The sequence below is a fragment of the Pygocentrus nattereri genome, chromosome 2 (genome assembly GCF_015220715.1).
Source record: "Pygocentrus nattereri isolate fPygNat1 chromosome 2, fPygNat1.pri, whole genome shotgun sequence".
Classification (NCBI taxonomy): Eukaryota; Metazoa; Chordata; class Actinopteri; order Characiformes; family Serrasalmidae; genus Pygocentrus; species Pygocentrus nattereri.
The window spans coordinates 34,455,000-34,743,357 of record NC_051212.1 but is presented as its reverse complement, the minus strand read 5'-3'; the positions used below and the strand labels follow the sequence as shown (position 1 = coordinate 34,743,357).

At 39.4% G+C, this 288,358-nt stretch overlaps 9 protein-coding genes across 17 annotated transcripts; 4 read left to right on the top strand and 5 right to left on the bottom strand.

The window, feature by feature from the left end:
- Nucleotides 1-54,500: 54,500 nt before the first annotated feature.
- mettl4 (methyltransferase like 4) lies at nucleotides 54,501-65,428 on the bottom strand. Of its 2 annotated transcripts, XM_017712406.2 has the most exons (8): nucleotides 65,070-65,427; nucleotides 64,886-64,951; nucleotides 63,924-64,284; nucleotides 63,654-63,723; nucleotides 62,739-62,913; nucleotides 62,000-62,106; nucleotides 58,879-58,961; nucleotides 54,501-55,210 (listed from the first exon to the last, which is right to left on the bottom strand). In XM_017712406.2, exons 1-8 carry the CDS (start codon nucleotides 65,304-65,306, stop codon nucleotides 54,987-54,989), a joined length of 1,323 nt encoding a protein of 440 aa, XP_017567895.1. In that variant the 5' UTR covers nucleotides 65,307-65,427; the 3' UTR covers nucleotides 54,501-54,986. The 2 variants fall into 2 exon arrangements, with proteins under 2 accessions (XP_017567895.1, XP_037391006.1); XM_037535109.1 differs by lacking the exon at nucleotides 58,879-58,961 and having other exon boundaries at nucleotides 55,044-55,210; nucleotides 65,070-65,428.
- Nucleotides 65,429-66,285: 857 nt separating this feature from the next.
- smchd1 (structural maintenance of chromosomes flexible hinge domain containing 1) lies at nucleotides 66,286-123,887 on the top strand. The gene is made up of 49 exons (XM_017712407.2): nucleotides 66,286-67,085; nucleotides 69,157-69,232; nucleotides 70,205-70,363; nucleotides 70,479-70,561; nucleotides 70,896-71,029; nucleotides 71,866-71,980; nucleotides 73,966-74,085; nucleotides 74,440-74,606; nucleotides 74,702-74,792; nucleotides 75,350-75,566; nucleotides 78,031-78,145; nucleotides 78,250-78,433; nucleotides 80,801-80,872; nucleotides 81,006-81,131; nucleotides 81,483-81,596; nucleotides 82,903-83,009; nucleotides 83,642-83,724; nucleotides 85,615-85,725; nucleotides 86,656-86,733; nucleotides 87,136-87,258; nucleotides 88,597-88,741; nucleotides 91,756-91,852; nucleotides 92,083-92,155; nucleotides 94,420-94,556; nucleotides 95,023-95,157; nucleotides 95,316-95,549; nucleotides 96,389-96,534; nucleotides 96,650-96,735; nucleotides 97,131-97,249; nucleotides 97,353-97,514; nucleotides 98,170-98,298; nucleotides 98,793-98,872; nucleotides 98,960-99,117; nucleotides 99,500-99,615; nucleotides 99,711-99,772; nucleotides 100,026-100,113; nucleotides 109,352-109,483; nucleotides 110,079-110,234; nucleotides 110,405-110,537; nucleotides 110,756-110,875; nucleotides 110,963-111,048; nucleotides 111,662-111,784; nucleotides 112,753-112,934; nucleotides 116,313-116,422; nucleotides 117,632-117,702; nucleotides 119,131-119,305; nucleotides 121,828-121,986; nucleotides 122,254-122,367; nucleotides 123,488-123,887. The coding sequence occupies exons 1-49, from the start codon at nucleotides 66,933-66,935 to the stop codon at nucleotides 123,493-123,495; spliced, it is 5,964 nt and encodes a 1,987-aa protein (XP_017567896.1). The 5' UTR covers nucleotides 66,286-66,932; the 3' UTR covers nucleotides 123,496-123,887.
- A 1,682-nt stretch (nucleotides 123,888-125,569) lies between these two features.
- Nucleotides 125,570-150,326, top strand: emilin2b (elastin microfibril interfacer 2b). Its single transcript, XM_017712408.2, has 8 exons — nucleotides 125,570-125,761; nucleotides 127,431-127,553; nucleotides 132,109-132,299; nucleotides 133,192-134,712; nucleotides 146,509-146,676; nucleotides 146,842-146,889; nucleotides 148,701-148,832; nucleotides 148,922-150,326. Exons 1-8 carry the CDS (start codon nucleotides 125,616-125,618, stop codon nucleotides 149,227-149,229), a joined length of 2,637 nt encoding a protein of 878 aa, XP_017567897.1. The 5' UTR covers nucleotides 125,570-125,615; the 3' UTR covers nucleotides 149,230-150,326.
- Nucleotides 150,327-151,416: 1,090 nt separating this feature from the next.
- LOC108436128 (phosphatidate phosphatase LPIN2) lies at nucleotides 151,417-173,386 on the bottom strand. Of its 5 annotated transcripts, none has more exons than XM_017712411.1 (21): nucleotides 173,156-173,386; nucleotides 172,927-173,009; nucleotides 167,342-167,542; nucleotides 165,312-165,407; nucleotides 164,574-164,785; nucleotides 164,162-164,272; nucleotides 163,863-163,986; nucleotides 162,121-162,712; nucleotides 160,743-160,842; nucleotides 159,534-159,712; nucleotides 158,258-158,351; nucleotides 158,095-158,164; nucleotides 157,887-157,970; nucleotides 157,705-157,778; nucleotides 156,724-156,862; nucleotides 156,490-156,638; nucleotides 155,570-155,656; nucleotides 155,236-155,388; nucleotides 154,041-154,155; nucleotides 152,809-152,912; nucleotides 151,417-151,945 (listed from the first exon to the last, which is right to left on the bottom strand). In XM_017712411.1, the coding sequence occupies exons 3-21, from the start codon at nucleotides 167,531-167,533 to the stop codon at nucleotides 151,795-151,797; spliced, it is 2,826 nt and encodes a 941-aa protein (XP_017567900.1). In that variant the 5' UTR covers nucleotides 167,534-167,542; nucleotides 172,927-173,009; nucleotides 173,156-173,386; the 3' UTR covers nucleotides 151,417-151,794. The 5 variants fall into 5 exon arrangements, with proteins under 5 accessions (XP_017567900.1, XP_017567899.1, XP_017567898.1 ...); XM_017712410.1 differs by lacking the exon at nucleotides 172,927-173,009 and adding an exon at nucleotides 169,407-169,462; XM_017712409.1 differs by lacking the exon at nucleotides 172,927-173,009.
- A 5,904-nt stretch (nucleotides 173,387-179,290) lies between these two features.
- Nucleotides 179,291-227,102, bottom strand: myom1b (myomesin 1b). Of its 2 annotated transcripts, XM_017712414.1 has the most exons (40): nucleotides 226,996-227,102; nucleotides 225,996-226,210; nucleotides 221,506-221,640; nucleotides 220,315-220,489; nucleotides 218,656-218,813; nucleotides 217,317-217,409; nucleotides 216,561-216,649; nucleotides 215,865-215,909; nucleotides 214,624-214,782; nucleotides 213,481-213,642; nucleotides 211,601-211,742; nucleotides 210,701-210,897; nucleotides 210,250-210,303; nucleotides 209,552-209,676; nucleotides 209,215-209,398; nucleotides 208,803-208,977; nucleotides 206,332-206,453; nucleotides 203,915-203,932; nucleotides 201,612-201,808; nucleotides 201,026-201,152; nucleotides 200,399-200,583; nucleotides 199,612-199,726; nucleotides 199,040-199,196; nucleotides 198,430-198,536; nucleotides 198,038-198,082; nucleotides 197,445-197,581; nucleotides 196,731-196,875; nucleotides 196,122-196,181; nucleotides 195,965-196,032; nucleotides 195,688-195,801; nucleotides 194,516-194,603; nucleotides 194,376-194,414; nucleotides 191,933-192,038; nucleotides 191,672-191,835; nucleotides 191,523-191,559; nucleotides 189,802-189,824; nucleotides 189,635-189,690; nucleotides 187,145-187,360; nucleotides 180,148-180,415; nucleotides 179,291-179,515 (listed from the first exon to the last, which is right to left on the bottom strand). In XM_017712414.1, the coding sequence occupies exons 2-40, from the start codon at nucleotides 226,139-226,141 to the stop codon at nucleotides 179,358-179,360; spliced, it is 4,791 nt and encodes a 1,596-aa protein (XP_017567903.1). In that variant the 5' UTR covers nucleotides 226,142-226,210; nucleotides 226,996-227,102; the 3' UTR covers nucleotides 179,291-179,357. The 2 variants fall into 2 exon arrangements, with proteins under 2 accessions (XP_017567903.1, XP_017567904.1); XM_017712415.1 differs by lacking the exons at nucleotides 179,291-179,515; nucleotides 180,148-180,415; nucleotides 203,915-203,932 and having other exon boundaries at nucleotides 186,047-187,360.
- An 8,379-nt stretch (nucleotides 227,103-235,481) lies between these two features.
- On the top strand, nucleotides 235,482-240,021 carry myl12.1 (myosin, light chain 12, genome duplicate 1). 2 transcript variants are annotated; one of them, XM_017712416.2, is made up of 4 exons: nucleotides 235,482-235,580; nucleotides 237,195-237,400; nucleotides 238,033-238,194; nucleotides 239,159-239,331. In XM_017712416.2, the coding sequence occupies exons 2-4, from the start codon at nucleotides 237,217-237,219 to the stop codon at nucleotides 239,329-239,331; spliced, it is 519 nt and encodes a 172-aa protein (XP_017567905.1). In that variant the 5' UTR covers nucleotides 235,482-235,580; nucleotides 237,195-237,216. The 2 variants fall into 2 exon arrangements, with proteins under 2 accessions (XP_017567905.1, XP_037390820.1); XM_037534923.1 differs by lacking the exon at nucleotides 235,482-235,580 and having other exon boundaries at nucleotides 237,217-237,400; nucleotides 239,159-240,021.
- Nucleotides 240,022-241,821: 1,800 nt separating this feature from the next.
- fastkd3 (FAST kinase domains 3) lies at nucleotides 241,822-251,905 on the top strand. 2 transcript variants are annotated; one of them, XM_017712419.2, is made up of 7 exons: nucleotides 241,822-241,934; nucleotides 245,371-246,845; nucleotides 248,183-248,265; nucleotides 248,361-248,535; nucleotides 250,278-250,344; nucleotides 250,432-250,546; nucleotides 251,486-251,905. In XM_017712419.2, exons 2-7 carry the CDS (start codon nucleotides 245,402-245,404, stop codon nucleotides 251,582-251,584), a joined length of 1,983 nt encoding a protein of 660 aa, XP_017567908.1. In that variant the 5' UTR covers nucleotides 241,822-241,934; nucleotides 245,371-245,401; the 3' UTR covers nucleotides 251,585-251,905. The 2 variants fall into 2 exon arrangements, with proteins under 2 accessions (XP_017567908.1, XP_017567906.1); XM_017712417.2 differs by having other exon boundaries at nucleotides 248,180-248,265.
- A 561-nt stretch (nucleotides 251,906-252,466) lies between these two features.
- Nucleotides 252,467-257,941, bottom strand: chmp5b (charged multivesicular body protein 5b). The gene is made up of 8 exons (XM_017712420.2): nucleotides 257,785-257,941; nucleotides 256,632-256,736; nucleotides 255,234-255,280; nucleotides 255,028-255,121; nucleotides 254,329-254,400; nucleotides 253,989-254,097; nucleotides 253,109-253,224; nucleotides 252,467-252,899 (listed from the first exon to the last, which is right to left on the bottom strand). Exons 1-8 carry the CDS (start codon nucleotides 257,851-257,853, stop codon nucleotides 252,849-252,851), a joined length of 663 nt encoding a protein of 220 aa, XP_017567909.1. The 5' UTR covers nucleotides 257,854-257,941; the 3' UTR covers nucleotides 252,467-252,848.
- A 10,974-nt stretch (nucleotides 257,942-268,915) lies between these two features.
- On the bottom strand, nucleotides 268,916-283,260 carry LOC108436134 (delta-type opioid receptor-like). Its single transcript, XM_017712421.2, has 4 exons — nucleotides 283,174-283,260; nucleotides 279,129-279,437; nucleotides 274,221-274,573; nucleotides 268,916-273,609 (listed from the first exon to the last, which is right to left on the bottom strand). The coding sequence occupies exons 2-4, from the start codon at nucleotides 279,362-279,364 to the stop codon at nucleotides 273,077-273,079; spliced, it is 1,122 nt and encodes a 373-aa protein (XP_017567910.1). The 5' UTR covers nucleotides 279,365-279,437; nucleotides 283,174-283,260; the 3' UTR covers nucleotides 268,916-273,076.
- Nucleotides 283,261-288,358: the final 5,098 nt, after the last annotated feature.

Here is a 288,358-nt window from a genome sequence, read left to right as displayed (position 1 = left end):
AAGTTTACATTTCTTTTTTTTTTTTTTTAACCAGCCCAGGAAAAATAGATCTGTCAAAGATGATATACCGAGTAAATTAGAGCTTAGTGTACAGTGGTGCTTGAAAGTTTGTGAACCCTTAAGAATTTTCCATATTTCTGCATAAACATCACCTAAAACATCATCAGATTTTCACACAAGTCCTAAAAGTAGATAAAGAGAACCCAGTTAAACAAATGACACAAAACAAATCCAGTAAAAATAAAAAGAAATCCATGTTGCTTTTCAAATTAATTTAATCTATATGCACAATATAAATGTACAAAGTAGGCCTGTGTCCTGTAAGTAACTTTCCATTGTCCACAAACAAAATGGCTGATGTACTTTGTCAAATTCTCTTTTGTTGATACAAACTGGTCAGAAGTAATCTTGGGTAATGCCAGAGGTTAATAAAGTCCACAAATCATGTACTTGAGTTAAAGTAGAGATACCCAAGGTAAAATATTACTCCAGTAAGAGTAGAAGTCCTTGCTCTAGACCTCAACTTGAGTAAAAGTACAAAAGTATTTGGCTTCAAATGTACTTAAGTATCGAAAGTAAAAGTACTAAAAGAGTAATTATGGCTCTGATGTCCTGTTATCATTTTTATAACAAGACTCGCTTCATGAACTCAGTTTAGGTGAAAATCCTCCAGCGTCTCTCTTTTAATAGAACGTCATTAATTAGTGACGCTGACGTCGATCAAAACACTAGAGGTAAACAGTTTCCATCAGGGAGAACCGAGTGGCTCTGAAATCACTTTTACACACAAGCAAAGTTTCAGTTTAAGATTACTTTGTAAATTAGTTACAAGTTTAATCCAAACTGGCTTTAAACTCAGGTTCACAAATGAGTTTTCCTTTACTGTATTGATCTGTAGGGTCTCTGTTCATAAACATAAACTAACTGTGCTAATTTACTATAAAATGAAAGTGTTTGTATGAATTCAGAAAAAAAAAACATGCCAGCCACGACTGCATATGTGTACATATTTCTGTATTGTGGTCTATTTACACAAAGTTAGGTTAGTTCCATCATTTAGGTGACGTATGTGCTCCCAAATTTTTACGCTGCTGCACTGAGAAAGAATTCTATTTTTGTCATTTTTTGTGTTTTTTTTCACAGGTTGGCCAGCTGCCCTTTACATTGTGTCAATTTTTTATTATAAACAGACTGACAGAAATGGTCCAAAATGACTTTTAACATTAATCTCAATTAAAGGTTCATACCCCATGTCTGGGGAGATTTTTTTCTTCTCCTGTAGTTACGCTTACTGTTTTGGGAATGTTAGGCTTTGTTCCAACATTGATGAAATGTAAAGCCCATTTCACATACACATTTGTCTTGCTTGTGTTTGTTTTTTAAGAAATTCATTAAAAATGTAGTCAGATGTTAAATAGGTTGGTCTTTGTCTAGGTAAAGAATAGAATTCAGCTTTGAATTTATTCAGTACTGTAAAATCTGGGAGTACTAATCAACACATTAATTCCCATGAGGCTAATTCACACTGTAGCCTTGCACTCCAGTGTCCAATGTTTGCTGCACTCATCACAACCAGTTGTGTGAATCTTCATCAGAGAGTTATTATGTCTCAATTAAGACTAATTGAAATCCAACCTCTTTATTACAGAGACTCTCATCGACGCATCAGTCTGTCTGTTGACTAGGTGTCTCAATTTTGAGGAATGGCATCATTAATGTAATTACAGTTGCAGCCCTGACAGCACACAAATGAAGACATGGCTTCTGAGCAGTGCAGCTGTCTAAATGTTGACCCTGTTATCAGGTCATTCTGAATTCGATCCCCAGTGATGCTACAGACATCCATGGCTGGCAGTCCAAGACTGCACAAATGACCTCTCTCTCTGGGTGGGCAGAATGGCCCTCCCACTCCTCTCCATCACTATAAATCATTATTCAGTCTTTCTCCTAATATCCCCTGCTAGCCAGTGCAGTTAGTTGACCTATCAGAACTGGTGGTTAGCGTTCTCCTCCAAGGGTATTCAGCTGTCCAATGATGTTGCATTAGCAACATTCAAAAAGAGTGTTTGCCTTCACCTTCCTAGCACTGGTGGTATTGTGTTATTGGAGGACACCTAACTAGTGGGTGGAATTGGATATGACTAAGACATAAACACAGAATTGTGACTGTTGTAATGAAACACATACATAAATATCTGGAAATAAATGGTCATATTTTGTATTTTTGCCCCATAGCAGACCTTTAGTAAAACCCACTGGAGTACATAGAAAAAGTAATTCTTATTAAACAGTTATGTTTCTGAGAGGACAGTTTCTGAACTGAATGTGATGTAACAAAATACCCCATACATTTACTTTATATGCTTTTAAACTTGTTTTATAGTATCTGTCTATCCCAAAAAATGCACTGTATTATTTAACTAATTACTCAACAGTCAAAATACAGTTGCAAACATTACTGAACTATCTCAGGTGAAGATTTGCTGCTAAAACTTGCTTTCTGTTCTCACTAGTTTTGTTATAACTTGGAAGGGCTGAATTAGTTGACTAGCTACTAGTTGAATATAGACATTATTACGGCTTACAAATTTGTTCAATCTTTAATCAACACTACCTACTTGAATTTTAATGAATCATTCTTGAGCTGGTGTTTGTTACTATGGCCTTTGTTACCATTTTGTGACCAATTAAAACCATATTAAGGAATTCCTTTAAAAAAACTCAACCTAAGTGTTCACTTAAAGTAAGGTGAAGAGAAATAATATATAATAATATAATAATAATATATAATAATATAATAATCTTAATAGATTTCTTTAACAATTTTATTCCATTCAAGTTCATCCCATAGTGTTTATCTTGAAAATGATCCAACCAAGGAAGTTATTCCTTGAGATGCAAAGCACAAGTGCACATTAATGTGTAAAAATAAATTGAGCTGTTAAACATATTAGACAAAATAAAATAATAGTGATGTAAGCATAATTGGCATGTAAGCCCTACGTTGTTCTACTGACTCTCAGAGTTTTTCTAATATTTTGCAGTGCCCTCTGCAAAGTCACGTGTGAGGGTAAGTTTACAACACCAAAACAAACATGAGTGACAGCAGAAGAGAAGTTGAAGCAGTGACTTTTCTAGTGGTTGGTCCTATTTCTTAGAATATGTCTGACTCATATTGTATTCAGCTCAGATTTCCCAAATTTGCTTCATCATTAGCATTCACACCCATGTTATCTGAATCTTTCTTTCTGTCACTGGCTAAGTGTACTGTTCTCTCCCAGTGTAACTGCAAGTGTCTGACTTCAAAGTGACGCGCACGAGGCAATGTATTCTGGCCTCCAGTGGCTTGCCGTGGGGGCGCGTCAAATAGCGCTCAGCACTTTGAACTGTCTGTCGAATCGGGTTCCATCAGCAAAAAAAGAGCCTTGCAGTGTCAAAGGTCACCTGGAGCGACGGGCATGTCTGGCTGAGTGGCATTTTGGGACTTGGCTTTGCCCTTATACAGAGAGAAAGCTCCTGCTGGTGCTCCTGGCAGCACACACACTCACACACATACACACAAACACACACACACTCACACACATACACACAAACACACACACACAAAGAAATGGTCTGTCAAGTCACATGGTTTCCCACCTTTTTTCACTATGTTTCTCTTTTTCTTCCTCATTTTTCACACATTTATACTTTCTTTCATGCATTCATGGACATGAATATGACATGGTGTGAAAAAGGTATAGGGTATCTTGGGTAAATAAGCCCCTCCCCACAGTGTAGTAGTCATCCTTATGCTTCAGTGCAGCACTTTTATTGCACTGAGGATGACCCTAAAATGAACTTTGTTTTGAAATATTGTTACACTGCACCCTAACCACTGTTCTAAAAGTACACTTTATTTGATGTAAACTCTGACGCCATACATGACACTAATTGAGTACGGCAAATCACAGACTACCTTATACTGCATACTCGTAAAACTGGAAATCAGCTCATCCTCCCACACACCACTGCATGTAATATAAGATTGTATGCCTTATAAAATGCTCAGTGTTTGGGGTGCAAGTGGGAGAATGGTCACTCTGCATTCAATTCCAAATAATGAGGCCAAAGCAAAATGGCTCGAGTAGTTAGGTCTCAGTACAGCTCAGGATTTGCAAGTTGGCTTGAAAGCTGAAAGGAACAGACTGACTAGCTAGCATTAGCACTACATGCTAGCTGTAGTGATTATTAGCTAGAATTATGCAACATTTTAATCATATTTTTACAATAGAACTGGCTGCTCTTTCAGTTTACTTCCTTTAAGTGCATGCAGGTTTATGCATCATCAACATCCTGCTGCCAGGGTTTGTAGCCAAGGGATTGCTTGAATCAGCCAGTTCCATCCTCCCTGAAGCATAGCCACCCTTCTGGCCACCAAACAAAGTCAGACAGTCAGCTGTCATAAATGAAGCAGTCACTACAGAAAAGCCCTGCTTCTTCGTGTGAATGGTGTTACGGTGAAAACATGCTATCAGGACAGCTACCAATAGCCATAATCTCTTGCTGCACGCAATAAGCAGCACATCAGAGGCGAATGAATGTTTCTTTTGTTTTTCTTGTTTGTTTTGCTTAAGGAGGCAGCAAACATTACATTCTGCATTAGAAAAACACTTAAAAGTACCTAAATAAATCTCTACATCAGCATAATACAGGTTTTTGTTTTTGTGGATATTGAGTTCTATGTTGATACTTTAACTAAGGGTTTTAACAATGTTCTGCAGAGAATAGAAATTGTACAGCAATGTAAATAATTGTTTTTTTCTGTGTAACATAATGACCTCCAAAGTCATTATGTTATGTGTTAAACCTGCAGGACTGTGTACAGACATGCTGGGGGGCAGAGGTGCAAAGTACAAAAAAGGGCAGCATCAATGTTAATTCAATTTAATTAAATTCATTTAATTGACAGCATATTGTAGACATCCAGAGAGACAATCCGTTAATTTTTCAGAGTTAGACAACTGCAGTATTTGGATTCTCACCCCAAGGACTCTCATAGGCAGCCTAAAATAGCATAGTTACATGCTAACGTGATCATCAGAGCAGAGCACTGAATTGGCAATCCCTGATTTTCAAGGCGATGATGTTATTCACTACTGTATTTGACTGCTATAAAAAGTGAGAAAATTCAATAAATGTGTCTTTTTACAATAATGAAAACCTAACATTATGCATGGTTACTCAATAGGACCACATTATGGCCTGTTCTGCTTTTTAAAAGCATTTTGGTGCTTTTACTGCTTGATCTGTTTATGTTCATGTGTGCATTTGTGTCAGGTTGGAGTTGACTGAGGTGAAATCTCCATAGGCATGTTGTTACTGTACCAGAGGGGGTGCTTATGGAACCCAAAAACACCCCAGAGCTTTATTCTTGAGGTGAAGCTGAGCTGAGATTAGCTAAAACAGACCTATAAAGCAGTTATTATACATGGCAACCAAGAGGACACTCATGTAGTCTATAAGGAAAAGGGTAGGGGCTTAAGACCACCTGGGGCCTGTCCAAAGTCCACTTAATTTTCATTCATTCATTCATAGTCTAAGCCACTTATCCTCCTGGGTTGTGGGGGGTGCTAAAGCCTAACCCTGCATTAATTGGGCAAAAGGCAGAAAATACCATCACAGGCCACTTTTTTTATATTAAATTGATTATTTTTATTTATCCATCACTTAACTTCATTGTTAAAATGTGTTAAAAAATAAATAAAAAATAAATAAAATACAAGATCTATCTAATCTCTGTACTACCGGAGTGAGAGCTGTGTCCGAATACTTGGCATTAAGTCAGACTCTTTCAGTGTTAGCGTTGGCCAGGGTTGTGCTCTGTCTCCACTCTTGTTCATGATATTCATGGACAGAGTGTCAGGGCGTAGCCGGGGTCAGGAGGGCATTATGTGTGGAGGCCGGAGGGCGGCGTCTCTGCTATTTGCAGATGATGTTGTTCTTTTGGCGGAATCACATGGATGCCTCCAGCACTTGCTGGAGCGGTTTGCAGCTGAGTGTGAAGCGGTTGGTATGCGGATCAGCACCTCCAAGTCTGAGTCCATGGTCTTGGCCCAGAAAAGGATGGCATGCCCACTCCAGGTAAGGGGAAAGGACTTGCCCCAGGTGGAGGAGTTTAAGTATCTTGGGGTCTTGTTCACGAGTGACGGGAAGAGGGATCGTGAGATCGGCCGTAGGCTGGGACAGGCAGCAGCAGTAATGCGGTCACTGTACCGGACTGTAGTGGTGAAGAGGGAGTTGAGCCAAAAGGCGAAGCTCTCTGTTTACCGATCGATCTACATCCCAACCCTCACCTATGGTCATGAGCTGTGGGAAATGACAGAAAGAACGAGCTCGCGAATAAAAGCGGCGGAAATGAGCTTTCTTCGTTGGGTGGCGGGCTACACACTATGCGATAGAGTGGGGAGCTCGGTCATCCGGAGGGAGCTCAGAGTAGAGCCGCTACTCCTCCACATTGAGAGGAGCCAGCTGAGGTGGTTCGGGCATCTGACCCGGATGCCCCCTGGATGCCTCCTGGTGGGGGTGTTCTAGGCACGGCCGGGGTCGTCCTAGGACCCGCTGGGGGGATTATGTCTCCAAGTTGGCCTGGGAGCGGCTTGGGGTCCCCGGGAATGAGCTGGAGGAAGTTGCAGGGGACAGGGTCATTTGGGATTCTCTGCTCTCCCAACTGCTACTGTGACCCTGTCTGGACTAGCGGTCAACGATGATGGATGGATGGACAAAATCTATAGATTGGGTAGAAATATTATATCGTCATTCTTGCAACCAAACCAGTATTAAATAATGGGTGAGTGGGAGTGGGGGACACTTAGAAACCCTTTAGGACCACTTTATGTTCAGAAACAGCCTTGCCTGAAGCTAGCAATATCTCTAGAAAATAAGACATCTTTGTCATAAGTCCTGCGCTGATGAGCAAAGATTCTTTCCACCGCTAATTTTAGACATTCATTTACTAATCCACCAAATCTGCCATGCTCTGCACAATAACTCCAGACCTCCATCTCTCTGAATGGATTTGAGCCAAGAGCTGTCCCTCAAAATTCAATTAAGGTGTCACAGTTTTATTGGTCCTTTGGCTGAGGTTTAATAAAGGCAATTCGACACATTAACTGACAACAGCTGAATGAACTGTAACGGGGAGAGTGACTCTCAGAGTTATTTAAAAAGCAGAGCGTCAGTACCGTTCTGCAGTCTTTAAGTACCCAAGTAAATGAAAAAAGAGAGACTTTAGCTTGCTAATATAAAGTTGCTTAATTGCAAATGATGTATTGTGGCAAAGTTGACCTGTCCTTTGTCTGACTCTCCTTCTTCTCCCCTCCTCTCTCTCTCTCTCTGAATGTCACTATGTGACATTATATATATATATATATATATATATATATATATATATATATATATATATATATATATATATATATATATATATATATATATATATATATATATAACCAATAAAACAGATCTCACTGACCCTTTCGGTCTCTCTCTCTCTCTCTCTCTCTCTCTCTCTCTCTCTCTCACACACACACACATACACACACATAGACACATAGTTGCAGACATCCCTCCCTACTAGAAAAGCCAATACTCAGCATCAGATCTTAATCACCAGTAATAAGAAAACACTTTAATTTCTCTCCTGTGTATGATGAACTTATAGAAAATATAATGAAAAAGACATACTTATGAGCTTACAGCAAGCTAATTAGCCAGTTTCTGCTGAGAATGAAAATCAGGTGTTAGCATTTCTGCTGTTTCAGCTTCTCACATCACATAGCTAACAACACATTTGTGACATCTGTGCTTCCTTCTTTATTCAATAGCATCTCATAAATATCCTAATAGGTGCAGGTAGGAAAAGAATAAACAACATTTGTTGTTAGTAACTTAGGCTATTGGTCTCATAACATTACATTAACAAATGTCATGATAATGAATTCTTTTTACTAAATGAATCCACTGTCTGCAGCGGGATAGTTTTGTGTACTCATTACAGAAATTGCAACATGTACAAACCTGTTTATTTACAGATGTGTTACAAATGAGCAAGATACAAATCATGCAGAAACTGTCCTAACAAAGTCACATATCTCCAAAATGGTGACTTTACAGGAAAAGGCAAAAACACTGACTTATAACTTGAATCAGATTCCAAGTTCATTTCTATTAATCCATTAATCAAGAAATGGTCAGACTGTAAAAGGCAGCTGCTTTGCTCAAAAGACATGGAAATAATGCAAACAACAACAAACGAAAAACACAGGTTGTCACAAACCTCCCCCCTCCAGGGCCTGCAGGGTAGTGGAGATTGTCAGACATCGTGCTTTTCTTTGTTTTTTTTTTTTCTTTTCCAGCTAAAGCTCCAACCTGGCTCCACCTATCACACCTGCAGCTCATCTCTGGACACATTACCGATCACATATATACACCTTTGGTATAGCCACTCTTTGTGAGGTCTCTGTTTGCTGGTTAAGGTGTTTAGTTGTTGGTCTGTGTCACAGCTTGGCTAGTTCAAGTTTGTATTTTTCTTACTCTGTTTTACGATGCCTCTCCATAGATCACCACCTTATCGTGGTGGAGGGGTTTGCGTGCTTGAATGATCCTAGGAGCTATGTTGTCTGGAGCAAAAGCTCCTGGTAGGGTCTCCCATGGCAAACTGGTCCTAGGTGACAGGTCAGACGATCCATGATCCATAATAACCCCTATGAAAACACAAAAACAGGACTTGTGTACCCTGCCCGGAACAGGTTTACCGGGGGCCCACCCTGGAGCCAGGCCTAGGGGAGGGGCTCGCCAGGGTCTGGTGGCCAGGCATTTGCACGTGGTGCCCGGCCGGGCCCAGCCCGAAGGAGTTACATGAGTCCCCCCTCCCATCGACCCACCACCAATGGGAGGGGTAGTAGTAGGGGTTCGGTGCATTGTGGATCGGGCAATGTCCGAAGGCATGGGCCTTGGCGTTCTGATCCTCGGTTGCTGAAACTGACTTTTGGAACTTGGAACGTTACCTCACTGGCGGGGAAGGAGTCTGAGTTGGTGCGCGAGGTTGAGAGATACCGGCTAGATATAGTCGGGCTCACCTCAACACACAGCTTGGGCTCTGGGTCCAATGTCCTTGAGAGGGGCTGGACTTTATTCTTTTCTGGAGTTGCCCATGGTGAGAGGCGACGGGCAGATGTAGGCTTTCTCATAGCTGCTCGACTCGGTGCCTGTATGTTGGGGTTTTCTCCGGTGGACGAGAGGGTAGCTTTCCTATGTCTTCGGGTTGGGAAACGGGTCCTGACTGTTGTCTGTGCTTATGCACCGAACAGCAGTTCAGAGTACCCAGCCTTCTTAGAGTCCTTGGGAAGGGTGCTTGAAAGTGCTCCTCCTGGAGACTCTATTGTCCTACTGGGGGACTTCAACGCTCACGTGGGCAATGACAGTGAGACCTGGAGGGGTGTGATTGGGAGGAATGGCCTCTTTGATCTGAACCCGAGTGGTGTTCAGTTTTTGGACTTCTGTGCAAACCACAGTTTGTCCATCATGAACACCATGTTTGAACACAAGGATGTCCATAAGTGCACATGGCTCCAGGACACCCTAGGTCGCAGTTCAATGATTGACTTTGTAGTCGTGTCATCGGACTTGCGGCCATGTGTTTTGGACACTCGGGTAAAGAGAGGAGCTGAGCTGTCAACTGATCACCACCTGGTGGTGAGTTGGATCAGGTGGTTGGGTCAGACCAGGCAAGCTCAAACGTATAGTGAGGGTTTGCTGGGAACGTCTAGCAGAAGAACCTGTCAGATTGATCTTCAACTCACACCTCCGTCAGAAATTTGACCAGATATCGGGGGAGGTGGGGGACATTGACTCAGAATTGGCCATGTTCCGTTCCTCCATTGTTGAAGCGGCTGACTGTAGCTGTGGCCGTAAGGTAGTCGGTGCCTGTCGGGGCGGTAATCCTCGAACCCGGTGGTGGACTCGAACCCGGTGGTTGGCCTGTGGGACACCAGAGGCAGCTGGCAGGTATCGACAGACCAAGCGATCTGCAGCTTCAGTCGTCGCCAAGGCAAAAACCTGTGTATGGGAGGAGTTTGGTGAGGCCTTGAAAAGTGACTTTAAGTCGGCTCCGAAAAGATTCTGGCAAACCGTCAGGCGACTCAGAAGGGGAAAGCAGTGTGCCACTAGCACCGTATATGGTGGAGATGGTGTGCTGCTGACTTCAACTGAAGATGTCATTGGGCGGTGGAAGGAATACTTTATAATAATAAAGTATTCCTTAATACTTTAAGAAGCTCCTTGGTGGCAAGGCTCCAAGGGTGGATGAGATCCGCCCTGAGTTCCTCAAGGCTCTGGATGTTGTGGGGCTGTCTTGGCTGACACGCCTTTTCATCATTGCGTGGACATCGGGGGCGGTGCCACTGGATTGGCAGACTGGGGTGGTGGTGCCTCTTTTTAAAAAAGGGGACCAGAGGGTGTGTTCCAATTACAGGGGAATCACACTCCTCAGCCTCCCTGATAAGGTCTATGCAGGGGTACTGGAGAAGAGAGTCCGGCTTATAGTCGAACCTCGGATCCAGGAGGAGCAGTGCGGGTTCCGCCCTGGTCGTGGAACACTGGACTGAACTCTTCACCCTCTCCAGGATTCTGGAGGGTTCATGGGAGTTTGCCCACATGTGCTTTGTGGATCTGGAGAAGGCATTTGACTGTGTTCCCCGGGGTATTCTGTGGGAGGTGCTTCAGGACTACGGGGTACATAGCTCTTTGCTACGAGCCATTCAGGCCCTGTACAAAAAAAGCTGGGGTTTGGTTCGCATAGTCGGCAGTAAGTCAGACTCTTTCCCAGTGAGAGTTGGACTCCATCAGGGCTGCCCTTTGTCACCGATTCTATTCATAATTTTTATGGATAGAATTCCTAGGCGCAGTCAGGGGATGGAGGGTGTCCGGTTTGGTGACCTCAGGGTCACATCGCTGCTGTTTGCAGATGATGTGGTCCTATTGGGGACATCAGGCCGTGAACTTCAGCTTTCGCTGGATCGGTTTCCAGCCGAGTGTGAAGCGGCCGGGATGAGAATCAATACCTCTAAATCTGAGACCATGGTTCTCAGGCAGAAAAGGGTGGAGAGCCCTCTCTGGGTTGGGGATAGGCTCTTGCCTCAAGTGGAGGAGTTCAAGTATCTTGGGGTCTTGTTCACAAGTGATGGTACAAGGGAGCGGGAGATTGACAGGCGGATTGGTGCTGGGTCAGCAGTGATGTGGGCTCTTTACCGGTCTGTTGTGGTAAAGAAAGAGCTGAGCCATAAGGCAAGGCTCTCGATTTACCGGTCGATCTATGTTCCCACCCTCACCTATGGTCATGAGCTTTGGGTAATGACCGAAAGAATAAGATTGCGAATACAAGTGGCCGAAATGAGTTTCCTCAGCAGGGTGTCTGGACTCTCCCTTAGAGATAGGGTGAGAAGTTCAGTCATCCGGGAGGGACTCGGAGTAGAGCCGCTGCTTCTTCACGTCGAGAGGAGCCAGCTGAGGTGGTTCGGGCATCTGGTTAGGATGCCTCCTGGACGCCTCCCTCAGGAGGTGTCACAGGCAAGTCCACCTGGGAGGAGACCCCGGGGAAGACCCAGGACACGCTGGCGTGACTATATCACCCAGCTGGCCTGGGAGCGCCTCGGAATCCCCCTTGGAGAGCTAGTGGAAGTGGCTGGGGAAAGGGAGGTCTGGGCCTCATTGCTTAGGATGCTGCCACCGCGACCCGAACCCCGGAGAAGCGGAAGATAATGGATGGATGGATGGATGGATGGATGGATGGATGGATGGATGGATGTTTTACGATGTAAACGCCTGCACTCTTAAAAAAGGATGGTTCTTCAAGGGTTCTTTAGTAAAGAAAATGGTTCTATGAAAAAAACTTTGAACACTCAAAGAGCCCTTTGCATAATTAAAGGGTTCTTTGCATAATGAAAGTGCTCTTCAGATTGATGAAGAATGTACTGTAGATGGTCCTATATAGAACCTTTTGTAACAAGCTTGACATCATAACAATAGAAGAACCCTTTTGGGTGCTATGTACAACCATAGCACATCCTGCCTATATTGAACCATTTTCTGTGCTAAAGAACCACCAAAGAACCATCTTTTTTAAGAATGTATGTACTGGCCACTACTAGTCACTTTACAAAGGCAAACTCCAAACCAGATGGTGTCTATCTGGCAGCATTCATGGCATGGTCCAGCCAGTTTGACTGATCACAACCAACTGATCTCTCCCCACCCAATATACTGGGTACTGGAGTCAGCCCCTTCTGTAACACATTGATTCAGTGATACACTGAAAATGAGAGTTGAAGTTCGTGAGTCTAAGAATTCTTCTTCAAATGTTTTGGATCTACAGTCTGAGGATAGTCACCCATCTGAGGATATTTTCAACTTGTTTACTTTGTGTTAGAACTGCTGTGTTAGAACTGCTGATCCATTGATTATTATTAGACCACAGGCCAGAGATAAGACATTATGAGTAGTATAATATGCTCAGTTAGAGTGTCACAATAACTGGATGAAGAGGCATATTTCATCATATGAAATTTTTGGATCACCCTTTGTCTGGCCCATCACCTAGGACCTGTTTGCCTTGGGAGACCCTACCAGGAGCTTTCCCCCCTGACAACATAGCTCCTAGGATCATGTAGGCATGCAAACCTCTCCACCACGGTAAGGTGGTTATCCAATTACACCCAGGGGGCTAATAATGTTCATTTCACCAGTGTATGGAGGAAGTTCATCGAAGCAAATTCTGGGTTTTTGGAATACCTATGCCCTGGTGATGAGGTCATGGCTGACAGAAGGTTTGTCACCCAAGATCTCCTCTATGAAAGGAAAGTTAAGCTCATCCTGTCAGTGTTTACCAAGAGAGGCATGCAACTTTCAGAAGAAGACATTGCCAATGTACATGTGCATGTTGAATGGGTCATACGTAGATTGAAAAACTTCAGAATAATTTTTCCAGTCCCAATTAACCTTGCACCTAAATTTGACAAGATTCTGAGAGTTTGTGCAGCCCTGTGTAACCTTCGTGGTGATATAATTCAAGCCTCAGAAGATGATCAGTAAGGCCCTGCTTGTGAGCACTTGATGTATTTAAAATTTTCATTATTAATTATTGTTTCAGTCAGGTCAATCAGTTTGTACATATGTTTTCGTTGAGGTTCTATTGTTACTTTTTTGCTAATCTATACAAAACTTTAACTGATATGGTTCCTTTTACGATATCTACATGTAGAAGTTTCTTTCTTTTTTTCATTTTTACAAATCTATACAACTATACATTCAGAGATCACATGGTGTAAACTTCACAAACCTTAAAAAATACATAATTTAGACCTGTTCACAGAAAGTATTCTTTGGTTTATTTTATATAACAATAACAAATGATTGCTACATAATTGTTGATTTTAACTGCCATACAGCAAAACATGCAAATTCATAAAAACATATAATTTATGTGTCTGTCTGTTGTAAGTCTGTGTTATTACAAGTGATGTGTCATTAGGTTAATGATTGAGGACATGCTTATTTCTATTCTATGAACATTTATAAAATCAAATTACTTATCAATAAACAGATGCTACTACATACTGTCGGGAGAAAGAACAGGTGATCACAAATATTCACCTACACAGCTGAGTGTTTCTATTACAAAGCAACAGGTGGCCTGCATGATACTCATCTGACACATGAGGGAGCATTGACTTAAAATAAAAGGTTCTAAATCTAACCACAGTCTTGGCACAGGATGCCTCATTGTATGGGACATGGAGCAAATCTGTTTTGATGGAGTCCATATGAGCAGCTTACATGCCCTCAGCCCTGTGCAGAACATGCAAAGCTGAACCTGCATATAGATACCACGTGGACTATTTTGCTGGTGCTGTGGCGTCCCATCCACTGTCTTCACATCATACTTCTGGCTTCCCATCAAGTCTTCCAGAGACTCATTGCTCTTTAGCAGAGGGCACTTAATTTCTAAAAGCTCTCCTGTATGTAACACACCATCAGGGCTGGCAGACAACCAGGGCTCAAAACCATGCATAAACCGTGCCTCTGCAGGTGACCTTGTATCCACAGCCTTCTACCCACTGCAAAGCTAGTGCTTCCCTCTCTACACCATGTTGAGTTGCTGCATTCCCATGGAACCTATGGTAGATGTGCTCTCTCAGAAAATCTTGAAGGTTTCCTCTGATGGGAACCTTCTTTGCAGAGCTGGCTGTGATTCTCACCTTGCGAGAGTCATGCCACAGGTTGGAAGCACTGTGCTCCAGTGTTATCTGCTCCAAAGTCTGGCATTTGCCTGGAGTGATGGCCACAAAGGTCTCATAAAATGACATGCATCTCACACAGGTGTCAGTGCCATCATGGTCAATATGAGGTAGAGCAGCAGACTCTTGTGAGGGTTCTTTTGCAGCATTCACACATTTGTACAGAAGGCTTGTCACAGGCAGGTTCAGATGTTTCAAACCTTCTCTAAATTCCTCCTGTGTTTGAAAAATAGTGGTGGGAAGCAGAGGTACATGGTTGGGCCTTACATGGTGTGTCTGGAAGGCATCAGTGGCTTTGTGGTGGGAAAAAGAGTCATTAGCCACACTGGAAATGTTTACATTCCCTGTTTTATGTACAAACAAATAGAATAAAACCTATTCTATCTCCCTGCCATTTTTACAATATATAATTATACAACCGCCCACATGTCTGACCGGACACTGCGGGACAACTGACTGTCAAGCTCTCGTGCTACCCACTTCAGACCAGCTCCTCATGCCCCAGCTAGCAGTTTTCATAGACTCCTAGCTATTACTCTTACTAATACTACTGCTATTAATATTAGTAGTATAATAATTTTGTAGGTAGTGAGCCTGGTTCCTCCCACGGTTTCTTCCTCAGCTCTGAGAGAGTTTTTACTTGCCACTGTCACCCCTGGCTTGCTCACCTGGGGGATTTTACATACTCAAACTTTGTCTTTTCTGGAATTCTGTGAAGCTGCCTTGTGACAACATCAGTTGTAAAAAGTGCTGTACAAATTTGATTTGATTTGATTTGAAAAAGCGATGGAGCAAGGTTCCTTAGGGTCCCAATGTTATAAAGGCGCTGTTCATAAGTGCAGGCAACTCCTGTGATTCCATTGGACACTGCATTTTCAACCTGATACCAAACATGACTGTTAGCACTGGCAAAATACTTGGCAAGTATACGAGTATGAAGATACTTTGTCATTTCCAAATCAGTGATTGCCATATCCTTAGTTTAACTAAGTATAAAAAGTTACTAAACCCATAACAGTTTTGCATACGAAATTGACACTCACTCCAACATGACATAAAGCACCTTTAAAAGGCATCCTAATCATAACCTTACTTTTGTTCCGAGCAAGCAAAGTGATTAGACTGAATGTTATACGGTTGCCAACCTTCATGCATTTGGGATGAGATTAATGCATGAGGTTTTTCTCATACAAAATATGGGTTATATTGATTGAAGCAATTTATGTAATGCCAGAATAAAGTTAATCCCACACCACGTACCATGAATACTGGCAATCCATACTGTTCCCGCCTTTAGGAGTGAACAGTTATCCCACCGTCCTCAGGTGTTTAGCAGGAGAGACAGCTCTGACAGTTTTATTTGTACAACCATGCATGAACTGACACTTCCATACGTTGTGTAGATACATGTTTGTTGATATGTACACTCTTAAAAACATGGTTCTTCCAGGGTTCTATATAAAAAAATAGTTCTACTTAGAGCCATGGACATTCAAAAAACCTTTTGCATCATTAAAGAGTTCTTGGGGTCATAAAATTGTTCTTCAGATTGATGAAGAAAGTGTTGCATCAACTGCCAACTGTCTGAGTTTTCTGAGAGAAAGCCTGTCTGACTGTCACTGAATTATGCACATCAACTTAATGTTAACCTTCACATTTGTTTACAATAACAAAGATGGGGGAAAGTAACTAGGTTAGATTTTCCCTTCTGTATAGCATGTTACTGCAAAAAGTATGAGGCAACTCATAGGACTGCATTTGTGAGGAAGAGGCTGTCTGACCCTCAATGAATGCACATCAACATAATGCTGCCCCATAAAGTAAAAAAAAAGTAAAACAATACTATGGAAGGTAAGTTTATTTACCTTCCATAGTATTGTGGCGGCATGACTGCATGATCTTCCCTGACTGTAACCAATACACACGCCGAGGGGTTTGGGCAGCTGGCTTAACTTGGGTTGACATTGGCTTTCAGAAATATAAATTCACCCTCTTTGTGTGGGAGTACACGGCCAATCTTACCTCTATGCAGGTACTGATACACTTTGGTACTTTTATAGTTTTTCATCGCCAAACTGTCTATGCCTACCGAGAGTACAAACTAATTGAAAATGTCGCCTCAGGCCACCTTTTCATCTCATCCAGCCATTGTGTTATGACCCTTGGATGAGGGAATGTTGTCCTATTCAAGCTTTTTATTGCTTCTTTGGTCTCCTCCCATGTACCTTTGTTCAGTTTGTTTGTTGTAGCTAGCTAGCCAAGTAGCTGACCGGAACTTCTAACACAAAGGCAGAAAAAACAAACTCGTGAAAGTGGATGTAGCCAAATACGGTGAATAAAGAAGGTCCTGAATAAACTGGGGGCTCTGGAGCTGAATGGTATATGAAGATTTATGTTCTTATAAAGGATTTGTGCACTTGTCCCAGTTGTGGTCAAACTAAATCAGTCCTCATTCTTCTGGGTAGAGGTAGAGACTTTGTCAGTGTGGTGAAACTGAACATCCAAGATAAGAGAGGACACAACAAACTGAGGAAACATTAGAAGAGGTAAGAACAAATTCTTAGCATACTCTGCCAAGAGACAAACTTGCCACCATGACTTCGCTGGTCTCCACAGTTGCTATAGGTTTAGTAGCCTAGCTTGTAGTTCACACTCTTCACCTAATTGATATGGAAGTGGGATAAGACAACAGGCAGTTAACTCCCTGAATTCCCGCTAAGATAGTTGCCTTCTTACTCTGAGGGTAATAAATGAGTGATAAGTGATGAAACAATGGTCACTGCAGAACAGGAGAGGATTCCAGTGTTTGCACACATTCTACAAGATGTTTGGGGAAAAAAAGTTAAGCAAAGTGCTCATGTGTGTCTGGTGGCTGGGGTGATGAGATCCCAGATATTAAGACTCAATGGTTGCTTTGTGGATCTTCATATCCCAAAGGATGGGAGCAACCAAGAAGGTGAAGTTAAGGTGATCAGTCCCGGTGTTTAGGCCTTGCGCTTGCATTCTGAATAGTGTGTGTGACGTATAGGAGATAATTGTGTTGCAGGAAAACCTGGTTTTACTCATTTTCAGTGTATGATGTGCTGATGATGCCATAAGGCATCACTGTGTATTTGTAGAGCTGTGCTGTACAGGACAGCTTTCATCTTTTCAACCATTGAGTGTAACATGTGATAACAGCCTATAATGTACATGAGGTTCAAAGTATGTTTCTTATCTTGAATGAAACCTTGGACATTTCATTCATGATAAAAAAGTATCTTCATAAAGACAGTCAGAAACATCAAAAATCCACCATCTCTAGGAGGGCCAAATCTAGCACAGACTTCCTCCAAGACCTGTGAAGCCAGCCACCGCATCTTTTTGAACTGGTGCTCACACAACGTAATTGGGCTCAGGGTTAAGGGTGGAGAAGGGGCAGGGGGCATCCTACTCACCCAGAGAGAGCGAGGCCAATTTTGCTGTCTTTGACTCCCACTCATAATGGATAGCTGTAGCATCACCAGGGCTTGAACATCTACTGATGATAGGGCCAATGCTTAGACTGTTGTACCTGATTTCCATAATGTACATGTGCCAGTACTACTCTAGTGGTCATTTTTTTCTAGTATTAGCAACATTTTCTGATAAAAATTGTTCCATGGTTACAAATTAAAAGCATGTTTACTGAATAGTTTGCTGTTTTTTGCTAGCACTTCTTTCCTTAAAATTCATAGCTCTGTCTCTTTGTTTGTCTTTGCTTCTTTCACTTTGCTTTCTTGCCTATTTTGACAACCTGTTAATCCCCCATGGTGATTTTATGAATAGCTCTTATTGACTGTGCAGTGCATTTGACATGGCATAACTCTGATACAGCTGAGTTTTATGAATCTAGCCCTTAATGTTTGAGGTGTATGCAACTATCACTCAACTTTTTTTAGGTTATTAAATGTGACGAATATAGAATACTTAAATTCCAGATGCTTTTGCTCAAATTAGACAAATGCAAGTACAAGTGCAAATGTATTTGGAAAACTTCGGGTTTTGGGTCTTAATATTTTCAATTCACAACAGAGAACAGACACAAGTATAGCATTTTTGTTGGAGACTAAGATCAATATCTTTCTGACTTATGTGGGGTTTTTTATGTGTGTTTTTTCTTACCCACTAGAGTTGATTCTGTTTAGAATTTTTGATCAGGAATTCATTGAACTGGAAAGGAGATCTCTGTTTTTCCAATTATTTCAGGAACAGCCCGATTGCGCAGACACACACACACACACACAAACACACACACACACACACACATTACAGTTCTCAGGGGATCTGCTATTCGAGGAAGCACTTTTCACTTTCTTCAAACTATTCCCAGTTCTGCTATTAATATCCAACTGATTTAATATACCCACTCACTCTCCTCCTCTGTCTCCTCCATCCTCTTTTCTTCCCTCCACACATCCCTTTCTTCACATTCAGGGTCAAAATGCCACATTTGAAGAATCTAAAGAATGCCAGGAGGATAGTGCAAACAGGAGAGAGAGTAGAGAGAGAGAGTGAGAGTAGGGAGAGAGAGAGAGAGAGAGAGAGAGAGAGAGAGAGAGAAAGAGAGAGAGAGAGAGAGAGAGAGAGAGAGAAAGAGAGAGAGAGAGAGAGAGAGAGAGAGAGTAGGGAGAGAGAGAGAGAGAGAGAGAGAGAGAGAGAGAGAGAGAAAGAGAGAGAGAGAGAGAGTAGGGAGAGAGAGAGAGAGAGAGAGAGAGAGAAAGAGAGAGAGAGAGAGAGAGAGAGAAAGAGAGAGAGAGAGAGAGTGAGAGTAGGGAGAGAGAGAGAGAGAGAGAGAGAGAGAGAAAGAGAGAGAGAGAGAGAGAGAGAGAAAGAGAGAGAGAGAGAGAGAGAGAGATACAAAGAGCTTTCTGCCGTAAGTTTGATTGAGCAGTACTTAAATTCATGCTGACACATGAAGTTGGACGTCAGACGGAGCCACATAGAGGTCAAGCTCCGTATGCTAACTGAAACTATAGCTGTGTGTGAGTGTGTGTGTAGGTCATGCTCTTGCTCGCTCTCATTATCTAATCCATTAGTCTGACCAGTTTTATGAGCCAGGTGGTCATGGGCAATTTACCTGGACAAGTTTTTGTCTGAATTCAGGGTCACAGAGGACCTACAAATCAGGAATCCTTATTCATGACCAGAAAATCCAACCCACATGGTTGTAAAATGCAAATTGGAATGTAGTGAAATAAACAAGTCAACAGAAAACATAAGACTAAACTCTATACTTCACATAAAACATAATGTAAATAGGCCATGAATAGTTGTATTGCTGTGAGTTCCAAGCCAGTAACTCATGATCCTACTTAATGTGCTAAAATTTACATTGTGAACTGTGAACAAAATCGCCAGGAAACACAAAAAAGTAAAGGTTTCATATTTTTGGAAACAAATATATGAAGTAACTACTATGAAGTACCTAGAGTAGTAATTACACGTGATTAAGTAAATGTTTCTTTGTCAAGTGTTAATTATTGTCAACTCCATTTGCATAGTAGCCATACAGTGCACTTCCCACCTGTTTTAGTGGAGGTCCCTAAGCTGCACTGTGCATTTTGTTCTTCAATAATGTTGCTAGAATATATTTCAATGGGAATTTGTATAATTTGCAAAACTGGAAGCATATTTAAATAATTAAATAATAATAATAAATAAATAATTTAAATAATTTCATTAAGCATGTAGATGGTTTCAGCAGCACTCCAAAAGTGTGTTGTGGACATCTTGTGGGTGCTGTGTTCCAAGTAAGAGCATACATTTACTAAGAAATTCGCTGGCAGAACAAATAGGGGGCGTGCATGAAGAAGTTAAGACTATACTCATTTGAAAAATGATGCTGATATTTAACTATCTAAGTTTTTGTGCTTACATGAGATGTTTTGTTGTAGTCAGGGAGTTTGTGGGTTATGAACACACCACACACTACACGCACACAGTGTGTGTACTTGCCACCTGTTTAGGATGTCCTGTAATGGTTCTGCAATAGTGATTCACAGTTTTATGTCCTGCAGAGCGCCCTGTTATTCTGCTAAAGCCCCAACTCAATTGGCAGAATGCAAGCAAAGTATAATCCTCACAGATTCCTGCAATTACACTTTGTATCAGAAGGATGTAGATGCTTCATCTAACTTTGCTTCCAAAATCAAGGGTATTGGCAGGAAGCTTGTCCACCCTTTGCTGCAGTACCAGCTTCTACTCTTATAGTTCAATAACAATTCAATTGTACAACCCCAATTCCAATGAAGTTGGGATGTTGTGTAAAACAAATAAAAACAGAATACGATGATTTGCACATCCTTTTCAACCTATATTCAATTGAATACACTACAAAGTCAAGATATTTAATGTTCAAATGGATAAACTTTATTGTTTTTTGCAAATATTCACTCATTTTGAATTTGATGTCTGCAACATGTTCCAAAGAAGTTGGGACAGGGGCAACAAAAGACTGGGAAAGTTGAGGAATCTCTGCAAGTAAGCAGCAAGGCAGAAAACCAACATTGAATGCCCGTGACCTTCGATCCCTCAGGCGGAACTGCATTAAAAACCGGCATCATTCTGTAACGTATATTACCAGATGGGCTCAGGAACACTTCAGAAAACCACTGTCAGTGAACACAGTTCGTCGCTCCATCTACAAGTGCAAGTTAAAACTCTGCCATGCAAAGTGAAAGCCATATATCAACAACACCCAGAAACACCGCCGGCTTCTCTGGGCCCGAGCTCATCTGAGATGGACTGATGTAAAGCGGAAAAGTGTCCTGTGGTCTGACGAGTCCACATTTCAAATTGTTTTTGGAAATCATGGACGTCGTGTCCTCCGGGTCAAAGAGGAAAAGGACCGTCCGGATTGTTATCAGCGCAAAGTTCAAAAGCCAGCATCTCTGATGGTATGGGGGTGTGCGTTACAACAGCGTGGCTTCGCAGTAAAAGAGTGCGGGTACTAGACTGGCCTGCCTGCAGTCCAGACCTGTCTCCCGTTGAAAATGTGTGCCGCATTATGAAGCGCAAAATATGACAACGGACACCCCGGACTGTTGAGCAACTGAAGTTGTACATCAAGCAAGAATGGGAAAGAATTCCACCTACAAAGCTTCAACAATTAGTGTCCTCAGTTCCCAAACGCTTATTGAGTGTTGTTAAAAGGAAAGGTGATGTAACGCAGTGGTAAACATGCCCCTGTCCCAACTTCTTTGGAATGTGTTGCAGGCATCAAATTCAAAATGAGTGAATATTTGCAAAAAACAATCAATTTTATCCGTTTGAACATTAAATATCTTGTCCAGATTGATCACTCTAGAGAAGGCAGTTCTACTGCTTCACACCTGCTAGGGGGCTTTATACCCCTCTAACCAACACTTGCCATTGTAATGACAGTGCTTTCCTATGGAGATCAGACACTAATTCACTAATTACAGGTAGACACTTTTGGGCACACAGTTGTATGCAAACGTTTGAACAATTTGTTGATTTTTGAAGTGAAAATAAGTAAACACATCTACATAGAACACACACACACACACACACACACACATTTTCTAAGCCGCTTCTCCCTCAGGGTCACGTGGGGGGGGCTACTACATAGAACAAAAAAAACTATAAAAACATTTTGGAAAATAATTGTACATAAAATGTGCCATTGCTTGTGCACAGGCTACATTTTATGGTTCATTCATTCATTCAATCATTCATTCTTTCATTCATTCACTCGTTCACTCATTCATTTATTCAGGGAATGTTAAGTCCAGCAAATCTCATATGATTTATTTTCACTCAGAAAAACAACAAAACATCATTTTGCAGGTATCTTTTTTTGGTCAAGTATATAATGCATCTATTGTTCTACATTTTACTTATGCACATTTTGTTGTTAAACGGTAAGTGCTCCAGAATACATTAGCAGTTTTTAAGAGTGACTCTGGAAAAATCCATATTTTAGTGTTGGACTGTTAAACTCTTGTCATCTAGATTTATCCCGTTTTACTCAGTTGAGTTTGGCTTGTCATTATCGGATCTTTTTTGGATCTTAAGTAGTTTTTAATTTCCTTTCGCTGGTTTGGCCAACATTGTCTGTCCTAACATTCCACTGCTTATCTTTTCATGGTGCTGGTGTCTTTAGTTTATTACTGCTGAAGAGGGCGGATGCTTGACCAACCGCACCAGACTTATGCACAGTCACACAGCAGTATGTGTGGAGAGGGTCAGACCCATGTAATCCCTCTCAATCACAGACATGACCCTCCATCTAAAACATGCATTTATTTATTCATTCATTTATTCATTGCTTTAGCCTTAACATAGAGAGAGACAGAGAGAGAGAGAGAGAGAGAGAGAGAGAGAGAGAGAGTGTGCAAGGATTTCAGCCTACATTCCTTATATGTTGATGCATGCAGGGATATACTGATAACTACAGTTTGTGATCTGATATAAAACATTACAAAACTTATAAAAATTACAAAGACATTTTCATGATACAGTACAGAGAAATGTGAAAGTTTGAGTACTCCTGTTTAAGTTCCTTTCTCTAAGTGACAATAAGTCACAAATGCTCTACAGAGAACAAACCTCTGCACATTTTAATGCAGTATTACTATTTATTTGCTGAATTTAACATACTGGGGAAAATATAAAACATAATATGTTGCCTTCGCAAAAGTTTTGACACATTTTCAATTTGATGTTTTATATTTATCTCAATGTGTAAAATTCAGCAAAAAAAAGTGCACTAAAATTTGTAGAAATAAATTCCATATTTAATGGACAATGGCATGGATTTTTTAAATGTCTGCATATTTCAATCTTTTTGCAGAAATAATATGAAAAATTATGAACAATAATAGTGTTTTAGAATGACTGACAATACCCATCATTACTCAGAAAAGCAATTTCTGTGATGTGATGTATCATGATTACAATAACGTATCATGCTGTCCACCTCTTCTGATAACTGTATTAATTAAAAGAATAATCAAAATGTCAAAAGAGTAAATAACACAATAAAAATACATCACATTACAGCCAATATCTAACATTAGGTAAATGCTTTATTCATACATCAACATACCACATTGTCTTTGAGTTTATTTACAGGACATGGTTATTAATATCTCACTGCAGCCTCCTCTTTCGAAACCTTCTTCAGCTACAGGCTCTAGGGAGGCCCACATTCTTCTCATTAAGCTTGAGTAATAGACATACTCCCAGTGGGATTCACTGTTATGTTAAGATCAAGAGGAGGACTTTTCTGGCATCAGTTTTTGACTTTCTGACAATACAGAGTTGCATGATTTGAAAGGGCAGGTCTTTTGATTAATTTGGAAGTTATAATATCTATAAAACAATACAGTTGTCTTTACAAAGCAAAGTAAAATAATTATTCAGATTTTCTTTCTTTATATGGTAAATTGACATGATCTTTAGTGTGTTTAAAGAATTTCTGAAATGTGAAATGCTTTTATCACTAATTCGACTCAAAGGAATAAAAGGCTGTATATACAGGATAAAAAAGGGAAAAGACAACCACATGTCTAACCAATGCTCACATGTCTAATCAATCTCTCTCTCTCTCTCTCTCTCTCTCTCTCTCTCTCTCTCTCTCTCGTCTTCCATCTTTCTGTCTCCCTTGACAGGCAGGTAATCACGCTGAGCTTTAATTACCGTGTATTATGTATCCTGTATTCTCAAACCAAAGGCAGCCCATAAAACCACTAAGTACATGATAATTACATAATAAAAGCAAAGCAGTATTAAGCACCTGATATAAACAAGGCCTTGAAACAGGACTATAGATATGTGAAAACACTCCTCATTTATTCAGTGTATTAGTTAAAAGCCGAAGTATGCACTGAGAAGAGGTTCATTGCTACATTTGTATGAAAAAGTTGAAAACCCCTGTTTAAATGACATGTTTTGTGGATTTTCAAAGTGAAAATACGTTAAAACATCCTCTACAGAGAGGAAACTGAACGTGAACATAATTCAACTTGTAACTTTTAAATGCAATAAACCATTAGTCATTAAACATGTAATTATGTAAGAACAATATAGCAAAACATCAGTAAAAATAATTACAGCAGTCATTCTAAGGGTTAATGAGCAAGGTTTGAACATAGCATATTTCAGTTGTTGATTTTTTTTAAATATCTGCAGACAAATAGCTGATTTTGGCTTTGCAAATGTTTGAATTATGTTGAATAATGATTGAATTCATAAATAATATTCTGACTGTAAATGTATGTGTAGTTTCATCATTGGTAATTGGTAAAGGGGGTTGTATACTTTTGCAAGGCACTGTCTATAATCAAAATCTGTTTTATCCCATCTTTACCTTGTTCATCAGCACTCAGGATCCCCACAGGACCACCACAGAATAGGTACTATTTGAGTGGTGGATCATTCTCAGTACTGCAGTGACACTGACGTGGTGGTGGTGTGTTAGTGTGTGTTGTGCTGGTACAAGTGGATCAGACACAGCAGTGCTGCTGGAGTTTTAAACACTGTGTCCACTTGCTGTTCACTCTACTGGACAAAATTACCTTGTTGGTCCACCTTGCAGATGTAAAGTCAGAGACAAGTCACAGTTTGTGTTGGCCATCCTCTAGTCCTTCATCAGTGGTCACAGGATGCTGTTGGCTGGATATTTTTGGTTGGATGAAAAACTCCAGCAGTACTGCTGTGTCTGATCCACTCATACCAGTGCAACACACGTTAACACACCATCACCATGTCATTGTCACTGCAGTGCTGAAAATGATCCACCACCTGCTCTGTGGCGGTCCTGTGGGTGTCCTGACCATTGATGAATGGAGTAAAATTATGTATAGAAACAGCTGGACTACAGTCTGTATTTAAAGAACTATAAAGTGAATCTGTACAGTAAATAGATCTGATCAACTTTTCAGCAAATATTAACACAATGTAGGTGTAGGCTACCTAATAAAGTGCTCAGTGAGTGTAGCAAATAAATCTTTCTATTGGTTTATTGGTACAGGTCAGCACACAGACGCAGAGAGTTTTTTTCTGCCAGAAGTTTTGCAGTGATGGATGAGAGGGACAGGGAGTCTTCGGCCACTCGGTGTGGTTTCTATGGCAACAGGCTTGGAGGTGGCACTGTTGGTGTAAAATAATGAGTTGAGTTCTTCATCACAGTATCATCTGCCTAAATAGGCTTGCACCAGTCACAACAAGACCAGCAGAGCTTGGAGCGCAGCATCAGATTATGCAAACACCAGCATTATTGCTCATTGTTTTGAAAAAGGCATAATTATAAGCATAAGAAACCCACTTTAAGCAAAAGAAATCAGAAAGGATTAGAACAGTGATTCCCAAATGGTTTACAACACATCTGACTTCATTATGTTGAGTTCAATGTAATATTCTGTCATTATCATGTAATGATATTCCTTGTGTGACAGGGTTCTTCCCAGACTGTCCTGACTCATCAGGTTTCATAAACCACTGTGGCCTCATTCAAAGCTACTATTCAACCCACCATTCCAACATACTTTGCACTTTTTATGGCTTCAGGAAATGATGAATTCACAGATGAGGCTTTGCAGAGGAAGGAGCAAACGAGAAAGAGAGAGTGAGAGGGAAATATAGAAGAACAAGAGAGAAAGAGAGAGACACAGAGATGAGGGAAATAGGGAAGAGAGAGAGAGAAAAGAGCGAGAGAGAGAGAGAGAGAGCATGGTCATATGCATGATTTGACACGTCTGGACCCTCAAACTCACTGACATTTCCCACAGAGCCTTGCTCCTGTGACATCACATTGTCTTCTGTCAGACTAAAAATATATCAGGGGCTCTGAGGTTTCCATTAATTTTTCACACTGTCTAAAAGGCATTAGGATGGGTTAAGGACTGTGTGGAGATGGAGTTACTCTGCATCCTAACGTCTCTGTCTCAGTCTGTGTGTTACACGCAAAACTTTCATTCCTTCTTGTCAAACCGAATGTCGGCACGAAGTTCTGAACGCTCCTAGTGTGAAAAACAGACTGCTGTGCTGATTCATTACACTGGGTGTACCCGTAACAGCAACAGAGTAATGAATGATAGTTACCATTTTCAAATGCATGGAAGAATATTTTACTACAAAAAGTACTGCAATAAACCACACTGTGACTCCACTTATGCTATTTTATGCAGTCTATGGCATTATTTCATGTCTGTTCTCATTAATAGGCTATAGCTAGTCACATGCTACCCACTCCTTATGACTTATCAGGCTATAAAACTTACTCCACATTGCAGATGTCCAGATTTAGTGTCCTGTTGCTAAATACTCTTCTTTCTGTCTGTTTTCTTTTCTTGTTAACAGCTTCTTGACATGCTTGATTCATAGTGTTGTCTTCGCACAGTAGAAGGATGGACAGAAGCAACTGTGAATGTTTTCAGATCTGAAGAATGGAGCTTGATTTTCTCCTCTCTCCCAGATATGAAAGCTTTAAGAGCTGTTTTTCTGATGGGGATATGTTTGGTGGTCTACCAGGTCTTATATGGTTATTAGGATTCTTATTTTCGCTACATCTTTCCATCATTTTTCTTTTTTATTCTCCTTTTACTCTCCTCTTTGCACGAGAAAGAAATGTGTGAGGCAGTTAAGATGAGTTTGGGTGGTTGTTCGTATTAATGTTACTGTCTTTCTGAAGCGCAACATAATAAGTGACACCTGTAGGCAGGTTTTAAGATTTGAAGAGTGGAAGATTGAAAGTGGCAGTAGAATGCACAATTTGAATTAATTTAATAGATTTGATGTTATCCTTAGTGTTGGAGTCATTTGTGTATTTTTTGTTAAATACACTGACTGGCCATTTCATTTATCTTTGTCTCTACTTTTATTGTCCAGTTTATCAGCTCCACTTACCACATACATGCACTTTGTAGTTCTACAATTACTGACTGTAATCCATCTGGTTCTCTGCATACACTACATACTTTGTTTCACCCTCTTCCTCAACGGTGAAGACCCCTACAGGACCCCAACAGAGCAAAAGAATATCTGTTAGCAAAGGACAAGGCTGAAAACCAGTATTGACTGGTTGTGATCTTTGGGCCCTCAGGGGCCACTGCATTAAAAACAGACACAATTCTGCAGTGGAAATCACTGCATGGGCTCTAGAACGCTTCCGAAAATCAGTCACTGCATCCACAGATGCGAGTTAAAACTGTAGCATGCAAAGAAAAAACAAACAGGATCAAGAAACATCACCACCTTCTCTGGGCCTGAGCTCATTTAGGATGGACAAAGGTGAAGTGCTAAAGCGTCCGGTGGTAAAACAAATCAAAATTTGAAATTCTTTTTTTTTAAATCATGGTTCCTGCGTCCTCTGGGCTGAAGAGGAGATGGACTCTCCAGCTTGTTATCAGCACATAGCCAGCCATCTGTAATGTATGGGGGCATCATTAATGCTGAATGATATATAGAGATTTTAGAGCAACAGATGCTGCCATCTAGATGATGTCTTTTTGAGGGAAGGCCCTTGTTTATTCCAGCAAGACAAAGCCAAACCACATTCTGCACATGTTACAACAGCATGGCTCTCTGGTAAAAGATTCAATGTGCTGGCCTGCGTGCATTGGGTGCATTATAAAATGACCCTTAACCGTTGAGCAGAAACAAATCCTACATCAAACCAGAATGGGAAAACATTTAATTTTCAAAACTACAGGAATTGGTCTCCTCCATTCTCAAATATTTACAGAGTGTTGTTAAAAGAAGTGGAGATGCAGCACAGTGGTAAACATGCCCCCGTCCCAACTTTTATGAAACATGTTGCTGACATCAAAATCAAAATGGATATATATTCTTAAAAAGTTCTCAGTTTCAACTTTTGAGTTGTCTTTGTTTTGTTTACAATTAAAATGTGGGTTTAATTGATTTGCACATCCTTGCATTCTGCTTTTATTTCTGGAAACAGGGTTGTAGATCAGGCACATCAGCGCTGTTGGAGTTTTTAAACAATGTGTCGATCCACTGTCCACTCTATTAGTCAGGGTAAAAGGGGGCTAACAAAGTATGCAGAAAAACAACTACAAAGAGCACCTATATAGTAAATGAGGCTGATAAAATAGATAAAGAGTGTAGAAACAAGGATGTGTACTCAATGAAGTGGCCAGTCAGTGGATAAGTTTTGGGTTTTTTTTGTCCTGACATTGAAAAATGACTAGCTTATACTAAAATGATTATTTTTCACAATACTGTATATAGTATCACTTTATCTTTCACCCTGTAGATGGGGTCACTTGAAAGGTAGCTCTTACTGAGTTTGACTCATTAGATTAATTGCTGGTGTGAATTAGTCAGTTTTTAATACCACAGTTTTCACAGCACAGTTGGCAAGCGGACTGTCAAAGTCTGTTCCTCCCCTTTCTGATCTGTACAAGATTAAAAAACAAGGAGTGTGTGTGTGTGTGTGTGTGTGTGTGTGTGTGTGTGTGTGTGTGTGTGTGTGTGTGTGTGTGCATGTTTGTGTGAGAGAAAGAGAGAGAGAGATGTCATATACAACAGTCTGTGTGCTGCTGGTCCAATTAGATGTTTTATTGATTTTCTAAGTGGATATAAGCTAATACATTGTCTACAGAGACACACTTTAATATGGTACTTTTAACTGCTACATTTCTATTTATTTGCAGAGTTTAACATATTGGAAATATGTACATATTGGAAAATAACGCACAAGTCTTTATATTACAAACTTCTAAAAAATCTGGGGCAGCAGGTAAAATGCAAATAAAAACAGAAAGCAGTGATTTGTAATTTCATTTCAATCTTCATTAAAAACATTATTAAGTCAAAATATTTAATTATTTACATTCAAACTTTATTATCTCTTGCAAATATATTGTAGCATGATTGGGAAATGTTTTTTCTGTTTGTTTTGAGGTGGTTATTCTACAGCAGGGTGTCCAATCTTATCCGCAAAGGACCAGTGTGGATGCAGGTTTTTTGTAGCAAAGCAGGGGCACACACAATCAGTTGTTTAAAGACTGAGACTGACTGATTAAATGAGTGAAATCAGGTGTGCTCCTTTTGTTTGGACTGAAAATCTGCACCCATACTGGACCTTTATGGATGAGATTGGACATCGCTGCTCTACAGCATTTATTCTCTATTTCTTTCTACAGAGATTCTTATTGTAATGTGGGGCTAGCCTTCTGGCTGTGTGTTCATATTTTGGGGAACAGAGATAACCGGCGAGTGGGAGTGAAGAGCTGAGGCTGAGAGGTAGATGTAAGTTTAGGTTACATCGTGCTGTTGGAAAAAGGTTCTCATTTTGTGTAGCGTGGCTGGGCCCAAATTCTACCTGTTAATAAAGCAAAACAACTTGTGCGTAAGCCGTGTCTTCTTCCATAGTGGTACATGATACAACATGCTCAATCTGAAACTGAGGCCTGCCACACAGCAGTGTTAATGTAAGCCTAGGAATGTTATGAAATGTTCCAGAAAGCAGCTTAGACAGATGCTGCAATCATACTTGAGTATAAAAGGAGTGTCCAGGAAACACTGTGTTCCTAATGAGTGAGGATAAATCGAGTCTCACCACTTTCCCCAAAAATGCATCAATGGTATAACAATAAAGCTCCTCATTGAGCACTTGCAATAATTGTAGGTATTTCGCCCTTCCGATTACATAATAACATCAAAAGATTCACGGAATCCAGAGACATCTTTGTCCATAAAGGGCAAGGCTGAATCCCAATATTGAATGCCCGAGACCTACGATCCCTCAGAGAGCACTGCATTAAAAATCTACATGGTTCTGTAATGAATGTAACCACATGGGCTCAGGAATACTGGGAAAAAGCCTTGTCAGTAAACACAATGCCACAGACGTCTCTGGGCTAAAGCTCATCTGAAATGGACTGAAACTATTGTGGTTCAGCAAGTCCACCCTTCAAATTGTTTTTGGAAATAATGGATGTTGTGTTGTCAAGGCTACTGAGAAGTGCTGTCTGTTTTCATTCACATTTACCTACTGTCACCAAATAAACGGTCATTTAGCAGAATCGGGTTCTTAGTAGAGGATTTTTTATCACGTTCAGCACAGTTCACTACATTTCACCACTGTTACTCCACAGTTTACCATCAGTGTTGTCAGGTGTCCATATTTAAACATTCAGTATAAACACTATATCCATAGCCTGTAGCTAGCTGGATAACTGCTGGAAACAGAGGTCACACAAGCTTCTGTTACGAGCTGTCATAATCACATACACTGCCTTATTGTGTGTCACACCTTTAAAGTACTGATGTGAGGAAATACTGTCAGCCTTGTGGGGGGCGGGTAACTAATGTAACACTAAGCTAACATATCATATCAGTCCTAATTGTAAATTAATTTGATCTCTTACAGTAGGATCATCAACAGTTGGCTAATGCAAGCAGGAAGCAGCATGTAGTTACACTACAAACAGTGAAATAAGCCTTCATAACACGTATTGTTAAGTCAGTTTAAGTGAGGGAGTAGAACACAAGTGTAATGATGTGGAGCGAGGAGGCGGATGCATGTGCTGAGATAAGCGAGTTTTATTTTGGGCAAATCCAGGGTCATAGTCATAACAGTCCAGGTTCATACAGCCAACACGGAGAGATCGCAGGACAGACATGACAAACAGAGCACAGGACACGACACAATCAAAGACTATAAAGTCAAACAGCAAACAAAACATCCAGCAAACTTCAAACATGAACCATATCAAACAAGCAGACCAACAAGAAACTCAGGAAAACACAGGACTTAAATACAAGGGTTAACGAGGGACAGGTGGAAACACAGGTGGAAACAATGAGGGGCAGAGTCACAAAACAAGGGGCTGGACTAAAAACCAAAACAAAGAAGCACATGGACAGGACAGGGAGGGGCCAATCGTGACAGTAGCTACAAGTAGTTAACATTACAGATTGCTAATTCTGATTGGTACACAAACACTAAAGATATTAGATTTAAATAATGAAAATGAGTACAAGGACCCAGGGACTGCAAAACAGTTCACATGTAAATACTTGGGAAGGTGTATATAAAATGCGTATATATGTGTGTGTGTATATATATATATATATATATATATATATATATATATATATATATATATATATATACATATGAAGTTCAAATCAACATTCAAATGTGCGTCTATGACAGATTCTTCCTGCATATATAACACATTATTTTAAGTTGATCCAGGGTGGAATAATAATGAACAGTGAAATGTGTTGTTTTGTGTACAAATTCTGGGGTTGGGGGAGGATGATTCCTGGCCTTAAGCCTGACCCCACTGTGCCAGCCAGCACTACAGTTAAGCTAGTAATTACCATGGAAACAGGATGTTTGACATTGAGGGTCAGTGTGTGTGTGTGTGTGTGTGTGTGTGTGTGTGTGTGTGTGTGTGTGTGTGTGTGTGTGTGCGCGCGCATACATGTGTGTTAACTCTGATTATTAATTTAGGAATCTGTGTTGATTAATTAATTAAGAAGTCTCCGTGTTGATTACAATTGCTGTTGTAATAAATGGAATTTTACCTTTGGCCTCCCTTCCCATAACCTCCCGAAATTCCATTTATTTTAACTCCCCCTCCTCCTCGGAATTGTTTTGTAAGAGATCACATTATTCTGCCATGTAGAGCTGATTGAGCACTCTTCATTTAGAAAGGCTAAATCCTTTTCTGGACATCACTCTGTGTAAGAGCTTAAAAGTGGCATCTCTAAATTCTCATCCTTAGTCCAGCTATACCTCTCCACCAGGCTATTTGTATGTAAGATGCATGTGAGGAAAATCTGTCACATGACATTAAATCAATGCATAACTATGATACATTTCTTAAAATAACTAACTAAATAAATAAGCAAATAAATAAATAAATAAATAAATGAACTTTTCCCAAGAGGTTTTGCAATATTTCAGGTTTTGCTAAGCATTTTTTCAGCTAAAGTTGAAAAAAAAAGTTTTGTCAACAGTTCTAAACCATTACTGACAATTTCCATTTCTATAGCCTGTACTGGTCATTTTTAAGCATTACTGAAATGTCTTAACATGCTTAATCTGGTATGTGTTGAACTGATATAGTTTTCTTTATTTTATAATGTCCAGAATAAGTAAATGCTCATGTGTCTTGGACTGAAAGTTGACCTTAGCTTCCACTGTGCAGTCAGGTCAATAAATGTACTGCAAAGCTTCCTTTGAACGTTTTCTTGCAGGCATGGTTGTAAATAGCTGTGAGGAAAGCAAGGTCTGGACCTCAGTAGTTTCAGAAGGTTTTTTTTCACGTATCTCCGCTTGTGAGACTTGATGAAATGAAGATGAAAAGAAGATGAAATTTGTTTTAAGTGAGAGCTGTCACTGTTTTATGGCCAATCAAAATCATTACACTCTCTACCAAGCTCTGTTTTTCTCTGTTTCTCAGCCCTCCAAGCACTGCATAGCAACTATTGGTATCTGCCATTGCTTCAAGCCATTAGTTCCTTATCAGCATCATGTTAAGGACACCCTCTCCTTGGATCACCACCTTATCGTGGTGGAGGGGTTTGCATGCTTGAATGATCTTAGGAGCTATGTTGTCTGGAGCAAAAGCTCCTGGTAGGGTCTCCCATGGCAAACTGGTCCTAGGTGACAGGTCAGACAAAGTGTGATCCATAATAACCCCAATGAAGACACAAAAACAGGACTTGTGTACCCTGCCCGGAACAGGTTTACCGGGGCCCCACCCTGGAGCCAGGCCTGGGGGAGGGGCTCGCCAGCGAGCGTCTGGTGGCCGGGCATTTACTCATGGTGCCCAGCCGGGCCCAGCCCGAAGGAGTTACATGAGTCCCCCCTCCCATCGACCCACCACCAATGGGAGGGGCAGTAGTAGGGGTTCGGGCAGTGTCCGAAGGCGTGGGCCTTGGCGTTCTGATCCTCGGTTGCTGAAACTGGCTTTTGGAACTTGGAACGTTACCTCACTGGCGGGGAAGGAGCCTGAGTTGGTGCGCGAGGTTGAGAGATACCGGCTAGATATAGTCGGGCTCACCTCAACACACAGCTTGGGCTCTGGGTCCAATCTCCTTGAGAGGGGCTGGACTTTATTCTTTTCTGGAGTTGCCCATGGTGAGAGGCGGCGGGCAGGTGTGGGCTTTCTCATAGCCCCTCGACTCGGTGCCTGTATGTTGGGGTTTTCTCCGGTGGACGAGAGGGTAGCTTCCCTACGCCTTCGGGTTGGGGAACGGGTCCTGACTGTTGTCTGTGCTTATGCACCGAATAGAAGTTCAGAGTACCCAGCCTTCTTAGAGTCCTTGGGAAGGGTGCTTGAAAGTGCTCCTCCTGGAGACTCTATTGTCCTACTGGGGGACTTCAACGCTCACGTGGGCAATGACAGTGAGACCTCTCTGATCTGAACCCAAGTGGTGTTCAGTTTTTGGACTTCTGCGCAAACCACAGTTTGTCCATCACGAACACCATGTTTGAACACAAGGATGTCCATAAGTGCACATGGCACCAGGACACCCTAGGCCGCAGTTCAATGATTGACTTTGTAGTCGTGTCATCAGACTTGCGGCCATGTGTTTTGGACACTCGGGTAAAGAGAGGAGCTGAGCTGTCAACTGATCACCACCTGGTGGTGAGTTGGATCAGGTGGTGGGGGAAGATGCCGGTCAGACCAGGCAAGCCCAAACGTATAGTGAGGGTTTGCTGGGAACGTCTGGCAGAAGAACCTGTCAGATTGATCTTCAACTCACACCTCCGTCAGAACTTTGACCAGATATCGGGGGAGGTGGGGGACATTGACTCAGAATGGGCCATGTTCCGTTCCTCCATTGCTGAAGCGGCTGACTGTAGCTGTGGCCGTAAGGTAGTTGGTGCCTGTCGGGGCGGTAATCCGCGAACCCGTTGGTGGACACCCCAGGTGAGAGATGCCGTCAAGCTGAAGAAGGAGTCCTACTGGGCATGGTTGGCCTGTGGGACAGCAGAGGCAGCTGGCAGGTATCGACAGGCCAAGCGATCTGCGGCTTCAGTTGTCGCCAAGGCAAAAACCCGTGTATGGGAGGAGTTTGGTTAGGCCTTGGAAAGTGACTTTAAGTCGGCTCCGAAAAGATTCTGGCAAACCGTCAGGCGACTCAGAAGGGGAAAGCATTGTGCCACTAGCACTGTATATAGTGGAGATGGTGTGCTGCTGACTTCGACTGAAGACGTCATTGGGCGGTGGAAGGAAAACTTTGAGGACCTTCTCAATCCCACCGACACATTCTCCAGTGAGGAGGCTGAGTCTGGGGACATGGGAATAGGCTTGTCCATTACTGAGGCCGAAGTCGCTAAGGTAGTTAAGAAGCTCCTTGGTGGCAAGGCTCCAGGGGTGGATGAGATCCGCCCTGAGTTCCTCAAGGCTCTGGATGTTGTGGGGCTGTCTTGGCTGACACGCCTTTTCAACATTGCGTGGACATCGGGGGCGGTGCCACTGGATTGGCAGACTGGGGTGGTGGTGCCTCTTTTTAAAAAAGGGGACCGGAGGGTGTGTTCCAACTACAGGGGAATCACACTCCTCAGCCTCCCTGGCAAGGTCTATGCAGGAGTACTGGAGAAGAGAGTCCAGCTTATAGTCGAACCTCGGATCCAGGAGGAACAGTGCGGGTTCCGCCCTGGTCGTGGAACACTGGACCAACTCTTCACCCTCTCCAGGATTCTGGAGGGTTCATGGGAGTTTGCCCAACCAGTCCACATGTGCTTTGTGGATCTGGAGAAGGCATTCGACTGTGTTCCCCAGGGTATTCTGTGGGAGGTGCTTCGGGAGTACGGGGTACATGGCTCTTTGCTACGAGCCATTCAGGCCCTGTACAAACAAAGCTGGAGTTTGGTTCGCATAGCCGGCAGTAAGTCAGACTCGTTCCCAGTGAGAGTTGGACTCCGTCAGGGCTGCCCTTTGTCACCGATTCTATTCATAATTTTTATGGATAGAATTTCTAGGCGCAGTCAAGGGATGGAGGGTGTCCGGTTTGGTGACCTCAGGGTCACATCGCTGCTGTTTGCAGATGATGTGGTCCTATTGGGGACATCAGGCCGTGAACTTCAGCTTTCGCTGGATCGGTTTGCAGCCGAGTGTGAAGCAGCTGGGATGAGAATCAGTACCTCTAAATCCGAGACCATGGTTCTCAGGCGGAAAAGGGTGGAGAGCCCTCTCGGGGTCGGGGATAGGCTCTTGCCTCAAGTGGAGGAGTTCAAGTATCTCGGGGTCTTGTTCACGAGTGATGGTACAAGGGAGCGGGAGATTGACAGGCGGATTGGTGCTGGGTCAGCAGTGATGCGGGCTCTTTACTGGTCTGTTGTGGTAAAGAAAGAGCTGAGCCATAAGGCAAGGCTCTCGATTTACCGGTCGATCTACGTTCCCACCCTCACCTATGGTCATGAGCTTTGGGTAATGACCGAAAGAATAAGATCGCGAATACAAGCGGCCCGAAATGAGTTTCCTCCGCAGGGTGTCTGGACTCTCCCTTAGAGATAGGGTGAGAAGTTCAGTCATCCGGGAGGGACTCGAAGTAGAGCCGCTGCTTCTTCACGTCGAGAGGAGTCAGCTGAGGTGGTTCGGGCATCTGGTTAGGATGCCTCCTGGACGCCTCCGTCGGGAGGTGTCACAGGCGAGTCCATCTGGGAGGAGACCCCGGGGAAGACCCAGGACACGCTGGCGCGACTCTATCGCCCAGCTGGCCTGGGAGCGCCTCGGAATCCCCCTTGGAGAGCTGGTGGAAATGGCTGGGGAAAGGGAGGTCTGGGCTTCATTGCTTAGGATGCTGCCCCCGCGACCTGAACCCCGGAGAAGCAGAAGATAATGGATGGATGGATGGATGGATGTTAAGGACACTAAGGTCCTCAAAACAAAACAAAAAAAGAAAACAGAAAAAAGGTCCTTGAAAGTGTTGATCAGGTTTTATGAGACTCGTGTCAATCATGATTTGCTCTCAGCTGACCCCAGAATAGCTGTGCTTTGGTCATAGTCATACTCTCTGCACAAGACACTATGCTAATGTTACCTGGAGTGACTGAATTCTTGAGATGTTCAGGTATGCAGCACACATACTGTAGGCTAACATAGAGCATAGCTATGTAAATGTGAACATCTATGAATGTAATTAACTGATTATGATTGTAAAATGTGAAACCCATAATTCATTTTTATTTGGACCCCTCATAACATTGCTATTAGAAATAAGATGAGAAACTAAAGTTGTGTTGTGTTACCTACTCATAACATACTACAACCACAATGAGAAAGTTCACTGTTAACCAGCATATTCATGACTAAACATCATCTAGCATAACTAAAAAATCAACATGTACATTAGGGTTTATTTTGTCTTTTTAACTGTATGAGTACCCTGTGTAACGGGGAGCATGGAGGCGGATGCATATGCGGAGATAAGCAAGATTTATTATGGGCAAATCCAGGGTCATCGTCGTAACAGTCCAGATTCAAGTAGCCAATACAGAGAGATCGGGGGGGCAGACATGACAGATACCAGAATCAAACAGAACAAGCAGAACAGAACAAACAGAATATCCAACACAGCAGATAACAAACAACCAACATACATCAAACAACAGTGCAGACAGAGATTCAAGCAACAAGACCAGCCAACACAAGGCACTAACACAGGGCTTAAATACATAAGGGTAACGAGGGAGAGGTGCAAACACAGGTGGAGACAATCAGGGGTGGAGTCATGAAATGAGGGGGCAGGACTAGAAAACCAAAACAAACGCACATGGAAGATCAAAAGAAAGGGGCTCATGGAGTAGTGGGAGGAGCCAACCGTGACACCCTGTCCTTTCTGTTCGCTGACGTTTGGGAAAGGCAGATTTTTATGACATATATTTAATGTATACTTTTTCAGAGAGAGAGAGGTAAATTACATAAAATCAATGTGATACAATAAAGGTTTCAACATTCAACATTATTGAAAACATATGTAAATAAATATTCAGATGATTCATAAAATTAAACAGGGTAGCTGGAGTCAAATCAGTTTATGGAATAGTAATACCTAATAGGAAGGGTCCATATTAATTATGAATGGGTAAAAATTAAGCAATGATTTGGCTTAAAAAAAATAGAGAGAAAGTGATTGTTGGTCAAGTTGTAGGTCACTTTCCAGCAAAACAGACCTCACTAAAATGTTGTTACTAGTTATGGCTCTGCTTGCCCCCAGAATGTTCAGGATGTTTTTATGGGACATTTGTGGCACCACCAGCAAACATTTGGGGGCCTATGCAGGGATGTTTCTTGAAAGTCCTTTAAATATTTTTTCTATGTTCAGGTAGGTGTAGGCCTACTTTTCATATTAGGCTACTGCTAGAGCTATTTAAATCTTAGCCCGTTTGTAAACAGTATAATATTAATAAGAAATAAACATATAAGTGACAGGTGTAACGTGGAGCGATGAGGCGGACGCACATGCTGAGAAAAGCAAGATTTATTCGGGGCAAATCCAGGGTTGTAGTCCAAACAGTCCAGGGTCATTGAGCCAACACGGATTGATCGGGGCGCAGACATGATAAACAAACAAGAATCAAACAACCCAAGAATACATACAGCCAACATACAGCCAACAAACATCAAACAAAGACCAACCAAACAAAGCACAGGGCTTAAAATACAACAGAGGGATGATGAGGGACAGGTGAAAACAATCAGGGGTGGAGTCACTAAACAAGGGGGCTGGACTAAAAACCAAAACAAAGAAAACATGTGGGCTAAACCAAAACACAACAGGAAAACATGGACAGGACTGGGACGGGCCAATCGTGCCAACAGGCTAGAAACCTGTTTTGTTTTCAGACAAATTAATCTTATTTCAGGGTTTTGCTGAGTCTGCATGCAGTGATCACAGTAGCATGTTTAAACTTAAGTGGTTTCTGTTAATAATGTAATTTATCAAATTACAATTTGTTGTCACATTTAATTGATATGTAAAAACATATCGAACACAGTGATCCTTTTGTGCAGTGATGCTAAATGTCGCATGGAAGCGCACAGAAACTCTAGTTCAGATACATTTTCTGCACAATGTGAGATACTATTGGAGACAGATTTACTAAAATTAAAGTCTCTGAATGAATTGTCGACAATGGAGTTAAATAAGGTTTTAAAAATGATTGGAAAATGCAGGTCTTCTGCATCTTCGACTGGGCACTTTGGGCACTTCCGTGAACATTAGAATGACTGGCATGACTGTCTTCAAATCTGTACAGTGTCTGGAATTCCTTCCTGGAAGCTGTCGAGACTGCACCAGTCCTGAACGAATGACCTGCAAATTAGGCCCAAGGGTAGCCTGAGGAGGAGAGGACTAGGTGGACATGAAAATGGAATAAGTGACAGGAGACAATGAAACAGGTTTTGGTGATGAATAATGGATGTAACAGTAAAGTACAGTGGAATTGCTCAAACACTGTGACGGTGAATGGGGGCTCATAAAGACTGAGGAGCGATTGTAGTCTAAGATGTAGAGTGGAGTGGTGCATCCAAAGTAGTCTTGCTGAGTATTATAATGAAAGGTAGAGGTCAATCAGATTTGGTAGACATATCCTAGCCGATAGACAAACACTGCTTCATGCCAAACACCTCGTTTAGAAGTTACCGATAATGTTAGAAAGTCATTTTCAAAGGTCTGTGATCTTTGACACTGTTAAAAAAAAGATGGTTCTTCAAGTGTTCTTCAGTAAAGGGAATATTTCGAAGTCATCTACTTAGAACAATGAGTTCTATATCAAACCAGTTCATCCTTAAATGATTCTTTGCATGGTGAAATGGTTCTTCAGAATGATGGAGAAGGTGTGGACATTGTTCTGTATAGAACCTTTTTGAAAATGGCTCTGTATAGCACCAAAACATATTCTTCACTGTTACAAGCTTGACATCATAGCCATGGTGGAATCCTTTTTGGTGCTACATAGAACCATTTTCAAAAAGATTCTACATAGAACCATGGACAATACATTTTCCGACAACCTGAGGAACCATTTCACCATGCAAAGATCCATTTAAGAACGAAATGGTTCTACATAGAACTCATTCCCTTTACTAAAGAACTTTTGAAGAACCATCTTTTTAATAACCTCCATAAGACAAGAAATCTATATCTCAGCTAATGAATCTTATTTTATCTCCATTTTACCAATTTTCTTCTTTTACTTATAAATGTATTTCAAATGTAAAATGAGTAGTGAAATCTTATGACCCTTGTAGGAAAATTACTGCAGTGGCCTTAGGAGACTTTTATAATAATGCAGTAATACGCACATTAGCTAGAGCCTGACCCTTTAACATAGAAATGCCTGTGTACTTATATACATTGGTGGTATGACTTATTGGTTGAACAATATTGATGATGTTTTGCTCTTTGGCTCAAGCGCATCCCTTCTATCTTTGTTAGCATGATTAAAACGTCTCAGCAAATCGACAGCAGTCCAACAGAGAGTGAGCGAGGGAGAGAAAAAAGGCTTTACAAAATGAGTGTGAATGAGTGCCTTCTCTGTGAAGGTCAACCCACAGAGCCCCACAGGACTGTATTGTGGAGTGATTGTAAAGAAAGTCAGAGAGAGAGAGAGAGAGAGAAGAAGAAGTGAGTGAGCAGCAGAGAAAGTAATGTGCGTTGGGGGAGGGGGGGTTCATGAATTTCTCTTTCTTTCTTCTAGACAATTTAGCTCCATATTTAGACATCAACAGTGCCAATTTGCTGGCGCTGTCTGATTTTTGTTTGTTTGTTTTCTTTGTTTGTTTGTTATAGCAATTTACTTTTAATGTATATTCTGATAATGTGAAGTCTTTACATGAGAGAGGCATTCATTGCAAACTATGGAGATATGAGGTGTGTGTGTGTTAAAATATTCATATTATAAAACTTTTTAAAACTGGAGATTTTCTTTTTACCTCTGTCTGCAGGCCACTTGGGAAATCCTATACACCAGCAACATTTGAAATGCACTATTTGGCTAAAAGGTTCAAATTAAAATTACTTCCTTCTTTTTGTCTGTGATAGTTTATAAATCTAAACACTTTAAAAAACACATTACAGTAATTTACTGTTTATTTACAATCCTTATACTGTTATATACTTTATTCAGTTACAATTTGTAAATACAATACTGTATTTCTAAATGCAGTTGATTACTGTATTTCTATAGCTTTTTTCTTGCACTCCTGTATTTCTAATATACAGCTCACATGTGCTCTAAGGTGAACCCACAACTGTCTGAGGACCCTCAGCTTTGCTTCATTATGCAAAAATTTGACCAAACATGGCGCATATATCTAGTTAGCTTTTGATAGCAAACGCTTGAACATTGATGCAAACTGTTGGTTAACATGCTTAAGAGGACAACCATGATACAACAGTGTAGATCAACATCACATAACAGCAGTTACTGCTTTTATACCAGTTATTAAGTAATATCTATCAACTCTAACATTACAGGATGAACTAGTTAAAGCCTAGCTATCTAGCTAGCATTATTAGAATAACAAAACATGTCAAACACATTCAAATGCAAATTTGCAAAAATATGTGCAAAAGGAGGTTAGGGAACTGGCCCTGTGACCGGAAGGTTGCCGATTCGTTTCCCAGCACCGACAGTCCATGACTGAGGTGTCCTTGAGCAAGACATCTAACCCCCAATTGCTCCCTGGGTGCCGTGGATAGGGCTGCCCACCGCTCCAGGCAAGTGTGCTCACTGCACCCTAGTATGTGTATATTCACTAGAGTGCGTGTGGTGTTCCACTTCACGGATGGGTTAAATGCGGAGGTGGAATTTCCCTGTTTGTGGGATTAATAAAGTATCACTTAACATACAAAATGGCATGGAATGCTGGGAAGCTACAACACTACAACACTATCTGCTATATTTAATGAATGTAATAGATTACAGCAGAACTTGTGCTGTAAATTTACATCAGTTCCTTACAGTAAATGCCCCATAAACAGTTTTACAAGACTGCGTGTGACAAGGTGGGTGATGGGAAGGGAGGGGTGGGGGGGTGGGGGGGTGAGGTGTTGCTGTAAAGGTTTCCCCCATTAGCTAGTCTGCATTATCATATATTAATGTTCCACCCACACACTCAGCAGAGGAAATGCTCCTTTCTATTTCCTCGGTGGCCTCGGGCATCATGGATACCACAATTATTCCAATAGATTCAGACAAAACCTTCCTACAGATCTATTTTACCATGTTCTCAGAGTTTTTAGTCACATTGGCTCGACATATTGCCTTTTAAATATTTTTTTTCCCTTGTTACGCCTATATCTAATTTGGGTCATTCTCATTAAAGCTCAAATGTGCTTTATATCTGTCCACTGGTGAGCTATATAAGAATATTTTTACTTACAGTATGTCAGCTTCTTAGCACCACAATGTTTGATCCGTTAGCTGTATTGAACTGAGCCTTCAGCCTGCAGCAGCCTTCAGAGACGGCACAGCTGAAGAGCTCAGATCCATGCTACTTGTGCACCCCTACAGGCAGCATGAAGTACTGAATGAGAATAAAGCATGCTGGCCTTCAGGACACACTATAGCATTTACATGGTTTAATTTTTTTGTCATTTTCTATTTAAAACTAGGGGTTGAATTATAAAAATTTTGAAGTGAGATGGTGGTTCTGAAGACTGGAGATGGACTGGAGCTGTGCTTACTTTTGATTTTTAGCACATGTAAAAAAAGCCTCTTCAGAAATTGCTTCTGCAGTGATTATTTTATTATTTATTGTTAATTTTTTCATATATCATAATATTAGAACCCACTTTGGGTTATCAGCTACAACTGTCTGTGAATATAAACACTTTGCGGCCAAACTACAGCACTGATTTCAATTGTTGACACATCATATAATGACATTGAGTAAAAGGGGATAAAGGGAAGGATGATAGTTTTGTATGGTGGATGACTTTTCTCATGTTTAAGAGAGGAGGGGTATATTCTTTTGCATCTCACCTCAAATCAAGCCCTGGCTAATAGTAAGCATAAAGGCAGAGGTTATGAACCTTTGAAATGTCATATGGTTAACATTAATGGAATAAGAAGATTTTTCACTCTAACTTTCTGTCCATTACAAGAAAAAAATGATGTTCATCAAAAACCACGTTTCCCCACTGATCCTTAAAAACGGAGGTTTTTAAAAATGCTCTAAAATGTCTGAAAATGTCTTGCTGTTAGAAATGTTACAGTGCTGCGCAGAGACCACCCCTCAGTTATTTCATTTCTAGACAAACCACTCATATGAATTGCCATGAAGTAAGTTAATGAAGCACAAGTTATTCATTTTCATATATTTAACAGAAAATTGTCACCAGCTAAATATATATATATATATATATATATATATATATATATATATATATATATACATTTTTATTTATTGTTTTTTTCAGTATTTATTGTGTTTACCCTTTCCGTTTATTACAGCTCTCATTCTTTTCAGGAGACTTGCTTTCAGTTCCTCAATGGAATCTGCAGGGATAATTTTCCACACTTCTAAATTTATAGCAAATAGTAGAGCATTCATACAGGACATTCTTATAGGTCCTATTCTTATAGGACAATCGTGATACAACAGCATGAACTGAATATCACATTACACCAGTTACTGCACTTATAGCTGTCATTAAGACCACAAAGCTGTCAGTAACCATACATCTCTAAATTATAACATTATAGGTTGAACTATTTAACTGAAACAGAAAGCTATGTCATTGTTAGAATAGCAAAATATACATGCAAACACACGTTTTGATGGGAAAAACATGTTACAAAAAAAAAAAAAACACATGACATAAACGAAATATAAAAGGAAATGAACAAAAATGCACAAACCACAAGGAATGCTGATGCTAAAGGCTGCACAGAGTACCGGCCTCCAAAGTTCAGTGTTGGAAGCTGGTTGCGTGATCCAAGTAATCCCAAACATATTCAGTGATGTTGAGGTCTGGGCTCTGGGGTGGTCAGCCTATTGTTCTGAGAACACCAGGAGCTTCTTTATTTGTGTGCAGTTGTTTTTCCTTATTTCCTTCTTTTTATTTTATTTATTTATTTATTTATATTTTATTTACTTCTTCTTTTGTTTCCTTCTTTTTTCCCATTGTTTAATCCGTTAAGTCCCATTGCCTTTTCTTCTCACTAATGAAGAGCTAGAAGATGGCAGATATGGGACAGTAGATAAACAGACTGACAACTGTGAAGGCTGGGCAAGGAAAAGTGAGAGCTGTTAATGGGTATAGATAGGGTGGTTATGAGATAAGTGACTATGATTCAAGTCATGCATGCATGTCAAAGTGAAGCATCCATTTTGTAGTGTCAGCGTAGATCACGTGTCAGGATCCAGTCCTTACAGGCCAAAAACTACAGACTTCAGCGCACTGGCTGATTTAACACACTTGATTTAGCCAATTAGTTAATTAATAATGCCTTTACATAGTGAATACAGAGCGATAGATGAGGGTAAACACTGATCTCTATAGTACGTTGGCCCAGAAGATCCCTGGTTTAACATGCCTGGTATAGGGAAGGCCATGATTCCACCACGAGAAGTGTTCTTTATTAAAAGTGGAGGAAGTGATTTATTGGAGAAACTTTTTTGTTGCCTTTCTTGATATATTCTCTACATTCCAGTAACATATAATAGGTTAAATGGTCTGTGGAGGCCACAGGACTGTAAAAACCAAGTCAAATTATTTAATTTAAGTCAACTCACACTGTCTAAACTCATTCCCTGACACAGAACAACACAATAAATATGCATATGCATATCTTTAGACTAAAAAATAAGGACAATAACAACATTTAAGTCCCTTTTTAGGGGACAGCACTCCTACCATGAACTTTCATGCTTGGCTGTCTGTAAGACCACGCCTCCAGAGTCTCTAGTGTTATGCATTGTGTGCCTTGTGCGTTGCTGTGCAGTGCATTTTTTTAGCTCATGAAAAGGTGTTAAATGCTCCTAAAACACCCTTTCCAGCATGTATTCCTAGAGTCAGTGTCCAAAAATGGCCTTTTGTCCCATCCTAATTGTGAACTTTAAACTGCAGCCAAAATTCATTCTGCCACCATTCAAGTGTTATTCAGACAGAGGTTTTTTATGGTCTCAAGTAGAGGTCCTCATTTTTGAAAAAGGAAAAATAGGTTTGGTTTGTTTGTACTAAAAATGTGTGCCATGTTATGGCCTTTGAGGAAAGCTGTAAACAGAAGCATCAACGCATGAGTGAGTCAACCCATCAGATTTTGCCTCCTGTCGCTCATTTTGTCAGCGAGTTTATGGGCTTATTATAAATGATATCACGTTGTCATGTCCACCTGTCTGCTGACATCTCCTGACAGGAGCTCACATCTGACAAACCCACACAAACACACACACACACACACACAGTAAATTCCCATCACCAAATCACTCCAGACACTCACTGTGTGAGACGAATCTCTTATTGACTTTGTTTGATTCATGAATTTTTATAAGATTGTGTTTTTCCTGATTTCTTAATGAGAGGATGAGAGAGAGAGAGAGAGAGAGAGAGAGAGAGAAAGAGAGTGAGAGAAAGAGTGAGAGAAAGAGTGAGAGAGAGAGAAAGAGTGAGAGAGTGCATGAGAGAGAGAGAAAGAGTGCACAAGAGAGAGAAAGAGAGTGAGAGAAAGAAAGAGTGAGAGATAGAGAGAAAGAGTGAGAGTGAGAGAGAGAGAGTGTGCATGAGAGAGAGAGAGAGAGAGAGAGAGAGAGAGAAAGAAAGAGTGAGTGAGAGAGTGAGATAGAGAGTGAGAAAGAAAGAGTGAGAGAGTGAGAGAGAGAGAAAGAAAGAGTGTGAGAGATTGAGTGCATGGGAGAGAAAGAGTGAGTGAGAGAGAGAGAGAGAAAGAGGGAGAGAGAGTGAGAAAGAGGGGGAGAGAGTGCACGAGAGAGAGAGAGAAAGAAAGTGGACAAGAGAGAAAGAGTTAGTAAGAGAGAAAGAGTGAGTGAGAGACTGTGGGAAAGAAAGAGTGAGAGAGAGAAAGAGAGAGAGTGCATGAGAGAGAGAGAGTGAGAGAAAGAGAGAGAGTGAGATGGAGAGTGAGAAAGAAAGAGTGAGAGAGACAGAGAGAGAGAGAGAAAGAGTGAGAGAGAGAGAGTGCACGAGAGAGAAAGAGTGAGTGAGAGAGAGAGAAAGAGGGAGAGAGAAAGAAAGTGAGTGAGAGAGAGAGAAAGTGAGTGAGAGAGAAAGAGAGTGTGAGAGAAAGAAAGAGAGAGAGAGAAAGAGGGAGAGAAAGTGAGTGAGAGAGAAAGAGAGTGTGAGAGAAAGAAAGAGATTGAGAGAGAAAGAGGGAGAGAAAGTGAGTGAGAGAGTGTGAAAGAGTGAGAGAGAAAGTGAGAGAGAGAGAAAGAAAGAGTGAGAGAGAGAAAGAGAGAGAATGAGAGAGAGAGAGAGAGAGAGAGAGAGAGCGAGAGAGAGAGCGAGAGAGAGAGAGAGCGAGAGAGAGAGATAGGTGGCATTTCCAAAGTTAAGTGTTAATTGTTAATTTGATGATGTTTGGTGTTGTGTTGTTGTGCTGTTGCTTTTATTGAGGAGAAATCAAGTGCCTGCTTATCGATTCATATATTCCTGCCCTGTTCCTTCTTTAAATGAATGCCAATGTTTTTTTTTAAAGTATGTCATTGATTTGTCTTCAAAAAGGACATTTACATTTACATTTACAGCATTTAGCAGACACTCTTATCCAGAGCGACTTACAAGAAGTGGAGGCACATTGGCTCCTTTAAGTATCTTCCTTGGTTTGAGGAGCACTTTTTTTATTAAAGGTAAATTAAACTCCAAAAAGGGTTTAAAGTTCTGAAAGGTCTGAGTGACATCACAAGACCCTTCTTGTGTAAATACAATGTGTGAAGTATGGCATCATTTCCAAAATGGGGCTTTTGTCAGTTGTTTCTTCTGTTTTGGAGCAAAATGGAGAAAAATGAGAAGATCTGAACATCATTCTATTTACGTTTTTAGAAGGTAAGAGTTATAACAGTCATTGATGTAACAGTGATGTGCTACTGAAATATAAATAAATAACAAACTAGATTGTACTATGAGTTAAACATAGCATTACACTTACATTAGATTTACATTCTGTATGGACAGCTTCAAGTCTGCGCTTCTGACTTTTTGCTGTTTGTTTCAATGTGGCAAAATGTTGAAAACATGTAGCAATGTAAAAAATTTTTTTGCTTTCCTCAAAACACGACTTTATGAACAACAATGGCTATTTGCTCTTTTACTTACAGGCACAAATATGGTATTGATTGAATTTCAGAGTCTGCACTTTGGACACTTGCTTCAATGAGCTACAAGTGACATTTTTTTTTCTAAACATACAATTTGCTCCCCCAGTATTTACAGTCCATATATGGAAACTAAGCTGCAAAATAGCCTGTTCTGAATTCACTGATTCTGTGATGTCATAAGAACCGACATGTTTACATATATCCATCTATTCAAACAAGCAAGCAAGCAAAATTTATTTATATAGCGCTTTTTACAACAGGTGTTGTCACAAAGCAGCTTTACAGAACAATCAGTATTACAGAGAGAAGAGAAAAGAAGAAAGAAAATCCGGGTCCGAGCCCCCATGAGCAAGCCAGCGGCGACGGTGGCAAGGAAAAACTCCCTAAAAGAGGAAAAAACCTTGAGAGGAACCAAGACTCAAAAGGGGAACCCATCCTCCTCTGGTCGACACCGGATAGCAAACATTATTAGTATGAAGTATTATAGTAAAGTGGCAAAAGAAAAGATCTGAGGGTGAGGACTGCACAGCGCTGTAAAGCAAGAAGTTTAGTGGTGGTCAAACCAGTCCAGAAGGCTGGTGAGCAGAGGCACCAATCAAGGCAGTAGAGGCAACAGCATCAGACGCACAGGATGGGCAGCTGATCAGCTCGGCAGAGAAAGGAAAGAAAAAAACACAGTCAGTTCTGTAAAGATGATCTATTCAGCTTGCAACAGTTTAGTTCCACCCATTCATGCTGAAGTTATAAGGAGTGTTTCAGCTCTGAGTCCTTTTTGAATGAGGCTAATACAGCACATAGTTCCTTTTTATATCAGTCTTAAAGGCACAGTAGCAAAAACAGATTGTTTACTTAAAGGGACTTAATTTATCTTAACTATCTCAAGAGTGGTTGGAAAATAATCATATAAAAATGGACCGTATTTGATAGATAAAATCACCTGTTTTAAGTGGATCTCAAGCAAAAAAGACAAAATTGAAAGAAAACTGTAAGATATGAACCGTTTCAGGGTTAGATGTAAACCCCCAGGGAAGGGCTCTGAAGCACTGACATCATATGTTCTTTTACACATTATGTGCACTTACACATTTCCACCAGGGAGGTCTCCAAAGCCCCAAATCTTACATGGTGTAGCCTTAAAGTTTAGTTGCATTTAACAGATATTTATTTGACTGGTAGTTAAAGACAAGGTGACATAACATAGACGCAGAGCAATGACACAGTGTACATGATGTCACCACATGGCATCAAATAATTAATCAGAAAAGTTGATGTCTACCTGTGCTAGTCATTTTCTGAGTGACATAAGACAAGACAAGGTGTTTTCAAACTGAGGCCCTTGTAGACGATTTCTCCTGCAGACATGTAGGAAGCAGCTGAAGACGTGCATGGAGATTGATTCTGCTGTGAAACAGAATATGACATGGCTTGACACCTGTCTCCTGAGCAGTTTTAATTCTACATGTCTCATTTAGACTGACACAGAGAAGTGTTCAATCAAATCCTGACGCTGACATGCCTCCCCCTCGTTCTTTCGGTACCTTATTGAATGCAATCTCTTGTGATTCGAGTCCATTTATTGCATATCCATCACTCACACAGTGCTGAGAGAACAGCAGTGCCGTGATGAGGTGCAGATGTACATTTAATCACTGAGCATTTATGCCAGCTTTTGTTGTGAATCTGTAACACAAACACATAAAAAGGCCTAGAAATCCTTCTGGGACCATCACCATTACAGGATTTATTGCCTCCATCTATTCTTTTCCCATGATCCTTTGGGAGATCAGACACTTGTCATCCATTTCATGGGCCATTATTAATTTCTCACTCCTCCGTGCGCCTTTTAAATGATCTACAGAGGAAACTCAAAACTTGACGAGCGTTAGTTGTTTATTTCAACATTTAGTGTCAAGGAATTGTTTTTCCCAATTTTTCCTCTCAGTGTTAGTCACAGTCAAATCCCCTGTCACCTCATAGAAACCAGATTAGAAGCATGTGGCCTAAAGGAATACTTTAGCATTTTTCAATGTAATCTCTATCTGCTGTGTTTCTAACATATGATATGCTTTGAAACACAATCATAATGCCCATGGCCAGTTGCAAATTCCATGAATAAGGGTGTAACATCAAAAGTGTTTGTAAACTAAAGCTGCACTATGGAATTTTTTTTTTGAGGTACTGAAAAAACATGCTAAAATTTGGTGTCCATATGTGCCTGCAAAGAGCATGAATAATCATTTACATATTAATTTCACATGTACAGGCTCAAAAATGAGGTCTGACATGAAGTTGAGGTCTCAAATACAAAATCAACATTGTACTAATGACAACAGTAGTTTTCATAAATACTCTTTCAGTGCATTTGCAATTACAAGCTTGGTCACCATAGATACCAGAAAACCTTTGGGCTACTGGGAAAGTGAAAGTAACCTAAACATCTTTGATGCAATAATCTGTGATGCTTGGTCTCATCATAAGACCTCTAATGTTACGAGTTAAAGCTTGTAGCTTCAAATCCACAGTCTGGAGTTATCCATAGAAAGAAATGGGATAGCATAGGAAGTCAGCCATTTTATATTTATTCAACCTCACTTACATAATCATGGAGCATCCCAGCATGCATTGCACCCTTTTGCTCTGAGTGTTGTGACATGTGATGTAGATTAACGAACTAAAACAGTGACAGTAGTAGAACTGCTAACATTGCTAATGTTGGAATTCATTAGTTAACATAACTGAACTCAACTTTACATGCCTACATGTAGTGGACGTCTCGGAGCAAATGCTTGGTTGGAAGAAGCTTCTATCCTGTTTTTTTTATTATTATTTGTAAAAAGTAATGCATTAAACTGACTTTCTTTTATTCAAAGGTGCACATCATATCCACACAAATAAAATATTTCACACAGTTATGTAAGTAAACTGAAAGAGATGTGACATATTTTATGATAGACACGTGTAAATTAAATGAACGCATCACTTTTTCAGTGTGTTTACAGCCCACAAATAGACATAGAGCTGCTACATAGATTATGACTCACTATATATGTACTGACTCAATTATTTCAAAGAAAATAAAAACACTTATAAGTAAATCATTTGGGAAAATGATGTGGCAATACATTCCCAAATACTGTGAGACAGTATATTATCAGTTTAAGAATCTTTATAAAAAGATAAACTTTTCCAAGTGAGTGAATAATAATAAATGCTTAAGTTTATTAGTGCCTATGTTTAGTCATGTGGAAGATTTCAGCTCTTCCAACATGTTAGTTTATTGGAGGGAGAGAAAGCTGCTTTTTAACAGTTTGAAAGGAAATAGAAAAGATGCCTGTAGTCCTGTGAAGGTTTTCTCTGGGTAAGTATTAAAATAGCAATGAGGTGTCTTTCTAGCTTTGGTGTGGTTTTTGGTACTTCCAAGAAAAAATGTCTGGAATATAATCCAGATTAATGAACCTTTACTAGCATGAACATGAACTGCTTTGTTTTTGTTTTCGTGTATATAACCTGTTATCACCATTGGACTTCACATACAGTACATAGGAGGGATTGTATGGTTGTGTGACAGGAATAAAACATTTTTAAACTGCTTGTGGAGCTCTCTAATGCACAGTACACAGTCAGGCAGACTGTATAGGGCAAGAACAGGGTCAATAAGGTGAATGTGTGTGTGGCCCACCCAGGAATGTCAAGGCCTAACTGGGGATGTTTGTATAGGCGTTTCCTTAGAAACACACAAAGCCTAAGTAGGTGTCTGCCCAAGACATTTAGTTCTGAAACCACAGAAGAGCTGGCGCTTTCACCATCACCACATCTGCACAGTCACGAGCCTACACACGCTCAATCAGATCAATAGGAGCTCAGCCACAGAGCAAAGAGCTAGACCCATCACTTCAGCTTGTTAGAGGCGGCCAGATGCTGAAGAGAAAGAAAGCAAATTCATGAAACTAAACAAATATTGGATACTCCCAGATCAGCTAGCTCAATTTATAAATAAGAGCAGCTCTTTTGGCTTATCATTCAGTAGCACTGCCATCCTTCAAAATCAGTGACTGTTTGCCCGATTTTAACTATTTTATGGATGTTTTTACTGTCATCTGCCACTTAAACAGGATTTTTTGTGTTTTTGTCAAGAAGTTATTCAGGGATCACTGTCATTATATCATGCTTAAGTCATTACAGGAAAGACAGTGAAAATTAAGGATCCCTGCATATTTAATATAAGAGCATACTCATATTTCATACTCAGGTAAATAAAAGCATAACAAATACTGCATAAATAATTTGAGTCTAGTTAGATTATTTAAAAAGTTTGAAATAAAATGATAATAAAATACATTTTGTGAATTTGCATATGCATACATGTTATATAGCAGAAACGACAAATTAATGGATAATGCACTGTAATCCATTTACTGGTACTTATCTTGTAACCATGAATAATGTCTATTTCATGGCTAATAAAAATAATTACAGACAAACTGCAGACAAGCAGTAAAAGTACAAAAATGTTACAACATGGTTCATTGACTGCTAGGAGGAAAAGACGTAAGTGATTGCAATTTATTACTATACTTGTGTATGATTTTGGAAGATTTGTACTTCTCTTGAGTACTGTTGAAATTAAGCCCTTTAATTCAATGATATTTCCAACACAGAAAGCTTATGCCTCACATTTCCATTTGGACTTCCGTTACTAAGTATCCATGCAAATCTCAAAGACCATAACATTTCTTTTTTCATTTGATTTTCTCTTGCCAATCAATTCAGTTTCTTTGCTTTTGACTTTCATTGAAACATCCAGTCAGATTAATAGAACAATCATGCTAATTGAGCTTTTTACTCTGCTTGACTGTAATACAGACTGTGAGGGTGTATTGACAATATATTCCAGTCAGTCATTTCATTAAGAACACCTCCTTGTATCTACAATTTTTGTCCATATAGGTTTGTAGCACTTTGTAGTTCTACAATTACAGACTGTGGTCCATCTGTTTCTCTGCACTCTTTATTAGCTCACTTTCATCCTGTCCTTTAATGGTCAGGACCCAGGACATGAACACCACAGAACAGGCACTATTTGGGTGGTGGATCATTCTCAGCACTACTGTGACACTGACGAGGTGATGTTCTAGTGTGTGTTACGTTCAGTGGTGGACAGTAACTAAGTAAATGTTATTAGTTTCTGTACTTAAGTAGTTTTTTCTGTACTTTACTGAAGTATTTCCATTTTGGGCGACTTTTTACTTTCACTCCACTACATTTCAGAGTCTAATATCTGACTTTTTACTCTGCTACATTTTGAGAAATCTGTCGTTCCTTTTGGTTTCTGTGTGTATAAAAACGTAACATGTCTAAACAAAAGAAGCACAAAGCCAGAACACCAATCAGGGCACAGCGGTCACTTTGTTCTGAACTTGTTTTGACCTTTTGGTCATACCAACCCAGTGCAGCACGCAGTTCAACGTCAGTGCAGCAGCGTAAAAATTTGGGAGCACATACGTTACATAAATGATGAACTAACCTAACTTTGTGTAAATAGACCACAATATAGAAATATGTACACATATGCAGTCGTGGCTGGCATGTTTCTTTTTTTCTGAATTCATACAAACACTTTCATTTTATAGTAAATTAGTTTCGGTTAGTTTATGTTTATGAACAGAGACCCTACAGATCAATATAACCCTAACCCTGAGTTTAAAGACTGTGTTTAAAGTTTTTATTTGACTTGTAACTAATTTACAAAGTAATCTTAAACTGAAACTTTGCTTGTTTGTAAAAGTGATTTCAGAGCCACTCGGTTCTCCATGATGGAAACTGTTTACCTCCAGTGTTCTGTGCTTATGATCATTTTAATTTACGCCAGCATCGCTAATTAATGACTTCATAAGTCATTAATAAGGATTTTCACCTAAACTGAGTTCATGAAGCCAGTCTTGTTATAAAAATGATAATAGGACATCAGAGCCATAATTACTCTTGTAGTACTTTTACTTTTGATACTTAAGTACATTTGAAGGCAAATACTTTTGTACTTTTACTCAAGTTGAGGTCTAGAGTAAGGACTTCTACTTTTACTGGAGCAATATTTTACCTTGGGTATCTCTACTTTAACTCAAATACATGATTTGTGTACTTCGTCCACCTCTGGTTACGTTGGTCTGAGTGGATCAGACACAGCAGTGCTGCTAGGGTTTTTAGACACCTCAGTGTCACTGCTGGACTGAGCATAGTCCACCAACCAAGAATATGCAGCCAAAAGCATCTTATGGGCAGCATCATGTGAAAGACTTGAGGATGACCAACACAAACTGTGCAGTAGCACATAAGCTATTGTCTCTGACTTTACACCTACAAGGTGGACCAACAATGTACGAGTATCTAGCAGAGTGGAGAGAGAGTGGACACACTGTTTAAAAACTCCACAGGAAGCTAGTTGTCTCTATAATACCCAGGGAAAAGGTATAAACTTATCTTTTCATAAGTTTTTAAAAATAAAATAAAAGCCTGGCGTCAGACAGGATGTATAGATTCAGTGCAACTTAAAACATAATTTCAGCAGAATATGGTAAAGTTATGTTCTCAAACAAAAGGTCCTGAAAATGTACCGACAGCAGTGCATCGAGTAGCCAGCAGAGAGAGCCAAAAACCAGGAAGATAAACCCATCCCCTCTGTGTTCACATCTCTGGGCTTAATTGCCATAGCCATGTTTGTAAAGCAATTTTATTTATATCAGATATATCAGTGTTTTTGCTGATATATTTGATGCTCCACTGGTAATGTACACCAGTTAAATGTTACCATGTTGACACTGACTGATGAAATCTTGTGTTTCTAAGGGGAATTAAAAGTTCTCTGTTCTGAAACTTCCAATTATAGATTCTACATAAATTCTGCAAGACACTACTTTTCACATGCCTCAGCTTATAAAGTAGAAAAAAAGTAAAAAAAACTTAAAAGTAGTAGCTGAAAGGTCTTAATAAGTCATTAAGAAGAATCTTCTTAAAATAAGCTATTTATGCCCTGGGAAATTTCAGTATTGGCAAAGTGAGCCTGCTGACACATTCAAAACTGAATGCATGTAAAATGGAGAGAAAGGTTTTAGCAAAGTAAAGGAAAGAGACTGGCAGTGAGTCTGGGTAACATTTATCTGATAAGATTGATTATTGGGGAACATTATGGATTTAGGCCTTTCCAACTACCAATCACTAATACTGTTTGCATTAACTTGGTGTCAAACATTGGTTTTCAGCTCAAAAAGTGTTTTGGAGGAAAGTACTCGTTAAATGTCATGTTAATTGGGCTGCTACACTGAAACTGAATAATCATCAACTACTTTATTAGAAACAACTACCTTGTACTTCCATGCATTGACCGCTTTATGAGCTCCACTGTACAAGCCTAAACTGTAGCCCATCTGTTGTCATGGACAATATATCAGCAGCCCTGTACATGATGTTGCTCAGTAGCTTTACATGCAGTTCTAATACCATTAATTCACACACTGGTGCAAATTGGGGGGGGGTTGTCCCCCCCTGAATTGTGTTTTATTGTTGGCGTTTCAGGCATATTAATATATAAAGTGTAACTGTAGGTGTACTTTATTTACACAGTTGTATGTACAGTGTTAAGAAATATTTTTACTTAATATTTTTTATGCATTTTCACTGTCAAAGTACTTTAATGGTCAGTACTTGTTTTTTAAAAAAAAAATTAAATGTATTAAACTATACATATTCTTGTATTTAATACAGATGTTTTGTAACTTTCAGAAGTAGATTGTAAATTTGCAAAAACAAATCAGTAATTTCACAGACAGTGATGTTTATTTTAATGATCGTCACTGTCATTATAATGGTAAAATACTGTATGTCATGTGAATTACAGTAAAAGCCAGTATTTCTAGGAAATTAAATGTCTTTAATTTTACAGATTTTTACCATCATTGAGAAAACATACATTTACCATTAATTCATAACAGGTTTTGTGTAGCCAGGTACCCCTACAGTGTAGACTTTGTTGTATTAAATATTTTTTTCTTTATTATATTTATTATTTTAACTGTTTTTGGTCTTCCCTGCTTGTCATGTTTGCTTTTCCTCTATTCAGTAGTGTGTTGGGTGTGTTTCTAGGAGTTAATGCATCACAGATAATGAGCAAAGAATTGCAGTTAATTATACAGAAATGTTTAATACTAGTATGCCTTTTGCTTTTGATCCTCTACTGCAGCTTGTATACAATAAGAAAGCAACTGAGGACTAGTTGAGGAATATTAGAGGACTAATAGACTAAATGTACTGTATAAAATTAGTTTAATACAAAGGATATATTTTAAATAAAGTAAAATACAGCAGTGCCATTTATATTTAATAAAAGATCACAGTTTCACTGCTGGGCAGCTGTGTCTGCTGTCCCAGCATCCACTTGCTGATTTGTATCCGAACTGTCAGTAAGTGCATCACGTTCACTGTCCATGCTCTCGGTGGTGAAATAGCTGTTGTGCTGGAATTTGATAACTTCATTTCCCCAGCTTGTCCAATCAGGCTGTAGACTTCGAGCAAACATTTCCAGACACTTGGCATTGTGCCTAATGTAGGGTCTCAGCACAGCTGAAATAGAATAAAGATAACAGTTAGCATTGTGGTAAAGGCTTCAAAGGCTTCACAGAACCATAGCTTTCAATTCTACATTCTCACGTTTCACACAGCCTGGTGTAGAGTATCTATCCATCTATCTATTATTGTTATTATGAATACTATGAGCCATCAAGTTGACAACACCTCCTAGATCTGCAAGCTTCTTAATGGTTTGTTCATGACTCTTCTGAATGTATCGATCTATTTTGTTGCCGGCCGTCATCTTCCTCTATTACTTTTAACCCTTCCAAGCATAACTGTCTTTCCAGTAAACTGGTTCTTCTCATAAAGTGTCTAAAATAAGAGAGCTTCAGTTTGGATATCTACGCTTTGAGTGAGAGGTGATGTTTGATTTGGTCAAAGATCAATTTGTTTGTTTTCTTTGCCATCCAATGTACTCCCAAAGGTCTTCACCAACACAAAAGTTCAAAGGTAACATGTGAATCTTCCATGTGAAAAGAACAATTTCATGACCTTCAACATGCAACAACTGCAACCAACACCTTCCTATAATTCGATAATCGGCACACTCTTCTTTGCAGAACTGCTTAACTGAGATATATTGGTAGGGTTTTTTGAGAATTAATTGCTCCTTTGAGACCCTGTCCCCACATCTTTGAAAAGGCCACTCCATTCATTGTTTCTTTTGACCATTCAGTTGTGGATTTGCTTTTCTGTTTTGGATCACTGTCCCACTGCATAACATGATTATGTTTCAGCTCATGGCCAGATAGCATAACACTCTTCTTATTCTCTGATACAGAACAGAATTCCTTCAATAACAGCACACTGTCCAGGACTCCTAGGCAGCAAAACATCTCCACTCCTTCACACTACCACCATTTTGAATGCTGGTATCATGTTCCTACTGTAAAATGCAGTTTGTTTCACGGCAGATATTAAGGAACCAGTGTTGTCCAAAAAGTCAAACTTGTCAGTCACTGGTCTGTTCACAGAAGATTATCTGAAAAGGCTTAGGAATTGTTCCAAATTGTTTTAGCAAATGTGAGATGAGCATTGATATTTCTTTTGGGTAACCATGTTTTCTGCCTTGGTGCTCTTCCATACCACTTTTGTGCAGTCCCTTAATTACTGGGAAGTTCTGAACACCAACTTTTCCCCCCTCGTGTCTTTCAGAGATCTTTTAATCATGGTCTTGGCTGCTTGTAAAAAAATTGTGGTACATAAATGTGGAACTACATCTTTCTGATGGCAATCTTCAATGTGGTGTTTTTTTTTTTTGTTTTTTTTTTAAACAGAGCTGACTGCATTCAAGCCTGCCTGTGATCAATCAGCTGAACATTGTCACAGCACTGTATGGAAGGATAAGCAGCTTAGAAGGTTGGTGGGTGGTGTGTATGGAATCACACACCAATGGAATTTTGTATTAATGCATGAGGTTATTAAAAGAAATAATCTTGCATTATTCTTTCACTGTTATGTTGCTTAGCAACCATAAGAGTAAACAGTTGTTTATTTAAAAAAACTTCAAATTATTTAAGTTATTTTTATTACAACAAAAATGATCACCATTATTTTTTCTGACTTATGCTATATCGTATAAACCATACATACAAATCTAAAGCAGTTTTAAATTTCTAAAGTTGTTTTGAGTCCTGAGACTGATCACAGCATGTTCTGCTTTCTGTGTACTGTGTAAGACACAAGGCATGTTAAAGTACATGCATTTCATCATTGGTTGATTACTTAAAGCTTCATACACATCAAAAAGTTGGGACAGTATGTGAAATGCCAATGAAAACAGAAAGCAGTATTAGTAAACTCTATTTTACTTGTTTTATTGATGTTTTTGGTAAAAACATGCTCATTCCAAATTTGATGTTTGAAACACATTCCAAAAAAGTTGAATCACCATACATCATCATTTTATCAACACTTAATAACTATTTTGGGACTGAAGATATTTATTGATCCAGTTTTGAAAGCATACTTTATTTTTGCTCTTTTGCTTGGTCTGTGCAACTGTATGGTGTCTTCTGGTGTAACACATGCAGAATGTGGCTTGTCACTATCATGGATGTTGTCTAGAAGGCAAATGTGTATATATAATTCAGCATTAACTGTATATTCTAAGATGTGTCTCATGCCTCGGTCTACCTTAATGAGCGTCTTTCTGTGCTCTCCATATAGCTCAAAACTGATAGGGTAAGATGACAAAAGTGTGAACTCGCTTTACTAAATTTAACGATAATGCCCTAAATGCAATATATGTAAAATGGCACAAACTTGTGAAACACACATACAACATGCTATAAATCTAAAATGCGTTACAAGAGCATAGCTCTATAGTATAAGAGGTCAGGTGCTAACCTGGCCTGTCTACAGTCCAGACCTGTCACCCGTTGAAAACATTTTGGGCATTATGAGGTGAAAAATATGACAAATGAGACCCTGAATTGTTGAGCAGCTGAAATCCTATATCAAACAAGAATGGGAAATCATTTCACTTCCAAAACTACAGCAGTTGGTCTCCTCACTACCCAAACTCTTAGTGTTCTTAAAAGAAAAGATGATGCAACACAGTGGTAAACATGAGCCTGTGCCAACCTTTTTGAGACATATTTCTGGCATCAAATTCAGAATGAGCAAATATTTTTCAAAAAACAATAAAAATTGAGTTTCAACACCTGATATGTTGTCGTTGTACTATTTTCAATCAAATATAGAGTTTACATGATTTGCACATCACTGCATTCTAATTTTATTCACAAAAAGCGTCCCAACTTTTTGGAAATGAGGTTGTAGAGTGGAGTACCTGAAAAGGCTATGCATAAGTTGTTAATGTTTAATTAAGTCTATTATTTTGCTTTGGCCTTGGAGATACAAGATAATGGGTAGATTGCTCAGTTAATAATAGAACGCGACAGCCCATTACCCACTATTAAGTTGTGAAAAGCATCATTTTCGACAGTTTGATTTATCTTAAATAAAGGTGACAGATTGGGGCAAAATATGCTCCTTGTGTGTGGTCGTAACTTTATCCTTTATCTTTCTCCTCTCCACTTGACATCTCTGAACTCAGCTGAACTTTAGGGAACGTTAGAGGTAGGCACTGCTTTGCTTTGACTGGCTTTCAGAACTGAATCTTTTAAACTTAAGTGGGCTTCTATAAAAAAAATAAAATAAATAACAATAAAAAAAGCTAAATCGCACTTTTTAAAAAATAAAGTAGCAAAGTAAAAGTATATCATCAAAATTTATCTTAAGTTAAAGCACTATGATTTAATTCTACTCAAAAAGTGCCATGTACTCAAGTGTACTTAAAATGTACTCAAGTACTGTAACAAATGGAAACCTAATTTGTTACTTTCTACCTCTGGAACATGGTAAAAAAAAAAAAAAAAAATTCACTCAAATGCACAGGTTTGAGTGACTTATTGTGTTATTTTAGGCTCATTAATAACATACTTGTGACTGATAGTTGTCAGATGGGCACTGAATCATAGTTCCGTCACTCAAACGCATATCCTTATGCAGTGTAGATTACACTCGAGAATTTAAATAGACTCCAAAGTGAGAATTGAGATTAATGCCTGGCTGCTGTGGAAGCTAAAATAACACACTGTGACACCAAGAGCGCCTGATCAAAATGACAAGAAGTTGTGTGGTTTTCTGAGTACCTGACAGTGATGGCTTTTGAGAGTGCAGTGCTGAGGGAATGCTAATTATGAGCCGCTGATCTGGGATCTCACACTCTTCAGGCCTGAAACAAACAGACGAGATGACGAATAATTCTGTATAAGTCACGGAGGGGAAAAACCTCATATGCACACACAGGGCCTCTGTGGGGTTGATCTGCTTAGACCTAGCATTTGTAATTAGCGCTTCCCCCAAGTGGTAGTCTGTCTCACTAGGTCTCTGTTGCTACAGCATCCAAACTACCACATGTTGATGTTGATTCTTCAAGGGTATCTGATAACTGCTTGTAAGCTTGCAGTGCGCAGTGTGAACATAAACACAACATACGGAACAAACAAAATAAAGACTTAAACTTAGCTACAACCACAGTGATAAAAAAGATAAAAATTTAACTTTAGATTTAAAACATGCATTTCCTGTTTCATATTTCCTGTAAAACCCACATCTGTGAATACTCACTTGTACCATATTTGGACTATTAAGATAGCATAGCTTAATTTGTAAATGATGGGCGAGATAAAAAAACATCAGACATGCAGCTCAATGTAAGATGTCCCCATCATGTAGCATCTCATGACTACCAAATGTTTACAGGTTTTTCATAAATCTGTTCTTGAGAAAGGTCCCAAGAAAATGTCAGATGGATGACGTGTTCGTAAACCACAGAACTGTTCACACCTTTGTGCTCTTGAGTTAGTTTAGTTTCTGTTCTTGCTCAAGAACAAATCCCAAATAAGAAAACATTGGTGAATGTCAGAATCTGTGAAAACAAGTGGTTTTTAAGAAGAAATGATCTCTTAAAAACATTTAGTGTACAAGGCACATTGTGTTTAAGCATGAAACCTTCTCTCTTTGTTTAGCCAAAACAAAAAAACAGCTGCTAATGCATGAATAGTTAATAAATGAATGTCACAAGCCAGTGGTTTAGCTCAGTGTTAATGAGCTGCTTGGAGGGGTGAACAATCACAGCAGTGACACATTTGCAAGTGATAAACAGCATCAGTGTTGTTTTTGGAAGAAGGAGAAGAAGGAGAAGGAGAAGGAGAAGAAGGAGAAGGAGAAGAAGAAGAAGAAGAAGAAGAAGAAGGAGAAGGAGAAGAAGGAGAAGGAGACCACCACACAAACCCAAACAGGAGTTGAAGGAGAAGGTGTGTACATGCCATGATATGGGATCTTAAGTCTTCTTGTCATTATCTTAAAATCTATTGGTTGTACAGACTTGAGGTTTTGATGCAAAGTTAACAAAATTCTGTATTTTAAGCTGTGGTTGTAGTGTCTATAAGCACTTCATGTTAGAGGTGGGCAATATTGCAAAAAACGTAACATTGCAGCACTTTTAATGATACAAAATACACTCACCGGCCACTTTATTAGGTACTGTTCAATTGCTTGTTAACACAAATAGCTAATCAGCCAATCACATGGCCGTAACTCAGTGCATTTAGGCATGTAGAGGTGGTCAAGACAACTTGCTGAAGTGCAAACCGAACATCAGAATGGGGGAAGAAAGGTGATTTAAGTGACTTTGAACGTGGTGTGGTTGTTGGTGCCAGACGGGCTGGTCTGAGTATTTCAGAAACTGCTGATCTGCTGGGATTTTCACACACAACCATCTCTAGGGTTTACAGAGAATGGTCCAAAAAAGAGAAAATATCCAGTGAGCGGCAGTTGTGTGGACGAAAATGCCTATTTCATGGGAGAGGTCAGAGGAGAATGGGCAGACTGGTTCGAGATGATAGAAAGGCAACAGTAACTCAAATAACCACTTGTTACAACCAAGGATTGCAGAATACCATCTCTGAACACACAACACATTGAACCTTGAAGAAGATGAGCTACAGCAGCAGAAGATCACACTGGGTGCCACTCCTGTCAGCTAAGAACAGGAAACTGAGACTACAAATCACACAGGATCACCAAAATTGGACAACAGAAGATTGGAAAAATGTCGCCTGGTCTGACGAGTGTCGATTTCAGCCATTTCAATAAGCGATTTCATGTAAACAACATGAAAGCATGGATCCATCCTGCGTTGTATCAACGGTTCAGGCTGGTGGTGGTGGTGTAAAAGTGTAGGGAATATTTTCTTGGCACACTTTGGGCCCCTTACTACCAATTGAGCATCGTTTAAATGTCACAGCCTACCTGAGTACTGTTGCTGACCATGTCCATCCCTTTATGACCAAAGTGTACCCATCTTCTGATGGCTATTTCCTGCAGGATAATGCACCATGTCACAAAGCTCATATAATCTCAAACTGGTTTCTTGAACATGATAATGAGTTCACTGTACTCCACAGTCACCAGATCTCAATCCAATAGAGCACCTTTGGGATGTGGTGGAACGGGAGATTCACATCATAGATGTGCAGCCGACAAATCTGCAGCAACTTCGTGATGCTATCATGTCAATATGGATCAAAATCTCTGAGGAATGTTTCCAACACCTTGTTGAAAGTATGCCACGAAGGATTAAGGCAGTTCTGGAGGCAAAAGGGGGTCTGAACCTTTACTAGCAAGGTGTATTTAATAAAGTGGCAGGTGAGTGTATGTCATGAAATTTATTTCTTCAGACATATGATCAGTTGAAACAGAGAAAATACAACCAGTAGTACTACATAAAAAAAACTACCAAAAGTTACAAAAGAAAAGATTTTCATTTAATATTTTGCATACTGTGTTAAATGGGACTAATTTTGCTCTATTTATAATGAAACATGCAGTTTTCTACAGATATTGACCTTTATTGTATATTGACATTTTATTGTGATAATATATATTGACATATTGCTACGCTCTGCTTAGTATCAATTAGCAAGCGTGCACTTTTGAAATGTTTTTTTCTATATTAAAAGGCCCATAAGAATAAAATTAGACTGATAAGATGACTTTAAAAAATGTTTGCCTTTATCTTGTTCAAATTTCATGTGGCTGGGAATCATACACCTGGAAATATTAAACCCTAAATATGGCTTTCCAGATAAGACAGTTTTTAATTAGTATATATTGAAGTATTCAGGAGACTGAAAAAAGGTGACAGTGCTAGAATTCAGGACATACAACAGTGAACTGCCATGGAATGACTCATACATAAATACCTACCTAGTTGTGCTGTCACTGTTGGCACAGAACCTGCCAAGAAACAGTACTTCATACGGCTTCTTGTGTGGCGAGTCCAGAGGGAAAACAAACTCTCCTGTCTGGGTCACCTGGAGAAACAAACAAACAAAAAAAATACTGTAATCAGTGTAAGAATGACCGTTATAATAACTTAAGTCTCTTTAATTACTATATAAGAAGGAATGTGATTCTATGTTGAACAACCATACATACCATTGAACGCTAAAGTCCAATGTGTCTGGATGCATTTTTCCTTATTGAGAATTTAATGTTGTGAGAGTTTATGCTATTTACCTGTTTTAATTCTGTAAGATATATTTGTTAAAATTGAAAGTAGCATTATGTCTACAACATTACATGCATATGTTTAAAAAAGCACATCTAAAAACATGCAATATTTTTCAATCACAGCTGAATTACTGTTTAATACATCTGAACCACCACGTTGTTCCAAAGTAACATTCATCGGATGTATCCACTCAGAGACGTGTTTGAAACACAACTGACATTACAAAATGTTCTTCCTCATGTTACATGCAATTAAACACTTCCACCAGAAAGGGTGCCAAATCACCAAATATGACAGTGTAGCTTTATGGTTGGGTTATACATTTACTGCTTTATAAGGTTATTGATGTGTTTTTTTAATATAACTATTATTTATATAATTCTGCTGTTTATTTGATTTCATATCTTTGTGTGTGAATGGTTGATAGTGCACCTTGACCCACAGCCACTCTGCTATCAACTTCACTCCCCAGTAAGGGTAGAGCTCCTCTCTGACGAAGCGAAGATGTCGAGGACGGTTGGTTACCCAAGTAACCACCACACATCCTGCTGCACTCATCACTGGGACAGGAAGTTGTTTGAGCTGAGATGACGGCAGGAAACCGTATCTGTCATTCAGAGAAAGAGAGGGAGCCCACAGGCACAGATGCAAGTTAAAAGTATTTGCGTCTTGTGTCAAAGTGTTGGAGGTTCACTAGTGTGGCTAATTTGAACTTGGGGCACTTCCACGTAAAACCTGGTTTGGTTTACTGCCGGTGAGAATGCATTTTTACGATAGTCTGCACTAACCAAGGGAATGTAATATCTGAGCATGCTTTCTTCTTCTTGTAGCAGCATGTCGTACTGTCTGCATAATCTTCCTGTTTTAACAAGTGCTCCTTGACAGATGATCATATTGTTCTTGTAGGAAGAGCTGCTGCTAATGGCAGATGAGTAATAAAATAATAGTTAAACAACAAATTTGGCACCCAGACTTTTGTCGTTGCAATATGAAACCAACTGAATCAAGTGAAACCACACAGTGTCAGAAAAGCTTAACCTCTGCTGTGAACTCTAAGAACTAGGTCTGAAAACAGCCTTTAACTTAATCCCATTGCTTATTACATCCTAAATATTATAATCCAGTGAAGTCTTTACAAACAATGCAAACTGACTGAGTTTTTGTTAAGTTATTGGATTGGGGAATGGAAGCCATTTTTGGAAGCTTTTTGTGGATTGGTGATTCCTAAGGCAGGTCCTCAGCCAACTCCACCACCCACACAACAATCATTAACCTGCACATGCAATCTGCATGTAATATTATATGCAAACTGCAACATAATATGCAAATTCCAACAGTTAAACCTACCTTTTGCTTCTTTTCACAGACTTATTTTCCCATGGAGGATCAAGAACTATTAGGTCGAATTTCTCTCCACCTACAGAAAGAAATAACATAGAAAAATGGTATAAATCTTACCAAAAGTTACTGATTGGATTTTGACCCTTGGATCCAAATTAATCAATAATATTTTACCAAAAAAACTACATTTGTTGTCAAAGCACATGATCAAGCTTAAAAGGCCTAGTTCTGGTATTGCAATGTTCAGTCCATAAAAAAATAGAAGGTGGATCTTACTGTTGACCAGTGGCTCTAAGCGTGTGAAATCAGACAACAGGAAGCGGCTGCGGGGAGGCAGAAAATAAATCTCTCCCATTAGCGTGACCTCCCGTGCAGAGCTATAGCTGTTTTCTGTAAGGTGTGAGAACAGATCAAGGTGTGAATCCAAATCTGCATGTCCCTTAACAGCCTGGACAGATACTGTACCAGCATCCTCCACTGGAAGCAGCTGCTTGGCCATGTCACACAGAGCAGCCAGCTGGCACACATGACCTGGTGGTTGTTTAGTTGGCTCTGTATGTAAAGCTTCTGTTAGGTAACCGCAGTGATGTCCAGCCTGAATGAGAGGCTGACTGCCCTCCAGAACCAACAACCTAAACTGTTGTACAAAAAAGAGAGAGAGACAGAGAGCCGGATTAGATTATCAAAATAACAGGGTTGTACCAATAGAGATATTTTCATGGTGTTATATGATTTTTGTTACTGGGGTTATGGACTTTTATTGTAGAGGACGGGTGTAGGAACCACCCCAGCGGTGTGTGTATGTGTTCAGAGAGAGAGATCTGAATAGGTAGAGAACGAGCTGTTAGACAGAGGAAAGCGTTGCTTATGTACGGTGTGGCTGTGGCCGACAACAGCTGAAAAATCTCTTGTCATAGCAGCGAACACTCCACTTCTCTCAAAACTGTCGTAAAAGGAGGCTTTGGGCCGTGCATTTGAAGCCATTTCACGTAACAACTTTGTGATGTAGTTTTAGAGCCTTTAAAGGCTTTGGGGGTTTCCATTCTGTCACTTTTTTTCCCTTGTACATTTCTTTAGAACAGAGCGTCTCACCTAAGACCACTATGAATAACTTTCACTGCATTTAACCTTTTAATCATGCAGACACTTTGTAAATGGTGGCATTCCCCTTTAAAATAACGTTAAAATTATGTTAAAAGGCTTCTTTTAGCTCTGTCATCAAAAAAAAAACACCTTACCTTTTCATGGAAGGCTTCAGCGTCCAACTCCCCCTGATTGAGATCACTCCGTTTCCGCTTCCTTTTCTGCAAGAGAGACGGAGTGAAGGAAAACACACTAGGCAGCAAGTCCGTGCACCTACGAACAAGTGTGGTACTGTCCGTCAAGCTGGAGCAGCCTGGAGGAAGAGCTTGCTGCCGTTACCTTGCGTGCCTGCAGGTGGTCTCTCTCGGGCGCCTCCGTGTTTAACAGACCACCGCCGCTCAGCGCGTCAGACCCGCCTCTGCCCGCCACGCGAGGCCGGGACAGGCTGTAGTAGCGTTTGCTGAAGCGGCACCTGAAGAAGCCCTTCTTTACACTAAAACAGCGCTCTAAACCTTCGTTTATGAGAGAACAGGAGTCCAGCAGCCACCCGCGATCATTCGCGAACAAGACAGCCATTTAAGAAGCACCGAAGTGAGATCTGTAAAGCAATAAAACCGGACAGGCCGCTGCAGCGCGACGCCATGACACAACACAGCAGCAGAGCTTTACAGCGACAAGGGTGCGCCCAAGAAACGCAGCTTATGCGCATATCATAGGGTGCTTTTCTCCACTGTCAGCAAATCGCGATTATTATTATTATTATTATTATTAATGATAATAATAAAAATTAACAAATGTTTTGTAAATGTTTCATTTTATTTATATAGACGAAGTCCAGAAAATTCCTCGTTGTATCTCCCCTATTTATAGTTAATTATAACTTGTTTAATGTGAATGTGAACTGAATCTTTTTCTTCATTAAAATGAACGATGAAAGCATTTTTTAAATTTCTTGTTTAATATTTTATTTAAATATTAAAAGTAAAAATTGAATCACTCTTATTTCTTACATACATAATAATATGATTGGGGTGGGTGGTTGGGAGTAAACGAGTAAACCCACCTACCATTGCCATTAATGACCACTAAACACCACCAGGGATCAACAGAAACGTTTAATGGTTTACATTATTTTTAAAGCTGGGGTAATTCTGACGCTAATGAAAGCCTCTTTAACACAATACATATTTGCAAGACTATGTAGATGAGCACCTGCCAGTTTGTTTTTTTTAATTGCAGGTCTACCCACACAACTGGGACAGGCCCATTTGTATTGGTTGAAGGAAAAAAAAAAATTAAGAGTAAGTCTCAGTAGCAAGTGTAGCAAATCAGAATAGTCTTGCCGCGTGTGATTTTCTTTTCTGTACACTTGTAAATGAAAACGAACCTCAGTGAACAATGTACACATGTTCTTCACCCACGGAAAAAAGGCTTTATGGGGCGTAGGGTGAGGGCTTTTATTTTGACAATGTTTGGGTTGCCAGCAGTTAGGATGAACAAACAGAATTTCCCACGGTCATCATCCATAAAGTAATTGGTTTTGTCTCTAATTTTGTAGTAAGTGTCAAGAATTTCAGTTGTTCAGCTGGATCAAAAATAACCCGGTGGTTTCTCATTTAGACTTTTAAACGCGTGGCGTTTAATGTACGGCAGGGTACCAGAAAATGCACAAGAATGTTTGGCGCCAGAATAGGGTTGCCAGTTGCGATTTTACTTTTACTGTGAAAAAATGAAATATTTCATCCGTTCACTTCACTTTAACATTTTGTTTATTAAATGTCAATAACGAAAGCATTTATAATATCGTTTAGTATGATAGTGTATAAAATCCTGCCGCTGTGACGGAGTTACTGGATAAACACGGACTGTTTTGGCTGTGAGACGATTTGGCGAGTCCGACTGAAACGGGCGCGTGGCGACTGACAAAACAGTTGCAGAATCACATGGTGCAGCCGCGCGAGGGGGAGAAGTGTTGAGAAGTGAAAGAGTGAGGCCGCTGGAGAGTCTGACTAACAGCAGCAGCAGCAGCGAGAACACACGGGCCTGCGCGACCAGCAGGCAGACATGTCGGAAGCGGAGCGGTGACGCGCCTCTGTCCGGGTTTCGCTCTGCTGGGACGTTTAGGCGCCTCGGCGTTGGTACATCTGCCCGGGGAGGAGGAGGAAACATCAGAAACATCGGAGAGGAGAGGAGAGGAGAAACATGGCGGACTCGGGAGTTTCCCGAGCAGAGAGCTCGACCGACAGCCTCTCGGTTTATATCTACGACTGTCGCCCCGACAGTAAAGCGTCTTGTGAGAAGGTGGTAGAAATCAGCGGCAAGAGCTACGACAAGTTCCTCCAGGCTGTACGCCAGGTGGGTGGACTCCGTCCGGCAAGCTCGCGCTGAGGAACTTAGCTAGGTTAAATTAGCTACACAAACAGGTTACACTCTTAACTTGGTTCTTAGGTGAAGAGAAGTGGTTTGGTTTAGAACCTTTGAGTTCTATATGGAACCATTTATGCTTAAGTTGGTTAGGTAGTGAAAAGCTTCTTCAGAATGAATGGCGCGGTGTGGTGTATGTGTTTGTCTACAGAGCCTTTTTGAAAATGGTTCTGAAAGGGAACCAAGAAGAGTTATTTTATTGTTATGAGCTTGACATCGCAATAGCAGAACCCCTTTTGGTGGCTATACAGAACATTTTTGAAAATGATTCTAGATAGAACCATAAACAGCGCGCTCTCCATCTTTCTGAAGAACCATGCAAACAACCATTTGAGCGTTCGTCACTAAAGAACCCTTGAAGAAGCATCTTCTGTAAGAGCGTGGCTGTTTGTAGAGAGTGAACTTGACTCTGTTTTCTCTCAGTGGAGACATTAAAAGCTGGTGTCTCTCACTGCTGGCAGCGTGTGAAAAGGCTGCCGGGCTAACTTGGATAAGTGTTTCACTCACTGTTCACTCTGGTGTTCAAACCTGCTGCACTTCACTGTTTACGTGCTTCATTTCTCTACTAAGTTACTGTCACACCTTTCATGAGGTGAGTCCAGTGTGCTAGAGCAGCTTAACTAGCGTTTGGTGGTGTATCTTGTATACCAGTGGTCTCCAGCCCTGTTTCTGAAGAGCCCAGGTCAAGCCACGGTTTGCTACACCTGCTCCAGCTAATCAGCCCCTTCCACAGTCTCTGATTGGCTCTTTCAGATGTAGGAGAGTTAAGTAAGGAGCAGGGCAGCTTCTTGGACAGAGGTTTCAATTAAAACTCTGCTGGAAGGCCGTTCTCCAGGACCAGGGATCAAGACCACTTGTCATGACACTGATATTGATGGATCCACACCTGATGTCCATAAAACAGTCATGTCCTGCTGTGGAGTGTTTACTTTGCTTTTTCTCCTGTTAACTGGATTCACCTCGTGGCATTTGACCTTAAATTTGTCTGCGGTGTAATGTATACTGGCTGGATGCTCTTTTGAAAGAACTGCACAAGATCTATAACAAGTAAATAAATAATATTTGTATGATGCTGTATAAGATTTCCTTTTGTGTCATTGTAACAGAAGAAATCAGACAGAGCAAAGCAAGCTCTTTCAGATTTGCATGACATACCAGTACATACCAGTAGTCCGGAAGCATGGGTTCGTTAACTCTATTGATGCAGATCTAGATATCATCAAGTACTTGGGTACTGTGATATATTTGGAAAATAGTGGAAATTAGAAAAGGTACCACTCAGCAATAAGATGTAGCCTAATTTAGTGACCATAAATATGAAACATTCATTTTCTGGAGCCAAATCTTCATACATGGGCTCTTGGGTGTGCAGAAGGCATAATAGAATCAGTTTCAGTTGACTTCATTTTCATATTGATAATATGTGGCTATTAGTCGCAGTTCCCAATCGTACTCTGTTCTGGAAAAAAGAACAAGGTGCTGCACTGAGCTGTAACCAGATGGAGGTTTTATCTTTTGACCTGGAAAACGTTTCCTGAATGTCTCAAACTTTTACTGTCATTCCGCTCTGCTGATTCAGTGCATGAGCACATGCAAGCTGTTAAATCAAGAACATGTTTGAAAGAAGAGCAGAAGCATTATCTTCAACCAGAAAACCTTAAACGCCTTCAAAGAAAATAGTTGCTTTTTTTCCACTTCTAGTCTAACTGCTGTGTATATATAGCACCATCCACGTCAATCTCTAGCATTTTGGTTATCTCCATTGCTTCTTCTTTGATTTTCATATTTTTATTTCACTCTTTATATAGCATGCAACTGATATTGGTAATATGTGACTATTAATAGTGAGTATAACCGCAGTGCTGAAGAATTTTAGACTGTTATAGTGGAAATAACATGAGGATGTCTATATATGTTAACATTTGACACCACATCTGATCAAGAAACCGATGACTTTAAGGGAGGAAGTCCGATATATCTAACGAGTTCATCTTCATTTCAGGAGTTTTCTATCTCTCAGAATGAAGTTTTTGTGCTCACAACAACAGATCGCAGGCAGATCGTCAGAGACGTATATGGTGAGTAGTAGTTCTGTTCACTCATGAAAGTGAGGGAAGTTGTAATGGTGGGACAGCCATCATAAAGCATTTCACAAAACGAAAATGAGAATGCGTCCACTCATTTGCAGAATTGAATTCTTGCTGGTGAGTCTTGCCCAGCAGGTCAGCATGCAGTGGATTTAGATAAGCAATAGAACACAAGGATGGTGTGTTATATCACCATAGATCATCACGGCCATGATATTGTATGTGATAATGCACGACCTCAAGTACTCTGTTGTTTTATGCCACTGTGTTGCAAATGAAAGAGAAAAGTAAAGTAACGAAGCCCTGACACTGTTTCAGATATATATTCAGTCCTGACAGTTTCCTCTGTTCCTCAGCTTAGAGGAACAAGTCCTTTGAATTAAATGCTTTTTAAAAGATTTTGTGCCCTGATTGTGTAATCGGATGTAACTGTTATTTGACAGTCATAAACGAGCATTGAGTGTTAATGGGTCTGTTGCGCTAGTTCTGTGTAAGTTCACATTATAATGTAGGCTAGGTTTACTTCAAGGGTTTCGTTCAGATTTACATGTTACTAAATCTAAATGGGTTGCACAATGCAAACAAGTTTAGTAGTTACTAAAAATTGTAACATTCTTCTTCCAAAATACATGCCAGATTCAAGAATTTTCATTTTCGTCTTTTATGATGCATGTTGATAGCATAATTTGCGCATACATAATGTAGCAATACTGTATTATGATGAAAACCACCTTTATTAGAGCAATAACAATGTTTTTGGTTATAATGCTGTAATTCTTTTCAAAAAGAATATTTACAAAAGGATATAAGGACATGTTGGAATGAAACTCTTTCTTTACCTAAAATTATGCATGAATAAATGAATAATAATGACTTTTGAGCAGTATGCTATGTCTCTATCTGCTTTCATCTTAAGCTAATTCAAATGTATACAACCATGTGTCATTTATTGTGATGACATAGGTGAACTTACAAATGGCAGAACATTACACCTCCTACAGAGTGTGGATCAAGAGCTGGCTACAGCAACTCAAGAACGGATTAATTATCTTCCCCATTACCACACTATTGTACAGAGTGGTCAGTACGAGTACTATGCCAGCGAAGGACAGAAGGCACTACGTAAGGACCACATGACTCATTCTGTTCACATGCTCATTCGCTTTTTTAGATGCAACATACACACGTCAGTTATGAAGATCTGTTTTATAATGGTGCTTGTGGTTGTATCTTTCAGCCTATGCCTTCGCTGAGCTCATTGATAATGCGCTTTCGGCCACCTCACGTAATCGTGGAGTCAGGAGCATCGACATTAGACTGGTGAGAGCTCAGATTTGGACATTTTTCCTTATATTTCCTTATATTTTTCCATGCTGTGGCACTTCAGGGATGGAAACGAGCACTCAAAGTTTTGTAAGATGTCTGAATATTGTTTTGCTTGTCACAAATCAAACACTTTATTTCAACACATTGCATCAGGTATTTAAAACCCCTTAATGAGTAATGACACCAACTTGTAATAACCCTGGCTTTGTTTTTTTGTTTTTTTTTTCTCTCTTTTTTTTTCTCTTCCCTTTCCTCTCTCACTCATTTGGTTTGTATGTCTATCTGTGTGTTTCTCTGCATGTGTCTGTGTTTTTCTTCCCTCTCTTAGTTGTTTGATGAGTCTCAAGGTGGACCGGCTGTAGTGGTGATAGATAATGGTCGTGGAATGACCTCTAAAGAGTTAAACAACTGGGCTGTTTATCGCCTTTCCAAATTCACTCGAGATGACAACACTTTTCAGAGGTAAACCCAGGGAGGAGTTTAGGTTAGAAACCTTGTACTGTAGGCTGCTGTACTTTGTAAATCTCAACTGGTATGCGGTAATTTAAGTATTGAAGAACATACAAATCCATGATGTGTTTGAAGCAATGTAAAAGAAAAGGTAGCGTACAGAGCAAGGTTTCAGTCGTCATTTTACAGAGTAACATCAGAGGTACTTTTTCATATTTGATCTGTCACTGCAAATTTGGTCTTAAATTCCATTTGAAGTGGCATTAAAAGTATTCCATGGAAGTCCAAACACTCAATGAACTAAATGTTTAAGAAATAAGTGCAGTAGATATTTGCATTTGAAAACAGCATGATATAACCACAGTTAGTCTTAGGGACAGAATACTATGAAAAAGTATTCATGACTCAAAAATGACTACACTGTCCTAAATGTATCCAGTAACAATTCAATAACTATGTGCTCATTTACAGAACATAAAAAGTAATGTATTCAGAATATCTTAAGAATACATATTTATATGGCACATGGGAAAAACTCTGCTGTTGTTATTTCTCTTTAATTCACACTGTTCCTCGCTCTTACCAGTTGGCAGTTTTCTTCAAGTCCTTTTTCTGTTAGTATGCTTCATGAAGACTTCATGAACATTTTTTAGCTCTCGTCACCTGCTTCAGTCCACTGCTGCTCAAAAACAATTGACCATATCCCAAATAGCTGGAGAGAGAGAAAAAGATTGGAAGGGAGTTGCTGATATTAAGAATCTTTCAGTTGTAATATGAAGACAAGTAATAGTTCATAATAGCAGTACAAGTAACAAATGTCAGCTGTAATTGTCTATATTTTGTTCTAGTGATCATTCTGGATATGTCCGTCCCAGTCCAATTCCACGCAGTCTGAACAGTGATATCTCCTACTTTGGCGTTGGAGGCAAACAGGCCGTGTTTTACATAGGCCAGTCTGTACGGGTAGGTGCTGCACCACATCCCGTTCAGTTGAATTTAAATTACTAATAGAGCAAGTGTCAGCTTGCTGAGTGGGTTGTGTTGGGTAGACAATGATCAGTTGTGTGAAAGATAAGGATAGCAACCCTCCAACTTTGTGAGTGAATTCAGGTATGTCAATGGCATATCTTAATGTAATTTTATTATGATCATTTTGATAATTTATATATGTTAAAACACATTTTATTATTATAGACTACCTTTTACTGTTGGAGTTTTTAATAAAAGTATTAACGTATTTTAAATGAGCAACAATTGTAGATCTAGGATCTAAGTCCATGCTAATTAGTTATGAGTTGAATCACATGTGCTTAATCAGACAAAATTCTGCAGAGATGCAGCCTGAAAGGACACCCCTTTTGACACCCCTGATTTAGGCTGTAGATTACTGGAATGTAGAGTTTTGAAATTATTAGTTAGTTTAGTAGTGTTTAACATAGGGTTGTGCCAATATGCACATTACCATCAATATTGGCGATGGGGGAACCAGTACCTACAACTGATACTGCAAAGCAACTTTTGACATGCGCATGCTATGACACATGCATGCGTGCCAGTATACTGATATTAACACAATAACAGTGTGGGTTGACAAGCAGCGGTAAATATGCTCATGGCAAAATCTGTAACACCACTATTTCTTGGAAAGTGTGAGTGAATGAAATGCACGTTTGAGACAAAAGACTTGAAATTCAGATGTGAAACAATATGTATTCCAAAAAGTAAATACCATTAATTCAAGCTTTTATTATTACCAAATAGGAGCACAGTTTTTACCAAAATAAAATATTTAAACATGGAGAAATATCAGGATTTTTAAGCTAGTTTGGTTAAATAGTTAGTATCATTATTGAAAGATAAAAAGTGGTATCTGTGTATCCCTAGTTTAAAGTCTTTAGAGTGTTTTCCCGTCAATATATCTTAACTGAACATTTGTTGCAAATTGCGGTTCAGTTGTCCTTCTACTGAACCCATAAAAACTATCACGCTGCTGAGATTTTCGCTCTGCAGCATAAGAGCACGACTAGTTGTGTCACTGCATGCACAAGCACAAATGAGTGCCAAATTGTTCCTTATTTGCACCCCATTTGTGTTTGTGAACGAATATACAAGTTGTAATTGCAATATTGAGAATTTAATAACATCCCTTTACAGGCAAATAGTATATTAATGCTGATATAAAGTGCACTTCTATTGTGCATATAATAATTCAGTACTTATCGAATGGGTGTGTGCATTTGCTTGAATGATCAAAATAATTTCAAGTATTAGCCATCTCTCTGTTTAGCAAATGCATTGCAGAGGAAGGTGTTTTTCAAACATTACTACAGGAATGACTCTTGTGTGGTTCAAGCTAGAAATAAATTTGTATGACTGGAAATCCCCGCTGCCACAATCAGCCCCACCTAAACCTGAAGTTGAATACAAATCATTAAAAGATGGTTTCCCCTAGTTTTTAAAATGTATTTATTAATTACTGATTTCAATAGTGGACCTGTAGAGACAGAGTTTTTTTTTTTTTGTTTGTTTGTTTTTAAGCTTTAAACTTTTTTTTTTATTTTAAAATTAAGCTCGTGATAAATCCTGAATCTTTTAACATTAAAAAATACAGAAAAGTACTACTTTGACAAGTTGAAGTTTAGGGGGTCAAGCCAATTGGGACAGCCATTTCCCAATACAAAATTAAATGTCATGGATTTAAACTGATCATAACATAATCATTGTAGCTATCTAAAATCTGAGGAGCTTTTTTTTTGTTTGTTTAACTGTGAGATCATAGTTGGAATTAATTCAGTGGTCACCTTTTACATTTAATACTACTATTAGTACTAGTACTGCCACCAGGATTAATAATATATCTTTATTTATGGTACCTGTCTATGGTATATACTTATTTTTGGTACCTGTCACCTGCTATTTCACTGCTTTCATTTACTGTCCTACTGTAGATTATGAGTAAGCCAGTTGGATCTCCAGATGCACATGAGTTTGTCATGTCTAAAGAAGACTTTGAGCAGAAAGAAAAAAACAAAGAGGAGATTTATTCTGGCATCATCCGGAACAGGAAGGTAAAATCAGCATGCTTGTGTAGTACTGTATTTATTACACATGCCATATTTCGTAACTGTCAAAAAAAACTTCTGAAACTTCTTGGAAATCCTTCATAACTTTAATATAAAAATATCTTATTCCAGTTAATTTTGGAGTAGTTCTCTTTGTCCATTCTTTCTAAAGGGTAAAAGGAGGTTCCTAAGTTCAAATGATGTAGAAAAATAAATATCTGAAAAAAACATGGAATGACATGGTATTTGTTTAGTTTTTGTACAGAGGCGATTTATGTGTTGCTCACTGATATTTTCTTTGTGCTTACCTAACACCTCTCTTTTACTTTCTTACACACTCTCTGTCTCTGTCCAACACAGCCTGGGGACTGTTCTCATGTGAGAGGGGATGAAGAGCGTTTCTTGCACTCACTCATTCTGGAAGAACAGAGCAAAGAGAGTTTCACTGCTATAGTCATAACTAGAATCCAGCCAGAGCATGTTACCTACCTCAAACAAGACTTCACTTTGTGGACTAGGGAGTTGGCGTAAGTATCTGATGTGAATGCAGCATGAACACTGTCAAAACGTTCTCTGACACCACTTTATTTACATTTTATTTATTTATTCATTCCTATTTAAGGCACATCTATCATTACTATGTTCATGGTATCCATGGAAATGAGATGAGAAACTCAAGAAGTGCTGAATCTACATCAAACATTGACATACAGGTAATATGAGAAAATTGACCATCTTGGAGATACAAGGTTTCGTTTTGACAACACTGAAATGTTTTTTGTCTTTTTTTTTTTTTTTCTTTCTCATTTCAACATTATAGCATTACAAAGAAGTTAAAGATCCCTCAGTGTTCAATGACCGAAGTTAAATTGAGGCATAGATGAACACTAGTCCACACAGTGCCTTATTTTCTCATATTTTGTCCTTTTTGATGCTTGTAAAATCGAAATAAAGAAACCTGTAGCTTATATGTGGTGCTTGGAAAAGGCAATACTGTTGCCTATTACTGCTGTTATATCTGTCAAACTTTCAACTCAGGCCACCTGTTAACACCTTGTAATACTTGTGCTAACAAACAAAAAGCTTTAGTAGTATGAAGGAAGATTCAGAACAGAGTAGTCCATTTAAAATGTATATGCAGATTGTACTATTCAAAAAACATCATTAATTTAATTAATTTCTAATTTAATTTGCATCTATCATATTGCATCACAAGCCTTTTGAAGCTGAATCCTATAATATGAAACATCTGCTTTTCTTTTTCTTTTAGATCTCTCTGATTGATCGATCCCCTCGCTTACCAAGACTCCTTAATCTGAGAGAGATTGATAATGATATGCAGACTCTTTATATAAACTCCAGTGTGGCAGAGTTTGAGTTTAAAGCTAGTAAAGGGGGAGATGCCAGAGTAGAAGGACTGATCAGATATCATCCTTTCCTGTATGACAGAGAAACCTACCCAGAGGACCCATATGCCCTAACACCAGGTATATAGTGTGTGTGTGTGTGTGTGTGTGTGTGTGTGTGTGTGTGTGTGTGTGTGTGTGTGTGTGTGTGTGTGTGTATCATATTATGGCTGCAACAAATATTTTCTAATACATGAGAAGTTGGATAATTATTAAATTCCACAATTTATCCAAAAAATGTACAATAATTGACAAACATTTTACCACATTTTTATTACTTTTACCACATTCATGAACCCAAATTAATATATAAAGCCAGTGCTAGCTTGTCACTAGTACCACAAAGCTGTCAGTTCTGTACACCAAACTGATTGCAGATGTTTCCTCTTCTCTCTAGCACTTCTCACTACTGTTCAAACAGAAATAAATCTTTAAAAATAGTAATAACAGCAGTAGTAGTAATAGTAATAATAATAATATAATAAGGAGAAGAATAAATACTCAAATACTCAACATAATATTCAATAGAATATCTGAAAATGAAAATACTCAATAGTTGCAAGCCTAATTTATGTAGTAGATGGCTACAATGATGAATACATTTTTGTGCCTTACACAGAAACTATACATACACTGCTACTGTCCATATAATATGCTCACACATGAAAACCTAGCTGGCAAAATTTAATTTATTTATTAATTTTATTTTTATTTACAAAGGAGCATGTCAGTTAACAGAGTAAGATATAAACAAACTGGAGGTACGGTGTGCAGTAGAACATGATGTATGTTATTTAATCTATAACGCCTGGACTCAACACCACCTATAATATGCCTTGATGCCACTGGACAATCAGACAAAACATGATGTAAAAGTATGGATGTGAATACGTTAACAAATATGCACTATATTTCCAAAAGTATTCGCTTGGCTGCCTACACACGCATATGAAATTGAGTGAGATCCCGTTCTTAATTTATAGGGTTTAATATGATGTCGGCCCACCTTTCTGGGAAGGCTTTCCACAAGGGTTAGGAGTGTGTTTATGCAATTTTTTGACCAGTCTTCCAGGAGTACATTTGTGAGGTCAGACACTGATGTTGGATGAGAAGGCTTGGCTTGCAGTCTCCGCTCTAATTCATCCCAAAGGTGTTCTATCAGGTTGAGATCAGGACTCTATACAAGGCTTTCCACAAGGGTTAGGAGTGTGTTTATGCAAATTTTTCACCATTCTTCCAGAAATGCATTTGTGAGGTCAGACACTGATGTTGGACGAAAAGCTTCGCAGTCTCCACTCTAATTCATCCCAAAGATGTCCTGTTGAGTTGAGGTCAGGACTCTGCATGCCAGTCAAGTTCTTACACACCAAACTCGCTCATCCATGTCTTTATGGACTTTGCTTTGTGCACTGGTGCGCAGCCATTTTGGAACAGGAAGGGGTTGTCCCCAAACTGTTCGCACAAAGTTGGGAGCATGAAATTGTCCAAAATCTCTTGGTCTGCTGTAGCATTAAGAGTTCCTTCCACTGGAACTGAGGGGCTGAGCCCACCTCCTGGAAAAACAACCCCACATCATAATTCTCCCTCCACCAAACTTTACACCTGGCACAATGCAGTCAGACAAGTATCGTTCTCCTGGCAACCACCAAAGCAGAGTAATCCATCGGATTGCCAGACGGAGAAGCGTCTGCTCTAGATTCCAGTGGTGGCACTTTACACCACTGCATTCGGCGCTTTGCATTGCGCTTGGTGATGTAAGGCTTGGATCCAGTGCTCGGCCTTGGAAACCCATTCCATGAATGCTCTGTTCTCTGTTCTTGAGCTAATCTGAAGGCCACATGAAGTTTGGAGGTCTGTAGTGATTTAGTCTGCAGACAATTGGCAACCTCTGCACAGTATGCGCCTCAGCATCCGCTGACACTGCTCTGTCAGGTGGCCTATCACCTCGTGGCTGAGTTGCTGATGTTGCGAATCGCTTGCACTTTGTTATAATAACACTGGCAGTTGACTGTGGAATATGTAGTAGTGAGGAAATTTCTCGACTGGACATGACTTGTTGCACAGGTGGCATCCTATTATGGTACCATACTGGAATTCACTGAGCTCCTGAGAGCGACCCATTCTTTCATAAATGTTTGTAGAAGCAGTCTGCATGGCTAGGTGCTTGATTTTATACACCTGTGGCCATGGAAGTGACTGGAACACCTGAATTCAATTATTTGGATTGATGAGTGAATACTTTTGGAAATATAGTGTATGTTAATCCCATACAAATCCCATATTCTCCAATTTGAACATATCTATATCAAAGGCTGGTCAGTATTGCAGAATCATGACATTGTTAAACATTAAAGAAAACTCTAAATGGCCTGATTTGATTGTTTTAAATATTTCCTTAAGTATACTTGCTTTGCATGCAGTGATTATTTTGCGAACAAACTGGCTTTGGTTATAGTCTTGTTGTCTGGGGTTGGTGGTGTTTTCTGTTTCAGATTTGACATTGAAATTACTTGTGCCTAAATTTTTATTTGTGTGTCTATTACAGTTGCAGAGAGTGATGATGATGAATGTTTTGTCTTACACACTGAGGGCCGAGGAAAAAGAGCCATTTTTGAGTGCTTCTGGAATGGACGATTAATTCCTTACTCTTCTGTTGATGAGTAATGCCTCATTTAATATTTCATTTCAATATTTTTTTTTTTTGTTAAATTAATTTTTTTTTGTACTTTTTCTTCTGAACAAAGAATGTCTGTCTTTGTTTCAGGTTTGAGTGGTGTGCAAGACCCAAGAAAGTTTGTACAGTTCCATTAGAATGCTACAACAGGATCTCAGGTGTCCTCTTCACTAATGACTATTTTCAAGTCAGCACCAATAAACTCACATTTATGGACTTGGAGCTACAGCTACGAGATAAAGAAACTATCTTTACCAGAGTGCTCAATGGCCAGGTAATGCATAAATACACCTCTCGACTAGTTAGAGGTAGTTGTGATGCATGTTAGTGTTCGGTTATATGTTATCTTGTTACATGTGCAGGAAAAAAAACATTGTGTGTTTGTGCCACAGTCAGACTGCTGGAAACACTATAGTTCAAATGCTTTAAGAAATCTGCCTGTTAAGTTTTTTTAGCAGTTATCTAAACCTCTTAACTTTTTCACTGCATCCCGTCTTACTAGCCTAGCTGCATCAAAGAAGAAGTAAAGTACATAGGAGGTTAAGTGCAATCTTAGACTCACATTTTACTCTACATTTCCCCTACATTAGGTTTACCTTATTCTGCCTACTTTCATTACCTTAAGAAGTTTGACATACTGGAGTCAGATACTTGAGAATTTAACACTGTCCACAAAGCATGTGAGAAAATAGATGTGCAGGAAATAAAGCAAGTTTCAATACATTATTGCCATATTAGTCAGTACTTGCTGCTTTAATACACAGACAATATACATTCATTCATGACATTTGTAATATCAATAAAAAAAAAAAACATTAAAATAACAAACAAATTAAGATTTAGTGGAGCACATTACATAAAGTTTGTCCTAACTTTAGGATTATTTCTAAAGAGTTACTTGATGCATCATTTTGTTAAAGCAGAATTTAAACTTTTTTCATAACTAATTTGCTTATCATAATCGTAATATTTTATATTATACTGTAAAGTTTTATACCATCCCAACAGTGACCTTGCCCCCTTTAATTTTCCTTGCTCTGACATATTGCTGCTGTCAGAACAAATTATGAGAGAACATTGTTTTTCACATAATTTGAAAATGCCTGTTGCTCTTTACATTGTATGTAAATTTCATGATGAATGGAAAGAAGAAATGGGCCAGAATAACTTGGAAAACAGTCTGGTTCCATTGACTTGCATTAAAAGTAAAGTAGGTTTTTTTTTCTTCTCCTGTAAAGTTAGCATTTTAGAGATACAAGTTTTTTTCTGACAACAGCGATATGCATTTGCAACCTAACCTGGACAGAAGTGTGCGAACACCCCTTCTAATGAGTAGTTTTGACAGTTTCTGCCACACACATACTTTACAGCTATATACTGCCATGCGATCTTATGAACATCAGAATGCAGCAGAATGGGTTGTTTCCTAATTAATCAGTTGATCAGATTTCTTCTAGATCTATTTAGTAAGATATAAGCACTGTTGTTGTGAAGAGGTAACATCTATGAGAAACAGGCTCAGCCTGGGGTCGGTAACGGGGAGGCGGAGCGGCAAGCTCTTGTTCCCTCTCGGCTCTGGTGCTCACGCTACCCTTAATTAGAGCCAGCTGATTATCATCTGGCATGCAGCTTGAGCGCCTTTAAACAGAGCTGAGAGGGAACAGGGAGAGAGAGGGACGAGCAGCACCAGCAACAAGAGACTCCGAAGAGCCGAAAAGCTCGAGAGACTCTGAAGAGCCGAAAAGCTCGAGAGACGCCGAAGAGCCGGAAAGCTCGAGAGACGCCGAAGAGCCGGAAAGCTCGAGAGACGCCGAAGAGCCGGAAAGCTCGAGAGACGCCGAAGAGCCGGAAAGCTCGAGAGACGCCGAAGAGCCGGAAAGCTCGAGAGACGCCGAAGAGCCGGAAAGCTCGAGAGACGCCGAAGAGCCGGAAAGCTCGAGAGACGCCGAAGAGCCGGAAAGCTCGAGAGACGCCGAAGAGCCGGAAAGCTCGAGAGACGCCGAAGAGCCGGAAAGCTCGAGAGACGCCGAAGAGCCGGAAAGCTCGAGAGACGCCGAAGAGCCGGAAAGCTCGAGAGACTGAAAAGCCAGCTTAGGGCAGTGTTTAGTGTTTGATTTGTGTGGTTATTTTGTGGGAAAATATAATAATAGCTGCTGCCACCCTGGATCCTGCCTCTAGTGTCCTCCCTGAGCCCGGGGTAGCACATGCCGTGCTACGGTAGTCTAATGGACAAACCTGGGTTTGCCTGATGATGCCTGAATGTATGGTGCCAGCAGTAAAGTGGTGCAGGAGGAATAATTATCTGGGTGTATTTTGCATTGTTTATGTAGGGCCTCTTTGTTCCAGTGAACAGGAAATCCTGCTGTTAATCCTGTATATTTATACCGTTACAGTGACATAAAGAATTGTGTGTTTACAACTTTGTGGCAACAGTATGGAAAAGACCCTTTCCTGTTTCAGCATGCCCCTGTGCACAGAGTGAGGTCCACAGAAAATGATTTGCTGAGCTTGTTTTTTTTTTTTTGTTTGTTTGTTTGTTTGTTTTTTGTTTTTGCTCTATGTCATTGTCTTCTTAAATCCTAGTTGCAACTTTTTGTTGAATCATTTTTATGAAGCTTGCTCTTGGTTTTCTCTCTTGCAGGAGCAGAGAGTGAAGATCAATCGAGAGTTCACTGCTTGGTTGAAAGAGTGCCATGAACGATATGATAAACAGGTGAGAGGAAGATTTCCATTATTCAAGTGTGTCCTACCATTTTTCTTACCATTAAACAAAGCAGATATAAATATTTGGCTTCTGGCTTATGCGTTGCATGACACATTCATATTTATTTTGGTGTTTGTGACAGGTGAAGTTCATTGGTTTCCAAGGTACAACGACTCGCACAGATGTTTCGACTAAACGGTTGCAGTCACCATGGGCTAGGTTCAAAGCCATCCACTGGGATGGCAAAGTCTACAAGACAGGACAACAAGTGAGGATTTGATGCAAACACGAGCATATGCTTTGATAGTGTGTCATTGGTGCTGTTTGATATAATATACATGCTACATGCATGCCATTGTTAAAATAAATATTTATTAAAATTGAATTTGGATGCACATGTTGGACAGCATGATGCACATGTTGGACAGCATGATCTCATTCTGTTACATCAGTGTCACCTTACATCATGCCCACTAAACAGGAAGAAATAACTTTGAGGTTATTTCAAGAAGGCACACACTGCTATAGACAAAACATTTAATACGCTTACAAACAACTGCTAGCTTTGGCTACATAAACAATGAATGTTAATCTTATTGAGTCTCTTTCCCTTTTTCAGGTGAAATCAGTGAAAACTCAACCTATTCTGTTTGGTACCATAGTTCAGTTTCTGCTCTATGGAGACCATGAAGGAGACGAGTACGCCACAGGAGGACATGTGCAAATTGCACTGGTAGGAGATAACACAAGTTTTTGACATTGTTTGATTGTCTATGTATGCATGTTAGTAACTTGGCATAATCTGTATTATTCCTATTCATTAACCATGTCACTAGATGCAATAGACAGTTCCATGATAAGTGTTAGGTTCATGTTTTAGATAATTGTAATTATGAAGTTAATATACCTTACAGCATACAACTGGAAAGTAACAAATATAGTTGCAACTTTCACATACCATAAAATGCTATAATAAATTGTCTGTATTTGTGCAAGTATAAAAAAAATATTTGTGGAAAGAAGACTCTGTAATGCATGCTGCTACACAGTAAACGCTGCCTGCTAGTGTAATACAACACTAAGACAGTTTGAGCAGGGTTCAACCTGTGGGTAAACTCTTGGTGCAAGTTTCATTCTTAACCAGAAGCACCCTGACTGACTGCTCTGCTCGTATACTATTTCTGTACGCTGGCTTGGTATGTATGCTTTAGGACTGGTGTATCAGTTGGCTGAGGACAGTGGCAACCTGTGATTTGAAATATTGCAGATGACTAATGCTGATAATTAATTACTTTTATTGAGGTTCAAGCTTGCAATCTTCTGATGATGGAGCAAAACCTTAAACACCTCTAGGAAACCCAATAAGAACGACTTACCATTTAACTGTAGGCTGCAGTACAGGCTAACCAGTAGAATCTGAACACAAAACACATGTTTAGAATAACAAAAACACATATATGCCTAACTCTTATCTTTAGTCTGAGAAAACCACAGTGAATTATTGGTAGCTGTATCTCTTTTGCTATAATATTTGTTACTTAGCACTGTACATTTCTTTTATTTGAGTTTAGAAATATGATAATTGGCAGTCTTGTCAATCAGAAAAAGCTCTGTTTAAGTAAAACTAAATATTACTGTACAGTATCATTTAAAATATAAATAGGGCAAGATTTTAGCCCACTAAAATCAGTATGTGAAATTTTAGCCCATTTAAATCAGCCACATTTTCATAGCCTAATCTTTGGTAACCATTCCTTGAGCTAGTTGTAAGTCAAGACACTGATTGATGTATCACATTGAATAATGCAGCTATAAAGACTCTGCTGCCCACACTCATTTACAGTTTGTGTTGATTCTTTAGAACTTCAGACACAGCTCTGTAACAGGTAGTTGTAATTTTAGTTTTTTTTCAGTTACATTATTTAGAATACAGTAAATGTAATTCAAATACATGAAACTAAAATATTTAACTTGTCTGTTTCCTTACAGTGCATTGCAATCTATAGTAAAAGTAAACAAGATGCATTGTGTGTCCACAGGAACCAAAGGAGCTCTATAATGAGGATAGAACAATCCCCATATCTAAGATTGACAGACTAGCCACAGCTGCTGCCATCAGGAAAAGCATTGATGATGAACTGGCCAAGTAAGTACAGTAGTTACTTGGCAATTCTAGTTTACATGTGCTTGCCCCACCTGGGCAAGCACCCTACACTATACCAATAAAAGTCCCTGGGCAAGACTCCTAACACCGCCTTGGCCTACCTGTGTAAAATGATCAAATTGTAAGTCGCTCTGGATAAGAGCGTCAGCCAAATGCCATAAATGTAAAATGTACATGCTTTTTAATGATGTCATAATGTTGATTTAATCAGTGTTGGTATCTGGTATCTGCCGTATCAAGTCATTTTTTTGTTTCCCATGTGTAACTGAATATTCATTTAGTAATGCTTACTGATAATATTGCAACACAGAAGGCATTACTGTTAATGCTGGTTTAATATCAGTAGCACTTTACTAATGTAATATCAAATGGTGTCAGGGTTTACAAAATTAGTCAGGTAGAACTCTTCAGTGTTCTTCAGTGACCACATGTCCACTTTCAAGGGATCAATACACCATGACTTCCTAAGTAGTTTTTCAGTGACACCCCCCCCTTCCCCGAAGTCTTTGCATATGGTATCTGATTTGCTTAAATAACTGATAATTGAGGTTCGGGTGGCATTTACATTTGCAGTGTTTTTTTTTTTTTTTTTTTTTTTTTTTTTTTTCTCATAGGCTCCCGGACCAACTGAGGCTTACATGGCCAGAGGGAAATTCATGGCCTGATAAAGCTGTTCGACCAGCTGGCACGCCCTTGGGTAGGCACATGTACCTACACACACTTGCAAGCGCAGAAGTACATATGACCCCAATTCCAATAAAGTTGGGATGTTGTGTAAAACAAATAAAAACAGATTACGATGATTTGCAAATCCTTATTCAACCTATATTGAATTGAACACACTAAAAAGACAAGATATTTAATGTTCAAACGGATAAACTTTATTGTTTTTTACAAATATTCACTCATTTTGAATTTGATGCCTGCAACACGTTCCAAAGAAGTTGGGACAGGGGCATGTTTACCACTGTGTTACATCACCTTTCCTTTAAACAACACTCAATAAGCGTTTGGGAACTGAGGACACTAATTGTTGGAGCTTTGTAGGTGGAATTCTTTTCCATTCTTGCTTGATGTGCAACTTCAGTTGCTCAACAGTCCGGGGTCTCCGTTGTCATATTTTGTGCTTCATAATGTGCCACACATTTCCAATGGGAGACCGGTTTGGACTGCAGGCAGGCCAGTCTAGTACCCGCACTCTTTTACCACGAAGCCACGCTGTTGTGTGTTTTTTTTTTTTTTTTTTTTTTTTTTTTTTTTTTTTTTTTTAAACTTTGCGCTGATAACAATGCGGACAGTCCTTTTCCTCTTTGGCCCGGAGGACACGACATCCAAGATTTCCAAAAACAATTTGAAATGTGGACTCGTCAGACCACAGGACACTTTTCCACTTTGCATCAGTCCATCTCAGATGGGCTTGGGCCCAGAGAAGCCGGCAGCGTTTCTGGGTGGTGTTGATATATGGCTTTCGCTTTGCATGGCAGAGTTTTAACTTGCACTTGTAGATGGAGCGACGAACTGTGTTCACTGACGATGGTTTTCTGAAGTGTTATTGAGCCCATGTGGGAATATCCATTACAGAATGATGACGGTTTTTAATGCAGTGACGCCTGAGGGATCGAAGGTCACGGGCATTCAATGTTGGTTTTCTGCCTTGCCGCTTACTTGCAGAGATTTCTCCAGATTCTCTGAATCTTTTGATGATATTATGGACTGTAGATGATGAAATCCCTAAATTCCTTGCAATTGCACATTGAGAAATGTTGTTCTTAAACTGTTGGATTATTTGGGTTATTTGCTCATGCAGTTGTTCACAAAGTGATGAACCTCGCCCCATCCTTGCTTGTGAACAACTGAGCCTTTCAAGGATGCTCCCTTTATACCCAGTCATGACATTCACCTGTTTCCAATGAACCTGTTCATCTGTGGAATGTTTTTTGAGTATCTCTCAACTTTCCCAGTCTTTTGTTGCCCCTGTCCCAACTTCTTGGGAACGTGTTGCAGGCATCAAATTCAAAATGAGTGAATATTTGCAAAAAACTGTGAAGTTTATGTGTTTGAACATTAAATATCGTGTCTTTGTAGTGTATTCAGGAATATAGGTTGAAAAGGATTTGCAAATCATTGTGGCTGGGGAAAGGGAGGTCTGGGCTTCATTGCTCAGGATGCTGCCCCCGCGACCCGAACCCCGGAGAAGCGGAAGATGATGGATGGATGGATGGATGGATGGATGGATGGATGGATGGATGGATGGATGGATGGATGGATGGATGGATGGATGGATGGATGGATGGATGGATGGATGGATGGATGGATGGATGGATGGATGGATGGATGGATGGATGGATGGATGGATTCTGTTTTTATTTTATGTTTTGCGCAACATCCCAACTTCATTGGAATTGGGGTTGTATTTCAAATGCATTAACTCAGTTATGTGCATGTACCTGCAAACATACTGACATTAATGTTCTTTCACATGCAGTCTCCTGCACTAGTAATGCTACAAATCAAACTTATTTTCAGGTAGTCACTGTCCAGTTGTCTCAGCCTAATAAGTTTTGTTTTTACACCTATCCTACTTAAGGTCCAATCCAGGTTGAGATTTTGAACAAGAAAGGAGAGACCATGTCACGGTTGCCAGTAGCCAATGTTAATGCAAAGAAACTCCTGATCGAGCTCAAAGTCATCTGGCACTGTAAGTTCTCTTATTTGTTTTTTTTTTACCATTATCCAACTGTTATTATTCAGTGATTAACTGTTAACTGGCATGCCTAAATTCAAGAATGCGACCCATTAGAATATTAGTTATGAAATTTGACAGGTCAAGCTACATTGACACACATCGACTGAGGATTAATGCACTGAGATCTTCCTTGTATGGAGCATGAAATGTAGTACTGAGAGGTGATCAAGCATCAGCATGTAATTGAAATAAGCAACCCAAAACTGTATTAAACAAGCTCTACATAAGAACCTTGTCTTGTTTAAACCATGGGGCTGAGTATATTTATGATTCCTAATGATTACTGATGACTAAAACATTGACAAAATGATAGAATATACAATGATGGGCTGCTGAAAGTTCTATAGTTTGAAAATTATGTTTACCACTTATGTCAGTATAGCATGCTTATGTCAGTTAAAACACACATAAATGCCATATCCATGGCTACGTTTGTGGTACTGTATCTTAGTAGCTCTAGAAAGCTGTCCTTGTCCACCATGGCCTTAATTTTCATTTCCTCACACTGCCATCATGCAGCATGCACCATTAGTGACCATGTCTTAGTTGTCTTACTGCTTGCGGATGTTTGCTTTGAATATGGTATGTTGTTGGATCATAAAGTGACCCTGAACTACGCTGTTTTAGCTGTGCGCTTCATTTTTAAGTAGGCATGTCTAGCAGAACCAATTGCTAATTGCACCAAAAAAATCTTTCAACTTCAGTTTGCCTGTTCAGATCATAACTGTTGTTTATTTGAAATGAAGTTAAATAAAAAAAAATCTATATCAGTTTTCAAACAACTGTTAATTTGTCTGTTAAAGGTTAATCATTTGCGCCCCTTATATATTCCTGTAAGTGTGTATTTAAGTGTTTATTACATATTTTATTCTTTTCTCCTAGCTCCTAAAGGGGACATCCCAACCAGCTCTCATATCGGTGTGCATTCCTCCAAGTGGGAGTACTGGTTCAAAGTAATGGGTAAAGACATAACATACCAACAGAGCACACACAACCCCACCTAATGTTAATTTATGTTTATATCTAGTGAATCTGTGTGAAGGTAGAAAATCAAGAGTTGTTTTTTAACAGAAGCAGTAGAAACTGTCCAACATGTTCTTTCTTCATCCTCAGTTAACTTTCTGTGAGTAGTTTATACAGTTACTCAGCAAAATCTATGATGTGGTGAAACTGAAATTCTGCTCTTTCATTAGTGCTTTATTTTTGACACACTCATGCTGACAGGAAATAGTTCTACAGCTTTTTAACCAAAACAAAACATGTGTGCTGTTGTGTGCAAGTTTTAGCTACAGGGTTTTGTATTTTAAACGTTCTCATTATGTACATGTTTGTGTGTTGTGTGTTACATGTGTGTGTCTTCAGAAAACTTGAATAAGTTGGGAAAGTACACACTTCAGCTGCAAACTATATTGAGCGATGGTGAATCGGCCAGTGAATGGGCCGGAAAACGACTTCCTCAGTATACACTCCACTTCACTATTAAAGGTATCACAGGTTTACCTTTTTCAATTTACAACACATATTAAGCCTGTGTTTATCTAATCTGAGCTTAGCTACATGTTGTCTCTTTCACAAAGTGATATGTAGTGTTTTCTCTCCTTGTATCACCACCTTATCGTGGTGGAGGGGTTTGCGTGCTTGAATGATCCTAGGAGCTATGTTGTCTGAAGCAAAAGCTCCTGGTAGGGTCTCTCATGGCAAACTGGTCCTAGGTGTTTGGTTTTTTTTTTTTTTTTTGTGACAAGTGCATATTTTACAAAGTTTCAGTGACAAGCACTTGCATTGTATAGGTGCACATTAACTTAAAAATTGGTCATTTTGATTACCTTGTCTATACATTCATCTGATATAACTAATTTTATGCGAGATTGAATAAGTTGAATAACTTTAATGACTAAGAATCGCATGGGAATAGTTTTCCAAGGATTACCACAGGATATCTGAAATGCTTGCAGGATAAGAAGTCTCAGTACAATTGACAGAGATGGGACTGGCTACTCGATTTACACTTTGTCTTTACTTCATAAAAATGTAGAAAACATTTCAGAACATTTAATTAACCTTTACTGTTATCATCTATGTTGCTGTCATACGGAAGAGCTACACAATGTAAGATTTAAGTTGTACAGTCAGGTGCTCAAGGTGCTTACAATCAATACATAATCAACAATACAGAACACACACACACACACACACACACACACACACACACAATCTCTACACAGCTCCCACAGCTAGGAAATTTCAGTGACCACAGCACACAGTCACTCAGCTAGCTAGCCCAGAAAGAGTCCTTAGCAGTGAGGAAAAGTCTCACGCTGCAACTACGGTGCATTACACAGGAGGCCGGCCTGGGAAGCCTCACAGGCTGAAAATGTCCTTCGCCGCAAAGGGGTAGCATTTTCCTGCAGCTGAACACCATCGGCAGCCTCACAGCTGTAGTGCAGCGTCAACCAAACAGCCAACCCATGTCATGCCATATCACGTCATTTAGGTCCCCCAGTCCAGAGTGCCCCGCAGCCACGCCACCACCCAAGCAGCCGGTCCAGGCCGCATAATAGCCACAATGCAGCGCCACACAGACAGCCAGTCCAATAAGCCCCTGAGCTCCAGTTTAAAAACCAGTTTCAGTCAGTATCTCGGTGGATATGATGGCAAACTTCTCAGTTTCAGACAAACATCAAAATAAACACGCAAACAGTACAAATCTAACAGACAACTGGTTTGATATTAAGGGTATTTGAAATGTTATCTTATTGGAATTCTTTGATTTATTGTTTATTGATTTGTCATTCTTTTGTGTTATTTTGTTCTTTCTTGCAGAAAGCAGTGCAGCAGCCTTTGTGCTCGGTGTAGTTCCCTCATCTCTTCGGGTGGGGGTGCCCTTCTCTCTGAATCTGGAATTTAGGGATGAGTTTGGCCATCCAACTCAGCCCCCTTCTGATATCAAAGCCCAGATACAGTGCAGGTAGGCTACAGAGCAGTTAGACATGTATTGGCACTTTTTTTTCCAGAGACAGACCACTCATTTCTCAGTAAAGTTTCTTACATGATGCAGTGTAATGACCACAAGGTGGCACACTTTTTGTTTTTTTGTTCATGGTGATCCAATTAATGGGATAATTAGGATACAACAAGCATCCACATTTAAAGCTGTCAGATAACTATATACAGTGCTGTGCAAAAGTCAGAGACCATCCTTCATTTATTTAATTCTCAGTTAAAAAAAAAAAAAAACATTTAGAACAAGTTGTTCATTCTTTAGGAGATACTTCTGAGATTAGATATCAGATAAACAGCACATAACTTTTTATCTTAAAGGCTGTTTTGACAAGACTGTAAATAAATGACAATTGGTCCCTGACTTTTGCACACTACTGTATATTTAACAATATTAAGCTGATAAACTCCAAGATTTAGTTAGCCATAATTGACATTCAGAGTTTGTGGTAATGCTTTACAGGGACTACATGTACATGCATTGTTCATAGCATATTCCTGAACAGTACAGTAAGACTCTTATCGTTATGTACTCCACTTTATTGAATGCATTTGTTATTGAGAAATGAACATATAATGTAATAGTTTGAAAATGTACTCTGTGATGAATAGCTTATACATATGTTTATGAACAAATCTATTCATTGCATAAAGATCCTATGTTTGTAAGCACACAATAAGCCTTAAAGACTGTAAAGAATTCATGACTTAAATCTAGGCAAATGACAATGCCTACATGCACTTAAATAATTCCTTTATCATTCGTGAACTGTACAGTCACATTACAGTAAAAAGTTAATTACTTTGGTTTCATGTTGCTAAATGGAGCTCTTTTTCATTATCGTTGTTTTGCGGTAACAGTGTTTTAGTGTCTTAATGGTGGGAGGCTAATGGCTCAGTATCCAGCTGAAAATATTATTCTTTTAAATTTATTTTTATTATCGGCATTGACAACCTTTGTTACATCAAGCTAATTTAAAAACTTATACATAACACTGAAAGTCAAATAATGCTTTCATGTCTCATGAAATCTAAAATCATCTTGAAAAAAATAGGTGAAAGCATATATTTGCTCCTATGAATTCCTTGATAATACACATCACACATTCGTGATGGTCAACTAATGGGATATTAGTGAATATTTTATTTAATGTATAGGAATGTGAAATGTCATTATGTTGCACCATTTATTGTATCATTTGTGCATACCTTTTAAATGTTATTGAGGGAGCAGTAATGAATTCAGTATGGTTATCATTTTAGAATCATGTGCTGAGAATCATATTTGTTTCCTGAAAAGCATCCACTAAGCAATCCACTAAGCATAACTGGGTGTGTTTTCAGTTCATTGCATAATACTCCATTTGAGGCAACGCATTGAGACTACTCACAGATGACGCAAATAATGTTGATTGTCTTGTAACAGCGCCACATGTCTATGTCTGGGATTTATTAGACGGTAAGCCAACAGTTGCTTACTGTAGTCAGCATGCTGGATTGGGAGAAATGGGCAGGTGTGAAGGGCTGAGTGACTTTGACAGGGGCCACATTTTTATGGCGAGATGATTGGGTTGGAACATCTTCGAAACTGCAAGGCTTGTGGGGTGTTCCCAGTCAACAATGGTGAGTGCCTACCAACAGTGGTCCGAAGAAGGTCAAACCGCAACCAACGATGAGGTGCTGGCAGAAGGACTACTGTGGCACAAGTCAGAGATTTTTAGTGATGGTTACAGGTGGAATGAGTCACATTATACAATGCATTACACCCTGCTGCATATGGGGCACAGACCAAAGTCTAACCCCTGTCCACTGTTGAAAGCATCTACAATGGGCACACAAGAGACATACCTGGACCTTAGAGCAATGGAAGAATGTCGCCTGGTCTGAAGAGTCCCGTTTTCTTTTACAGCATGTTGGATAGTTGGATACGTGTGCTCCATTTACCTGCCGAAGTGGTGGCACGAGGATGCACTTTGGAAAGAAGACAAGCTAGTGGAGGAGTGTGGTGTTCTGGGTGATGTTCTGCTCGAAAATCCTGGGTTCAGGCACTCATTTGGATGTCAGCTTGACATGTACCACCTACCTAAACTTTGCTGTAGACTAGGTACACCCCTGCATGGCTGTAGTGTTCTCCAATGGCAGTGGCCTCTTTCAGCAGGATAATGTGTCCTGCCACGCCAGACATCTTTTTTAGGAATGGTTAGAGGAGCATGACCAAGTGTTTGTGGTGTTGCCCAGGACTCCTGATTCTTCAGGTCTCAATCCAGTTGAGCATCTCTGAGATTTGCTTGAATAGCACTTAACCACACTTACCTCAGCTGCTTCACCTCACAACTCACAGGAATCTGCTACTAAATTTTTGGTCCCAGTTACCACAAAGTAACTTCAGAAGTCTTGTAGAATTCATGTCTTGGCAGGTTGGAGCTCTTTTGTCAGTATGTAGAGGACCAGCAGCATATCATGCCTTGGCAGGTGGTCACAATGTTTTGCCAAATCAGTTTATGTTCATTACTTATGAGAAATATATTTAATGAATCTTTCAAAATGATAACACACTGTTCATGAATATGCTATTAATTAATGTAAAGCATTATTGAATTTGCATTACTTTAAATGCCACCCCCCTTTTGTTGTTGATTTCTTGTTTTTGGTTTGTCATACAGGAAGAAACTGCTTCTCAACACTTTGAATGGATTTTATGTGTTGTATTTTTTGTAGTACTATTATTTATTGATTTGTTTGTTTACTTACTTACTGTGGCAACATGCAAACAAAAGCAAGCTCTCTACAGGATAAACTGCTTGTGCATTTGGCAAGAAAGCCCTTGAATCTTTGATGACTAAATGATCTTTCAAGAATACGTAGTCAGTGATTTATTGTCCAGGTGTTCTTGAGAGTTTTCTTTACTCCTATGACTATATTTAACTAAATCACTCTTTCTCTTTCTCATTCAAACATGTGCACACACATTGACAAAACTAGTTCACTACAGTTGAGTTATGAGCAGACAGCTTCAAGTGGAACTGTGTTCACCATACAAGACCTGAGAGCCAGGGGTAAAGTAAAGAACCAGGAGAAGGTTAGTAAATTTTCATCTCTGGGTGGGGGTGTGTGTGTGTATGTTGCATTCCAGTTCTATTTACCTTTCTTTCATTGTATGTCTATTACTCCCCAGATTTGCTAAATATTGAATCTAAACCATCATAAGGCAGTAATGCGATTGCCAGACACAGTGTGTGTCTAGTATTTTAATTGGTCTTGTGAAGTTCATTAAGTTCATAACATTTAATCTGCACATGCTTTTGACAGATGCACACTGTGAAGGTAATGATCCCGGGCCTCAGACAAGACTGCCAGTCTTTCCAAGTTAGTGTGCGACCAGGTATGAATACACATACAGTTAGATAGATAGATAGATAGATAGATATATATATATATATATATATATATATATATATATATATATATATATATATATATATATATATATATATATATATATATATATATATACACATACACACACACACACACACACACACACACACACACACACACACACACAAAACACATTCAGTGAAAGTGAACGTTTTTAGTAGTTTATTTTATAGCAGTCCTGCTGTTCTACGAAGAAGTTTAGACCTGGCCTCAAGTTATATTCAGTAGTCTGAGCATTGTCCAAAAGGGAGACCACTCAAACCACTTTCGTAAACATCACTGAAAGAGAGGAAATCCAGCAGGATCCCACTGATGGACATACACTATATTGCCAAATCATTGAATTCAGGTGTTCCACTCACTTCCATGGCCACAGGTGTATAAAACCAAGCACCTAGGCATGTAGACTGCTTCTACAAACATTTGTGAAAGAATGGGAGCTCAGGAGCTCGGTGAATTCCAGCCGACTACCATGATAGGATGCCACCTGTGCAACAAACCCAGTTGGAAAATTCTCACTACTAAATATTCCACAGTCGACTGTCAGTGGTATTATAACAAAGTGGAAGCGATTGAGAATGACAGCAACTCGTAAAGCCTCGTAAAATGACAGAGCAGTGTCAGCGGATGCTGAGGCGCATAGTGCGCAGAGGTTGCCACCTTTCTGCAGAGTCAATCGCTACAGACTTTCCAAACTTCATGTGGCCTTCAGATTAGCTCAAGAACAGTGTAGAGAGCTTCATGGAATGGGTTTCCAAGGCCAAGCAGCTGCATCCAAGCCTAACATCACAAAGCGCAATGCAAAGTGACGAATGCAGTGGTGTAAAGCGCCACCACTGGACTCTAGAGCAGTGGAGACATGTTCTCTGGAGTGACGAATCCCGCTTCTCCATCTGGGTTTGGCGGTTGCCAGGAGAGCGGTACTTGCCTGACTGCATTGTGCTAAGTTTGGTGGAGGGGGGATTATGGTGTGGGGTTGTTTTTCAGAAGTTGGGCTCAGCCCCTTAGCTCCAGTGGAAGGAACTCTTAGTGCTTCAGCAGTCCAAGAGATTTTGGACAATTTCATGCTCCCAACTTTGTGGGAACAGTTTGGGGACAAGCCCTTCCTGTTCCAACATGACTGCGCACCAGTGCACAAAGCAAAGTCCACAAAGGCAAGGATGAGCAAGTTTGGTGTGGAAGGACTTGACAAGCCTGTATAGAGTCCTGATCTCAACCTGATAGAACACCTTTGGGATGAATTAGAGCGGAGACTGCAAGCCAAGCCTTCTCATCCAACATCAGTGTCTGACCTCACAAATGTACTCCTGGAAGAATGGTCAAAGATTCCCATAAACGCATTCCTAACCCTTGTGGAAAGCCTTTCCAGAAGAGTTGAAGCTGTTGTAGCTGCAAAGGGTGGGCCGACATCATATTAAACCCTATGGATTAAGAATGGGATGTCACTCAAGTTCAGATGCGTATGAAGACAGAAGCACAAATACTTTTGGCAGTATAGTGTATGTTTTAGTTACAAATTGCATGAACATAGTAAAACTTAAGTTTTTGCTTTTGCAAATTGTATGTATGTGAAATAAAAATGAATATGAAATAAAAAAGGCTTCATTTAACCACGTCTTGGCTAAATAGCTTGGCAGAGCGCTAATGGGTTATGTTTAATTTTCAGAGTTAGGCTATACTGAAGGATTAACTGTAAAAATACTAAATACAAAGTAAAACGTATGTCATTTGAATGTCTGTAGCAAGCTTCAAATGTCTATATTAAGAAGCGCTTAAACCCTGTGGGGGAAGTAAATGTACACAACTGCTAGCTTGGGCTTGGCACCAATGTGACACTGAAGTTGATAGAAGAAATTACCATCATCATAGGAGTCATACTCGGGTTACATACAAAATGAATATTTCTAGAACAAACTCTGCTATATAGCATTATATAGCCATGACAAGTTCTTAAATGTTAGCATTAAAATTAATTTACGGATGCCTGTGGATACCCTGAGAATGTGTACTTTATATTCTCCTATTGGTCTCTCTTACAGTAAGAGCCTGATGCACATGCATTTTTTTGTGCATTTCTTTTGTCTGAATTGTAGTGAAGGGCTTCCTTTTCATCTTTTCATTAACAAATTTTGGAATTTTTGAAAGGATCTGCGTAGTATGTTAGGTATTGTTCAGTTAAAGAGAGAAAGTTTTCTCTGTGTCTATAAGGTCCTCCACATCAGCTGGTGGTGTTGCCTGATGATGAAGTTTCTATAGAGAATGGATCACCTGCACCATTCAAAGTGGAAATTCAAGATGAGTTTCAGAACATCACAGCGCATCCTAAACTTATTGTCCGTTGCCAGGTAACACATCACCCAAATCATTCACTCAGTCACATACTCAACACTATGACCAGACTGTAGGCACACACTCACAGATGTAGAGCACCTTAGCGCACAAAGAAATCTAAAAGACTGTTAAAAAAGCATGTATGAAATGTACTTAAACTGAATCAAAAATTGAGTCTAATGTTTTTTGTTTTTTCTTTACATTTTCTGTAAAGAATTTGTTAATAAATGTAGATATTGTTTTAGGTTACCATAATATCCAGGTCAGGAATTCTTACTGCTGTAGTTGTGTGTGAGACATTTCATAATTTGAATCGAATTTGTAGGGATGGACAAGGCACAAAGACTGCTCTTAGCCTGCTTAAAAAAATTAAACAGCAGACAGATTTGATTCTGTTAAAACTGTGAACAGTTGTTTTAGTGCAGTTTATTTATGAAATAAGTGTGTATGTCCATGCTTTTGTGTGTTTGCGTTCTGTAGTTACTAGGAGCCCCTGATTTACCTGTTGATGCTGTTGACTGCAGTAATACTGGCACTGGGCTGCTGCTTGCAAAGCCAATTCAACTAAAGACTGTCAACACAGAGCAAGTCCTCACTGCAAAATTTGGCATTCCTGTAAGAATTATTATTTCAGTCTGTTATCGTTCTCATTACATTTTTATATCTGTTATCAGTACATTTGCATATCTGGGGTGTTATTAATGTAATAAACTAGTATACTAGTATAAATACTAGTGCTCAAAAATTCAGAACTGCTTGTCATTTACTTGCAGAACCAGAAGGGAATATCTTGTGTTGAGCGGACTCTCCGTGTCTTGCCAAGCACACGTGTCTTTCGTGTAGAAGTTTATAGGCAGGATGAGGATTCAGATGATGTCATGGTGATCCAGAATATGGAGCGAATTGACTGGACAGCAGGAGACACACTTGGGAGCCTCCGCTTTAAGCTGTATGATGAGGGGGGCAGACTGGTGCCTTTAGCACAGAAGCTTGCACATAACATAAAGGTAATTATTTGCATGACTCTCCATTTAGATTTTTCTTCATATTATGGTGTAAAAAACATTGTGCTGCTACAATCTAAAGGTGGATTATAATAATTATTAATAAAGCCCTTATTGTTAGTGATTTTTAGAGATTCTGAAGCATAAAAGTCCCCACCAAAAAGTAAAGTGTACTGTTTTTGTCTGTACTCCAGTACTGTGTACATCGTTCCTCCAGTTACATTTGTGTATTCAGTGTATTTTTGATAAGTTTTGAATTACACCAAAATAATAGAATCAGAATGGAATTAACTGTTTGCAAAATAGTGATTGACATGACTGTCAGACAATTATAGTGTCTAAGCAATAATTCCTCTGTCAAGCAAAGGAAAAACTCTTGACTAAACTCCTCAGAAGAAATTGCAGTGAAAATGGCAATAGCAGTTCGTAACCAGATTTATTAGACTAAGGAACAGTCAGGTTTTTTTCCCCCTCATACCCTGCACATCTACAAATCAGAAGCAAACTTCAGTCTCGCAAGCAAGTTGTTTTGGGTTAAAAATACAACTGCTAATAGAGACATTGGTGATGATAAGAAGGTAGTTAATTTCTTTTATTGATTCATATGTTTTTCGTGCTATGTAGAAGACTAAACAGTTCTGCCCCATACAGCACAGTACTAATCAGGGAGTAGGGATCTGTATTGGTCAGAGATTGGCAAAAATTAAGATTGCATCATTCATTTAATCATTTCATACAGAATCATTAACCAATTGAATCATTCAGAGATGTCAATCTCTAGTCTGTATATTTGGAATGTCTACAGAAGATAGCATGTAAATGTGTATGTGTGTGTGATTTAGGTGAACTGGACTGCAGATGTGAAAACAGCAGAATTGGCTAAGGGAATACTGCCAAGTATCTGCATCCCCACAAAAGCACAGGGAGAACACTTCTATCAGGTGGCATTTCGGGATCAGCATACAGTCGACACGTCGTTTATAATAGTGTAAGACTGATCACACTTACATGCACACTCTGTGCTCAAAGCAAATCATTAACTGTAGCTTTAAGACACCTTATACAGTTTCATTGTCATTCATTAAAGAACTTTGTGTATGTAGCCCACGGCCAGATGAGCCTGAGCGACTGAGGATAACACTCAGTGAAACAACTGTCCGAATGGGAGAAACTTTATCAGGAAATATTTGTAAGTTCTTGCTAAACTACTTGTATATTAATATTACATATTACTATATCAAAAGCACTTAAATGTATGTTAAAACGTAAAGTGCCAATGTAGTTTTGAATATCTTGTCTTTCAGCCTTTATAGAAACTTTATTCTACTTATATTTTACATTTAAATGAGATCTGAATGAGTCAGAATAGTTGGAATTTGTGGTCAGATATTTGTATGAATCCTTCTCTTAGTTGGTGCAAAAAAAGTGTAAACATTAATGAATACATTCAGCAGATTATTTCTAAACATTTAAAAATCTTCATTTTAGCCACAACAGATTTTACAGTGTTCATGCGTTTGTACGATAGCCAGTTTTCCCTTCCTTGTCAAGCTGTTTAACCTCTCTGTTCTACTTCTGTGGTAGATGTTGAGGTGGTTGATCAGTATGGGAATAAAACAGATGCTCTTACTGCTGAGAGCATGAAGACAGTCAGTGTGTCTGCAGATGACCTTGATGTATCAGCCCTCAGTGTCAAATGGCAGGCAAGTAGACACAGTGTACTTAAAATACATCTGTCCTGGATCTTTAAGCTCACTCTGCATGTTAAGCTTATTTTGCATGACATGTATGTGTATCTGTGTATAGGCCAGTACGGGCACTGTGTTGGTTGGTGGTGTGCGCTTTGCATCAGGCTTTCCTGGTCCAAGGGAGTTGTGCTTTAAGTACCAGGAATTTGAAGAGTTTTCCAGAGTGAAAGTCACTGCTGGACCACCGGCAAAAATCAACCTCTTGGATGCTCCAGAAATGGTAATGGGCGCATGTGCAAACTGAAAAAATGTAAAATTAGGAGGGCTTTTTTTTTATGATTTAGAGGTGTTTTAGAAAGTCTTAACAGAGCAGTAACAAACCAAGAATAGTCTTTCAAGCATTCTAGTAGGGAGACAAATTTAAATATACAGGGAGATAATTTAATTCAGTAATTCATTGAGAAGATACATTTTCAATGTTTTTTCAACATGATCAGGTTTAATTGTGATCTCTGATGCTGTCCTATATTATTGAACAGTTTAGAAAATTTGTCTTTTCTATAAACTGAGTTTCATGCCCTCAAAACAGAGTTTTACTGCTGCAGAACATCATTAATCCTGTGCACTTTAGTTTTGTTTAGCTCAGATTCTGGGCCATTTTGAAGTATATTGGTCTTTGCAGAAATTTGTTCAGTTAACTGTGACTTTCAATTAACTGTTACATTTTTAGTCCTTCATGGTGCTGTTTTAAACAAAAAAGGAACATTTTTTACTTCAAATTTCAATTGTGTGTTTACTCAAACCTTTATTGACTGTTTATAATTTTCATTTATTTAAGCTAACAGTGATATCTGTATGTATTATTAGCTTGAAATTAAATCAAGTTTAATTTGTGCGTTTTCTTGTGAATGTTTTGTCCATGTGTTCATTTGCAGCCCTTACATGTGTTAAATGGACGAGGTTTGGACACTCCGTTCCTGTTACAGTTGTGTGATGAGTGGGGAAACCCAGTTCCAGATCAGAGAGTTGTCATAGCGATCAAAACATTATCACCACAGCTCAAGGTATCCCCTAAGCCCATTTGATTCATTTTAAGAACGAGTACATCAACCTAAAGTTCTCCACCAAACACCAACAATCTAACATTGGCAGTTGGTTTTATCCAGTTGCATAACTAAAACTGATCAGCCAAATAAGTCAGTGTGAGGGGAGAACACTGTAACTATGAGAGTGGAGTAGAACATTCTAGCGCAGTGTGAATGGGGAAGGACGTTTTAGAACAGGGTTGATTTAGAGAAAGACATTCTACAGCAGTGTGAGAAGGGGAAGGCATTTTGCAGCTGTTGAACAAGCTGGAGAACATACTAGTCCAGTATGGATGGGGGAGGACATTGTAAAGCAGTGTGAATTGTGTAGAATGTTCTAGAACAGTATGAATGGAGGATGGCAGACCTATTGTTTGGCTTGTTGGTGCTTGTTGGATTTATGCCATGAGCTTTTAGGTTTATGCTAGTGTCTTTTCTTTGTATGTTCTGAGCTCTGTTTGTGGATATTGTAGGTTAAATCTTCAGTGATGTCCCAGCCTGTGGATTCAGAGGGAAGGGCCTGCTTTACCCTGGAGATGGTGACGGCCACAAAGTGAGTAAAAACCGTACCTCCTAATGTTAAACTCTGAATGCACTCTGTTTTTCCGTTACAAAATGCTATCTTTCTTTATATCTATAGAGGAGAGCATGAGCTGGAGTTCCGTGGATCCTTCAGTAGAAACAGTATTCCTGGTCCAGTGGTGACGCTGAATGTGATACCTGATCCCAACAACCCTGTCAGACTTAATGTAGAATATGACAGTGATGCTATCTTGACAGCAGGAGATATGTTCCCAGGTGTGACTGTGTGTCGACTTATGTTTTGATGATTTTAACACACTTCTGCACATTTTCATACACACATACTGTTTATTTGCAGAATTTAATATATTGGGAAAAAAAAATTAATGAAACATGGGCTGTGCAAAATGGCACATTTTAAAATTGATCTTTGTTTTTTTCCAGTACATTAAACTCAACTGATAAATAAAGCTTGTTTACTAAAATTTTTAGAAAAAGTCATTTTCAAAGTTGTTCCCTGTAGAAGATGTATTAGTTTTTTTTTTTCGTTTAGGAAATCAGTAAAGCATGCAGTTTGACCAGAGTGCATATGACTGATCAACTGATTTTCTTCATACTTGAACATTTTATTTTGGTTAACTATTTCTTGTATGTGCAGTGTTTAAAGTGACAGTGGTCTCTGAAGAAGGTAGTCCCGTGAGGAATGCGAACCCAGCCAGTCTTTCTATGCTGCTTTGGCAGGGTTCAGCCTCAGGGGCCCGTCCTCCACCAGGAGTGAGTAACACCTCCATAGATTTATCAAGTACCCTGCTGATGTTGCATCATATAATTAAATCTGGAATGATGTTGATGTGCATTTGTGATTTCAGGCAACAACTCTTAAATGTAGTAAACCCAAAGAGAAAGAAAAAGACAGTAATTTTTACTTCAGGTAAGTAGTTCTTTGAAACTGCTATTGAGAGAGAAAGAGAGAGAATGATTGAGCTAAAACAAGCCAACAGATAAACACAGTCTAGATTAGTTGACTTCAAGCATATAGAAATTTTAAACACATTATATTTTTAACACATTGTTAATAGAATCATTTTATTAGCACTTTTTAAATAATGGAATGTATTTTTATTGTTACTGAATATCTATCATATCTGTTCATTTATGTTCATTTATTATTTACTTTTTCATAGAGATAAAGAGATTCCAGAACAAGTTGGAAAGTACATTGTGCAGTTTGTTTTTGTTGTAGAAAAAAGCAAGTGCCTCTGGAGCAGTCAGGTGAGACAAATATACTTTACATACACACAGCACGTTCACCACCATCTCCAAAATTTGATTGATATTTTAAACTAATAATTGACACATTTATTGTGCTCTTGGCGAGCAGAACATTTATGTGATGTTGGGCTATTGTGCTAAAATATCTGCAATTTATTTATTTTACTGCATTTGTGACCTTCTACAAATAAATAGTTTTTTTATGTAATGCTAAATGAAGTCGATTTAATTCCACTTTCTTTAATGTATAAATGTTAATACGTTGGTATCACCAGATGTGTATAAATAGCCACATCAATCTGCAATTCCCATAGCGATGTATCCCTATTGATAATATTGGCTATATATTTATCAACTACAGGATGTGGCAATGAAGTGCAATGTACAATCAGGTCCAAAATACTGGAATACTGCATCAAAATTTGCAAACAGAGCTATAGACATCCAGTTGTTTTTTTATATAAATCCTGCCACCATCCCCCTTCTTCAGAGGACTAATTTTTCTTTATTACTAATATAGGAAATATCTTTTGGTATATGGTGCCATTGTGTAGAGGGAGGACAACAAATTGCGAACATACAAGCAAACAAAAATTACAAGGGTGAATAAAGAAGGGGAAAAAAAGGTAGAAAAAATAAACATACAAAACATGTAAAAGAACAACAAGAGAATGAATTGAGCTTTAGTTATTTGTTATACCTGCCATATAACTTTGTGTGTGGGTGTGGGGGTGTGTGAGACCTGGAACATTCGGGTAGAGGCACCATAGGTAGGTCTAAAAGCCATTGGAAGTTAAGGTGGTTGTAGAATGCTGTTAAGTGTTGACCATGTTTTTTTGTATTTGTGAGATTTGTGCTTGAGAGATGCTAAGATTTTTTCCATTGCTATGTGTTCTATTAGAAGGTTTTTCCATTGATTGATTATCTTTTTTTTTCTTGCTTTCCAGTTTGTCAGAATAGTCTTTTTAGCGATGGTTCGCACCACCAAGAGAGTTCTGTTTTCTTCCTTGTTTAGATGCACTGATGATGTGTCACATAACAGACAGAGTGATGGGGATGGGGAGATGGGCTGTTTTAACTATGGAGTTAGTTGATTTATAACAAGTTGCCAGAAGTACTTGACTGGTGTGCAATACCACAAAGCATGTATGTAATTGTCAGGAGTGTTTAGTGAACACTGTATACAGATTTCAGGGTCTATTATCCACAATTTATATCCAATTTTATAGAGCCTCTGCCCAGTGTAGTGAGTGTTTGAAGGGTGAAATTATAGTGTCAGTGATCTTGTGTAGTTTCCACCAAGCTGTCAGTGTTGATGCTATCATTGGATATTTGAAACAGGAGTGGCGTTTGAATGTTGTTCTAATGAATGGTAAGTCTAAGAGTTGTATTTCATTACTTAAAGCTTGTTCTGCTGCTCTCCATAATTAATCTGTTTGATTAGGTGCTTCTGTAATGTGACTAATTTGGTCCTGGGTGGTTTATTTTTCCAGTACAATTTGGAGATAATGGAGTTTTAAGGTTTTGAACCAGGTAGAGTGAGGCTGAATTGGAATCATTGAGAGAAAATGTAGTTTACTTTTGATAATACGATCAATTTTGATTGTAGATATTCTGCCAATAAGGGACAGTGGAAAGTTAATCCAGCGTTTGAGGTCATTGTTTATAGTTGAGAGTAATGGGTTAAAATTAAGTTTAGGCAACTCTGACAGCTGGGAGGAAATTTTGATGCCCAGATATGTGACCTTTTGGGTGCTCAAGGGGATAGGAAGAGACTGTGCTGCTATATCTGATAAGTTCATGTTGATTGGTAGTATAGTAGATTTAGTCCAGTTAATAGAGTAATTGGAGATTTGAGTATTTTTCAATAATTTGTATGGTTTGAGGAATTGAGGTGTGGGGATCCTGCAAAAACAGTAGGATGTCATCTGCATATAAACTGATTTTGTGTTCTACAGTTTTATGTTTGTGTCTTGTCGTGTAGCTGCTGCCAACGGTTCTATAAAAATTGAGAATAGGAGGGATGAGAGGGGGCATCCTTGCCTAGTACCTCTGTGCAGTGTGAAATTTGGTGATATTAGTCCGTTAGTATTGACTGTGGCCTTGGGTGCAGTGTAAAGAATTTGTATCCAGTTAATAAATGATTCTCCAAACCCTATTTTGTGCAAAGTGGTGAACAAGAATTTCCAATTGACTTTATCAAAAGCTTTCTGTGCATCTAATGTGACTATTGTGGTTTCTGATTTGTGAATCGATGAGTATCAAGTTAAGTAGTCTGCATGTTAGTGGTTGAATGTCTTCCTTTGATGAAGCCAGTCTGATCGGGATGTATAAGTGATGGGATAACTGTTTCTAATCTAGTCGCCAAGGTCTTGCTTATAATTTTTATATCTGTGTTAATGAATGATAGTGGACAATAGCTGGAGGGTAGGGTGGGTTCTTTGTTAGGTTTGAGATGAAGTGAAATTATAGTGGTGTTCATTTCAGATGGTAAAATATTGTTATGCTTTATTTCAGCGGTCATTCTATTGAATAATGGGGCGAGTATTGTCCAGAAGTGTTTATAAGAGAGGGGGACACACAGAGGGAGGGGGGGACAGAGAGGGAGAGAGGGGGGGCAGAGAGAGAGAGAGGGGGATAGAGAGGGAGGGAGGGGGGGACAGAGAGAGGGAGAGGGGGACAGAGAGAGGGAGAGGGGGACAGAGAGAGAGGGAGGGGGACAGGGGGAGGGAGGTAGAGAGGGGGACACACAGAGAGGGGGACAGGGGGAGGGAAGGAGAGAGGGGGACACACAGAGAGGGAGAGGGGGACAGAGAGGGAGAGAGGGGGGGGCAGAGAGAGAGAGAGGGGGATAGAGAGAGAGAGGGAGGGGGACACAGGGAGAGGGGGACACAGAGGGAGGGGGACAGGGAGAGAGGGACAGAGAGAGGGGGACACACAGAGAGGGAGAGGGGGACAGAGAGAGGGAGGGGGACAGGGAGGGGGACACAGAGAGAGGGGGGGACAGAGAGGGAGAGAGGGGGACACACAGAGAGAGGGAGGGGGACAGAGAGAGGGGGGGACACAGAGAGAGGGAGAGGGACAGAGAGAGAGGGAGGGTGACAGGGGGAGGGAGAGAGAGAGGGGGACACACAGAGAGGGAGAGGGGGACAGAGAGAGGGAGGGGGACAGGGAGGGAGAGAGGGGGACAGAGAGAGGGGGGGACACAGAGAGAGGGAGAGGGACAGAGAGAGAGGGAGAGGGACAGGGGGAGGGAGAGAGAGAGGGGGACACACAGAGAGGGAGAGGGGGACAGAGAGAGGGAGGGGGACAGGGAGGGAGAGAGGGGGACAGAGAGAGAGGGAGGGGGACAGAGAGAGGGGGGGGCAGAGAGAGAGGGAGAGGGGGACAGAGAGAGGGAGAGGGGGACAGAGGGAGAGGGGGACAGGGAGGGAGAGATGGGGGCACAGAGAGAGGGAGGGGGACAGAGGGAGAGGGGGACAGGGAGGGAGAGAGGGGGACACAGAGGGAGAGGGGGACAGAGAGAGGGAGGGAGAGAGGGGGACACACAGAGAGGGAGAGGGGGACAGAGAGAGGGAGGGGGACAGGGAGGGAGAGAGGGGTACAGAGAGAGAGGGAGGGGGACAGAGAGAGGGGGGGGCAGAGAGAGAGGGAGAGGGGGACAGAGAGAGGGAGAGGGGGACAGAGGGAGAGGGGGACAGGGAGGGAGAGAGGGGGACACAGAGGGAGAGGGGGACAGAGAGAGGGAGGGAGAGAGGGGGACACACAGAGAGGGAGAGGGGGACAGAGAGAGGGAGGGGGACAGGGAGGGAGAGAGGGGGACAGAGAGAGGGGGGGGGCAGAGAGAGACGGAGAGGGGGACAGAGAGAGGGAGAGGGGGACAGAGAGAGAGAGGGGGGGCAGAGAGAGGGGGGGCAGAGAGGGAGAGGGGGACACAGAGAGAGGGAGAGTGGGACAGAGAGAGGGAGAGTGGGACAGAGAGAGGGAGAGGGGGACAGAGAGAGAGGGAGGGTGACAGGGGGAGGGAGGGAGAGAGGGGGACACACAGAGAGGGAGAGGGGGACAGAGAGAGGGGGGGGCAGAGAGAGAGGGAGAGGGGGACAGAGAGAGGGAGAGGGGGACAGAGGGAGAGAGGGGGACAGAGGGAGAGAGGGGGGGCAGAGAGAGGGGGGGCAGAGAGGGAGAGGGGGACACAGAGAGAGGGAGAGTGGGACAGAGAGAGGGAGAGGGGGACAGAGAGAGAGGGAGGGTGACAGGGGGAGGGAGGGAGAGAGGGGGACACACAGAGAGGGAGAGGGGGACAGAGAGAGGGAGGGGCAGAGAGAGAGGGAGAGAGGGGGACACACAGAGAGAGAGAGGGAGGGGGGCACAGAGAGAGGGAGGGGGACAGAGGGAGGGTGACAGGGGGAGGGAGAGAGAGAGGGGGACACAGAGAGACGGAGGGGGACAGGGAGGGAGAGAGGGGGACAGAGAGAGAGGGAGGGGGACAGAGAGAGGGGGGGGCAGAGAGAGAGGGAGAGGGGGACAGAGAGAGGGAGAGGGGGACAGAGGGAGAGGGGGACAGGGAGGGAGAGATGGGGCCACAGAGAGAGGGAGGGGGACAGGGAGGGAGAGAGGGGGACAGAGAGAGAGAGAGGGAGGGGGACAGAGGGAGAGGGGGACAGAGAGAGGGAGAGGGGGACAGAGGGAGAGGGGGACAGGGAGGGAGAGATGGGGCCACAGAGAGAGGGAGGGGGACAGAGGGAGAGGGGGACAGGGAGGGAGAGAGGGGGACACAGAGGGAGAGGGGGACAGAGAGAGGGAGGGAGAGAGGGGGACACAGAGAGAGGGAGGGGGACAGGGAGGGAGAGAGGGGTACAGAGAGAGAGGGAGGGGGACAGAGAGAGGGGGGGGCAGAGAGAGAGGGAGAGGGGGACAGAGAGAGGGAGAGGGGGACAGAGGGAGAGGGGGACAGGGAGGGAGAGGGGGACAGAGAGAGGGAGGGAGAGAGGGGGACACACAGAGAGGGAGAGGGGGACAGAGAGAGGGAGGGGGACAGGGAGGGAGAGAGGGGGACAGAGAGAGGGGGGGGCAGAGAGAGAGGGAGAGGGGGACAGAGAGAGGGAGAGTGGGACAGAGAGAGGGAGAGGGGGACAGAGAGAGAGGGAGGGTGACAGGGGGAGGGAGGGAGAGAGGGGGACACACAGAGAGGGAGAGGGGGACAGAGAGAGGGAGGGGCAGAGAGAGAGGGAGAGAGGGGGACACACAGAGAGAGAGAGGGAGGGGGGCACAGAGAGAGGGAGGGGGACAGAGGGAGGGTGACAGGGGGAGGGAGAGAGAGAGGGGGACACAGAGAGACGGAGGGGGACAGGGAGGGAGAGAGGGGGACAGAGAGAGAGGGAGGGGGACAGAGAGAGGGGGGGGCAGAGAGAGAGGGAGAGGGGGACAGAGAGAGGGAGAGGGGGACAGAGGGAGAGGGGGACAGGGAGGGAGAGATGGGGCCACAGAGAGAGGGAGGGGGACAGGGAGGGAGAGAGGGGGACAGAGAGAGAGGGAGGGGGACAGAGGGAGAGGGGGACACAGAGGGAGAGGGGGACAGAGAGAGGGAGGGAGAGAGGGGGACACAGAGAGAGGGAGGGGGACAGGGAGGGAGAGAGGGGTACAGAGAGAGAGGGAGGGGGACAGAGAGAGGGGGGGGCAGAGAGAGAGGGAGAGGGGGACAGAGAGAGGGAGAGGGGGACAGAGGGAGAGGGGGACAGGGAGGGAGAGAGGGGGACACAGAGGGAGAGGGGGACAGAGAGAGGGAGGGAGAGAGGGGGACACACAGAGAGGGAGAGGGGGACAGAGAGAGGGAGGGGGACAGGGAGGGAGAGAGGGGGACAGAGAGAGGGGGGGGCAGAGAGAGAGGGAGAGGGGGACAGAGAGAGGGAGAGGGGGACAGAGAGAGAGAGGGGGGGCAGAGAGAGGGGGGGCAGAGAGGGAGAGGGGGACACAGAGAGAGGGAGAGTGGGACAGAGAGAGGGAGAGTGGGACAGAGAGAGGGAGAGGGGGATAGAGAGAGAGGGAGGGTGACAGGGGGAGGGAGGGAGAGAGGGGGACACACAGAGAGGGAGAGGGGGACAGAGAGAGGGAGGGGCAGAGAGAGAGGGAGAGAGGGGGACACACAGAGAGAGAGAGGGAGGGGGGCACAGAGAGAGGGAGGGGGACAGAGAGAGGGAGAGGGGGACGGATAGAGGGACAGAGAGAGGGAGGGGGACAGAGAGAGGGGGGGGCAGAGAGAGAGGGAGAGGGGGACAGAGAGAGGGAGAGGGGGACAGAGGGAGAGGGGGACAGGGAGGGAGAGAGGGGGACACAGAGGGAGAGGGGGACAGAGAGAGGGAGGGAGAGAGGGGGACACACAGAGAGGGAGAGGGGGACAGAGAGAGGGAGGGGGACAGGGAGGGAGAGAGGGGGACAGAGAGAGGGGGGGGCAGAGAGAGAGGGAGAGGGGGACAGAGAGAGGGAGAGGGGGACAGAGAGAGAGAGGGGGGGCAGAGAGAGGGGGGGCAGAGAGGGAGAGGGGGACACAGAGAGAGGGAGAGTGGGACAGAGAGAGGGAGAGTGGGACAGAGAGAGGGAGAGGGGGACAGAGAGAGAGGGAGGGTGACAGGGGGAGGGAGGGAGAGAGGGGGACACACAGAGAGGGAGAGGGGGACAGAGAGAGGGAGGGGCAGAGAGAGAGGGAGAGAGGGGGACACACAGAGAGAGAGAGGGAGGGGGGCACAGAGAGAGGGAGGGGGACAGAGAGAGGGAGAGGGGGACGGATAGAGGGACAGAGAGAGGGGGGGACACAGAGAGAGGGAGGGGGACACAGAGAGAGGGAGGGGGACAGAGAGGGGGACACACAGAGAGAGGGAGGGGGACACAGAGAGAGGGAGGGGGACAGAGAGGGGGACACACAGAGAGAGGGAGGGGGACAGAGAGAGGGAGAGGGGGACACAGGGAGAGGGGGACAGAGAGAGGGAGAGAGGGAGGGAGAGAGGGGGACACAGAGAGAGGGAGGGGGGCACAGAGAGAGGGAGAGGGGGGCACAGAGAGAGGGAGGGGGACAGAGAGAGGGGGGGGCAGAGAGGGGACACACAGAGAGGGAGAGGGACACAGAGAGAGGGAGAGGGGGACAGAGAGAGGGAGAGGGGGACGGATAGAGGGACAGAGAGAGGGACAGAGAGAGGGGGGGACACAGAGAGAGGGAGGGGGGCACAGAGAGAGGGAGGGGGACAGAGAGGGGGACACACAGAGAGAGGGAGGGGGACAGAGAGAGGGAGAGGGGGACACAGGGAGAGGGGGACAGAGAGAGGGAGAGAGGGGGACACAGAGAGAGGGAGGGGGGCACAGAGAGAGGGAGAGGGGGACAGAGAGAGGGAGAGGGGGACACGGAGAGGGAGGGGGACACAGAGAGGGACAGAGAGAGAGAGGGGGGGGTAGAGAGGTGGGGTAGAGAGGTGGGGTAGAGAGGTGGGGTAGAGAGGGGGTGTAGAGAGGTGGGGTAGAGAGGGGGGACAGAGGGAGGGGGACACAGAGAGGGAGGGGGACCCAGAGAAGGAGAGGGGACAGAGAGAGGGGGAGGGGGACACAGAGAGGGAGAGGGGGACAGAGAGAGGGAGGGGGACACAGAGTGAGAGGGGGACAGGGAGAGGGGGAGAGAGGGGGAGGGGGACAGAGGGAGAGGGAGGGGGACACAGAGAGTGAGAGGGGGACAGAGAGAGAGGGACAGAGAGGGAGGGGACACAGAGAGGGAGGGGGGGACAGAAAGAGAGAGAGGGACAGAGAGGGGGACAGAAAGAGAGAGGGAGGGGGACACAGAGAGAGAGAGAGGGGGACAGAAAGAGAGAGCGGGACCGAAAGAGAGAGGGAGGGGGACACAGAAAGAGAGGGACAGAAAGAGAGAGAGCGGGACAAAGAGAGAGAGAGGGACAGAGAGGGGGACAGGGACAGAGAGAGAGAGGGACAGAGAGGGAGGGGGACACAGAGAGAGAGAGGGGGACAGGGACAGAGAGAGAGAGGGACAGAGAGGGAGGGGGACACAGAGAGAGGGACAGAAAGAGAGAGAGCGGGAGAGAGAGAGAGGGACAGAGAGTGGGACAGGGACAGAAAGAGAGAGAGAGAGAGAGGGACAGAAAGAGAGAGAAGGCATTTTACTGCTATAAAGTGGCTAATATAGCCATGGATTTTTAGTTTTATCGCGGTGCAGTTGGCCGTTGACGTATAGTTTGTCCACAGAGATAACAGCTCCTTTGCCTCCCTTTATGAATTGCTTTCTGATCACAAACAGATTTCTCTGTCTATCCTGTATTTCCAGTGGAAACTGGTCATAGATTCTGAAGTCTGTGCCTCGGAATTCTCTTCCTTTGCTCATGATGAGCTCTTTGTGTTTATAGTGATCGACCTTAGCGACAACGGGTCGCAGCCGTTTGTTTATCTGACATCCAGTTGTACTTGTTATGTACATAGGTAACATTAATTAATTAAATAACATGATTAATTTAATTAACAAATTAAGAATTATTTAGATATAATAAATACACAATCAGACCACTCACAGTTTGAAATGCTTCCAGATGATGTGGATTGTGCAAGATGGTTAGATATTTGAGGTCCTGAGATTTCAGAATCACATTAAAGTAGACACTGGATGTTTGTCACTGTGAAAATTGTCACTTGGTCTTACTTTACACTGAACCTCACCTGCATCATCTTAATGGGGTACTGGATCTGTTACATTGTTTTTCCTGTTCTAAACTTTTTAGCTTTATCTATTGCTACGTTACACATACAGTTGTATGCAAAGTTAATACCCACCATCAAACGATGGACTATTGATTGATTTTCTTTTTGAAAAAAGATAGCACATCTTCTACAGAGAAGAAATTTAAATAAGGCATTTTCTGGAAACTTTTGTTTGCACAGCATTTGTCTGTTTTTTGCTGATTTTAACATATTGGGAAGAAAAACTAAAAAAAATATAAGATGCAGTACAGCTTTTGCATAAGTTTCATGTTTTCTTAAATTTTTCCCTAATGTTCCCAATTATACTAAAGATTTTCTTTTTGTTTTGTATCATTTGTACTTTTTGGATTATCAAACAGGGTAAGACAGATTGAACTACGAGGATTTCGATTTAACAGTGACCTTGAATTTTAGAAAAAGCCTTCACATTGACATGAATTAAATCTACTGTGAGCTATGAGTTTCTGATAAGTGTCTTTCCCCCTCATGTCAGATTGCACTGAATGTTGTTCCCAATAAGCCAGTGAAACTTGTTCCAGAGTCTCCTCCTTCAACCCCTGTGGTCTCTAATAGTGGTTCTCTAGCCAGTCGCATCCTTCTTGACAAGTTATGCCTGAAGATTGTGGTGAGTTGTTGTTTTTTTGTTTTGTTTTTTGTGCATATAGATATAACAACCACTACAGCTCTATTAAAGCCAGCAATTAGTATCCATAACAGGCTTGTTAAGGCCTGATAGTGTAGGCTATCTAAAATTGAGTTTGAGTTCTTGAATTCATATTCAATTTTATTTTTTTATTTTTAATTTTTTATTAATTTATTTCAATTTGATTATTTCATTATGCTGTTTTTTTTTAAGCAAAGCAAAATCTCCAAATTGCACGACGAATACCACTTTGTACAGATATAATTGCATTGCATTTATTCATTCATTTATTGCAAAAGAAGAATGCATTCTCAAACAGCTATGGTACTTTTCACGTTATTTCCCTTACTTGCCTAATAATTTGCCATAATCCCATTTTATTGGTAGTGATGTGTGCTAAAATAATATAAAAGTTCAAAATGAGAAGTTTGTCTGCTTCCATTTCATTTTATTTTTGTTTGTTCCATGTAGAGGATGTGTTAACTTATTTTCACTTAGATCAAGAAAACACATAATTTGACTGGAATGTTCAAACTTGTGCATACAGTTGTGTGTTTCTGCTCATTTTACTCCACAGGATAAGTACAGTAACCCAGCTGGTATGGGAATAAATGGACAGGTGATAGCGACTGTGATTAGTGTTGTAGGAGACAAGGCAAAAGACCTTCCTATGTTTGAGAACAAAACCAGGAGTTTACCATACAGTCTCACAGATGGAGAGGCTACAATCACTGTGAGTATGTTTGCGTATGTGTTTTGAAAATGTTACTTTTGTTAGTAATTGCCTTAATTAGATTAGATTAATTACTTAGATAAATTCAACATAAGCCCATTCATTGTTTTATCTGGATATTTATCTTGGCTTTGTAAGGGGCAATGTTGATTTTGTCTGTATGTGTCTAGGACTTGGTACTGATGGAGAACAGTCCAGGTTTTGATGGAGCCGAATACATGCTGCAGTTCCGTCCAGTGATTAAAGGACTTGGACCCAGTCCCACCATTGCTCCTTATAATTTGCCTTTCAGATTCTACAATGGTCAGTCTGTGGAGTCTGAATAGTGTCATTAAACTGAGTTTAATTTAATATTCTGTACAGGCCATAGTTTTTATCATTTTCTTTATGATAGTAAAATTTTTTATGGAACATACAACAGTTACAAATGTGTATGAATGTGTCAATACAGTGTTTATAATGAAATTTAACATATGATGAAAGTGGTGGCATGAATTTTGTGATGTTTTCCTGTATTTTAGATGCAGAGAACCGGAAGATTATGGCTACGATGAGTAAGAAGAAAGACCAGCTCTCTCAGACCATTGAGATCTACAGAGGCATTTTAGAGACCAACAAACAACTCACTACCGAACTTAAGAGTATGCACTATATTTAACACTATGTCTGTTTTCACTCTGCCTCTGTTGGTGTGGTGTATTGCTTAATATATTTGTACTTGTTTTTAGGTCAAGTACATGATGCAGCAAGCAAAGAGACTCAGCTCAAATCAGAGCTCATCAAAAATGGCATAGACATTTCAAAATTAACTAATGTGAGTATACATGAGCTTTAATTGAGAATGTGAAAGAAAGTGTTTTGCGCTGGGGAGGTATTTGAAGGAGATACGTTCAAGAAACGATACAGTCTATCCAGCACCTGGTAAATTGAGCACTACTTCAAATAGTTTCCTGTTGGGTGTGTACAAAGCACAGAAGGAAGATATTTTTCATTTTAATTGGGAGGGCAAATGTCCATCCCCACAGAGTGCATATATAGGAACGGTACACACCGTGCATATGTCAAAGCATATTAAAATCATGCAGGGTTCGCATGTAATTTTGTAGGATGTAACTTCATAGTTCACCGCTTCCCTTGCTGGCTGGGATTGACTAAGAAATATTTTGAAGAGGTCATTGTTGTAAAGGTTCACATATTTTTCCAGCATTCACCTTGATTGGTTAAAGTATTTACTCATTTAGGACGTGCCATGTAAAAGTGCTAAATATGATTGTCTTTATTATTATGACTTCAAAATGCAAAAATTTGATAATCCCAAAGAAATCAGAGACTTCATTTCAAAGAGACCTTCATTCACAGCTATAAATAAAAATATTAAACACATGCTAGTCCCTTAGTATGTTGCCTTTATATGTGTTTGTGTTTAGGTATCTGTGATTGAAGATTTGATTTCTAAGATGGAAGCAGATTTAGAGAGGATAAAGAATGAACCTCGTCGAAAATGTACCATGCCTGATCCGTTTAAAGGCAGCCCAGATGTACTTGGAAAGGTGGGTGTGTAAAAGAGTGTGTGTGTGCCGAGGGGAAGAAAATGAAAGAGAAATTACAAATCTCCTCCATTTGAGGAGTCACACTAAACTCTGCATTTTCTTTTCCATTTTACATGTGAAATGTGAAATCTCTGCAGTTTTGGTGAATTTTTCTTCAGCTGACAGCAACCTAACAGCCTGTAGAATTTGTTGTTCAATTCTGCATCATATTAGGCAAATGTCCCACCCCACTTAAATAACTGTGCCCACTCAGCCAGCTTTCATACTTTCATCATTGCCTATGCTGTTTCAGAAGCACAGACATCTCGGATCAACAGAGCAGATGTTGATGTTGTCTGTCAGTAGTAATGTTTTAGTGACTGATTCAGCAGATTAGACTTAATGTTGACAATAACAGGCCCACTGTGGGCAAATTGGACCAAGATCTGTCCTCACTAGAATAAGTTGGGCATATGGCTGAGTTAAAAACCTCCAGTAATAGACAGCGACAGGCTTTAAGTTCAAAGCTTTATTAAAGATATCAACATCAAAACTGTATCATCAAAAGTAAAGAGCGTATATGTTATGGGCTTCAAATGTCTGTTATGTCTCTAAATTTTGAACATTCACCACCACCTTGATGCTAACATAATCGGCTAGCGGAAATGAGCAATATTTTAATGGGGCAAACATACTCACTAATTCATGCTCATGATTTAGTGACAGTATCTGGCTTTCAAAGTAAACCAGCTTAAAAGGTTGAACACAAAAGCCACACCCTTACCCCACCTTCTCCATTTCTTCAAAGAGAAGTAAATGTAACAGAATAATAATACATCATGCAGACTGAATTAAGGTGCGGTTTGTTTTATACTCTTCACAGATGTCTTTCAGATAGTACAGGGAGTTGTATTAAAATAATCAAAAGAGAGTTAAATCTGTGTTCTTTATCATGTGGTTTATTCATTTGAACTTTTTTCTGTGTACAGATAGCACACTTGGCACAGGTGGAGGACGATGATGCTGCAAAGGTCATCTCCTGGCATCTTCTAGGTGACATGGACTGTGTGGTTACTGCAACAACAGCTGCAGCAAAGAAAATTTATGATGACACACAAGGACGACAACAAGTCATGCCCCTAGAGACGGTTTTCTGGAGACCAAATAACAAGTAATATACTTAAATGTTAAATACACAGCTGTACAAAACCACCTGAGAAAGTGATATGTATCTGTTAGTTTTATTGGTTAGAAAAAAAAACGCTTGAAACAAACAGTATTTGTACATTGTATGAAAGGAACTACTATCGTACGCTTGCTTCAGATAATCTCCCCCCTTGGGATACAACCCCATTTCCAAAAAAGTTGGGACGCTGTGGAGAATGTAAATAAAAGTAGGATGCAATGATGTGCAAATCATGTTCATTAAATTTTTAAAGGAAAATACTAAAAAGACAACATATCAAATGTTGAAACTGAGAAATCTTATTGTTTTTTGAAAAATATTTGCCCATTTTGAATTTGATGCCAACAACAAAAAAGTTGGGACGGGGACAGGTTTACTACTGTGTTTCATCACCTCTTCTTTTAACAACACTCTGTAAGTGGGAACTGAGGAGATGCTGCTGTAGCTCTGAAAGTGAAATGTTTTCTGTTCTTGTTTGATTTCAGCTGCTCAGTTCAGGGGCTCATTTATCATAGTGTTCATTTCATAATGCAACATATGTTTTCAGCGGTGACAGGTCTGGACTGCAGGCAGGTCAGTTTAGGACCCAGACTCTTTTAATACAGAACAGTGCTGCTGTAATACATGCAGAATGCAGTTTGACATCGTCTTGCTGAAGTAATAAAGGCATTCCCTGAAAAAGACGTCATCTGGATGGCAGCATATGTTGCCAAAACATTTTATATATATATATATATATATATATATATATATATATAGTTCGGCATTAATGGAGCCTTCACAGATGTGTACGTCAAACATGCCATGTCCACGTATGCCCCCCCTAAACCATCATGAATACTGGCTTTAGAACTGTGCACTGATAACAAGATGAGTGGTCTTTAGCCTGGAGGACACAGTGTCCATGAATTCCAAAAAGAAGTTCAAATGTTGATTCGTGGACCACAGGACACTTTTCTACCTCCCCTCAGTCCATTTTAAATGAGCCCAGGCCCAGCGAAGGTGGCAGCATTTTTGGATCCTATTTATATATGGTTTCTTCTTTGCGTTTTAGAGTTTTAACTTGTGTTTGTGAACTGTTTTCACAGACAGTGGTTTACAGAAGTGTTTCTGAGCCCATACAGTGATTTTCTCTACAGAATCTTGTCTGTTTTTAATGCAATGCTGCCTGAGGACCCGAAGATCACGGCCAGCAAATACTGGTTTTAAGCTTTGTCCATTACATACAGAGATTTCTCCAGATTCTCTGAGTCTTTTAATGATGTTGTGTACCATAGAGGATGAAAAGCAAAAATTATTTGCTATTTATGTTGAGAAATGTTCTTCTTGAATTGTTGCACTATTTGACGGTCCAGTCTTTCACAGAGTGATGCACCCCTCCCCATCTTTACTTCTGAAAGACTCCACCTCTCTGAGATGCTTTTACACCCAATCATGTTACTGACCTGTTGCCAGTCAACCACCAGGTGCTTTTTTAGCATTATACAACATTACCAGCCTTTTGTTGCCCCGTCACAACTTTTTTGGAACATGTTGTACAATTTCTCAATTTCAACATTTGATGTGTTGCCTTTGTACTGTGTTTAAATGATTTGCACATTATTGCAATTTGTTTTTATTAACATTTTGTACAGTGTCCCACCTTTTTTGGAAATGGGGTTGTATATAAAATGTGTATGCACGTTCACTATATTTCCAAAAGTATTCAGTCACCCATCCAAATCATTGAATTCAGATATTCCCATCACGTCCTTGGTGACAGGTGTATAAAACCAAGCACCGAGGCATGCAGACTGCTTCTACAAACATTTGTGAAAGAATGGGTCGTTCTCAGGAGCCCAGTGAATTCCAGCATGGTACCATGATAGGATGCCTTGTGTGCAACAAGTCCAGTCGTAAAATTTCCTCGCTAATAAATATTCCACAGTCAACTGTCAGTGGTATTATAACAAAGTGGAAGCGATTGGGAACGACAGCAACTCGGCCACAAACTGGCAGACCACATAAAATGACAGCACGGGGTCAGCGGAGGCTGAAGTGCAAAGTGCGCAGAGGTCGCCAACTTATTGCAGTGTCACCTACAGACCTCCAAACTTCATGTGGCCTTCAGATTAGCTCAAGAACAGCATAGAGAGCTTCATGAAATGAGTTTTCAAGGCCGAGCAGCTGCATCCAAGCATTACATTACCAAGTGCAATGCAAAGCGTCTAATGCAGTGGTGTAAAGCACCGCCACTGGACTATAGAGCAGTGGAGACGTGTTCCCAAAATGACAAATCACGCTTCTCCATCTGGCAATCCGATGGATGACTCTGGGTTTGGCGGCTGCTAGGAGAGCGGTAGTTGTCTGACTGCATTGTGCCAAGTATAATATTTGGTGGAGGGGGGATTATGGTGTGGGGTTGTTCTTCAGGAGGTGGGCTCGTTCTTCAGGAGGTGGGCTTGGCCCCTTGGTTCCAGTGGAAGGAACTCTTAATGCTTCAGCAGACCAAGAGATTTTGGAAAATTTTGTGCTTCCAACTTTGTGGGAACAGTTTGGGGACGACCCCTTCCTGTTCCAACACGACTGCACACCAGTGCACAAAGCAACGTCTATAAAGACATGGATGAGCGAGTTTGGTGTGGAAGGACTTGACTGGCCTTCACAGAGTCCTGACCTCAACCCGATAGAGCACTGTAACGGTTCTGAACAGGGGAGAGGAAAGACTCCGGGAGCAGGGGTGAAGGCGGAGAGCGGTCTTTTATTCACAAACAAAAATAGTCGGCTTTTCAGCCTGCAAAATCAAGGCCCGACTCGCTGGGACTTTTCAGTTGGTTACAGTACGGCTTGGCTTGGCTCGCTCTCGCGCCTTGCCTGGGTCTCCTTCTCTCTCTGGGCTCTGCCCCCTACTGAAGGAAGAGATGATTATAAGTAGGCTGGCAGAAACTAGGCACAGGTGAGCATCATCAGCTACGTGGCCTGCTGGTTCAGCCAGACCGCCTTTTCCATCCCGCATTCAACGCTCGGCCACGCCCCGTTCTCCACAAACACCTTTTGGATGAATTAGAGCAGAGACTGCAAGCCAGACCTTCTCGTCCAACATCAGTGTCTGACCTCACAAATGCGCTTCTGAAAGAATGGTCAAAAATTCCCATAAACACACTCTTAAAGCTTGTGGAAAGTCTTGCCAGAAGAGATGAAGCTGTTATAGCTTCAAAGGTTGGGCAGAAATCATATTAAACCCTATGGATTAAGAATGGGATGTCACTCAAGTTCATATGCGTATGAAGACAGACAAGCGAATGCTTTTGGCAATATAGTGTATGTACACTCTGTATTTAAATGTATTTGTCTTATAAGAAATTTGCTTATGTGTTACTTTAGGCCACTGCCTCACATCAGAAATGGTGGAAGTTTGTTCCGTCCCTTAGGAAACCCTGTGTTTGTGAGAGATCTACTAATTTTTCCCGAGCATGCAGAAAGCTGCAACATGGGTAAGTTCTCAGAGGACACACACACAGCAGACTCAGTCATTCTCAGCCTCTTCATAGTCCTTTATGATAGACAGATTGAAGTGAGAGCTGAGTCACTGTTTCTGGCACTGTTTGAGGTACTTAGGGTGGGGGTAAATTTGAGTGTGTTAGAGTGCTCTAGTGTTCCACTCTCTTTGGTTTGGTTGTATAGCAGGGGCTGTTTCTGTTGTCTAGTATCTCTTTTTTTTGTTGCGGTGTGAGTGTTCAGCTCCCCTGTTCCTCTCAGAGTGTTTCCAGATGGTGCCCCCAGCAGACTAGTCCATAATGGGGGAGGGTGAGTGGGGGAGGTTATTTACTGTTGTAGTTGCAGTATTTGTATGTTGAAGTGTGTAGGAAAACAGTTATATCTGCAAAATGGTGCATGTATATTCCTCTGGAGTCTGGATATTGTACAGAAATGTGCTCTTTGTCTGTCAGTGTGTGTGTGTGTGTGTGTGTGTGTGTGTGTGTGTGTGTTTTCTCCCTTCCCCAGTCATTCTGTGAGTTATGTTTCAGTAGTTCCAGATGCTTGTATGTTCAGTACTTACAAGGTTTCCATTTTTGTTTTTGCTAATGTAGCAGATTGCCTTTTAATGTTCATTTTCAGTTCCTGCCTTTTACCTCTTTTCACTACAATTCTGTTTTTTTACTCTTTCTGTCAGAAGGAATAAATAGGCAGTATCACAGTGAGGTAATACATATCTTGGAGAACCAGGGGTGTGTGTGTGTGTGTGTGTGTGTGTGTGTGTGTGTGTGTGTACATGTTTGTTTTTATACTTTTCTGTCCTAGTCCTAGTGTAGGAAAATGTCCTATCCTATGTCCTAGTTCTGTAGGAAAAACAGAGAAAGTAAGGGCTACTGTACAATTTTACTACCAATATAGTGGTCCTTTTTTGCAAAATCTAGCTGTTTCATATTTTTCAGGACAAAAATATTTCTTTTGGTTACTGAGGTTTAGGTTAGGTTCAGAAAGTCCTATTAAATGGAGGTATATGTGGTCTCCTCATTCTGACATTGTATAAAAACAAACCTGTGTGTGAAGCGTGTGCATGGGGATCATTACAAATGTTTCTCAGCCTCCAAATTCTGACATCAGGGATTACTGGCCATTCCAAAAAAATTGAGGGCAGCTGTGTGTATGTTTGTGTGTGCATAATTGTAGTAATCATGTATGTGTGTTTGTTTCACCAGTCTTTTCCAGTCTTGTTGGAGACACCATATTGGTGGATGATTTGGACTCCGCTAACCATTACCGTAGGGGGGTAAGTAGGGGTGTGTGTGTGTGTGTGTGTGTGTGTGTGTGTGTGTGTGTGTGTGTGTGTGTGTGTGTGTGTGTGTGTGTGTGTGTGAGTGTGAGAGAGAAAGTGAGCGCTGAAGTATGCACTTGTTGAAGTATGAAGGTGCACTTGTTTTGTTCTTTTCGGCAAGGGTATTAATGTGATATTAAATTATTACTATAACCACATGAACACCTCTTTTGCTCCATTGGTATTATTATAGGCCAAATGTTGACACTAATGACTGTCTTGACCACCCAAAAACAAGAGGAAAGCCCAACAAATGTGATTAGTTAATCAAATCCAACTATTCTTTTGCTCAAAACATGGGCAAATTAATGCAAACCATGCTGAAGTTTCTGAATGATTTGTGTGGTATATGTGACAGCACTATAAAAGTATCTAGACTCATGTCATGCCAAAGACAAAGCAGAAAAAGTCCAAAAACATTTGGTCTTAATTTGGTCTGTGATACTAACTTAATCTCATTAAAATTCTACATTTACGTTATAACAGTTGATGGATGATGACAAAACGGATGTGTTGTTTCAATGGAGCAGCAACAGACAATTCTGCCATCACCAGTGGCATTAGTAGCATACTGCAGAACTTTCCATCAAGAGCTCAGTTTTTTTCTGTTTTGCGAACAGCATTGGCTGTGTAATAAACCAACTGTTTGCCAAAGGTCTCATTGTATTGTTGCCATATTTTTTATTTATTTCATTTTTTGCTTTTTTTTTTTTTTTTTTTTACAACAAAAAATTGAAAGTACAGAGCATCGTCCTTTTTCGTCAGTGATGCGTATTCAGTTGATGGTTGTGTGCCACCAGCAATCGTTAACTGCCTTAAGATTCTCAACAGCAAAAATGTTCTTCCCGTGTCCCACATTTACACTTCTTTACAGTGTTCTCCCCATGTCCCTTAGTCATATTGTTCAAACATGTTCTCCCAGCCTTTGCCATTAACACATCTAGAATGTTCTCTCTTTTACCCCAGTCATACTGTTTTAGAATGTTCTCCCACATTCACACTTGAAAGCTAAGGTAATGTTGGGCAATACATTTGAAAACACAACATATCGTGGAAGAGGCAGACATTTCAGTGATCCCTGTACTAAATCTGTTTAAGATGCATTTGTGATGAAGTTGCACATGCAGGCACAGTATAAAATTTGCAGTCCTAAAATCAAAAGTGTGCCAGTTGTTCATGCTAGTAATACAAGCAGATATGCTACATTCAGAATCAACAACATGCATATGAATATGATTAGTTTAAAAAAAGATTACAGGTAATAATTTGAAAAATAGCCAGTTAATGAATAACTATCACTGTGTGTGTGTGTGTGTGTGTGTGTGTGTGTGTGTGTGTGTGTGTGTGTGTGTGTGTGTGTGTGTGTGTGTGTGTGATTGACAGGTGGTCCAGTGCAAGGTACAGTGTCCCACCCTGCTGACACGACAGGGTGAGCGTATTCGAAGTAATGGAAAGTTTGGAGGTCTGCAAAATAAAGCTCCTCCAATAGAGAAGCTGAGAGGACAGGTGTTTGGAGCACCACTGCCTAAAGAATATCATGCCATATGCAAGCAGATAGGTAACTCAGACTACATAAATTTGCCTTCTCTCTCTCTCTCTCTCTCTCTCTCTCTCTCTCTCTCTCTCTCTCTCTCTCTCTCTCTCTCTCTCTCTCTCTCTCTCTCTCTCTCTCTCTCTCTCTCTCTCTCTCTCTCTCTCTCTCTCTCTCTCTCTCGCTCGCTCGCTCGCTCGCTCTCTCGCTCTCTCGCTCGTTCTTAACTACTCACTCTGGTTTTGTTACCAGACCTTGGCCTGCCAATACTTTGTTCAACAGACAGAAATTTAGGAAGGTGTTGCCACCTTTCTAAAATTAGCAAAAAACACATTTTGTTCCTTTGGTCCAACAGGAAGAACGCACCTTCCAGTTTTCATCAGTAATGTCTAGAGCATGCAAAAGTGGCTGCACGTTTCAACTCCTCTGATTTTATTCACCTCACTCTTATATCTCTTATGTGAAAACAGAAATCTTTACCAGAGCATATAAAGTGATAGAAACAAAAAGATCAAGTACTATACATAGTTCAACAAAGAAAATCAGGTACATGCTTAGTCTACCTAATGTGCAATGTGCTAATGTCCTCCGTTGCTTATACACAGTGCTGGATCCAGCAAAACAACTCCAGAAGTGACTCTTTGTAGATGGGCAAGTAGGACAACAGCTGAGATGGGAATTAGTTGTGATTTGCTTATTGGCATATGCATTGAATCAGCCATTTATTTCTTCAGCCATTACAATTTTTTGGTGCTTTGATTGTTGTCCAAGTGTAACAGTTTTGTAATAGTGTATGCAAGCATTTGCAAATAAAACTGAACAGTGACTGCCTATTTTTTCAGCAGCTCTTGTTACAGTTAAAATCACATTAATTTTCTCCATAGACATTTAGGAAAATCCTTATATAAAGGGTGTTTAGCAGCCAACTGAAACAAGCAGCTGCAAGGTAAATTATGACCTTATAATAATTAATTCAGAGCAAAACATTTTGATTGTATGCTTGTACCTTTTGTACCATTTTAGGGAACTTTTTAATATGTATTTGTGGTGTTTGATTATTGTTTATGCAGGGTGTCCCAAAAAATTGACATCATTTGAGATGTGAATATCTGAGTAACTACATGTCCTAGGCAAACAAAATTAAATAGCCTTCATGTTGAACAATACAATATTCATTTATCAAAATTCGAACAAGAAATTAAGAGAGATGTAGATTTTATAACCGATTTCATAAAGTTTCACAAATGTTCAATATGCTCACCGCTTGAGAACCAACACTCGTCAGGTCAGTAGTCCAGCACCTGCCAAACATGCTGTGTTTGTGCCATGTCCAAATCTGCTTTCCAGTTGGTCCATTTGTATTGAATTTTCTCGAAAATGCACACTGCACACTCCTGTTTGACTGTGTTCAAGCATATTCTAACATACAGAATGCCTTTTCATTTCTCGGGAGTGGCATTATTTGACCTGAAAACAAAACATTAAAAATTAAACTTGGTTAGTTTTTACACATTTTGTTAAAATTGGAGATGATTTGAGGGAGAATTTGCTGTTATTAGTTTGTTATTACTACGAAACATAAATTTTTTTGGGACACCCTGTATCATGTACATACACCATTTAATGTGTTTTTGATTTTGTGGTTTCTTTGTTTGTGTTTTTTTTTTGTTTGTTTTTTTTTTTAAACCTTGTTTACAAGCGTGTTGCTTAGCAGTCATCCAACAAAGACCAGTTTATGCTTTACTGACACCAAACCACATATTACATTCCATGGAAACAATGACATCTCCAATTGGTGGAATTCACCTTATGACTCTGGGTAGTGCATTTCTTTACAAGGAACAGGGAATAAAATGTGATTTTTATTTATTTGTTTGTTTATTTATTTATTTATTTATTATAACAACATTGATCAGATTGACTTATGGATTATAAGTCTAAGCTGGGCATTTAAAATGTTATGGGTAAAAATCGAATTCCCTTTTTGTGATTATGAATGAGATTTTTACTTCTGGAAATAACAAATTTTGCTGAAGGCTGAGACTGAGAACCGAATGCAAGAATTTTCTAAACTGTGTTTCCTGAATGCATAATTTACACAAGTGAGAAACACTGTTAATTGTTTGTTCCTAATAGAGTTGTCATGCTAATTATGTGAGAATTTTTTTTAAAAGCAAGCCTTGAAAATGCTTGTTAGCATTGTAAGACTAACAAAGTGTAAGACTTGACGCCCTTAAGTGATAAAGAAATTCACCAATGATAGTAGTTGTCAAGAGGGCAATCAATAGAACAATTTCAAATGTGTATTTTAAATGAGAGGCCTAGATTTGGGAATTCAAAGTAACATTGCACCTGGATTTCAGGCTGGAACTACAGACGATTTGAATGGTCAAACTAGGAAAATGCATTACCAGTGTTAAAAAAATAAATGAGTGGCGTTAATCATTTGTGACGTTAATACATTATAAGTGCGTTAACTCTGACACCACTAATTTAAACAAACATGTGTCTGTGTGTGTGTCTGTGTGTGTGTGTGTGTGTGTGTGCAGAGTTGATACAGCAATACTCCGTTGCGATAGAGAAAGCAACAGCGGTCAAATCTGATTATGAGATACACATGCAGTATCTGCAGAGTCCTCAGATGAAAGAGAAACAGAAGGAGCTTCAGGAACAAGAGCAGGAGCTCAGAGACATTGAGAAACAGCTTGGTGAGTCAGTGGGTTTTGCTAACTTGAATGTTTGAGAGGGATGGCCCTGTGTGTGTATTGTTGGTCTATGGTGCTGTACTGCCCATATGTTCTTTAGAACCTATTTGCAGGTGTGAGTAATTTCTACATACACAAAAGTTTTAAACAACACTGAGGGGACAACTTTTACTGCTCTGTTTTACTGCTGATACAGGGCAGTAAGACATTCAGATGAGTATATGGTGTGTGTGCATGAATGCTCATCTGTATGCTTGTTTGTATTTACAGCCAGCACCCCTGTACGCACTTCACCCATTTCAGCAATGAAACGAAGCCTTCTAGACGAGGCTGATGATTCCACCCCTACAAAAAGGATTCGGCGTAAAACTCGAAAACTCATGGGTATGAGTCTTACCTCTGTTGGTTCATAAATAAATATTTGGCTTTATCATTGTGCAGTGCCCTTGGAAAGATTATACACATTGCATCCTGTTTATATATATATATAGTATTAGGACTAGCACCCTGAATCCCAGGGCTCAGAAACAAAATAAAACAGAAGATTGTTTGCTCTGAGCAAAAACACACAAGTTCTATGGCATTTTGTTTTTGTGCATCAGTGAGTTGCTCCAGAATACAGCAGATAACTGATCATTATTTCCTGGAAGATGTTATGATGGCAAACAGGCTCATTTTTATTCACTTACACATAGTTGAGAAGACGTTTAAATTTGATTTACTCAGAATGTGTATAGTAATGTCGGTCAAAAAAGGCTGCATATGCTGACCTAGTCGTTTACACTTAATCAGCTCTGAAGACGCTACACAGCCCACCAGAGAAAAAATGGCAACGCTGTGTAACTGCACATCAACAAGAAGACAGGCTTAAGAGAATATGAACCTCACCAACAATGAAACATCCTTCCATATAAAGCAGAAAGCCGGCATCCTCTTGTTCCAGGCACAGCTTTTACCCACAAGAGCAAGAAGTAGAGAAAAACCAGCACCAGCAAAACTCATTGGGATTCAGTGTTACGTTAGAACAGTAACTTTTTTTTTTTATCCAGCACTAAACAAGGTCAGTTTAATGCTGATAATGCTAGTTCAAAGATAATTGCTTTTATTGGTTTGAGAGCACAGAGGTCACTCTGGGCATGGGCACTTTGCTGTTAGGAGCAAAACAAGAGCTACTTCTGAAGGTAGTGAGAGCCTCCAGCAAATTCCTTCCCTTGTGGGAAACAAAATACTAACCTGTGTTTTATGAGCTCCGTTAAAAGACTCTACTTCCCATTAGTCTTTATTAAACCAGAGTGTGGTGAGGTTTAGAATTCATACATAGCTGCTATACATTCATGCTAAACTGTGTAACTTCTCTATACATTACAGATTCTCATTTTTTTAGACCATCAAGTACTTTCAGTTGGGATTTGTGAAATGTATAAATTGCTGTAACTTTTTTTAGTTTAAGTAACTTCTGTTTAGTTCTGCAGTCACCAATTTTCACTTTGCTTTCTTTTAACAGACTCTTAAACTGATCATCTCCGATCACCCAGCAAAAACACCTCAACACAATATTTAACTGAACTGCTGCAAAAGAAAACTCCCACTAGAATTTTGGAAGAAGAGATTGTGTTAAGGAATTATCTTTTTTGTCAAAGACTGTGAGAATTTTTCTTTTTTTTCTATTTAATACTTTGTAGCTGGTTTATTTCTAGCATTTTAATATTTCCTGCTTTTCTAAGCCATTTTTTATTACTGACTCTGATGTTAAACATTTTCTGTTTGTGTGGAGCAGAAGAGGCAGCTCAATGATATGGACCATGTCCAGAAGGTGTTTTGTGTTTAAAAAAAAGAAAAAAGTCATGTTTTTGCTTTACAGCACTGTCTCTTTTCACTATTGAATAAGATTCTACTCAACTGTTTTTGTGTGTTGTGTATGTTTTCATCAACGCTACACAATATAAAGACCGACATGCATTTTCAAATTATGTCAAAAACTGAAAATCAACATAAATGGAGATACAAGGTTTTGTTCCGACAACAACGATAAGGACCTATCATGGTTACTGAAGTGCTGTGCCAAGAGTTGTTATGAATGTGAAAAAGGTACACATACAGTTGTATGCAAAGCTTTAAATACCCCCAGTCAAAATGGTCAGGACCCCCACAGGAAAACTGAGCTTTTATTATTATTTACTGCTGGAGTTTTTAAACACATCAGTGTCACTGCAGTCCTGAGAATGATCCACCATGCAAATAATACCTGCTCTGTCGTGGTCTTGTGGGTGGTCCTGACCATTGAACAGGGTGAAAGGGAGCTAACAGTGTACAGAGAAACAGATGGACTACAGTCTGTAATTATAGAAGGGGCACTTGTATAGTAAGTAGAGCTGATAAAATGGACAGAAACATTAGAGGTGCCCTGTCAGTGTATACCCCACGAATTTGCACCAAGAAAACTGCACTCCTGAATCACCTCATACTTGACACAAGTAGGTCCAGTGCTGAGAATCAAACACCAAGCATGTCTGAATTTGTAAATTAATTTTTTATTTGATCAAAGCATTTACGTAAGAAGTGTGAAGTTTAGGGCGTTTCACAAAGCGGTTTCTCCTTCACCTGCAAAACCAGATCTCACTAACTAAACCTTGCTGTGGCTTAGCAGGTCAGATGTTGCTGTTCTTAAATTCTTATGACTTTGCCTTAACTATGAAAGCCTGCGCTGTTAAAAATAAAGGTACTGTGCAGGTACATTTTTCATTCAAGGTGCAAACAGTTTAAATATGCCCTCAAAGGTACAGCAGTAGTTTTAAGGTCCAATTGTGTAGCTTAACTGTTTTTCCAGGTGAAAAGTTCGTATTTGTACATTTTTTTACACAACCTAATGTTACAGGACAACAGAGCAATAAAATAAAAGGCCTGGAGACAGACGGGGTGCGTGGAGCCAGTACAACTTAGTTCTGTTCCCTGACTAAGGGTACTGAGAGGTACTCTTGGGGTACCACCCCAGTGACCGTTTGGTGCCTTCTTGTCTTGAGTGTGTGTAGTAGTTCAGTTTCGCATTCACAGTTTCTCAGGACATTATCTGTGGTAGCCCATCGTTCTGCGAGTTCAGGCTTTTGTGCCCGTATGAAGAGCTAAACGTTTTCCTGCCGACAGAAGCAAGCTCGTATGGATCAGTTGGAAAAGAATGGCGTTGTGTGTCTGCGTTTCCCAATATCTGCATGCTGTTTTCAGACGAGGCGTTTTTAAAGCTAATTACGAAATATATATTTCACAAAATATAGTTATATTCCTGTTTTATCTCGTGCGCGTTACATGCCCAAATTGTACAGCCTTTTAGTTCAGGAGGGAACAGAACGTTTATGTGGGTTTGATTAATATAAAACCGAAATAGCTCAGAATAGTCTAAGCTCTTTATTTGGAGTGGAGGCTTCAGTGCCGTCTTCCCACGCCTGGTCTGCTTATGTAGCTGTGAGAAAGAAAGTTTGGGGAGAGATGCTGAAAGGAAACAGCCCCGGTGGGGTAATTAGCTCGGGGGGCGGGGCTTTAAGCCCATCTGCGTCTCTCACAGTCAGGACCCTCAAAACCGCTGAGCAGCTCCGGACCCTCCGTGTCTTCCTGGTGGCTCTGCTCCTCCCGGGTGTAAGATGATGAAGAAAGCGCGCGCGGGTCACGTATGGCCGTCCACTGCGGTCCTGCTGCTCATCTGTCCGCTGGTCTGCGGAACCCCGTCCAGATTCAGCTTATTTCAGGGCTCCCCGTACTCCAGCAGCGTTCACCAGCAGAGGAACAAGTGAGTCTCTCTCTCTCTCTCTCTCTCTCTCTCTCTCTCTCTCTCTCTCTCTCTCTCTCTCTAGAGAGGAGTTACCAAACTACTGACGTACGACTGATTACTGAAAAACCATCAGAAGCACTGTATATATGCATACAGTCTTATGCAGAAGTTTGAGTGCCAGTCAAATGACTTCATTTGTTGATTTTCTAAGTGAAAGTTAACACATAATTTATCCCATTTTAATTCAGTTATGTTCTAAATGTATTATACTGAAAAAAGGAAAGGAAAAAAAACTAATAAATGTGGTCAGGGCATAAATAAATAGACATTGTGCCTTAAAATCTGCAGAAAGATTCCCTATTGAAGTGTGTTGTCTGTAGAGGATGTGAAAAGTTACAAAACGTCATTTGGCCGGAGTTCAGCTCAGACTTAGGTTGTAACTGGTCGCAGATACTGAAGTGAAATGAATCTAGCCTAAAGTTCTGCAAGTTACTCAGTACTTCTAGTACTGAGTAACTACTATCAAGTATTGGTTTTGACTTTTTTACTTTTGTACTTCAGCTGTTACCTGATTATTTCACTGCAGTAGCAATACTTATGTAATGGTTCATGCTGCTCTGCCCATCTACATAAGTGTCAGTTATAGTCATTCACGTATATGTATAGTCACCAATTCCCTTTTTTACTTCTTTTACTTGTTTTATCATTTTCATTCTGTTCTGTTGGTTCAGCGCCTGAACTGTGTGAACTGTTGCTCTAAAGATTACCAGAAAGAGAAGAATAGAGTTTAACAAGTCAGTTCCTCTGCTGGGAGACACTGAGCGAAGGAAGATGTTCTATTACAGGTCTAAAAGCTACTCAGCGCTTAAACGGGAATTTAACAATTTTTTCGAAACGAATAGTGCATATTTAGACCAATACAATGTGAGCAAAATCATTGAAAGTGGTTTGGTGTCAAATGCTCTGTTCAACAGCAGCTAACAGGGTCAGAATTGTTCACAGTGGTGGTGATAGGAGCCAGACATCCACCTCTGAAAGCTCCCTCAGAGCAATTACATGAAATGACTGGGTATGTTGCCTGATGTGAGACATTGTTTTGTGCTAGTTTTTAGATAAGCTTTTAGCCTTTAATATATAGTGAAAATATATGCAGTGTGTCATACAGCTGGTTTCACATTAAACCCCTCTGAATGGCTTTGTTTAGATCTCAACCACTGAATTATGCCAAAAATGAGAAAAATTTGTGGAATTCCCCTTTAAGTAATATTTTGATCCTGGTACTTTTGAACTTCTCCTAAAGTAGTTTTTCGATGGTTAGTTTTAAGTAAGTCACTATATTATTGAATTTACATACATTTACTTTAGTGTGTTATAGGCTTATACTTGTCACTTCTTATCGATATGCTTATAGGCCCATGGAGATACACAATAAAACTAATGAAGTGACAACAGTATGCAAGAAGTAGAACAGTGAGAAGATGAAGGAATGAAATCTCAAGCTGCTTAAGGACCTAGACTCACCAAAATCACTGGACATTTGTTATTTGTAATCCAACTTTGTAACTTAACAAACACTTCAACCTGTATTTAAAATGTTCAAGCCAAATGAATGTGGAAATATTTATGAAATTATTTTGTAATGCTGAAATATTGTTCTCTTGCATGTTATTTAATCTCACTCTGGCAGAAACTGGTGTGCGTTCGTGGTGCACAAGAACGTGACCTGCGCTGTGCTGGACACAGAGAGCGTTGTGGAGCCCCAGGCTGCCCCCTGTCCACCACATCAGCCCCACTGTGCTCAGAGCCTCATGTAAGTCCCCCTAGAAATAATGGGAAGGGTGGAGAAGTGCAAGTTTTATAGGTCAGCAGGGCACTGGCCTGACCGCCTTGTAACAGAAAGGTCTGAGGTTCTGTCCAGAAATGTGTCAGGCTGGGTGTTGGCAGCTTTGAGAAAACATGTTGTGGAAAAAAGGGCGTGCAATATGGAAACAATGCAACACGTTGCATAATATGTATCATTGATTTTTGTGAGTGAGTTGGAACAGAGACAATACATCAGCAAATTATCATCTCCAAATTTAAAAAATGAGTTCAATGGCTTTTATAGTACAACCCCAATTCCAGTGAAGTTGGGACGTTTTGTAAAACGTAAATATAAACAGAAAACAATGATTTGCAAATCCTTTTCAGCCTATATACAATTGAACTCACTACAAAACTACATTAGTGTCCTCAGTTCCCAAATGCTTATTGAGTGTTGTTAAAAGGAAAGGTGATGTAACACGGTGGTAAACATGCCCCTGTCCCAACTTCTTTGGAACATGTTGCAGGCATCAAATTCAAAATGAGTGAATATTTGCAAAAAACAATAAAGTTTATCCGTTTGAACATTAAATATCTTGTCATTGTAGTGTATTCAATTGAATATAGGTTGAAAAGGATTTGCAAATCATCGTATTCTGTTTTTATTTGTTTTACACAATGTCCCAACTTCATTGGAATTGGGGCTGTACATTAGCAATAATGTGTAAGAAGAAACAGTGGAAAAATCAATATATTGGTAAAAATAATATAATAAATGAATAGGCAAACAGTAAATTCACTGACTTCAGATCAGGTAGTGTTGCTAGGCGAGACAAACTTTAAAGGATGTTGGAATTAGTGAGAAACTGTAGTGACTTAAACCTAAATTTAGAGCTCATAATTAATTTCAACCACACACACACACACACACACACACACACACCTTCTAAGCTGCTTCTCCTTCTGGGTCGTGGGGGGTGCTGGAGCCTATCTCAGTGGTCAGTGGGTGGAAGGCAGGATACACCCTGGACAGGTTGCCAGTCCATCGCAAGGCAGACAGACAGACACATTCTCACACACACACACTCACACACTCACACCTAGAGGCAATTTACCATGTCCAATTAGCCAGATTGCATGTCTTTGGACTGTGAGGGGAAACCGGAGAACCCGGAGGAAACCCACACAGACACAGGGAGAACATAAAAAACTTGGCAGAGAAAGGACCCTGGTCACCTGGCCAGGGATCATTTCAAACATTTTCCTAAAAAAATCTGACATTTTATATGCATGTGAATGATCACACTTTTATAGACTGGTAATGTTATCAAATTAACTTGCCCAGTTTTTATTAGCTGCATAAGGTGGTCCAGCTCAGTAGTGTAGCTTTTTAAACTGGAAACTCCTCTTTATGTCCCTGTAGTTGTTCTGAAACAATTAGTCTTTTTTTTATGATTCATGCAGTTGAAGTACTGATACACTCAGAAAAGCATGTTGTGATGTATTATCACTGTTATGATAAATTACATCTTAATAGTGATCATATATCACCCACATCAAGTGGAAACAGTGTGTGTCAGGTTTTAATTTTAGATCTGTAGGCTAGAAAGTACATTTCACATTTAATTACTTCTCAATAGTGGCGGATCCTTAGGGTCTTCTATGCCTTAAGAGAAGGCATAATGATTTCTGTGAAGTAAAAAATATGTTTGTAACTTAAATTGATAGAATAATGCTTGTTATATTTGACCCCTGCAGTACTGTAGTGATACTATAGTGGGTTGGATAGTGTAGTGGGTAACACCTCTACCTTCTACACTGTAGACTGGGGTTCACCCTACACTATACCAATAAGAGTCCTTGGGCAAGACTCCTAACGCCGCCTTGGCCTACCTATGTAAAATGATCAAATTGTAAGTCACTCTGGATAAGAGCGTCAGCCAAATGCCATAAAATGTAAATGTAAAATGTCAGCCAAATGCCGTAAAATGTACTATAACGATCATATAATAATTACAAGATTGTAATAATCTAGGTAGATACAGGCAAACGAGTCTTCTTATTGGTTAGGACTTCAAGTACTGAACTGAAAGGCCCAATGTATCAGATTAATTACCAACATTATTAATTCATTGGAATCAGTGTCACTCTAGGCCTTCTTAAGGTCCAAAATACGTCTCTGACTGTGAATTTGAATGGCATGCTGATTAAGGCTTGTCAGTTGTTAGAAATGGACAATGGTGGACCCGCTATATCCGAAAAGTCTCTTGACCTCCTGGATCTGTCTGACTACATATCACAGATTCCATCATGTCGGTTGTGGGAAGAGAGCTAAGATCAGCAGGACACTCCTCTAGGGGGGAGAAGCTGGTCAGCCTATTAGTCTTATTGATTACGCTTTGATTGGTGGGTTGTTAACATCTGCCTACAGGTCATCTCATTTAAGACTTTTGTGGTGCCAAGGGGACACTCTAGACATAAGTGGTGTGCGAGGAATGTGTCTGCCCAAAAATTGGTTCAAGAACCTCAGTTAAGGAAGTTGTCCTAAAAGTGAACTTAAGGGACGACAATTTTTTGTTTTTATTTAATGTTTTCACACCATTTGAGAAAGAAACAGCTGTCCTTTACAATGTGATGGACAGACCAATATAAATGATTCAGAACGACCGTTTTAGGTAACTTTAACAGATGGTAAGCATGTTTTTTCAGTCAGAGACCACCCTTAATTTATTGTTCATTTATTTATAATTATAATTTCTTTTTTTTATAATTTTCAGTCAAAGTTATTCATTTTGCATGAGAAATTTTTGAGTAGATTAGACATGAGAAGCCACTTACGTAACAAAAACAAGTGAAAAAAAACACAACTTTCACAAAAAAAAAGGGGGAGGACTCCAACAATCCAACAAGACCTAGTAGAGCACCAATCAGATAAACAGCACTTAAAGCTTTCACCTTGAGAGAGAGGAGAACAATTTAAACTGCAAATCTGAGATGTGGAGTAAAGTTTTACAGAGAGATTAAGAGTCTAAATTTTTAGTTGGGGTTAATTATATAATGAGAAGCAGAACATGCAATCAACTTTTAAGACTGAATTTAGGAGTTTCTGCAGAACCTTAATATTTGTAAATCACTTGGACACCCAAAGCCTAAATAGCTACTGTTAATTATATAGAGCACTTGTGTAGTTTGTGCTCTGACCCTCCCTGATGAAGGCACAAAGCCAAAAACATTGAAAGACTTTTTTGTGCCATGTCATATAAAGGCTTTTATTTAATTAAAAGTTCCATGTTTTTTTTCACCATGGCACCAGACTCACTAAATACTAAACAATACTAAATATTTGGACTCACTAATCACTAAACAATATACTCTCATATTTAAATGTTTAGGCTTTTGTGGAATTTTCTTTTAAATATATTATTTTTTCCTGATTGTGATAAATTATTAAATTGTGCTTAATTAAAATAGCACAAATGAAAGGCACACAGTACTGTACATTATTGCTGCGAGAGCACCAGCCTTATCCTCAATGTCAAAAAGATTGACTTTGAACTTTTCATTTCTTATTCATGTTTAACTGTGTGGGGCTCTGAGTCCGGATCTGATTCCTAAAAGGGTCTGGCACATGAAAGTTTTATAGGAAGCACTGATGTAAGGCAATGGCTAATGACTCTGCCCCTCTGAGTTTTACTGTTGGCTTCCGACACTCATATTGTGAGTGCCTCTCCCTCTGTGGGTGTGGGGGTGTGTGGGGGTGTGTGTGTGTGTGTGTGGGTGTGGGTGTGTGTGTGTGTGTGTGTAAATGAGCTCATGCTCTCTCTCTTTTGCTCTCTGACTCGCTCACACATGTACTGGTTGGTCATTGCTCCCCTCCTCTTGCCTACCAAGCTGCGCTCCAGATGTGTTTCACAGTTGGATTAAATCATAATAAATTATATGCCATGTAATAATGCCAAAGTCTGTTTCTTCTTCAATGTTTATATTTGTGAATACTGTGAGTAAGGGAGCATGAATTTCTCTGCAGAGAGAGTGGTAAGCCACAGCAGATCAGTCGCATTTTAAAACCCTCCATGGACTAAAGTTGTCACATTGCTGTCTTGTGTTCACGGCACTTAGCTGTTCCACTTGTAATTATAGGTCAAGAAGGATTCGGTATTGGAATGTTGGGATTCTAGATGACTCACAATCCACGATACATTAACACCTGCAAATGATTTAAATCAATAACTCTAACCCAGAGGTCTTTAAATCTGGACCTCGTATCCAGTTTCTATTCCTGGAATCTGTGTTCACTGGTGAGTATGTCACTGGATGACCTCTCAGCAACCAGTTATATGAACAATTCAGTTAACTACCAATGTTTACAGAACCCAGGACTGGCAATATTTGAAGACCTCTACTCTAGCATGTACAAGTGCTTTGTCAGCACATTGCTTTTTAACTTGGGTACTAGGACACGAGTAAGCTGGTGGTGTGTATTAGAAATCACTGTAATTGATAGACAGCAGTTACATTTCATTTGACATCATATTTCAGACAATTCACATTTATGTTTTCAGGTACCGTACCAACATGAGGCCCATGTACAAGGTGGGCTACAAGCAAGTGACTGAGCTGGAGTGGAGATGTTGCCCAGGTTATCGTGGTTATGACTGCATGGAGCTTAAAGATGTTCCATCAGCTCCTCATATTCTGCAAGAACCACGCCCAGATCTACCGTCAATCCCCAGGCAACAACAGAGTGTCCTTGGTAAGACCTCTGCTGAGATGTAAAACATTGGGCCTCATTCATCAATATCTTCTTAGGTTTTTTCTGAAATGTATTCTTAAGAAACATCCTAAGAACAAGTCTACATCAGATTTATGACATGTTCTTAAACCACAGAATTGTTCACCAGTTTGAGCTGTTAAGTGTGTGTAGATCCCGTTCTTTGCTACGAAATCCCAAATAAGAAAACATTTGGTAAATGTCAGAATCTTCATAAAATGCATAAATGGGTTTTAAGAAGAAATTTCTTTTTAAGAACAATTTAGAGGACAAATATGGGGAAATGCAAACAATGGATCTAGAAGTAAAACTGTGTATACCAATGGTAAACACTGGCAAGTTTAACATTACCTGAGTTTACGAGTTGCATATCACCAATTAATGCATTCATTGATACCATGTGAACACATTCCATCAAACGATTTTTGTGGCAATCAATTGGTCCATTGCAGAAGATACACTGTACTATTCAAACATCAGTGACCATTCCTCATTTGTTTAATTTCTAGTTATTTATTTTGACATTATCTTATATTTAATCTCAAAATGAATCTATGTTCATAAGGCAAGGGATAGTCAAAGAAAAATACAGGAGTTTCTAAACAACCGTGCCTTCTAAACAACCAGGACTCCTAAAACCCATGCAAAAGCTGCTAGACCACTTGTCACTATCAGATAAACACAACTTAAAACTTGTATCATCGAGAGATTTGAAAAAAAAAAAACAATATCTACTCTTGCTTTAAGTGTGAAGAAATGCACAGATATGAGAGGACAGCCTAATGCTATGGGTCTGAAAGGAATTATTATTACTGTTATTGAGAAAAAGTAGACAAAAAATGTGTTTATATGGTGAATGTGTTTTCCTCTATAGGACCAGAGGTCTCCTCTGGTGCTCATCCCTGGACGCACCCTGGGCAAAGTGGACAAATCAGGCAGCCCTGGACTGAGGGTAGAGAGTCTGCAAGACAGGAAGATCATCATGATAGTAATCGTGTCCAAGAATTAGAAGAGGAAGTACAGCGTCTTTCACAAACAGTCCTTGACTTGCAGGCTGCCATGACTACTGCCAATGCTAACTTGCGCCTTGACCTGCAAGAAGATGCAAGCAAAATAATTCTCAACCTGCTTGGTAATCTACGGCAGCCTCAGGGTGCCCTTACTGGAGGCACGGAGAGCATCTTGCTGCCCTCAGATATTCCGATTTCTTCAGCTGCTGAAGAGCTCCAGAACCAGGTCACACACCTTTCCAACACAATCAGCACAAACACCAACTCCATCCAGGATCTGGAGACAAAGCTTTCACAGCTTGAAGGACATGTGAATAAGCTAAGAGAGACAGAAGAGAATACCGTGGGTCCACTGCCTTCTTCTGCCTCAACTGCTGAGTGCCCATGCCAGGCTTACATTGATGCAAAACTTCAAGACCTCCGTAAGGAGCTGCTGGAAGGAATGGATGTTAAGATGGCAGATTTGAAGAACTCTTGTGACTACAAAGTGCTGTCAGTTAAAGAACAGTGTGAAGAGCAAGAGAATTCATATCTTAGTCTTGCAGAGCTCCTTGACTCCAAAGAGGCTGACCTTCGTCAAGAGATCCAGGACCTACGGAACATTATTTCAACAGGCACCCCCTATGGGTTAGAGGTCCCAGACCTTCAAAAGGAGATCCAGGACCTAAAGAATGCACAGAGGAACTTGGCTACTGCCATGAATGCAACAGTCATGAAGCAGAAGGCTCATGAGGAGGCATTGGAGCCCAGGTTTAACTTGGTAGAAAGGAGAGTAGCAGAGAAATGCCTCTACCTAGAAGACAAGATGAGGAAAGAGAGGGCCAAAGAAGAAGTGGAACAGAACAAAGCGCTAGAGAGCCAGATCAATGCAGCTCTACAAGTCTTAGGAGGCACGCAGTCACAGATAATACCAACAGGTCATGCAAATGGCCAAAATATACTAGAAATGGAAGAACACGCACAGAGCTTGAAGGGTGAAGTAGATTCTCTAACACAGCAGGTCAAAAGTTTGGAGAACTCAATCAGGATACTTAATCAGTCAGTCAGCCAAACTCCTATTGATGGGCTATATAACAGACTAGACAAACTGGAGGAAGACTGTGGGAAGAGCCAAGAAATGTCTAAAAGGCTGGAGGAGATCATGTCTGGGGTTGATGGACGAGTGGCCAGTGTCGAGAGTGTTTGTGGCAGGTTGGAGCCAGTGTCAGACAGTCTAAAAAGAATCAAAGATGGACTCAATAAACATGTCAATGGTCTTTGGAACTGTGTTCGACAGCTCAACAACACTGTCCTGACTCACTCAAGAGATATCAACACTTTGAGAGCCAATACCCACACCACAGTGGGCGGGCAGGATGGAACCACTGGCACCCCTCAGAATACAGGTAAGAATGTATGCTGATTATCTATATAATGTATCAACCTAATGGGAATTTTCCAAATGTTTGCATAGTTCAATTTATTAAAAGTAATCTTAGTTATTTAGAAGTGGTTTGGTGTTAAAAGTTGTTGAGAAATTCATCAATTGGGTTTCTTTGCAGCAGTGATAGAAACCACAGGTCACAACATCTACAATGCAAATACAGTCATATAATTTCTTACACAAAATGACCAGAGAACCTGAACGTCTTCTGAGGTTTTAAATATTTATATGGTGATGACAAAATAGTGGTATATTGCTGTTGTGCGAACAAACACAAAACAAAATGGTAACTTTACAGGAGAAGGAAAAAACGTCTTTATGTTTAATGTAAGTCAATGGAACCAGACTTCCAAGTGTTTTTGGGCCCTTTTTTTGTCTATTCATGATTAAATTTGTACATGATGTAAAAGGAAACAGGCATATTCAAATTATGTTGGAAAAAAAAAAGAAAAATGATAAAAATGGAAATATGAGGTTTTGCTCAGACAGCAGGTATATCCAAAAAATATGTTTTCTTTGAAGACTATTTTACCTTAAAACATACTACTTGTGAATTTCCGCCATGAAAAGACTTTAAAAATACGTTTTAGGCCAAAAGGTGATCAAAACTGTCATAAAACAATGTCTCAGGCATCTGGCAGCACATTGGTAGCCATTTCCTGTAACAGCCTTCTGTGAGGGAGCATTTAAAGTCATTAAATGCTTTAGATTTCTGGTTCCTATCACCACTGCTGTGAATGGAGGAGCAATTTACATCAAACCACTCTAAGTGACTTTGATTCCATCTTAACACAGAATGTTATGCTGAAACATTGGAATTCACCTTAAATGAATTGTACAGTTCTTGCTTTGTCTCCTATAAGATTTGCAGGATGTGTAGACAAGATTTGATCTATCTAACCTGTTAAAGCTGTGTGTGTGAAAGATCAACAGAACTGTGGTTAACACCCAAGAGGTCTTGGCTTGGCTCTAGCAAAATCAGTCAACAGCTCACTGAAAAATCACTCACCATAAAGAGCTGAATTAGTTCGGTGTGCTTGCTTTGCTGCACTCATATCTGTGCGTCATTCACAGAGGACTACATATCATTCAAGTTACATAGTCAGCTAAAAATGATAATAATAGTAAATAAACGTGCTCTTAAACAGTCTATAACAGGCTCGCTCTCTCTCTCTCTCTCTCTCTCTCGCTCTCTCTCGCTCGCTCTCGCTCTCTCTCTCTCTCTCTCTCTCTCTCTCTCTCTCTCTCTCTCTCTCGCTCGCTCTCGCTCTCTCTCTCTCTCTCTCTCTCTCTCTCTCTCTCTCTCTCTCTCTCTCTCTCTCTCTCTCTATATATATATATATATATATATATATATATATATATATATATATACACACTTATATATATATATATGTGTGTATATATATATATATATATATATATATATATACACACACTTATATATATATATGTGTGTGTATATATATATAAAAGTGTGTATATGTGTATATATATATACACAAAGTATAATACTCTAAGACAATACATAAACTGTACCTTGATCATTTTTAAGGTTATGCTATGCGATATTATGAGTACAATGATTTTCTCTTCAATATTTGCAGAGATTAACATGGAACATAAAACGAGGGGAAATAAGTGTATGCAGTTACTATACACTGATTGTTGTTACAGGATCTCTACAATATGTCTTTTTTATACATCATACATGCCTATCTCTAGAGACAACAAACTTGTACTACCTCCAAACTGCACTAATTCACTGATATCTGTATTGCACATTTCTATTAATATTAAGAACAGCAATTTGCCCAGTTTTCCATTGTTATATAATCCTCATTCCTTCAGTATGAGGTATAATTACTTCATACAAAAGTACATGGCAATATAGAACATTAGTCATCAGAGATGTTCCACATTTTTGCTCTATCCTTATGAGTTGTGAGTAAGGTTGAAGCAGAAATCTGGACCATCTGGGGTTCCCGGAGGGCCAGTTTGGGAACCACTGATGTGGAATCATCTGCAAGGTGAGATTGAGGGGCAAATATAGCCTTTCAAATGTACTTTTAACTAAGTTACACTGAAGGCAATTTAGTTATTTTTGTTTCAACAATCACTACAAGGCAGACTGGCACTCTGATGTCTTAGCTTGTTTCTCACGTGACGTGTTTGCGTTTTTGTCTGTGTACAGTGTGATTGCAACAAAAGAAATTCATGTAAATGAATATGCCTGTGCTTCTACCTCTTCACGTCCAGTCTGATCAGATGATTTTTTTAGGCTAGCAAGTTATGGGCCAGAATTTATGTGGAACCTGTGTTGGACTAGTTGGGAGATTCCCTGTGTCCCAGCCCAAAAATGTGATTTTATATGGGAGAATCATCTAGGTTGACACCTATAATACATGCAGTTGTTCAGTGCACATGCAGTTGTTTAGTACTGATGATACTCACAATGTGCAAAGATGATATGATATCATGATGATTATAACATTTCGCAGGGCTATTCTGCAAGTTGCTTTAAATATTTTAGTAAAATCCCTCACTGATGATAAATATGAAGGTAATTCAGAAGAAAATGGAAGGACTCAATAAATGTTATGAATAGTTAGTTGTAAGGAAACATGACCATAATACTGTAAACAAGTGTTGAAAAAAATGATACCAGGGTAGGTTAGTGCTTCCTTTCTTTTCTCTGGCTTTAATTAGACGTTTAAAGCTCTATAATCACTGATATTGGACAGTGCTTTTGCAATTCAGCTGTGTACTTTTCAACAGCAATCCCACAACTCCATCATGATCTTGCATAATTTCAAAATGTTAAGATGCCCCTCTTGTCCCAGAAACATAATGTCATGTTTTGCCCAGCCCTATTTTACACACTTATGTATTAATATTGTGACCAGCAGTACAAAAACATTAAAACTATATCCAAAAGTAATCAGTCCAGATTTACAATAAATCCAGAAAATTTTGTTACTAATTACATATGTAGTCATGTACTTGCTCAACCCATAGTGACTTATCCACCCAATAGTAACAAGACTGTCCGTAGCATTTCTATGTTTTCTACACACCTACTTTTAGGTTTCTTATTTGCATTATCAGAGTCTTGTCACTGTTCAACACTCGCTACTCATTTGGCACCCTGAACAGCAGCTGTGTTGCATCTGGAATTAAAAGGTTAGCTTGTGTTTAAAGAACTCACCCCTAAATGTTACTGTTTGGAGAAGGATTTCCTTTGAGTGGGGGTGTATGTGTGTTTTTGTGTATAGTGTAGGTAGTTCCTTTTCTGCTTGTGCTCTGATTGGACACACATGTCTGCTCTAATAAGACAGGCCCCAGAGTTGAGCAACACTTGGCCTTTTGCGAGGGAAGTATGTATATATGTGTGTGTGTGAGGGAGAGGGAGAGGGAGAGGGAGAGGGAGAGGGAGAGGGAGAGGGAGAGGGAGAGAGAGAGAGAGAGAGAGAGAGACACTGTGGGAGAATGAGCAAGAAAGAGAAAGACTGCATCTGCTTCTCATTTGACCCGAGTGTGTGTGTTCGAAGCACAGAAATGATTAGGTAGATCAAAATCCCATGCAGGGGGTTAATGCCTTTGAAAACATAAATGCTAATGATACATTGGCAGCATTTGAAACATTAGAGCTCTTTTAGTGTTGTGAGCCCCATTTCTAGACAGTTACTTTAAACAGTTTGTTATACTTACTGTTTTTGTGTCCTCCAATTTACGAAATTTAGTAGAATGAATACACTGTATTAGTTGAGTCCTTAAGGCAATACTTTTTAGAATTGTGGAGGCCTCAACTGGGAATATTTAACAAACAGCTTAAGTCAAAAATAAGAATTGTCCAATCAAAACTTTCCTGACCTGTTGCACTGCTGGACAGGTTTAAGTTTAAGTTTAAGTGATACTGTTTTGATCCCACACCGGGGAAATTCCATCTCCGCATTTAACCCATCCATGCAAGTGAAACACCACACACACACTAGGGGGCAGTGAGCACACTTGCCCGGAGCGGTGGGCAGCCCTATCCACGGCGCCCGGGGAGCAATTGGGGGTTAGGTGTCTTGCTCAAGGACACCTCAGTCATGGACTGTCGGCGCTGGGGATTGAACCGGCAACCTTCTGGTCACAGGGCCAGATCCCCCTAAACAGTTAAACAGTTGAACAGTTGACTTGAATTATCAGGTTAAACCGCTTAAAATCCCAGGTTTATTTCATGCCAAAGCTTCTTATTCAGTACTTACATGGAAAGCAATGCAAATTAGTTGAGTGATTACTAAGTTATAATGTGTGATAGAAGTTTGGACCCGTCAGTAAGTTCTGGCCTTTTATGAGTTTAAAAGAGAAATCCTGTTTTGTGAAATAACCTCCAGGCTTTTCAATTACAAACCCACAGTTTATCAACAGTGGTGGTGTACACAGCTCAATTACATAGTTCCACATGTTACTCTTGCTTCTCCTGTTTAGCTCTGTCTGTGAATTTGAGACAGGCAGCATGACTCCAGCCCCTTCAGCTATGTAACAGATGAAGTATTTTGGGCCCCTTTGCTGCTGTAAAAGCAGGCTGAAAGATTCATAATTTAAAAATTAAAATCACTGTAGTTTTAATTCTAGCTTATTTTATCAACAAATGTAACGTGATAACATGGAACTTGTGTATTGCCTGTAGATGTGTTACACCAATTAAAAGCAAACACCCTTGTGCTGTGAACAGGCTCCTGAAAAATTTTGTTGGCTGCCCCTTCAAATGCCCACCCCCTCTTCTTCAATGTTAAGTAGCTTGATGTTAGTTGATGAAACCTGCTGTATTTTTATAGATGACAGAACCACACAGTGATCACTTCAAGAACATTGAAATTAATGTTTATATTAATTTGGAAAAAGATATTCTAGACTGCTTTTTACTGACTGCAGTAAAATCATTAATTTTAGGATCAGCATAGTGTATGACATGATAAACTGATAGTCATGACTGCTTTTTTCAAATGACTGTTTATAGTGTTTAATATGACCCAATTTGACTGATCATCACATCAGATAATGATGGCTGTCACTTTAAAATGTTAAAGTAAATGAACTTTGGTATGTGCATAGGGGTGTACACTGGGACCAAATTGGGGTTTCAGAGGTGATGAACCCTACGTTTTGTTTGGGCGTCAACAATATGATTCCATTTCATTTTATTCTCAGCACTGAGATCATGAAAATGTGAGTAAAACTAATAGCCTTCTAGTTTCTGTCTTTTCATTTACTTGGCTGCTTTAGCATTCAGTGTTTGTCAGTTTTGGCATCAAAATTATACAAAATGAAAGTCACACTAAAGCTTTTAAACCAGTCAAATAAACTGTTCCAAATAATGATGACATCTGACATCAAGAACTGGCTGACCTGGCTGAATAATCTAGGTTATGTGAATGTTGAGGTATAATGAATGCATTTATTTAGGAAATGAAGATTCTCATGAAACAGCAGGAAGGATTTACATACTTGCATAGGTATTGGTATTTGGTAGGGGAGGGGTTCAGTGTTCACATGAACCAGTGCTCAGTCTCTTGGGGCCCCCACACCCTAGAGGCAGGGCCCCTGAACACTTTCCTCTTTTCTCCCCCTTATGGGTGGAACTGATGACAACACAACCACAACTAACTGGCAGCCTGGCACACTATGTTTAGAGTTCAGGCTTAAACCAAAAAGTGGCTAAAAAGCAGGCTTGCACCTTAATTTATAGAAAAGTATCGTAATGTAAAAATGCAGTCACAATACTGGTGAGAAAAATCGCAACTGCATATTTCTCCCCGATCGTTCAGCCATGCTTTCAGCTCATCTTTGAGTCATCTTCTTCTGTCTTACTTTGGCGCCTCTTTCTTCTTCAGCCACTCACACAGATACATATTTATAGATATCTTATCTGGAAGTAGTGGAGTGTCCTGATTGGCAGACTCCATTTGTGAGTGAATGCTTGTTGGTTTATCAGCCATGTCCTGATATAAGACAGTATGCATTTAGTTCTGAGTGCCTCTGTAGAAGCACTTTGAACTTTTTCAAGCACCCTGATGTGCTTCTTTTAATAATCTTCATCCAGTCTGGTAAGGGATTTATTATTGCCATATTGTTATTGTCATTTTGCTATACATCAATGTAATTAACTCAAGCAATACTTATATAATTATGTAATGTCAAAAAAGTGACAAAACATTGCGAACATTTTCTTTATTCCCACTGTACATACTGTAGGTTTTCATCAAATTCAGACCATAATAATATAATAATAATAAAATCTCTTCTCTTGTACTTACAGACACAAGCATGATAATGCCTGAAAGTTCAAAGCCTGCACTTTCAATAGAATTGCTCTGCTTGTTTCTCCAAGCTACAAGGGACAAATAATTAATATTGAATTACATCTATTGAACTTTTACTGTTGTTATCACCAGCCATTTTTTTGTTATGTTCAAAGTGGTATCAAACGAGTATCACAGGGCCCTTCTTTTTCATTAAGAATTCAACAAGGATAGACAGGAAGGTTAAAGGAAAGATAAAAACACCTTGAGATGCTTATGAATATCATATGTAGTTCAAAATAATATTGAAAATCTAGCCTGTTTCATGTTTCTTGCTTCCTCCATTTTCTTAATATATTCAAGATTTACTTGAATTCATTTCACCATTCATTTCACCATTCATTTCACATTAAATGACATCACATGTCGCTTTGTTAATGAAATTTCTGTTTTGTGCATTAAAAATGTAGGTTACAAGACCTATAAATACAAGACAAGATTATGGATAAAGCCTTGGGCTATTAGTAGAGTAGCTACAGTAGGGCTAGACAGTTTCTGAACCCTTTAGAATTCTCTGGATTTCTACTTAAATTTGACCTACAATGTGAGCAGATCTTCATTTGTCATAACAATAGACAACAAGAACCCTATAAATCAACATCAAACAATTTGTACTCTTGTATTTGTATATTAAACTAAGTGAACTAACATTAAATACATTTGATGACTAAAGCACGTTAACCTCTGCTTTCTGGTGTGACCCATTGAATGTGGGCATGTGCGAGGTAGCAGGATTGTTGCCCGCATTCTCCAGTGTGGCCTCATCCAGGCACTTAGCATTGGGGGCAGTCATGGGCTGAAGGTTAAGGAACCGGCCTTGTGACGGGAAGGTTGCCAATTCGATCCACAGAGCCGGCAGTACATGACTGAAGTGTCCTTGAGCAAGACACCCAACCTCCAACTGCTCCCTTGGTCATCATGGATAGGGCTGCCCAACGCTCTGGGCAAGTGTGATCACTGCCCCCTAGTGTGTGTGTTCACTAGTGCGTATGTGGTGTTTCACTGCACAGATGGGTTAAATGTGGAGGTGAAAATTTCCCTGTTGTGGGATTAATAAGCATCTCTTAGTCTTGAGCAGCAATGACTTCAATCAAGCGGTTCCTGTTACTGCTGATTTTGCACATTGGCTTGATGGAATTTTGGTACATTCCTTTTTACAGGACTGCTTCAACTCAACAAAGTTAGTGGAGTTTCTTGCATAAAATCCATGTTCCAAGTTCTGCCATGTCTCTATTGAATTACACACTGGACTGTGGGTCTGTAATTCAGTAGTAGACTGACTTGGTCTTTCTGCAAGACCCACCTTCTGTTGAGCTTCAGTTTACAGACAGATGGCCTAACATTCTCCTGAAGGAAGTCCTGATATAATCCAAAATTCATATCAGTGATGGCAATCTCGCTAGAACAGGCTTAAACCATCATACTGCCACCACCATGTTTCGCAGTTAGCATGTTCTTATTCTGGAATGCAGTGTTTGGTTTGTGTCAAACATAACGTTTCTCATTTAAGCCATTAAGTTCTTTTTTTGTCTTTTCAGTCCACACAAGAATCTTTCTTTATCCAGGCGATCTTTAGAAAACTTAAACTGGCGGCAGTGTTCCTTTTGGAGAGAAATGACTTCCTCCTTGCCATCATTCCATTTACAGTATTCTTGTTCAAGGTCTGTCTGATGGTGATCTCATAAACACTGGTATTAGGCAGTGCATGATAGGCCTGCAGATAGTTGGGTATTCCTTTGGGTTTCTTTGTAATCACCTGGAATATTACACTCTTTCCTCTTGGAGTGATTTTGGACAACAGATTTTGTTGGACAATGTCTCCTGGGAAGGATAATGATGGTGTTGAATTTCCACTGTTTTAAAACTGTCTGTATGACAGTGGATTAGTGAAGTCTAAGCTCTTGAAATTGTTTTACAACTTTTCCCAGCCTGATAAAGATCAACAACTTCTTTTTGGGAGGAGGAGGGGATTCTTAGAAATCTCTTTTGACCGACACATGACCTCTATCAGACTTTGATAGCAAACACTAAGTTGATGTTTTAAAAATAGAGCAAGATCACCAACTCGCACTTAATTGTCATCCAGTTGATTGAACCTCCTGACCCCAGTTATCCTCTGAACCAAAACAATCATTTAATGTTAGATCACATTATTCAAGAAATGAAAATAACATGTAGTTGTTGGTGTTCTTCCATTACATACTAGCTACATTAGCCTCATAGCTTCACTGCGGTACTTAAGAGGCAAGTGTTGGACACTTGAAAGTTTTGGCTGATTGACTACATTTGGGTAAGAGGGAAGTGAATTAGTTTTTTTAGCTGAACTATGGCTTTAAGCGGCACTGAATGGACTTTTATCATTCTTTGGATTTGTTAGCCATAAAGCACATGTGCAACCTTCATGTCTATTTTAAGCACCATCCCCTCAGATCTTAGACAAGGAGATTGGGTTTCCTCAGAAAGCTCCCTGATGTTTCTCAGCCCTTTCAAATCTTCTAATTTTTCCTTGACCCCATGTTGTTTAAAACAAGGTCAAGAAAAGAAAAAGAAACGGTACAAGTAAAGGAAAAAGGTCTGGATATGTTACATGTGTGGACACATGTGTAAGTCAGCCTGGCTGTGGTGTCTGAGGTCATGGAGAAAGAAGCGTGGTGTTAAATGTAAAGTTACTGCTTGGAACACTTCACTTAACTTTCGCTCTCACTCTCATTCTCACTCTCCCGCCTCCCTTCTTCTCCACAGCCCTGCCAAGTGCAGACTCACAGTCCTTAGGGAGAGAGAGAGAGAAAGCGAGAGAGAGAGAGAGGCTGTAAATAAGCAGTAATGTGGTCATTACTTTGGCTCAGTCATCGAGTAGTGCATGAAATCTAATCCTAACAGCAGAGTAAGTAGGTGAACGGTGACTTCACTTCAACGCGCTGTCTGTTAAAAGATGTTTGAGGGTAATGTCACTACAGGGAGAGGTAGCCACTTTATTGTGTATATTGGTTGATGAACATCCCAGCAAAAAAACAAAAAAAGATTGTGTAGGAAATAGGAATGCGCCCATATTTGAGTTGTGGCTGATGCTGATATATGATATTTTTCACATTTGTATCTGTCAATGTTGATAGAGACTGTGGATTAGCATTATAAAGAAATTTAACATCCATTTCTGTACAATTACAGTTGTATGCAAATGTTTGAGCACCCCCCATCAAACCACATGTTTTGTTGATTTTCTAACTTAAAGTAAGTGAACGCATCCTCTACAGGGAATAGACTTAAGTATTGCATTTATAGTGCACAATTTCTGTTTATTTGCTGAGTTTAACTTTAAAAAACAAACTTTTGCACAGGCCACGTTTTATGCTTTATTTTTCCCCAATGTGTTAAGCTCAGCAAATAAACAGTAACTGTGTATTAAAATGTGCAGGAGTGTGTTCTCTGTAGAGGATGTGTAAATTTTTCACTTCGAAACGTAAGAAAACATGACCGGGGAGCCCAAACTTTGGCACACAACTGTATAAATGCGGTAAAATGTCCCAGCACCACCTAAATATTCTAATCTTCTGGAGTGAATTAAATATATCGCAGTTTGGTTTAAAATATCAGTGAAGCTAAAGGTCTGTTCATTATTTTACTAAAATATCTGCCAATACTGAAATGATTCTGATATTATTGTGCGTCCCTAGTAGCAAAATTGCTAAGCTATTGCTTTAACTTTAGAATGTGTGCCTGTCTTGTTTATTTATTTTCTCTGTTGCCTTTTATCTCCGTTTTTACTTTGTTACGTTTGTACTTTTTTACATAATTGAGTTGAGTTGAATTTTGCATTGTCTTAAAATTTCATAATTAACAGACCAATAGAAATGGTCCAAAATGACTTGGAAAAAATCTTGTTACATTTACTATTATAGGAATTCTAAGAACGTTTTTCTTTCTCCTATAAAGTTACAATGACGTGCTCGGTTAATGACGTTGCTTTTGGAATAAATGCTGTAAAATGCTGAATGTTAAAGAATGAGTGTTGGACAATGGAAAAAAACTCAGAACTGTCAGAAATGATCCTGTTTTAATCCTTAAGAGGTGCTGTGAAACATGGAACACACCTGCAACATATGCTTAATCTCACCATGCCTTCTTTGACTTAAGTGGGTTTGATCTAAAGCAAGATCAGCTTTAACACACACACACACACACACACACACACACACACACACACAAGCACACTTAAACTCTATATACATGTTCTGTGTTATAGGGCAGGAAATGAGCCACAGGGAAGTAAATGAGTTGCCACTAACAGCTGGGTTGGGAGCAAATAAAACAAACACACACAGTTTTTACTAAGAGGAAAAATAATCCTCATAACCTCAAATATGCCTCCTGACCACTGAACAGACAAAGGCAGTTTGGCAGAGAATTTAATGGATCCACTACATAAATATTGATTCTCTGCTTTGTTGTGGTTACAATGTTTTTTTTTCTGAGATATTTAACAAGTTATAATAATTTATTTGTTGTGCCAAATTCAAAAAAGCCAAAAATGTTCTAGAAACGTCGTCAATCATAGTCCAAGAGTTTTTAAAAATGATTGATTATGGGGCAGTGATGATAGATCCAAATCGGTGAACACATTATTGCCACGGACAGAAGTTTAGATTTGACTGATATTTAAAACGGGTATTTGATGGTCAGGTTCCGTAACACATTATACTGTTTGTTCATAAGAACGTTCTCCACACTAATGCTGTAATGCACTATACCCTACGTGTAGCACTTTAGAGCTTTCTGCCAGGTCAGCACAGGCTTGAAGTGTAGTGAGCTTTTAAAAATGTCTTTTAAATGTTAATGCAATTTCATTTGCAGATGTTGACCCACAGTTTCCATTCAGTCCCCAGTGACAGTCCCTAATAATTCATTCAGAATCAAACCTAAAATCAATTTTATTTCCTGTGTTTAGTTTTCTAGGCAAGACCACTTGTCAAAACGCTAACATATGTATTTTTAATAACATTTTTTAGTTTGTTTTTTTTTTTTAGGACCTTTCCCCCTGACCTCCGCAGCAAATTGTCTTTGCCCATTTTTTCCTTCTCTTGGTGACCAGCTGCGTGAAACATCTCTGACAGATGTAGATGTTTTACATGAAAGAGGCTTAAAGTATTTACGATGTGAAAGTTGTTTGCCACAGTGTTGGACTTGCCCTCTACAGTTTGACTAGATACACCCCCCAATACACACAAGCTCTTTCCATTAGTGTTTTTTCTGAAGCATGTGGCTCAGTGTCAGCGGTTCATCCTCATAATTGTAGTTGTGCATGTATGTGGAGAGACTGACTCTGTGAAATCACACCTGTTAACCCTGTTATTATGTTTCTAAGTTGACTCTCTCCTAATTCTACCACCCTTCCCTCTTTCACTCTCCAGGTGTTCGTGCAGGTATGGAGGACTCTAGTGTTTCCATGGCGACAGGCTCTACTCCTCCTGTTTTGGAGTCTGGAGAAGCGGGGCCGCCTGGAACCAAGCTTTCATCCCGGCCCCCTCAGGGGGACAATGGCAGTATGACACCTGTTAAAGGCTACGCTGCAGCACCAGGTGAGATTCATATTTGATCACTGTGGGCTTAACAGTGATGTGTTTTAAGGAACTGTGAGAAACATGTCACTTGTGTTTGTCATAACAGTGTAATAATATGTATCTTGTCATAGTAACTTAGAACAGTGTTGTTATCTGTTTTCCTGTTTATTATGTGTGCTGCAGGCTATCCTCCCATCTCCCCTGCCTCCATCACACCTCACATTCTTTCAGGTACATTGCACTCCACCTTGTGCTTTTCAAAGAGCGTATCATCCATGTTCATATCATTTCATATATCAACTCATAACTCATATGAGGTCACAACCTCATAAACCTGGCTTTGTTAGGTTTTGTTTGTTTTACATCAAAAATAGCTATCCTTTAAATTGTGTAAACATTTCATCACGGATAGACCACAAGAAATACACAAAATTACTTCCATAAGCAGACGTTAAAGTTTAGATGGTATTTTCCTGAAACATTTCATACAGACATACAGAGAGAAAGTACAGTAAATTGCTGGCTAATAGTTGCATTATTTTTACCATATTAACAATTAATAACTGTAAAATAACAACTGTATTTTCTCATATCACAGTCACCTGGACATAAGATTAATCATTACATAATTATTAAACTGCTGTTTATTAGTGCCTGTTATTATAACTAGTTTTGTAAATGTTTGTGTATCAACATAATGTGTGCTGGGTACCTTCAGCATGCGGCTCTATGTTTGTTATGCCACCTGGTTACTCTTTACAGGGGAATACATTCATTTGTTGCAGGCTATTTGTGGGAAATGTTTGTGCTAAAGCTAGATTAGCCTGTTGTCTCTTACTGTCCAGCTAGATTTTTAATCATTAGATTCATGTACATCGAGGGCCTAAATTCATAGCCACGCCCATAAGGATGCAAGTACATAATAGGCACTTTGGTTAAAGTTTTTTTTCCAAAGGTCAGGGTCATTAGAGCATTCAGGGGTATAAACACAAGCAGACAGTAATGGAGTAATCCAATACATAATTAAAGTTTAAATGTTCAAAACCAAAAGGAATCCAAAAACGGAGACAGAGGAAAGACAAGATACATAATTAGGAAAAAATAAGGAACAACAACAGGCAAGAGTTTAACTAGGATTGGCTTCAGAAATGCTCAAGAAACTTTGGCAAGCCCCCGCAAAGGCTAAACACAAACAAAGTGGTATGAATACAGAGACACACCGAGAGAAACAGTGATGACAGGGAGGGTCCAGGGTGGAGCTGGAGCTGTAGAGAATTTATACTGGATGGGTTGGTGCAACTGAAGATTCCAAAGCAAGAGGAGCTCATGACAATGACAGTGGTGACGGAGCTCTTCCAAATATATTCCATACAATGTATGAATCAACATTTATAGCTTTTTTTCTGACTAAAAACCTATAACCACACTTTTGGGATAGTGTGTACACAGTGCTGTACAGACTTCTAGAAATCTATGTTAATGACATGTGAAGCCATTTATCTGGGCTGTAAACATTATTGTGTTAAAAAATAAAAAACACCAACATTAAAATAAATACTAATCAGGGTAACCAAGAAGCAGGTGTTGTGTCTGATATGAAATAAAGAGGAGCACATAGAAAGTTTAAGAGTTCATTTTACTCATTTTTTTCTTTATTCTGTCTGTCAGACATTATGTTTAATTCAGCAGTCATTCAGAACTATCAATTTCAGTCAAACACTCTTCCACAAACTCTGTGTGTGAAGACTTTCCTCTTTGACATCTTTTGAGAACTTAGAACAGTTATTAGTGAAAACGTTTAGCCAGTATTAAAAGATTTCTATGTTATTCAGAATATGTTGGAGGCCTGGGGTTGAAAGGGATAGCCCTTAGTCCCAACAAGATGATATCCGCATTCAGGATATCCTGAATAGTGATAAATATCATTAAATTGCTCAGCCTTACAGTTAAGATTTGTAACTGTGTAAGTACTGTGGACACAAATAATTACTTGAACTGTTAGCTACCCAACACTTCAGTTGTGTTTTGGGCGTATTTTTCAGGTCATAAGAGCATAAGCGCTCCTGTATCGTTTTCGGCTGGTCTGACTCTCTTACCGTTTTCTGGAGATGTTGGCATCATCCGCTTCAACCACGTGTTGCTGAATGATGGGGGACACTATGACCCGCTTACAGGTACGTCTGTATCTCAAACTTGTGTTCTTAAATGTGGAGATGCACACAAATATACCAGATCAGTAAACCTCTCTGTGTACATACTGTAGGTTTATTCACTGTGCCCACTGATGGACGGTACCTGTTGAGCACTGTAATAACAGCCCAGAGGGGAGCACGAGTGGAGGCCATTCTCTCAGTGGCCAATCGCAACATACAGAAGCTGGACACATCTGGATCAGGGGACATGGAGTGTCTTTGTGGAGGCTCTGCCTCCGCCAGCCTCATCTTAGACCTGAAACAAGGACAGAAGCTCGGGGTGGTGATGACTTCTGGAACTCTAGCAATTTCAGCATCCACTGAGGTTCTGTCCACATTTAGTGGCGTTCTGCTTCATTCTTTACCAGCTAAAAGATAACCTACAGATAAAGAAACATGTCAGGCGAGGCTATCCAGCTCCAGTCTTTGGTGCTGTGTCAATGCACAGTGTAGTGATGTTCCTGCTTTAATAGCACATGGGATGAACAAAATAATAAAAAAGTTTTTGCTGGAAAAGGAGAATTTTGAAGAGGCTCAGTCTCAGTTAAATGCAGTATACGGTTTGTTTCATACTTTCGTACATAGTTACATAAAGTACACTTTATCTGAAGGCTGCCTACATAGGGTTGACATAACATATGCATAATTACTGAACAGTTGCTCTTATAAGCCATAAACCTAGTTAAGAACACCACAGATTCTGTTGAAGATTCCGATGGCCTCAAAATAAAGTAACGCTTTTCAGGTGTATTTCCCTGTATCACTTTCGTTGAGGTCATCTTTCATGGAACTGACAGAGAATATAAAAATATTATATAGGCCTCGGTCTTGTAAGTTCTTTATAACAATCTTGTAAAAGGGTGTGATTATGTTATGTTAACACAGTGTCATTTGGTCCATAAACATCGGATGTCATCTTGTAAATACAGACAGTAGCTTTTAATAAATACTCAAGTATTGTTTTTTTTAATGCATTATTCAGTGCTTATGCATGTGTTATGGAGTGCCTTTGCAGGTAGCTTTTATATAAAATGTTACTGAATAATTTATAGTAGTTAATGAATAATAAGCATTAAGATTAGTGACTAAAAAGAAGGCTGCAGTTTAAGGGGTTAATATTAGTGCCAGGTTCTGTTATAAAACATTAAGTAGTTTAGTAACCAAGTTATCTTTGTCATTGACTTTTTAAAGTAAATTTCAAAGACGAATACGAATATTAAGGCCAGAGCAAACCAACACACCAAACACTAATAAACACCACCAATGTGATCACTGCGAGTCTCTAGAATGTTCTCTCCATTTACAGTCCTACAATGTTCTCTTCCATTTAGTGCATTGTTCTACTGCTTTGTGTCCTATTCACAATGTTCTAGAATGTTCTACTAATGCTGTTATGTAATGTGTTGTACTATTAAGGATTCAATAATAATAATAATAATAATAATATGTGCATACATACATACATACATACATACATACATACATATATATACATATGTATAGTGCTTTACAGCATAACGCTGTTGTCGGAAGAAAACGTATCTCTGTTTTTGTCATTTTTCAGCTTTGAATTTGAAAATGCCTGTTGCCCTTTACATTGTGTGTAAATTTTATGTTGAATGGACCAAAAGAAATGGCCCAAAATGACTTGGAAAAAACTCTGGTTCCATTGACTTACATTATAAGTTTTGGAGATACAAAGTTTTCCTACGATAACAGTGATATGTGTACAGTATATAAATGACGCAACTTTGTTAAGATTGGTTTATGAAGTTTTTAAAAATTGACTCATTTCTACTAGAAATGGTTTAAAACAGTGTATGAAAGTACTGCCTAAATGAAAGTAATTTTTGAGATAATTTTTTTCCAGTGATAAAATCTGACTCTTATTTATATGTAACAGGATATGCAGTGTTTGTGTGTGAGAGGAGGGGAGCTATGGTTCTGGAAATCCTATAAGAACTGAAACAATAGAATAGTAATAACCTTACTACACCAACTTTCTTTTTATATGAATACTGTTAGAGTGGATGTGTATGGAAGCTGGTTTACAGACTTTTTTTTATAATAAATAAAATTTTTTAATAAGAGAAAATGTAGATTGTAAAAAAAAAAACTTTCCTGTAAAAAAAATCTACTGTACAAAAAGGCAATTTTTGCTCACTACAGTGATCGAATTGTTACAGGAAATTACATTATGCAATGCCTTTGTTAGTTTAATGGAAATGGAATTGAATATCTGAAAATAAAACATCAAACACATCAGCAATATCATTATCATTCAATAAAAGCATTATTGAAAATATTTCAGTTACATAACTGTAATTTATGTAATGCCAAATAAAAAAAGTAAACTGTGGTGTTATTAAAACTGTTATAATGGATGTTCTGTTTCTACTGCAGTTCTTTGAAATCACACTTCAGGATAAATTCAGCCCTAACAGACATGAGTGCCTTTCAATCAACAGGACAGTCATATGTAAAATCATTAGGACTGTATTTACATCATAAAAGTAAATATAGGCAACTATAAGCAATGTTACTTGCACAAATGAACTATTACCTCTTCATTTCAACTTGTATTTAATCAGCAGCACTGCATGCATGTATACACAGTGAATCTCTTAAAGTGCATTAGAGGATATGTACAGTCAGTCTGTGACGTGTTCATATGTGTTAAACACAGCTTCAAACAGAGCAGCATTTTTTCATAAATACACACAAATAGCATTAAGGCTTTTAAGCTCAACTGCAAGACCCACTATACAGTAGTTAAATTCTTAGTAGATTCATTTACAGAGAAAAGAATGCAATCCCCTACTAAAAGTGAAAATAATAATCAGTTGGTTCTTGTGTTTTAAGATTACAAACAATAGTAGCATCACAGTTAAGGTCAGTTCCAGCCTGACCAATCACAGTAGGCTTTCCTCAGTGGCTCAGCCAATCAGAGTAACAGGATCTCTTCCAGGCAGACCTCAGCTACGGGCTGCCTCCAGTAGCAGAAAGAACTGAATTCTGGGTGAACAAAGGCAGCACTTTGCTCTTTGTCAACCCAAGGGAAAACATGATCCACCAACTCGTTTAGGCGACTATACCTGCAGTAGATACATAGAAAATAAGTTCACAAATCTGTGGAATCATGCATCATGCTATACAGTAAACGCCATGACAATGATATTTGACTTTTTTTCATGTACATCTTTTGGAAAAAGGTGCTTTTTTAAGTACAGCCTAGTTTATGAAAGGCATTTAAAGCATTTCATTTAAGCTAATTACACAGAGCTTGCCTGTAGATAAGCTACACTAATCAGAGGCAACCAAACATCACAACCACAAGTTACTGGCAGTCTGACACACTAATTTCAGGGGTCAAGTCAAAGTCAGAAAAGTGGATATTACTACTTGGCCAAAAACATTGGCCTAAATCTCAATTTATACAAAATAATTGCAATTTAAATCACAGTCGCAATATTAGTCAGAAAAGTCACAATTTTATATTTTTCCCCAAGTTGTTCGGCCCTAACATCACCCCGTTGGGTGCTGTTTCACTAGCCACTTTCTAGAGAAACAGCATTTTCTGATCAGCTACCAAGCCAATTAATTTAATAACAACAATTATCTCCTTAAATCTTAGGCTTATTATTCAGTTATTAAGCTTGAAGCTTATAATTCAGTAACTAATATGATACCAGTACATAAGTTAAGTAAATGTAGAAGCAACATACTGACCCTATGGTTTAATGACTTAAATGCCTAAAACACAGAAAGTAACACACTGATCAATTAATAACAGCAAATGTGCTGTTTATACAGTTTCATGAAAAGTTGTATATACAAATACAAGTGCTTTCTTATTTATCTTGTCATTTATTCGGTTACTCAGTGTTGGCTCTGGATAGACCTGGTGCAGTAGGAGTCTTTCCAATCCCTGAGTGTGTGAACTGAGTCATAAACTTACGATGTCTTGTTGCCCCTGGTCAGTTCCTGAATGACCTCTCCTTTAGGGTTTACCGTGAATATGCGGCAGGCTGGAACATGTACTTGCTTATAGGCAAACACATCCTGGAAGCACAGACACAGCTGAACTTATTCAGTAGTTCTGTGTTAGAAATCAACTTTACACTTCAACTCAATATACGTTACACTATAACCAATAAAGGTTATAAGATAGCTTCACTTTAGATCATACATATACCAGGCTACTACATTCCTAAAGAGCTCTTCTTTGACCCCTCTCAAACTGATTTGGTGATGTGCTCTTTCACTCTGCTGCCAGAGAAGTTACAGTGCATGCATGTCCTAATTACCCTGTAACATGCATCAACATGTAGAATCTTAGCTATTACATGCGTCGCCATGTTTTCTATCACTTTATAAAATAAGCAATCATTGTTGGCTGCACTGTGATCCTTTCTGAGCAAGCACACGCATACATTCAGAGTGCAATTTAGATGAGAAAGCACTTGTCATTGTTCTGTTTAATCAGAATAACTTTATTAATATGTGAAATATTCCTGTTCATGCATTTTCTTATTCAAATAGTAGTTTGTGATACAAACTAAAAAAATCTATGATTTTTGTGGCTCTGTTAGATCTTACACATAAAATAACTGCAATCACCGCATTCAGAAATCACATTATTTACAGAAAAGCAGATAAAATGGCAGAAACAGCGGCTCTAAAGGGTTAATCCTGTTAAAATCTAAAAATTCAATATGCTGTGGGGATTACAGACCTGCCAGGCTCAACTGTCATTTACACGAGTGTAGAAATACATTGAGGCATAATATATAAATCTAAAGGTGGTAATTTGACAGTATAGATCATGGAATGTTAGAACTGATTATAATCTATTACAATACTATTCAATAAAGTACGCACACATTTTTGGGCACTATACCAAACTATTAGGTTTGAACTGTGGTGAATTATTTATATTTCGTTAATCACCAAATAATTTAATAAAGAACTGTAACTGAATCAAATGGTTGCGAAGTCAGAGATTTACAGCCCTGGTCATTACAGCACGGTTCTTTTGCAATGTTCGCTTATTTCTATTGTAGCAATAAAGTAGCAAAGCAAGAATGTAAAACTTGTTCTGGATGATCACAGCTGAGGTAAGCGGAGCAATCCTTCTATATTAAATATGCATTTCCTGACACCTAAAACGAACACCGTATAAAAGCTTACATTGCTGCGGTTGCCAAAGGCTGCATAGAAAGGCTGAGAGTTTTGAGGGAAGAGATTCTTGATGTCCGTTAAGCACTCAATCTTAAACTTCTCTGGCTTCTTCTCAATCACCTCCCTGTAAAAACAGAGTGAGCAGGTTTTTTCATCATTTCCAAAGCTACCCTGTATTTAGCCTTCTTCCTGTAACCTCTATTTAACCCCTTAAACTCTAAGGGCCCATATTATGTTGCCCACACTAGGAATGTGCACAAGTTCTCAATTACTCAGTTAGCCATTCATGGTGCCAGTATTCAAATACTGCAACCAGTATTTGTGAACACATAATGTCTGAAGACAGAGAAAATATGCAAACCACTAATTCAATAAATTATAAAACATCAACATTTTATGCATATTTGCAAGTAAGAATGTTATACTGTGCTACCCCAAAATGTGAGTGCCTTAACACAAACACAAACATGTTAAGGGCATGACAGAGAGGACAGAAGCAGCGAGGCTGTTATCGCTATGTAGGCTAGGATGATGTTAGCAATAGGTTCAGAAACAGTTAATTGTATTTCTCTGATAAACTAACATGTTGGCATATCATTTACTGAAAAGGAAAAACACTTTTCAAAAAGTCTCCAACAGCATCCAGCATCCAAAACACATTTGGTGGTTTTGCTAGTGATCATCTGGTGCTGGTCTAGGCTGATTTTCATGCCACACCAGTTAGCTGTATTTTTAGCTCATTCGCTATTCATTATGCTACCTCATCCGACCTACCAAATTCCCTCAACTATTTTTGAATAATAAAAAATGTTTTCAAATGTTTTCCTCTGTGTGATGCTAAACTTTAGCAACACCAGTGCCGTGACCTTAAAAGGCTCTACATTTATCTCAGTTGAAATCCATTTTTACCTTTGTTTGGCATTGACTTTTCCTGGCCTGAAGTTAACTGGATATGCTTTCATTAACTCTTATGGATACCTGAATATCAAAGTTAGTTAAATGGCACACCTCTAGTCCACACTTCACTTCCTCTCTCTAAGAACTTTGGAACATAAATACTGGTTGCATTGTAGTTACAGAAAATATACATAGTTATGGAATAACAGTAACCAAAGTAAAAAGTCTAATAATCGAATAATAAGCCAAAGCCTAAGTTTAAAGTGGTTAAACTACTGTGTGTATGCGCATGTGTGTGCGTGTCTACCTGTGGAAAGCTGAAAACAGGCTGCTAGGTGAGAGCATTAGTGGTCCTCGTGGTAAAATGGTTCCTCTATCATTGACCCAGTGTAAGTATCCTCTAGTCATTCCTGCCATGCCAATTGCACGTGCTGAGCAATATAAAAACTTATAGCCATTCCTGCGAAACACAACACAAACAGAGGTACAGCAGCACTCTGCTACATATAAACACTACAACACAAACACAGCGACCACTACGATTATATTGCATGGTGTATGTTTAGTGCCTTTCAAGACATTAGGGCTGGACATTGTCTGGTTGTTAAGTCATGCGAGTCATGTGTGCAGTCATGTCTTACTCATGTATAGTGTGGTAGAGTTTAGCAATGCCCTGATGTGTCCAGTCTTTTCCAAGCTGAGGAAGAAATTGTCCTAAAACATCAGACCTGAGAAAAAAGAGAATTAGCTTCAAGGAATTGACACAACAGTTTTTTTTTAAACTAATCCTACTATTACCAGGCACTAATGTTCAGATAGTACAGACAACATATATTTCTTTTTGTTAGTTTTTCATTCCTTTAGGCAAACAGTAGAAATATATAATTACTGTAATATCAGCCATAATTGCTGTCCGACTCATAACTCTGATAGAAATGGTCTAAAATTACTTGAAATAAAATCTTGTTACATAGCATATTTTAAAGAAGACCATTTTTCTTTCACTTTTGATGTTAATGTCAAAGACAGGAGTCTTTCAGAGAAAGCGACAATGTTTTCCATATAAACTGCACAGCCATAAAATATTTAATTATTTGGTGTAATAATGTTGATGTTCATGGATTTCATCACTTTTGCAAAACTACTTTGTGGGGCAAAAATGTTGAAATGATTATTTTTACTCATACAGCATTAGGGTCTCTGGAACATAAACATAAAACGGGTCAATTTGCTGGATCAGATATGGTGTGACTCAACAATAAACTCCTAAAAATAAAGTTATTTGAAGTGATGCCAAAAGAACTGCTTTTGTTTACCTAAAGAACCTTTCAATGGATAGTCATTTTTGTAAATGAGATGTGTGAGTGTGAAGAACCTTCATATAAGATTCTATTCCAATTAAAAACATGATTTAACACACATAGATCCAAACCAAGAACTATTTAGGAACCTTTATTTTGAAGAGTTTACATCATTGCTCTAACCGTAAAGTTACTGGACCACAAAATTCTATTGGAAAACTAACTGCTCATATCTCCTCTATGAAGGAATGATAGCATACTTGGTGATGGTGCCATCAATGTCAGAGATCACTATCTTGTCATTCCAGTGCCACAGATAGATGGTTCCCTCACAGCGGCAGGTGCCCTGGTACTGAGTGGTGATGCTGAACACAACGTCATTGGGTCCTTCCTTCAATCCCAGAGTGGCCTTTTACACATAAACATGCACAATTCAGACTTTACTCAACCACTTTCTCAACCACTTTCCACTCTATATGGGCAGTGTGCCTTACAATCTGATCTGATGAAAGCCGTAATGATTTCCTATAGGAGTGTGTGTGAGCATGTCCATCCATCTGCAGGCGCTCAGTAAGAGCAGCTGTATTCAGCTCTTTACAGTCTTCATCAGTAGAAGAGTCTGCTGCCACCTGTCTGTAAAAAACAAAATCTTACTCATGACCTGTGCTGAGCTGTAACAATAAAGCCTAAATACACTTGTTGCTGTACTTTTTTGCAAGCAATGTAAGTTTTTGTACTTCTTTAATTTAATTTACTTAATGTACTTTTAATTATTATTTTTTACATTTATGCTAACACTAATAGGGGGCTAAACACACAAATTTAGCTTCAATTCCAGAATGATGAAAACCACTTAAACCTATTAATCCAGCATATTTGGGTATACAGAAAAAGAATTAACAACTAACATTCTGCACAATTTGAGATACAAATATATATGCTCCTATAAATGCAGCCTGTTGTGACTTTAAGAACAGTAATTTTAAAGTGAAATATAATCACAGTCTTGCATTTATATGCAGTATAAATGTATAACCCAGTTATTGCAGTTATTTTCCTTACATTTTTTTCATGGAAATCCATGATGTGTTTGGTCTGAGATGTAGTGGAGTGACCCTCAAGTATTATCATATTTGAAATCTAGCATTATACATCAGGATAGGTTTACAGCTACTGTAGACTTCACATAAAATTAGTCACTGAGTAGAATTTTGGAGAGGTGTTAAATTTATTTACAAAATTTGCCATAAAATAATGCTCAGGGCAAGAATTAATTTGGTACAGTTCCAAACAGTACCCCTGCTAAACAATGCAATGTTCCAATTTTAGTTTCATAGAGGATGGCACTATCTATGGCAAATCAATCAATAGGCGATAAAATTCAATTCAAATCCTAAAAAATCGAAAAACAGTAACCACACAATCATTTTAAGGCCGCTTAAATTATGAATCGTCTAGATTTAGACAGCACTTACCGTGGAACAGGGCTGTCATGGTAGTGAGACGGAACCCTGCTGAGTAAATCTCGTGTCTCCTCTTTAGTCTCTGACTGCAGGAAATGAACCAAAGACATATTGGACACAAGTATGCATTATATGTAGAGACACAGTCCTCTGCTTACCTGTGTGTGTATGTGTGCATGCAGGTGTTTACATACCTGTTGTACACTACTCTTCCTCCAGAACCACCAGCGGGTGGTCTTCTTTGGCATTTTTTCTTTTACCCAAGCATCTTCAGCTGCCTGCATTGCACATAAACACAATACACAATGATTGCACGGGGTTCCTGTGGTGTTCTAAACTTCCATTTTTTTTTCCCAAATTAATCTTTGAATCTAATTTAATGAACACTATAAGCCAATATACCTTGGGCAAATTCTTCTGAAAAGCTTGCATACTGAGAATCAGTGGTGCAGCCAGGGTCCAGTTATAATATCTGAAACATAAAAAGCTTAAGTGTTAAGCGCACTTTGGAAGCCACTGGTGAATCATAAATATATGCAGAAATCATTTTATTGGTGTCACTGACCTGTTGTCAATTCTCACAACCAGGTTTGGGTTGTCAATGATGGCAGGATTGTCAGCAAACTGCTGATAGGTGACAATGTGTTCCAAAAACTTCTCTGTAATGACAAAAGATTTCATTATTATCCACAAAACTGTACCTGGAATTGCATTAAAAAAGGACTAGCACAAGATCAGTACGGAATCTCACAACTATGTAACCGAACTTTCATTATGTGAAAACACCACTTTACTCGGAGTTGTAAATGTTAATGTGTACCATCATGCATGTGAGTTATGCATCACAAACACATTCTGAACACATTTGATTGATACCAAAGGCAGGGTTATTTTGGCTTTAAAAAAAAAAAACTGATTAAGCACTGAATAACAATAAGTCTGCAGTTCAATGTTTAAAATGTATTTAAAATGTACCATTCTCTACCCTCAAGGGAACCAGTCCATACATTAAAGTTATAAGAAACCGTGTATCTTAAAGCACAAAACAGCCTGTTTAATTCTAAAGGATACAGAGTGACTGGAAGATGGTCATGTAGAAATGGTGCGCATTTATGTAGCATTTTTGTCACATAAAACCATGGGACCATTATCATATTCAACACAGTTTGTTGTTTGAACCAGGCAACCTTTCCAATACATAAACAATTTATACAAGAAAAAAATAACAGTATGATAAGTGAAATTTGTGAATTACTTTAGCCTGGCTAGCTCTCACTGTATGTTGTTTACATACCTCAAATCAATGCTATATTACAGCCAGATGGTGATTAAAATAATACAGATGTGAATTTTGTGTCTTATACACACAACTCAGTCAAACAAATATGATGAAAAGGTTACTTTTCTGATACATTCACTCATCAGAGTGAAACTCAAGCAACATCTGTCAGGTAACAGATGTTATTGCTTTGAGGCTACAAGAAGACAAAAAGGCTACTTGAATATGTTTAACTACATAAAATATCCATGTTACATTTTATCCCATGTTGGGTTGTTCCTCTACCTTTCAAACTGTTACATAAAATGTAAACTTCCAAAATTAATGTTAATTGTAACTGGAATTTTTTTGTAAAATGGTAAAACATGCATCAGCATAAATTATCTTATGATAACTGATTAATGGTGAAATCTGATTTCATCAAAAAGCAAAAATCTAATAATCAGGCCAGAGATTTACATTCCTAATTGCAACTAGCTATGTAACTACTACACAGTGTTGCGTGAAGTATATATTTTTTTATTCATGTGAGTGTGTTATGGGAGTTTGCATGTGTGTGTACCCTTGTTAACGTGAGCGTTGTCTCCCAGGCCACCACAAAGTGACAGTGAGACGGCTGGCAGATCCGCAGCAGAATCAGACAGACATTCAGTACCGCTGTCTGCAGCCGCACTGCCCACCGACTGAGGAGACTGAGAACCTGAACACGCACACCCCTCCTCACACTGACCTACAGACTCACTACACACACACACAAAGCCATTTGTATAAACATGCATAGTCATATTAGTTTTTCCAAGTGAAAATAAGTTATCACACCTCTTCAGAGAACACACTTCTACATATTTTAATGCACAATTACTTATTTGACTGTTTATATGAATTATGAATGAACATATAGGAAATAATAAAAAATAAAATGTGGCCTGTGCAAAAGTTATGGCACATTTTATATTTTATTTTACATGTTAAACTCAAAGAGTATATATTATAGATAATAAGTAGATATCATGTGCTAAAATTTCCAGAAAAATGCCATAATTAGGTTTGTTCCCTGTACAGGATGTGTTGTCTGTGAGTATTAAAACTTTGGATATGACTGTATACTCAACCCAGGGACAATCATTTTGATGAGTGCACATAAGCTCTGCAAATGATTCCACTTACAAATCACTGAATAAAAGCCAGATAATGAATTCATTTTGGGTGAGCTTGTTACTGAGCCTTTTTTAGTTCCAGACTAAAGATTTGTGGAGCAGTTCAAGCTAAAGAATGCAGGCCCAGCCATCCCATTAAGTGAGTATACTCAAGCAAAAACTACAACTGTACACTAAAATTTGCAGTAAAGTGCCATATTTAGTTGTGCTCCTTGTAAAGAATGTTTACTTATTTTCGCTTAGAAATGTAATAAATCACAGGGCACCTAAACTTTACCATATGACTGTTTACTGTGATAAAGTAAGTGTTGTTCAACATAAAAAATTTACTTGTATGAGTTAAATGAAATACATTCTTAATGGACAAGGGCACATATTCCTATTTATATATGGGACGTATGGACTGAGTAGCAAATGGTATGTTTTGACACACTGTTTACATATTGCTTCAAACTTCTTTAGTGTGAAAAAGGAAGGGCAATTCAATTTCCCATGATATGGGCCCTCTGATGTATATTAATATGACTTCTGATATGACGGTAATGACAAAGTGTTATGATTTCATTAACTGATGATCATTAAAGCGTAGTGCTGGTAATGTTTTGCTGAAGTACCTTTTAGGAAAGTAGCGAGCAGCAACATGAGGCTCTAAGGCAGTGAGATCATCCAGGTAAATATCCTCTGGACCCTGATGCTGACTCCTCTTCCTCACACCTTCATCAAACATAAACACATCATTGTATATACATGCAGGCAAACCCTGAGATACTGGCAGTATTGAGATACACATTAATTGAGGGATCAACAACATTTCATGGTTTGGTTTTATTTTGGTTTTATTGTGCAAAAAAGGTCTTGGACACCTAAGCAAATTGTTCAAAACTATTTACATTGGCAATAATGTAAAAACACCATATAACACTACAATAGAAGCAAATAAACAGTTATGCAGTAAAAAGTAACAAGAATGATTTGTTTTTTAAAAATCACAATCAAGATGAGAGTCTGAAGAACAGATTTAGCTTCAGATTTCTCCCCCCACTCCCAGTTGAGGTGGGCACTGTATCACAATATATCACAATACTTCAAGACATTTTTTCAATAGACAATATGCATCACAATATTATTGGTTCAGTGCACAAATTGCACTGCACTACATTACATCCAAATAAAAAATAATTATTATCTCTTTTAGATGAAACATGAAATTGGTCTGTGTTTTTTTTAAATACTGCTCAGACAAGCATACTGTAATGTGATTTATCATAATGATATACGTCATATTGTCCATTCCTAGGCTCAAACCATCAGCACCCCTGATTTAACACAATAGAGTACTGATTAGGCAAACCAGCTATTGGATAATGGCTAAAAACAAAGCTTCTTCAAACAGAGCTTTGGAAAAGTTAACTGAACACATTAACAAATAAATCACTACTTTTATTAGTTGTATTTATTCTTATATTAGTGTTATTTTGAACAAATAAAATAGCTTTTTAAATATAATTATTCCAGATGACAGTTTATGATAATGATAAAAGAATATAATTAGTTAAAAGGTTAGTAATTTAAAATAATACGAGTCTAATCATTCATCAGTGGAATTCAGTTGAAAGTGCAGATTGTCAATTTTTCAATGAATACCATTGTATTTGTGGGTGTACGTAGAAGAGGAAATATTAAATTGTGACATGAGTTCACTGTGTGGACGTAAAAAAACATGCTTTACATTTTTGCCTTGTTTTTGGTATTTCTTGAATCAAAACAAACTGTAAAAGTTATGCAAACCTAGACTCAATCCTGTCAATACAACAGATGAATATCATTTGTACCCCAATTATGTGATTACACTGTAACAAAAATACAGGAATAATCGTAGACTGGAACAGTTAGTAGTTCAACAATTACCAACACCTTTGTGACTACCTGTAGTCCTAGGACTACTAATGGTTTTAAAGAAGTTCTTCATAAGGACAAAAATAAAACATTTACCTCTCCTCTTAGACGACGCTTCTGGTTTGGAGGACTGGCACTCTGGGCAGATTTCACGGACATCCCCCAGCAGACGAGCAGCAGCTTGGGGCACACTCACAGGCTGCTTGCTCCTTCCCACAGAATCAGCAGAACTGGCGCTTGATGAAGACAACTTTAAGGCATGAGGTTCTGTTTTGGACATGTGGAGTTCTAGTTTGTTTGTATGGGTTTCTGTTTGGTGCACATGAATCTGTGACTCTAATTTGCTTTCTTGAGTTTGGAGCTTGAATGTATCAGAGTCAAGCTTATTTGTATGAGCATCTGATCTGCGTGGATGAGGTTGGACCTTAGGGTCCACTTGGTTTATATTAGGATCAGTCTTTGATGTGTGGCAATGCAGTGGCTGCATCTGAAGTTCTGGTTTGGCAGTGTGAAGTTGAACTGGTTGAACAGGGTTTCGAGGTTGAGGTTTGACAATGACTGGATGAACAGCTGTTTCATTCTGTTCTGTTGGCACCGCACCTATGTTGTTGATGACTCGGAAGTGAGTGCTCTCCGACGGCGTAATGCCGTGTGTCTTCAAAGGCTCTGCCCACTCTCTGCAGCTGAACTGAAAACATTTTCAAAGGAACAAGAGATGAAATAAAAATAATGTAATTTACACATTGTTCCCTTTACCCCAAATTTACTTGCGTAAGGCCATGAGGCGGATGTTACTAACAAATACTGGAACCTTACAAGTGAAATAATTATAGTTCCTGACACTGTATGACACAGTGTTATCTATTAAAATGGACAAATATAATCACAATTCAGGCTTCAAGATGGCTGCTACTACTGTTTTTAGTTAGGCAACATACATACCTTTTACATACTGTAGTGTGTTCAAGTTTAGGTTTTTAGTTCTTCACCATTTATTCACAGGTTTATTCTAAAGAGGACTATTATTTTGAAGGTGGGGCTAGGCAGACGGAGGATATGCATGAGGGCAAGAGCCGAAGAGCTAAGAATCAGATGTGAGCTGAAGCTTAGAAGGAGCTGTCAGGGACAACTCTGCTTTTGTACGGAAAAGCTGTGGAAAACAACAGCTGGATAATAAAGACTTTTGCAATAGCAAAACGTTAAAATTAGATGATTGTATAGTTTACATTAATAACAGTAATAAACCTTGTACTGGTAGTACAGTTTCCACAATGCTAATTTTAATTGTTAGCTACATTAGCCTTGTAAGTCCAGTGCAAAACTAAAGAAGCACTTCTTCAGATAACAACATACGCTGTGGCTGATCAACTACATTTAGGGTGAGAAGAACATTGTGTAAATTGGATTATTTTTACCCTAAACTGTTGCCTTAAGATTTATACATGCATTTCCTAAATCAAATGTATGCAAGACGCCAGTGCAGTTCCTGAATTAAGGTAAGCAAATTCCATTAATTGTATTACGTTTTAAAATATTAAGTTTATGTCCTGGTTGGAACACAACATTTTAAATTCAGCCAAACACAGTCAACAAGAAGCACAGTTACACCCACTGATCTCACATCTATTTAATGATGCAGACAATTATATCAAAAGGAAAAGATGAGTAATAAGAGTAACTGAATCTACAAATTAAAATCAGTTAAGCTTGTGGTCTACTGGGAGAAATGTAGCCCCAAACTTTTGCTTTAGACTTGACATGCACAACCTGCCTTGACATAAAATGATGTCAATAATATTCTCCTACAAAAATTATGATTATGTTCAGTGAGCTCATACCTTGGTGGCCTCTGGCAGTTCTCCCCAAGTCCACTGCATATGGGAACGATTCCGCATGGCGCTTTCTGACCTCACTGACAGTTCTGAGTCACTCTTAGGGGAGTTGGGCTCTGACACACTCCTGCTGAAAAAACACTCTATGAAAATGTGTTTCTATGCTGCACAAGTGTGTCTCTGTTTATACTGGACTGGAATCTAGCTATAACAACACATTAGTATGTTGCACACGTTAAGTAACTTGAAATGTAAATATGCAGATTAAGGTTGAGTATGTTGTGTGCATGGATGTGTGTGTGCACCTGTCTGTGGTCCAATCTCCATCAGAGAGTGGATAACTGTCTAAGAGACGGTGTGGAAGATTCTGTCTGGGCTCAACTGAATCTTTCACTACAGAAAATGATGTTGATGACCTGTAAATATATATAAAAGCACAAATAAGTTGTAGTGTACTTAATTGCATTTCTGCCTGATCTACATTCTATACTGACAGGCTTGAGCAGACAAGAGAAAAGCATGGCCAAAATGTAAAGGATGCTTTCTGCAAATCTACACTGTACATGATGAATGAATTAATAAATGACTTAGTAAAAAAAATTAATATATTTCCATCAAATTAGCACGAAAATGAGCTAAGAATGAGCATTATCGTCACTAAGCATCCGCGCGTGTTTGAAAGCACTGTCTGAAGGTAATAGTAAGTAACTGAATTACTGATTGGCTGCGGCTGAGCTTTGCTCTTCTTTCCTCTGTTCGGAAATTTTGTGTTTTCTCCTCTTTCTTTTCTTCTTTTTCACCAATCCACTCCCTCCATCTTCCATTACTCCACTCTCCTGGCATGGTTCAGACATGCGTGAGTCACGGCCCCAGAACACTGGCTCTTCAGTTGGGATCGGCGAGGTGACCAGATGAGCGGGGATCGTTTCCTGAAATTACACAAACTGATCAGGACTGTGCAATGGTTTCAATTTTTCCACCAACGCAGACTCCGTCAGCATGATTATGGAGACATGGGTTCAATAATCCATACAATTTTAGTTCACAGTCCTTTGAAATGGGCACGTATCCACTAATAATATCATATAAAGAATACAGGGAGTTACATCTCTTATAGTATATAAGAGAACTACACTGTGTGCCACATTCTGTGTGTTTAATATCTAGTTTTGCTAATACATTCTCAGGTTATTTGTATTTACCTAAAAAAGCTAACTGTTCTTGTCTATTTTGTTCTACTATATAAGTAGTTCCTCCATTCATATTTATGAGTTCAGTTTTAATAATTCAGAGATGTAACTAACTGAATGATATTTGGTAAATCTGAGATTTGATGATGCAGTGAATAGTTTCCTAAAGTGTCTAATTGATTAAATAATTGAGCAAAAGAACATTTACGTGAGGCGATTTAGACCCCTAGTGGCAAAACTTCACATCTTCTTTGAGTCAACTCACATTGGCATGCTGGGTCTCCTGCACAAAGAAAGCCTCTCCATTGTCACCCAGCTTCATATGCAGGTCAACTGGTGAACCGTTCACCTCAATGTCAATCTGCAGTGTGAGAAAAAAATTAATATTTCCTGGAATGACTACTGAAAATTCCCTTCAGTGCCCTAAGTACTTTATCTTTGCTAGGTCATATACTATAGGTTCTCTGTAAGGTTCATTAACCAACCACCTTCAAAACTGTTTACCAATTATGAACACACACAGAGTTTACAGTGGTTGCATAAACTGGTCTGACAAGTCTAATGGACCATATACCTTAACAAAACAAACTAAATAGGCTCTGATGTCAGAGGCAAGCAAATGTCTACAGGGGAAACATGATCACTAGATGTAGGGGACATGCAGAACTAGGTCTAGGTAATAGAAACAATGTTGTACAAAAAATTGTCCTATAGTATATAGTATTCAATAGCACATCCACTAGCAGTAACAGTGTTTCCTGAGTGTAACATACTGCTATGGACACAGATAGTGCCGAATATCCTCATTCAGCAACCTCACATACTATGAGTGCAAAGATCTCTGATTTTTGCTTTTGCAAGGTGGAACAGAAAATAAATACATATTAATTTGTTAATTTTTTGTTGTGTAGATGTCTACTTCTGTTTACACATGATAATTCAGCAAAAAAAATAACATTTACACAATTCTCCCCATATCCCAAATGACCACACATGTTTGCTGTCTGCAGTTTATTTTGATAGTTCGGCACTGCAGCTCAGTTTGCATTGTGTAAACTGCACGCCTATATCATCACACACTTGCCTTAATCTGTGTCACATTGTTAAATAATATTATTATTAATAATCTTGGAGGTATAAATAAGCAAAAAAGTAAAAAAAAAACTGACAACAGCAAAACTGGAAATACAAGATTTTGTCACATACACAATATGTTGCACACTAATGTCATTCTAATAGGATAGAAATGTGGAATAAATAACCATCTACATAATCTTTCTTGTTGGGATGCTTGAGTGCTTTTGTGTCAAAGTCTACTGTCAACAGAAACCAGCATTCGAGAAACACTTATCAGAGGATTCTATTTATAACCTGTACAAATTACTTACTCTAATAAAGTCATTTCATTTCAACTTTTTCAATTTGTTCACACTGTCATGTACAGCCAAAGCCATAAAGTAATGCCATGGCTTAGCACAGATTTCAACAACTAGCTACTTCAAGCAGTGATTATAACGCAACATTTGTATGTACTGTGAAGCACTGTGCTTTTTTGAGAGATTTATACTGATAAGATTGCTGTTTTGCAGTAGTTTCAGGTTCACGTGTCTGTGCCCACTGCAAACTGCATGTTATCCTAGAAATGCCTCAGAGGCTTTAATAGGTGATAAAATGATAATTTAATATGTAAGCACACATTCTTTGACTAAAACAGCAGACCAACACTTCTGTATTGTACCCAATTTCAGCCAAAATCCTAAAATACAGTGGTGACATGAAAAATAAGATGGCCAGATGAACAGTTTTACATACAGTGTCAGAAACCACCCACTGTATAATACTATTTAGTGGGTTATTGCTGGGGTAGTGCTTGTTAGCTGTGTTAACTGTGTAGCTCCAGTGCAAAGCTAAAGCAGCAAACTTCAGACACTAGGAAAGTCTTCTTGGGCTAAGAGGGCAACTGTGTAAGTCTGATTTTTGGTCATTTTCGTAATGCATGCAGTATGATCTCATGCAAGGATGCACAATGATAATGGAAGTGTACAAATGGTGGTAGATAATTGCTTAAAAGATGTATTTATTGTATTACAGGAAAGCAGAATTTAGGGCATGATGGAGTACTGTGCTAAAATTTCATCATTTTATTAATTATACTGCATTTGTAACCTTCTACAAATAAGTATCATAAATCTCTGTAATGCTAATTCAGGTAAATCCAGTTTCTACATTTTACAAATGCTTATGCAGCAGCATTAACATAAGTAGATATATATCTGGAAATTGACTGCCACTCACCACTTTCTCTCTGGAGCGCAGGACACCCAGCTTGCCAAAGCGGACATGGAAAGGTGAGCACTGGAAGGTTCCATCTGGCTGCTGCACCACCACCACATCAATACATCCAGAGAGGGTGGCCTGATTCAGACCTTTATACAGCTCTCTGACAGTCACCAGCACCTGCCCTGCCAACTGACCCACATAGTTCATACTGCCCACCTGAGACAAGGAAACATCAAGAGGAAGAAAGAAAAATAGAGAATTTACAATACAGGGGATATTTAGCAGCAGCCACTCAATGTAAATTTCTTGTCAAGGTATTTGTTAGTGAAATTTCCCAACATGACATGATGGATCCAAGCTGCTCTCAAATGACCTGCTTGTAAGGAAAAAACACTAAAGATTAGGTGTTTCAACATAAAGAACTTAAAATGTAATGTTTTCTTTTTTCTCCCTGCAGTGGCTTTATTTGCTTGGTAGCCTCGGAGGCTCACATTAGCACCAACAGAGAATCTGATCCTAGATCAGCACTCCTACTCTGAGAAGCTTGGTGAGTACAGGCCCTGGTCTTTTAGATTTGTAATGAGTATTTTGATGGTCTAAATGAAGATGTAAGGAGTAAAAATTTAGTTTTTCTCTTGGAATGTAGCTGAGTAAAACAATAAGTATTCAATTGTACTTGAAAAAAGTACATTTTGAATATAAGTACAATCACTTAAGTATTTCCCATTCTTGTCCAGGGCTACACTTGGTAAAGATGAGCAGAGATTACTATGAAAAAATTCTTTGTAATTCTTCGGTTTGATTCTTGATTTATCTGCATTCCTCCATGCTTATGATGAACAGAAGATCTTCAGCTGAACTATTTTGTGGCACCAACAACAAATACAGGAAACGCCATCCCATTTACTGTAAGCAACACACTGAAACCAGCTGAGCAGTATTAACAGCTCTAATCGACTTAATCTCTGACTGCACTGTGAACTTTATTTCTCAGAAAAAAAACTTCGCCAGTAACATTATAACAATGAGATTCAATAGACTATTGTTTCTGAATGACAGTCAATACATTTCAGTAGTAAAAGAAAGTAGCTCTAAAGCAGATTTCAAATCTCGATTCATATCAGACACAGAATAAGGCATCTTTACAAAGCATAACTATATTTAAAGCTAGAGGTGGACAATATGATAGTATGTTACCATTATGGTGATAAATCGTGCCACAATAACACATTTTCTGTGTATACATCTGTATGCAAAAGTTTGAGCACCTCTGCTCAAAATACATGTTTACACATCCTCTACAGTAGTCCAGCACAGTTTAGTGATTTACCTGATTAAACTGTGTCAGCCCTCAGTTCCCCAACTCTATGCTACATATTTTCTGAATTTACCACATTGTGAAAAATATAAATAAAACACAGCCTGTGTAGAAGTTTTAGCACATTTTATAGTTGATGTTATATATGTATATATGTATATATATATATATTATATATATATATGTGTGTGTGTGTGTGTGTGTGTGTGTATCTCAAACCCAGCAAATACACAGAAACTGAATAAATAAATAAATGCCATATTAAGTGTGTTCTTTGTAGAGAATGTGTTAACTTATTAACATGTTATATGACTTTTGCATCTGACTATATCATGGGTATCATCAGTACTTTTACTGTAAGGCAACAAAAAACTGCATGTACCATAAAAAAGACCACTTATAGAGAGCCTGTAAATAACAACCCCCTTGTACCTGACATTCTCAAATGTTTATGTTTTAAAAATGTGTGGTTTTGAAAATAGCACTATCGTTTTGCTGGTGCATTTTGTGCATTCCACCCTGTTCAGAAACCTCAGAAAGACAAAATATTGTGATACACATTGTACACTGTAAGATGTCTTTAAATACCAATGAAGATGTTACCTTTTTTGAATGAATGAATGACCTCACACTACATCATGCAAACAATGTAAAATCTACACCTCACCAGAGTCCAGGATAATCTCAGTAATGTCTCCAAATCACAGTCCATTATAGTCTACGCATGCAGGATGTTTCTGTCTGTTAAGTCTTTCTTTTTACCTCTCTACTCTTCAGTGCCCTGTATGGTCCGTCTTGCACTGTTCCTCAACCTGGACCTTTGACCACTCAGTGGAAAATCCCAGAGTGAGAATGAAAGAGGGAGAATTAAAACCTTTACATAACAAACATCAGCAGTCTGGCAAAGCCTAGTTTAATCAACCAAGCGTCTGTACTCTACACTCTTTCTCCCAAACTCTCTCATTTCATTCTCTCTTCTTCTTCCCCACCAACAATAGGGAAGTGCTCCATACTTACAGTACAAAATAGCAGAAAAGATTTGCGTCATTATTCTCATATGCCACTAAATCTATTTACTTTTTCATTCATTCATTCATTTATGCTTATTCACATATAAATTAAAGGTGGAAGATTGGAGTCGGCCAAGTCGGGAATTAGCAGCTTGTGCTACCCCTATAAAATATTGTAGCATAATTATTTGTTCCATTCTACTGAATTAGTTCAATCTGGAGACCCACGTGTTGAAATTTAGGGGTTATGGTTTGAGATATCCACCTCTCAAAAGAAAATACCCTAATGCCTTGGGTTTAAATGGATTACAACACAAATCTTGTATCTCGTCTAAAGTCTGAATACTTGAATTGTTTAGAGGTTTTAGGTTTTTCTATAACTTCAGAATGAACTAAATCAGTAGAACAGCACATGCACATGCTGTGTATTCCATTGCACTTTTTATCTCTCATTTACTGCCGACACGCTTTAACATTTTAAATAGCTTCAAACTTCACAGACTTCATCGTTTCATACTTAACAACTCACACTTCCATTAGTGAAGGGTTAACCCGGGTGTGTGTACACGCTCACATGTATGTGGTTAGGCTTTGTCACACATGATAACTGGAATGCTCAGCCACAAGACTTTTCACAGGCACATTCTCACATAGACACACACACACACAGGGCTTGGTACAGTCACCACATCCTGCCTCTTACGTGCTCTTTGTCATGGTATAAATATCAGCCTACAGTGCACAAAAAATAGTCTGACATCTTGTTGACATGTTTTCTGTTATTTACAGTCACTGGTGACATTTCAGACCTAATAACTCACAAACCCAGTAAATATTTAAAGAGCATCCACTTTATAAGAAACTCCTACCTTGTACGTTCACTCCCTGGCCACTTTATGAGCTTACACCTACAAACCGGATTCCAAAAAAGTTGGGACACTAAACAAATTGTGAATAAAAACTGAATGCAATGATGTGGAGATGGCAACTGTCAATATTTTATTCAGAATAAAACACAAATCACAGATCAAAAGTTTAAACTGAGAGAATGTATCAATTTAAGGGAAAAATATGCTGTTTCAAAATTTCATGGCGTCAACAAATCCCAAAAGAGTTGGGACAAGGCCATTTTCACCACTGTGTGGCATCCCCCCTTCTTCTTACAACACTCAACAGACGCCTGTGGACAGAGGAGACCAGTTTCTCAAGTTTAGAAATAGGAATGCTCTCCCATTCAAGTCTAATACAGGCCTCTAACTGTTCAATCGTCTTGGGCCTTCTTTGTCGCACCTTCCTCTTTATGATGCGCCAAATGTTCTCTGTAGGTGAAAGATCTGGACTGCAGCCTGGCCATTTCAGTACCCGGATCCTTCTCCTACGTAGCCATGATGTTGTGATTGCTGCAGAATGTGGTCTGGCATTATCTTATTGAAAAATGCAGGATCTTCCCTGAAAGAGACGACGTCTAGATGGGAGCATATGTTATTCTAGAACCTGAACATAGTTCTCTGCATTAATGGTGCCTTTCCAGACATGCAAGCTGCCCATGCCACAAGCACTCATGCAACCCCATACCATCAGTGATGCAGGATTCTGAACGGAGCGTTGATAACAACTTGGGTTATCCTTGTCCTCTCTGGTCCGGATGACATGGCGTCCCAGTGTTCCATAAAGAGCTTCAAATCGTGATTCATCTGACCACAGAACAGTCTTCCATTTTGCCACACTCCATTTTAAATGACCCCTGGCCCAGTGCAAACGTCTGAGCTTGTGGAGCTTGTTTAGAAATGGCTTCCTCTTTGCACTGTAGAGTTTCAGCTGGCTATGGCAGATGGCACGGTCGATTGTGTTCACTGACAATGCTTTCTGGAAGTATTCCTGAGCCCATTCTGTTATTTCCTTGACAGTGGCATTCCTGTTTGAGGTGCAGTGACGTTTAAGGGCCCGGAGATCACAAGCATCCAGTAGAGTTTTACGGCCTTGACCCTTACGCACAGCGATTGTTCCAGATTCTCTGAATCTTTTGATGATGTTATGCACGGTTGATGATGATAACTTAAAAGTCTTTGCTATTTTACGCTGGGTAACACCATTCTGGTATTGCTGCACTATCTTTCTGCGCAACAATGCTGGAATTGGTGATCCTCTTACCATCTTGGCTTCTGAGAGACACAGACACTCTGAGAAGCTCTTTTTATACCCAATCATTTTGTCAATTGAGCTAATTAGTGTTAATTGGTCTTCCAGCTGTTCGTTATATGCTCAATTTCCTTTTTCCAGCCACTTATTGCTACTTGTCCCAACTTTTTTGGGATTTGTTGACACTGTGAAATTTTGATTCAACATATTTTTCCTTTAAAATGTTACATTTACTCAGATTAAACTTTTGATCTTTCATCTATGTTCTATTACGAATAAAATATTGACATTTGCCATCTCCACATCATTGCATTCAGTTTTTATTCACAATTTGTTTAGTGTCCCACCTTTTTTGGAATCCGGTTTGTACACTGTAGCTCCACTATACAGGTAAACAGACTGTAACCTATCTGTAGTCATGCGCAATCTATCAGGCATACCAACCCCATTCATCACTGGTCAGTTTCTGACCGCAGGGGTCAGAGGTCCTACTTTCTTAAAAAGGATGGTTCTTAAAAAGTGAATGGTTCTGTTTAGAACTAGTCCCAAATAGTACCGGTTTATGTTTAAATGGCTCTTTGTATGGTAAAACGGTTCTTCAGGTTGATAGAGAATGTGTTGTTTATGGTTTAATCTTTGTGAAAATGGTTCTATATAGCACCAAAGAGGGCTCCTCTATTGTGACGATGTCAAGTTTGTAACTGTAGAAGAACCTGTTCTTGTGCTATATAGAACCACTTTTAAAATGATTCTATATAAAACGACACATTCTTTATCAATCTGAATCATTTAACCATGCAAAGAGCCATTTAGGCATGCAATTTGTTCTTTGGGTGTTCATGGTTCTATATAGAGAACCATATATACAGAGAAGTGTCTCCTCCAATTGGCTATACAGTCTACTGGACAGATGACGTCGAGTATCAGGTGAGTCCGGCTCACACTTTCTCCTGTCCTTGTTGTCGTTGCCACATTAAGCCAGTTGATCCGAATTAACGTGTAAAGCGCCTCTCACTGCCACCGTATGCCGAGGACCCGCTGAGAAAATCCCACCTAGACACAGTCGACTCCAGCAGAGGAGAAGTAAACACTACATACCAGCAAGAAAACCTCCAACCACTATTAAGACTTACTACTCCATTTGATCTGGAGAAAGTTCTTAGCAGCAGTACGACACCTTAAGCTTTGTCTGAGGCCCCGCTACACACTCTATATCCTGTGGACAACGCAAAGACAGCGCGTATCACACACTGTGGGTGTAATGATTCGCCATTATGGCTGTAAACGATAAACAGTCAGTGAGATTGTTCATAAATTCAGCAGTTACAGTCCATCGAGACGACTCTCGGCGTGTTTGCTCACCTGGACGGGTCTCCAACTTGCCTGAAAATGCTGCTCGCTCTCATTCGGTGTCCTTGTACCTCAGACAGAAAGTGCTATTCCTCTCATTTATAAATATCAGCTGTTGACACTTGTGAGGACGTCGTCGTGTACCGACTGTCTCTTGCCGTCTCGTCTCCTCTCCGATGTAAACGACAAGCGGGTCGGAATTAGTAACGGTCCATTCCCGAGCGATTCTATTTTAGACGAGACTTTTAACTGAATCATAAGAATCGATTCGCGAGCTCGAGCGAACGGAATCGTTTCAGTTCAAACAAGAAGTAGTGTCAATTTGATTAGCTCGTCGATGCATGTCGTTTATTTAGGGTACGACTTACATTTCCTTTATTTGACATGCGTTTCTCTTTTTTATGTATTTGTTTCTCTCATCGCAGTTCAGCTGTGGTGTACAGGAGACTCATTTATCAGTTTTATCACTTATTTATAGTGGCGCAAATAGATAGAAAAAGATATAGACAGTAGTAGGGACAGGTCGGAGTTGGAGGCTTTATGATATTTCTGGAACCGTCGCTGCGCTGAACGAAAATAAGTCGTAGAATCGAACATTTGATTCAGTAAATCCGACTGTTCAAACGAATCGGATCGGTGAACTGAATCGACGTTCTCCTCACCGGTGACGCAGCGCTAAGCCTGTGAGCTCACATGACCGGGTTCAGCGAGGAGCGTCGATACAGCCGCGGAGAAAGTTCAATACTAGATGAAGAACTAATTCTGAGACGTTTGTTTAACATCATTATATAGTATTATATACTCACACTCAGTGTTATGGCAATGAAACAGGAAAATTCTGTTTTAATTCTAGTGGGGAGATGTCAGTAATGAAGTACAGTCACTGACATGCTGAACAGATTATTTACTTCGAAAAAAGGAACCAAAAGTTCTGAGTCATAGAAATGTCGGTGGGTTCAGTGGTGAGACTATATTTAACTACTCTAACTTAAACCGTGTTTGTTTACACTGATCACAGGAGGCTGATGCTGGTGCAGGCGGCTGTGAACTCATTTCTCCATCTAAAGTGGGCCACTTTATCAACAGGCCCTTTATGAAAAATGTAAAGATATTATTAGTATTTTTAAAAACATTATTACTGTTTCATTTTAAAGTTTCCTTTTTATGACAGGCTATTGTTCAACTATTACTTTACACACACAAGAAATGTCAATGCAATCTGTGATTAATACCAGCTTTATTGGAGAAATGATGTTTTCCATTATACCTCTGCTGTTGTTATGTCTACGCTTGTTTTTGTTGCCTTGTCCTCTTGTCTGCACCTACTCTTTTAGTAGAACCAGTGTTATGGTAAATTCAGTTCCCCCCGTTCCCCCTCACTGCTAAGTTGTGTGAATAGTTTTGAAACATTTGTTGTTGAAATAAATAAGCAGCATTACACAGCACAGTTATTAATCTGTATTATTACTGTTAGACTACATATCTCAGTGCACCTAGGAAGTTAGCTTCCCTGTAGTCTTTGAGGCTGAAGTCTTATTGTTATGGTACTGATGTGACTTATCTTTACAGTAACTTTTATTCATATTATACCACCTTGAGAACTGAGAAGGGCGGCATCTTTTACTAGAGTATGAGAAAAGTGGTTTCCCCTTGTATATTACAGCTGGAGTGGATTTAAAGAACAACAATGATGCTCATAGTCTATAGCTGTGTATGATCATTTCCCTCAGTAGCTTTTATTCATATTATACCAACTGTGGTTAATTAAATGAAAAAAAAGCTGAGAGAAAAAGACTAAAATGAACTTTTTGAATCCACAGAACCCGTCCTTAAAAATGACAGATAAAATGGTTCTAGTGACATTTCTATTTTAATTATAGATATGGTTACATCGTTTACATAGGAAGCGCTATAAGTGGCACAGATGCTCCATTTAAACTCCGCCGCTGCCGTGACGTAATACTATATTATTACATATTATTGGTTGCCCTCGAAAATGATTGGTGAAAATGAAGAAGCGGCGAGGCCAATAAGAATTTGTGACACTAGGTCACACTATGGTGCCTATAAAAGGGGTCAACATGTTCGTCTTGCTCTTATTTTCATGACCCGCAGGCTAGAGGACAGACCACAGCTGAGTATCCTTACTATCATCATTACTACTGCGTGCAAATTGCTTGACATGATATTTACTTGTATTGTTGCTGCAGCTGCATACAGTGACCTTGAATGCAAGTGTTGAATTAACAGATTTAAGACGGTGAGGTTAGGAGTAACATCGTTTCCTGATCAAAATCCTAAAAAGCCAACTATGACTTATGACTGAATTAAATTTTTTTTGGTTGAAGATTTTTTGTTTCTGGGAAGTTTTTCACATCTGGCTTGTTACAAGTAACCTACTCTGAAAGCGGCTATGGAAAGGAAGAGCTGCTACATTATTTTTATGCTTTTCATTTTTTAACATGTTATTTCAGTGTAAAGCACTTTGAGCAACTGCCTGAATGAAAAGTGCTCTATGAACAAAGTTATTCATTTTAAATGTGTTAAAAGCCATTTATACAACGTTTTACATCCTGTTCATGAATACATACAAGAGGTAAACATACAGTAACTTACTACAATGTGCAAAAGAGAAGAGGAGTCGGAGAGAAGTCAGAGCAAAAGTGAAAAGTGGAGAGAAAGAGATAGAAAGTACAGACTAGAGGAGGACAGAGAGGGTGTAAATGTTACTGTATAAGTGAATGAGTTATGAGAACACTTTTTAAATGAGATGCACTTTTGTTCAGATACAGTGCTTTAAAATTACTTCCTCATCTAACATTCCTACTGGCTTTTAGGTTGATCTTCACATTGTGTCTTACATTCAGAAGGTCTAACACAATGAAATGCTTTGTTGAGCTGAAAGAGGTTTTGAGAGAGAGGCTGGTGAAGGAAGAGGAGACGAGGGAGAAACAGAGAGCTCTGGAGGCGATGCTGGAGGAAGTCAAGGTGATGCTGAAGGAGCTCAGGAAAGAATTCTCCTCATAGAAGTCGTCAAGCAATGGAAAACAATTGCTTTAGAAAAATATGACATCAGACGTGACAGAGAGAGAAAAGAAATGGAGAGATGGAGGAAAAGCTGCTGGAGGCTAAAAAGAATGAAGGCTTGTTGAGAGAATGAGTGAAACTTGAAGAAGAGCCTTCATGGAGACTGAGCTGCAGAGACAGAGACATGAGAAGATGGTGGAGGAGGAGAGAAAGATGATGGAGAAAAAGACAAGAATGATCACAAAGGAATGGAAGAACATTGGAATGGAGTTGAAGAAGTTTGAGACAGAAAAAGAGGCTCTTGAGAAAGAAAAGGAGATGCAGAGAGTGATGCAGGCCTACAGAGAGAGTCTGACGGAGAAAGAAATGCAGAGACAGAAGACAAAAATGAAGAGAATGCACAACATCAGAAGGATGGTCATAGAGGAAGAGTGGAGAGCTGTTGATACAGAGAAGGTTCAGATTGAAGAGCAGTGGAACGCTGTAGAAAGAGAAAAGAAGCAGGCCGAGAAAGAGATAAGGAGGCAGAGGAAGAAACTTGAGAGAGAAGGAGAGAAAGAGGAGAGAGCAAGATGAGATGAAGAGAGAGGATGTTGTTGCCATAGTGAGAGACGAGATCTTGCCACCGAAGGAGTGTGAGAGTCTGGACAAAGAGAGTGATCTCACCAAACTGGTGGAGGAGGAGAGCAAGACTGAAGCTCAGAAAATCTGATTATGTTCTAAATAGTATGAAAGCCAGTGGAGTGAAGATGTTCCAGAATGTTCCAAAGACAAAAACACACAAACACAAAGGAAATACCGAATCATTATGACTTGTGCTAAATATTTGAAGACATTACGAAGAAACAAATAAACACAAATATATAAACATCAGTAAAGTACAGATACATAAAAAAGCTTCTTAAGTACAGGAACAAATTACATTTACTTTGTTACTGTCCACCACTGTAAACACGCAAATAAACATGAAAATAAATGGTGTTGTTTTAGTGATAAACTCTCACAATAATGGATTAGCAAATAGGTTAAAAGTCAAAATCAGGTAGAATGACAACAAACAGAGCATTTAGTTAATTTTATGTATAACAATAGCATTAATGAAATTATCTACAAACATTCTGACTCCAGAAAACTTGTTAATGTAGGCTTACCAGCTAGAAAAACCTTATTGCTTTAGCTATAACTTAGCTTTTCTAATTTTACTTGTCTGGGCAGAGAACTCCAAAGTTATACCCTACTGATAAAATAAAATAAAATGAAATGTAATGAAATAAACATTTTAATTTGAATAACCAGGCTAACTGACACAGATATTTTGATGTTTGGGAAGGAAGCGGTTAAATATGCTTATGATTAACATTTTTATTTTTATTGACGTTATTTTTGTGACAGTTTGCATGACAGACTTTATATGCCGTGTTTACATTGATGAATAGCCATCTGATATTGACATCTTTGTAAGCATCTGAGCTTGTTTCTTGTATTAGTTTAAGTTATAGAACTACAATTACAGTATTTCCTTATGTTAAATTACAGATGCACTGATTGTGAATTTCCATGGCTGATTCTGATTTTTATACTGCGGATCTGGCCGATGGTCCGCTTTTGTTACCCTTTATTTAGCCTGGAGCTCACACTGTGTTCGCTAAATGAGCACATGAATGTCACTATCACTTTCTTTTAGACAAAATTATGATAAAAATATATAGTAATATGTTCTTGATTTAATGCATATATTACTATGATTCATTTTCAGAAATGTGATCAACCTCAACATTTTTCATAAGTCCCAGGAATGCAGTTGCCCTGAGTCTTCTTTAGTAAAATTATCGATGTTAAGTTTGGACCAATCATTTGATCAGGACAGAAAAATGAGAAGAAGGGTACACCTTCCCTTATGTTATACTGTATGTACAGGGATACTAAAGTGTTATGATAGTGAAAGACAATGTTGGATGTGGGTAATCAGGAGATTTGGGAGAGCTCCTGGTGGGCTGGAAGAATTTAAGGCCTACTGTGAGCTAATATATAAACTCATGCATAGAAACAAGAATATGTAGACAAACGATAAAGGCTATTTAAAAGTGTATAATTTAGGGTCTTATGTAGTATGTAATAGTTTTGAGGTTAAACCAGAGGCCCCAAGCGGTTGCTGATTGTAACTCACCTCCTACAGTGGATGGAGATTAGATGAAGCAGAAGTTAGCTTCTTATTCTCATTGAGTTGTAGCAGTTACATTCGGACGCCTGGGTACTAGTGAGTAATTGCTGCACCATTTAAACTGGAATGGAAATTCTAATAGGAAGCCAACATCAAATTCAGCAATGTGAATCTTGATGCACAACAGGCAGTGCTTTATAGAGTACATCACCCTGCAGCAGTTTCCTAACGTGAATCTTATCAAGATAGACAGCATCAGCAAGAAAAAGTTGGCACCAAGATGACAAGAACAAAAAGTTACTTCAGGAAGAGGACAAATCTGAGCAGGTGGGCAGTGAGAAATGCTGACCTTAGCTAGCATATTATTAATAAAATACGTAAGAAATGAAGAGGATAAAAATGCCCAGATTTGCATCATGTAAGTGCCGGACTGAAAACACGTCACTCTGGCCCTGGTGAAAGGTATTTTACCACCAACACGACTGTTCTCCATCAATCACTTTATTTATTGCATAATTCATGAGTGACAGGTTTCAACTGAGTCATGCATTTAGAATCCCTACAAACTGACAAGCAGAGACTGTGTTCCACAACAGAGTAGAGCACTTTGCAGAGATTTTGGGCAGTACTTTTAACACACCACACTCAGCCACACATGACAAAACACTGTCTCTATTTAAACACTCTAGTTTTTAGAATCTTACCAGGACAGGAGTCACTGAGACAGCAATGTGTTTTCCTGTTCATCTTTGACTGTCTGACTCTCTCTCTCTCTCTCTCTCTCTCTCTCTCTCTCTCTCTCTCTCTCTCTCTCACACACACACACACACACACACACACACACACACACACACACTCTCTCTCTCTCTCTCTCTCTCTCTCTCTCTCTCTCTCTCTCTCTCTCTCTCTCTCTCTCTCTCTCTCTCACTCTCGCACACACACTCTCTCTCTCTCTCTCTCTCTCTCTCTCTCTCTCTCTCTCGCACACTCTCTCTCTCTCTCTCGCTCTCTCTTTCTCTCTCTCTCTCACTCCTCCACTTTAGGCAACTCTTCTGCTGATGCCTCTGCTTCTGTATTAGACAGAGCTGGAACTATGGGTATGGTATCCTGACCAGGTGTAACAGGAGATGTTGGGGCATCAACTGACTCCATCTCTCCAGCAGGTAGTTTCAGAATAATAGAGTCTGGGGGAGACAGCACTGGTAAGAAATCTGCACTGTGTCATCTTAACCCTCTTGTTGCTGCCATAATAAAACATATTTCTTTATATGTGAACACTTTCTGATGAGTGGTCCAGTAGAAATTTTAGAAACCAATTCTTAAGTTGTTTTACAGTTGCTTTAGCAGTGTTAACATTTTATTTTATTTTCTTTTCCTATAAAGATACGCTTTCAAACACACACACAGGGTTTCCTAAAGACAACTACGATGTAATAGGTATGAGATACTGAATAAAGTCATAGGCAAAAGATTGAACACTCTTGGTCAAAATGCAGGTTTTGTTGAAATATAAAGTTAAATAAGTTGAAAATAAGTTACACGTCCTCTACATACAACACACTTAAATATGGATTTATTTCTTCAAATTTTCGTAAAGACAATATAAAACATGTCACAACTGGCCCAAGGCCACATTTTGTTTTATTTTTTTGTTTTTATTTATTTTTTTCAGTAATTAGGCATTAAATGTGTAGAGGGTGTTCTCTGTAGAGGACGTGTGACTTATTTACACTTAGAAAATCAGACTTTGTCCTGACTGGGGGTGTCTAAACCTTTATACATGACTGGATCTAATTCATAATGAGTGAAGTCTCACCTTTCCTCCGTGTCACTTTCTTCTTCTCTTTCTTCTTGGTTTTCTCCTCTGGTGTGGGGATGGGTGAAGTGGGAGAGAGAGGTGCTGTGGGGGCTGGAGTTGGTGGAGCAGGTGTAGTGGAGGTTGGATGTTTTGATTTGACAGGTGTTGGGGGTTTAGACAAAAGTGCAGTGGGAACAGATGTTGTGGGCCCAATCACCACATTGCCTTCTGCATCAGCCAGATATGAGACCACACCCAAATCACCCATGTTGTCTGTCACGTTTAACTGGCAAAGATACGTAAAGACAACGTTAGAGAAACGTGCTGATATGAGGGGAAGAATGAAGAATAGTTTAATACTTTATAGCTGTTAATCACACATTAACTGTCAGTGTGAAGATTGGCATGCAGTTCTTAAAACTATTTTAAAGTGGGCTCTTCTAAGTATTTAGAGTATGTAGTTATTTATTATTTGGCTATTAATAATTTACTATGGAATTTGAGGTAGAGAATGGTAATTTTTTCCATCGCACACATACAAACACTGATTATCTAATGTGATTATATTAGGCACAGTACTGTGCAAAAGTCTATATCTCAACAGCAGGTTTCGCCAGTAAAAAACACAATATGTGTGAGTACAAATAAACACAAATACCAGTAAAAACTATTTTAAAAATATAGTTGAGAAGCTGTGCGGTAGCTGGAACAAAATGTGTTTCCAGATTTTCTGATACCCTCACCATCACATTGATTTGCTACAACCCATCATCAGCACACCTCATTTAACTTAATCACTAAAACATTAAAATCATTACTTACTATATTAATACCGTTTATATTTATTCTAATATTAGTGTTTTTGAGCAAATAAACACGTAAGGTCCCAGAATATAGCCATTTAACCTTTAACAATGAATCTTTCACAGTACTACATATTTGTATATACATAAGAATGTTGATTGTATTGATTATACAATGACAGTGTGTATTGTGCTGGTGCTTTATATCATACAAGCTCTATTGGAAGCCATATAACAAGCTATAAAGATATACACAATGTAGCTGTCCTAAAAACCTTTTTAACTGTTTAACTGTTTAAATATTTCATAGCAAAAATGTTAAAAACGCTCTTCCTGCTACTACATAGTTACGGCTTTGGAGATACAAGGTTTTTTTTTTAAAGCTGTGACATACCGTTAACACACTCTGAGTTTAAATCTCAAACACTTACCTGAGAGTATGACAGATGGAGTAGACACATTTTCAAGGTGAAAAGCCAGTTCATTTTTGTGTTTAAGAGACAAACCTGTTCTGTGTTTCTAGTGTAATGGGGCAGAATGTATGATAGTATGATATTAATCCTCCAATTCAGGAAAAAATAGTTGCACATGCAATGCTTTGGACTAGTAGTTCTAATTAATAATAATTTAAGTTAATTCTATGGCAACTCTAATATCAACTACTTGAGCAGTGTGCAGATTGATTAAGAAGTACTGATATTAATGAGCCTTTCGCCCAATGACAGCTGGGATAGGCTCCAGCACCCCCGCGACCCAGAAGGAGAAGTGGCTTAGAATGTGTGTGTGTGTGTGATGTTAATAAATATGAAATGTAATTTAGACAGACAATCTGCAGTCTACATCTGTAACAAGCATGCCTGTTGGCTCACAGATGCTGATAAGACTAATATATTGATACTGACTGACTGATGTTTTCAATACTATTTTGGTCAGTGCCATAAAAGTATTGAATTTTGATTCCCAGCGCTAAAGATCTTCTTGTGCAGGTGAAATCAGCACATGGCATAAAATGCTCATCATTGGCCTAAAGACTTCTTATATCTTATGTCACTGAATGAGGTGTTTCTTCACTACACTCTAATTACCCTCTCTGGTTACAGATCTTCCTCCATTGATCCACTGACTCTACTTGTTCCTCTCTTAGAATGTAACATCTGTTGAACGTAATGTGTCTGATAAGAAAAAATCTAAAAATAGTTTTTTGCGCTACAGTGTGATGTCCGACTCATTTTACATACTTTATGGTACTACTACGTGCCATAGTGCAGATGTTGTCTGCGGATTTTGTGTTGCATGAAAGTAAAACATAGCTAAACAATTTCCTTCCAAAACACTGTATATCAAATTTTTGAAAACAATTTTGGATATCAGTTTATAATTTAACATATTTCCTGTATTTACAATACGCACTACCAGCAACTTAGGAAAAAAAAGAAAATGGCCTATTATGTGGGTTTTGGAATGAAACCCTTCAACTACACACTGTCCAAAAGCCTTCAACTACGCACTGTCCAAAAGCCTTCAACTATGCATTGTCCAAAAGCCTTTAACTATGCACTGTCCAAAAGCCTTTAACTATGCACTGTCCAAAAGCCTTCAACTATGCATTGTCCAAAAGCCTTTAACTATGCACTGTCCAAAAGCCTTTAACTATGCACTGTCCAAAAGCCTTCAACTATGCATTGTCCAAAAGCCTTTAACTATGCACTGTCCAAAAGCCTTTAACTATGCACTGCCCAAAAGCCTTTAACTATGCACTGTCCAAAAGCCTTTAACTATGCACTGTCCAAAAGCCTTTAACTATGCACTGCCCAAAAGCCTTTAACTATGCACTGTCCAAAAGCCTTCAACTATGCACTGCCCAAAAGCCTTTAACTATGCACTGCCCAAAAGCCTTTAACTATGCACCGTCCAAAAGCCTTTAACTATGCACCGCCCAAAAGCCTTTAACTATGCACTGCCCAAAAGCCTTTAACTATGCACTGTCCAAAAGCCTTTAACTATGCACTGTCCAAAAGCCTTTAACTATGCACTGCCCAAAAGCCTTCAACTATGCACTGCCCAAAAGCCTTTAACTATGCACTGCCCAAAAGCCTTCAACTATGCACTGTCCAAAAGCCTTTAACTATGCACTGCCCAAAAGCCTTTAACTATGCACTGCCCAAAAGCCTTCAACTATGCACTGTCCAAAAGCCTTTAACTATGCACTGTCCAAAAGCCTTTAACTATGCACTGCCCAAAAGCCTTTAACTATGCACCGTCCAAAAGCCTTTAACTATGCACTGTCCAAAAGCCTTCAACTATGCACTGTCCAAAGGCCTTTAACTATGCACTGCCCAAAAGCCTTTAATTATGCACTGTCCAAAAGCCTTCAACTATGCACTGTCCAAAAGCCTTTAACTATGCACTGCCCAAAAGCCTTTAATTATGCACTGTCCAAAAGCCTTTAACTATGCACCGTCCAAAAGCCTTTAACTATGCACTGCCCAAAAGCCTTTAACTATGCACCGTCCAAAAGCCTTTAACTATGCACTGTCCAAAAGCCTTCAACTATGCACTGTCCAAAAGCCTTTAACTATGCACTGCCCAAAAGCCTTTAATTATGCACTGTCCAAAAGCCTTTAACTATGCACTGCCCAAAAGCTTTTAACTATGCACTGTCCAAAAGGCAGCTCCTTCATTAGTGTGTCAGCATTGTGGGTTTATTGTAGAGTTTGGATGTGACCCCGATGACTGCCATTTTGGCCTACGGAGCATTTATTCTTGATTCCACAAGTCATTATTCACTAGCTATGCTAAGATATGCAAACCAAATATGGATAATAATAATAATAATAATAATGCAACAGCCATATGCATTTTGACAGATTTTTAAACATAAATATCTCTTACAGTTAGTGTTTTATTCAAAATGCTGGCCCCAAAAAGTATTTGGATACACTAACATTTGTATTAAGTGTCTGTCACGATTGGCTCCTCCCTGTCCTGTCCAAGTGCTCATGTTGTGTTTACTTACCAGTCCTGTCCATGTGCTTCTTGTTTTGGTTTTTAGTCTGGCCCCTTGTTTTGTGACTCCACCCGTTTGTTCCCAGCTATTTTCCACCTGCGTCCGGTTATCCCTCATTATCCCTGTTTGTATTTAAGCCCTGTGTTTTCCTGAGTTTCTTGTTGATCTTTGTTTGATGTTTGTTGGATGTACTGTTTGATCGTGTTTGTATGCACTGTATGTATTATTTGAAGAGTTTTTGTTAAGTGTTTGGACTTCTGTGTTCCTTGTCATGTCTGTCCCTCCTGCTCTTCGTGTTGGCTACCTGAACCTGGACTGTCTTGACTCTGATTTTGGATTTGCCCATAATAAGTCTCGCTTGTCTCCGCACATGCGTCCCCCTCAACATCACTCCATGTTACAGTGTCATTGTGTTGAGAAACAAACTGTCAAATCAAGTGACTTTCATTTTAAACAAACCATTCCAAGACCTTTCTAAAGGCAGCTGGTGTGTTTTAGAACATTATCCTCACTTTCCTAGTTTTTCACCTATCTTAGTGATAGATGGATATATTTGACCATTTTTGTAATATTGTACACCTCTGGCCGTCCCTTAGCTGAGCAGATGTAGAAACAATTGTACATCTTTAACATCCAAGTCAGACTACTGTAATTTTATTTTCCTAACTGGCCTCCCTGTCAAAACACCTCTATAGCAGGGGTGGTAGAGAGTCGGTGTCCAGCACAGCTTGGAGGTTCCTGCACACCTACTAAACCTGCCAATTAACAGATATGTGGAATCAGGTGTGTTTGACCAGGTAACTCACCAAACTATGCCAGACACTAGCTCTCCAGGAGCGGAATTGTGCACCCCTGCTCTATAGGTTAGGATATGTACAGAATGCAGCTGCTAGGATCCTCACCTAGTCCAAGAACACTGACCAAATCACCCCCATCCATCAGAGTCTTCACTGGTTACCTATTACATAGTGTGACCAATGCAAGGTACTTCTTATTACTTCTTATTATTATTTCTCAATGCTATCATTTATGGTGAAGTTGTCTTTTAATGTAATGTCTTTTCATGTCTGATAATAATGTGTTGTGTAGTTAATTGCATACCTTCTGTTTAGTGTTTTAATGTTAATGTTCTATGATTGTAAAGCACCTCTAAGCATGAGAAAGGTGTGCTGTAAGTGATGTTTACCCTTCAAGTTCCATTTCTGTCTTTCATGCACTTTCTTCAAGACTTCTGCAGGTTTGCATACAAAAAGTCTTTGTACACTTTTTTAATGGGAGTTCATGATCTCATTAAAGTACGCAAGCTCACTGACATGGATGTAAGAAAAACCTATGACATTTCTACCTCTGTACTTTTAGTGTAGTCTGGCTCAGGCTTTCTACTGTCTGTGCTCAGTTTGATGTGTAAAAGTGTTTTTCTCTGAAACAAATTTATGTTTGTTTAACATTTTAGAAAATAAACTTGAGAAAATAGTTTACCAGTGGGTTAGGTGTCTAAATACTTTTGGGGCCACCTTATTAGGTGGAAAAGAGGTGGAAAGCCCTTTTATAACAATGTTGAGCTATATGACATTCACATGAAATAACATGGCTCAAAACTAATCAAAGGCCTATGACCAGCATGCTAGTTTTACATCCCTTTGATCATTTCAACATTGTTTTAAATTAGTTTTAAGACTATGGATGGCACTGTTTCCATACAATGTTTCTATTCTTTTAAAAGATTTTTTCTGTCCTTACTCAGGTCACACCACCTCATGCATGTCATTCACTTCCACTCATCAATTCAATAAAGTATACTGAATACTAATAATATGGAACATTACAGTCTCAAATTGCTGAACTGTAAATTTCTAATTCTGTTTGTTTTCTTGAATGTGGGTCTGTTAGGCTGAGAAATTGTGTGTGTGTGTATGTATGTGTGTGTATGAATGAATACAGTGTTGAAAGCTGGGCACTCCTGTGCACAGGTGTCCAGGGAGGGTCATCTGCGTCAGGTGCAGGACTGTGAGTGAGGAGGGATGAGAGTGCGGTGGATGGAGGGAAGGTGTGGAAGAGAGCAAAGAGAGCAAGAATGATACGCACTGAAATCACACAAAGAGGGAAGTGAGGGAATATGTGCTCCGTTTATTGGAAACAAGACAGACACAGTGATGTCATCATAATGACATAAATGTTAATGCAGTGATAAGTGATGTCATAACTTCTGTGCAGTGCCAGGAAAAGTGGCATGGAACCTTATGCAATGTAAAGGAGGTGCGAGACGTGAGGTCATAACTACTGAAACGTTAGAGGATGTGATTTCATAATTACTGAGCAGTGGTTTAATGAGGTGACGCAACATAAAGCTTAATCAACAGACATTCCTAACTATAAATGGAACAGTAAAGTGATTCCAAATTTTTCGGAGCTTCAGGATTTCCCTTCAGACCAAGGCTTTAAAGATTTCATACACAAATCAGTGCTGCAGATCTTTCCCAATAAAGCTACAACACAAACACAACACAACAAAATGCTAAAACTAAAGTGCTGCCCTAGTCCTGAGGGAGACCACACAACATAACACAGGCATTACTGGCTAATATTGAGAGAGAAACTGAGAAATGCCACTAGGGAAGGTGCAAAGGACACTGATCAAGTCCACATTTTTGTTCGGATTCATGGTAATTAGTTGTAAAGCACTGATTACCTGGCTCAGATCTGTTCAAAAGTGGAGTAGAACTAAAACGGGGGCTTGCAAAATGTTACCAGGACTGGAAACCTCTTCCCTTGTGTATCACTTTCATTAAGCTTTACCACATTAATATGACTAAGTATACAATGCACTGACAGTTTCCCAATTTGTGATACTGGGGCACTACTGTGGTGGTTTGATATATGATTGGACCAAAACATTTTATCTTCCAGACTTTAACCTCTTTTTAGCACCATTCTGTAACTTTTCTTCCCAGGGTGGTAAAACCCCTAAACATCAGACAATCTTATTTGAATCCAGGGTTATTTGTTTTATAAACTTGGTAGAATATTCTTGTCAAGACTAGATACCCAATTGTACCACACTCAGCAAACTCATTTGAAAGGCATTTTTAAATTGGCTGTTATTTTTCGTCTTTGTACATATTTACTTTTTTATCCTTATTACGATTGTGTTCATCATTTTCTACTTTTTCTTGGTGGGCTCCTCATCAGGGATGAAGACACTTACGGTGAAGTCGCCGCTCTCCGTGCCATACTTGTTCTTGACCAAAATGCAATATTTGCCCGAGTCGCTTGTGTTGACGGTGGTGATGGTGAAGCTGGCGAACTTGCCAGATGCAAACTTGAGGATGTAATGATCGTCCGACACCAACTCTCTCTCATTCTTCAGCCAGGTCACCTCTGGCACAGGGTCACCCCAGATATTGCATGTCAGGTTCAGTGACTGGAGACGAGCAGGTGGAAACAGAGACAAGTGAGTCATTCCATGAGATGCCACACGGACATGCTAATACGAATTTTTTCTGACATTAAATAACAAAATCAGATTTTTCTGTCCTTCATAGTTTTTAATATACAACCCCAATTCCAATTAAGTTGGAATTGTTGTGTAAAACATAAATAAAAACAGAATACAATGACTTACAAATCCTTTTCAACCTATATTCAATTGAATACACTACAAAGATATTTAATGTTCAAACAGATAAACTTTCTTGTTTTTTGCAAATATTCACTCATTTTGAATTTGATGCCTGCAACACATTCCAAAGAAGTTGGGGCAGGGGCGTGTTTACCACTGTGTTACATCACCTTTCCTTTTAACAACACTCAATAAGCGTTTGGGAACTGAGGACACTAATTGTTGAAGCTTTGTAGGTGGAATTCTTTCCCATTCTTGCTTGATGTACAACTTCAGTTGCTCAACTGTCCGGGGTCTCCATTCTCGTATTTTGCGCTTCATAATGTGTCACACATTTTCAATGGGAGACAGGTCTGGACTGCAGGCAGGCCAGTCTAGTACATTTACATTTACATTTACAGCATTTAGCAGACGCTCTTATCCAGAGCGACTTAAAAGAAGTGCTTTGTCAATCTAGAGAAAGTATCTTTGCTAGTTACCAATAGCTTAGAGAAGGACAGTCCTGAGCTCAGATACTGCTAGAAACAAAATATCACTGCAGACACCAAGAGTACCCACACTCTTACTACGAAGCCACGCTGTTGTAACAGCGGAATGCAGAATGTGGCTTGGCATTGTCTTGCTGAAATAAGCAGGACGTCCCTGAAAAAGACGTTGCTTGGATGGCAGCATATGTTGCTCCAAAACCTGTATGTACCTTTCAGCATTAATGGGGCCTTCACAGATATGGAAGTTACCCATGCCATGGGCACTAACACACCCTCATACCATCAGAGATGCTGGCTTTTGAACTTTGCGCTGATAACAATCCGGACAGTCCTTTTCCTCTTTGGCCCGGAGGACACAATGTCCATGATTTCCAAAAACAATTTGAAATGTGGACTCGTCAGACCACAAGACACTTTTCCACTTTGCGTCAGTCCATCTCAGATGAGCTCGGGCCCAGAGAAGCCGGCGGCGTTTCTGGGTGTTGTTGATATATGGCTTTCGCTTTGCATGGCAGAGTTTTAACTTGCACTTGTAGATGGAGCGACGAACTGTGTTCACTGACAATGTTTTTCTGAAGTGTTCCTGAGCCCATGTGGTAATATCCATTACAGAATGATGTCAGTTTTTAACGCAGTGCTGCCTGAGGGATCGAAGGTCACGGGCATTTAATGTTGGTTTTCTGCCTTGCCGCTTACTTGCAGAGATTTCTCCAGATTCTCTGAATCTTTTGATGATATTATGGACTGTAGATGATGAAACCCCTAAATTCCTTTCAATTACACATTGAGAAACGTTGTTCTTAAACTGTTGGACTATTTTCTCACGCAGTTGTTCACAAAGTGGTGAACCTCGCCCCGTCCTTGCTTGTGAACGACTGAGCCTTTCAGGGATGCTCCCTTTATACCCAATCATGACACACACCTGTTTTTAATTAACCTGTTCACCTGTGGAATGTTCCAAACAGGTGTTTTTTGAGCATTCCTCAACTTTCCCAGTCTTCTGTTGCTCCTGTCCAAACTTCTTTGGAACGTGTTGCAGGCATCAAATTCAAAATGAGTGAATATTTGCAAAAACCAATAAAGTTTATCTGTTTGAACATTAAATATCTTGTCTTTGTAGTGTATTCAATTGAATATAGGTTGAAAAGGATTTGCAGATCATCGTATTCTGTTTTTATTTATGTTTTACACAACGTCCCAACTTCATTGGAATTGGGTTTGTATATTGCTCAAAATATCATCCAAAAACAGATTCTTTCACTTGATTTTTACATTTTGTTCAAAATAAAGATAATTATAGCCTCATCACATTGAACTTTTGATGGAGGGGAATGTGATTGGGTGAAATATTTCAGGCTGAGCTGGCTTCCTGTTATCAAGCATCTAACATCAGTATTTTTTCATTCAATGAATCATAACTTGATTCACCAAAATACTGACAAAGACAAGGTAAATATAGATGTGATAGGTCAGAGGGTTCATTTGCCTAGTGTAGACTTCTATGATATCAGAAAAAGCAAATAATGTCATAATAATTAATAAGCAGTATATTGTTCAGCCCTAATGTAGATGCAGTAGGAGCTGATACCTTGCCCTCCTGGATGGTCACAACATCAGGCAGACCTCCAGCCACACGAGCACGATCTGAAGAGGCAGAGGAACATAATGGAAATTAGCTCAGGCTTCAGTGGAGATCTGTGTGCATGTTTGAGTATGTAGGTAGGTGGGTGAATGTGCATGTGTGTGTTTACTCACTTCTTTCAGCAATGGCTGCAGCTCTGAAAGAAAGAATAAAAAAACAGCAGAGAAAATGGAAGGAATGCAAGTTAGTGAAACATCAAATGTTTAAGCATCTACTCAAAAGTTTGGAATCTCTTGTTACAGTCATATGCAAAAATCTGAACACCCCCAGTGCAATGACGTTTTGTCGTCTTTTTCTAAATATGGCATTTTTATGCAAATTAGGGCACAATTTCTGTTCATTTGCTGAATTTAACATTTAAAGTTTTTTTATTTAGAACACTTCATTGAAGATAAACATCTAAAAGTAGCTGTTATGGTCCTAAAACTGATAATAGGGGTAGGATGGGTGATGCCTCTTGTGATAATAAAAACACACTTTTATCTTTTACCTGTCCTGGACTAAACTGAAATGACCCTATACCCTAATTATGTTTATTTTACTCTAATAAATGACTGAACTTTCCACAGGCGGCATGATGGTGTAGTGGGTTTGATTCCCCAACTGGGTGACCAGAGTCCTTTCTTTGTGGACCCATGCCCCAAAATCCAAAGTCATGCAGTCAGGCCAATTGGCAATGAAATAAATTGTCTGAATGTGTATGCCTGTGTTTCTGCCCATTGACTGACTATTGAACTGTCCAGGGTGTTTCCTGCCTTCCACCCAGTGAGCACTGGGATAGGCTCCAGCACCCCCCAACCCAGGAGGATAAGTGGGTTAGAAGATGAATGAATTGAACATTCCATTTCTTCACTAACAAAACGACTATAACACTACCATTGTTTTACTTTACCAAATGCTTTGAGTGACAAGTAAGTAATTTGGAGCATAAATCAGAAATGCTAGCTAGCACAAAACACGGCTTTGATTAGTGCACACATAAAGTCTGAATATTTTAGTAAAATACAAAAACGCTCATAGCAAAATATGTTTTGCAAAAAATGTTTAGATAGTGACAAATTTAGAAGTTGATTTTCAGACTTTGGGACAAAACATTGGGATGTTATTCAAAACATTGGGATGTTATTGCTAATTATGTGGCCATGAGAAACAGAGATGCAGTCTCACTTCCTGTGGCTAAAACTAGATATTTAAAAATGTAATTAAAAAGCTCTAAATCTTTCAACTTCACCTTGAGAGAAATGAAAAAACCTTTGAAAATGTTTTTGAAAAAAAAAAAAGATGTTTTAACAAATTGGCATTTAGGAGTAGTAGTCTATAAATGATGCATTACTATCTCAGGAGCATTAATTAATACACATAATCCTTGTAAATATCTGAGTCTAAATTTTTAATTGTTTTAAAACAGTTTTTATCTATGGGACTTCAGATTGAACTAATATGGTAGAATGGCCCATGTACTGTGATTGGTATACTGTAATTATCTGTTTACATTATTTTTGTTGAGTTCTCTACATCATGATTAGATCATCATTTTGCGAGTATGAATTACATTTATTTAATAACTTTATTCTCAATGCTAAACAGCTCTCTGAGACATTTTATATACAGAACAATCTACTGCTCTGTTTGCCATTCTTGACACATTTAAAATATCTTAATGTGTAATTATTTCAAAGCTATGAAATTGTACAGCGGTGGCATATTAAATTCATTGTAAACATTTATGTGAAACCACCTCAATTTTACTTTAAAAATGCTGAATTCAAACTTTTGCACAGTAATCTGTTATAAATGTGCAGTACCAACTAATACTGCCATTTTGGGAACTTACTTGAGTCTCTGGAATTCTGCATAGGCATCATCATATGCTGGAAATATGCAAAGAAAGAAGTGGCACAATTTCAGTACTGAATTTTGCCAGTTCATTGGTGGAAATGTTCATGTGTGTGTGTGTGTGTGTGTGTTTGTGTGTGTGTGTACCTTGTCCAGACAGCTCTGCTGTTCTCCTTAGTCCTCCTTTCCCATCAAAGAACTCAATGGCATACTTGCCCTTGTCTTTGTCTGTAGGTTCAGAAATCTGCAACCATAGCTGCTCTCCCACCACACCACTCGTGATGCGATCAGTAAATGTAATAGCAGCATCCCTGAACAGGAGAGTGTGTTAATACATGCTAAGACATCAATGCACTCAGATCATTACTCCTCAGACGCACACAAACTTTCTCCTTCATAGACACCTACTTGTGATGCCAGGTGACGTGCAGTTCATCATTGTAATAGTTGACGAAGGTATAGAGGCGTATGCCCTGCTCTGTGCTCTGAATCTTCAGTTGAGTGGAGGAGTTAGCTGTATAAAAACACACACATCACATGAGTGTACTTTACTGAATTTTAATTAGATAGAATTAGATAATTAGATAAAATAGTATGTGCAAAACCCATAGAAGTAGGGATAACGTTTAGAAGTACATTTGTACACAAGTTTTTTTGATTTTCTATGTGAAAATAAGTGCACATCCTCTACAGAGGACCTCTGTAAATACTTAAAACACAATCATAATGAGGCCTGTGCAAAAGTTAAGGAATATTTCATATTTTATGTTTCTTTTTTATATTTTAAAAACAGCAATATAATAAAAAATATTGCAGTAAAATTGCAGAAAAATATAAGTGCTCTCTGTAGATGTCAAATTATTTTCACTTTGAAAATCAGCAAAATATAGAATTTGACCTGTGGTGTGTAAACTTTGGCCTAGTTACCAATAGACTGTAAGAGTATTAAAGTGTAAATGTAAAGATTATTACTCAGGTGTACTTAGGAATAAACAACTGCTTTCTTAATTTTAGACTCAGTCTTATGCATTTTAAAGGCAAGCAAAATGCAATGCTAGCAATACCCTATTTCTTTGGGATTTTAATATTGAATTATTATTTTTTTACATTGACTGTTATATAATAGAATTTCTCAATTTATGATAATGAAATGCTGATTTTATAATCAATGCCGACTCGTCTTGATATACTGTTTTTCTTGTTTTTGTAACTGCCAGATAGATGCATTTTATAATAGTGTGAACAATAATTAATATTCTATTCTAGTCTAGTAAATAATTAATGTGTACTTTAATGTGCAAAACAGTCATTAATCTATATTGGTAGTGTCAATACAGTACAACAACATTTAATAAACCAAACTAGGTAGAGTAGCTTAAATCCACTGGTTAAATACCACAGTACTGAGTAACTTAAAAGTAAAAGGTCAGTGGAACTTCAAAGTACATCCAGCATCCATCAGCGGAGGAACTGAAGTTTGGTAGGTGCTATTCTTTTTGATACAGTTTCGGTGTAAAATAAAATGATTAACTGCCATAGCCAGAGATGCAACAGACTGCAAATACACTATATTGCCAAAAGTATTCGCTTGTCTGCCTTCACACGCATATTAAGTTGAGTGAGATCCCATTCTTAAGTCACAAGGTTTAATATGAAGTTGGCCCACCCTTTGCAGCTATAACAGTTTCAACTCTTCTCTGAAGGATTTCCACAAGGATTAGCAGTGTGTTTATGGGAATTTTTGACCATTCTTCCAGAAGCACATTTATGAGGTCAGATACTGATGTTGGACGAGAAGGCCTGGCTCACAGTCTCTGCATCAGGTTGAGGTCAGGACTTCCACAACAAACTTGCTGATCCATGTCTTTATGGACCTTGCTTTGTGCACTGGTGTGCAGTCATGTTGGAACAGGAAGGGGCCATCCCCAAACTGTTCCCACAAAGTTGGGAACATGAAATTGTCCAAAATCTCTTGGTCTGCTAAAGCATTAAGAGTTCCTTTCACCCAACTCCTGAAAGACAACACCACACCATAATCCCCCTTCACCAAACATTACACTTGGCAGAATGCAGTCAGACAATTACCGTTCTCCTGGCAACCACCAAACCCAGACTCGTCCCTCTGATTGCCAGATGGAGAAGCGTGATTTGTCACTCCGGAGGACATGTCTTCACTGCTCTAGAGTCCAGTGCTGGTGCTTTACACCACTGCATTTGACGCTTTGCATGGCACTTGGTGATGTAAGGCTTGGATACAGCTGCTTGGACATGGAAGCCCATTCCATGAAGCTCTCTATGCTGTTCTTGAGCTAATCTGAAGGCCACATGAAGTTTGGAGGTCTGTAGTGATTGACTCTGCAGAAAGAGTACAACCTTTGGGCACTATTCACCTCAGCATCCGCTGACCCTACTCTGTCATTTTACATGGCCGCCCACTTTTTCCAGTCGCTCCCAGTCGCTTCCACTTCATTATAATACCACTGACAGTTGACTGGAATATTTAATATCAAGGAAATTTTAACGACTGGACTTGTTGCACAAGTGTCATCCAATCACCGTACCACGCTGAAATTCACTGAGCTCCTATGAGTGATCCATTCTTTGTAGTAGCAGTTTGCAATATAGTGTATGTCCAGTATGTTAAACAGTAATTGTGCATTTAAATACGCAGAAGCAAGCTCTCTGTATAAGATGTTACCTTATTTTCACTTAGAAAATCAACTATACTAATTGACCAAGGGCGCCCAAACTTCTGCATATGACTGGCTTGATTCTGAGGTTAGATTAATTACAAGATGAACACAATCAGTGCCCTACTGCTGATCCATTAATAGTCAACAAAGTGTCTTACCAATAACACTGAAGACTTGGTTCATCAGGTCCTTGAATCCTACAAATTTGGTCAGAGTTTAGAAGTATCTTAGTTACTTTTACATTCTCTGTATCAGAATCACAGAACCATAGTGAACTTCAAAAGAACATGCAAGTCACCTTGGTCAGTTAGGTTGAGTGTGGATTTATCTTTTCCTCTGTCATCTTTCACGATCACCTCATACACACCTGCATCCTTCTTAGAGATCTGTCAAGCACACACACAAGACCACAGTTACAATCCAAACACAAAAAGTGATGTTTAATCTAACAAAGGAACACAGACCGGAAAAGCCTGGCTTTTCTCCCTGCGCGGGATGCTGCAGGACACTCTAGAAGACAAAAGGCAAAAAAGCAAAAAGGGGGTGCAAGACAGTGTGCATGTACAATAGATGAATGTCAATGAAAGAACGAACAGAGGACACAAACAGAATCACTCATGGAGCGGCAAAAATTAAGTGAAATTACAAAACAAAGAGATACGGACTGCAACACATACAATATAATCAAAAAACACATACAATATAATCATTGGATGCGTTCAGGAAAGAGAGAGAGTGACAGCAAGCGAGCAAGATGGATCATTCGCAGGCAAAGTGACTAGCCACATGTGTATGAGTTTGATAACTGGCTACTGATCCAGACATTGAGCTTCTTCCAGATTGTGCCATCGTTCACTCCTGTGCTGTTTTGCTGTGAATCAAATATACAGTGAGAACACATTTAAAGCCTGCAACACACAAACAACTTTTTGAGCCATAAAAGCAACACCTAACATCATACTCTTTCTCCTGAAGCCACTGTCTTTTTCTTACACACAGTGCTGAAGACTGAGGCCATATTGCAATGTACAGTAAGCGCAAAAGCCATAGAAGCAGAATGAATCCTCAGAATGAACAATTATTCCCAACAATAACAAAATCCTAAATTATTTCTTGGTTGTAGCTTGGTTTCAAGAGGCAAAACCCAAAAGGGAACTGTGGTTAAAAAAAGAACACGTTATTTACTTGTAAAGATTAAATCAAGGACAAATGGAATAACAGGCAGAAAGGCATCATTTACAAACACGTGTCTCTATAATAGAAAAGACTTTTTCCACCCCAAACAGTGATACGTTTCATGTTCGTCATCTGATTTCGCTGATAAATTAAAAGTGAGCAATGAACTAAAACACCGGATTCAAGTAGGCTTCATATGCATAATGATGTTGCAATCGGTAAAAGCTGTACACATGTACATCAAGTAAATTCAAACCATTATATTATTTAGTGTACAGGCTGAATGTTTCTCACCTGTGCTATCTCCAGGGTCAGCGTTCCCTCTGAGAAGTCCAGTTTCTCATTGGCCTTAATCTCCCTTCCATCTTTATACCACAACGCCACTGTGTCCTTCTTGATGTTACCAACCTAAAGTCCCAGAGGACCACACACATGCACACAATCAATGTACGGCAACAGATGGGCTACAGTCAGTAACTTTATACCTACAAAGTGCACCTACATGGTGTTTTTCATAAAATATAGATATCCCTAAAACTGCTAACTGAACTGAACTGAATTAAAAGCTCACCTTGCACTTCAGTCTCACGATGCATTCAGGTGTGACCTCATAACCGAGATACTCCACAAAGTGAGGACCTATGAGGAATACACATGAGTGAGTAAGCAAACACAAACACACACAAACACACACAAACATATATATGATGTGAGAAAAAAGCTTTTACCTTGTTTTCTGTGCCATTCCTTTCTCTGGAACTCAGATTCTTTCTGCAACTTCTTGAAAACTGTAATGCAGACAGAATCACATGCATACATTTTTACCAATTAAAAATTGTAGAGCTTTAAATATTTGTCCAGTACTCTGCCAGGTTCAAGCATCATTTCCCAAATGTTGGCAACTGGCGTCGGCCAAATCAATTCAGATGGGCAGTTTGCTAAATCAGCACTGCACAGTGTAATGGAAAATGTATCCAGGCTAAAGAACTTTTGGATGCTGTTTAAAAGCATTCCTTGATAAATAACATTGTTAAAGTGGAATGTAAATGTCATTTTTGATATTTATCTTGTCATATTTTTCATGCATTCTTTTCCCCTGATAATGATGGCTACTATATTCTTTGCACAGTCATTTAACCGGCTCTATTAGTAATATCAGGCTTTATTTAGCACGCTGGGTGAAGATGTGTGAGTTCAGGTCTGTCTCAGACAGAATTTTGTTGGGCTCATATCAATTTCATACTCAAAACTTGATGATGTGGCTCAGATCAACTGAGTAAATTTGGTCAGGCTCAGACTCAAAACTTGCTTAGTGTGCAGACACACAGGGTACGTACCATCTCCTATTAGCACCAGGCTGGACTGGTTGGTGGCTTTGCCATCCTGGAGCTGGAAAGTAAACGTTCCTTCATCCTCCTTCCCCAGTGACTCCATAAACATCTCAATGATGCCAGTATTCTTATCAAAGTTCATCTTATATTTCTGAAACAGACAAAGAACCAAACTGATTGTTACATGTTCTGTTCATTTTCTAAGTGAAACACATTCTCTTCAGGAAACAAACCTAATACACATTTTGGGGAAAAAAACATACAGTATAAATGTGTCACATCATCTGCACATGCCACATGTTATGTTTTTTCTCCAGTATGTTATATTTAGCAAATAAACAGTAACTCTGCATTAAAAGCAGACGTGTGTTCTCTATAGAGAATGTGTTATTTATTATTTATTTATGTGTAAATCAACACAACATAATTTGACCATGGGTGCCCAAACTTTTGCATAAATACTCTAAATTTAATATGCTTGGAAGACAATGAAACAGTACTTCTCACACTTTCATTTGGTAGCTACAGTAGTAAAACCTTTATTCATTTATTTATTTGCAAAGCAAATCTTTCTCATTTAAGAAACATTTAGAATTACATACATGGATTTTTCTACTAATATAAATTTGTATTTTAATGTTTTTTCTTTACAGGTGTGTGTATCTTATGACGTGTGTACTTGTGATTGTGTGCTCATCTGTATTTATGCATTATGCTCACCTCTCCCTGGTTGATCATGTTGTCATTAAAAACATAATCAACTTTGCCATTGGGCGACATCTTCTCAGCTTGTAGCCAGAAGCGAACCCTACCCTTTTCCAGCAACTCAACAGCGAGCTCTGACTTTAGAGGAATAACTGTAGAGATAAAGAGAAGAGGGAGAGAGCTGAGAGCGAGACAACAGATCAGATACAATCATTTACAGCAGTAGTTCCTAACCCTGGACCCCCTGCCCTGCATATTGTACCATTTGCCCTGGTCCCAACACACCTAATCCAACTTATTTGCTAATTAACCAGCAACTACTGAGTTAAAGTGGGGGTGTTGTGGCAGGAAAACACAAATGTGCAGGGCTGGTCCTCCCAGCACTGGTCCCCCAAGACCAGTGTTGGGAAGCTCTGATTTAGGAGAAAATAATGCACACTGTGGAAAGACTGTGATGGTGTCTTGCTGATGATTCCAGCAGGTAGTCTTACTAGAAAAGCAGAGTGACTAATATAAATGTAAATGATTATCACATTGAGTTAAACACACATAGATAATAATGTAGTTATATTGTTAGGGGATTCTGGGTAATGTAGTCCAGTACTCACTAGGGAATTTGCGGTCATGGCTGAGCTGCAGCAGCTCCTTCAGGCCTGTCAAAACAAAACATCGCAAAATCAGTTGCAGTTTAACCCTCACAAGTGGGGATGACAGTATAATAGGACTGGCTTACACATAGGATGACAGGTTAAGAGAAAGTTATGTCCTATGCCAGGGGTGTTCAACTCAGTTCCTGTTGGGCCACAGCTCTGCAGGGACTAGTATGTTTCCTCTTTTAATACTGAATAGTATTAAAATACAGAATTAAATACAGAATGTACTCAGGAAGGCCTCTCTACTTAGCTGCTGAGTTGAGCTAGGTGCTCTGCAGTCTCATGGCCCGCCAGAACCGAAGTCTGAAAAAAGCATAATATGCAAACGAAAAAGCAGGTAAATTTACCCTCCTCAGTCAGAGTATAGCTTGCAGAAGCCCCATCAGTGTGTGTGACGACACAGGAGTAGACGCCCAGGTCATCCTCAGAAGGAGCATTAAAGGTCGCTTTGGACCTGCAGATGAAACATCAGAGATATTTGACTGAATAGGCATAAAAACCACAGCACACACAGAATCCCAGAAACATTACATAAAAGATACAAACTGATTTCAAAGAACTGTGTCTGTTCTATGTCTATTTGACTTTGTTTTCATTCTGAACAATTTCATATCTGTAGATTATACTTTATATTGATGTTAAAAAGCCCAAAAGTCAGAACATCAAAATAGTTATATCATCACTTTGAAAGTTAAGTAAACTCGGTATTGTTAGAATGGATGACACACTGGTTTTCACAATGAACTGCGCAAATCGCTAATTAATATAACGTTGTACCCCTACCTGTTATATTGGGGGTCAAGTAATTTTACATGGAATGATCTTATAATAATTTGGTTGACCCTATATGTAACTTCTACAGTTGTAATAATGATTCTATTAAGATTTTTGACTGATTAAAAGCTTCTTCCCTCTTATTAATGCTAATAAGTGTCCTTATAATGTTCTTGAACTTACTTGTTGCCCTTGGTCTCCACAGTAAGGTGTGTAGAGTCTGTAAATTCTTGATAGTTTTTGGACCAGATGAACTTGGAGTCAGCAATGAGATCTTTACACTCAAAGTTCAGTGAAATCACACCATTATCGTCAACTTCTACAGCCAACTCCATGGTGCCTAAGAACGAGAAAGGATTTTGGTTTGATTCGTTTGGTTTGATATTCAAGCTTTATTTTATCTAATTTTTATCTGTACTTGCTTTGATCTGGCCTGATTTAGTTTTCCTCCAGGTTTTGTAAATTTACCTTGTTTTAGTCTGAGGTAAAACACTTGCATGCGTTTAGCAAGTTTAAGACCGCTGTTGGCTAAAGCATTAACAGGAATATTTTGCTTTCTCAATAGAAAAAATTTGAAAATTGGGGGCACTGGTTTAAAAAAAAAAAAAGAATGATGCTACTTCGCTAGCTTGGTTTCAATGGGCAAAGGCATCTATAATTAGCAGATGTTCTTTTTATTTGATCTCAGATCCTACAGTCATATCTTCAGAAATGATAAGTGGTCATAACAGGACAATTCAGATAAGACCCTGTACCTGGTTTAGTCTCAGCCAGCACTGGCTCTGTGGGCTCAGAAGCTTTGCCCACACCGGCCTTGTTCTGAGCTCGGACACGGAAAACATATGTCACTCCCTCTTTCAGATCCTTAATCTGAAACCATGAAGATAAACTATTAGTGAGTATGTTCCCATACAGTACTGTGCACCAGAAAAAGTTTGTTTCAAAGCTATTAATTTGGGCACTAAGCATTTATTTGCTTAAAAAAACAAAGATCACAGTACAAATAACATTGTGATTTTTTTGTATATCACTGTGTTAATTGAACCATTTCCAAACCTCTCCTCCTGTGTTCTTCTAACTAGGTCACAAGATATTTTTTTTTAACTAGCTCACAATAATTTTTTAATGCTATGTAAAATTAGGTGATATGGAGACCTCTCTGGTGTAAACATGCAGTTCTGTCAGTACAATGCTGATAGTGAATTTAACACCTAAACCTTGAGCAGGAGCTTCTTTTTTGAGACTGAGTTTGTGACATTAATATGGAAAGATGAATGATGTTGTCCAAAAAACTCACACCAGACAAACAGGAAATTTTGTTTCATTTTATGCCATTAATATCTGTTTTGATCTATTCTAATGATATATGGTGTCTCTACTGGCAAAATCACACTTACTGCCCAAACAATTCGCTTAGATTCCTTAGACATTTGCGCAATACTGTACATACACAAAACACACTTTTTTCATTAAACACTAGCAGACAATCATATTTTGCTCACCTCAGACATACAGCACACACTTACACACACATACACAGACCTTCATGTATTTCTTGCTTGTGGCTTTCTCATTCACTCCTCTCCAAGTCTCGAAATCTGCCTCGGCCTCTTTGATGTCGACATAGTAGCCGTTGACCTCGTCACGACCCTGGTACACTGGTGGCTTCCAAATCAACACCAAAGAATCCTTACGCACCTCAAGCACCTGAAGGTCATGTGGAGGTCCTAAGAGGAAAAAAAAGAAACATCTGTATGTCTTTTAAGGACCATGACTGATTATCAAAAGTGCTTATCAAATGTGTTTAGCACATTTTGTTTTCCTCTAAAGGTAACAAACGTTAATGATATTTTGTTGTGAATTTTAACTCAGAATTTATATGTTTTGATGAATTTACCATATTGCAAAAAAAAAAAAAACCACAATATTAAATGTGACATAACTTTTGCATGTGTGTGTGTGTGTGTGTGTAAATAATTGCAATAAGTACAATACATTTATTTATATTTTGATAACTGAAAAAATGGCTGAAGTTGGGGAAATGAAGGTGTGGGCTGAGATGACATTTCCCAGAAGGCTTGGCAGTCACACCAAGTATGCATTTAAAGGTTAACCACAAATGTCAGTCATATTCCTCTCCCTCACACACACACACATTGACAGACTGACCTGGTACAGCAATGGTCCACTCTTCACATTTAAAGGTTTCGCTGGGCAGGGATGGGATGCCTACCCCAGCCATATTTGCAGCACGAACTTGAAACTGATAGAACATATTCTCTTTCAGCTCGGAAACCTGGGAGACAGAAAGAAAGAGAGATAGATGAATATCAGAAAATATCAAATGGTAAAATGATATTATTCCAGTTCTAATGTTATTCTTCAACTTTTCTCTTAAAACAGTCAGTTACTAATCTCTGAGGGCTCATATCATTTACTTTTCCTCACTTATTTAAATGTTTTTGATGAAGTATGCCAGCATCATCATAAAGTTTCAAAGTCTATTCACTTCCCAGTCCATACTGTTCATATATGGAAAATAAGAGATAAAACAGCCCTTTCAGATTCACTGTTTTTGTCATGTCATAAAAACCAATTAATTTATTTATTTGCAATCCTTGACTAAAGAAGGTTAGTATCATCCATTCATGTTGAAATTAAAAGCAGTGTTTTAGCCTGGACTGCTTGATTGAGTACAATGTTAGTTAATGCTACAACATAGTTATGTACAGGGTTACTGTACTGGAGAACTCACCCGGTATGCTCGCTCACTAATTGCCTTGATGTTAGCCTCGTGCCATTTTCCAGGTACTCCACCGATGACCTCACGGTAATCCACAAAGTACCCGACGATGTCAGCTCCGCCAATGAAGGTTGGCTGCCTCCAGCTAAGCACCATAGCGTCCCGCACACATTCCAGCACAGTGATGCCATAAGGTGGAGCAGGAGAAGCTGGGATAGTGGAAGACTTCAGTTAGACTTAAACAGCTGACTAAAGCCTCTATGTGGAGGCTAAGGGACAGGTCAGGTCATATTCTGAGTGAATGTTGATGTTTCTACAATAAAGCTGCTATAATAAAAACCAAAAACTGCCATACATTCATATACAGTGACTACAGTGACGGGTAACAAGAATTCAGAGAATTGTTTTTGCTATTTACTATACTTACAGCACATACATTCACTTCAAATTTACACAAATTTAATGTCTTTTGACTTTGAATATGAACAAAAAAGTGTGTATTCATAAGCATAAACAAAAATATGAAAGTACGAGAGAAAAAAGAATTTATACATAATTGCACAGTGATGCGTGTCTAAAACTGAACACACACATTTAGAAACAGAACTCTTTTAGAACAATAGGCCTCATTCACCAACTGTTCTTAAGAAAAGATTTCTTCTTAAAACCCAGAGTCTACACACACTCAAGAGCACAAAGGTGCGACACAATTCAGCCGTTTTAGAACACATTATGAATTTGACGTAGAATTTTTCTTAGGACCTTTCTCAAGAACAATTTCACGAAAAAAAAGTAGGAAGATATTGGTGAATGAGGCCCAATGTTCTCGGGTAAGATGCAACAAAATAGAAACCTTTGCCAATAATTCAGCTTGCAAGTTAAAAAAAAAAATAGATTGCATATATGATCCCAACAACACCATACCTTTAGTGAAGCATGGTGGTGGGAGCATTATGATATGGGGCTGCTTGTTTACAAATGATACTATGGGCATTGTAGAGAATTTTATCTGCAAAAAACCTGAATCTGAGAAGATGATGTGTCATTAAGTCAAAAACCATCAGAAGAACCCTTATAACCTTGGGGAACTAAAGTTCAAATTGAACCACAATGATGCAAACAGCTATTTACTTCTACTCAGGGCTGTAACTGCCAACAATAACTGAAATAAAGTACAAATCTTAGTAATTTGTGGTGTCTGAATACCCTTTTTTATATCAGTTTTTTAAGACATTTATTTAACATATTTATTTATGCTCATAAATGCATGCTTTTTTGCTTAATATTCATACAATATGTTCAAAGTCAAAACACACTATAAGTCTACATTTCAAGTGGATACAGCTAAAAAAATAACTCTAGTACCTTTTGTAAAGGGCAACAAAGGTCTCACATCATGGCTGAAACATATTAGCTTGATCTAATACTGTACTCTACAACAGGGATTTTGTGCAAAGTGACTGAGAGTGGCCAGTGCAGTGCCAGCTGCATGTGGTGGTGAACAGGTGCAACCTGAAGAAGAAAACCACTGTATGTGTTGGTGATGCAATACGAACAGGGATTTTAGTGAAATTACTTACCTGTAGATAATGTATAAGTATCCTCTCATTTACTACATTTCTAACCTGTTGAGTAAACGCAGTGAACTACCACCATTCATTGATAAAGTGTGACAAGATTCATGTCAGCCATTGCTGGAGTGATATAAAAAATAAAAAAGATAAAAGAAAACTTTTGAAAACATCTCAAGAAAAAAGAAGAAGAGATAAAAGAAAAAAGACAATTCTGAGAAAGCATGAAGATGAGCAGAGCTCCAGAGAGATGGAAAAAATGTCACTCTCACTTCACATCCTCACCTGAGCCTCTGCGCCCTTTTTCTGTTTCTGCCTCTCTCCCTCGCTGCGGAGAAGAGTCTAGTGAGGACTTACGTTTTGTCGGCACTTCTGTTGCCGGTTCTGTCACGGATTCCTTTACTCTCTCAGCAGAGGTGTTAGTGACCTGCTCAGCCACTGACCCAGCACCATGTTCACTGCCTGTCTTGGTGTTTGAACTGGTGCCAGGTTCAGTGGCCGGTTCACAGCTGGGTTCAGGTGCCCAGGTTACACTGCCTCTCTTTCCCCTTCTGCCTTTACTCAGTGCACTCGGAGGATCTTGGGGAACTGCTCTATCAGCCCCTCCCCCGGTCCCCTTGCTAACATTAGCTAGAGGAGTTAGCGGCGTGGTAGCAGAGGGACGAGGGGGCGCATGCCTGCCCTCCCCGTATTGACTGTGCTGGGTTAGTCCAACCATGTTACCCCCCGACTCCAGAAACACACCATGAGGAATACCGCCCCCTACAGGAGTTAGCAGGGAACAGCAAGAGAGAAAACAAATAAACAGAACTCAGTAGAAGTTATACATAATAACCTAAAGCATTACTGTTCAAACAGTTCTACACACACTACTACATCACGTCTACACACACATTCACATGTAACATTCACATTTTCATTTAGTCTTTTTGATAGGCTTGAAGTTTTCAGCAGCAGCATGCGTGTATGAGTTACACATGTCATTATCAGTTTTACTAACCATTATAATCAGATGAGATTATAATAAATGAGGCACAAAAGGGAAGTGTTAGTCTAAGACAGAAAACAACAAAAGTCTTCATTTGACAACAAATAAAAAATGAAGACAAGATGGCTGAATGGAGATATCTGAACAGAGGCATGCAGGGGAGGAGGAAAAGAAGGAAATAAAAGGAAGAGTTTGAGTGCATGAGTATGGTAGATTGAGAAGGGAGGTGACTAAGAAAAGAAAAGGGAAGAAAAGGATTTACATTCATGCAAGTGAGAATGATGCACTGACTGCAGCACTGCTTTGCACCAACCCTTGATGAAAAAAGCACATAAGTTTAACAACAAGACCCAATGATTTCCTCCAAGAATGACAGCCAGCATAGCATACAAACCATATTTTATGACCTATCTGATACTACTTTATCTAATTATTTAATATCTTTATCTAATATCTTACATATTTTAAAATATGTAGGCTGTGACTGAAATGAATCCCCACTTCCTCATTAGTACTGTGCAATATAGGAGTTAACTATTTAGTAAAAAATCATGATTCAATAAAAATGAATTGGGATATTTTTGAATCATTAGCTAAGGTGTGGACAGGTTATGTAAACAAACCAAAAAAAATGTTGCTTAGGCTAAAGTTGGATTAAACTAAAGTAGGCTTTATGTTTTGAAAACTGCAGGGGATAAGAATCAAGGAAAAAAGTTTAAAAAATTGACTTGGCTTAATTACTTTAAAACCTGAATTTACCAATTATTGATTTCACTACGTGATGTCTTCATCCAGAGTCGAGAGGGTCTGATAAGTTTTATTTTCAGTGGCTCAGCAGCCACCATTCAAGAAACCTTCCTCTGTCTGTAAATAGTAAAACTCTCAATGCACATGTGTATACATTTGTCATGCCTTCGACCGTCTCTGACGAAAGACGGAACTCAATCTCCCAGAACGCTATGGGAGATCACATGATCAAGCAAGGAGACTCGGACTCTAGTTTGGCAGTCTCCAACCCCCAGAATTCTACACAGGATGACATGACGCCACAGCAGTCCTATCAGAGAACTTTCTAACGTTGTAAAGTATTGTTTCTATGCAATCATTGAGTGTTTGACTTCTGTTTTGCCTTTTCCGTGTATCAACCTGTTTTTGTGCATTCCCTGATTTCGATTTCTGCCTGACCCTTTTGTATTGTCCCTTCTTGGATCTGACCTGTGTTTGAATATTTTTGCCTGGACTCCGACTTTGATTTGTGATTTGCTCTTTCTGGATATTTAACCCTCCTATCTCCTTATCCGCAAGCGTCTGGTATTCTGTCGCCTCGTCACAACATTCAGCTAATAATTGATCTACATTAAAAATTATGAGCGAATTGAGGAAAATTCTACTGCTCTCAAAATCCCTCTTGAATTCCATTTTATGATTTGAATACTGAGAGAAAAATGACCAGTGTACCTGCCCTGAAATGCTCATAGGGATCAATTTCGGTCAGGATCATAGACTACTTCACTAAAATTAAGACAGTTGGTTCTTAGAAGAAGTCATGAGTCCAGCTGCTGTGTGATTTTCATAAGGAAATCTTGAGCATGCAGCTCAGCACATAGCTGGACAGTCACCAAAGCGAATGGCTTAGTTTAGAGCATTATGGGTAAAGGAAGAAAAGAAGCGATGCAGAGTGCTGTAATGGAGCAAAGGTTGGGGACACTGAGGAATTGAAGGAAAGGGCAAAGGCGTGTGTGAGTGCGGGTGAGCTGGTTTTGTAGTCACCACTACATTGGATCACTTGTGACCCAAACTAGAGGAAGCCTACAAGTCCTGACCCCGCCTTCTGGAAGGAACACAGGCGGAGCTGCATGGGATGTGGGTGCAGCCTCATCATTACTACGGTGCATCAAAACGTGGAAAGTTAAACAGTGGATCGATGGTGTGGAACACGGAGGGAATCGGAATGCTGATGGTGTACAAAGCTGAAAACGTTCTCAATGAGCAGAATAGAGATGAACCAAACAGATGGGTCAGCAACCAAAAAAGCTGCATCATAATATTGTTCTTAAAAAAAATAATACACTTTACTCTCATATTACATAACCTGACATTTTGGAAAGACATGTTTACTTATTTTATACCATTGTTTGCCATGAGATGTATGCAATCATTAATTTTCACTCACCAATGGCAGCTTTTACTTCAATGGCTTCAGATTCCTGTGAGCACTCACTGATTCCAGCAGCGTTAACCGCCCTTACATGGAAAACATACTTCTCACCTGTTGTCAAGCCATGGCATATAAACCTGCACACAAAAAAGGAGAGATATCATTCCTTTGTTCATATGTATTTGATGTTGTGTTCTGGTTTTATAAGCGGGTTTTATAAGCGTTCAATTCAATATTACAATGTGTAAAATACTCATATTCGCTTCATGATCAACAACTTCCATTCTGTGTCTCACCACTCACTCACCACCACCAAAATATAGGGAAACAAAACATCATTGGGTCAAGTGGTCTTCAGTCAACGAGGATAGAGAGTGGTTCTAGTTTGATGTGGATTCAAAGAATCCATGCTGGGTGATGCAGACCAGCGGCTCATGAACAATGTCATGACAATCATCAGAATTGCTGCTTAGAGTGGTCAGATGGTCTGATTAGCCAAACCCTTTGGAAGTGTAGATCAGCCAACTAAGGTGAGAGCTGAGATAAGCACAGTTTTGCAACATCTTAAATAAGAGGCTTATCACCCTATAAAGGGCATAATGGCACAGAAAGAGAGAGAAAGTTAGAGCAAGGGCTAGAAAACATGCATCATTCATCACAAAAAATTCTAGCGCAGTAATGCAGTGGCTACCTTACTTGTTCCAAAGACAAAATTGATTTGTATATCTAAGATACCTATGGCAAAAAGGCAACAGAGCAGGTGCTGGGGCACTACAGGACCTTCATACCACCACCAGCAATTACCTCCATAAGCATCATTAAAATTATCTGGAGGAGGGGGAAAGTAGCCCAGCAGCAGGAGGTGTAGCAGGAGGTGTCTGGATACCAAATAAGAACTCAAGAAACACCAAGCTCCTTACTCTTCAGTGTTAAAGGCAAGATATTTTTCAATATCATCATAAACAGCCTGAAAGTACCTCCTGAAGAGGTTCTACATCAGCACCTTGGAGGGCTGTCCTGAGGGTCCCAGAGTGCATCACACCCAGTTGACAAAAGAGGCCTGAGAAGGCAAAGAAGACCCAATGGTCCCGTGGCTGGACCTTGCTAATGACTATGTTCTATAACCCACAAGCTGGTAGAAACAGCGTTGGACTGGCACCACATCCCAGGTACAATCAAGAACTGCCTACTGGATTATAACAACTGCTGCAGTCTGAATCTCTAAGACACTGGTGTCAGCATGGCATCAGCCATTAAAAGTAATTACCATCAGATGTACCATTTCATCTGGCAGTGAATACACTGGTCAAATCATCAGGAGTGGAACAAGTAGGAACTCTGAGTTTGTCTGATGTTTAATAGCCCCAACTGAGCATTCATGAATGACTGAACAGTGACACCTTCATCTGTGCCTTGGTGTAGCTTCAAGGCCTCAAGGGGCTGATCACCCAGGCTTGCATGCATTTTAAGCAAGCAGAGATGAGGTTCCTGGTTCTACTACTGGTCAGACAATCCAATTCACTCTCCATATTCAAGTGTAACCTGAAATCTCATCTTTTCGCACTTGCCTATAACCTCCGTCATGCCTTCAATGTCTGACCCTGCCATTATACAGCATTTCTTATATAAACTGGTCTGCCTCACCATACTCATAACCTGCCCTCAGTCTGTCATGCTCTTTCATGTGACCTCCCATATACTGCCTTGTCTTTCTGTATGTATTACTGTGCTTTTGTTGTCTGTGTTCAGTGTGTTATTTATGTACTTTGAATTGTAAGCATCTTTGGGTCCTTGATAAAGTGCTATATAAAAATAAATAATAATAATAATTATTATTATTATTATTATTACTTCTCCACAGGAGGTGACCAGGTTCCATTGTTTCCAGAGGAGACTGTTGAGAGCCTGGGCATGATCTCTGACTGTACACTAAAGCACATGGCAGCACTTCATGTGACCAGTAGCTGGAGTCAAGGCTGAAGGCAGTGGATCTGCCCTCTGAAGATGTCTACTGATGTCCTCTCCAGTCCAGCCTCCTCTGCCATCTGCAACTGAATCACTCAAGGGAAGCAGTGCCACCCTGTACAGCCTGCCACTATTTTCATCATGGTGAGAGAGGGGCAAAGTCACAGTTGTAGCCAAAGAGTGCTTTTTGGGCACCAAGTTAGTGCATTGTATTGGCAGCTGAGGGCATGTGACCTCAATCAGACAAGATATGATCCTGATGTCACAAACAGCAAGACAGGTGGTCCTGCAGGAGCTAATCATTCCCTGGCTAGCAATAAAAGTAAGAGGGCCAAGTACAAAGATCTGGTAGAGGAATGCTAAACACAAATGCATTAAACAACTACTACTGTGTGACAACTGTTACAAGACATCAGTGTCTAATTATAAGATATGAGTGTCTAATATCCTCATCTGTGTCAGTGCCTAGTAATTCTTAACTGTGTTGAATGTGTATGAATATGGGCGTCAAGTAAATGTACCTGGTGGCCTTGACAGGTTTGTTGTTGCAGGGCTCCCAAACATTTTTCCCAGCAACACTGGTTTCAATGTAGTAACCCACAAGTTCTTTAGCTTCACGGGATGCCTCCCATGACACTACCACAGACGTGTCTGTGTTACGGGTAGGCACTACACGGCCTGGTGCAGATGGAATATCTGGAGAGTAAAGGATGTTAAACTGTTAAATTGTGCTTCATTTTAAAATCATTACAAGCACATTAACAATATATAGAAAATACTGACACTGTACAGGTTATCACACTGGACTACGACTGGTACATTAACAATTTTGTTTTAGATTTTTAAAAAAATGCAAGTTTACTTGTTACTGTTGAGTGGTGTTAGATGCCAGATCTAAGGTAAATGTGAAAAAACAGAGAGAGCTCTTCTCACCCAGCTTGTCTCCCACTACAGTGGCCTCGGTGGGTTCTGAAGGTTCACCTACACCAGCAGAATTACAGCACCGGACACGGAAAGAGTAGGACTTCCCCTCAGCCAAGTCAAATAGTGCAAATCGTGGCGACTTTACTGGAATATCAGTGTTCACACGTTGCCAGCTGTCTGTGCCAGATACACACTGTAATAAACACACAAATTCACATTCACACTTTCAGTTACTCCAAACATTAAAGTGACAGGATATCAAAGACAAAAGGGGAAAAGGGGAGGACCTGAAAAACCATCGGTGCAATATGTCTAATGTCAATAGGAAGCTACAAGTATTTCTAACCTTCTCAACATAGTACATGACCCCCTCATGTCCCTTCTCGCCTGGGGGCTTCCAGCTCAGCACCACATAGTTCTTGGTTGCTTCAGTAACAAGCAGGTCACGAGGTTTGCCAGGAACCACACCCTCTAGAAGAATTATAGAAAGATTAAGATAGATAAGGTCATCATGTCAAGAGTCATGCCCTTGTGTGCCAGAGCACTGCAGACCCCAACGTTCTGCCTCATTAAACACACCTGATTAAACTCATCAGTTAAGCAGCATCATCAACTTGCAAGATCTCAAATTCCGACAAGTAAAAACTATAATTGCAGCAGAGATTTGGCCAAGAAAGAACCCAGTTTGACGTGCCTAAGGTAGAGAGTATTTTGTATTTAAGTACCTGTCAAATGTTTGGCCTCTTCTTGAAATTTACTTCTGAAAATACTTGCCCAAAGTATTAATTATGCTTTATGTTGCTGTATGTTAATTAAAGTGTCTTCCATGGTATGAAGAGCAAGATTTGCCTAAATAATGAATTGACAAATAATTATTTTTTCCTAAATGTGGCTTAAACAGCTTAAACAATTTAAAACAAACAGTTTAAGCATTCTTTTAGTTTAGTAGTTAAATGACAAGGCCTTGCCAATAGTACTACACTCCACCAGACATAAACATGCTACGAATGCATGCACTAAAGCAACGTGAACATTTCCTCTTACCGACAGGCTCCTCTTCTGTCACGATGATTTGGCCAGTCCATGGCGCAGAGGCTCCTGCCATGAGAAAGACAGGTGAAGAGTGGTGAAAAACAGATGATGCAATACAAGAAGAAACTCTAAGTTAACAATTACAAATATGTTTATTTTATGTTAAGTTTATTTTAGTTTTTTATTTTTGACTTACAGTGTGAAGACAAAATACTGTTTTACTGAAATACTACTACTAATACAACTTTTATTGCCTCTTTTTGTTCATATTTTTTAACTAACATCTGCTTTGTTCTTATGAAATAGCATTTTAATTTTTCCCATTATATGGTCATTTTCTTTTGTTTGTTTAAATTGTACATAACCTGTAAAGATACTAAGTAGTACTTTAATGTATGAGAGCTGATACACAAATTAAGCGCTGTTAATTTTATTTATGTTATTCATGGCCGCATATTCACACCTTTGCGAGCGCGGTCAGCTGGGTCCATGGCCACTGCGGGTTCAGACACACGAGAAGGATGACTCATGCCACTCTTATTTACTGCGCGCACGCGGAAAATGTAACTGCGGCCTTCTACCAGACCAGTGACAGGGAAGCGAGCGAACTTTACTGGAGTGTCATTACACTGAATCCAGTGGGTGGTACCAATTTCACACCTAGAGACAGAAAGAGAGAGAGAATGAAACAAGGAAGAGAGAGAGAGAGAGAGAGAGGCAGAGACAGAGAGACAGAGAACGAAAGAGAGGAGTGAGCAGTACCGGCAGAGGGCAGTGTCATTTTCAGAATGTGCTATGGTGAAATCTGCACTCCTCTTGAAAACATCAATTAATACAGCAGCAGTCAAAATTAAGAAACACTTATTTCAAAAATTTTAATCAAAACTTTTAAATAACACAATGAATTATGTAGTGGCCAAAAAGTTTTCAAAAGCATCAATTAGTCCTGCTTTACGTTGACACAGCTTTCCACACTCAGGGCATTATCTCAAGCAGCTTCACAAGGAGCTACCTGGGATGCTTTTCTAACTGGCTGAAAGAACATATACAAATGGTGCGACTTTGTTGATGGCTGAAAATTACTTTTTTATTTAAAATAATCAGAAAAGTGCTCTAGTATTACAATAAATACTATCATAATATCACTAACAAAATACACCAGTGTTAAATAAAGTTTAAAATTCAATTAAGCCCTAGACTGACATCAATTCACCACTTATATTTATCTTACAAATAAAGCATTTAAGCATAAACCTTTAGCTCAAATTTTCTTATAAATGAGTATATAGAAGGCTCTTGAAAGGGGTTTGCATACAGCTGTATGAGGTTAATATGTGGCTAGAAGCACGATGCCAATAATTACCGGTCCACAAAGTAGCCCAGAATAGAGTTGCCTCCATCCACAGCAGGCTGTTTCCAGGTAACAATGACATAGTCTTTGTTGGCATCCTGACAACACACATCGAGAGGAGCACCAGGAGCTCCTGCAACCTCTGCATCTGTATCTAAAAAACACACACACACAAACAAAGTCAATAACTGTGTGCTGTGAACTGTGTGCTGTTAGTTTCACCAATTGTTAAGTTAATGTTGTGTTTATGTCAATAGTGCATGCAACAAAATTTCCCAGTGGACAGGGTTAGAAAGATTTACACTGGTCACTTGGTCCACCAAGTCATAGAATGTTATGGTCAAAATTAAGAATCGTGGCCTGAAGTGTAGAAACATGTTTACTGTATATATAATGTATGTACAATTAACAAACATGCTTTAGTACCATAAACCATCCATTTCCATTTTCTGATGCAATTAGTCTGGTGTCTGACCCAACTGACCTTTGTGCAGGAACATGAAAAGTAGTTTTTTGTTATTAATCGTGAGTTTTTATGAATTTAGGTGGTCTGGCGGTTTGTTAAAAGAGAAAAATCTCCATGGCATGTAGCTAATAGCGGCTTTCCATTTGTAGTGGCCGAAAAGTGTTATGGCCAGTGTGCCCCAGACGACAGGCAACACTGATCCTTGCCAGTGGAGAATTCATTTTCCAGGGTTCAGTTGAGACTAGCTGGGCACTGTACATTTTTCACAATGTGATGTAATTGTCTTGAACTCTACTAATAAAATGATTCCTTTGTTAAAAGGATACAGTAATATGTGAGAAAACTGTGGGCTTCTGAATTTGGTATACTGTGTAAAGTGTGTAGGATTAAAGCAGGATTTAAATGGACATTAATCCAGAGAGTTCTTGCTGCTACCAACTTGAGCTGTTCCACACACACAGTCAGCGGAGATAGCGACAAAATTAGAATGAAACATGAGAGCAGAAGGACCCTCAGAGAGAGAGACACACACACACACACACACACACACATACACACACACCTATATACACACATGTCCAATAGAATATGTTCCCATGTCCCAGAATTAATCATTCAAGCTTACAAGGAAATAAACCCTTACAAGGAAATAAATCTACACCAGCAAAAGCAAAGACAGAGCAGGACTGTTTTTAATCTGGTACACTGGACCTGCATAAGGTCAGGCAGCTTAGTGAGAGTCAGACAACAATAAAATGCCTGCCATCAGTTTTTCCACAGATGCCTGAGCCACTGTGTGGTGTGTGTGCATGTGTGTATCTGTGTTATCTGCATGGTCTAAATTTGAGAGTGAATGAAGTGGGAGTGATCGCCAGCTGCAACAGATCATACAGGTACAAAAACCTTTGTCTGACCTTGATTTAGGTTGAGCAACATTAGAGCCAAAGACACATTTGTTACTGTATAAATAGCATATTTGAGTAAATATACTATGTAAATAAATGTAAAAATTATGTAAATAAACATAAACAGCATTCTTTACATAACTATCGACTGTGTAAACTGTACTAATGATGCTATTTTACTATTATTGTGATAAATTACGACACATACATAGTGACAGTATTTTTTAAATTACACTGGTAGGTCATTTTTTCCCTTATAGCCTCAAAAACTAAATGTAATGACATGAACCATGTGTTCAATATATTCATATATACTGCAAGAGCATTCCAATGGTTATGAATTTCAATCAGATAGTCTGTTTTTTTTTGTGGGTGTTTCTTCATGTAATAATTTTTTTCAGTGCATCTTAGACACTTTGAAACTTTTGACTGTTCTAATATTTTTGTACTGGAGCAGAAGAATTATATGGCAGAGAAGGACTGAAATCTGTGCATCACTGTCCTTAATTTGTGGTCCTTACCTCGAACGAAGACGTAGGCAGAGTGTGTTTCATAGCTGGACTTGGTGGTGACACGAAGTGTATAGAGACCCTCATCCTCTTTGTTGAGGTGTGTGAGTGTCAGGGTGGCTCTGTCTCCACTCCAGTGCATTTGAATCCACTTAGATGGCACTAGCAACTTATCTAAGACACACATACATACACAATTCAGGCCAACTGCAAATATCACTATTGCACAAGTCTAAAGACAGTCCTAGAAGTCCTATTTTGAGAAAATTGAAAAACCTGGAATCAGAAAACCTGTGTTTTTTTACGTATGCAGTGCACAAGTAGGACTGTATTAAATATTATTTTTTAAAAATCACATTGAAAACAAATTCAAAGACAAACAGGGCTACCTGTAGCCTCTAACAAGATAACTGCTGGCCTGACTTACACTGAAAGAAAACAATTAGATTTAGCTAAAAATTAAAAAGCTAAAAATTAGCTTTCCATTTTCATCAGGATAAAATAAAAGAAAGAATTAATCAGGAACTCCACTATAATATATCAACACGTCTCCAGTAAGATGGAACACCCTATGTTACATTCAACTGCCACTGTAAACTGCACTGAATAAAAGAAATGGTTAAATATGACACATTTTTGAAAGCTGACTTGTTTACCTCACAGTACATAAAAACACTGAACTGAGATGATCAAAATGTAAACACCATTAAATTAAACTAACTTTCTTTTGTAGGTCACAAAACATCATAATAGGTCATATAGCAATACTTAACACATCACAAGTCTTTAATGATCACAACAGAATCACATTGTGGGGCCTGTTGCAATTCTTAGTGGTCCATGTGAGCTCACCTAGATTTCTCACACTCTTTAAGAAGTGGGTGTGAAACACTGTGCTGTGAAATTAACGCAGCTGACGATAACAAACTAGGAACTGTCATCACACAATGTGTTTTTAATATATTAAAAGGCTATAATATGAAATCACAATATATCACAAATATCACAGTATATGCCATTTATCACATGTAGCATTATAATAGCAATATGGTATTTTGTTTTTGTAAAGTAGTTTGTGTTTTAATGCATTTGTGAGAACTTATGTTAATGTTTGTGAGAACATTAGTGTGTGAGCACGACATCTCATTCACTCACCATCTCTGTACCATTCAATCTCAGGTTGGAAACGCTGCAGCGAGGGATAGATGATAACAGAGCAGCCAAGACTCAGGGTCTCTCCCTCACGCCCAAATGACACACCAAACTTCTCGACAATGTGTGTTTCGAAAGTCACACCATACTCAAGGCAAGGATCTGAGACATACACACATAATTACACTTAATCACACTCAACCACTGAGTTATGGGGTAAATGGACAAAAACAGGCCAAGAACTGACAATCCGAGGGTCACTGGACACATTTCAATTGCTTTTGTCTCTAAGGACCACAAGGAAGAGAACAACAAGGATGTATACATGGAAATACACCAGACATTAAGGTGAAACCGGAAGAGAATTATCGATACCAAGAAAACAGAGAAGATTATACAGTGTGGAAGAACAAATGGAAACTTGAAGAATCCTCAGAAAGTGTAGGGACTGCTCTAGAAAGCACACTGGCATGCAGACATTTAGAATATAACCCTATTCAAGCTGAATTTGCTTATGGAGAGGTCATATAATTTAAGTGACTACTGATCAGATCAATGTTTTTATCAAGTACCAATCGGTTATAGTAGTCAGAATATTTGCTAGTGAGTATAATATAGTTATAATAATCCTGTTTGAAACAGCTGTGGACCATATTATTGTTATTGAGTGTGGCACTTAGTATATCTGGTACAGTCTGGTATATATGGTCTATGAACTTTTACTTCAGCTATCTGTGGTAAATTGTGAAAATGGCCAATAATTGGCCAGCATAATTGCTTAAACAATACATTATCAGCATCATTACAGCATCTCCACTGTTAAAACTAATCCAGCTCAAGCAGAGCATAAGATGCACATATACTAATAAAATCAAAGAATCCAAAGAAATATTTAAAAAAACACACATTAACTGGAAGCACAGTACCAGCTCTATTATATATTTAAACAGGAGCTGTAAAAAAAGACAGAGTGGCCATGCACCTCCAACATATACTGTGAGAACATGACCCAAACAAGAGCACAAAAGCACATTAAAAACCTTTAGCCAGATTACATTCACAGCTGAAACTGTTCTTTTCTGCATCCAGTGTATGGGATATAAAACAGCCACTGGCAAGCTAGCATTAATCACATTGGCGTAGCACTCATTGTTCTACTGCTTACACACAGATGCAAAGCTCAGAAATGTTCAAATGAATCCAAATGGAATAAGATTAGACAGAAATTGTGCTTAGAAACTTACGTGGTCTGGGAGCTGGGAGAAACTCATCAACTTCACCTTTGAATCCTAAACATCAGAATGATTACAGCTAGTTAGATCAGTCCTTTGAAAAGAATGTGTAGCATAAAGCCAACAATTTGGGAGACTGTCTCGACCACTACCAACAAAGTAAATGGGAGATTTCTATGTAACATTTAAACTAAGACATTACATTGCAGTTAGATTAGGTTAACTACTCAATGATGAGACTAAATCCATGTTTTACTAAACAAATTTCACTCCAGAAAAAAAGTTAAGACTAAGGCTTTTTGTTGACATACTTTTGCTAATCACAGACAACAGCTGAAAGATTTCCTAATAACATGTTATTCACTACAAAGTATTGTGTCTTCGCAGGTGAAAGTATCTTAAATATTGGCAATTTAGCTAATATTTCTTATAGTATAATTGTAGTTCTAAAATGATTAGACTCTTCTACCTATTTTGAGATATTTGTACTTATGTTAAGCTTATTTTAAGGACCCTTAAATAAAGTAAAAGTAAATGTTTTGACAAAAGTTGAATAATCTTATTCTTAGATCTCAACATGTGAAATATTAGATATTACGCCAACATATAAGATGCTCTGACCTGCCAAAACACCACGTTTGCATTGTTTATCTTGACCTTACAAAGATCTGGAATAAATTTAGGAAAATGCTTATTTTCTTTACATACTTTTAACAACAACAGAGGCAAAAGCAGACAGCTCCCCATTGCTGTTCATGGCTGACACACGATACTGGGCCGTGTCATCAAAGTCACACCTAAAATGGCAGAGGGACATGTGACCACACACTGACTCAGATGGGTCTTATGCACTGAGTCTCATGCATGCACTGTAAATCACTAAGAAGAGTGTATGCCTGCCTTGCAACTGTACAGACTTCAGGACTTCCAAAACTGTAATTGGGTGACTGAAATAGACTCCAGGCTGTGATATCATCAGTGTCAGGGGCACATTCTTCTGCCCACACTCTAATCCATCATGTAAGCCAACAATCCAGGGCAAACTCTAATTTACGCAGAAGCTTACATCATTAAAGCTCAACATTTAGCAACAGTATGAATTAATGTACCTTAGCCTAAATCCTTAATAAGAGACAACCTGTTGTGTATTTTTAAACTGTGGGATTTCCTGTATGTGTGTATTGTGAGAGAGACAGAGAGATACAAAGGTTAAGGGGAAGGAATTTTAGTGATGCATGGCTTTTTATAGATGCCCCCTTTGTTATGAAGAGACTGGCCAAGAAAAGTCTGGATCGAGTGTCAGTATTTAGGCCACCAGGACACCGTTGAGTTGTATGTTCATATGTGAGGTGTAGTTTTGTGGTGTATCTTTGCCATAGAGATATGGGACAGCACAATAATTGTGAAATGAAAATATCCGGAATGTTCTGAATGATTTGAAGAAAATAAACTATGCGTGGTTACCTGTTGATCTCCAGAGAGTGGACATTGTAGCTGCTCTCTATCTTGTACTTCCCTGGGTGGGCCATGGGGTCAATGCTAACATTGTTCTTATACCTGGAGGTTGGCAGGGATGGCAAAGGAAAAAAAAAACAGGAAAGACAGGAAATAAAATTTAAAAAGCAAGAGACAGAGAGTGACAGAAAGACAAAGGCAGTGGTTGGTATAGCGTTGTGGGTAACACCTCTGCCTTTTACGCTGTAGACTGGGGTTCAAGCCCCACCTGGATAAGCACCCTACACTATACCAATAAGAGACCTTGGGCAAGACTCTTAATACTACCTTTGCCTACCTGTGTAAAATGAACAAACTGTAAGTCGCGCTGGATAAGAGCATCTGCCAAATGCCATGAATGTAAATATCAGAGGAGCTGAATGCTAAAAGTACAGAAAGCATAGAAAAGAAAGAAAGCCTTAACAATGCCTGTCAATACATAATTAAAAAAAAACAGAAACTGGTTTTAAAATCTTGCTCAAGGGCCCAGATCATGAAACAAATTTCCCTTGCCTTTTTCGAAGTAGCTTTACCTGGTATGTAAACATTGCTAGAATTTCAAAATGTATTATTTATTACCCAGTCTACACAATCCACTAAGCTGCATAAACAGCCTTTCCTGAATTCCTTGTTTTTGTGATGTCAGGAAAACCACCTTTTTATATATATATCCATCTTTTCAGCCTAACAGTGTAGCTCTGCCCATTCATACTGAAGTTGTAAGGAGTGTTTCAGCACTGCCTTTTGAATGAGGGACAATACAGGACAGCCAAAATGTCAGAAACCACATTAGCTCAAGTGAAAAAGAACCTTAAAAAAGTGAACTTTAGACAATAAACATGTCTTGCTGATCAGCTATATATGATGCAAGAGTAAAATGGTGTCAATTTTATATGTTAAAGTGACACTCCAAAATAAAGAATTTGAATCTGTTGTAACATGCCTGCTTGTCTCCTACAGCAGTGCCACAGGAAGCCCTGGCAGTTTAAAGATTAAGAAAAGCTCCTTTTCATGATGGGAGGAACCTCTGAATAACTACAAGGCCTCAGGATTTCTGTACCGCTATGATGCAATTATCTGTGGTTCTGTGGCATATTTGCAAAATGTATGCTGAACATTGAGAGAACATTGATAGACAAAAATGCAAAAGGGTTACAAAACCCTTGAAAGAATTCTGTGTTACATAACAGGAAAATAACATAATAAATGGCAGTTAAAGCAGAATGCCTCTTTAAGCCTGATGGGTTCATTGCTTTTAAGAGTGTGTGTGTGTTTGTATATGTGTGTGTGAGTGTGTTTGCATACTCACCACACCACTCGAGGCTCAGGCCATCCTGTGATGGTGCAGTGCAGCCGCACACACTGTTTCTCCCACACAGTGTGTGAGCGGGGCTTTATCACAAACTCCGGTGGATGCATCAGGCTGTCTTCATTCAGACGTTTGTGGTACTCTTCGTTATCATGGATCTGGAAACATGCAGTCACACACAGTCTTCACATACAGCTCAAACAGCGTCTATTAAAATGTAATCTCCAACCACCAATGCCATATAACACATTCAAAATGCAGGGTCATATTCATGTTCAACCCTCATGCATATGCATTTGTCTATGCGTGATCTACAATCAATAAACTTTCATGTAACGGGCAGAGTTCAGGCGGCAGCATTTAGGGTGTGAGTCATTTCTTTTTGTTCGTCTGATAAGTTGGCAGAAACCAGATTCTCCTTTGGGCTTCCCTCAGCTATTAACATTTGCTGCATGGACATCACTCACACAACATTAACACACACTCCAGAGACATCAAAACACTGTGTCTTAAGAAACTGGAGAGACCTCAGGAATTCTGGCAGCGGGACGGCACAGCTTGTTGGCACCAGTTATCCAAATGAGTTGTTGTAAATGCTTATGCCCTCTCTCTGTCTAATAAGAGAGTGTCTATTCACAGGATGAATTAAATGCATTCTTTGACTGGAGGCACAGTAGACATGATGTATTTCTGACGCAAATAAAGCAATTATTAACCTTCATCAGCAGACGATCCTCTATGCCATACTGCTGTGGACCAGCTCTGTTACCTATTTGTCACTACACCAGAACAATACTGTTTTAGTTACAATTATGTTCACATGATTAAGTTCTTCCTATGTGTTCCACAATTAGTTTATTAATACATTACATATACGTTATGGCCTTAGGCTAGCCCAGAAAAATAAAAAAACGACTTATCTGGGCAGCAAGTGTGTTTTTGTTTGTCAGAACACTTTACCACAGTAGCCCATTGTTGCTAAAACCTTCTGCTTCTACAGAGTACATTAAATACATTGTCAAATATCAATTTGAAATATCAGTCAGATATAAACATCAGTCCAATGTCAATATTTTTAAATATCTGCTGAAACCAACATAATACTGATATCAGTGTGCATCCCTAACTTTGTTAGTTAATCCGGTGCGCTGGTGGTGCATGGATTGGTGATTAAACCAATCCGTGCAATGACAGATGTGGAACCATACCTCTGTATGTCTAAAATTTCATGAACCATCTAGAACTTGAAAACAAGCAATTCAAGCTGCTTTTTTATTGCATTAATGTTTATTTATATTTTTCCTAATGTGGTAAAGTGTCTGCACTTTATGCATTTTTACCCATTTTACAAGTAAGTGTTGCATTTCTCTGTAATGCTAATCCAGGTGGATCTAGTTTATAAATATTCCAAATATAGATGCATTTCCAAATATGAAGTATACCTTAATGAAGTCGTTATTAGCCAATACTACATTATTTGTATTTGTGCTAATTTGTATTTATGGATTCTCATGTTTTTCCACACTAATATGTGCTTGCTTGCCAGATAAACGGCTTCAAAGCAGATTTTCTCAGGTGGTTTAAGACTTTTGCATAGTACTATAGTACACTGATGATGAAGAATACGTCATCATGAACGCGATTGGGTTTTGCACTAACCCTCTTGTTGAGGGAAATGCGTTCTGCTGACTCCCTCATGATGCTTCTGCGAGATTTGTGCTCCATGCGCTCCATCTCCACCCCGCTGGTGAAGAGGTCTCTGCGGGCCAGATAGGCAGCGCTCTCTTTAGCCCGCGCTTCTTCTGTGTCAGACAGACCACTCGCAAACTCCTGACTGGTGTAGAGGAGGTGGGGTATTTCACACATATGTAAACTCTCAAAAACATGCATACATATATACATATACACATACATACTCAGCACATATACAGGGGAAAAACATTTTAAATTCATGTATGGATTTGCCACTATTTGAAGTTGACAATTTCCACCTTACCCTAAGTGTAGTCTATCAGTCAAGATATGTTTGGGTGTCTCAAATTTGCTTTTTTTAATTTTGCACTGGTGTTATTAGGCTAATGCAGCTAATAAGTAATAGAATCATATTACTTAGCATTGTGTAAACTGCATGCCTAAATCTACATCTTGTGTTAAATCAATTTGAGTTGTTTTTAATGGTCTTGCTTAAGTGGTGTCTGACAGTATATGATATAATATTGTTGTTAACTACAACAATAGATAAATTAACAAAACAAAAAAACAAAAGTATGTTGCTTAGCAGAAAATGGATGGATGGATGATGTCGCTTAGCTAAAAACAGTAGCAAAGCCACCTTGAAGGCCCAAAGTGGATAAGTAAGTGAATTTCAGATTATATGGCAAAGGTTTTATTACACACTTCTATGACCTAAGAATAGCTCAACCAGTTTGCACTGAACTCCCTGTAGTTACTGTATAGAATGTGAATAGTAAGCCTTAGTATTTAATAAGCCTAGGATTTTTAGGACTTGATTAGGAACTCTCGCAATCTGAACCAATTATTTTAGGGATGCAGTTTTCTAAATGCTGATTACCTATTTTTCACCTATATTAGCCTCCTAGCCCTAGTGAAATAAGCAATTTTGAGACACCAAACACATCTTCACTGATCAATTACATTTTGTGTAAAGGGAAAATTTGTACTTTTTGATATTTCATCAAAATATTCCCTTAAACAAAAAAGATTGAGATTTTTTAATACATATTCAACTAATGCAATGCAATCTTTTGTCTGCACAAAGCAGAACAGAGATTTACAAACTAAACAGCTCCAATGATTTCTCCCTTCATTATGACCATCCAGGGATCATACCTTCCCCTGAAGATGGGCACCACATAGCCTATGATCTGGTTCTCTTTGTCCATGGCCAGGTAGGTGGGCTTGGCTCTCTTTGTCAGAGGACTCAGTCCCACCTCATCCAGAGAAGTGAAGGTGGCGGCTCTGATGCTAAATTTGCCATAACACAAGATCACATAAATGAGTGAATATCTAGCACATGGGAGAGATGTGCATAATTAGATATTAGAGGAGTGAAATAGGAGAGAGAAGTTTAGAAAGATTTTAATAGGGATTTCATCTTGGGCTCCAAGCACAAGTAAAAAAGATTAAAGAGGGGAAAGCTCTCAGTGGCTCTCATCGACACAAGCACTGCATAATATGCTCAAAATATAATCCTGCAATTTTATTGCTGTACATTGCAACAATATGTACTCAGTTCAAACCACAACTGGGAACAACTGGTGTGCCCCAGTTAAAGAATTCTGAATTATTGTGAATTATTGTGACCTATATTATACAGATCATGTGAATATTACTCTGTGATTGGGCAGGATCCTTTTAGCACACAGTAAACAATTTTGTGATGTGCTGCCCTAACACACACACACACACACAGACACACACACACAAACACACACACACACACACACACACACAGACACACACACAGACACACACCTTGCTTATCTGACATAGCTAAAAGTACACTGTGACCCTGACATGGCTGGAGATTTTCTAAGACAAGTAGGTGTATTTATAGCACAAAGAGGGAGGTAGAGTGAATGAGTAAGAGAGAGAGCAAGAGAGAGAGAGATGTGGGATAGATAGAGGAGACCAATGCTGAAATAATACTGGAACACAATAAATCTTTTGTAAAAATACAGCAACAGTTGGCTAAGAACTTTACAAATACTTATTTACAATTTTAGCACACAGTGCCAGAGCTGGGGACTAACAGAGTATTAGTGTCTGCTTCTCATACTGCATTCCTATATACCTACAAATACTTACATAAAACACATCACTCTGTAGGTGACAATTCTAACCGCAAATAATGCAGGTTATATATTTTTAGAATATGAAAGATAGTTATCAGTGCTGGGGAGTTGAGGGGTTACAAAACTCCTAATGGCTTATAATATTCAACTATTCACATCATCATGTACTTTAAACATTTTCTAACTTTAAACAAGTGTCATTATCACTCCCTTCTTAGTTTAAATGAGGAATCTATGTCAGTACTTCTATTATTAATGCTGGACAGACTGAGGAATCCAACTCTGTGCCATTTTTAACCTGTTAAAATATAGGTTTGGCCGTTTTTTTAACGAACAAATATAGATGAAGCAGCACATGGAGAAAAAGGCATGAAACAAAGAACTGGAACTCCAAGTAGTTAACTTCTATGTCTATGATTTTATAACATCTCACCACCTATGAAATATATTTATATGCGCAGTCTCCTCTGACCTCTCACATCAACAAGGCATTTTCGTCTACACAACTGCCACTCACTGGATATTTTCTCTATTTCGGAGCATTCTCTGTAAACCCTAGAGATGGTTGTGCGTGAAAATCCCAGTAGATCAGCAGTTTCTGAAATAAGACCAGCCTGTTTGGCACCAACAACCACGCCACGTTCAAATTCACTTAAATCACTTTTCTTCCCCGTTCTGATGCTCGGTCTGCACTTCAGCAAGTTGTCTTGACCACCTCTACATGCCTAAATGCACTGAGTTGCGGCCATGTGATTAACTATTTGTGTTAACAAGCAATTGAATAGTGTACCTAATAAAATGGCCAGTGTGTGAGTGTATGTGTGTGTGTGTGTGTGTGTATATATATATATATATATATATATATATATATATATATATATATATATATATGTACATGTTTATTCTTCAACACCTTTCTACATTTCAATGCACAATTACTGTGCATTTACTAAAGTTAACATTTGGAGAAAAAACATAAAATGTGACCTGTGCAAAGGTAACGGCACTTTTCAGAATGTATGCTTATGTTAATCACGTTAAACTCAACTAATACATTGAAATTGTGCACTGAAATCTGCAGAAAAATGCCATATTTAAGTGTGCTTGTTCCTGTGGGGGATGTGTTGGCGTATTTTCACTTAGAAAATCAACAAAAGGTGTAACATGGGTGTTCAAACTTTTGCATACAACCTTATAACCGCAACGTATAAACAAACCTACACTTTGAAGATTTTTAACGTTTCTCAGTTGTAAAGTTAGCCATGAAGGAACCAGTCCTCACAAAGTGTCCTGTCAAAATGCGGCCTGAATGTAACTCGCTCTAGGTGAAAACTCATTCAGTGAAAACTCATGTCCACTGAACGCTCACAGTGTGTGCTACTCAGAACAGGTTGGGTGCACAGTGTTGAGTGTAGGATGTGCAAAATGTGCACAATGAACCCACACTGTAAGTGTGGGGGCCCACCCTGTCCCACTCACTCCCATGACATCAATAGCTCTGCAGTGTGAGGTATCACACTGGATGCAGTACACCATGAGACAGTTTATTTTTGGAAAGAGTGTCATCGAATCCATAGGTCGTGGGTGAAACTCACTATTACACACTGTTCAGTGCAGTAACTGTGTGCTTCTTCAGAACATTTTTCCTATAATAGCTTATTATTCACTAACTACATGGACTACAATGCAAACTGGCTAAGTTATTCTTAAATCACTGAAGTGTGTGATAGACATTCAGACCTATCAGCTGGTGCTGGCCATTTAAGAGATTAAATATATTACCATAATTTTGTCCCTGCAGCTGAAATCATCGCTTTGCATAATAGATAATAATAGAGTTGCATAATAGTCTTAACAGTCAAAAATGGAGCTAAAACTGATTCAGTACAGTGCTTGAAGCATGTTATACAGCATTTTTGCCCAAAGACACACAAAGATAGAAAGTAACACTTGAAAATGTATATTCTATTAGGCATGATGGGAAATTCCCATTCTTCCCAGCTTGAAAACATACTTTCTTACTTGATATAAGTGTATAAATACAAATTATGCCATGTACCAAGATGTTTACAACATCCATCATAAAGGGTGCATTCTGAATGGTCAGTACAATGAATGGACCACACAACAGTAACAATGACTACATTTAGAAATTCCAGAAGCGATATCAAAACTATGGCTTCTCTATAGTAATTTGCTTTATAGCCACTTCCAGAAGGTCATATGTTGAAATTTCATGCCACACTAATACAAACCTGTCTAATTGCTGATATAGAAATGTATGTAAAACCCATTACATCTTCTGAAATGCCACTGTAGTGTTGCTGTCTGCCCAAACCATTTTAAGGCTGATGATTGCTGGACATGTTGCCTCATTTAAGTCATTAGATATACAAGACTGAACACCAAGTCTCCAGACTCCCACTGATGACCTAAATTTAACTGGTTATACAAAATCCATAAACACATCCCTATGGTAGGGGACATAAATATTGTCTTTCTAAAGATCTAATGATTCAGCATCGTATGTTCAGCCGTGGATAAAGGAGCTCCAACCAAAGCTTTTACAAACTGTAACACAACCCAGTTCAACTTGTTCAGGGACAAATGTTCAAAAATCTAAGACTAGTGGCCAAAATCCAATGCCAAACATTACTGTAAGCAATGTAAAACCGGATAGTCTCTCTTGACATCTATAAATACACTAAGGGTGAAAGCACTGGGTTACCTCTGCATGTGTCTGTGTACTTTATAGAACACCTGGTACAAAGCTGGGAACATGTATTATGTTGTTTCTGTCGTAAAAAGAACATGCAAATGACAAACATATACCATACAACCTGGATTTGCACTCTAAAAATGCCAGCAGGCTTGAGTTGGATGTTTGAGGTCTCTAGTTTCCAGTTTTAGATGTAAGCTCCATACCATAACAAGTTATTATGTATCTCCACTGGAATTAGCCATTAAGCAGATGATTTGCAGATATGCTTACAGTCAAATTATCAGAGAATATAAACCAGACAATATATAGACAGCATACCTTACTGGCTGGAGTTGGAGTTGCTTTAAAACAGAAAGTAAAAAAACCAAGCTACATGGATTAGACGATATCCTCAACTTCTACAACAGAAACAGAACCCCCTAAACCTGAACTAACTCAAAATTAGACCAAAACTGAACCATAGTTAAGGCTAGCTATGCCAAGGGTAGCTCAACACCGACCTGTAAACAAATAGCATATGTATGCAGACACAAGCTGCTTGTAAGCCATATAGTTTCCCCCATTCTCAGCAGGCACAACCAAAAATGCAGCAGGAATGAGCAGAACATGCAGAATCCACAGACATGCAGCTATTATTTAAAAAAGGACCACAGCAAAGTGAAGGAGGGTAGAAACTGGTGCTTTGGTGAAAAGGAGGTACTGGATCAAAGGTGTTCGGGACCAAAGGTGATGTTAAAAGAACAGGAGGGTCACATTATAGGTTAAGGTGGCTCACTCCACCCTCCTGGGCCACACCGTCTTACCCCTTGCTGGTGCTGCTGCTCTGGGCAGAGTATCTGCTGGAGGAGCTCTGCTGGTATTGGCTGATGGCGGACTTGGTCTCCCGACTACGATAGTCACGGTCATAGTGACGATGGTGCTTCTGGTAGAACGGTATTGATCCAGACATCCTGCTCTCCTTAGCTCAGGGCCTATAGCCTCTGTTTGATGTGCTCTTACTCTGAAGTCGTAAAAATGTCTACACACAAGTTAAAGAATTTCCATGACGTTACAATCATTTACCACAACTGAACTGAATTTCCATTAAGCTCTATTTCATTATTTACAACCAAATTTGATTTCAATGAAGTTACATCCCTTTATTGATAACTACACTCAGTTTTCACGTTATATCCTTTTTTGTAACTAAACTGAAGTAGGTTGTAAATTAGCGTCTTTTGTTTATAGACAATTATAGATAGATATTTGCACACATTTTAAAATGTCTCTTTTTTTTCAAATAATGTTATTAATGTTGAAACCTCTTCATGTTTACTATCATTAGATTTGGATGTTATCCATACTGGGTTGAGAACTACAGATACCCAAAAGGTAGAAAATATACCAAATTAGTCACTGTAAAATCAACGCTAGCTAAATGTACCCAAATGGATCAGTCTATACAGATATATGAATCTATATATTGGTTTAAATTGAACTGAGCTGGCTATTCCTTTCATCATCCAAAACCATGTGAATGTAGAATCCCAAAGCACTGATGTAGAAGAAACGCTGAAAGAGCAAGAAGCCCAGACAAACCAACACCATGCACTGCAGCCTTCACAGTCTGCCATCAGAGCCAAACATCCAACTAATGTCCCAGCATGCACCACCATATAGGTCATATTCTTGGAGGAACAGAACTCGGTTTCTCGTTTTAAAGTTAGTCAAATGAACCCACAAGAACATGTTCTCTCTATCTTGCTAATAGCTCGGCTCGGCTCGGCTAGGTTGTCCCCACAGTCGGGCCTCGAGTCCTCTCACCTTATCCAAACGGCTGCTGAGAGATGGTCTACAAATCCGAGCGGAGGCGCGAGTGGACGCTGTGCTGTGGACGGAGACCGCAGTCCACTCAACAAAAATAATGCAGGCACGAAGGGGGAATGTCGAAGCACCTCTCAGGGCCTTTTATGGCCACGGAGGCTGATAAATATAGCAGCTGACAGCCGGGACCCTCACGTTCACCGGTGGGTTTGTACAGATACGTTACGTCCTGATAACATTATCACTGGCTTTCGCCTCGTTGAGCGTTTCTACTGAATATGAAGAGCGGATTACACGATGAAGAGGAGCGTACAGGCTGTATTAATCACGTGACATTTGAAAGACTGAAAACTTAATTGAAGGAACAGTTCTGTGGCAGAAAGGGCTGAATTTACTCGATTCCGACGTGAAGCCTACGTGGTTTATATAGCAATAAAATGTATTACTAAAGTTATTACCAAGAGTAAGAAAACTAAAATACCAAATTGTGTTGGTTTAATATATTTTATTCTTGTGGAAATGACTCACATATTTGGATCAAGTAAATTCAGTGCAGTACTGTTTTCATGGTTGATGACTCTCTCTCTCTCTCTCTCTCTCTCTCTCTCTCTCTCTCTCTCTCTCTCTCACACACACACATTCATATACCTTGAAAGCCACACACACACAGACACACACATTTTCCTCCATTAACCATCTACCATGGTTTTCAAGGGTTATTTAGGGAATGGCTCTATTTACAACTGTAAGTTCTATATAGATCCATTTCATGCGTAAATACTTCTTTGACATGGTTCAGCAGATTGATATAGAATGTGTTGTAAGTGATTTTATACAGAAACTTTTTGAAAATGGTTCTATATAGCACCAAAAAGCGTTCTTTTGTTACAAACTTGACACTGGGAGCAACAGCAAAACTCTTTTTGATGCTATAGAGAACCCTTTTCAAAAAGGTTCTATATAGAATCATCATACATACATTACACATAAAATAGTTCTATACAGAACTTAAAACTTTAAGTAGAGCAGTTCCCTTTGCTAAAGAACCCATTTTTAAAGTGTATCTATACCAAAGTGGAGACTCAGTGGCTTTCTTTTTGGCCATAAAGCCCCACACAGCTGTGCCCACCCTAACAATAGCCTCTGCTATTGTTACCTCTGTTATGTCCCACACATACCACCTTAAAGTGTGCGTCGATGGAGTTGGGGGTTGGGATGTCAAGTTTTATTGCCTATTTCAAAGTAATTTGGCGCCAGTCTTACATTTCTCCTGGACCTGGATGGGACAACGCCACGTGAGACCTTTCAGCCTGTTCTTTGTAAACAGACTCTGTCCTCTGTTATTGGCCTGTTATTTCTGTTCTAATTAGTTAATGGTCATAGGTGCTCTAACACTTGTAGAAATGAATTTGATACTGGAACTATATGTTAAGTGCATCAAATTTACATATTATTATATTTACAGGCAAGATACATAGCTATAACATTTTATTTTTATTACACTGGTAAAGCAACACCATGTAGGATTTGGGGATTTGGAGGCCTCTCTGGTGGAAATATGTAATTGCACACATTGTGCAGAAGAACATTTCATAATGTCAGTTGTGCTTTGGCATCCACAAGTGGATGAATCTGACTTCTACGATTGCAGTGAGAGAGTATTAATATATAATAATTATAATTATAAGAGAACTCAAAACATAGTGAAGGACGTGTCTTTTGGGGAAATAAGTGAATTATTTACTATTGTTATCATATCTTTATCAGTATAATGTTGATTTTGCATTTGAGAACTAAACATCAAGCTGAATCTACTTTTTGAGCTTATGTGTGTGATGTTAATACATATAGAAAGATGACGGGGTCTGAAAACTCCCACCAAATACATCTCAGTACCTCAAATAATTATTTCAGGCTTTACAATCTCAGAAAAAAAGGTACGACACTGTCACTGGGGCAGTACCCTTCTTGTCACTGGGGTGGTACCCTCAGGGGTACATCTCTGTACCTTTAGTCAGGGAACATAACTGTACCATAATTCACTGAAATTATATTTTCTAAGTCGTACTGACTCCACACACCCGACTCACCTCCAGGCTTTTTATTAAAAGGTTCTGTTTTAAAACATTAGTTTATAAGTTTAAAACTTATTTAAGGTACACAAAAAAACAATACCAATCTTAAAACCAATGTTGTACCTTTGAGGCAACGTTTTTACTGTTTGCACCTTGATGAAGAAATCATGTACCTGCATGGTACCTTTATTTCTAACAGTGTATAGGGTGACTCGCAGTGGCGCAAGGACGCCATATTTTAGTGTGTTCTTATTTCTCCATACTCAGTATTGAAATTCTTTCAGTTTTAACAAAAAATATTACTGTTTATTATTATTGATTACTGTTTCTATGGCCTGGTATTTTGACGGCCACGTATAATGTTGTGCCATATTCATTTCAACATGTAAATATGAAATGTATGGTTTATTTTCTACCTGGGGGGGGGGGGGGGGGGGGGGGGGGGGGTGGAATAGCTTGGGGGAGGAGCTACCTGTATATATACGGCTCCGTAACCACAGTTAGGGTTCTTCTTCCCCTTTGGTAGCAGTGCTGGACTACACCTGTTTGTAGGGATTGTAGGGGCACAGTCTAATTACCTCAGTTGATTGAGGTTGTGTTTTTTTTTTCTTTTTGTTTTAAAAGTGCGCCTGTAAATACAGTTGTGGCAAAATAAAAGGTGACGGGTTAAAAAAACTTCTCTACTCCTGCCCCCTTTTTTTTCAGTGTCTAGCTGCTTGCCCTACACTACCCATAAGGTGTACCATTTTTATTCCTTTGTGGCCACGCTTTATCGCAGTGCTGCTTTAACAATGGTTATGAAACAGCAAAATTGCTGAAAAATACCCTTCATTCCACAGACATGTCATCTTCAGAAAAATAATCAAAAGGGATCAGAAACTGACTACTGATGAAAGGCTGGCTAATACAAACAGTGTAGCAAAAGATGGGCCACAGTCTCTAAGTTCAGCAAATGTGGACCTACAAAGTAGGGGTTGGTGAGTGTATGGCTCACTAAAGCTTTCACTGAAGATTTCTAAAGACTGAGTTAATATGCCTGGATCATGACATGTGTTTTATGTTTACTCTGATATCTTCATATATATATATATATATATATATATATATATATATATATATATATATATATAAGGATTCCTGTATTACTCCAGAGGTTCATGTATTTGCCTGATGCAGGTATGACTTTATTTAATGAGGTTTATTAATACTACCCTAAAGAACTTGTAATTAGCGAGTTACTGTTGTATTATCAAAATAAATAGAAGCCAGAAAATTGAACATTCAGCCTTAGTTATGCATTAGTCATGTATTAGTAATAAACTACATGGTCACATGCATAGCTGAACTATCATGTTGTGATCTTGCCTGTGTTCACCAGAGAGGAAGAACTAAAATTTCATCCATTAAACATTATAAAGGGCTTGCAATTTTGGCCAAGACAGGCAAATGTTTAAATAGATCTACAACAATGTGTCAAAATGTAATAATTAACAAATAATCTGATTGATAATGACAATGAAATAGTGTTTCCTTCACTCATGCTGGTCAGCACAGATGCGCTCAAACAATTTGAGTGGCAGCAGACAAAAAAGTGAAACACACTATATCATTATGGCAGGGGGCCCATGCAAGTCAGCTTTGGGCTGCTGATAATTTTATTAGTTTTCAATTTCAATTCTCTTTTTTAACGTAATATCAATTCCAAAGCATCATCAGCATCATTACCAGATAAAATGGCAAATTACATATAAAAGAACTCTTTCTTTTGATTTTGGTCTTCAGCCAAGTGTGTCCCTAATTTCAACTTAAGTTTCAGTCAAGAATTTTCCTTTCAGTGTGTCACTACTTATTGGTGTTTTACTGTGAGTATTGTGTTATAAGTTGCAACATAACCCATTTGAAGTGCATATTATTTCCTGATGGTACATTCTCGTTACAAACTGATGAACAGATTTTGGAAGTGGTACTCAATTGATCCTATCTCTAGCATCTCCTCTTTCTGGTAAGTTTAATTGTTTTTAGATTGTTTTCCACATTTAGGTGTGATGTCTGGAAACAATGTCATACGGTTCACAGTTTTCACTTGTTTAGCAAATGAATGAGTGATGAATGAGAGATATTGCATTCTTAGAAATTTTATAAACACTTTATACAAGAAAGCAAACATTTTTCACAGAAACACAGAGCCTGTTTGCCAATCAAGGGCATATTTTAGGTTATATGCCTGGAAGAGAGCAGTTAATCCCTGAGTTAGTACACTGAGCCCCTCTATTAGGACAAGTATTATGCAATAAAGGAGCCTGGCAGTGAGGGGAACTAGTGTCTTGGAATTGGCCCCTCCCAGTCCTATCCATGTGGTCCTGTTGTGTTTAGTTTCCAGTCCTGCCCTCTTGTTTTGTGACTCCACCCCAATTGTCTCCACCTGTGTTTCCACCTGTCCCTCGTTTACCCTTATGTATTTAAGCCCTGTGTTTTCCCATATCTGGTTGCTGGTCTTTGTTTGATTTGTTGGATATGTTTGAGATGTTTGGATATATGTTTGCTGCATGTATGCTTGTTGGATGTACTGTTTGTCTGTTTTGAGGTTTTGTTATGTTTGACTCTCGTGCTATTCGTGATGGATATGTGAATTTGGACTGTCATGAACGCGACACTGGATTTGCCCTCAATGAAAGTCACTTATCTCAGCCTATGCGTCCGCCTCCTCACTCCCCAGCATTACCGTACTAAAATAATGATAAGACATTTAAATGACTGGATGGTCTATAATGTATAATGAGGGTGTTGTTATTTTAATCCGTTATTGAGTGATTAGTGTGAGTATGACAGCAATCAGCTTTGATAACAAATATGTTGCCAGCTGTGGTTGTATGTTAATGCCGTATGTGTTTTTTCCTGCCTTCGCTGCAGGAAGAAACACTTTCACAGGTCATTTATAGCTCTGCACTCTTATTTGCACTCTTATTTGTCTTTTCCTCATGCAACTTTGTACATCTGTGTCTCATCTGCATTGAACTTTATAACTGCTCATTCTGCAATGGACATGCTCTTTTGCATAATGCTATGTTTTATGTACTGCATTGTATTTATATATTACTGTGAAAACATTATTGCAACTGTAAACTACATCTGTAGATTAGTTAATATAACACTCTAATGTGTACTATAACAGTAACTGTAGCCTCAATTGTAACAGCAACTATAACTCCAACACTTTGCACATATGAGTGTAACATCCATATTGTGTTTTTGCACGATAGCAGAGCTGTAGTTATATGTATATACACTCACAACACACACAACCACATATATACATACACACACATATATTAGTGTGTGTGTGTGTGTATATATGTATGTATGTGTGTGTGTGTGTATGTATATATATATATATATATATATATATATATATATAGTATGTATGTATATATATATATAGTATGCATGTATGTATATATGTATAGTATGCATGTATATATATATATATATATATGTATAGTATGCATGTATGTGTATATATATATATATAGTATGCATGTATATATATATATATATATATATATATATATATATATATATATATATATAGTATGCATGTGTGTGTGTGTATATATATAGTATGTGTGTGTGTGTGTATATATATAGTATGCATATTATACATTGTGTTATACATATATATATATAGTATGCATGTATGTATGTATATATATAGTATGCATGTATGTATGTATATATATATATATATATATATATATAGTATGCATGTATGTGTATATATATATATATATATATATATATATATATATATATATATATATAGTATGCATGTGTGTGTGTGTGTGTGTGTATATATATAGTATGTGTGTGTGTGTGTGTGTATATATATATATAGTATGCATATTATACATTGTGTTATACATGAGGTTTATTCATGACTTCACTATGGTAGATGCTCTTCTCACTCTCCTCCTACTTTTAAAATTGGTTTACTTCAAGTCAGGAGAATCCATGTCTGAAGTGGGAATAAGGGTTATACTGTCCTAGAACATCCTGCAGGATGTGTGCTAACTAAGCACTCTGGAGATGATTAAACCATATTTCAGGTTCTCACTTTACATAACAACAATTTTGGCAAAAAGAAACTTTTGGCAGTGAAGCAGGAGCTGAAGGAGTGGACACACTAGAAGCTCACTGGTTCACATTCCTCCCTAATTACAGTAGACTAGAGTATACCCAGTCAACCAAATGACTTAATCCAAGTCAATACAGATGGACCCTGTGTCTTGCTGTTAATTTTAATTTTAGAATGCACTGTCGCCTGGGTTCCAAGAACACTAAGCCAGGTACCATTTCTGGGCATTGTGAGAGGAAGAGCACTGCCAGGGACCCAGACACTAGCCTTCCTCCTTCATGCATTGAAGATAATGAGACAGCAAACCAGCACATGTCTTGTAAAATCTGTTCCTCACTTGCACCAAGAAGACAGATGATATATCCTCTGCACCGGCTTTTCTTTGCCGGTTATCATTCATAGGTTTCATTACAAATTAAATTTGTTTATGAAGCTCATGACTCTACATTATATTTCTCTATCCCCATAGTATTTCTAATTCCCCCATACTTATAGACCTCTTAAGTCCTTTAATACCTTGCCTTTGACTATTACACAGGCTCAGTTGAGGTCTATGGGGACTTTGCTTTCTCTGTCTCGACCACAATACTATGGAAAAGTCTATTCCTTTTCATTATAACAATGAGTACATTATTGTTGAAAACCATATTTGTTCATACCAGACACTCAGGTACAGCCCGCACTATCCATAAATACTCCTTGTGGCCTTCCTTAGCTGACAGTGTCAACACCTGCCAACCTCAGACAGTAAATTAGAACCACTCTCAATACCACAATGCTCTGGTGCCCTATTTCATTTCCATTTCTGCTTCAGATGGCTGCAATTCCTTAATTTGCTGAATAAACGTACAATTTACAAATTTTATCTAGAAGAAAACATTTCTCTGACTATTTTCCTATCCATACCATTTGGCTGAGGTTGTCTACAGCTGCCAAATCTGAAATGGTACCAGTGGGCTGTGCAAATTCCAGCACAGCTGTACTTAACACCATACTTTCTATCAGCTTGGATTGGCACGTTTGGCTTTTATCTGAAACATGATTACACTATCTCTCTTGGTAAGAGTTATTGCAATATGGAGGAATTTTAAATAACTTTAATTCAAGTTCATGTCACTTTTTTCCCCTAGTAAATTGTAAATCGGCCCCTGAGATGCCACTGAGGTGGGAGCTGTGCCCATGCCTTCACAGTGGCAGGGAGACGCAAGGCCCATCCTGTTGCATTCCTGTCCAAAATGTTCTCACCTACAGAAAAGACAGATAACCCTTACCACTAAGGTAGCCCTGGAAAAGTAGCTTAACTAGCTGAGATGTACATTGCATACTTTCATCTGTCTGTTTGAGGCATACCCATCATCTGGGTGAACACTGCCCCCAGTTACTGGACACCCTGAAAATACACACAAAGTATTACAAAAGACAGAAATTATTGCAAAACTCACAAAAAGTGTAAGGTGAGCTTTGAATAAATTGGATGTGAGAAACACGTTTCTGATTTAATTTCTACATATAATAGATGTTTTTGAACTGTTTTCTAGAACAATTATTGTACATTTTGATTAGTTTACACTTGTTAATGAATGGAGTTTTTTGCAGAGATCATTTACACACGGTCTATAAGCAATGCCTACATACATGAAACGTCACTTACGCACTAGAAGTATATAAAGCTGCTGTTATTTTAACATGGGTCCAAGCATCCTTGATAATGGGATAATAGACAAGGACAGACTTAGGCTGTTACTGAAATCTTCCACCAGGTGCCCACCCTATGCTAGGCTTGTTTTGCCCCCGGGGGTGTCAGAGGGGAGCAACTGTTTTCCTAGAGAAATATTATCCTGCCTCACATTACAAACGTACAGTTTTTGTGGATGAGCCCTTTCGCTCCACACAGAGTAATGAGAGACCAGTATCGTCAGTCACTCGGTGTCTTGTGAATACATGTGAAAGGATGTGCAGGAATCCTCAGACGAAATCCTTGGAAAACTTTGCTCAAAGAGAAATTTTCTAACCCCCTATATGGACATGTTTAGGAGCGTCTGCGTAGACAAGACACTGGGTGTGTTTGGATTAACCAAGTCGCAGCTCATAGGGGTGTTATGAATCTATATAACTAGTTAACACCTTTAGCAGGATAAGAACAGCGATAAATTATTGAACTATTAAAATAAATTACACTTTAAGACGTTTCAGAGTTTGGTAGTAAGCTGATTATTTATCATTTCTATGATTATTTCCACCGCTGTTGTCTTGCACACCCCCATTCTCGTACTTGGTCTGGTCTGCACATCCTGAGCGGAACCCATCGCTGAGGCTATGAGGAAGTTTGGGCGGTGGTTGAGCTGAACTGTCCAGGCCGTCGCTCCGTCGGGTTTTCGGTGAGTTTAATTTTGCTTGTTTTTCTCCAATTATTAGATTTATTTCTTGTTTTTACATTTTTATTGATGTGCAACGGACTAGGAAGTGCATTTATTTCGTGTTCGGCTTGTACTGCGTTCGCGGACTTCGTACTGAAGCCGGATGTGAGCTAGCGTTAGCCTTGTGTTAGCCGGCCAGGTAACGTTAGCTTTGGCCTGAAATAAAGGCGTTTTCAGCTCGCCGGAGACCGGGATATAATAATAACCGAGGAGCACGCTGGCTGTGTATGAAGTTGTGAAAGTAAGAGGTAGTTATGTGAGGGGTAGTTCAGCAGGGCTGTGCTTATTTAACGTTTGCCCGCAGCTGGTCGCAGCTGGCTCCGAGCGGTTATCTCCAGGCTTTTCCTCGCGACTGGGTTTTTATTTATTCAGCCGTGTTTTGGGGCTAATAAACTTAAATAGCTCCACAGAGAGTCAAGGCAGCAACACGCAATGAGTAATTAAGCTGGAAGCCACAAGAAATCATTTCCAACGACGTGCTAGCAGTTGAAATAAATAGCAAACAACGCCAATGGCGTACTTGAGGACAGCTCGAGAAGAGTCAGCCCCTCGATGATGATGATGATGATGATGATCATGATGACAGTAATAATAGTGCATTGATTTCGTCAGAGGTCTGTGTTCAATAAGCTGACAATCCTTTATGTGTGTTGGTTGTGATATATTTGTGGAAGTCTCATAAGTGTTAATTGGGTTAACTTGTACTGCTCGCTCTATGTATAGCAGTCTCATGGGTGAAAATATAGGACAGGTCCAGCACAGATTTCTAGTTGCTGCTGGCCTACTATATCTGACAACTTTTAAATGTTCGTTGTGCTGTAATCCATTTAGTAATCAACTTTTACTAATAAGGAAGAGATTACATGTTTTTTTACCTACATCGAGTGAATTCCAGCCTGCTAAGTAACAAGGGTTGTTTAAGCCAGGAGTGGCAGCTAGTAAACTACTTTCATCTGTATGCACCTGGGAGTCACCTCATTTGAAATAGCATGCATTTAATGGACCATGACTACCTAAAGAAATTCACTATGCCATTTATTGTGAAGAGGCTGTTTGGGGGTGTTTGATTATTTAGCTTAAGGAAAAGTTTAACATGCATGCAAGTAAGGAAAATGTGTTTTCCTTTTCTGACCATAGTACATAGCCTCATCTTTTATAATGGTATCTTAAAAAGGACATTGTTCTCACATGACTAGCCTGTTCTTGTCCAAGAAGCCTTAAGAATGGTTACAAACCATTTTGCACATTTCCTTTTATAGAGGAAGGGAAAGGTATTTGGGCATCCCCATTACATTGTTGGATGTCTCTTGGACTTGCTTTGCCAGGCATGACTGCTCAAATCCTATTTTCAGTAATTACATGATCCAGTAAAATTGCTTTTCACAGCTTTTAGCAAGACCATTGCTCAATTAACAGTGGAGGAACAGCAGTGTGTTGAAGTAGTTTTATTATTTTTATTTATTATCATGTTGTTGTTTTTTGCCTCACCAGGCTCTGTAATGAGGGGATGTGGTATTCATTTTAACTCTAACTCAGCCTAAATTTCTCTTTGTTTAAACTTGACTTTCCTTTTAGGTGAAAACAAATTAGAGGCAACATGTCTAGCAAACGAGCAAAGGGAAAGACCACGAAGAAGCGCCCTCAGCGCGCAACTTCCAATGTCTTTGCTATGTTTGACCAGTCACAAATCCAGGAGTTCAAAGAGGCCTTTAACATGATTGATCAGAACCGTGATGGCTTTGTAGACAAGGAAGATCTGCATGACATGCTGGCATCTCTGGGTAAGGCTTTACTGCAGTTTGATGAGCTAACGTTGACTGATTTCGTAGAACCTCTGTACACTAGGATGTCTGTGGAGACTGTTCTCTTGCATTATACAAGTGTAAATGCATTTTTTTTGTTAGCATATCAACATTATTACATCTTCAAAAGGGAAAATGTTTTAGGCAGGTCCCTTATAACATTTTCTGTTACAGTCAAGGTACTAGAAAATAGATACTGGCAAATGGTGGCTCGGTGCAAATTGAGACTACCCATTAAGAAGTGTACTTTGTGCACCTTACAGTTACTTTGTGTAGTATCCATTGTATATTGTGCTGGTAGTTAGCTTGATATCAACCTCAATTATAGTTATGATGAATTTGCTGATGATGCTTAAGCATCTCTGCATTTTCATTTTGTGGTCAAGTAGTATAGAATCCAATTGCTCCTGTTGTCCCTTGGATGGAAAATACCATGTTGTGCCAATATATTGTATTGGACACTTCCTGAGTTAATCAAGAAATAACTTAAAGATCTTGTATCTGAAATTGCTCTGCAGAACTTTGCCTATGGCTAGCTAAATACCTGAATCAATACCTGTTGCATAAAAGATGTTTCCATAATGCCCTGCTTTGTCTTGTCATCTCTTTAGGCAAGAACCCGACAGAAGAGTATTTGGAGGCAATGATGAATGAAGCTCCTGGGCCCATTAACTTTACAATGTTCCTCACCATGTTTGGAGAGAAGCTGAATGGCACTGACCCAGAGGATGTCATCCGCAACGCCTTTGCCTGCTTTGATGAGGAAGGGACTGGTAAGCCCTGTTAAACTTAAGAATCTTAGCCAATTATTCAGTTTATTCATCACTCAAACCATGACTACAGTCCCTTACTTATAATACACATTTAGACCCAAGAACATGATTTCATACTTAAGGGCACAGACCTTACCAATGCCAACAAACCCAAACATTTTGGTTCTTTTACTTTGTGATAGGAGTCTGTAGAACGTTCTCCTCCATTTGTGCTGTTTTAGAATGTTCTCCCACTTTGAGACCGGTTCAGCTGTTCATCTTTTCCAGACTTGTTCATTTGGTTTAGGTGTTATTTTTAAGACACTTCCTAAACAATTGCCAACTGGGTCATTGTACTTTACATTTTACATTTATGTCATTTGGCTGATGCTCTTATCCAGAGCGACTTACAATTTGATCATTTTACACAGTTAGGCAAAGGTGGTGTTGGGAGTCTTGCCCAAAGACTCTTATTGGTGTAGTGAAGGGTGTTTACCCAGGCGGGGGATTGAACCCTAGTCTACAGCGTAGAAGGCAGAGTTGTTACCCACTACACAATATCAACCCTCACTCTAGCTTAAGGCCATAGCTGCACAATATGTTCAACACAATTGTTAACACTGTTAAATATTTACATTTGTTGAATCATGTAAATTCTGTGATTCATCAAAACACAGAAACTCATCTGAAACACCTACACCTCCTAAAAGAGTGATTTATTGTGGGCTGTGATTGGTCAAGAATGCTAACAGCATGTCAAACATTTAGTGATTGTTTAGATGTTTGGTTAAATTTCATATTGCAGCCTTCACCAATGCCAGTGTTGCGATAATGAACAAATGATATGTTGTGCAGCATCAGTGAGGTTGGGTAGAATGGTGCCCTGAAGATATAAAGGTCTTATTCATATATCAACTTGTTCTATTGGATTATTGAAGTCTCTGGAATGTTAATAGCACATTCATTTTCCTTTCCGGATACTCAGGTTTTATCCAAGAAGACTACCTGCGTGAGCTTCTGACGACGATGGGCGACCGTTTCACAGACGAAGAAGTTGATGAGCTCTTCAGGGAGGCACCCATTGACAAGAAGAACAACTTCAACTATGTGGAGTTCACACGTATCCTCAAACATGGAGCCAAAGACAAGGACGATTAAGCACAAACCTCCGTACATCATCAGCCCTTCCACTTTTAATCCCCTTCTCAACTAGAGAAGCCTTGTCTAATGTTTATGGAGCCCTTCTGAAAAGCTGCCACTGACTCTGCAGTGTGTTGTGTATGTTTGAGTTAAAGTTACACCCGGAAGGTGGAAAATTAGTTAGAAGACCAAATCACTAAACTTATCATGATCAGTGTTTTTTTTTTTTTTTTTTTTTTTTTTTTTTTTTTTTTTAAGAAAGAAATATGCCACTGATGGAAGTGTTTTGTGTGGGGACAATGCACGGTTAGGTTCATTGGTGTATGTGTTATTCAGTGTGGTTGGCTGATCTGTGGTTCACTTCAGACTCATTCACTTTCAAACCATATTTATATATTGGGTTAGGCTTTGTCTGTGAAATGTTGAAGGTTTGGTATACGTGCTGTTAATCAATATGTGTGGATTACATTCACTTAAGATGTTTCTTCTCTCAACCGAGTGTACCTTTGATTTGAATCGGCTGACACATGCATTTACCAGTTGCAGGTCTTGAAGAGGGCCTATATCTCAGTGCTTTAAAACTCAAAATGTGAAGCAGTGGTGAGATGCAACAGGCACCTTTGCTGTTATGGCCTGATCTAGCAGGATTTTTACATTTTGTAATAAGTATGAAATTTTTGAATAAATTACTCAAATCCTTGTACCATCTGCTGTGTCTTTTGTCTTTTAATCAAATGCTTTAGCATGGGTGAATTTGGCTAAGGAGGAACATGGAGACATGAAATGTGCAACAGCCTTTTGTTTTGAGTCCATGTCTCATCACTAATCTAGACTAATTCCTACTCCAGCGAGATTTGGTGTGCTCATTTCAGTGGGATTTTTCGATGAAATGTTCTGTGCAGTAAGACTACATCCGAGTATGTGTGCTGTTCTAATATCAGGGCTGTTTTCCTCATTCCTGTCAACATGTACCAACATGCCCTGAAGCACTGAAAGTACGCTGCTCCTGCAGTGCTAAGTATCTACCCTCTGTCCAAGTTACATCCACCATTAACAGTCCTACAGCGTGTGTTGTGGATCTGAAGTACCGTGTGGAGTTTGAGTGAATAAGCCCGTGTCTAAAGTAAACAGCGTTATACAGCAGAACCGTCAATGACAATTTGGTTCCACGCGTTTAATTAGTGCCAGGAAAGTCATTACGCAATATATATATATATATTCTTAACGGGAGTCTATTTCACCGTCTGATAAACGTCGAAAAGCCAAAGAAAATACATTTCCTCTAAAGGCAGTAAAAATTGAAAGACGCAAAGATTTTTCCAGCAGCGTTCAATATGCTGCGGTTTCGTGACGACTGCTCTCCTTCCTTTTCTCCAGCTGGAAGCTCGTGAATCCAAGTGTAAAAGAACTTTACAGCATCTTCAACAACCACATTCAATAAAATGCACCACAAACCTCACATTCACATATTTTTAAGTAATCTCAATAAATCATATACCATCAACAATCCGCGATGCGCCAAACGGGCATTAGTTGAACGCTGCATGGCTGCGCTCCAATAAGCGATTTGCTGTTTTAAATGAAGCGCTTAGGTAATTTACACCAAACCGTTAACGCTGGAAAAAACACAGTTATGCTCGGAAGAGCAGAATGTAAAAGAGGCAGAAGACGACCAGCTACAATACAGGGAGGGATACAAACCGAGGAATCATGAACCAGCCATTGAGAAGCGGGCATGACTTCATGGCACTTCATCATCTTCTTCTTCTTCTTCTTTCGGCTGCTCCCTTTAGGGGTGGCCACAGCGGATCATCTGCCTCCATCTTGCCCTATCCACTGCCTGCTCTACTTTCACACCAACCATCTCCATGTCCACCTTCACTACATCCATAAACCTTCTCTGAGGTCTACCTCTTCTCCTTCTGCCCGGCAGCTCCATCTCCAACATTCTTTGACCAATATATCCACTATTCCTCCTCAACACATGTCCAAACCATCTCAATCTGGCCTCTCTGGCTTTATCTCCAAACTGCTCCACCTTCACTGTCCCTCTGATCTGCTCATTTCTCTTGTCCATCACTCCCAACGAAAATCTCAGCATCTTCGTCTCTGCCACCTCCAGCTCAGCCTCCTGTCTTTTAGACAGAGCCACAGTCTCCAAACCATACATCATAGCAGGACGCACTTCATAATAATACACTGAAATGGATGCTCCCATACTGTAACTGTTTCTGAGACCATAAAGGGGAAACCCTTGTTTAGAGGTGCAGGTCCATGAGAGTGTGTTGCCTGATAAAATGCATTCATTAAAGTTTCCTGAATAATGGTGATTTATGAGGGCCAACATGCTGACTTACTAGCCGCCTGCAAAGTGCAGTCAAGTGACAGAAAACAACGAGTGGCGACATCGGCGGAGAGTCGCTGTTCACGACCCAGTGCTCTTACTAGAGTTGACCTGCTCCAGGAAGCGAACACGCCAATGGACACCCTGCGCGTTCTCTGTGCGCGCTCCACCCAGCGCTGCGCAGCCGAACCAACCCGAGCTCAGAGCTCAGCGCACATGCGCGGTACTCACACAAGATGTCGAGGGAGCACGCCGAGTCACTACGACACAGCCGAAGGTAAGCCGCTGCCTGTCATTTGGTATAATGTGTCCATAAAACATTAAGTTCAAGCAGCTGCGAGTCGAAGCATTTCTGCCCCGCCTGGTTGTTTTTGTGGTTATATCACTTGCCGTTACTGCGCGGGTAGCATGTAGGCGCAAGGACAGAGGAGGCAGTGTGTCTTGGGTTTACATTCGCGTTAGGCCAGTTTGTGCTTTCTCCATACTGCAGCAGTCAGAGTTCAGGTGGCCTGGTGTCTGTTCTTTTTAACATCTTGTACTGAGCGCACACTAATGGCCTGATTTTTAAAGGAGCAGTGAGCAGCTGAGCATTAAAGGACCTGTTTCCTACATTCTCCATTTCTTTTTTCGTCTGAGGTCCTCTAAAACATGTGTGGGTTTGTGTACAGTAAAAAGTCATTATTCGTTTTCACATAGCTATATTCCAGCCTCCCTTTATCCATTTGAATTCAACAGGCTGTTTTGGTTACTTCGTTTTAAGACGCATATGTAAATGATCTCTGCTCTGATTGGCTGCCCTGTATTGTGCCTCATTCAGAAAGATGAAACATTCCTCATAACTTCCCTGTGAATGGGTCGGGCTAAACTGCCGTAGGCTATGTAGGAGAAATCGGTGTTATGTCACCACAACAGTAGTGTGCTAACAGTCTGAAACACCATGTATAATTAGTATAAATGCAAATAAACATACATACTGTAAGAAGTAACAAGAAGTTCCTGTATTCAAAAAAGTAGCTGATATCTTGTGAGCCAGTTTGAACTTTGGTTCCTTAAATGGTTAACTTGATGAAGTAGCCAAACTGACTTGGGTAATAACTACAAATAGTGGGGTTTGGAAATGGTTAAGTGAACGCACTTGTTTCCTCTAGATTTTCTTTCAGGCCGGATGGTTGATCCTTCACAGCTTCCAGTGGTGTTGTGGTATGTGGCGTTATCAAACGCACAGGGGCTGGTGTAGTAAAATACACTATACATGTGAATACACTGTTACACATTCTCTACTCTACTTATTTTCAAGAAGTATGTCATATATACATACACACTGCTCAAAAAATAAAGGGAACACTCAAATAACACATCCTAGATCTGAATGAATTAAGTATTCTCATTGAACACTTTGTTCTGTACAAAGTTGAATGTGCTGACAACAAAATCATACAAAAATCAATGGAAATCAAATTTATTAACCAATGGAGGCCTGGACTTGGAGTCACACACAAAATTGAAGTGGAAAAACACTACAGGCTGATCCAACCTTGCTGTGATGTCCTTAAAACAAGTCAAAATGAGGCTCAGTATTGTGTGTGGCCTCCACGTGCCTGTATGACCTCCCTACAATGCCTGGGCATGCTCCTGATGAGGTGGCGGATGGTCTCCTGAGGGATCTCCTCCCAGACCTGGACTAAAACATCCGCCAACTCCTGGACAGTCTGTGGTGCAACATGGCGTTGGTGGATGGAGCGAGACATGATATCCCAGATGTGCTCAATCGGATTCAGGTCTGGGTAACGGGCGGGCCAGTCAATAGCTTCGATGCCTTCATCTTGCAAGAACTGCTGACACACTCCAGCCACATGAGGACTAGCATTGTCCTGCATTAGGAGGAACCCAGGGCCAACCGCACCAGCATATGGTCTCACAAGGGGTCTGAGGATCTCATCTCGGTACCTAATGGCAGTCAGGCTACCTCTGGCGAGGACATGGACGGCTGTGCGGCCCTCCAAAGAAATGCCACCCCACACCATTACTGACCCACTGCCAAACCGGTCATGCTGAAGGATGTTGCAGGCAGCAGATCGCTCTCCACGGCATCTCCAGACTCTGTCACGTCTGTCACACGTGCTCAGTGTGAACCTGCTTTCATCTGTGAAGAGCACAGGGCGCCAGTGGAGAATTTGCCAATCCTGGTGTTCTCTGGAAAATGCCAAGCATCCTGCATGGTGTTGGGCTGTGAGCACAACCCCATCTGTGGACGTCGGGCCCTCATACCATCCTCATGGAGTCGGTTTCTAACCGTTTGTGCAGACACATGCACATTTGTGGCCTGCTGGAGGTCATTTTGCAGGGCTCTGGCAGTGCTCCTCCTGTTCCTCCTTGCACAAAGGCGGAGGTAGCAGTCCTGCTGCTGGGTTGTTGCCCTCCTATGGCCTCCTCCACGTCTCCTGGTGTAATGGCCTGTTTCCTGGTAGCGCCTCCAGCCTCTGGACACTACGCTGACAGACACAGCAAACCTTCTTGCCACAGCTCGCATTGATGTTCCATCCTGGATGAGCTGCACTACCTGAGCCACTTGTGTGGGTTGTAGAGACCGTCTCATGCTACCATGAGTGTGAAAACACCACTAACATTCAAATGTGACCAAAACATCAGCCAAAAAGCAGAAAGGTACTGAGAAGTGGTCTGTGGTCCCCACCTGCAGAACCACTCCTTTATTGAGTGTGTCTTGCTAATTCCCAATAATTTCCACCTGTTGTCTGTTCCATGTGCACAACAGCTGTGAAATTGATTGTCAATCAGTGTTGCTTCCTAAGTGGACAGTTTGATTTCACAGAAGTTTGATTTACTTGGAGTTATATTGTGTTTAAGTGTTCCCTTTATTTTTTTGAGCAGTGTGTGTGTGTGTGTATGTATGTATGTATGTATGTGTGTGTGTGTGTGTGTGTGTGTGTGTGTGTGTGTGTGTGTGTATATATATATATATATATATATATATATATATATATATATATATATATATATATATATATATATATATATAGCCAATGATATATATATATATATATATATATATCATTGGCTTTCTGGGCGAATTAACACTTACAGTCCAGATAAACAGCTTTTTAAATATAATTTTCTCAGGTGCATTTTACACAGTACTGTATATTCACCTAAGCCTATAGCAGTTTTAGCCCCACCCACTCATGGTGAAGTTGTAAGGAGTGTTTCAGCATTGGCCCATATTTACAAAGTGTCTTAGGGTAGAAGTATTGAAGTAGGATTCTAACTCCTCTCTTATTTACTGTAACTGTAAGGACAAGAACAGATCTTAGATCAGCACTCCTGCTCTGAGAAGCTTTGTGAATTCGGGCCCTGGACTGATCGTTGGCTGTCCTGTGTTGGGCCTCATTTAATCAGGACAAATGTTGTTTACATATATCTGTCATAAATGCACAGTAACAAAAACATCCTGTTTAATTCAAAGGGATTAAAGGAGAAATGTTCATGCAAAAATGAGTTACTACAGTTTCTGATAATTGAAATCATACAGGTGGACCTAAGTGGGGAAAAACTGAAATACAAGTAAGATGTAGGATATTGCCATTTGCTCTGTGTTCTGGCATGTACTCTGCAACAGAAGATTAAGAAATGCTTGGTTATAACAGAGCAATTCCAATTTAATTCATTGTTTGTTTTTTTTTTTGCCTTGATGCCAGGTGAAGGATGGTGTAGCGTCTAGCCTTTTTCATGGCTCTGACGGTCCTGCACAGGGTGCATGTGCTTAAGAAAGTAGCAGTACCCTTTCTCTTCTCTCCAGCCATTTTGAATGCAGGGGAGCATCATGTGTGTATTCCATCCATCTGGACCTCCCCAGTTTGCCATCAGCTCCTCCGTGGCCGTTCCCCCTCTGAACTGGGACGGAGATGGCTGTGCATCACAAGCCGGGAGCCTCTCTTTCTCGTGTCTGGTTCCATCCGTCTGTCTCGTGACCCCTCTGTGGCGGGACGTCCCACGTCTTTGCTGCACCGACTGAGCTCTGATGAGGATCGAGTCTTTAAAGATCGTCTCTCATCCTGCACTTCGTCTAGGCAGGTTCTACGCCTTTTACGCTCTTCTCCACATCTTTCGGGAGCTGCTGCTGCTTCTGTTCTCCATCAGCTGGCTGATTTGGAGCAGAACGGGACCGGGGGACTTCGGGATCCTGATACACTGCTATCTGATGTGGCTTTGAGCGAACTATGCTCAAGGCTGGAGAAGGAATCAGCTGAGCTGGAAGACGAAGCAGTGATACAGGCTCTGCAAGGTTGCACCCGTCTCTACTTGGATCCATGGAGTCACCTAGTGGTCAGATTGGTGTCTGAGAGCCAGGTGAGGTTAGACCGAGGGTGCTTGAGCATTGGAGCGCTGTGCAGCTTAGCAAGAGCACTTTTTGTGCTAGAAGGGCCGAACTGCGCTATGCTAGCACAGGCTATAAGTCAACTCCAGAATAAAGATCCAGCTCACTGGGATACAAGTCAACTGACCGCTGTCTATAGCATGCTAGCTTCCGGTTTGGCTGAAGGAGGCCGCTACCAGGACTTGCTAAACGAAATGAATGCCCGAGCACTTAGCCTAGCGCCAAAAATGGACCCCCTAACGGTCAGTGAAACATTCGGAGCACTAGTTACATTGAGTCAAGCGCAAGCTTTACCACTAGTGATTGCACTGTGCAAACAGGCCGTACGGCATGTCCCGAACTTTGCAGATGCGGAATTAGCCATGGTGCTGTCTGCACTCATGCACTATGGACACAGTGATCATTTTCTCGTCAAAGAGCTCGAACGACATGTGCCAAAGACTGCCTTTACCACTCACCCGGAGACTGTAACCAAGGTGATGCAGTATTTCGGGCGGAGGCGTATTTTCTCACCACCCGTTTTTGATGCAGTTGCTGAAAGCTTTGTGTACAGAGCAGATGAGTACGCCACAGGGCAGGTGTCTCGGCAGATAGCAGCACTCGGAGTGGTGGGATACGTACCTCAGGAGGCAGGGCGACTCTTCAGAAAAGTGGAGTCAGTCCTGAGTGCCCGCTTTTCACAATTCCAACCCAGAGCCTTGCTGGAGCTGCTGCATGCCTGCACCCTGCTGCAGAGGTACCCGCTCAACTTTGTCTCCAAAGTCTTCAGCCCGTACTTTCTACAGCAACTTCAGGGTAAGAGATCAAATATGTAAGTGCAGGTGAGGTGAGCAATATGGCAGAAATGTAATATAATGGTATTATACTACAACAAAGTGATATTTAGTGTTGTTTTGAGGTTTGCTAAATATTTTGGAACCAACACAGATGAAGAAAATCTTGCAATAATTATACTATACTATATATTATAATAACAACAGGATAGAGAATAAAACAATTGGTATAAAAATAATTATTATGAAAATTATAGTTATTAATAATGGTATAAATGGCTAACTCTCTCCATTTTACTGTTTGAAAAATTCCCACCCCCATTAGTTACTTTTGCTGCATCTGTCAAACTTTCAGTTCAGGCTCCATCAGTATCACTTGTACAGACAGACCAAAAAATTCAAGTAAAATTGAGAAGCACACAATGAAATCTGGGAAATTGTTTAGTCATTTAAAGTTAAAGCGGCAAAGGTTCATGTCCAGTAATATGGAGGTTACAGCGACAAAGCCCTATCAGATGAGTAATTCTAAAGCTGATGCTGGAACTAATTAGAGTAAGTTTATCTTTCAGCAAACTTTGATAAAACAATGCAAAGCCTTGGTATACATTGTTTATTTCTATACGTGTTGTTTTACACCACATGTAAGTGCTGCACAGTCCTGTTTAATTTGACTGATTTATGAAGCCAAGTTAAGAAACGCTAACTAGTTAGCTAACTGATCTTAACATTTTTTTTTCTGTAACATTATCATTAGACATCATATTAAAATGATTTTAAGGAAATACAGTAACCTTGGTAACATTAGCTTACTTACTTTAAAGCCATCATAAGTCTGCTTGCTAATAGTCCCGCTGAGCTGTGAGTTTGGTCTATCACAAAGTTTAATCCAAAACTTTTTGAGCTTCAGGAAAAAAGCAAAAACGGCAGCATCCAGATGTGTATGTCGGGTATCATGTAACACTCAATAACACTTTTCTACCGTTTCTTAGCTTATTCAAATCCTGACTAATTTACTTCCATGGCCGTTCTCACAGCAGGCTTGTTTTGAGGACTTCTGTCAAAGCTTTTTCTTTGCTTGGCAAAGGAGGGAACGCTTAGAGTTGATTGTTATTGGCTGAGAGGTGTGTTAGTCATAATTCTGCCGAAGGTCAGCTGGTCTTACTCTCAGTTTTTTAATGAAGTGTGCATTTGATCAGTGTTCTAGGCATTCTGATAGTAGCTGTGATGTGCTCAGGAAAACGGAGTGTGATGTAATTAATCATGAGAATAATAACACTAGGGGAGGGCAGTAAGACCAGTTGAGACAGCTTAGTATTATATCTGTGCAGATGTGTACCCGTTGTTGTTTTCCTTCAGAAGAGAGCAGTGGAATGGATCGTGTCATGCTGGCCCAGCTGACGCAGCTCTACATGACAGTGAAGCTGGAGTGTCCATTCTATGATGTGTGTATTACAGCTTCTTGCTCATTTTAGCTGTCCAGTCATGCAGTGAATTTAATGTTTAATATTAATGTGTGTAAACATGTGCGTGACTACAGGGTCCACGGCTTTTACCCAAGCTGCGTGTGAAGTCGTTCCTGTTTCCAGGACGTTCCCTTGAGACCCCTGTGGACCCTCACCTGTATAACACTGTGAAGACTGGCCTGGTGGATCTACTGGGGGCTCGATCTTACTTTGCCTCCAGAGTCCTTACACCATACTGCTACACACTTGGTAACTTATCCACGTATGCACAAAAACACCTGAAACACACTTGCATATGCTTGATTTAACATGTAAGCAGGGACAAGTTTAGGAGAAACCAATGGGAAACACATAAATAGCACAAAGAAGACAAAAGCATGACTTTTTTTGGTGAACAGAGCTGTTGGGTAATTTATCAAAGCATGACTTGATATAGAAAATAGAAGAATTTAAAAACAAGTGAAAAACATCTATTCATAGTTTCTGTGATTCAATAGACTCCAAAAACTGAAAAGACAATGATAAATATAATAATAATTTTTTATCTATATAGTACTTTTCATGTCGGTGGCAGCTCAAAGTGCTTTACAGACAGGTAATTAAAAAAAAAGTTATACAAGATTAAAAGTGAGCACTGAGCTTGACTGTCTAATAAAAGGTGGAATTAAGTTCTACAGGTTAGAAGCATAATAACTGAATGAGGCCTCTCCATGTTTTCTGTATTTTTCAGAAGGTCAGTATCTCACGTGCTAGAAGATAAGCAGATAGACACTCTGTGATGTAAGCAGGTGCCTTAAGGTCATTTAGTGCCTTAAGAACTAGCAGCAGAACTTTAAAATCTATTCTGAACGATACAGGTAGCCAGTGCAGTTCTTTTAAAACGAGAGTGATTGACTGATCTTGAAAGAGAAGACCACACATTGAATTTCAAAAGTTAAATAGGTAATAAAATGTAATAAGAAATATATTTTCAGAATTACATGAAAAAGAAAACATTTTACATTTGAACTCAGAAGATGAACCACATGAGGCACACACAGTTCAGAGAAACTCAGCAGCTGCCGAAACAATTTAAACAGTGTTCAGTTTAATATGTACTCATTATTTTTGTCTACATCTCACACATATTTTCCATTGAAAAAGTCTGTGCAAGATGCTTGTATGGTTTATTAATTGCCTCTGAACTTATTATTGTCATGTTAAAGTGACGTATGCATTAGTTAGTTGTTAGTAGTTAAGATACGACTTGTGATTTTGTGGTGCAATCAAAATAGGTGAAAGGATAGTCTGATACTAAGGGGTGTTATCTAAGGATTTTGTAAAGAATTAATGCTCAAACTTTAGTGCAAACCTGGTGCAACCCCAGAACACTGGATCTGAAATAAAGTAATGATTGTAATGAAGTTCAACTGTAGAATGTTGGCATTAATTTGTGTTTATTGACATCTATATTGGGTGAACCTTTTTATACACAGTCTTTTAGGGGACCACAACTGTTAATATGCAAAGAATAAATTGACTACTCATTTGTTTCTTGGTCAGCTTTGTGTTGCATAATTAGTTTATGCACATGTATTAGTTTATGTTTATTGTTGCTTTTCAACCTCAGGACCAAATAAGTGGCAGTAAAGTAGGTTATCTTGAGGCTGACAAAACAAATAATAAATCAGACTTGAGGTTTGCTGGCTTCAGATGAGTATTGTTTGCAATGGATTTGCTGCCTGACACAATTGGGATCATTCTTGTTTGTATCCTGATATTGGGTGGGTATGTAAACAAATGGCTGTAATTCCTATATGGTTTCCTAGTGTAGATGTAAATATTATTTAAATAATGCTGGCAAATGAACTATAAACTAGGCGCAATTAAAAAAAATGAAAAAGGCCCATTTCATTTAAACTCAGTGTGCTGTAATACAGAGATAAAAAAAAACTTACTGGATTCTAAACTGCTCTGTAAAGCCATTGTTAACCTTTACTTTTCTCTCCTAGATGTGGAGATAAAGCTAGATGAAGAAGGCTATGTCTTACCTGCAAGCCATGATGAAGTATACAAAAGGTAATATCTTTTAAAAGCATTTGTCTCCATGAATATGCTGAAGCTTACTGGGTCAGTATCTACATTTCTATGTATAAATGTTTTCAGGATTGCTCTGTGTATCGATGGGCCAAAACGCTTTGCTGCTAATGCCAGACAACTTCTGGGCAAGGAAGCTATCAAGCAGCGACACCTACAGATTCTGGGATATGAAGTTGTTCAGGTGAGTGTTTATCTATACAGTTCAGACTTACATATTTGACATCAAAACAGAAGATAATTAAACAAATAAAGTTAAAGAGGAAAAAGCCACAACTGATTGGGCATTTTATAATGTAAATTTTGCAGTGTTTCAAAAGAATGCTGTACTCTGGCCTAGCTCAGCTGGATTTTGTACAGGTCATGTTTTATCTTTGTCTTATTGTACTGTAAAGCAGTAAGTCATGAGAGGAAGCACTTTCCCATGATGTGGAGCAGAATAAAACCACCGACACGCAGCATTGATAGGCTTACTTCTTTTAAAGCCAAAACATTGCACATTAATATAAAGTAATACAATTGTTGGGTTTTGAATGTGCTTCAGTCACATCTTTGGTCCATGTTGCACTCCTACTTCAAACAAACCGCACCAGAGTTCATTTGGAAGCTTATTTGTTGCGCACCAGAGTTTGAATGGCATCATTCTCACTTGTGTGAACACTAACAGTACAATTGCTCTAGGGTTTGTTTTAAATGAACCAAACCTGCCAAGAACACACCCTTAAGGTCAGAGTACACCAAATGGACAAACATGGATAAACACAAATGACTGGTTAGTGTGCCATAGTAGAATAGTCTCTTCGCTTTCACTCTAGTTCATTTGGCTTGTCTGTTCTTATTCTGCACATTCTAAGGACAACTACTAACAGAATATTAGTTGTACTCTGATAAATTGGGATTTTTTTTTCTGACAAGCTATTTGAAGGCTTTAATGAGACTGTGTTGGTTCCTTTTTTAAAGCTTCATTCTGTCCAAGTTACATACCTCCGCATTGTTTTCTTGGGTTCTCTGAATCAAAATCAGATTAGAATGGAGATGTAACAGAATTGGGACTTGGTTAATGATTATAACTAATATAATGCTGTTGCATATCTGTGGTAACAGTTTTTCCCCCTTTTTCTAGATTCCCTATTATGAGTTTGAAAAGCTGAAGGGCAAGGCAGAGACAGTGGAGTACCTACACAAGAAGATTTTTCCTCACAGCTATAGACTCAGCTGGTGATCACCGGTGTTTACCTAAGAGACATGCTAATACCACTCTAATCTTTCTCTCAAACCAAACACATGCAGACCATGACCATTGACTCTTTCTGACAACAAAACAGCCTTAAATATCCACTCCTAGTCAAACACATCCAGAAGATAAACATATCACAGCACAGATTTGAACATTGTTACATAATGATGTTGGTGTCATTCTAGTGTTGCTGTTGTTTATATGAATAAGCCTTGGCTATTTAGTCTCCAATGTGTTTTTTTTGTCAGATGCAAATCTTTGTAAATTATTTAATAATAAAGGAAAGGACGATGATTCTTCAACATACTTTTTGTTTGTACACTAACCAAATAATGGAAGAGTTTATTTATTCAAGTAATGGATAGAGTTCACCAACTTTCTAGCCATCTAATAATGGTATAAATCTGACTTCACAGCAACTGAATTTCAATTATGGTTCTTCATGAAAGCATGCAATGCACCATCAAACCTCGTCCCATTTGAATCAACAATTTGATGATTAAATACCTTGATTTAAATAATGTAATTTTACATTTCAGAACACAGTCAAATGCAAAAGGGTAAACTCCCCCAATCAAATTGTTTTGTTGGTTTTCTAAGTAAAATTACATAAACGTCCTCTACATGGAACAAGGTTAAATGTGGCATTTTATTAGAAAATTTTAATGCACAATTTCTATTTATTTGCTGAATGTAACATTAGACCCACCCTTCTTTTTGACTTTTGATTTTGACTTCTATCAGTTTTGTTTTTAAAGGGCTACGTATGTAGCATGTAGCAAATTATGCCCCATAATGATGAAGAAATACAATAGTTACAATACAAAAGTTAAAATTTTTCAGTATTTAAATCCTATAAACACATCGTCAAATATAGAATAATTTATTTGTTGGTAGTTGGCAACACAGTGTTGCGGTACAAAGTCAGCCAAGTACATCCTTTAGAAAACAAAATAAAGAAACTGTTGACCTGGCCAACAATTAAACAGAACAATCAGACCTAGAGAGTTCAACAGTGAATCCTGATGATTATAGTAGATACATTCCTTCTAGAGCAATAAGAAACACTCTGGGATGAGATTGTGACCAAGAAACTGGCTGTGTTTACAAATAATTTATCTCAACCCCAGAGCTTTTAAGGTAAGCGAGCCGGTTTCATAATAAGGTACGAGGGTAAATGCAAATGTCCCAGTCTGTTGCATGGCAGATATTATGATACATGTGTGTGTGATGCCAAAGTTGTCTCTTCTTATGTAGCTGGAATCTGAGGAAGGCCAAATTCATCCACCAAAACGCCATCCTGTGTGCAAGGGGGGAAAAAACAAACAAAATATATATAAAATGCTACTAATTAGTTGGTTAATTACAGTGCTTTAATAGTGTAAAACAGTCATTTTGTAGTGTCACAACAGAAACCGACTTGGGTAAAGAAGAAAACAATTTTACAAAAAAGATTTCAGGACAATAATGTTGTATTGTTAGTACTAGAAGTTTGGTGTTTGTCTTTACCCGGTTGGTGCCTTTTTCTCCTGGTATTCCTTCTGGAATAGATGGAGCTGTGGAGGCCTCATCTAGGTAAGAGGTGTCATCATCCATAAGGAGCTCATCGCCGAGTGCATCCAGCTCTAATAGACACACAGTCATGCTTAATCACATCCATCATTGGCCTTATGGAACGCAAGGTCATAAACCCATGGATAGATACAATGGTAAGCATACAGAAGCTGAGAAACTGCTACTAATAATAATAATAATGCTAATGGTAAGCCATGTACAAGTATTCTGGGTTGGTTCCATAACTGAGGTGCAATAAAAATTCTTAATTTAGACTTTAAGATCATTTTCAAAACAGAAAGAAAACATACATTTAACCAATAAAGAAATGTGCTATCCCATCTCAGGAACAATCTCACTTTATATTTCTTTGTTGACAGTGGTTTAAATAAGTAACAGATGAAAGCAACAGGGTTGTTTTTTTTTTTTAGCATAGAATTAGCAACTACAAAATGGGGTTAGGTAGCATCCATGCTAATAGCATGATTTTTTTTTTTTTTTTTGCTTCCAGTCTATAATTTGGGTAACGAAATTCAGCTTTTAAATGATCTGGTCAGCCACTCTATCACTGAAAATAAAGAAACTTCCACATACAAATCTTCTGGAAGTCTGGACAAGACAAATCCTTGTAGAATATTTCAGATATTTCATAGGGTTGAGTGTGTTCAGATAACATGAGTAAATGTTGTGGGACACAATAAAATGTACACTTTCATAACGTGTAATAAATGTTTACATACAAATTTGTAAACATAATATCAGTGGGTCATGGCACCACATCTGTGGAATCACCCATACACACACACACACAATACTCTGCACCTTATTTACTGACCTGCTTCCAGGTCATCCTCGTCAATTTCTGGTGTGCCGTAGCTGCGGCTTAGAGCCTCCTGTATCTCATTAGCATCCTCCATCATATCCTCCAATTGGTCTTGTAGATCCTACAGCATCAAACAAATCATTCTTTATTAGCCAAAATTTCTATCAGCAGAGACATATTAGGTCAAATTTTATTTTAAAATGTTTTCCTAATATACATTTGGTCACACGCTGCTTACAATTATATTCTAAACGTCATTAATGGCACATAGACATTCTAAAGGGGAAAAAATCAGATATGAATTATCAAAGTCTAATTTTACCATTTAGTATGGCAGAGGTTTAGTATTTACCTCAATCTGATCAATCTTCACATTCTTGTATGCCTTCTTCATTTCTTTGGCTCCAATTTTCATTGCATCCACCTGTCAAAAAAAAAAAACACAAAGCCTTTTATGTGGCATAACACAGTAAACTGATGTAAATGCATTTGGCAGCTGTTGTTGAGCCTATTACTTTAAAAAAACTCAAGTGACATACTACCTGTTTCTTTCAAAATAAATACTTATGTAACTGCACTGTTTTGTGTGTACTCTCATGTGTGGTGCCAATTTTTTAAATTCCAAAATCACAGAATAATTCACACTCCAGAAAGCAGACATTTAGTATCGGGTCATATTGTGAAACTTTCATATTTGGGTAACCTGGTTCTAAACATATACTAAATCCAGGTTTCCTTTTGTAGTTGTATTTTTAACCTGTCTTTCTTCATAATTTAGCTTGGGACCAATTCCCACCTGCTAGTTAGGTTTCTCCTTATTACATGATGCTACCAAGCTAAGAAGATGGAAGCAAGCAAATGTTTCCTCACAATCTCTTGACAGTAGGGCCATCATTTAGATTATTGGCACATTGTTTGAATTACTTAGATGAAAAATAAAAAGGGAACAGCAACAAAAAGGGAAGATTCGAACCTGTCATTCTTCTAAACACTCGACACATTAGTTTGCAAAACTGATAAATTGCTTTTAGTGAGGGAAATGTGTTCTTACAGTTGTCTTAGTGTCTTTGAGGGTCTGAATTGTGTAGTTGGCCTGCTCCATGTTAAAGGACTGTTGCATCAGCTGATCTCTCTGCCCTTCGTACCTGCAGACACACATATACACATTTTAGTACAATTGTAAAACCAGTAATAAATTGGTCAATTTAACTGCAGCCATACCGGTTTATATGTTTGTTTTTGGTGTAGTGTACTCACATTCTCTTTTGTTTAAGAACTCGCATGGCTTTTTGCTTCACCATGTTCTGTAAAAGATGAATACATAGAAAAGACAAGACAACAGTCAGTACTACCAGCACTCCTGGGGTCTGTCTCACGAAGGAGAACTTCTTGACTGGCCAATTAAGTTTAAGCTTAGTTCAATGATCTAACCCTTGATTTTCTGTCTCATGACCATGGCTTTCTTTTTTTCTTGTAAAATGGGCTACATCTAGCCTGCTCCAGGCAGGTTAAGTTTGGAATTTCAGATCATAATTTTGGACCAATCAGGGCAAGCGTTTGACCAGTCATGGTCAGCTTTCTGGTGGAGGTGAACCCTTCGAATCTTTTTCAAGTCACTTTTTCTTCTTTGAGACATTTGAGGCATCAATCATGTGAAAATATCGCTTCTCATTGCAGAAAACCAATTCATACTACATAGATATAAAAAATACAAAGCCATTTTACGTCCAATAAGCACTAACATGGTGACAGTGGTCACAACTCTGCTTTTTTATACGTAGAAATGCTTTACTTTCTTCATTTACATTTACAGCATTTAGCAGACGCTCTTATCCAGAGCGACTTACAAGAAGTGCTTTGTCTGTCTAGAGAAAGTATCTTTGCTAGTTACCAATAGGATAGGGAAAAAGACAGTCCTGAGCTCAGATACTGCTAGAAACAAAAGTCACTGTAGATACCCCAAAAAAAGGTACAGAGTTGAACACACAACTCTGTGCCCTACAATACAATACAATAAACTACAATACACAGTGCATTCAACAATAAAGTAAACTACAATAGGCAGTGCAATACAATAAAATATAAGTGCTATACATATTTACATATAGATATGGCACAATCCCACTTTTTGCTTTCCAGTACTGATAATAAAATCTTGAGCTTAGGCTGAAACTGAGCCAATATTTCTTCTTTAAAACCTACAAAGATTTAAAGGTTATTGTTAATTGTATGTACCTAAGATGATAATCTAAAAGTAGGCTTTACTGCTCACACTAAAAGACTATGATTTGCATAGCCAGCAACATGACATAATGCAGTGTGAATCTGTGCTATTTTGGAACAGATGTGTTACATTACAGGTTTGCATTCATTTTTTCCTTCCATATCTAATCCTGCATGTTCTGCTGATGTTGGTCCGATAAGGATGCCTGCTATCAGATCATTGCCATCTCTGTTTACCTGGTCTGATTTCTTTTTCTTATTTCTGTAATGTAAAGTAAGAATGACACAACTGGCTGTTGCCATAAACATCATGCTTTCATGTGCACAAGGATTAATCATAGTTTGAACATGTAAACAGGCTGAGATGAGAAGAAGGGTCTCAGGTGGACTCTCAGGGGCAATAATGCTACATGTTTTCTGCCTGTGCTTTACCTTCGAGGGTCCATCTCTCATTTTTTTCATCTGCTCTTTGTATTTCATCAGCTCAGCATCAAGTCTGGCTATTTTCTTATCGATGGACTCTGCTCGTGAATCAACCTAGATTTCAAAAAAGGCAGAGGAGACAGAAAGGTAGAATGAGAGACTACATGTGAAACAGGAAAACAGGATCCACACACAACAATGAAACGTCACTGTGTTTCATTAGATCATGCAGAGAACGTGTGTGACCGGTTTAGTCACACGCCCTTTCTCCCTAAAGAGACACTATGACACAGTCCACCATCATGCAAGAAACACATTGTTTAACATACCAGTGGTTAAGACACAGCGGGTCCTTGTCCCACAACTTTGTTTTTGTTAATGTACTTTAGCACATGACAAACCATATAGCGAACTGAATTGCTGATACATCCCTCCGTCTCTTCCGAGGGTCTCTCATTTCCAAGTTTTGATGGGAAAAAATTAAATAAGATGCTACAGCTAGATTTAATGCATAATGTCTGAGGGTGGAAGAATGAAGACATGCTATATACAATTTTATGAGTCAGTACACATTTTGTACTGTGTAATATCGAAGATCGAATCAAAGCTTGGCTTCAGAACCGACCTTGAAAATATGCACACTGTTCCACCCTTAAGCCACCTAAATGTACTGCGTGCACTGTATATACGGATTGACATCTCTGTTCTCTGTTCTCTGAAATCTCTGATTTCCACTGAACGAGAAATTGTATTTTCTTTTTCCACACCACATGACACAGCAAACATTCGTCGTTTCTAGATGATCTAGTTAACCTGGTTAGTATGAGGCAGAAAGGCTGAAATACTGCCCAGTCAGTAACGTCATATGGGTTAAGCTAATAGGCTAAACAACAAAGCCAGTCTGTTTACTAGCTAAGCAAGCTACAGTATCACTTTAACAGACATGTAGAGTGACCATCAGCAGCAGGAACCTCTAACAATAACCTCACATCAGACAACTTTCACTTCTGCCGACGGCAATGTTACAGTAGCTATCTCTGGAAACGCGTTAACACCAGTCTATTGTGTGGGAGAGCGAACCAGACCAGCCGCGCTAACAAGTCAGACTTTACGGCTCGTCTTCCTGGACAGCTGTGAAAAAGTTTGAAAAACAACCTCTTACCGTTCCTATACAGTCCGTAAGGTTGGGAGGGGGTCCTTTGGGTTTGCCTCTGCCGAAAATGCGGTTCATTTTGACCCCGTTTTACTCTGAACCGACAACAACACTTGCTAGCTAAATAAAAACACCCGGAAGCCACCCCAGCCTGACGTCACACCACGGACACACGTGAAAGTGAGTCACACCGACAGCCAATAGGAGCGCAGATGTACAGACGGACACATACGCTCACAAAAAAGAGTGAAAAAGGTGAAACACAGAGCAGAGAGTGCACTAGAGAAAGGGCACTAGAGCACCTGTAGGTTTAATTAGTGTTACAGCCATACCTGCTGAGCTATATGACTAATGAAAAGCCTGTTGAGAGCTGATGAACATGCCTCATTCTGTTTTTTAAGTCATATAAGTAGTCGAGATCATCGAGGACAAACGTTTTTCCTGCATAATGATACATTTCATTGTATTTTTTTATAGGAAATGCCATTTGATCAATGTATGCCATTTGATGTATGTATATTTCCATTGTTGTCGCTCCTCAGTTTTTTGACATGAATTGAGCATCTCCTTATATCCTTTACATTGTGTGAAATGAATGGAACAGAAGTACAAAACAAAAAACAAAACTGAACAAAATGACTTGCAAAAAGTCTGATTATATTTTGGAGATACAAGGTTTTGTTCCAACTGCAGTGATCCTGTCATACTGATTCCCACCTACGTTTGTGACAGGAGAAAATTTAACGAACAAATAAGCTGTTTTGCCGGCTTAAAGATGTGTACATGTGTTGCTTGTGTTGTTCTGTCGGGTAGTTGGTGCAGTGTTGTTGCCTGACATGAAGGAGAGTTGAATGGTTGGAAGTAATCTGCCTGCTATCTTAGCCGTTTTAGTAGCGCTGAGTGGCAGTTCTCCCCTGCTGTGCTCAATAAAAAGCATTTGCTTAAAGCAATATATTTTCTGCATTTTATTCTCTGCTGACACTCTGGCGTCAGAAGTGGGATAGTAACCCACTAACCCTAACTGTAAGCCTAACCAAAATAAATCGTGGAGAACACTGAGCCCTCTGAAGACTGTGGGAAAAAAAGCAGCAAGTTGAGGAACATAAGCAGAGCCCGGCAGGACGATAATAATTGTATAACCCAATACTGATCAACATTAAACTTTAAGAATACCAAATTAGATTTTTTCTGATTTGAAATGAACATAACTTATAGCCTGTTTAATGTATAGGTCCGTTTTTATTGGGTTGTGGAATCATCTGAAGACATACAGCAGAACACCTTTCAAACTTCTGTGAACTTGGATGGTCTTGGTTCCTCATGTAAGAAGTGGAGAATCAACCTAAAAAAAGACAAGTCTCAGTCAAACACCTTATTAAATATATTCCAGTCTGTACTGGATCATGATCTGGTCCACTAGTAAAATAATAGTAACAAGGGTCTTACCCCACAGGTGGCACGAGGATGCTTGGATGACAGCGCAGCATGGTGGCCTGGCGGTGTTGGCCACGGCACTCCAGGGACACTCTGAGCTGGCGGCAGAGCTGAGTGTGATGGTTTGGCCAGTATATCCGGTGTTTGAGAAGGCAGGAGGAGGAGCTACAGTGGATTAGCTAAGACAGCACATGCAGCTTGCTGCACAGGCTGGTCTTCAAGCTGTCTCAAGGAGTATCATGCATGGGAAGAAGGACGCAGCACTCAGTCTCTCTGCTGCAGCTCACTGAGAGAGGACTGGGTTACGCATGGCTGTGGGGCCATGTCCATTTACCGGTGTGGGTGCAGCGTATCTCTGAGTGGGCTCAAGCTCTGAGAGATCAATGGGATGGCTAACCTTGAAGGGGAGGCTATGGGGCTATAACAATGTAGCGACCCACTGCGGCCTCGTGCTGCCATGAAACAGGGGAGGCATGGTCATGCAGTGTGTCTACCATCAAGGAGAGTTGTATGGTTAGATGTGACCTGCCTGCTTCTCGGCTGTTTCAGTAGCACTGAGTGGTGGTTCTCCCCGGCTGCTGTGTTCAAGAAAAGAGCATTTGCTCAAAGCACTATGTTCTCCACGTGCCACGAAATTATTTTGAATTACATCGGGTTTTGTTTAAAACTGTGTGTGTTCATTGTTTAGTGTGTTTTGAGCTGTTGGCTGTTCTTCTTTTGACTTTTCAAACACTCATATTTCCTCCTCTGGGGTTCATAACAGTTGGTTTGGGGCTGTGAGCTCTAATTCATCTTCAGCAGCTCTTCAAGTTCTCTATCAAATTCCTCATAAGAATCTTGTTTAATCAATGTTTTGGTTTTGGAAATGAACTTTGGAGCAGGAACCTTTTCATCATTTGGTCGATGTCAGTTTGTTTCAGGCTCTTCTGCTCAGACGTTTCATCTGTCGTGCACTGCTCAATTTCTGAGTCCTGTCTGATCTGTGACTTCAGTTTCTCACTGTATGGAAATGTCACTGGAGGATCACTAGATGTCACTGTTTTAGCCTTTAGTTTCTCTTTCTTCTTCTCTTGTTTTCTCTCCATTAGCTGATTTCCCCAAAGCTGCCAGTGTTGGTCTTTTCCTGATCTTTTGTCAGATCCAGCTCTTCCAAAGATGTTTCAAAAGCCCCTTCTTTAGTTTTCTTTCTCTCGTTCTCTGTCTCCATCATTTCACTTTCCTCCCTCTCTCTCTCCACCTCCTGCTCTCTGTCGCCTCCTCTCTTTTTTGTCTTCTTTTTTTCTTCTACCGTGTTCTCTATCGCCATCAGTTCATCAGTTTCTGGTCTCTTCTTTCTTTTCTTTTTCTCCTCTATTGTCCTTCCCTCCATCTCTGTCTCCATCAGTACGTTCAAGAGCCTCTTTTTCTGTCTCAATGTTCTTCAACTCCATTCCAATGTTCTTCCATTCCTTTGTGATCACTCTTGTCTTTTTCTCCATCATCTTTCTCTCCTCCTCCACCATCTTCTCATGTCTCTGTCTCTGCAGCTCAATCTCCATGAAGGCTTGCCTTTTCTCTTCTTCAAGTTTCACTCGTTCTCTCAAGAAGTCTTCATTCTTTTTAGCCTCCAGCAGCTTTTCCTCCATCTCTCTCCATCTCTCCATTTCTTTTCTCTCTCTGTCATGTCTGATGTCATATTTTTGTAAAGCAATTGTTTTCCATTGCTTGACGACTTCTATGAGGAGAATTCTTTCCTGAGCTGCTATCCTCTCCTGTTCCTCTCTCAGTCTGTCTTTCTCTCTCTTGATCTCTCTGTTCTGTCTCAATCTGCAGTCTTTCTACCTGAACCTTTCTGAGTTCATCCTGCAGTGTTTGGTACTCCTCTTTCTGCTTCTGGAGCTCCTTCAGCATCACCTTGACTTCCTCCAGCATCACCTCCAGAACTCTCTGTTTCTCCCTCGTCTCCTCTTCCTTCACCAGCCTCTGTCTCAAAACCTCTTTCAGCTCAACAAAGCATTTCATTGTGTTAGACCTTCTGAATGTAAGACACAATGTGAAGATCAACCTAAAAGCCAGTAGGAATGTTAGATGAGGAAGTAATTTTAAAGCACTGTATCTGAACAAAAGTGTGTCTCATTTAAAAAGTGTTCTCATAACTCATTCACTTATACAGTAACATTTACACCCTTTCTGTCCTCCTCTAGTCTGTACTTTTTATCTCTTTCTCTCCTCTTTTCACTTTTGCTCTGACTTCTCTCCGGCTCCTCTTCTCTTTTGGACATTGTAATAAGTTACTGTATGTTTACCTCTTGTATGTATTCATGAACAGGATGTAAAATGTTGTATAAATGGCTTTTAACACATTTAAAATGAATAACTTTGTTCATAGAGCACTTTTCATTCAGGCAGTAGCTCAAAGTGCTTTACACCGAAATAACATGTTAAAAAATTAAAAGCAGAAAGATAAAGATAGTAATAAAATCTAGTTCTCACCATCTACACATCCATTCTTTTCCTCCTCCTCTCTCCTTTTTTCCTCCATTCGGCCTTATGAACTATATATGTGTAAATAACTATATAATTAAGAATATAATATAATAATATATTATATATCTTATTAACTATATATAGTGTTTGGGTTTATTTTGCTCCAGACTGAATGAACCAGTAAAGAGTGTTTAAGAACAGCTCACTGAAATCCCTCTTGTGGAGCAGCTACTGTGACTACAGTGTTTACCTGCTTCTTATGTTAGGTTTGTTTAGCTTGCTAGACACCGCTGTAGGAAACACGAGAAATCTGTCACGCCAAGTTTAACATTTTATCCTGCGGTATTTGTCCAATGTACATGTACTGTAGTTCTGAGTTTTGACCTCTAGAGGGAGATATGGACCTGCTAATAAGACAACAGAGAAAACTCCTCAAAACATCATGCTTTATTCAGGAAAGTCTTTATTTCCGATCTGTTCCAAGTGTGGTTTGTGCTGTCTGTGGAGTTGTAGGTTCTAATCAGACTTACGGGGAACACAGAAGGAGGTGGAACAGCATCCACATGAACAACATTCTTAGCCTGTCACTTCTATTCAGTTTCCAGTCCCATGGATTAAGTGGGTCTTTGGCTCCTGGGCCACAGTTTTGTAGGCCCAACAATCCACACATCACAGTCAACAGGTGAATAGAGCAGTATAGAGTGTAGAGAACTGTAAATCTGAACCCCCAGAATGTCCTAAAATTTTATCAGCTGCAGGAATTCAAATACTGATATTTCAGTTCAGTTCACAAAAACGTCGACAACACAGGTTTATAGGATCTAATCAACCAAACAGTAGGTCTGTATTACAAAGTTATGGTGCTTATAACTTTGTTATAAGGGGGGGGGGGGGGTCATGAGGGTGTTCAGGACTGTGTATGAGCTTATTTTTATATAAACAGCTACATCTAGAATACACTAGAATTTTTGGGTAGTTGCAGGATGGCCAAAAAAAGGGAATGCCTCCCTGTTTAGTCTTTTTAAAACAAATGTCCCAGAAATAAAACATGGTTTAATTGGAAATATATATGAATTTAAGAATTAAGAATTCTTGCATTTTAGACAGCAAGTGTCCTTCATGTGGTCGAGTGATGAAAATTCCATTACTGAGCTGCCCAACATGCCTCCCGAAACTTCAAACAATACAATGCATGCAAAAAGAAAACATTGCAAACATTCTGACAAATTTTGCTTCCCTTAGTTACTGTTGCAAACTTTCAGTAGGCCATGGAGTCATCTGGTAATGTTAAGTTTTATTTTTCAGAAAATTAAGTGACTTGCCAGATCTTTAGTGCAGACATGAAAGAAAACTGATTCTGGAAACTATGTCAACAAAATTTATTTTGTCATCTAGTCACTGCACATTAAAGCAGCAGTTTATGATGTTGGCTGAGGTTGAAGCTTGAGTGACGGAAATGAGCCAACACTAGCTGACACTACAGCTAGCTACCTTTTAACAAATCGCCAATGTGAACACTGTATATCCATCCATTCATCCATCCATCCATCCATCCATCCATCATGTTCTGCTTCTCCGGGGTTCGGGTCGTGGGGGCAGCATCCTAAGAAATGAAGCCCAGACCTCCCTTTGCCCTGCCACTTCCACTAGCTCCCTGGGGGGCATTCCGAGGCGCTCCCAGGCCGCTTGTATTCGCGATTTCGTTCTTTTGGTCATTACCCAAAGCTCATGACCATAGGTGAGGGTGGGAACGTAGATCAACCGGTAAATCAAGAGCCTTGCCTTATGGCCCAGCTCTTTCTTTACCACAACAGACTGGTAAAGAGCCCGCATCACTGCTGACCCAGCACAAATCCGCCTGTCAATCTCCCGCTCCCTTGTACCATCACTTGTGAACAAGACCCCGAGATACTTAAAATCCTCCACTTGAGGCAAGAGCTCATCCCCGACCCAGAGAGGGCTCTCCACCCTTTCCCGCCTGAGAACCATGGCCTCGGATTTGGAGGTACTGATTCTCATCCCGGCCGCTTCACACTCAGCTGCAAACCGATCCAGCAAAAGTTGAAGTTCATGGCCTGATGTCCCCAATAGGACCACATCATCTGCACAACAGCAGCGATGTGATCTTGAGGTCACCAAACCGGACACCCTCCATCCCCTGACTGCGCCTAGAAATTCTATCCTTAAAAATTATGAATAGAATTGGTGACAAAGGGCAGCCCTGACAGAGTCCAACTCTCACTGGGAACAAGTCTGACTTACTGCCGGCCATGCGAACCAAACTCCTGCTTTGTTTGTACAGGGCCTGAATGGCTCATAGCAAAGAGCCATGTACCCTGTACTCCCGAAGCACCTCCCACAGAATCCCTCAGGGAACACAGTTGAATGCCTTCTCCAAATCCACAAAGCACATGTGGACTGGTTGGGCTAACTCCCATGAACCCTCCAGAATCCTGGAGAGGGTGAAGAGTTGGTCCAGTGTTCCATGACCAGGGCAGAACACTAGAGAACGTGTCGGTGGGATTGAGAAGGTCCTCAAAGTATTCCTTCCACCGCCCAATGACGTCTTCAGTCAAAGTCAGCAGCACACCATCTCCACTATATACAGTGCTAGTGGCACACTGCTTTCCCCTTCCGAGTCGCCTGACGGTTTGCCAGAATCTTTTCGGAGCCAACTTAAAGTCACTTTCCAAGGCCTCACAAAACTCCTCCCACACCCGGATTTTTGCCTTGGCGACGACTGAAGCCGCAGATCGCTTGGTCTGTCAGCTGCCTCTGGTGTCCCACAGGCCAACCATGCCCGATAGGACTCCTTCTTTAGCTTGACAGCGTCTCTCACCTGGTGTGTCCACCACCAGGTTCGAGGATTACCGCCCCAACAGGCACCAACTACCTTGCGGCCACAGATACAGTTAGCCGCTTCAACAATGGATTGCAAATTTGGGTTTGCCTGGTCTGACCGGCATCTTCCCCCACCACCTGATCCAACTCACCACCAAGTGGTGATCAGTTGACAGCTCAGCTCCTCTCTTTACCAGAGTGTCCAAAACACATGGCCGCAAGTCCGATGACACGACTACAAAGTCAATCATTGAACTGCGGCCTAGGGTGTTCTGGTGCCATGTGCACTTATGGACATCCTTGTGTTCAAACATGGTGTTTGTGATGGACAAACTGTGGTTTGCACAGAAGTCCAAAAACTGAACACCACTTAGGTTCAGATCAGAGAGGCCATTCCTTCCAATCACACCCCTCCAGGTATCACTGTCGTTGCCCACGTGAGCATTGAAGTCCCCCAGTAGGACAATAGAGTCTTCAGGAGGAGCACTTTCAAGCACCCTTCCCAAGGACTCTAGGAAGGCTGGGTACTCTGAACTGCTGTTCGGTGCATAAGCACAGACAACAGTCAGGACCTGTTCCCCAACCCAAAGACGTAGGGAAGCTACCCTCTTGTCCACCGGATAAAACCCCAACATACAGGCGCTGAGTCGAGGGGCTATGAGGATGCCAACACCTGCCCGCCGCCTCTCACCATGGGTAACTCCAGAAAAGAATAAAGTTCAGCCCCTCTCAAGGAGATTGGACCCAGAGCCCAAGCTGTGTGTTGAGGTGAGCCTGACTATATCTAGCCGGTATCTCTCAACCTCGCGCACCAACTCAGGCTCCTTCCCTGCCAGTGAGGTAACATTCCAAGTTCCAAAAGCCAGTTTCAGCAACCGAGGATCAGAACGCCAAGGCGCCAAGGGACACTGCCCGATCCACAAAGCACCGAACCCCTACTACTGCCCCTCCCATCAGTGGTGGGTCGATGGGAGGGGGGACTCATGTAGCTCCTTCGGGCTGGGCCCGGCTGGGCACCATGAGTGAATGCCCAGCCACCAGACACTCGCTGGTGAGCCCCTCCCCCAGGCCTGGCTCCAGGGTGGGGCCCCGGTAACCCTGATCCAGGCAGGGTACACAAGTCCTGTGAACACTGTATAGTCCTGTTTAATCATACTGATTCATCAACCTAGCACCTATCATTTAAGCTGCACTATGTAAATGTTGGGGATTTGGAGACCTCTCTGGTAGAAATGTGTAATTGCACTCCCCATCTGGAAGAACATTTTGTAACATAACTTTTTCTTACCTTTAAATTATTATTTGAGGTTTTTCATGGTGGCTCACAACAGGGCATGCACAGTATATTTTAGCATGTTTCCTCTTCTTCTGACTCATAATGCTACTACCCAGTTAAAGAAAATACTCAAGTGAACTGTCCCCACCAATAGACTAGTGGTTAAAATGATATTACATTGAGACAGAGACAGAGAGAGAGATGTAGATAAAATAGAAAATGTAATGAAAGAGACGTGAATGCAAAAGAAATCTGTTTCCGGCAGGCTGACTGTGCTGTTGGCTTATGACAGAGGTCAGTTAGTTACAACCTTCTGGTGGCAGCTTGAAGGTAATGAAGCTGCTGCGTATGGTACAGACCCTGAACAGGGGACATTCATTAAAGCACACAGCAGAAATACAATCTCAACTCAAATATATTGCACAATGTGCCTCACATCTCATATTTCAGGCTTGGTTATATTTCTTTATTTGTAAGAACAGAGCTTACGTTATGATCTAATGTTGCAAAGAAGATAGAACTGTACATGTAGTGTTGTTTCATGTGTCACTCAGTTTATTCTGGAGTTACATTTCTTTGATTTGCCTTATATTTTTATTTTTGTTTATTAAGTTTTAAGGGGCACCTTTTAAACTACTGAAGGTTTTCTTTGCTCTTGGGTATATGGGTCTAAACCTAAACCAGTATATTAACAAGGAACACCAGCAACTTTTAAAAAATTCTGTCTAATTCAGTCGTTGTGATGTAAACACAGTCATAGTTTGATGTAAAATGGTTCACAGAGGATATGATGTTTACTTGGTGACATTTACTATCAAAAACTACCAGTGAATCCTTGCGAGCTTTTATATGCTATGTTGATAATGTTAAAATAGTGATAAATCTGAAACACTATGATTTCTTTCAGGGTGTAAAAAATAATCTTTCAGAGCTTTTTCGCATCAAACCACTCTGAATGACTTGTTTACATAATAACCAGTTTCAGACTGAAATGCTATCGTACAGATCCTGAACTGTGTGGTGGTAGAACTGAATCGTTCTTCAAGAATAAATGTTTTTGGAGGTAATGACTCTCACAAGATGTCTGTCTGTGTCATTATGAATCCATCAGCATGTTTCACAGGTATAAAATGAGTTTGAGTTTTTCCAGCTGTGAAATGTTCTGTGCTCCTCAATCTGGGCTATGTGACTTTGTACTGTGAATTCAAAGTGTCTTTACAGCAGCCGTCCCAGAGTTCAGCTGTGTTTCTTGAGATTGGATCAAAGAGGTGCTGACTGATTGCTGTGGTTCTATTTATTTGTTTGATTGATTGATTGATTGATTGATTGTTTAGGCAATATCCTGTTATTTAACCCCAGCTTTTGTGGCTTTTACATTTCCAGCTGAAAGCCTGAATATTTAGAGTCTTTGTTCATTATTTCATGCTGCTTAGCAAACACAAACATCAAAGAGCTGATTTTCAAATATTTTATGGAAGATGCGTTTAGTGCTGTGTAAAAGTCTACCTATGAACACCTACCTAAAGAACACCTATGACTGATTTAATTTCTGGTTAAAATGGCCATTACATGCAAAATTAGATATATTAGATAGGATAGATAATCCACTTGCATAGAGAAGGACAAAGTCTAAAGAACATAAGTGAAAACAAAAAACAAAAGTTAAAAGTTCCAAAAATGGTTATAAAGATGTAGAGAGAATGGGACTGATCATAACCATACAAGGCCTGTTAGAGCACCAAAACTATCCCCATCAGATAAACAGCACTTAAAGTGAGAAGAAAATCAAGCTCCACTCTTACTTCAGATCTGAAAACATCCACAGGTGTTTGTGTCCATCCTTCCGCGGTGAGAAGAAAACTGGAAGAAGAAAAGGATGTGTAGCTGTCAAGAAGCTGTTACAGAGAAAAAAGAAACAGGAGGAAAAGAATAAAATGTGCAAATCAAACAAAGAAGATGCTGGTGTTCTCAGAATGGACTGATCACCCCAGACCTCAACATTACGATTTTTTTTAGCAATTGTGACATCAATTCTAGCTATATTGTAAAAAGTTTCAAAGACATATTAAACAAAGTTATTCTGATTTCCATACCTCATTGGATGTTGTTATAGAAATTAATCTTGCCAGAGATGGTTACTGTGAAATACATTTTCTTTTTTATATATATATTTATTTATACGGTTTTCACATTACATGCTTCCATAATATTAACAATGATTCAGCATTTTTAAAGATAAAAAGACAAAAATAATAAAATAAAATAAAAACAAGGGACGCACAACAGTAGGCTCACAAACATCCACAGAATCAACTGAGCAGTGGAAATAAATAAGATAGATTAAATAATAGGTAAATAAAGCAGCTACGGTGAAACACCTAGTGGTTATGCACATTGGCTAAGTACTCCAAAAAAGGGTTCCATATTTTAATACATTTTTCCAGACTACCAGACAACACATATCCTCTCAACGTGCAACACATTTGCTACTTCCGTCAGCCACATTTTAAACGTAGGTGGGATAGTCGACTTCCACAGCCTTAAAATGATCTTCTTAGCAACTATCACACCATATGTTATAGCAGATTGTATACAATTATCAAAATATTGAAATGCCATGGAAAAACCAAACAAAGCCATTTCAGGGTCAGGAGACAACCTTAGACCATATACTTCCATATAGAATCTGAATATATCACCCCAATAGGTATCAAGTTTAGGACACATCCAGATTGCCTTGCCTCTGGGGGTCCAGGCAAAATTTGCAAAACAGGATCCTGGGAGGAGAGGGATTGATATGAAGGTATATTCTGTTGAATATAACTTCTTATCTGTATTAATATACGAGTTTGAGATTACTTAATGCAACTAACCTCTAAGACTGAACTGTATAGCTGTTTCTTTGAAAAACTGAAAGCGTTTCTTGAAAAGGCAGAAAGCTATATCAAAAGCAAAGACGCTTAAAATGATATTCTATTTAGTTGTTGAGGTGTCCATGTATTTTTTTCTTGTTGTTTTTTTTTTTTTCTGACGCTGAAAAAATAATAACTTATAATTAATGGTTGTTTTGACTGGAAATGAGATAAATAATAAATGAAATATAAATAAATGAAGGATGGCCTCTGAGTTTTACACAGAACTTTATTGGCATTCAGTCTAACATGACATATTATCCTTGCTTTGGTTATTCACATTTATTTTAAGTCAGGCAGAAGATGATTTACACAAGGAGACAATGTGAATCTTGCTGTTCAGCTTTTAAATCACATACTCATGCACTTCTGCTTACAACAATGACAAATGTGAGAATGCTGCTGATTCCATGCAACAGCAGATTTAAATTTTGTTTTATTTCATTAACATGTCCAGTAGCAGAAACTGAAGGCACGCCATAGATTTAAACAGTAACTGGAAAAAAGCCAATTCTCTTTGTAACACACACACACACACACACACACACACACACACACACACACACACACACACACACACACACTTGTCCTCATTTTTTTTCATTGAACTATATAGTAAACACTCACATAAATATTCCAAAGAAAACATTATTAACATATAGAATATATTAATTCTTGTTCTTACACTAATTTGATCATAAATTGTCTTTTTTTTAGATAAAAGAGATGGCCTGTGAAAAAACTGTTATGGGCAGTAACAGAGCATAAAAATATCTGCTATTTACATCAGCACTAAAGATGACAAGATGAATTTTTATTTATACTATTTTACGGTATCGTTTATTTATTTGCTGTTGTCTCACAGCAAGAAGGGCCTGGGTTTGATTCCTGGGTGCGGACTAGGGTCCTTACTGTGTGGAGATTGCATGTTCTCCCCGTATCTGCGTGGATTTCCTATAATTGGACATGCTAAATTGCCTCTAGGCATATGTGTCTGTCTGTCTGTGCGCCATGCGACTGGCGACCCGTCCAGGGTGTGTTTTGCCTTCCGTCCAATGACAGCTGGGATAGGCTCCAGCATGTGACCCAGAAGGATGAGCGGTTTAGATGATGTGTGTGTGTATGTTTATTTATTTATTATAGCATTCACATCTTGAGACATTTCATAAACCCAAATGCGAGACATAATTCAGACATAATTGGAGCAGTCTACAAAAATAAATCTCAATAAATATAAACAGCCTAACTGCAGCAAATACATGCAAATCCTAATAATACTGTACAAGGGCTCATTCAGGTCATTTAAATTACACATATCATAAGCAGGAACTGCAATACAAATCCACTGTAAATGACACGTATTTAGTCTTAGATAGATTTTGAATATTACACAATACATTCATATGTTCATGCGGAACAATAAAGTAAAAGCGTATAGTTCTCACAGTTAAAAAACCCCAAAACACAAACATACTGAAACATTGCTAATACATTAGTATTTACATGCAGTGAGTACAATAAATATTTGTTGGTGCTGTTGATGCTGTTTACAGGAATGCAGACGAGAGTAATACACAGCAGAGTGTGTAAGTAAATGAACAGTGATGCCATTGTTGTTGTTTTGTCTCTGTATGGCTGTGGATTTAAAATGAAACCATGACTGTGAGGTTAAAGGTGTAGAGTGTTAGCTTTAGCTGCGGTTTAGCTGCACTCATACTGAATCCTTTGCTTAAACCTCCTAGGCTTTGTTTGCAAATCCAATCTGCTGGAGTACAGAGCCAGAACACAACACATGATGTCATTGCCCAATTACTTACAGCTTGCACTCTGTAGTTCTATCTACATGAATTTACATCATATATTTCAGTGACGTCACACTCTCACTGGCATTATGTAATATTTGTTGTTCGAGCTGGGGATTTCCAGCATGTTGAGATTAAGCCCTCTGCCAAATTTTAAAACGTTTAGGTCAGGATTTACATAAACAAAGAGATGACACAGGTTTGCTCCTTTCTTGTTTGTACCCACTCTTCCACATGCACGTGCTCTTATACTCAAACACACGCACACACTAACCTTTCTTTCTCATTACTCTTTTTGACCCTCCAGCAAAAGGCATGAGACAGATTTAAGATAAATGTAAGATGTTTATGTGTAAAGTTAAAGAGCCCATATCCTATCTCATAGACTTCCCTGTATTGTGAAACACTCCTTATAACTTCGCTGTGAATGGGTGTGGCTAAACTGCTATAGGCTGTAAACATGTTTTTTTATGACTTCACAAAAATACTAAGTTCAACATTTGCTCTTTAGTCTCCATAACAAGGTCTTTATGGAATGGGGAGTGCATTTTGGAACAATGCTTACATACTTCATCAAACTGTTTCATTCCAAGTAAATAAGTAAGTAAGTAAGTAAGTAAGTAAGTAAGTAAGTAAGTAAGTAAGTAAGCTAGCAAGTAAGTTGGGGGTGGGATTGTCATTTTCCATGATCTGGATCTCTTTTTTTTTAAAGATCCAGATCATGGAAAACAACAAGACATATTGAGGTTATTCCAAGACATATTGAGGTTATATGGGCCAATTTCAAAACAATTTAGGCTAATTGGATGTAAGCACATAAATAAATGCCTCACTGTATGACCTGGGACTTACTGCCCTATGAACTGTCTAAAAAAACACATTTACAGAGTAGCTTATGTTAAGAAATAATTGTTTAGAGCTCTGTTGTTGTGAATATACTACTATTTCATAGTGATAAATAAAGCAATAAACCAATGTGTAAGTAAATTACATGAAAATGTGCAGTAATAAATGTTCTGTATGTGCATGGTGAAAACTACGCTGGAGGGGTCATGGATCCTGGCCTTTAAAGTGCACTTATATCTGTATATAATACAGAAAGACAGGAACAGTGCAGGACTGCCATTCAACCGCATGATCACACTGCTAATGCAGGATCAGCTACATCAGATCTAAAGACAAACGCACATACAAAGATCTTACCAACAAATGTCCACACAAAGACGGATTAAAAATAGATGATGCTCAGTACATGGAAATCAATAAACATAACAATATACGAACAGAAACATGTGATAACAGCCTCTATTGGTAAAAGAAAGACAGAAGAGAGAGGCATCCATTTTAACTAGAAATGGAACCCAAAATCCCTGAGAAATACAGTTTCACAGTTCAATCAGCTTCATCCATCCTTTTCAATGTGAGTGATATTTACAGGTATACATTCAATGCATATGAAGAGTATACATTTTTGTGTGCCATAGGTGATCAGGATGAAGAAATGGATGTATATATGTTTAAATGAGTTTCCGGGTTGTAAAGAGGAGAGAGTTGAATCAAAGCCGGATCAACTTTTTCTCTGAGGTAACTCATGAGCAAGACTGATGCAATTACATGCCTCTAGAAACAAGTAAGGGCAAAAGAAATTAAGGATGTAAAAATGCATCTGAAGGTGGCAATTTAATTGTATCAATTTTAGAATAGTCAAATTGATTATAATTGATTGTTTTAAAGTCTTTGCACACTTTTTGGCAAAAATAAAATTCTCAAGCCATTTTCAAATGTCAAAATGGAAAATGTTGGTGTGCTGTTTTTATTGTCTATTTTCCAACACTGTGTAAATAGTCCCTCCAGTCATATTTGTGTATTCAGTGTATTATTAATTACAAAGCACCTCACAGATATGAGCTTTGTTGCAGTAAGTCACTCACGTTTAGCAGGCTGAAGACTATCCACAAGGGTGTGCTACAACTAGCTTTTGGTGCTTAATAAAACTGGTGCTTTGCATCGTTGACACTCTGTGCACTTGATTAAAACTATTCTCTATCAACCAAGTTAACTATATCAAATCATGGTGAAATTTGAGGTACCATGATTCACTTAATTGTTTCCTAAAAGATAATAATCAGTTGTTGTGAGGTCAGAAATTTTACATTGTTATTGTCCTAGGAGCACCTTGTATTTCTGAAATGAGATACAATGTCCATTCGCCAAGAAATGTTTGCACAATGTACACAAGGTGTTTTACAACAAGTAAAAAAAAGGAGTTACTAGGCTGTAATGTGACAGTGACAGCAAATCTGTTTTATCCAATATGTTAATCAAAAAGCAAAAACAATTTTCACAGCCACAGGTAGAATTCCCAACAGCCTCCAGTTGGCTCTAACACCATCACACTTTTCCTGGTGTAACGTCATGGCATGTCTGTCACAGTGCTCCCTGCTCTCAGCCAGTCACTCCAATATTGACAGTAGTCTTCATGATCAGAGGGTTGATGACACCTGGGTCAGGCCAAGTGTGTTTGAGTCCTCCTTTCCTGTCTGGGTAATGGAGGACAGTTCCATGCCTAGTCATGCCGGCTTTGCAGTCCGCGGGGGGCTCTCTTCAGCCTGAGGGAGCTGTCTGCCTGCAATTCTCCCTCCTCTGCTACCTCCCAGCCCTCTATCCGCCTTTCCCCTTGCCGGCAGACAGAAGTCCTTAAAGCATCGCTTGAAATTCTCATCCAGAAAGGCATAGAGGATAGGATTGAGGCTGCTGTTGGTGTATCCAAGAGCAACGCACAGAAAGTATGCAGCCATCACTGTTGTGGTCTCAGGAATTGCCACTATGGCTTTGAGCAGAATAAAGATATGAATGGGAGTCCAGCAGATGATGAAAGCTGCCACAACCACCAAGACCAAGCGGGTGATTCGGCGAAGGTTGCGGTCTTTCTCGCGAGAACCGGAGAGTAAGCGGACACTGCGGAGCCTCAGCAGCATGAGGGAGTAACAGACGCTAATGATGAGGACGGGGACAATGAACGCAAAGACAAAGACGCAGATTTTCATCAAGGTGTCCCAGTATTCATATGGGTCAGGAAACTGCAGCGCACATTCTGTGGTGCCTGCAAAATAAAAAAAGAAAAGCGTTAGCAGGCCCCAAATCAAGAGGTCATTTAATGGGATACCCTACCAACTCCTTCATCACACTTTACTAAAAATCCTTTAAAAAATCTCTGACAGTGTATTTATGACCAATTCTATACAAGAAGGAAGTTCTTCAGACACCTGCTCTAGTTATTCAGGTTTCCTAAGTGGCAGTAGGAAGGAGGAAGAGATATGGATTAAAAAAAAAGAATAGAGCAGAGAAAGAAAATTGATGTGAGATGAATGAAAGGAAAGAGGGCAGGCTGACGTAAAAGTCTGCTCTAAGACAGGGTCAATATAAAGTCTCCACTTTTAGATCTGAAAGGGTCAGAGCTGACACGTTTCCTCTAAATGATGTTAAGCCAGCTGAAAGACCACATCTTTGTCAAATTACTGCCCACACAGCACCACAGCACGAACTGCTCAGCATGCACAGAGGAAAGTATTAACTGCCAAGTTCTGCTGAAATGACCTATAGGTCAGCCTCAATTGAATAGCATTGCTCAGCATCACCAGACCTGTGTTTACATGTCACTGAATGCAAAATGATGCGCAACCTCAGAGGTCTTCTGGTGCTATCAAAACTCACCATTATTGGTCTGTGTGCCCCCTAGCACCATGGCTGGCACTCCTGCAGCTGAAGACAAAACCCAGATGCCCACATTGATGCATTTAGCCATGAGTGGTGTACGGAAGTCCAGTGCCTTGACAGGATGGCACACGGCCACATAACGATCCACACTCATCATGGTTAATGTGAAAATGCTGGTAAACATGTTGTAATAGTCAATGGAAATGAAGACTTTGCAAACAATTTCACCAAATGGCCAGGTGTTCAACAGGTAGTCTGTGCTTTGGAATGGCATTGTGGTGGTAACCAGAGCATCAGCTAAAGCCAGGTTGAAGATGTAGATGTTGGTTGCAGTCTTCATTTTGGTGTATCTGAGGAGGGGAAAGGAAGGAAGGGAACATTTGATATTCAAGGCATCATATCACTGTCACTGTAAACTCTGTGGAGTGAATACTGCTGCAACGTTCAGAGGACACTGTAGAAGGACACAGTCAATAATATATTCAGCAGCTAAACAAAACACTTTTTAGTATATCACAAGAAAATGCAAATTTTCACATTGCAAGTGTCACATTAAATGAGACATAACTGTCCAAAAATAATCAGTCAGTTTCATTTCAGACCTTTTTAAATGTGTAAACACTCACAGCTTACTTTATTCTTTAGTTTTTAACCTCATTGAAATGCAAAATACTCTCATTGTGACATTAATACAACTTAACTTTCATATCCCCTCACTCCATCTCTTTCTACATCAGGCTTTCCATCTTTTCATCACACACAGATGCTTTAGTCTTTTCCCCTTTGTAAAAAGACAGTCAGTGGCAGTACATGACAATGGTTCATTTGTAGTCTCGCAGTGAAAAGTATACCATAGCGATTAGGAGAGCGAAAGAGAGAGACAGGGGGCTTGATTAGATCTTTCTGTGTGAAGTCAGAGCGACAGATGCATCTGTTCATGAGTTCCTCCCTCTCATTCATTCAGTCTCCTCACTTACATGGAGAAAAAAGCTAAGAAAACACATCAAAATTGCTGCCAAAGGCTTATGCTTATAAAAAGATATACATAAGTAAAAGTGAAAGCATAATTAATATCAAAGGAAAGACAGACAGGATTTATATTTAGTATATATAGATGGCCTGGCAGGAGTCATACAATGTACATAATCGGTCCACTAGCTAATACTGTGTAGGACTGAAAACTGAATATTGAACCAAAGGCAGGCTAGACAGAACTGCACTATTAAACAAGCATAGGGGAAAACGTGAATACACTCCCGGCAAAAAAAAAAAATAATTATAATCATTTTTGAAACTGAGATTTACCAGAAATTATTCAGATCTGATATGAATCGTTCCCCATTATGAAAAAAAGCCTAAAATAAACAAGAGAAATATTCCATCCTTTGATGCAGACACACTCTGATTTTCAATTACAAAATGTGATAAAAAATCACTTCAACAAAAGCATGAAAAGGAAAGCTTTTTCAACAACTTACTAGAAAATAACACCAATCTGATGTAATAGCCTAATCAATATGGTTGAGAATAAAATTAGCTGTCAGTAACCATGGCTATGCTAATAAAGCTTCAATCAGGAAATTGGCAGAACAGCACCCCAGGACTAACACTGACTTCAGTCCTTTAGTTTTAATGGACAGCATAATAAATGTCCCATGTTTGAGTGATGTTCTGTTCCTCACAACCCTCTGTTTTGGCAGTAGTCAAAGAAGAAACCAGACGATTTCAAAACATCCTATACTTTAAAGATTCCTTAAGAAAAAACATTCTTCATTCAAAAATTACAGTGAAGAAAATAAGTGTTTGAACAGCCTGCGACTTTTCTTCTCCCACTTAGAAATCATGGAGGGGTCTGAAATTTTCATCTTAGGTGCATGTCCACTGTGAGAGACATAATCTAAAAAAAGAAATCCGGAAATCACAATGTATGATTTTTAGATAATTTATTTGTGTGTTACTGCTGTAAATAAGTATTTGAACACCTGCCAATCAGCAAAAATTCTGGCCCTCAAAGACCTGTTAGTCCGCCTCTAAAAAGTCCACCTCCGCTCCACTTATTATTCTAAATTAGAAGCACCTGTTTGAGGTCGTTAGCTGCATAAAGACACCTGTCCACCCCACACAACCAGTAAGACTCCAACTACTAACATGGTTAAGACCAAAGAGCTGTCCAAAGACACCAGAGACAAAATTGTAGACCTCCACAAGGCTGGAAAGGGCTACGGGGCAATTGCCAAGCAGCTTGGTGAAAAAAGATCAACTGTTGGAGCAATTATTAGAAAATGGAAGAAGCTAAACATGACTGTCAATCTCCCTCGGACTGGGGCTCCATGCAAGATCTCACCTCTGGCATATCAATGATCCTAAGAAAGGTGAGGAATCAGCCCAGAACTACACGGGAGGAGCTGGTCAACGACCTGAAGAGAGCTGGCACCACTGTTTCCAAGGTTACTGTGGGTAATACACTAAGACGTCATAGTTTAAAGTCATGCATGGCAAGGAAGGTTCCCCTGCTTAAATCGGCACACGTCCAGGCCCGTCTTACGTTTGCCCATGACCGTTTGGATGATGCAGGGGAGAAAGTTGGGAGAAAGTTCTGGGGTCAGATGAGACCAAAATAGAACTTTTTGGTCTTAATTCCACTCGCCGTGTTTGGGCGACGAAGAATGAGGAGTACCATCCCAAAAACACCATCCCTACTGTGAAGCATGGGGGTGGAAGCATCATGCTTTGGGGGTGTTTTTCTGCACATGGGACAGGACGACTGCACTGTATTAAGGAGATGATGACCGGGGCCATGTACTGCAAGATTTTGGGGAACAACCACTTTCCCTTAGTTAGAGCATTGAAGATGGGTCTAAGATGGGATGCTTAGACAGTGTGTATGTGTGCTGAACACTGGTTCTGAAGAGCCTTTTTCGTAGTCAAAACCACAAATGTGTTCATGTACCCTGTTACAAATGCACTGGGTACACTAACCATAGGACGAATACATAACATGTTTAGCTAATGCTCATTAGCAGTAGTGGGCTCTACATTTCCACTCTCATGAGCAGGTGGTGCACTAACATCCAGCTCAAGACTATATGCAGATCACAATGCAGATCACAATCATTAGCCAGGTATTCTAACTACTATACGTACACTATTTCTCCAAATATTTATAAACACATCTTTACCCCAAATTTCTTCTGGAATCAATAATATTGATAAGGACTTTGTCCTCTCTTTGCTGCTTGATCTCTACTCTTCTAGAAAGGCTAGATTCTGGAACATTGCCATGAGGACCTTATTGCATTTGGCCACAAGGGCATTAATAAGGTCATGTACTGATATGAGATTATTAGTTCTGGATCAGAAAATGCACTCAAGCTCATTACCAAGGTGCTCAATGGTTAAAGTAACCATTAAGTAAGTAAATTTACTAAATTTAGTAATTTAGTAAAGCACCTGGAAGCCTTTACACATATATTGTAGAAAATACTATGTAAATAGGTTATATAAAACATTGAAATATGAATTGGTCACTTGAGTGCCAGCATACTGGAAGAAGGCCAGAAAAGGTCTACAAATGTTCCATCCAGTAGGTTGTGGCTAATATCACCTCACAGAAATACACAGAAATAATAACAGCTACTGCAGTGTTATCCTGGAATTGAGTTATGTTGACTGTTTAACAGGAAGATTCTACCTCTACAGCTTACGTATGCTTTGTCGATTGTATAGGAGAGGATGTAATTTCATCTCTAACCTTTGAAATTCACATTTGCAATAAAACTTAATCAAATAATTGAGTGCTGATGCTGTAACTTATTAAACTTTGTGATTTAGTGCAGGAGTAAAAAAGCAGCTATGGGATACAACATCAATTTAGTCTTTGTCAAGTTGCACTCAAAAATAAGGATCAGTCTTTAAGATGAAGAGGCACAGCAAAAACTCATCTGCCCCACAGAGACAAATCAGCAGAGGCTTGGCAGATGATTTGACGTTTTCGTATTGACAGGTTTATATTGATAGGATCTATGAAGGATCACCACTGAGTAATACCTGTGTGTCTCAGAGGAAGACCAGAGATTTTCTCTCTTGAACTTTTTTCTTTCTCTGGGTCTTTCACCAAATCTAAGTTTTGATTTATCTCACAGCTGACTCATAAATAGAGCTCTGGCTGGAGGCTTCTACAGCTGTGCTATTAAAAAGTCCTGCATCAGCATTCACTGAATTAGAGAAGGGAACTATCACTTTAAATCACGCACACACACACACACACACACACACACACACACACACACACACACACACACACACACACACACACACACACATATTCACTCACAACTGGTTTCTGTCCAAACACAGGCTGCCAATATGAAAAAAAAAAGAAAATAATGCTAAGAAAAGCATGCCTAGCATATTTTAGGCAATGTCACCAACTGCAGTAATCACAATAAATAACTGACATGCATGCATACATACATAAATAAAGTCTCTTATGCCACTTGCAACAGGCTTACACAGAATCCATTTCTACACAAATACAAATGAGATATTAAAAACAGTACAGATAGTACAGATACCAGGACTTATAGCCTACATCTTAGATTTTAGGCGATTTCATGTATTTGCTACTGTTGAAGCTACATTTCTACAGCCTAAATGCATGAAACAATTAACATTTCTTCCAGAACTAGACAAGTGAATAAAAAACAACGCTGCACTAGCTATGGGGCCTTCATGCAAAAATTCAACTGCAACAGCTGTCTGGAAAAGACAATCTGATGAGACTGATAAAAATCTCATGTGTGATATCAGATGCCACATATGAAATTTTTATAAGATTTATGTTGAAATGACCATATTATTTTGTCCAGTGTTCAGCAGTCGGTGAAGTAAACAAGTGCACCATACCTGATAATGACGAACATGACAAGACAGTTTCCCACCAGTCCCACCACAAACACCACCGAGTAGACGGCTGTGATAGCCGGACTGAGGGGGGACAGGGGCTCCGGCTCTGGGGTCCATCCAGGGCTGGGGGTCATGTTCCGGGGCTCAGGGTCTCCAGACAGGGAAGAGTTAAACTCACAGTCATTTGGGGGAAGGCACTTGTCTCCCTTAAGTATTTCCACCAGGTTTGAATCCATGTTTGAATCCAGGTGGCGTGAGAAGATTAACTAAAATGATGATGGAGGTGGCTTCAAGAAACCAGCGTAGCACCTGGGGAGAATCAGTAAAGAAAAAATTTAATTTGGATACATTTAACTAGAGTTACACAGCAAAAGAATGGCAGATTGTTACTTTACCACTGACAGGGTTTTATAAAAACCTACAGTGTTCCTTTAACTCTGTCAGTGTTCTATTAACCCCTACAGCATTTACTGTAGCCATAATGTGCTGTATTAACCCCTACAGCATTAAATGTAGTCATAATGTGTTGTATTAACCCCTACAGCATTAAATGTAGTCATAATGTGTTGTATTAACCCCTACAGCATTAAATGTAGTCATAATGTGTTGTATTAACCCCTACAGCATTAAATGTAGCCATAATGTGTTGTATTAACCCCTACAGCATTAAATGTAGTCATAATGTGTTGTATTAACCCCTACAGCATTAAATGTAGCCATAATGTGTTGTATTAACCCCTACAGCATTTACTGTAGCCATAATGTGTTGTATTAACCCCTACAGCATTAAATGTAGTCATAATGTGTTCTATTAACCCCTACAGCATTTACTGTAGCCATAATGTGTTGTATTAACCCCTACAGCATTAAATGTAGCCATAATGTGTTGTATTAACCCCTACAGCATTACATGTAGTCATAATGTGTTCTATTAACCCCTACAGCATTAAATGTAGTCATAATGTGTTGTATTAACCCCTACAGCATTTACTGTAGCCATAATGTGTTGTATTAACCCCTACAGCATTAAATGTAGTCATAATGTGTTGTATTAACCCCTACAGCATTAAATGTAGCCATAATGTGTTGTATTAACCCCTACAGCATTACATGTAGTCATAATGTGTTGTATTAACCCCTACAGCATTAAATGTAGCCATAATGTGTTGTATTAACCCCTACAGCATTTACTGTAGCCATAATGTGTTGTATTAACCCCTACAGCATTAAATGTAGTCATAATGTGTTCTATTAACCCCTACAGCATTTACTGTAGCCATAATGTGTTGTATTAACCCCTACAGCATTAAATGTAGCCATAATGTGTTGTATTAACCCCTACAGCATTTACTGTAGCCATAATGTGTTGTATTAACCCCTACAGCATTAAATGTAGTCATAATGTGTTCTATTAACCCCTACAGCATTTACTGTAGTCATAATGTGCTGTATTAACCCCTACAGCATTAAATGTAGTCATAATGTGTTCTATTAACCCCTACAGCATTTACTGTAGTCATAATGTGCTGTATTAACCCCTACAGCATTAAATGTAGTCATAATGTGTTGTATTAACCCCTACAGCATTAAATGTAGTCATAATGTGCTGTATTAACCCCTACAGCATTAAATGTAGTCATAATGTGTTGTATTAACCCCTACAGCATTAAATGTAGCCATAATGTGTTGTATTAACCCCTACAGCATTAAATGTAGTCATAATGTGTTGTATTAACCCCTACAGCATTAAATGTAGTCATAATGTGCTGTATTAACCCCTACAGCATTAAATGTAGTCATAAAGTGTTGTATTAACCCCTACAGCATTAAATGTAGTCATAATGTGTTGTATTAACCCCTACAGCATTAAATGTAGTCATAATGTGTTGTATTAACCCCTACAGCATTAAATGTAGTCATAATGTGCTGTATTAACCCCTACAGCATTAAATGTAGTCATAATGTGTTGTATTAACCCCTACAGCATTAAATGTAGTCATAAAGTGTTGTATTAACCCCTACAGCATTAAATGTAGTCATAAAGTGTTGTATTAACCCCTACAGCATTAAATGTAGTCATAAAGTGTTATATTAACCCCTACAGCATTAAATGTAGTCATAATGTGTTGTATTGACCCCTACAGCATTTACTGTAACCATAATGTTTGTATTAACCCCTACAGCATTAAATGTAGTCATAATGTGTTGTATTAACCCCTACAGCATTACATGTAGTCATAATGTGTTGTATTAACCCCTACAGCATTAAATGTAGTCATAATGTGTTGTATTAACCCCTACAGCATTAAATGTAGTCATAAAGTGTTGTATTAACCCCTACAGCATTAAATGTAGTCATAATGTGTTGTATTGACCCCTACAGCATTAAATGTAGTCATATTGTGTTGTATTGACCCCTACAGCATTAAATGTAGTCATAATGTGTTGTATTGACCCCTACAGCATTAAATGTAGTCATAATGTGTTGTATTAACCCCTACAGCATTAAATGTAGTCATAATGTGTTGTATTAACCCCTACAGCATTAAATGTAGTCATAATGTGTTGTATTGAGCCCTACAGCATTTACTGTAACCATAATGTGTTGTATTAACCCCTACAGCATTAAATGTAGTCATAATGTGTTGTATTAACCCCTACAGCATTAAATGTAGTCATAATGTGTTGTATTAACCCCTACAGCATTTACTGTAGTCATAATGTGCTGTATTAACCCCTACAGCATTTACTGTAGTCATAATGTGTTGTATTAACCCCTACAGCATTAAATGTAGTCATAATGTGTTGTATTAACCCCTACAGCATTAAATGTAGTCATAATGTGTTGTATTAACCCCTACAGCATTAAATGTAGCCATAATGTGTTGTATTAACCCCTACAGCATTAAATGTAGTCATAATGTGTTGTATTAACCCCTACAGCATTAAATGTAGTCATAATGTGCTGTATTAACCCCTACAGCATTAAACGTAGCCATAATGTGTTGTATTAACCCCTACAGCATTAAATGTAGTCATAATGTGCTGTATTAACCCCTACAGCATTAAATGTAGTCATAATGTGCTGTATTAACCCCTACAGCATTAAATGTAGCCATAATGTGTTGTATTAACCCCTACAGCATTAAATGTAGTCATAATGTGTTGTATTAACCCCTACAGCATTAAATGTAGTCATAATGTGCTGTATTAACCCCTACAGCATTAAATGTAGCCATAATGTGTTGTATTAACCCCTACAGCATTAAATGTAGTCATAATGTGTTGTATTAACCCCTACAGCATTAAATGTAGCCATAATGTGTTGTATTAACCCCTACAGCATTAAATGTAGTCATAATGTGTTGTATTAACCCCTACAGCATTAAATGTAGTCATAATGTGTTGTATTAACCCCTACAGCATTAAATGTAGCCATAATGTGTTGAAGTGACCCCTACAGTGTCCATTTAAACTTGATACAAATTAAAGCCTCTGTGGCGTTGCATAAGCTGTATAGTGTTGAATTAACTGAAATAGTGTAAATACATTGTTGCATTAACACCTAGATGTTAGGTGTTAAATGTCCCCCTGCTGAACTGACCACCAGTCCATTTAAACCCTGTAAAGCACTGAAGTGACGTCTACCCCGCTGTTTTAATCTTTCTAGTGTTTAATTAACTCCGACAGTGTTGTACTGACACTTGCAGTGTTGCATCAACCTCTCTGGTGTTAAATTAAACCCATACAATATTGAAACCCTTCCAGCATTGATAATCAGTATTCAATGTCAGAAAGGGGATCTGCCACAGTGTTGAATTAAACCTCACAGGTTTTAACTGGTTCTGAAAACCGAGTTATTTCTTCGTCGCTGAAACAGGAGCTAAGCTTTACATTAAAGTTCAACACTCCGCTTCATCCCTTCACAGCTGCTCCGTCACTTCAGTTCCTTCCAAAAAACCTTACACACAACATTTCAGTCATTTTCTCTAACAAATCGTGTTTCTGTTTCACGACGGTCTTATAAATGTGATGTTTACTCTACCTGGTTGCTGTAGCAACAGACGCCGTTGATCGCGCGGGAAACTTCGCTTCTGCCTCTGTGGTGTGTGAGCGCGAGCGGGACTGGACGGAGCCTCGAGTCTGTAGAGCGCGCCAATATCCCCCTCCCCCTCTTTCTCTTCTCCGTCCTCCTCCTTCTCTTCATCCTCCACCTCCTTCTTTCCTCCCAAACATGACATCAGAGGTCCTGGCCGTCCCCGTCTCACCCCTCCTCTCGAACCGGGTGATACTGCCTCGAGCCACAGAGGCTCTGCGTTCTTCAAACACAAACGCGGTGCGGGCTTTATTAGATCGCTCCGCTCAGCTAAACAGCCTGGACGTCTCTTCTACGTTCCGTTTGAAGGGTGTCGTTGTCAGACAACCTGTAGAAAGATACACCAGTTCACTCACAGTCAGACAGCCGTGACAGTCTGAGTGGCTAAAGCTGTCTGGAGCAGAGAACGAAGACTTCAGTAATTCAGCATTGCAACTTCCAGAAACCATGAGTGTTTTGGCTCCTGGTGGTTTTAAATGTGTTGATATAACTGAATGTGTTGATATATAATGAAGCTTGTAACAGCTGACTGATTCTAAATGAATTGAATGGTTTCCTGATGGGATCTAAGGGTCTTCTGCATGAAACTAGTGCTCTCTATTGGAAAACTTTAAGCCAGTTCTCATTAAAAGCAAAACCCATTAGGCCTTGATCCTAATGATTTATAATGGTCCTTTTTCAGCGGGGTAATAAAATAATCAAAAGTGCCCTCACGAAGAAGAACGAGGGTTTGATCTATAATCATGATCAAGTCAAAAAGGGAGACATTTAGAACACAGCCTAAAACGAACCAAACCAACAGCCAAACAATGCCATGCCATGCTTATATGAATTTGACCAGGGGCGCCCAAACATTTGCATACAGCAGTAAATAAGATCTGATGAGTCCCAGTGCACAACAAAAACCATGCAAACAAAAAGGAGGAATGCCATATAAAAGTGAATTATCACTGAATAAAAAATGATGTTTCCTCATTATTGTTATGTCACAAACAAGGCCCTCCACTCCGCCCACTAGATCACATGTTTACATTAGACTCCCTGTTCAGGATTTCAGAATTATGCATGAATAATAAACATGTAATGTCACAGGTGGGAAGGTTGTGTTTGAAAGCCATTAATGAGCTTCGTTATGAAAAAGAGGAAGGAAAATAGACATCAGGGTCCCAATAAATAGTTCAGGGTTGTCGCGACATAGGCCACAGTGTCATTACACCCCCCCACTGATTATGCCACTGCACACTCACTCAGAGTTCAGGTGTGATGATTCATCAAAACAGGGCATGATTCATGTTCAAGTAATGTTTTTTCATAGACTGACACATAGTTTGTCTATATTTGGACAATTGCCTGTTGATTTTCTCTGAGCTTAAAGTACCTACATTTAAAGAACCAAATAACTGTGAAGTCTGATACTGATTTTGGTGTATACTGCTTATATATATATATATATATATATATATATATATATATATATATATGGGTATATTAAATATATTGTCATAGTCAACTTCAAAATGATTGACGCTATAAAAAAATACAAAATAAATTATACTCACATTATTCAGTTGTTCCTAAAAAATGCATCGAGACATTTTGCTTTGAGAAACTGATTAGTCCCACCAACAAAAACTTATATTAACTTTTACACCCAACAGTTATTTATTTATTACTTATGAACTTCTAGTCAAACTATGCTTTATTGACATTTTTGTGACCATGATCTTCACAAAAAATGTCACATATAAAAAACAGTGAAGAAATAAAAAGATTACTCATTTGTTTAAGCTGATTTACATTTATGGCATTTGGCTGACGCTCTTATCCAGAGCGACTTACAATTTGGTCATTTTACACAGGCAGGCCAAGGTGGTGTTAGGAGTCTTGCCCAAGGACTCTCATTGGTATAGTGTAGGGTGCTGCCTTGGTGGGGGATTGAACCCCAGTCTACAGTGTAGAAGGCAGAGGTGTTAAGCACTACACTATCAGTTAGCTGATATATCATTAAATGCATTTGCTCATTTTCATTGTGTGGAAATAAGGTAAGATAAAATGAGATAAGATAAAATTCCTTTATCGTCATTGTACAGTGTACAATGAAATTGAGCAGCAATCCAACTGCACTTTACACACAAAATAATTAAACATAAGGCTAAAATACATAAAGTGCAGATTTAAGAATAGTAGTATAAAAATTTTAAATATGAAGAAAAAGGACTATAAAACTAGACAATAGACAAGTGAGGTAGCAGTTAGTTATTGCACATTCCTTGGATAAGTTATAGAGTTATATAATATTGCACAGAAAGAATATAGATTGCACACTTGAGAACAAATAGTGCAGTGAATGAGTACCAGAAAATGTGTATAATGATGGGAAGTCAGGTGAGGGAATACGAGTGTGCGCTTATTAGCACTTGCATTAAAACCACAGGCAGACAAGGCATGTGAGGACAAATCTATGTCTATTAAAACAGGAATAGGCAGGAAAGGGTGACAACCAGTGAGAGCAAACTGTGACAATATGCATGATATTTTTGACTGTTTCTCAAAAGGAGTGTAACACCCCATCACACTATATATGACATATACACAAACACAACGTCAAATAGACATTTTAGATCCATAGTAACACATGGCAGAATGGTTTACATAATGAAAAAAATCTTTTCAGTCTGAAATAAAATACTGGTTGCAAATAACCCCCAGTCATGTTATCACTGAACAGCAAATTACAAATTTGATATGACAAAAACTTCACAGTCACAATGGAGTTATTCACAAATGTGAAGGCAACTATCCATAACATCCATTACTTATCATTTTAAGCTTATTAATGGAAGTTTCAACTTGGAATAATTTGTTGAAAGTACAAAACATTTTTGGCAGGACTTTGTGATGGCTTTTTGATGGCCACTCTATTACCTTCACTTTGTTGCACTTGAGCCATTTTGCCACAGCTTTGGAAGTACGCTTGGGGTTAGTGTCCATTTGGAAGATCTATTTGAAGCCAAGCTTTAACTTCCTGGCTGAAAGTTTTGAGATGTTGCTTCAATATGTCCACATAACTTTTCTTCCATGCCATCTATTTTGTGCACCAGTCGCTCTTGCAGCAAATCCTCCAAACAACATGATGCTGCCACCCTCATGCTTCACAGTTAGGATGGTGTTCTTTGGCTTTGGCTTTCATCCGTGCATATCAATAGTCATTATGGTCAAACAGTTTTATTTTTTGCTTCATCAGATCAGAGGACATTTCTCCAAAAAGCAAGATTATTGTGTCCATGTGCAGCTCTAACCTGTTTTATGGCGGTTGTGGCTTCTTGCTTGCTGAGCAGCCTTTCAGGTCATGTCAATATAAGACACATTTTACTGTTGAGGCTTTACTTGTGTACATGTTTCCTCCAGCATCTTTACAAGTTTGTTTGCTGTTGTTCTTGGATTGATTTGTGTTTTTCACACCAAAGTACCTTCATCTCTAGGAGACAGAACATGTCTCCATCCTGAGTGATGACTGCACTGTCCTATTGTGTTTAAACTTGTATTTTTTCATTTCATTGAAGAGCTGAATGTGGTACCTTCATGTGTATGGAAATTGCTACAAAACATGTACCAGACTTGTGGAGGTTCACAATTCTTTTTCTGATTTCTTTTGATTCTACCATGATGTCAGTCAAAGATGCAAGTAGGTCTTGAAAGTAGGCCTTTAAATACTGCCACAGGTCCACCTCCAATTAACCCAAATGATTTCAATTAGCCTTTCAGAAGCTTCTAAAGCCATGATATCATTTTCTGGAATTATCCAAGCTACTTCAAGGCACAGTGTATGTAAACTTCTGACCCACTGGAATTTTGACGTGAATTATAAGTGAAATAATCCGTTTCTAAATATTTGTTGGAAGAAATGCTTGATATATGTACAAAGTAGATCCTAAACAACTTGTTAAAACTATTGTTTGTTGATTTGGAATCTGTGGAGGGGATAAATATGAGTTTTGAATGACTTTAAACTAAGTGAATGTAAACTTGTGACTTTGACTGTACATGTAACCTAGCTCTTCATTTCTCCTGAGTGAGGCTGAGTGTGCTGTTCTTTCAGAGTGTCTTTGATTGACAGGGAACTGGTGCTTGTCATTAAGCCTATTAGACATCCTTGATTATTTTAAAGACTCCATTTATCCTAAGTGGTACTGCAAAATTGAAATGAATTAAGTCTCTCTTTTTTGGGTTTCCTGTGGTCTCGATAGCAGGCAATCCTTTCTCAATACATTTAGATTAAATCTATAGTACTGTACAGAGACCACCATTTAGCCAATAATTGCCAGTCAAAATAACTATTTCATAAGTTATTTATTTTTCTGATGTTTTTTTTTTTGAGAAGATTAGATACAAAAATTCATCCACTTGTGTAAGAAAGAGGAAGGTCAAAGGAAATTTTTGGAAAAACAGGAGCTGAAAATGAGTCAAACACTTGAAAGGGTCAGTGCCTAAATTAAATTCCTAAATTACGTATTTGATCTTAAATCCTGTTTCTGAATATTATTGGTCTGTTAGCTAGTTAGCTATCAGACAGCCTACATTAATGAGGGAAAAATGTAGTTTTCTTTTGCAGCATAATCTCTATGTGTAGTATTGGATATTGGTTTTTACTTACTTTGTCTTGTGTCATAGAGAATTGGTTGGATGTTATTGAGTGGGTTCATTTCACAGTAATGCCACCCCCACCATGAAAATGAATTGGCTATTTTATCACTGAAATGCACAGAAAACAACTGATTTGTTAAAATGAACTGAGAATGCCATAACTACTCACCATTGAATGTGTTTGTGATTACTTGGATTGTGAGAAGCAGAAAATCCAGCCACTTTCTGAAGACTGAACTTTGCACTGTCAGAAATAAAGGTACTGTGCTGGTACATTTTTCGTACATCATGATACAAACAATGTAATGTACCCTCAAAAGTATAACAGTGGTCCAACTGTATATCTTAAGTGTTTTCCAGAGGAAACGGCGCCCTTGTACCCTTTTTATAACCTAATTCTTTAAAACAGAACCACACAGTAAAAAACCTGGAGACAAGGTATTAGTCTCCAAATTAAAAACTTAATTGTAATACACTGTGTTACAATTAT

Bases quoted from the DNA above. Each gene is read 5' to 3' on its own strand.
- LOC108436134 (XM_017712421.2), bottom strand. From the start codon at position 279,364: ATGGATTCAAACCTGGTGGAAATACTTAAGGGAGACAAGTGCCTTCCC. The intron at 274,574-279,128 runs GTATGGTGCACT...TCCCCTCCTCAG, and splicing joins GTCATGTTCGTCATTATCAG to ATACACCAAAATGAAGACTG. The intron at 273,610-274,220 runs GTGAGTTTTGAT...TTTATTTTGCAG, and splicing joins GGGCACACAGACCAATAATG to GCACCACAGAATGTGCGCTG.
- LOC108436128 (XM_017712411.1), bottom strand. From the start codon at position 167,533: ATGAACTATGTGGGTCAGTTGGCAGGGCAGGTGCTGGTGACTGTCAGA. The intron at 165,408-167,341 runs GTGAGTGGCAGT...CTCACACTGCAG, and splicing joins TGCGCTCCAGAGAGAAAGTG to ATTGACATTGAGGTGAACGG. The intron at 158,165-158,257 runs GTCAGTGACACC...TTTATGTTTCAG, and splicing joins GTTGTGAGAATTGACAACAG to ATATTATAACTGGACCCTGG.
- smchd1 (XM_017712407.2), top strand. From the start codon at position 66,933: ATGGCGGACTCGGGAGTTTCCCGAGCAGAGAGCTCGACCGACAGCCTC. The intron at 88,742-91,755 runs GTAGGCTACAGA...TGACAAAACTAG, and splicing joins AAAGCCCAGATACAGTGCAG to TTCACTACAGTTGAGTTATG. The intron at 99,773-100,025 runs GTAAGTAGTTCT...ACTTTTTCATAG, and splicing joins GACAGTAATTTTTACTTCAG to AGATAAAGAGATTCCAGAAC.
- chmp5b (XM_017712420.2), bottom strand. From the start codon at position 257,853: ATGAACCGCATTTTCGGCAGAGGCAAACCCAAAGGACCCCCTCCCAAC. The intron at 255,281-256,631 runs GTAAAGCACAGG...CATCTTTTACAG, and splicing joins TGAGAGATGGACCCTCGAAG to AACATGGTGAAGCAAAAAGC. The intron at 252,900-253,108 runs GTAAAGACAAAC...CCTTGCACACAG, and splicing joins GAGAAAAAGGCACCAACCGG to GATGGCGTTTTGGTGGATGA.
- mettl4 (XM_017712406.2), bottom strand. From the start codon at position 65,306: ATGGCTGTCTTGTTCGCGAATGATCGCGGGTGGCTGCTGGACTCCTGT. The intron at 64,285-64,885 runs GTAAGGTGTTTT...TTTGTACAACAG, and splicing joins CTGAAGCCTTCCATGAAAAG to TTTAGGTTGTTGGTTCTGGA. The intron at 58,962-61,999 runs GTAGGTATTTAT...TGTTTGTTTCAG, and splicing joins AACAGTGACAGCACAACTAG to GCCTGAAGAGTGTGAGATCC.
- myl12.1 (XM_037534923.1), top strand. From the start codon at position 237,217: ATGTCTAGCAAACGAGCAAAGGGAAAGACCACGAAGAAGCGCCCTCAG. The intron at 237,401-238,032 runs GTAAGGCTTTAC...TCATCTCTTTAG, and splicing joins TGACATGCTGGCATCTCTGG to GCAAGAACCCGACAGAAGAG. The intron at 238,195-239,158 runs GTAAGCCCTGTT...CCGGATACTCAG, and splicing joins CTTTGATGAGGAAGGGACTG to GTTTTATCCAAGAAGACTAC.
- emilin2b (XM_017712408.2), top strand. From the start codon at position 125,616: ATGATGAAGAAAGCGCGCGCGGGTCACGTATGGCCGTCCACTGCGGTC. The intron at 132,300-133,191 runs GTAAGACCTCTG...TTTCCTCTATAG, and splicing joins GCAACAACAGAGTGTCCTTG to GACCAGAGGTCTCCTCTGGT. The intron at 146,890-148,700 runs GTACATTGCACT...CGTATTTTTCAG, and splicing joins CACACCTCACATTCTTTCAG to GTCATAAGAGCATAAGCGCT.
- fastkd3 (XM_017712417.2), top strand. From the start codon at position 245,402: ATGGCTCTGACGGTCCTGCACAGGGTGCATGTGCTTAAGAAAGTAGCA. The intron at 246,846-248,179 runs GTAAGAGATCAA...GTTTTCCTTCAG, and splicing joins CTTTCTACAGCAACTTCAGG to AAGAGAGCAGTGGAATGGAT. The intron at 248,536-250,277 runs GTAACTTATCCA...TTTCTCTCCTAG, and splicing joins ACCATACTGCTACACACTTG to ATGTGGAGATAAAGCTAGAT.
- myom1b (XM_017712414.1), bottom strand. From the start codon at position 226,141: ATGTCTGGATCAATACCGTTCTACCAGAAGCACCATCGTCACTATGAC. The intron at 199,197-199,611 runs GTACAGGGTCTT...TCTCGTTCTTAG, and splicing joins GCTGGCTGAGACTAAACCAG to GCACCATGGAGTTGGCTGTA. The intron at 180,416-187,144 runs GTAAGTGTCTTC...TATCTTTGCCAG, and splicing joins CGGAGAGCGGCGACTTCACC to TTAAACGTGACAGACAACAT.